The sequence below is a fragment of the Lepus europaeus genome, chromosome 8, assembly GCF_033115175.1.
Source record: "Lepus europaeus isolate LE1 chromosome 8, mLepTim1.pri, whole genome shotgun sequence".
In the NCBI taxonomy this organism is placed as follows: domain Eukaryota; kingdom Metazoa; phylum Chordata; class Mammalia; order Lagomorpha; family Leporidae; genus Lepus; species Lepus europaeus.
Genome location: NC_084834.1, coordinates 20,374,486 through 20,662,843, shown reverse-complemented (window position 1 = coordinate 20,662,843; position 288,358 = coordinate 20,374,486). Strand labels below are relative to the sequence as shown.

Genomic DNA, 288,358 nt, shown 5'->3' with positions numbered 1-288,358 from the left:
AAAAAATAAAAGAGGTGAGGAAATATAACTGGGCAAAAAGAGAGTAAGGAAAAGTGAAGTGGTCCAGCAGTTTTAACCGACACTATTGACATTTCCACCTGGAACTCTGGATCCTTATTGGTTCTTTTGACTGTCACAATTGAGGCAAAGGAGCCAGGCTTTTAATGCCCGTTGCCAGTCGTTTGGACTCTGCTGGTAGTGGGAAGCACCAGAGAGGCAGTGCAATGAGGAGTGAGGCAATGGAATCATTTAAGGCCCACACTCAGGATGTCATCTCCAAACTGGTGACTTAGGTGCATCTTCAGTAGACTCTCCAACGCCTAGTCCCTATCTGGCAATGGGTCACCAAGGATGCTGTGTATGGCAGGTCCATGTGCCCACTGCTGTATTTCCTTTGCTTCCAGGAAGACATTTGAGTTTCATAGGATGAAGAGTGTGCACTTGAAAATCCATATGGCAAAGCCCTAACCTCAAAGATGTGATTAAGTTAAAGTTAGTGTGGTTAGCCCTGATCCAAGCTGATAAGTATTCTTACATTATGAGGAAATTTGGATCCCTAAAGGGAGATCAGGAACATGCATTCCCAGACAAAAGACTGTGTGAGGACACAGCAGGATGGTGCCTATGTACAAGCCAAAGAGAGGGGCCTCAGAAGAAATCAGATCCACTAACACTTCAGTCTTGCTCTTCCTGCCCCAGTTTTTTTTTTTTTTTACTTTTTTTTTTAACTTTTATTTAATGAATATAAATTTCCAGTATACAGCTTATGGATTACAATGGCTTCCCCCTCCCATAACTTCCCTCCCATCCGCAACCCTCCCCTTTCCCGCTCCCTCTCCCCTTCCATTTGCATCAAGATTCATTTACAATTCTCTTTATATACAGAAGATCAATTTGGTATACATTAAGTAAAGATTTCAACAGTTTGCACCCACATAGAAACACAAAGTGAAACATACTGTTTGAGTACTAGTTATAGCATTAAATCAAAATGTACAGTACATTAAGGACAGAGATCCCACATCAGGAGCAAGCGCACAGTGGCTCCTGTTGTTGACCCAACAAATTGACACTCTAGTTTATGGCACCAGTAACCACCCTAGGCTGTCGTCATGAGTTGCCAAGGCTATGGAAGCCTTCCAAGTTCCCCGACTCTGATCATATTTAGACAAGGTCATAAAAGACAGGGTGAGGATAGTAACCAATGATCCTAAGAGTGGCATTTACCAGGTCTGAAAAATTATACAGCATTAAGTGGGGAAGAGGACCTTCAGTACACACAGGTTGGGAGTAGAGCCATTGGTGGTAGAGTAGAGGTTAAGATTACAAAGGAATGAGGCCCAAGTGCACTAGATAGGGTCTAGAACAAAGGACAGAGTCATTATTAGAGGAGCTAAGAAAGGTGCTGTCTAAGCTACAATTAAGTTTTCTGATTGAGAGGCAAATAGAACCTGACAGAAGGGGCTTGATAATAATCTCGTGGGCTTTAGGCCTTGTAAGTTAAGAGGCCCAGACCTATCTATCTCTTCACATGGGGTATATCCTAAGGGAGGTGTGAACCTCCTAGGGGAAGGCACTCTGTTGACTTTCATTACTTGGCTGGCCTGGGAGGAGAGCTGGCCAGGTAAAGGCAGGGGGCATCTCTAACAAGAAATTTACAGTTCTGCCTGCAATGTTGCTGACCCTACTTGACCACACCCTCAGCTGCAGTGGTCACTTTGGAAGTTGGGCTGAGTGAAGGGCTTTTCAGCTTGGAGCCAATAAGATCTGTGGCTCTGACCTGGGCATCCTTCGACTCCAGGGCAGGTCCATTTCCAGTGATCCAACTCTTGGCAGAGCTGCCAGGGCTCTTCACAAGCTGACTTCTGCTGAAGCCCAGACTTACCACATTGAAAGCCACTGCAGTGGACTGGCCTGTTGGGTCTCCTTGAGGGCAGATTACCGTACAGATCAGCCATTAATAGGCCTGCCACCCATTGCTTCTGATGCCTAGCTTTCTTTTCCTCCTGGTTTGTGTTAAAGCAGACCAGAGGATGCAAGTCAAGGGAGTGCCCATGTCCCATCTCTAATCTTCGGTGGCCTGAACTACAAGTCTATAGTCACAGGCATGTTCTGTAGTAGTTTTTCTAAGGTAGACAATGCCCATGAGGAAAATTATATTCTCACTTTAAAACTTTCTTTCCCTTTGGTCTGAAAGGGAGGTTTTTTTTTTTTTTCTACTTACTGTATACTTCGCTGATGGCGATGTGAATCTAGCTATGAGATTATTATTTAAGCTCTTATTTTGGCTATGCTATTACAGAAAAATGTTAGCCATCTCTTATAAGGTCTAAAGATTAAATTGTGCGTCCTACAGATTCCTTCATAATAGAATTAGTTCCCTACCTTGAAGAGAATAGAGAAATGAAAGAACAAGTTGGGCTTAGAATAGAGAAATGAGGGAGCAAGTCCTAGATCGCTTGCTGACAATAGCAATATTACATGAATACTTAGCAAACCGTTTCAACCATTAGATAAGAACTTAAGAAAACATTTACCAGAAGGTCCAATGCCTTCTATAAATTTTAAGAATCATGTATTTGAAAACACCTCTTAAATATCTAACATGGTGTAGTTTGTTTAACCAGTAAACTTAAGCACAACCATTATCCCTGTCTGTGGTATTTTGTTACAAGAGTCATAGCAAATTAATTTACTTGGTATAAAGCAATGTTATTTGGGATCTTATGTTTATGGATAAAAGAACCTATATACCCTTTAATCATGGTGTTAGCCAAGGCCTTGTTGGCAAAAAGACAAACTCCCAGGAAATGTCAATCCCAATCAACATGAATTGCCTCTCCCTCGGGGGCGTAGGGTCTGGTAAGTCAGTCGGCACCAAGTGCTTGGTTGGCTCAGGTGACTGATGTGCCTGGGGCCTCAGGCTTGGTCTCTGTTACCGGAAAGTTGGGCATGCTCAGGACCAGTAGCTGCATCGCACTTGGTGAGTAAGAGTCTGTGCTACCACTTCCTTTCGTAAGCTCTACCTCCACATACTTACTACTTCATACATCTATTATGCCAGCACAGGGGTAGCCAATGACAGATGCTACCTGAGTACTGTGGACCAGGTGGCTGTGTCTACCTACTTGTTTAATGTTTCTTCTGTGAGAGAAGCTTTCTAGTGGGTGTTTAAATCTGATACCAGTAAAAATACTAAGACGTTGCTCCTATGTGTAAGTCCCTGTGGATCTCTTCTTATGCCTTTTCCTCAATATCTTCTCTTTTTTTAAAAGATTTTATTTATTTATTTGAGAGGTAGAGTTATAGACAGTGAAAGAGAGACAGAAAGAAAGGTCTTCCTTCTGTTGGTTCACCCCCCAGATGGCCGCAACGGCTGGAGCTGCACTGACCTGAAGCCAGGAGCCAGGTGCTTCTTCCCGGTCTCCCATGTGGGTTCAGGGGTCCAAGGACTTGGGCAATCTTCTACTGCTTTCCCAGGCCATAGCAGAGAGCTGGATTGGAAGAGGGGCAGCTGAGACTAGAACCAGAACCCATACGGGTTGCTGGTTCCGCAGATGAAAGATTAACCTACTGTGCTATGGAGCTGGCTCCCCTCAATACCTTCTAAGTCAAAATCTTACAACTGTTGCCTTTACAGGCCCTTATTCAATGGGTATCAACTCCCAAGAGACCATGTATCCTCTTGTCTCATTTCGTTTTTCTTTTGACACTAAATATATAACCAAGCCTGTAACTCAGAACTTGGAGCAAGGAGAAGGTATCCCCTCACCACTTTTTCTCTAGACCAGCGCTGAATCAGTGAGCAGCAGCTCATTTTCAGCTCTCTGATGTACTGGGCAAACCCACTTATGAAATAAGCTGGCAATTTTCATCCCCTAGCAGAGATGATAAGGTACCCCTCGCCTAATTGAAGCCAGATATGAGGGAACATAGGTGGAATGGTACAAGAGATTTTAAAAAGTTCTTGCAAAAGGCATCCTATGAAAAAGCTGTGCATGTATTTCAGAAACTTTTTCTTTCACATAAATTTATCTTTTAATGTCATGTTTTCCATTACTTTTTAAAAAACAATTATATATTTATTTGAAAATCATAGTTACTGAGAGAGAGGGAGAGACTGAGAGAACGTCCATCCACTGGTTCACTCCCTAGATGGCCTCAATGGCTAGAGTTAGGCCAAGCTGAAGCCAGGAGTTAGGAGCTTTATCCAGGTCTCTACATAGGTGGTAGGGACTCAAACACTTGGGCCATTTTCCATTGCTTTTCCCAAGCCATTAGCAGGGAGCTGTATCAGAAATGGAACAGCTGGGCCATGAATAAGTGCCCACATAGGATGCTGGCATCACAGGCTGCAGCTTTACCTGCTACATCACCACGCTGGCCAGTCCATGAACTCTTTGAAGTTATCTAATCAGGAGGATTTACACCATTGGTTTCCTACCTTTCTTGTATCATTTAGTCCAGCTTGTGGCTAGGAGTTATGAAATTACATCCTTTGCATACTGGATTGCGGCTGTGCCTGCCTGATCTTATGACATGCAGGACCAGCAGAATGTACTTAACTCAGAATGGACATCACTGACCACATGAAGCTGATAAAGCTGATCACCTGATGTTCCATTCTTATATTGCCACAGAGGACCAGTGAATTTCCATGTGCTGCTTTCTGGATGTTATATCATTTGCTGCTGCTGTTTCCAAATTTTGCTTGCTTTAGTTCCTATCACCTGAGTTCAAAGAGTATTCCAAATGTAAACTCTGTTTTCTCCATAACTTAAATGTCTACCAAGAATTGTGTTTCTTTCTTCCAAGTGAGAAAATATGCTAGAATTTGTCTTTTAGTTTGAAGGGGATGACCTGGCATTTTTTCAGGCCACTATCTTCCCTAAATACTTCACTGATATGACAGGCCCATATAGGGTTTGGGTTCCACCCTATGGCATACATGTATATTAACACAAAATGAAAACTTTGTGCCCATTTGCTTATATTAGCCTGATGTCTTCAAAATGCTGGACCTATGTGATAAGCCACAGTGTGTTTAATCCAGGCCCCTTTTGACTATATGGTAGCAGACAGCAAAGGATATAATATATATACCTTGGGCAACATGGTATGTGTATAATATTCTCTGTATCAACTAAATAAGAACAACTTCTGACTTTCTTTATTGATAAGAATGATATTCTTCCTTTAAATAACAGCATATCATACTCAGAATTGTTGCTAACCTCCATAAGCAAAGAGACTACACTCAGCATAACAGCTACAACTGATGCTACTATCTGGTTAGGTTTATGTAATCCTATTGTCAGTCATTGCGATCTATTACATTTCTGGAAAGACCAAACTGGATAATTAATTAATTAATTTAGTTTAATGGGGCTGTAATAGACAACATGCTGCATTCCGTGACCATGGCGCTTCTCTGCCATTCACTCACAAGAGGCAGCATTGGTTCACTTAGAATGAGAGAGGCTATTTTAGAGGTTTCTGTGTTTCACCCTCCCCCCACAATAGCTCTTACTCCAAGAATTAATAAGCCAATGGTGGGTTTTCTCAACCACCAAGTATGGCACGTGGAGAAACGACCACGTGGTAGGTTTGTGAACACTGTAGCCCCACTGTGAGCAGGTGGCCAGGATTTTATTTATTATTACCTGCCTTGCTACCGTATGTCCCAAAAGGGTCACATTGACACTTTGGGTTTCCGTGTGTCATTATTATTTGAGGGTCTTTGTCTAATAATCCTCTAAAAGTTTGGGTAGTTCCCTCTCCCAGTGCACAATTACATGAGTTAATGCTCATAAATCACTTTCTGAAGGGACTAGAAAGATACTACTGAGTACATGGTGAAGTGTGACAAGGTCTCCCCCAGAGGAATCTGGCTCTGCCTCCAGTTAATGGATTCCAGGGCTGAAAATTGGCACAGGTACAGAAAACGGCTAAGAAATCATGAGTTTTTGTTGGGGCACCTGCTTTCAGTCTCTTACTTTTCCATTCTTGATTTCCTTTGATTGTCTAAATTAAGTAACTCGCTTAATAAATGCCCTTCCCTCAGGCTCCTAAGGATCTTCTGTCTGAAGGTTGAGCTCCCATGGCTGTCACTCCAATCTTGCCACTGATTGTGATAACTGCACACACCTGGCCTTTATTATGTTGTCATCCTATTATCAGGATTGCCCGGCGGGAGTCCAGACCTATGACCACACATGCTATAATCAGCTTTCGCCTAGATAAGGAGATACATCATTGAACCACTCAATGATACCAATGTCACTCCATGACAAATTTATTTGTTAAAAAGTAAAGAAAACAATATGCCTCGTCCTACAGGCTTTTCTAAAATATGACCTTGATTCCCCTCTCATTGAGAGATTAGGGTAATCAATCTGAGCAGAGTTGTGACTCATTGGTAACCAACAGGAAGCAACAAAATGTATACATTCCCAAGCATGACTTCCAAAGCTAGGTCAGAAAAGATGCAGATTCAAGCTCATCACTGAAACACTTGTGGTTGGAGTGCTGGATCACCACTTATGAGAACCAGCTACTCTGAAGCTACCGTGTTGTCAGAAGTGACACAAGTCCACATGAAGATGCCCAGAAATCTGTCTTGAAGTCATCACAGCTCTGGGACCAGATACGTGAGCCAACAAGCATTCTTATAACTCCAGTTGCCAACTATTGAGGTGATACAGCCTTTGCGTCTCCCATCTAATGCTCCAAACATTGTATAGAGACAAGTGAAACTCTCTCCCTAAGTACATTAAGAATGATTGGTTGAGCCACCAATAATGTGTTGTGTAGCTGTGGTAACCAGAACAAAAATCTGTTTCTGTAAGCAGAGTTTTTCACTTAAAAACCCTAGAATATATAAAATTGACTTAGCAAGAGTAGCAGAATCACCCTCTCACTGGCATGCTATTTATTCCTTTGGAAATGGAACACCATCTGGGCCCTGCCAAGGAACCAAGTTGGCTGGAGAGTTTCTGGGCTTCCATAGTAAATCCACAGTAGCAGCCCACTTTCCTGCCCCTTTTACCTCTTTCTCCACTCTATCAAGGCTATTCTGGCATTTCAACTTCAGTTAGTGGAGGGCCAACATGTGTTCCCAGATTTCCAACAGTCACCCTAGCAGCACATAAGCACACCAGCCTCATATCCTTGCCCATTCTTCCTCGCTCCTCCACTAACGAGGAAGTGATGCTGTATGATATTATACTAGCTTCAAGTGAGGAAAGGGAGCCACAAAGATTACTTCTAAGTCATTTGAGGTGTTTTTCTCCTAACATTTCTCAAAAAAAAAAAAAAAAAAAAAAAAAAAAAAAAACTTGATCAAATAGACATTTCCAAATTAAGACAGAATAAAACCAGTTGAAAACAAAAAAGTTCTTGCTCAACAACTGAAATGCAATCACATTGTCTTCCCATCCCCACCATCATTCTTTGAAATACGTGTGTGTTTTCCACTGCTGGAGCTGCTGTAACATTTTAGAGAATCATTTCCTTCCAGTTCCTGGATGCACTGGAGAGTTAGCAATCGTGACAGATGAAATTCACATCAAGGGAAGAAATGAAATTTTATAAGAGCTGAAGCAAATACACACATACGGCGAACAGCAATGATATCAAGCACCACAGATTGTGGATCAAGTAAAATTTGGCATTTTTTTCTTGGGCAATGCAATTAGAATGTAATGGAAATTAGAAAATTAAAACTTGTTTAAGTGTTATTTTGACCCTCACAACTGCTATTAGATTATGCCAGGTGGGCTCCAATCCCTAGGGTTTTCCCAGATTTCATCATGTGAGCACTGAAAGGGGTTTGTGTGAAGGCAGCCGTGGAATTCCGAAGCCCTAGCATGGAATGCAATGGCCTGAAATTAATCAGGTAGCAGCTAGCTAAGTGGCTTCTATTACAGAGTTATTTGCTTTCATTCCATAGTGACTTTGGTGGAAATATGGGTAGAAAAATCATTAAAAGTATCTTTGATAAATATTGTCTTTTAGAATCACATGTGCTTACTTTGCATTTAGAGTTCGTATGGAAATTAAGAATTCTAGAGTTGATGGATAATCTAATGAACTTCATCTTACAAATGAAGAAACGGGTCCCAAGGTCGGCTTTAAATCATATGTTTCTCATGAAAAAGGGGGTAGCATGACCAGTGAAAACTAAAATTTTAAGATTTTCTTCTCAAAAAAAGTGAAACTCTATTTTGATGAGTAAGATGGTAAGTAATTTCATTTAACTATACCATGTTCTGAAAGGTTTCTCAGAATTCACCATAGGAAAACCCATTACTATTTTCTTATGTTTTCAGAATTTCTTTCAGCATCAGCCCAAGGCAGGAACACATACTCCCAAATAATGAGTTTGGAAAACAATGTTCTGTTTTCTGGAAAACATTTTTTTGAAAACAGTGCCTCACTGAAAAAACAATCAAATGTTAATGGAAAGATGTTAGGAAAATAGTCTTCCTTCTAGTTGCTTTTAACCATGACTAACATTAATCCTTAAAGAAGGGGAAATAAATTCCTTCTAATTTTAGAAAAAAAAAGAATGCATAATATGAGTCCATGTTTTGAAAATTTAAATATATATATATATATATATATAAAACCTTAAAATTAACATCCTTCCTTAGAATATTTCAGTAGCTTAGCTGCTTGAATTGGTTTTTAATGTTTCTCAATAAAAAATATAGTAACAAATCACAAAACTAATTTTGTATACTTTCCATTTCAGATTTGTAATGATTTCATAAGTTACCTGACAAAAATTCACAATAACACTTTTTATTTATCGCCAGCCCCATTCCAACAGTTTTTAAAAGCTATTTATTTATTTGTTTATTTATTTATTTATTTGAAAGGCAGAGTTACAGAGTCAGAGGCAGAGAGACAGAGAGAGAGAGGTCTTCCTTCCACTGGTTCATTCTCCAAATAGCTGCAATGACCCGAGCTGGGCCAATCCAAAGCCAGGAGCCAGGAGCTTCTTCCAGGTCTCCCACATGGGTGCCAGGGTCCAAGGACTTGTATCATCTTCTACTGCTTTCCCAGGCCATAGCAGAGAGCTGGATCAGAAGTGGAACAGCTAGGACTTGAACCGACACCCATATAGGATGCTAGCACTGGAGGTGCCAGCTTTACCCCTATGCCACAGCACTGGCCCCCACAATAAAATAGCCCTTTCAAAACTGTTTTGAACCCCTCTCAGTAAAGAAATGTCTGTTAAACATGACAAATAATCACTTGTCATCTTCAGTGGGATAAAATCCAGTTTGACTTTTATTTAGCTGAAAATCTTAACCAGACTTCTTTTGATAACTCAATAATGGCAGCATCCTGGGGTATACACCTGAATTCTCTCACTGCCTTTCTTTTAACCAGCAGATTTAACAGGCCACATAGAACCTGTGGTTATCTGCTCTCTTGCAAACATAATTGATAGCAAGTGTTCCTTGCAAGCTTCTGTATTAAAGCCAATCCTGAGCCTAGGAGCATTAGGAGATGACATATTGAGTGATGGGAGCAATTATGCAATAACTGATAATTCACCTTTAAAATGCAAATTAAATACTCACCAAATGAAAGCAAATTCATGAATGAGCTAAACAAGGAGCAAAAACTGTTTCTTAAAAAAAAAAAAAAAAAAGGAAGAAGGAACGAGGGAAAGAAAGAAGGTTGGAAGGGAGGGAGAGAGGGAGATAGAAAGAGAAAGAGAAAGAAACTTCTAAAACCAGGAGACCAGAAAATTGATTCATAGCTTCAAAGCAGTAACAGTAAAAATATTCCTTAAAAGTAACAACCTGGGATATAGTCACTGGGGAACAAGAAGAAAGACAATGAAATTGATGACATTAATTAAAATGAGCACACAAGGGAAATAAGTTTTCATGAGTCCTTCCATAACTTATTTTTTAATATTCATTATTTTCATTAATAGTGGCAAATTTTGTATAAGATCCTGTGATTTGATTGTTGTTTTTAGTCCTAGATTATACTTCTATGGAACTATGATCTTCCTACTTTTTGTTTGTTGAATATTATGGGTAGTGGGCATTAGGCCTGTGATTACAAGAGTGGGTTGAAATCATGTTTTTCAAAAAATTGAAGAAATAAAAGGAAGGAGGGGGGTTGAGGCAGACAGAGAGGGAGGGAAGGAAACATGGTTATCTGCTTAGAATTATAGCTATGACATACATGGAATTTGCCCTCCTCATATTAACAAAACTTTTTAAAAAGGGCCTCATGAGAATTCTTAATCATGAATTAATTGCTCTTCTATTATGCTCAAAGATCACTTTTCCATATAAAGCCTAAAAATAAACAAGGCCCATAAGATAATAGAGAGGTGGAATGAGATCTGGCAGAGTATAACTGCCCTGAGGAAAAGCCCAAATTTCAGTTCCAGCAAAAATGCCCCAGACTCCAGTGGAACCCAAGGATCACGGAGGCCATGGTCATTGTCAACAGCTGTGTGTCCTGGGCCACCAAAATAAGGTCAAGGAATGAAATTCCAGCATAACATCCAGTAAAACGATGGCTGCATGGAACAGCCACAGCTAGCACTTCTGAGGACTTGGAATGGCACACGCAGTCTGCTGTCTGTGCTCAACAGAACCCTCTCATCTGTGAGGGCCATGGCACAAGACCCCCAGCAGATGCCTCAAGCCACAGGTATTATCAAACCCTATGAACACTAGGTCTATATTTGTCTATCCATACACAAATAAGATTTAATTGATAAATCACGCTAAAGATGAAAATTAAATATAGCAATAATAATAAACTAATAAAAGGATTCCTGAACAGAATCCCTTTGTTACTGGACAGTCAACTGGATGTCTTAGACAGCCACTAAGTGACTAACGGACAGGTCATACATACACCATGGTTATGAAGGACAAAGGTTTGCTTCACATCCTGGTCTGGACAGAATAGGAAGCACAGGATTTCACCTGGCTTCTCAGGCCAGCACACAATTTACGACTTACAAATGACTTATCTCTAGGATTTTCTGTTAAACATTTGCAGAGTGTGGTGGACTACGGGCAATGGAAGCCACAAGAAGTCAAACTGTGTGTAAGGGGAAAAAAAAACACATTTATTTTCCCAACAACCCTTTGAAGAATTAGAGGTGTGGTAACTGCATGTCAGATAGGCTAAGTAACTCTCCCAAGGTCAAGCCAGTAGCATGAAGTTGGATGAAGATTTAAACTTAGGGAGTCTGGGCCAGATCTGCATATTGTGGCATTGTCAAACAGTTAGCAATACATCCCAGCAAACTGTGTTGCTCTAGAAACACAGAAATAGATCAATAAATCAGTCAATTAATTGATGTGTAGATGCATGGGTATATGTGTACACATATATAAGGGTACTACAAAAAGTCACTTGCAAATGGATTTAAAGGGTAAGTTTATTTTCATGCAAAAATTAATATCATTGCATATAAGATGTCTTAAAAAAGATCCTGGAAATAATGTATTATAAATAAACTAGATGTGGAATTTCAAAGTTTTTACAGCTATAGCTTTTTTTTCAATTGTGTACTTCCAATTGCCTTTGGAAGCACCTTCATGAATGTTATATATTCAATGACAGGTTTTCACTATATATTGTCTATTGTGTTTCAGCTGCCATCTTCTAAACATACATACACAGTGTCTGAGAGCCTACAATCAGTTCAATGTCAGTTTCTAATCCTAGTTTTTAAGAATCATGAATTCAGTTTCTGCAAGTCCATTTGAGATCTCTACATTCCTGTTCTCTCTATTACATAAACCTTTATATATAATCATTCACCGGGGAAACTTTATGAATTTAGAAATTACTCAAAAACTCCATGTAAAAAATCAGTGAACTCTGAATGAATTTAGATATGAAAAGTACTACAACTTAAACCCATCTGTAGCTCTGTGGTTCCATCTGTGTAGTCTTAGACCATCAGTCTCAGTGCCTGTGGCAAGTCCACTGACCACAACCTTCAGCATGATTGACGCGCACCCTGGCTATACCATTACCGTGCTCTGGGTAGCTGTGAAGCTGCTGTCCTCTCACCCCAGAGTCCCAGAATCTCAGGGAACTCTTAGTCCCCTCTGTCGTAGGTCATCGAGACTGCCATTCACTCCCACTATTGACTAAACCCTGCTGGGAGCATTCTTCTTGGGCGATTTTCTCCCCCAAGCTGTATCCCAGGAGTGAGATACCCCCCATCTGTTCCTGGTGTCTCCCCTTGTCTACCTGTGGGATCTCATTCCTTCCCCTTTGCCAACCTAGCTGCACAGAGCTGACCAGGGTAGAATCATTTTTGAGGTGCTCACACCCATGGCCAGCCCTAGAGCGGTTTGTTTTTCTCTGCTCTCCTTCCCTTCATGTGCAAAGAAAAGGTGGTCTTTTTTAAGAAGGGAACCTACCTTTTTCCTACCATGAGTTTTTCTTATGTTTATGGTTTATGGATAGATCTGTCAGCTGTGGATCCTTCCATCTCTTTCTCTCAGAATAGAAAAAAAAAAGTTGTTTTTCTCTCAAAAGACAATCTCTTTCTTAGAAATCAGAACTTCTTTGGTAAATTTAATTCTCAGATTAGGATGCATTGGCTCAAACTCCAGCTCTCCAACTCTCATTCATTCACTGTAAGATCTTAGACCAGTTGTTTACAAGTTCTAACAAAAAAAACCAAGTTCAGGGGCTGGCGCTGTGGCGCAGTTAGTTAATCCTCCACCTGCGGCGCCAGCATCCGATATGGGCCCAGTTCTAGTCCTGGTTGCTCCTCTTCCAATCCAGCTTTCTGCTGTGGCCCAGGAAGGCAGTAGAAGATGACCCAAGTGCTTGGGCCCCTGCACTCACGTGGGAGACCTGTAGAAGCCCCTGACTCCTGGCTTCGGATCGGTACAGCTCCGGCCGTTGTGGCCATTTGGGGAGTAAACCAGTGGAAGGAAGACCTCTCTCTCTGTCTCTTCTTCTCACTGTCTGTAACTCTACCTCTCAAATAAATAAATAATATTTTTAAAGAAGCAAAAACAAAATTCATTACCTAATGAAAGTAATAATCAAATCCTATGGACCTTGAATTATTTGTCAAACCCGTGAACAGCTTCAGTACACAATTGTATAATAATTTTAAACACTAGATCTTTAAAAATGCAGAATCTAACTCACAGATATAGGATGAAACTGAAATGCAGTTAGAACACAGTAAGTATGTGACAGTATTAATAATAATAATAAATATAATAATAAGCAAATTTAATATTTAATAGCTATTTTATAATATATATTATATTACATATAATATAATATATAGTGTATAATATATATTGTATAATATATTATATACTATATATACAATATACAATATATATTATACACTATAATATTATATTGTATATATACAATATTTATTATTGTACAATATATTATTATATTATAATATATATAATATATAATACATAATTAATAATATATATATATCAACCATTCACACTGCAATTATACTGTTTCATTAACTGCAAACATAGGTTGTCTGTAGTCACAAAGAATTAGTAAAAAAAATCAGTGAAGGCATTCTATGAGAATCTGTAATTTGCATGGAAATTAAAATAAAAATATTGTAACTTTCATAATCATAAATTGTGTGCTATCAAGTTTATTTTTTTCAAATAGCTAACATATCCTTTTTTAAAAAAAATATTTATTTTATTTTTATTGGAAAGGCAGAGTTACAGAGAGGCAGAGTTAGAGAGAGAGGTCCTCCATCCACTGGTTCTCTCCCCAAATGGCTGCAACAGCCAGAGCTGGGCTGTTCTGAAGCCAGGAGCCAGGAACCAGGAGCTTCTTCTGGGTCTCCCATGAGGGTGCAGGGGCCCAAGGACCTGGGCCATGCTCTACTGCTTTCCCAGGTCATGGCAGAGAGTTGAATTGGAAGTGGAGTGGCTAGAACTCGAACTGGCACCCATACGGGATGCTGGCATAGCAGGCGGAGGCTCTACCCACTATGCAACAGCACTGGCCCTACTACATAGCTTTATATAGTGAAATGATATAATAACACAGTTTATGTATACATGTTTTTCATTGTTGCATATCTTCTCTCCTGTCACTACTGTAGTATCACATCTCCTATGAAGTCTATTGTGTCTTGGCTAAATGAGAATTGCATTGATTCTCTACTTCCCATAGAAACTTGGTACTTATTTATAGAGGGTTTCTAAAACAAGGGTAATAAGTTTTACAGTTATCTGCCCACCCACTATATTGTAAACTACTAGAAATTAAAAGAAATTATATATCTTAATCTTAGCATGGCCTGTAGCATCTAGCATAAAGACTCTCAAGAAATATTTCTCCAAAAATTAAATATTTTAGAAGGTTTAGTTTGTATATCATTATTAAATCTATTTTTTCATTGAGAAAGATTTTTTTCATTGAGAAGATTAGTTGAAAATAAATGTGGATTTGAAGTCAAGAAATGGAATTAATATTTTTTCAAACTGTTTTAGTAACATGAACTGTATCAGTGAATCTTTGATAGTGTTTTTTATTCTGAAGAAAAGTCAGACTTTCTACTTTTTCACAAAGATGTTCTGAATAAATAAAAAAATTGTTACAATAAAATTATTATGTACCGTATTATTATGTATTTGTCTTTCCCCCACTTCTCATGGTCTGAGATTCTTCATCTAACACTTGTTTTCTAATAATAATAATAAATATAAGCTATTATATATTGTTATATATTATATATTATATGCATAAATATAAATATTTATAGCTATATAAATTTATATATAAAATATATAAATATTTATGTTATATACTTATTAAATATATAAATTTATAAATATCTATATTTATAAATATATATTTATATTTATAAATCTTTATATTCATACATACATAAATAATTATAAAACCATATATAATATATTTATATAATATAAATATATATTCATTATATATAATAATGTTATATATCATTGAATACATAAATATAATGTATAAATAAATATATAAATATATTTTATATAATAAATATTATGTAATATTGTAAATATATACAATATTTATTATTGTACAATATACATAATATATTAATATAATATATTAATATATTATTTATATTATAATAATGTATTATATATATATATATATATAACAGTAACATAAATCAGGTTCTCATAGCTAGTGTTTGCTGATATCCATAATATAAATACCAGAGTACTTTAGAGTTTTCATGGAAAAAACGGAATTAAAATATGTTTATTTTGGTACAAAAGAGACTTGAAATCTGGGACAGGCAATTGATCTAGCAGTTAAGGCATAAGCTAGGTTATCCACAGCCCATATCAGTGCCTGGGTTGGAGTTCCAGCTCCAGCTTCCTGTCAATAAGGACTCTGGAGAGCAGCCGCCATGGTTCAAGTGATTGGGCCCATGCCACTCACATGGGAAACCCAGCTCTCAAATTTATCCTGGCCCAGTCCCAGCCAAGTTGGGCATTTGGGGAGTGAACCAGCAGATAAGAGTTCTCACACATTCTCATTCTTTGCCTCTGAAATAAATAAATGAATATTTTTTTAAATATATTTTGAAATTCATACATGTGAGGAGTTTTCAGAATTTATGGAAATTGTGCATAGGTTTCAATTTTTGGTACCAAAGTGAACTTCTCTATTAACATCATTTCTTGTGAACTTTTTCTAGGCCCCTCATGCTGCTAAAACATGTCTGAGTTCAAGCTACTAAGCTTCCTAGCATCTGTGAAAACAGACTTGGGGGGAGAGGTGTAGTTGCACAAAATAATCTTCTAGACATAAGTAATGTAAGCACATAGAAAATAGTGAAATGTTAGTAAGATATTTAGGAAGTGATAACCTTTGAGTGTTCGTTGTTGTTGTTAAACATGATTTATTTATTTGAAAGGCAGAGCAATGAGGAGAGGGAGAGATAGAGATCTTTCAACGGCTGGTTCACCATCCATATGACTGCAACAGCCAGGACTAAAGTAGGCAAAACCAGGAGCCAAGAACTCTGAGTGTCCCTCGTGGGTGCAGAGGCCCAACCACTTGAGCCATCTTCTGCTGCCTGCATAGGTGCATTAGCAGGAAGCTGGAGCGGAAGCAGAGTAGCCAGGGTTCAAACACATCTTCCAACGTGGGATTCCAGTGTCGCTGGCAGGGCATTAGCTCACTGCACAACACTGGCCCCTGCTTGTGTTACACGTAATTCATGTAATTGCAAGTTTATATTATTTAAATGATTGTGTTAGCAACCATATCATAAAATTCCTGAGAATTTACCACCAGACTCTTTTTTTAAAAAAATCATTTGTGTGTTTATTTGAAAGGCAGAGTGAGCAAGTGAGAGGGAGGGAGATCTTTCATCCATCCTTTCATGCACCAGATGTCTACAACAGCTGGAGATGGGCTGGGTCAAAGCCAGGATCCAAGAACTCCATCCAGGTCTACCATGTCGGTGCCTGGGCCCAAGTACTTGAGCCATCTTCCACTGCTTTCCCAGGAACATTAACAGAGAGCTGGATAGGAAGCAGAGCAGGCACGACTCGAACTGGCCCTCCAATATGGAATGCCAGCATAGAAAGCAACAATTTTACCTGCTGCACCACAGTGCTTGCCCACCACTAGACCCTTGTGAGCTGATTGGAACCAGCCACAGCACACCAGTGGATCAACGTTTATAGAATATCGACTTGCCTGAATTTTCATTCTAATTTGTTGATAAGGAAAGAAAAGATTAGTTAAAAAGTATACTCAAGGCCGGCGCCGTGGCTCACTAGGCTAATCCTCCGCCTGAGGCGCCGGCACACCGGGTTCTAGTCCCGGTCGGGGCACCGATCCTGTCCCGGTTGCCCCTCTTCCAGGCCAGCTCTCTGCTGTGGCCAGGGAGTGCAGTGGAGGATGGCCCAGGTCCTTGGGCCCTGCACCCCATGGGAGACCAGGTTAAGCACCTGGCTCCTGCCATCGGATCAGCGCGGTGCGCCGACCGCAGCGCACTACCACGGCAGCCATTGGAGGGTGAACCAACGACAAAAGGAAGACCTTTCTCTCTGTCTCTCTCTCACTGTCCACTCTGCCTGTCAAAAATAAAAAAATAAAGAAAAATAAAAATAAAAAAAAGTATACTCAAGATCATTCAAAACTAAGGAATGGAGCTAAGATTTAATTCAGGTCTGTCAGATATCTAAGGATTTTTGGTGGCCAGGAAATCGATAAGATTACAACAAGAGTTATTTTTGCCCACATTTCTAGCCACTGGAGGGACACACCAGTGCAATGCTTCTTCTACATCTTGCTGTGGCTGTGATTGCGTTGATAGATGTAATTTACTTTAAAGCACATCACACGGGGAGAATGGTGTGAATGGAGGCAGTCTAAGTAAGAAGCCACACGCCAAGGGTAGCCAGTCCACACACTTCAGAGATGACCACCATGACTGCTTGGTTATCCATACCTCAAGTACTATTACACATTTTGTTAATTAAAATATTGAATGCCAGAAAAAGGTCTGCATTGGGAAATTAGTAGTTACTAAGTCTATGGATGCAGAAAGTGGTAGCTTGTAACTACAACTGATTAGCTCAATGCACCTATAGACACTACCTTTTGGTGAACCCAGTATAAGCACACTGTGGTGCCTGGGGGATCCTTAACAGGTCTTATATGTTATGGGTTTCTGGAGATCTACTGCTTCTCTAAATCAAACAGGAGCCTGCTGCTGGAACATTCTGTCTTTTCCTGCAGTGTAATTTTCTTTCAAGGTTGTGGTTGGAGCACTGTACCTAGAGATGATGTTATATGGGGTGCTTCAAAATGCTTCTGGAAAATGGAATTAAAAGGTAAGTTTGGGACCAGTGTTCTGGCCTAGAGAGTAAAGCTACCACATGTGACACTAGCATTCTGTATGGGTGCCAATTTGTGTCCTGGTTGCTCTGCTGTCAACCCAGCTCACTGCTAATGGCCTAGGAAAGCAGCAGAAGATGGCCCAAGTGTCTGGGCCCCTGCACCCATGTGAGAGACCCAGGTGAAGCTCCTGGCTCCTGGCCCAGATCTGGCTGTCTCTCTCTCTCTCTCTCTTTCAACTCTGACTTTCAAAATACATAATTTTTTTTAAAAAACCAAATAAGCTTATTTTCATGCAAAATAATTTCAAAATTAATGCATAATTTTTTTTCATGATACACACTTTCCATGACGTTTTTCTTGAAGAATCCTTGTATACACTGTTACATGACTGCTCGTCAATATGTTTTTAAGAATAAGAGAATTTGAATTGAGATTTATGTTCATTAAAGTCTGGTTGTTCACTTCAAAGTTACCCTACTGCCATTTCCAAAACATACACAGAAATTGGCTTACTTGTTACTCTAGGCAAGTCTTCAGCATTTTCATTAGTGAGGAAAGAACAGGGCATTCTGTCATGAGAAACCTAATTGTAAAAGGGTCCAGAGGTGCATCTAGGCAAGCAAACCATGGGGAGCTCTTGGGAGCTCATGCAGTCTTCAGGGAAGAAGCAGCTGAGGAGACCAGGATGTGGAAGGTATTTCTCTAAGGCCATGTAAGGAGTCTAGATTGCAGCAAGCAGATTTATTTGGTTATTTGCAGTTTGTGAAAATACTTTCTCACTAGTTTGTAGAAGAGAATTTGTAGGGGGTGTCTTGAAAAGAGTTATTTTTCCCTAGGGTTCTGGCCACCAGAGGATCACTCAACTCTTGCCTTTCTTTTAATTTGTATTTAATTTAATTTCTTTATTTGAAAGACAAAGAGAGAGAGAGAGAGAGAGAGAGAGAGAGAGAGAGAGAGAGAGATGAGACAGAGTGAGAAAGTGAGAGAGAAAGTTTCTCATTCACTGCACTGGCTCACTCCCCAAGGACCTGCAATTGCTGGGCCTGGACCCATCAAAGTTGAGGGCCAGGAATTCCTTCTGAGTTCCACATGAGGGTGGTGGATCCCCAAGTACTTGAGCCATCACCTGCTCCTTCCCAATGGACTCATTAGCAGAAAGCTGGGTTTGGGAGTGCAGTCATGGCTCAAACTCAGGTATTACGATATGGGAGTAGGCAGCCCAATTGGTGACACCCACCCACCCCAGTCTTGCACCGTGTATGAGTGATGTCTCAAAAAATCGTGGAAAAATAGAATTAAAATATAAGTTTAGGGATGGGCAGTTATTTTAGCAATAAAGATGCCCATGTATCACATGAATTCTATTCCCAGCAGTAACTCCTGACTCTAGTTTCCTCCCAGTGTGGACCCTGGAAAGCAGCAATTAGGGTTCAAGTAATTGGATTCATGCCACCCATGGATTGCTTTCTCAGCACCTAGGTCAGGCTCCAGCCCAGCTCCAGCCCAGCCCCAGCCATTGTGAGAATTTGAATTTCCAGCAGGTGGAAATGTTAGCTCTCTCTCTCCTCATCATCATTACCACTCTTTCTTCCTGTCAAAGAAATAAAAGAAAATTTAAAAAATACAAAAAAAGTTTGAAATCTACTGATTTTTTTTTCATAGTACATATTTGCCAAGAGCTCTTTGATGACTCCACATTTGTCGGTGTCAGCTGAATATTTCAGGTATCACAAGGAGTGACTATCCCTTGGATCCATATCTTAAGAGACTTCTCTAGTCTGCCTTAACACTCACATTATCAATCCCTTCCTTCTGTCCAAAAAACTAAAAAACTAAAATTTCCCCTGATATAAATTTAATCATTTGTGTCTGAAAAATTCTTTAGCTGTTCTCCTTCATACACAGGAAAAATCTAAACTTCTTAGCATTTCATGCAAGACTTTCCATTATCCAGTTCCTGACTGCAGCTCGGATATCTTCCTGAAATGCCTTTCAAGGGTTACTGTGTAACTATACACATCCCTTGGCCCTGGTGATGAACCCATTAAGTTGGCTATAGGTTCTTCACTTTCCTGTGCAATTGCTTTATTAGACTGAGGCTCAAAAGCATATTGAGGGAGAGGAATTTGAATGAACAAAAGAAGGCGGGGAGTGCATTTTGGAAAATAAGAAAGAGAAAGATCACATCGCACAGGGAATTAGATGTCAGAGGTGAAAAAGAGAAAAATAAGCTAGAGGTTCCAATATCTACAGATAATCTACCTCTGCCATCACTGTCACATCAGGTGGCCCTCACTTCCTGTGGAGAGTAAGATCAATTAAAAACAGAGTCGGACGTGGGCATTTGGGGCAGTGGTTAAGACGCCACCAAGGGCATCTGTGTTCTATGTCACAGTGTCTGGGTTTGAATCCTAGCTCTGGCTCCCAATTCCAGCTTCCTTGCAATGTGCACCCTGCTCCAGAGGCAGGCTGGAAAATGTGGATAGGAATTCCTGGCTCTCAGATTCAACCTGGCCCAGCACTAGATGTTACGAACATTTGGGAAATGAACCAGAAAATGGGAAATCTCTGTTGGTCTTTGGCTCTGTCTCTCTTCCTGTTAAATAAACAAATAACTAATGGCAATTTTCCTTCAGAGGAAACTTGTAGTTGGGTAATTAATTTTGAAATAAATTAATTTTCACTTCATGAATTTATGGAAAGTTCAAATTTTAATTATGATAGGTTAAAAGATAATGGCCATTAAAATAATCAATAAAATAGCCATCCATTTTCTTTGACTATAAATGTTTTCTAACCAACCATTTAAAAAAAGGTTCAATGTGATAAAAATCACCTGTCATTTTGGTAGCATTAATTGAACACACTACGTGCAGATTCAAACTTCTTAGATAGATTTCCCTCATCAAAGAAGAATTTTACTACCAAAGAAGAATGTCTAAGTTAATAAGAAAATACAAAGTCCTAATATTGAGATTAATGATTAATGGTATGGGTTTTAATTTGCAATAACTGGAAGAAAAGAAACCAGCATTGACTAATTCCAAATGAAAGGCATTAAGGTAGACAAAAATGGAATAAAGCTGGAAATCAGCAACTTAAGAAACTAGAAAACTTGCAAACACATAGAGACTGAACAACATGCTCCTGAGTGAACCTTAGGTGATAGAAGAAATGAAAAGGGAAATAAAAATTCATAGAAATGAAATAGGATGACAATACAATATATCAAAATTCATGGGATACAGCAAAAGCAGTGTTAAGAAGAAACATTATAGCGAATTAATGTTTACATCAAGAATTTGGAAAGGCATCAAATAAATGATTTGGCAATACATCTCATTGATCTAGAAAATCAATAACAAATCAAATCCAAAATAAGTAGGAGGGGAGCCAGTATAATAGTGCAGAAAGTAAAGCTGGTGCCTGTGACCCCTACAATCCAAATGGCTGCCAGTTCTAGTACTGGCTGCTTCACTTGATAATGCACTGGGAAAAGTGGTGGAAGATGGCCTGAGTGTTTGGGATCTGACACCCACATGGAAGGCCCTGATGAAGCTCCTGGATCCTGGCTTTGACTGGCCCAGTGCTGTCAATTGTGGCCATCTTGGGGGTGAACCAGGATATCTTTCTCTCTGTCTCTACCTGTCTCTCTATCTGTAATTCTGACTTTAAAAGTAAATAAATAAATAAATTTTAAAAAGGAAATAAAATTGAAATAAAAACAGGTACAAAAGATGAGAAAAAAATAAAAAAAAATTGATAAACCAAGTAACCAAAAAAAAAAAAAAATAGGGGGGAGAGGGAGAAGAATTCTCAAATTAACAAAATCAGAGATGAAAAAAGAGATGTTACAATGGATATCACAAAAATAAAGAAGAATCACAGGAATTTCTATTAACAGCTATATGCCAACAAATTGGAAAATCTGTATGTGTTCAGAAATCTATCCATTTTCTTCTAGACTTGCTCAAAATTGAGCAAAATTAATTTATGGAGGCATATGAGGTCTGAATAGACCAATGACTAAGATGGAGATTGAATACATAACAAAGACCCTCCCAACAAAGAAGAGCCCAGGCCCAGATGGCTTCACTGCTGAACTATACAAGACCAAATCAAATTCTTCCTGAAGTATTCAAAACAATTGAAAGAGAGAGAATCCTCTCAAACTCCTTCTATGAGGCCAGCATTACCTTAATTCTAAAACCAGAAAATTAACAAAAGAGAAACAGAACTCTAGGCCAATATCCCTGATTAATGTAAATGCAAAAATCCTAAACAAAATACTAATTAATCGAATCCAACAACATATCAAAAAGATCAAGGAGAATTTGTCCCTCGGATAAACAGATGCTTCAACATACAGAAATCTATAAACATGATATGTCACATTAACACATTGAAGAATAAAAACCATACAATTATTTGAATAGATGCAGACAAAGCATTTGATAAAAAACAACATCCTTTCATGATAACAACAACAATAGCAGCAAAACCCTTAAGCAAATTGAGTATAGAAGGAACATACCTCAACACAATCAAGGCAATATATGACAAACACACAGCCAGCATCTTATTGAATGGGAAAAAAGCTGGAACCATTTACACTAAGATCCAAAACCAGAAAAGGATGCCCATTCTCACTATTACTATTCAATATAGTTCTGGAAGTTTTAGCCAGAGCCATTAGGCAAGAAAAAGAAATCAAACGGATCCAAATGGGAAAGGAAGAAGTAAAATTATCCCTGTTTGCAGATAACATGATTCTATACATAGCGGAACCAGAAGAATCCACTAAGAGGATATTGGGACCATAAGAGAGTTTGGCAAAGTCACAGAATATAAAACCAACACCTAGAAAATGAAAAGTATTTGTATACAAACAATACCATGGCTGAAAAAGAACTTGTAAGATCCGCCCCATTCACAATAGCTATAAAAAATTTAAATACCTTGGAATAAACCAAGGATGCAAAAGTTCTTTATAATGAATATTACAAAATACTAAGGAAAGAAATAGAAGAAGATCAAAAAATTGAAAAATCTTCCATGTTTATGGAATTGGAAGAATTAATATCATCAATATGCCCATAGATTCTGTGCAATCCCAATCAAAATACCAAGGAAATTTTTCTCAGATCTAGGAAAAATAACCATAAAGTTGATATGGAAACACAAGGGACCTGAATAGCTAAAGCAATCTTAAGCAATAAAAACAAAGCTGGAGTTGTCACAATACCAGATTTCAAGACATATTACAGGGCAATTATAATCAAATAGCCTGGTATTGGCACGAGAATAGACATGTAGATCAATGGAACAGATTCAAGACTCCAGAAATTAAATCATGCATCTACATCCAACTAATCTTTGACAAATGGACTAAAAACCACTCCCCAGAGAAAGGATAGTCTCTTCAACAAATGATGTTAGGGAAATCAAATGTTCCATGTGCAGAGATATGAAACAAGAACTCTGCCTCATACCCTATACTAACATCAACTCCTCCATCCTAATCCTCTGTCCTCTGCCTCCTTCCTCTTAAGACCTGAACTCATCGAATTACTACAGGGAAACAGAAGAAAATTGCAAAACATTGGCATAGGCAAAGACTTCTTGGATAAGCATATTGCATAAGCATATGCAATAAAGGCAAAAATCGACCAATGGGATTGCATCAAGTAAGAAGTTTCTGCAGAGCAAACACTGAACAATGTGAAGAGACAACCAAGAGACTGGAAGAAAATATTTGTAAACTACGAAGTCACTGAAGGATTAGTATCCAGAATTGGTAAGGAACTCAAGAAACTCAACCACAACAAAACAAGCAATCCACTTAAGAAATGGACTAAAGATGTGAACAGACACCTTACAAAGGATGAAATAAAAATGGCCACCCAACACATGAAAAAAAGTTCAAGCTCACTAGCCATCAGAGAAATGCAAATGAAAACCACCATGAGGCTTCATCTCAGTCCAATTAGAGTAGTTATCACCCCAAAATTAAAAAAAATAACAAATGTTGGCTGGGGTGTGGGGAAAAAGGCTCCCTAATACATTGTTGGTGGGAATATAAACTAGTACAACCAGTATGTCTGGAGATTCCTCAAAAATCTGAAAATAGATGTAACATACGACCCAACCAACCCACTCCTGAAGATTTATCCAAAGGAAATTGAATCAGCATATGAAAGAGTTACATGTACCCTCATGTCTATATCAACTGAATTCACAGTAGCAATGATATGGAATCAACCCAGATGTCTATCAACTGATGACTGGAGAAAAAAATTTGTATATATTGATTGTATATATTTTTGTATATAGCGATTTGGACTTATTCATCAATTAATACTTTTCATTCACAAACTTTGCTAAATTCATGTTTATTATTGATAAAGATTTGAATCTTGGAATCTTTAGGCATCATATTTTTGGATGTTGTTAACTTTCTGTTCTGGGCACCATGACACCTACCCAGATCCCTGTCCACCACCTACAAGAACATATTCCTCTATATTCTGTGACTTAACTAAATTTCCAGAATGTAGCAATCAACCCTCACTAAGAATTGCCTCTTGCTTAAGTTGGCCATGTCTGTTTCTTGGGAAATGCTGGCATTTGGTGCAGGAGAGTATCAGCCCGAAGCCTAAGCCAGCTTCATGGCTCTAAAGACCACCTGCTGCCAAAAGTAGCCAGAGTTGGCTGAGCTCTTTGTTGAGGGAATATTTTTGCTGGACCCACAGGAGTTCTCTTACTTCCCTTAGATTATTCACTGATAACTTCCTGCATGCTAATCTTTATCTCAGAACCTACACTCTAGGGAACTAACTTGCAATATCCTTGCAATCCAACCTGTCTGATACATGGGGAAATGAGCTGATAACAATACCCTGGCTGGAAAAAAGTCAGTATCACTTTCAAAACTACTTAGAAAAAAAAAGAAGTTAAGTAATGAGAATATCACACTTACTTATTTTAGATTATGTAACCAATAGAGAAAGACAAGGTTTGGCAAGTTTAAGAAACTTCTGATCCTAGAGATAACTTACTTTTCAAGGCCAAAGTTAAAAATGCACAGAAAAATGTTTAACTCTTTTAGGTAACACTTCCATACGTAAAAGAATAAACAAGACTTTTTAAAAAACAAAATCTTGATAGTAAAGCACTCATTAAAATTTGATGTTATAAGAAAAAAGATATCAAACCAATAAATCAATTTGAAAAAATACAGTTGGATTCCTGGGCAGTAGGGGAGAAGCAGAACATGAAATGTTGTGCAAAATGACAATCTTGTCTTTGATGGTAACTGATCTGTTATCACGGAGGAATAAACTGTGTTCTAAGCTTGAGTTCGAGCTTGTTGCCCTTGCAGAAACACAGAGGCCGTCCTGCCGGGGAAGTCTGGGTGTGGGCAGGAACCAGGTGTGCACTCATCCATCAAGCATGCCCCGCTGCCGTGGCGCTTGGAGGGGACTGTGCCAAATCCTTTCTGTTTTCACCTGCCCTCATTGCAAAACCCTGCCCTGAGATGCAGACAAGTTAATAAATGTGTTTTATGCATCATAATTTATAAAACTTTCTAGTTCCTGAATTCAAGCTCTGCCAAAGAAATGATCCACAAAGGCATGTAGTTCGAAATTTTTAATTCTGGTTAGATACTCAGGACAATGTTTACTGTCTCTGCCAAGATTTCTAAATAATTGCCCTCAAGAGCCATGCCATAAGAACTGTGATAAATGAATAAACAGCTAACCTTCTTTAAGTTGTTTGAACTCGAGAAAAGTCCATGTTTCACTTAATTTTGTTTCAGTTTTAAAATCCACTGCCAAATCTTTGCTTTAGAAAGAAAAAAATATTTTTGATGTCTCAATGTATAGAATATATTTTCTCCAGTATTTTTAATTTTAGAAGAAATATAAAAATATTATATTTTGAAACACGTTTATGTCAGTGAATAAATACTAGGAAAACAGTTTTGGCTACAAACATATTTGGTTGTTGGTTCCTAAGTGGCGGAATAGTGACAGGACTATCCCAATCACATGGGGCAAAACTAATAATTAAAAAGGGGAGAAGATACACACCTGAAATAAAGCTGTAGGAAATCCACAGTAGGAAACCCAAGGAGAACAGCAGAGACAGTCCAGATCTGTGCAGAAAGAGCAAACAAGAAAAGGAAACAGCGGAGGATCCCAGACCAGGGAGGTGAGCGCCGACCCATGAAGGACCAGGTGAGAGGGGAATTTAAGTCCACGGAGCTGCAGACAGCAGCAAGAGGGAGAGTTTGGTGAACTGCTTTTGAAGTTACATGCAGGAAAAACAAGAAAATATAAAGGAACAAATAGGTAGGTTGGGCACCTACCTCCTCCTTTTCCCCAGCTGGACTTACAGCTGGCTGGGAGAAATTATTTTGTTCCTTTATTTGTTTATATTTTTGGATGCAAACAGGGGACTGCCACCTTTGCCCCTGAGCAAGCGCCCAGCAATAGTGGGGGTCACCTCACATCAGTCCCCACCCAAAAATGAGGGCACAATTCAGAAGATTTTCTTTCTCCACCATGCAAGTTGTATAGCAAGGGGAAGCCATGCTTATCAGAAGCTCATACCTTCCCCCACCACCACTGAGAAGTGAGCCGGGCTCTAGTAGGCAGGGCTCCACACATCTGCTCACAACATGCTGACCCATAGCAGTTCATAACAGAGGGAACCGTGCTCACAGGAAAGTCCCAGAGATTAGAAGCGCAGTTCAATAAGCAGTGCAAACAAGTGCTAAAAACACCAGGGACTAACACTCGGGCATCCACAACTGTGAGGAGAAGGGCAGGTCACACCAACAGAAGCGAACAACCTCCTCCAACCAGATAACCCGAGGAAAGCTACAAAGCCCCACGGGGGCCTTACCTTGGATACTTGTTCCACACTGGAATACTGAACAGAGCACCCAGGCCACATCCAGCACACATCTCTTGATACTCACTAGAAGTATAGACGTCCCACTAAAGCACAAAGACATAAATCAAAGAGAAAAGCAACCAGACCCCCCCCCCAAAAAAAAAAAAACCCACACAAATGCCAAGAAAGAGAAAGAACCCTAAATAAGAATAAGGAAGACACCATGTGCCCCAAAGGAACACTACAACACTTCAATAGTAGAAGGGGAAGATCAAGTGATTCAGGATATGCCAGAGTGGAATTCAGAAAATTAAGCATCTGACTACTTAGAAGCAATTAGAAGCAAATTTAGAAACTAAATGAAAAGTTTTCCCATGAATCTGAGATATTAAAGAGAAGTCAGAATGAAATACTAGAAATCAAGAATTCAATAGATCAAATAAAAAATGCAGTGGAGAGCCTTAAGAACAGAATAGATGAGAGAGAACAAAGAATATAGAACTAAAAGACATTTTTCTGGGAATTCTACAGTCAGACCAAAAAAAAAAAGATGAAATTAGAAAACTAAAAAAATACTATTAGAGATCAACAAGATACTATCAAATGACCAAACATACGGGTCCTAAGAGTTCCTGAAGATGTGGAAAGAAAGGATTAGAAGGCTATTTTAAATGAAATATTAACAGAAAACTTCCCCAATCTGGAGAAAGAAAGAGACATAAAAGTACAGGAAGTACACAGAACTCCCAATAGACATGTCCAGAAAAGATCTTCACCACAACACATTACAGTAAAACATTCTACAGTAAAACATAAAGAAAAGATCCTAAAATGTTCAGAACAGAAATGCCAGATCACATTCAAAGTAACCCCAAATTTTTCTGATGAGAAGTCACAGCAGACTGCTCATCAGAAAGCCTACAGGCTACAGGTGTGATATATTCCAAGTCTCAAGAGAAAAAAACCCAGAATACTGTATCCTGCAAAGCTCTCGTTTATGAGTCAAGATGAAATAAAGATCTTCCGTAACAAACAGAAATTGAAAGAATTTGTACCTACCCACCAGCCCTACAAAGATAGATGCTCAAAGATGTGCTATTGAAAGAAACACAGAGACAGGAACATCACTACAAAAGAAGGTGAAGGCAGAAAATTGTCCACTAAAAGCACAAAGGAAATCCAAAGTAAAAGTTAGAATTACTTTTGGAAATATGACAGGGCAAAATGGTTGCTTAAGAATAGTCACCCTGAGTGTAATTAGTTTCAACCCTCTAATTAAAAGACACACACTGGCTGAATGGATTAAAAAAAGAAAACCCATATACTTGCTGCAACAAGAAACACATCTCACCAACAAAGATGCACTCAGACTGAAAGTGAAAGATGGAAAAAGATCATTCATGCTAACAGAAACTAAAAAAGAGCTGATTTTGCCATCCTAATGTCAGACAAAGTAGAATTTAACACAAAAAACTATGAAAAGAGACAAAGAAGTGCACCATATAATGATTAAAAGATCAATTCAACAGGAATATGTGACTATTATAAATGTATATGTTCCTAAATAGCGCACCTATTTAAAAGAGATGTTAATGGATTTCAAGGGAGAGATAGACTCAAATACAATAGTAATGGGGGACTTCAATACCCCACTTGCAGCAAGGGACAGATCAACCAGACAGAAAATCAACCAGAAAACAACAGTTAATCAACATTATAAACCAAACGGATCTAACAGATATCTATAAAGCTTTCCAACCTACAGCCATAGAATATACATTCTTCTCACCAGTGCATGGAACTATCTCTAGGATTGACCGCATATGAGGCCATAAAGCAAGTCTCAGCAAATTCAACAAAATCAAAACCATACCATGCATATTTTCTGACCACAATGGAATGAAGTTGGTAATCAATGACTCAGGAATCCCCAGAACATATGCAAAAACACATGGAGACTGAACAACATGCTCCTGAAAAACAGTGGGTCATTAAAGAAATCGAAAGAGATGGGGCTGGCGCTATGTAACAGGTAAAGCCGCCACCTGCAGTGCTGACATCCCATATGGGCGCCAGTTCAAGACCCAGATGCTCCACTTCTGATCCAGTTCTCTGCTATGGCCTGGGAAAGCAGAGAAGATGGCCAAAGTCCTTGGGCCCCTGCATCCACGTGGGAGACCTGGAAGAAGCTCCTAGCTCCTGCCTTCTGATCACCACATTTCCAGCCATTGCAGCCATCTGGGGAGTGAACCAGAAGATGAAAGACCTCTCTCTATCTTCTCTCTTGCTCTCTGCCTCTCCTTCTCTCTCTGTGTAACTTTTTCATGTAAAATATAAATAAATCTTTAAAAAAAAAGTAATGTCACACCATGGTGCATAAATGTCCAACTGTTAATAAAAACATTTAAAAAATCAAAAGAAAATTTAAAAAATTCTGCAAACAAATGAAGATGACAATACAACATATCAAAACTTATGGGATTGTGGCTGCAACTATGGCACAGTGGGTTAATCCTCCACCTGTGTCACCGGCATTCCATATGGGCATCGGTTCTAGTCTGGGCTGCTCCTCTTCCAACCCAGCTCTCTGCTATGGCCTGGGAAAGCAGTAGAAGATGGCACAAGTCTTTGGGCCCCTGCACTCATGTGGAAGACCAGAAGAAGCTCCTGGCTTGTGGCTTGGGATTGGCACAGCTCAAGCCATTGCAGCCATTTAGGGTGTGAACCAATGAATGGAAGACCTTTCTCTCTCTCCCTCTCATTGTCTGTAACTCTGCCTCTCAAATAAATAAATAAATCTTTAAAAATAATTGTGGGATAGAGCAAAAGTAGTGTTAAGAGTAAAGTTTATAGCAATTGGAGCCTACATCAAGAAATTGGGAAGGCACCAAATAAATGAGGTATCAATGCATCTCAAGAACTTAGAAAAACAACAGTATACCAAACCCAAAACTAATAGGAGAAAAGAAATAATTAAAATTAGAGAAGAACTCAACAAAATCAAAACCAATAAAATAATACAAAATATCAGCAAATACGAAGAGCTGGTTTTTCAAAAATAAATAAATAAAATTGACACAACATTGGCCCATCTACCTAGAAAAAAGAGGGATAACACCCAAATTAATAAAACCATAGATGAAAAAGGAAATGTAACAGACACCACAGAAATAAAAAAGAATCATCAGAAATTACTACAAAGAGATGTATGCCAACAAAACAGGAAACTTAGAAGTAATTTATAGATTCTTGACACATAACAGCATACCAAAACTGACATGAAGGCATAGAAAACCTAAACACACCCATAATCAAGACCGAAGTTGAATCAGTAATAAAGACCCTCCCAACAAAAAGCCCAGGACCAGATGGTTTCACCACCGATTCTAACAAGCATTTAAAGAAAAATTAACTTCAATTCTTCTCAAACTATTCAAAACAATTGACAAGGAGGGAATTGTCTGAAATTATTCCTAAACCTGAAAAAAAGATAGAACAGAGAAAGAGAACTACAGACTGACCCCTCTGATAAACATACACGCAAAAATCCTCAACAAAATACTACCCAATTGAATCCAACAAAACATCAGAAAGCTCATCCACCCAGATCAAGTATAATTTGTTCCTGGTGTGCAGGGATGGTTCAACATGCACAAATCAATCAATGTGATACATCACATTAACAAAATGAAGAATAAATACCATATGATTATCCCAATAGATACAGATGAAGCATTTGACAAAATATAACAGCCTTTCATGATGAAAACTTTAAGCAAATTGAGAATAGAAAGATTATTTATCAACACAATCAAAGCAATATATGACAAACCCACTGCCATTGTCCTATTGAATGGGAAAAAGTTGGAAACATTCCTACTGAGATCCATAACCAGACAAGAATGCCCACTGTCACAACTGCTTTTCTTTATTTTTTCTTTTTTAATTTATTTGACAGATAGAGTTAGACAGTGAGAGTGAGAGATAGAGAGAAAGATCATCCTTCCGTTGGTTCACCCCCCAAATGGCTGCCATGGCCAGAGCTACACCAATCTGAAGCCAGGAGCCAGGTACCTCCTCCTGGTCTCCCACGTGGGTGCAGGTGCCCAAGCACTTGGGCCATCCTCCTCTGCCTTCCCGGACCATAGCAGAGAGCTGGACCAGAAAAGGAGCAGCCAGGACTGGAACCCAGCGTCCACATGGGATTCCAGCACTGCAGGCGGAGGATTAGCCAAGTGAGCCACGGCACCAGCCCTCACAACTGCTTTTCAATATAGTCCTGGAATTTTTAGCCAGAGCCATTAAACAACAAAAAGAAGTCAAAGGGATACGAATCAGGAAGGAGGAAGTCAAACTATCCCTATTTGAAGATGACATGATCCTATACATAGGGGATCCAAAAGACTCCACTAAGAGACTATTGGAACTCATAGAAGTGTTTTTGAAATGTAGCAGGATATAAAATCAACACATAATAATCTACAACCTTTCTATATGCAGACAATGTCATAGCTGAGAAAGAGCTTCTAAAATCAATCCATTCACAATAGCTATCAAAAGAATCAAATACCTTGGAATAAATTTAACCAAGGATGTCAAAGATCTCTACAATGAGAAGTACAAAACATTAAAGAAAGAAATAGAAGAAGACATTAAAAAATGGAAAAATACTCCATGATCATGGATTAGAAGAATCAATATCATCAAAATGTCCATACTACTGAAAACAATTTACAGATTCAATGTGATACCAATCAAAATACCAAAGACATTCTTATCAGATTTAGAAAAAAATAATGTTGAAATTAATATGGAAGCACAGGAGACCCCTAATAGTTAAAGCAATATTGTACAACAAAAACAAAGCTGGAAGCACAACAATACCAGATTTCAAGACACATTACAGGGTAGTTATAATCAAAACATCCTGGTACTGGTACAAAAAACAGATAGATAGACCAATAGAAAAGAATAGAAACACCTGAAATCAATTCAAATATCTACAGCCAACTAATCTTTGACAACGGAGCTAAATCAACCCCTGGAGCAATTACAGTCTCTTCAACAAATGGTGCTGGGAAAACTGGATCACTACATGCAGAAGCATGAAGCAAGACCTTTACCTGACATTTTCATCAAAATCTATTCACAATGGACAAAAGACCTAAATCTATGACCCAATGCTGTCAAATTATTTGAGAACATTGGGGAAACCCTGCAAGACATTCACATAGACAAAGAATTCTTGGAAAAGATCTCATAGGCACAGGCAATCAACACCAAAATTGACAAATGGGACTACATCAAATTTAGAATCTTCTGCACTGCAAAAGAAACAATGAGCAAAGTGAAGAGACAACCAGAACGGGAGAAAATATTTGCAAACTGTAAAATAGATAAATGATTAATTACCATATTATATAAAGATATCAAGAAACTCAATGACAGCAAAACAATCTGGTTAAAAAGTGAGCAAAGGACTTAAACAGACATTTTTCAAAAGAAGAAATCCAAATGGCCAACAGACACATGAAAAAAAAAATCAGGATTGCTAGCCATCAGAGAAATACAGATCAAAACCACAATGGGGTTTCACCTCACCCCAATTAGAATGTTTCTCTTATAGAAATCCACAAACATCAAACGCTGTTGAAGATGTGGGGTAAAAGGTACCCTAATCCACTGTTGGTAGGAATGTAAACTGGTAAAGCCACTGCAGAAGACACAATGGAAATACCTCAGAGGTCTTAACGAAGACCTACCATATGACCCAGCCTTCACACACATGAGAATCTACCCAAGGGAAGTGAAATCAGCATGTGAAGGAGCTATCTGTACCTCCATGTTTATTGCAGCTCAATTCACAATAGCAAAGACATGGAATCAACCCAAATGCTAATCAGCTGAAGACTGGAAAAAGTAATTATGGGACATGTCCACTTTGGGATACTACATAGCAATTTTAAAAAAAATGAAAACTAAAGTCTGACCATTTGCAACAAAATGGATGAAACTGGAAATCATACTTACTAAAATAAGCCAGTCTTAAAGTGAGAAATTCTATATGTTCTCCCTGACCTGTGATAACTAATAGAGCACCTAAAAGGCAACAGGTAGAAATAAAATTGACACTATCAGAAGCAATGATTTTATTTATTTTTTTAAAAAGATTTATTTATTTATTTGAGAGGTAGAGTTACAGACAATGAGAGGGAGAGACAGGGAGAAAGGTCTTCCATCCGCTGGTTCACTCCCCAATTGGCCACAATGACCGGAACTGTGCCCATCCAAAGCCAGGAGCCAGGTGCTTCTTCCTTGTCTCCCATGCAGGTGCAAGGACCCAAGCACTTGGGCCATCTTCCACTGCTTTTCCAGGCCATAGCAGAGAGCCAGATTGGAAGAGGAGCATCCGGGACTAGAACCAGCACCCATATGGGATGCCAGCACCGCAGATGGAGGATTACCTACTGCACCACAGTGCTGGCCCTGAGAAGCAATGATTTTAAACAGCTCTTCTCTTGACTGTTGGGCTACAGCCTTTATTCTATATTTTTGGTCATCTTTTCCTTTATAATATTTTTCTTATCTTTTTCTCTCTCATAAAAATCACTGAACTCTATCCTTAACATAGAGTTAATCATACACGTATAAAGTTAATGGAAAATAGAACTTTGTAAACAATAAGAGTGAGAATAAGAAAGGGAGGAGGATGGGGTTGAGAGTGTGGGAGGGAGGATATGCACGGTAGGAAGAATTACCAAAATCCAAAATCGTAATTTTGAAATGTATGAAGTTTGTAACTGCAAAGCAGTATAGTCCTACATACTTTCCTATGGACTCACTTCTATGGATACAGCTAAACAACTTGCTATAGGACCCCCAAATCCCTTAAGCTAGCTGATAAAAATAGCATCTTAAGTTTTATAAAGACCAAATGGATAGGATTAAGTTGTAAAGTGACCATATAGATAGGATCAAGTGATAAAGTGTACATATAAATAGCACTAAGTGATTGAAAACACTAATAGAATTAAAAAAAAAGTGAAGGCTCCAACATGGGAAGCAATCTATAAAAAAGACTCATAGAATGACAATCACTTTAAGTAGTACTCCAACCTCAGAATCACCCCTTAAGGCACTCTGGTCTGCCTGGGTAGCCCAAGGGAAGCATTTCAGACATGGAAAGCCAAGACAGTCCTGCAAAAAAATGTCCTACATAAATGACCCCTGTGGTTGAGACCCCAGTGGAAAGAAGGTGCCATCAAAGAAGGGTATACCTTTCTCTGAAGGGAGGAAGTACTTCCATTTTTCTTACGGCCTTGTCAAGCTAGTGGGTCCTAAAGGCTTCCATAGCCAAGGCAGCTCATGTCAAGAGCCTTGGGTGATCGCTTATGTCATTCATAAGAGTGTTATTTGTTAAATAAACAAGAGTCACAGTGCACTAACTTCTCATGCAGGACCACTAGCCACAAAGAGTTGTAACATGAAACTTAACAGCAAAACTTGTTCTCAATAATCACTTCCTTTTAGTGTATTAAATGGTGGATATTATTATGTCTCATAAGTTATAGCTATCTCTAAGAGCTCAGAAGAGAAGTAACATCCTTGGGTTCTTTAAAGGCATTTAAGTTTCTAAAGGGAAAGAAGGGGGAAGAAGGAAGGGAAAAGAGGAAGGTGGAAAAAGCGAAATCGCCTTTGAGGAGCAGTAACATAGAACAGCCCTTGTGTAGACTGTTGAGGAACAGTTCTTTCATTCTTTTTTTTTTTTCTTTCCCAGATAAAACAGGACATGGAGCAGGAAGGGGATGGGGGGAGAATGGGTGGAAGGTGGTTATAGTTGGAAGAATTACTATGTTCATAATGTTGTTTTTATGAGATACATACAAATAAAAAATTAAAAAACCATATTCATCAATTTTGGCTAATGTGTTATTCTCAAAAACATTTTTGAATTTACTTTAATACTAATTCAGAACCAAGAGATAAACAACCAAATTTGAAATCATTCTCTGATTTAATTATTCCTTTTTAAAAGGTACAATCTTGCAGAAAACTCGGCCACCACACCATAGGTGCATTCCATAGGTTAAGGCTTCTGAGATTATACACCTCCAGAAATGTAAACTGGGCATAACATAACACATGGCAGGTGTCTGCTGGCTTCCCCAGCATTGCAGCTTGTTGTCACACTACACTAAAATCCAGCTGACAAGTGGAAATAATTTAAAGGTAAACATATTACTAAACATACATTTGGGCAAGGCTAATTAGGAAAAAATTCATAAAGCCTATTACTAATGTAGTAGGAATGGGTTCACACAAAGATAGACGTGATGAAAGTTCACTGATGCTAAGTCATTTGAGGAACAGGAGAATCTTTTTTCCTCCGTACTTTCACTGAGACTTGAAGGTTTCCAGTAAGAGGTGGATGTTGTCTGGGTGAATTGAATTTTGCAGAAGATTCCAAAGAGTAAGCAAAGCAATGATCTGTGACCTGTATGTGACCTGTATATGCCTGAGTACATGTCCACCTCAAAGTGGAATATCCAGAGTAGCAGGAGAAACTATAATATCATTTATGGACTGTGAAGTTCTTGATGTTATACTAATGCTTTGTATGATTTATCTTATTTATTGCTTACTCATTAAGACAGATACCATTAGTATTGTACAGATTAGGAAGCCTCTGAAATTAAGAGAGATTTGTAAATACTTTTTCTAAAGTCACAGAAGTAGCAGGGAAGAGACTAAGTTCAGTTCCTAAATTTCTGAAATTGTTACACAAACTGTCCTTCAAGATGTGAGAGGAGTCTTCACAAAGTTCATAAAAGGTGGTAAGCATTTGATCTAGGATTAAGAAACCCACATACAGGCCTGGCATTGTGGCATAGTGGGTAAAGCCACCACCTGCTATGTCAGCATCCCATATGGACCCTGGGTCATGTCCCAGTTGCTCTTCTTCCCATCCAGCTCCCTGATAACGTCCTGGGAAAAGAGCAAAAGATGGCTCAAGTGTTTGGGCCCCTGCAACCATGTGGGAGACCTGGATGGAGTTCTGGGCTCCTGGTTTTGGCTTGGCCCAGCCCTGAATGGTGCAGCCATCTAGGGAAGAAACCAGCAGATGGAAGATTTCTCTCTCTCTCTCTCTCACTCTCTGTGTTCATATGTGTGTATCTGCCTCTCAAATTTTAAAAGGTCATAAAATGCATGGATTTCAAAACATGTTTGCACTGAAACAAACTTAGCCAAGAATTCTGAAGTACCCTCATATCCATATGTCCCCACACCTATCTTCTCTTCCAGTGTTCTTGTGTCACATGGCATGTCATCATTCCATGACGATCTCATTCTCCATCCTATCTAATCTGTCTGCACCATGAGAGTGATCTGGGAGCTCTTGGTTTTCTCCTGCTCACCCCATACTGTCTATGCAGTATCCTCAGGGAATCCTAGTGAACAACCCCCTGTTCTCCACTTCTCTGGACCCCTCCACTTGACAGAAAAAGCATATTCACTGGCCACCACTCTCTCCTATATGAACCTTATTATTTCTCTAGCTCTTTCCACTGACAGTTTATCAAATACACATCCTAAAAGTCCTCATTTTCTAGTCCAATAATTTAAACCACTTACACATTGTTTTTAAAAGTACCACCAAATGAGGCAATGAGTGCTTAGTGATTATTCATGGTCTCTAGCTGCCCTTCTGCCCGTTTCCCACATGTACATCAATATACTGGACACACCCTTCGCTATCATTTTGTTCATTTTTCCTCTTATTATCACTAGACGTAATGGACTCACAAATGATTTTTCTTTTTCAATCTTTAACGGGTGCTTCTGCCTCTTGCCACTCACTTTCCCAGCACGTAGAATACTACCTCTGCAGGCTGTAACCCACTCAGCATAGCGCTTTGATCATGTATTTGCCTTTTATCTGAACTTGTTCAGAGTTCTTTTGGTCTCAGAGTAATACAGAAATTCCTTCACTTTCCAAGCTGTCAAGGCACCAAATTTGGCTTCCCTTCACTACCTATCCTCCCCCCTGTTCACAAAACATCTCTTCAGGAAGTGCTCCTGTCTTCTTGATTTTCATTATTCAATAGTAGCCGTACTTTTTCTGATCTAGGTCTTTTTTTATCTATATGTGATTTCTTTTGTGCTTTAGGACTCCTTCACAACTGCTCACTTCCCTCCTAGTGCTTTCATCCCCTGTCACTTGCATTGTCCATTCCAGTTTCCTCTGAGAAATCTTTCCTCACTATCTCATCCAGCAGACTTTCCAACATTACACTTAGCTGGGTGCTTTAAAATTCTTTTAATATAATTGTTGTGTTTGTGGCTATCTTCCTTATTGAGCTACATTTAACATTTTCTTGATAGCATTATAGGATAAATAGATGATTTTTTGGTCTCTATCTGCTCTGGTTTGGCTACTAATTTCTGTGTCTCCCAAAGGCCCATGTGATAAAGGCAAGATCCAAGGGAGCAGCTATTTGGACAGTTTGGAAATGAAATGCAATTATGGTGTTTAGGAGGTAGTCCTAACAGGAGGCACTCAGGTCACCTGGGGCTTACTCTTGGAAGGTAGATATCTGGACAGGATTGACTATAAAAGCTGAGGTTGGCCTAACCACGATTTCTCTCTGTGACTTGGCTCTCTGCGTGATCCTCACTCTGCAGATGCTTTACCCCTGTCATCTTCCAACCTAAATAGGAATGCTGAGCCAATGAGACCTACTCAGTCTTGGACCGTGAGACTCCAAAACTGTGAGTGAAAATAAATCTCATTTCTTCAAAAGTAGTTTATCATAGCTATTTCATTGTAGTAACAAAGAGTTGACTAGTACAGTATGCCTCTCCAATGCAGGACATAATACAATTCATTGCTGCATAGTCAGTGAGTACTACAAAGGTAATGTAAATATTGTGATTTTATACTGATTATCTAAAGATTTGGAAGCCATATCCTAAGGCAATTCTGTAACAAGTAAATTTCTTATTAAAACATGTTTTGCATACTAATCATTGGATTTGCTCCCAACTTTATCATTCACATGAAAAATGCAAATCATATAACTAACCACTTATTTTAGGACAATTTTTGAAATAATTTATTTATGGCTCCATTTGTGAGGCCATTTTATACATAATTAGGACACTAAATAAGCACAATAGGTAGTAATTAAAAAATAATAGGAAGAGGTCCATGCATTCAAAGAATTGCAGTCAGCCCATAAATAACACTTCTCAAAATAAACTAAACTATATCAAATAGAAGAATTCAATATGGGACTCTAGATGAAGAATAGAGTCAATACTATAACAGAGATGTGTCCAAAGGAATCATGAAATTTGTTTCAGTCAAATATGTAAAAATTAACTATTAGACAGAACTAGAACCATTGTTTTCTTTGAGTTAATCAGCCATATTCATTCTGATGTTTTGAAAATTTTATTTGAAAGGAAAAGACACATTAAGAGAGATACTGTCAGGGATATCATCCATCCTCTGGTTCACTCACCAATTGCCAGCAATGACAGTGGCTAGGCTAGGCCAAAGCCATTCTGGAGAATTTATCCAAGTCTCCCAAGTGCAGTGGCAACTAGTTGGGCCACGACCTGTTGCATGTCAGGGTGCATATTAGCAGGAAGCTGGAATTGGGAGCAGAGCTTGTTCTGAAACCCAGACACTCTGATACAGAATGCAAGTGTCCCAACCTGCCTTTTAACCACTGCACCAAATGCCTGCCCACCCGATTGAACAAATTATAACTAAATATTCAAGTGCTGGTAGTAATTACCATAAAATAAGAAGAAATACTAAGGTAATCATGAATAGATAATTAGCATACATTACCATTATTTTATTTAAAATTTATTCTGGTCTGCAGTTTCTGGAAAGATGGAGTATATGCACTTTTTTTTCTATACCTCTCACTAAGTACATGGAATCATACTGGATGTCATATAAAGCAAATGTGAGACTACTTTTATAGGAGGGAAAGAACAGAGCACATTGGATAGCGGCCATGGGATCTAAAGCGTTGCTCCATGGTGAAGGAACTGGATTCTTACTTTTTGTGCTGTGTATCCCATGCTGGGTATGTGACACACTGGAGAAGCAGATAATTTAGAAATCACAATATGGCCAGACAAAAAGAGCCCCCAAGAAAAGCCTTCTTTCCATGGCCAAAGGAATAGAAACACAGCAGTTTAGAAGAAGGATAACTTTTAGATTCTAACCACTCTGTTCAAGCCAAACATCACAGAAAAATCTGTAATACACTCCTGTCGCTGTCAAAGTCCAAGAGAAGAGCTTAGACCTGCATCCACATGAGGCCATAACAGGATACCCTTTAACTTTTGAGTGGTATCAGAGAAGACCAAGTGGGGCCTAGATCTCCACCCCAACCTCACTAGGGTAGTGGGGTGCAGCTCCACTACCTCCACTAGGGAGGTTTAAAGGAGGCCTACTTGAGAGTTAGGACAATTTAACAGTAATGGGAGACCCTCCACAGTGTCATAGGACACCATGTAGGAAGCAGTAATGGGGTATCCTTTCCTGCCATCCAATGTGGTATCAATAAAGAACTATTGGGAGACATTAACTCCCGCCCCACCTCCCAGCAGTACAAGGAGCACGCACTTGTCATGTCAGGAGAGAGCCAAGAGGGACCTGAGCATCTTACTGCTGTCTGCTAATAATAAAGCAGTGCTCTGTTCACTTGTCAAAGTGGAGTCAAGAGAGGCCCGTGAAACACATGCTTTTTAAAAGATCCAGAGTCAGATAACATAATACCGAAATGTCCAGATTTCAATAAAAAATTATGAATGAGGAGATTGTCATTTGGTGTAGTTAAACCTCTGGTTATGACCCTTGCATCTTACACCAGAATGGCTAGGTTCAAGTCCTGGCTGTGCTCCCAACCCCAGCTATCTGCAAATGCACACTCTGGGAGACAGCAGGTGATGGCCTAAGTACTTGGGTCATATGCCATGCACCCAGATCGAGTTCCTAGCCCCTGGCTTTAGCCTAGCCTGGCTCTAGTTATTGCTGGCATTTGAGCAATGAACCAGCAATAAGAGATCTCTCTGTCTCTCTGCCTTTGAAATAAATTTTAAAAAATCTGTATGAAGAACAGTTAAAGAAATGACAAATTACCATATGGCAAAATAATGTGAGTGGCAGCAGATTTCTTATATGATAGAAGGTGTGAGACAAACTCTATCAAGTGCTGAAGAACACTTTATATTTAGGATTCTATACCTAGTGGAAGTTTCCTTCAGACTCAAGTCAAAATTTTGCTTGGAGAAAGAGTTCTCCAGAGATGTTTGTTTCTCCATTTCTTTGTCACAATTGACAGGTGACTGTAGAGATCACATTAGAGATCACTGCTTTAGTGATGAAATGCTAGCATCTAAAACTACAATCATTATTAAAATTATTATTAAAATAATAAAGGGGTTTCTAGAGGAAACTTTATAGATAGAAATAAAATGATGACAAAAGAAATCTTGGATTAACATGAAGAAAGAATGAATAGAAAGAGCAAAAATAAGAGTAAATACCATAAAATTTTACTTTCTTGAGTTTTCTAAATTATGTTTGATGTTTGATGGGAAACTTGCAACACTGTGGTTCTCAAAGGATGTAGAAGAGAAATTAATACAATCATATTATAAAGAAGGAAAGGTAAATGGACAGAAAAACTTGACTTGTATTGCTAAAATGTTGATGTCTAAAGACTATAAGAAGTTAAGCATGCAGAATAACCTGGTGCAACCTAGAGCAATAAACTTCACACAACCAGAAAAACAGCTACACAAACAGATGCATTCAAAATTACTGCAGATCTCCAAATATCAAAATTATAGAAATGGAAATATGAGTGTCTGTTGCCCAGGCCAGGGATAATGGAGCAGATTTGTTGACTGTTAACAGTACAAGTGTAGCATGAGAGAGATCTGGAGGGGATAGAATGCTTATCTTGACTGAATCAGTGTTTGCATGAATTTCCACATGTAACTAGATGCATAGGACCATGACGGTGATTCAAAACATTAAAGGAAAATGAAATTGAGATATGTTTATCTTGATGCAAAAAATTTGAAATCCATGCATAAGTTTTAAAAAACTTATGGAAATGACATATCATACACACACACAAAAAAAAAAAACCCCTGTGAATTACAAACCATTTTTGCAACCAAATACTTAAATCTTAATTCCATTTTCTCTCAAACTTTTTGAAGTACAGTAGTACTTACCCACGTTGTACCAATGCTAGTTTCCTGGTTTGAATAATATGATTATGTAAGATGTAACTATTGGGGAAACTTAAATGAAGAGTTCATAATCCTCCCTATACTATCTTTTCCATTTTATTCTTTTTGATATAATGTAGTGATGAAGAATCAATGATCTCTAATGTTGCCTGTCAATTGTGACAAAAAATAGAAAAATAAACATCTCTGGCAAGTTCTGTCTCCATGCAAAATTTTGACTTGATTGAATTTTTGTACAGTAGCACCAATGCCCTTCATGGGGCACTCTATCTCCCTGTATTGCCTTCATCCTCAATTTGGTTATATTCCAATTGTTCTTTCCAGGAAAATTGAACAAGCAGGGTTCCTCCTTGGAACTGTGGTTGGTAACACTTTCAATCAAATCTTAAGAGTTGCCTGGGGAAAAGATGTCCTGAAAAATAAACTCAGGGTACTCTTACCAGAAAGAAGGAAAGATTGATTCTGAGAAATAAATAAGAGAAGCAAGGGAAAAGGTGGGGAAGGAGAGAGGAGTGAAGAAAAGGAAGAAGAGGAAGGGAGAAATTGACACAACTCGCAATTGAATTAGAGAAAATATCAACTTTATTTTTCAATTTTATTCTTTTCTGTTTCTGTTTATGTAAATGAATATTAGAACAATGGTGGTAGAAAATCAAAAACATAATAAGAAATATGCTATGCTGGAAACATTTACTTGAAATTAATCCACTAAAACATATAACCACTTGCAAGTTATATAATATGTCTAAGGAAGAAATTGTCAGGATATTATTCATCTGGAATAATAAATAAATAAGCAAATACAAAGATCATGTCTGCAAAGGAAAGTCCTTCCTTTGAATTTTGCATGCCACTGTCTCTATTAAAAATTAACTAATAATGAGATTCCTATGCACTTAGTGCAGGCTGAATGCAGAGGGAAAAACTGACAACAAGGAAAGCAAGCAGAGGAAAATAAAGCATCAGTCTTTGGCCCCTGCAGAGGGTCAGTGAATACATTACCAAACTTCCATTAATTTCTTTTAGGTAGGTCAGAAAGGATTTTGTGGTTTCCAAGTATAACATCCAGGTGACACAATGCCTCTGTAAGTTTGCAGGTCTGCCAGCCCAAGGTGCCTGTGGGCCACCTTGGATAGGATATGTCTTGTGTACTTGTTATTTTTTTCCCCTCCCAAGTAAAAGAATGAAGAAGGAAAGCACATCAAAATTTTACCTTCCCAGGCACCATTCAAGGGGATCCTTTTGTGTTTACAATAGTTTAAACCTCAGCTACCATATTTAAGACAGTGCCCAAACTCTGGCACTATGATTGAGTGTTGTTTTTATAGGCGTGATACGTTAATGCTAGGACCATAAAGCAAAATATTTATACAATGGGTCTTGTTCATGGCATTTCTAGTAGAAGGAATGCTGCACTTACTTCTTTAAGTGCCATCTTAAAATGATGGTAAAGGGAATTATAATGTACTTTAAACAAACATTTAGCTTTACACTTTCAAACGAGCAAACATATGCATCAGTGTGTTTTAAAGGGACAAGAAGCAAAGGGACTAGGTTAAACGAAAGATCCTTTTCATCTCACATCAGTAAAGCATGCTTTGACTTCCATGGATTTAACTCAAGTGTGCTATTATGGCGTGATTAGCGTAGAAAGCTGACTTTGCACATCATGTCCTTATACTACCTCCATACCCTAAATTTACAGAACTTCATGTAAGGCTTGCGTGTACATTGAATCATTTCTAATGTATATCACAAAAATAATTTCCTTGTCATAAACTATTCCCTGCATCTCCATCAAACCTAACACTAATTTTATCGGCTATTCTTTCTTTCTTTCTCCCCCCATGCAGAGTCCCTCATAATAGACCATGCTGTTCACATATCCCACTCAGAGACTGCAATACACAAGAAGATTGCTGATTGGGCAGCGACCCCCAGACTTGTCACAGGTGGAGGGGACCATGGCAGTGGGATCTGATACAAGTCAGTGCTGCTGAATGTTGTGGCTCCTACAGCCTTCACCTTGGGACCTAGGCATTGATTCTGCTGGCGTGTTGGTGATTGGGAGCTTGGATTTGAGTCCATTCCCTGCTACTGTCCTTCCCATCTCTGTCATAAAATGATTGATGACACAAGGAAGGCAATGCTCAGCCCTGTGGTCCCAACTCATAGCAACTGAGAGGGCATTTTGGCTTTAGTGCTTTAGAGAGTTTGGCTGAGACTTTTGCTGAAGTTGTCTCAAGGCATGAATCTTCCCTCTGCCCAGTCCTGCTTCCTTCTTTCCCCTAGAAGTGTCAATCACACAACACACTCCAGTAAACCTCATTGGCAACTGTCCTTGTTTCTGTTTGTTTCCTGCAACCTGATTTGCAATATCCACTGCTGTGTTCAGTGACCTGGCCTTTATGAAGAATCTTACTTTGTCTTGAGAATTTAAAACAATAAGCAAAGAAAGAAGGAATTAATGATGGGTAATGAAACAGAGTTCATGAAAATAAAAAAAAAAAAAGCATGGGGACAGCCACAAAGGATCCTATTTAAGATAAAAGTAGGGAGTCATTTGAGAAATGAGGGTAATGGAAAAGATTCACCAAGGCACTCATGGGAGGGATTGTGTGTCCCTGAGAGACAGAAAAGTCTCTGTACTCCTTTAAATTTCTGTGAGGCCAGGATACAATCAATATCCCCTCAACAAATATCTAAGAGGTTATATGTTATACCTGTATAAGTCTTCCTCTTTACTTGAATCTATTTTCAGTTTTGTTGGTTTGTTTTGCAATTAAACTATCTTTGAAATGAAATGTTAATTGAAACATAAATATAGACTTTTTAAATTTTACAAAGTTCTGGGCAAATAAAATTATAAGCCATGGCCAAAATCAGTTTCTGAATCAATGATTCAGGGGCAGATGATTTACGAAGGACAATTTCCAGGAAGAACCAATCCATAACTGAAGGACTCATGAAAGGAAGAGGGAAAAGCCAAGCCGATGGGCAACTTTAGGTAAAGCCCAATATTTTGCCTCATCTCAAAGGGAGTTCTAGAAAATAAAGTTGATTCTGCTTCAGAGAGAAGAGGCTGGGCTGTTGTTATTTGCACAACAGCCAGTCACCAACTGCAGATATTGGTGTTTGTAAGTGTGTGGATGTGTAGTTGTTGGGGCATGGAAGGACCTCATTTTCTTTCTACATGAGTGGAGCCCTTCGGTGACTAAGAGTGAGACTCTAAGAATGCCAAGTGCATACTTTTGGCAGCAAGGCAGAAGCTGGAGAACAGGTGCATGAGAGTGCTGAAAAGCCCACAAGGAGGGACGGGTAAGGCCTTGAGACTGGAGAGAGCTTATCTACGGAAAGAAAAAAGCAGGAAAGTTGGCGAACTCAAAAGGCTTCCATAGCCTTGGCAACTCAGGACAAGAGCCTAGGGTGATTACTAACGCCATAAACAAGAGTGTCAATTGTTAAATCAACAATAGGAGTCACTGTGCACTTACTCCCCATGTAGGAACTCCGTCCTTAATGTGTTGTACTATGTGAATTAACGGTATAACTAGTACTCAAAACAGTGCTTTACACTTTGTGTTTCTGTGTGGGTGCAAACTGTTGAAATCTTTACTTAGTATATACTAAATTGATCTTCTGTATATAAAGATAATTGAAAATGAATCTTGATGTGAATGGGATGGGAGAGGGAGTGGGAGATGGGAAGGTTGTGGGTGGGAGGGAGGTTATGGGGGGAAAGAGCCACTGTAATCCAAAAGTTGTACTTTGGAAATCTATATTTATTAAATAAAACTTAAAAAAAAAAGAAAAAATCAGGAGAGTCTCAGAACTGCAATGATCACTGTGGTGGTTTACAAATAATGTCCACAGTTTTTGCTGTTCCTCCTTTAAGAGTTCTAACTTAATTCCTTTCCTCTGAGTGTAGGCTGGAATCAATGACTCTATTCTAACAAATATAGCAAGGCAGAAGTGATGGCTTGTGATCGGAGGCCAGGTCATAGTAGATGAAAATGGCTTCTCTATCTCTCTCTTTCTCTTTCTCTCTCCCTATCTCCCCTCATGCCTCTTTCTCTCTTTCTCCCTCTCTGTCCCTTGATCCCAGTGGTAGGGCAGGTGAGCCAGTTACGCTATTATGATCAGGAGATGGCTATGTTCTGAAAACTGTGACTAATGGTTGACAAGGAGTCGGACACTCCTGACAAGGTCCCCAGAGTAAGCTTGAAACCAAACCTTCCAGCCCCAGTCAATCCTCTAGATGATATGTTCCCACCTATATTCTGACAGAATCCTAAAAGAGAGCCTGAGGCACAAACACCTATCTAACCTAATCCTGGATTCCTGACTCCAGCAACTTTCTGAAATAACAAGTGTGCATTGTTTCAAGCTGCTAAGTCCGGGGGCTAATTTATTACTTCAGAATAAATAATGAAACCAAGCCCCCAGTGTCTTAGAGGCCTGGATTCCTTTGAGGCAACAAGGTAATTACTAGGTCAGGTAGGATGTTCTTCTTCAAGTAAAAGACAACAGAGTTCAAAGAACAGGCAGAATCCCCAACAATGCAAGGGATTCTGGTTCTCTTAGAAGCCAGCAATCAAAAACCCAACTTCTCTAATATCCAAAAACTCCAGAATAGGTAACCTCAGCCATGAAAGCTTTTCAGGAGGGGATAGAAATTATGCAAAAAATAAGAATGGACAAATAAGATAAAAGATTCATAAGTATTGGCCTATAAAAGGACAGCTTGGGGGCTGGCATTGTGGCATTGTAGTTAAAATCAGAAAAAGACACAACAAAATTTAAAGCTATCAGCTAACATCCTTGAGAAACACATAGGCAACAATTCTCAACAAAACAGTGGCAAATTGAATTCAAAAGAACTTTAGAAAAACTTGTGGGTCAGTGTTGTGGTGCGGCAGGTAAACCTATGCCTGCTATGCCAGCATCCTATATGAGTGCTGGTTCGTGTCCTGGCTGCTCCACTTTGAATCCAGCTCCCTGCTAATGGCATTGGAAAGCAGTGGAAGATGGCCCAAGTGTTTGGGGCCCTGCACCCACCAATGAGACTCAGGTGAAATTCCTGGCTCCTGGCTTTGGCCTGGCCCAGCCCTGGCTATTGCAGCCATTTGAGGAGTGAATCAGTGGTTGGAAGACATCTCTGTCTCTCTCTCTCTCTCTCTCTCTCTCTCTCTCTCTAATTCTTACTTTCAAATAACTAAATGAATCTTTAAAAAAAAGTCAGCGAGGTGAGAAATGACAATGTCTAGGTAGATGATGTCATGCTTTTCCCCTCAGTGATGCTAGTTCATTATCTAAGAGTCTGTGATTTTCAGTGACCTTCTCCACTAACTGGAAACAAGAAGATGAGATTCCCAGGTTGTTCTAAGGGTTCACTGGGTCAGCAGTTCTCATAGGAGGTGGGGGGCATTTGGCAAATGTTGCCAACATGAGTAGGGCAGCACTGCCGGGACTCCCTGGAAAGGGCCAGGCAGGAGATCCCCACTGGTAACGGACAGGGCACAACAGCCCCACAGATTGCACAGCATCTTGGCACTCGTCTGAAACCCAGGCTCTGGCCTCGGAGCATCATACCTTTTAAAAATATAAGTGTAAACTTAACAACAACCAAATCTCAGATTTATGAAATAATGAATTTTCCAGGAAAACAGTTGCCTCAAATATCAAAATTCGCAATTTTTTGACTTATATCTTCTTTAAGATTTATATTTATTCCTTTTTAAGGCAGAGTTACAGACAGAGGAAGAAACAGAGCGAGAGAGAGGTCTTGCATCTACTGGTTCACTACCCAAATGGTCACGATGGCCACAGCTGGCCTACACTGAAGCCAGAAGCCAGGAGCTTCTTCTGGGTGTCTCATAGGGGTGTCAGGGGCCCAAGGACATGGGTCATCTTCCACTGCTTTCCCAGGCCATTATCTGAGAGCTGGATCAGAAATGGAGAATCTGGGACAGGAACCCATGCTCATAGGGAATGTCAGCGCTGCAGGTGGCAGCTTAACCTGCTACATCACAATGCTGGCACCTAAAATTTGCAATTTTTAAAAAGGGACTTTACTCAGTGCTGTTTAGCATTATGGAAATCATGACTGGAACATGAATGCTGGTATCGTATCAACATAGCATTGGCAGCTAGCACAGGCTATGACTCTAAACTTACGTATAAAGCTTGAACTATTTTGTTATATTTTCTAGTAAGCAGAGTCTCAAGTGCTGCATGTACTAATAAGTGTCACAAATGTATTAATTCCAGTTTTTTGTTAATTTCAGGAGCAGAAAAACAGAGAGAGAGAGATACAAAAGAGTAAGCTCCCATCAGCTGGTTCACACCTCAAAAGTCTGCAATGGGCAAGGCTGGACCAATGCCATGAGCCAAGAACCCAATCCACGTCTTCCACATGGGTAGCAGAAACTCAGTTATTCGAGCTATCACTGCTGCCTCCCAGGTTCTGCACCAGGAGGGAGCTGGAATCAGAAGCTGGAGCTGGGTATCAAACCCAGGCACTACAGTACGGTGTGTAAACACCTTAATCAGCATTTAACTGCTAAGCGAAATGCCTGCTTCCACATAATTTGTGTGTTTTCAATATTTAAGAACTTTCTGCTATGTTTCAGGCCCTGGACACCAGGCCCCTAGATGAAGACCCAGTAATGCTTTTCAAGAAATTCCGAAGAAAAAGTGAGAGTGAGTGACCATGACAAAAGATGCTACAGAAAGACATGGGTTTATGGAAATCTGGCTATCACATCACAGATGGGTGAAAGGCCAAGAAAACATGTAACACTAATCTAGAAAAGTTGTCTATTTTTAAAAAAATCTTCCTTATTTTTGGAACGAAGCCTTGTTGACATTTTTGTTGTATTCTAGTTTAAGACGCTCTCTTGTTCCAGGGATCTTCTATGTCTAGGACCAACAAGGAGTACAATGCAATGCTAAAATCAGTAATTCTTCAAACTGTACTGAGAATAAGAAGATCCTCAGGAAAGCCAATCAATGCATGCCTGGTAATATTCCTAATCCCTATGTTGTGTAGCCCCTGACGTTTCTCCATTCCCCTCTCTGAGCCCACATCCAGATCCCCTATGCCCATTCAGAAGGTTTGAGATAATTCCCTAGAGTTTCACAGGGCTCATCCACCTTCTGTTTTCTTCTTCCTTCCCAACATATTTGCTTGGGCCCACACCTCATGGATTAAACCATGGTCTCCAAAATTTTTTCAATTGAAGGCTTAATCATGAAGGATTTTTCCCATCTAGTCAACCATGCGGATCTGCAGACATGGGTAGATTAGCCTGTGCTGATGACTCATCATTTGTTGTGAGAAAGAAACACAGAACAGAGGCATTGGTATCATCTGCAGCAGAATTTGAGAAAGCTCTGTGGTTCCCAATGAAGAGGGCAGACAACAAAGCCGTCAGTGATGGTAATTTAGAATTTTAAGGATGGTACACTAAAGAAAAGCAAAACTAAAACTAACTGATAGAATTAAAAAGGAGAGAACAATCCAACATGGGAAGCGGGATACACAGTAGACTCATAGAATGGCAGATGTCCTAAACAACACTTTGGCCTCAGAATCAGACCTTAAGGCATTCGGTCTGGCTAAAGCCCAGGAGAGTATTTCAGGCATGGAAAGGAAAGCCAAGACACTGTTGAAAAAAAAGTGACCTAAATGAAAGATCTCTGTGAGTGAGATCCCAGCGGAAAGTATGGACCATCAAAGAAGGAGGTACCTTTCTCTGAAGGGAGAAGAGAACTTCCACTTTGATTATGGCCTTGTCTAAATAAGATCAGAGTTGGCAAACTCAAGAGGCTTCCATAACCTTGGCAGCTCATGACAAGAGCCTAGGGTGATTACTGACATCAACAATAAGAGTGTCAATTGTTAAATCAATAATGGGAGTCACTGTGCAGTTACTCCTCACGTAGGATCTCGGTCCTTAACATGTTGTACTATGTGAATTAATGGCATAACTAGTACTCAAACAGTACTTTATAGTTTGTGTGTCTGTGTGGGTGCAAACTGTTGAAATCTTTACTTAGTATATACTAAATTGATCTTCTGTATATAAAGAAAATTGAAAATGATTCTTGATAAAGAATGGGATGAGAGAGGGAGTGGGAGATGGAATGGTTGAGGGTGGGAGGGAGGTTATGGGCATAAAAAGCTGCTATATTCCAAAAGTTATACTTTGGAAATTTATATTTATTAAATAAATGTTTTAAAAAAGGAAGAATGGGAAGGGAGAGGGAGTAGGAGATGGGATGGTTTGTGGGTAGGAGGGTGGTTATGGGGGGAAAAACCACTATAATCTAAAAGTTGTACTTTCGAAATTTATATTTATTAAATAAAAGTTCTAAAAAAAAAAGAAAAGAAAAGCTAGACATCAGGATAAAGAGAGTAATTTGATTCAATTAATAATAAAAAATAATAAATAGCTCCTGTCAACCTTGTGTCTAACAGTGTTCTCACAAGATATTTCTAGTGCATTTTCTTTTTTTTTAATTTATTTACTTGAGGCCGGCACCGTGGCTTAACAGGCTAATCCTCTGCCTTGCGGCGCCGACACACGGGGTTCTAGTCCCGGTTGAGGCGCCGGATTCTATCCCGGTTGCCCCTCTTCCAGGCCAGCTCTCTGCTATGGCCCGGGAAGGCAGTGGAGGATGGCCCAAGTCCTTGGGCCCTGCACCCGCATGGGAGACCAGGAGAAGCACCTGGCTCCTGGCTTCGGATCAGCGAGATGCGCCGGCTGCAGCGGCCATTGGAGGGTGAACCAACGGCAAAAAGGAAGACCTTTCTCTCTGTCTCTCTCTCACTATCCACTCTGCCTGTCTAAATAAATAAATTAAAAAAAATTGTTATTTATTTGAAAGTCAGAGTTACACAGATAGAGAAGAGGCAGAGAGAGAGAGAGTGGTCTTCCATCCGCTGGTTCACTCCCCAGACGGCCACAAAGGCCAGAGCTGTGCCAATCCGAAGCCAGGAGCCAGGAGCTTCTTCCAGGTCTCCCACGAGGGTGCAGGGGCCTAAGGACTTGGGCCATCTTCTACTGCTTTCCCAGGCCATAGCAGAGAGCTGGACAGGAAGTGAAGCAGCCGGGTCTCAAACCGGCATCTGCCGGCGCTTCAGGCCAGGGCGTTAACCCACTGCACCACAGCGCTGGCCCCTCTAGTGCATTTTCTGATTTACTCCTATAAATAATCTGAGAAGTTGAGTAATGTTATAATTTTCCCTCACCTTTTTAGTTGTGGACTTGGTATCTTATTGAAGTTGAGAGACTTTCCCAAGCTAACACAGCTGCTAGCTATGCTGTCTGACCCAAGTGCCCTGACTATAACCATGTGCTCATTGCATTTTCCAGTGTGTCTAAATATCATCACTGAGAACGATTCTTGTGTGTTGAAATCCCTACAAGAAACATCCTCAGTCATACGTGATAGTAGTAGCAAAATGTGATAGAGGTAAAGTACAGACAGATGCAAAACATTGGTTTTATGGAAATCATTAGCCTTCAGAAACAAAGGGGCATGAGAGTGAGTGCCATTCATTCATGAAAGGACATTGAAGAGGTAGCTTAACATATGAAGTGTGGATTGCAGAATTGAACACTAGTTTTTGCAGTGGCGTTCAGACTTGGCAAGGGAAATGAAGCAATCCCATTCTCATTTTAGGTACAAGGGGTGGGAGACAATTCCTAGAAATCCAATATTAGTGATTTTGGTTCTTATGGTAACATACAAAGGGAATTGTTATATGTGGAAAAATATTACTTTTTCCTAATTAGAAAGCATTCCTCTTCATCTTGTAGCATTGTGTGTGTGGGCAGGGTGGCTGGGAGTTAAATGGATCCAAAATGCTTAAAATAGCATTTTATGGTGTTTTAGAATGTGCTTGCAGGATTTAAGGTATGATATAAACATAGTACAGGAAAGAATGTTAGGTGGAGTGGGAGAAAACAACACACAGAAAATGCCAATAGATAAATCGTGGATGCAAAATACATCTTAAATACTTGATCTAATCTTTGTGTTTGATCCAAAGCAAAATTGAATAACAAGATAAAACACAAATTCTAGATGGTTATGTCAAAGAAACATTAAACATGAATCTTTGAGAGCACTTATTTACTTTGGGAAGGTAAATTTTTTTGCTCTCAAACTATTCTTAGTTTGTGTTAATATTTTAATTCATTTACTCAGTTATTTAAATTTAGACTGTCAACAAGTGTTCACTGAGTGTCCACTGAGCGTCAGACACAGTTCCCAAATATAGTCAGCACTTTTAAAAAACAATGTTCTGTGTTCCATTTCTTCTTTCCAAACTCCACATTGGGTATAATTTGCAATAATGCACATGACTGTACATGCTGTGTGTTTGTGACAGTGTGTATATTTCTGTAGACACATCTCTGCTTGTGTTAGAAAGTGGGGAGGGAGGTCAGAGTCTGTGAATAGAGTCCTGGTAAATACTGTCACAAAGCAAAGTTTTTCCTTTTATTAATGTAATTTTATTTCTCTTAAAGGTAAATGTATATCTATATCTCCATCTGTGTGTGTGTGCATGTCTCCCTCTACACACACACACACACACACATACTTCTATCCATCTCCTGGTTACCTCTTCAAGTACCCACAATACCCAGGGCTGGGCCACACCAAGGTCAGGAGCAAAGAACTCCATTTGAATCTCACTCATGTGTGGCAGGGACCCACTTCAGCCTTCATCTTCTGCTTCTCAGTCTGCTGGCAGAAAGCTGGTTTGGAAGTGGAGACAGGTTCAAACCAAGGCATTCTGATAGGGGTTGCAAGTAGAGGCTTAACCTGCTGTGCCACAACACCCCCAAAGCAGGTTTTACTCTTCACTGCTTGTCCAAAATATTGAGCTTTTGAGCTCTCCTTAGAATTAAAAACTCAACTGAAGATACACATTGCTAAGCTTTTTGATGGGAACATTTCACAGTTAGCATGTTTTTTTTGTTTGTTTGTTTGTTTTTGTTTTTTGGTTTTTTTTTTGACAGGCAGAGTGAATAGTGAGAAAGAGAGACAGAGAGAAAGGTCTTCCTTTTTGCCGTTGGTTCACCCTCCAATGGCCGCTGCGGCTGGCGCATCTCTCTGATCCGAAGCTAGGAGCCAGGTGCTTCTCCTGGTCTCCCATGCGGGTGCAGGGCCCAAGGACTTGGGCCATCCTCCACTGCCTTCCCGGGCCATAGCAGAGAGCTGGCCTGGAAGAGGGGCAACCGGGATAGAATCCGGCCCCCCAACCAGGACTAGAACCCGGTGTGCCGGCGCCGCAAGGCGGAGGATTAGCCTGTTAAGCCACGGCGCCGGCAGCATGTGTTTTTATTTGGAGTTTAAACCATCATTTTCCATATTCTCATTGATGCTTTATAACTCTTCTCTGTTAAACTGCAATAGCCCTTTAAGGCACCCTGGGTTCTAGTCCCGGTCGGGGCGCCGGATTCTGTCCCACCTGCCCCTCTTCCAGGCCAGCTCTCTGCTGTGGCCAGGGAGTGCAGTGGGGGATGGCCTAAGTCTTTGGTCCTGCACTCTATGGGAGACCAGGAGAAACACCTGGCTCCTGCCTGCGGATCAGCGCGATGCGCCGGCCGCAGCGTGCCAGCCGCGGCGGCCATTGGAGGGTGAACCAATGGCAAAGGAAGACCTTTCTCTCTGTCTCTCTCTCTCTCTCTCTCACTGTCCACTCTGCCTGTCAAACAAAATAAAAAATAAAATAAAATAAATTATATTATGGATCTTTAGTATTGCTGTCTAAATTAGGTCTGCCCAATGCTGTGACAGAAGTAATTCCTTAGATGGCATACAAAGATAAAAGGAAAATCTTCAACCCACTGTAGGGAAAATACAGGTAACTGTACCCATGTATTAATAGTAGGTATCTACAACTACATGACGAAGTTGATCCATATCACCAGATCCTCCCACCAAGAGCCGGCATTTACTTAACTTGATTTTTTTTTTTTTTTTGACAGCAGTGTTAGAAAGTGAGAGAGAGAGAGAGAAAGAGAGAGAGAGAGATAGAAAGGTCTTCTTTTTTCCATTGGTTCACCCCCCAAGTGGCCGCTAGGGCCGGTGCACTGCGCTGATCTGAAGCCAGGAGCCAGGTGCTTCCTCCTGTTCTCCCATGGGGTGCAGGACCCAAGCACTTGGGCCATCCTCCACTGCACTCCTTGAAACTTAATATGCTCCAGACTTGAGCCACATCATTTTCTAAGAGACAAGAAGATAAAATCCTTTATCCAGACTCACATTCTGCATTCAAGGAAAGAAGAATGTGGATTATGCACTTGTTAGGAATTTAAACAATTAACTTTCAATGTAGATGGAATTTTTGTGCAATGGAAACTCTCAAAGAGATCAAAGATCCTTTTAAAGTTGCTTGTTGATAGTGTACTAATTTTGTAAACAATTCAAACTAGAAAAAGGATATCTGCCATGAGGAAGAGCTGGACTGATAAGAGATCCCCCAAAAGTGTTTATAATTTGTTCCATTAACATGATCAATAAGTAATATATATATATACTGTTTTTATTTATTTATAGTGAATTGTAAGAGTTACATTCATATCTATCATGAGAATTAGCTCATCAGTAGATTTGAAGATGTTTACCTAATAACAAAGCTTTAAATAAAAAGTCAATAAAAGAAAATATAAATTAGTGATTATATTTCCATGCATTCCAATATTACGAAACAACTAATTAAACCATCCAATTTTTTTAAAGGTGTATTTATTGATGCCAGAGCTGCGGAATAGCAGTTAAAGCCACTGCCTGCAGTATCAGCATCCCAAAAAGAATGATTAAAATAATCATACCCTACCCGACGCTGTGGGGTAGTGAAAAAGCTGCCACCTGCAGTGCCGGCATCATATATGGGTGCCGGTTTGGATCCCAGGTGCTCCACTTCCAATCCCGCTCTTTGCTGTGGCCTGGGAAAGCAGTGGATGATGCCCAAGTGCTCGGGCCCCTGCACCTGCTTGGGAGACCCAGAAGAAGCTCCTGGCTCTTGGCTTCGGATAGGTGCAGCTCCAGCTGTTGCAGCCAGTTCGGGAGTGAACCATCGCATGGAAAACCTCTCTCTCTTTCTTTCTCTCTCTCTCTCTCTCTTTCTCTCTCTCTCTCTCTCTTTCTCTCTCTCTCTCTGCCTCTCCTTCTCTCTCTGTGTAACTCTGACTTTCAAATAAATAAATAAATAAATAAATGGTAAGGGTCCCACGTTGGGTAGCTGGAAAAGCCACTGTCTTGACACTGCATCTGATAAGGGTACCGGTTCGAGTCCCGGCTGCTCCACTTCCAATCCAGCTCTCTGCTATGGCCTGGGAAAGCAGTAGATGATTGCCCAAGTCCTTGGCCCCTGCACCCATGTCGGAGAACCAGAGGAAGCTCCTGGCTCCTGGGTTTGGATTGGCACAGCTGTGGCAGTTGAGGCTATCCGGGGAGTTAATCAAGGGATGAAAACCCTGCCCCCCTTTGCCTCTGCCTCTCTGCCTCTGCCTCTGCCTCTCTGCAACTCCACCTGTCAATTTATTTGTTGGAAAGCCAGTGTTACAGAAACAGAGATCTCTCTGCTGGATCACTTCTCCAGCTGCTACAACAGCCAGAGCTGGTCGAGGCCAATGCCAAGAGCCCAGAACTCCATTCCATTCTTCCATGTGGGTGGTAGGTGCCCAAGTAGTTGAATCATCCTCCACTGCTTTTCTGGGTACAATAGCGGGGACATGGATCAGAAGTACAGTAGCTGGGCCTCCAACCCGTGCTCCAGTATGGATGCCGGCACCACAAATAGTGGCTTAACTGCTATACCACAATGCTGGCTCCTGCATTATTTAATAAATTATGCAATTTAAATGATGAGAGAGAGTTTATCATACAGCACTATATAGCAATGCACAAGAGAAGAATTGCTGATAATATCATTCCAAATTGGTAGAGGTAATGAGAACTAATTATGCCAAGACTTTAAATTAGAAAATATTGTATTAATAGAAATCTAATCAATATCCTCTTCTGAAATTGGCATTCAATGACACTTCATCAAGGGACACTCTTCTTGTTGCTGTCATATTGAAAAATTGTAAGAAGGAGCATGAAATTTTCATTTTTGAATGATTTGAAGAGGGCATATGCACTCTCCAGAACAGATATGACATCAAATTCTAAGTGGGAAAATATCACATCAGGGACAAATTTACTAAGAAGTTAGAAACCTGTCGGGGTCATGTGGCAGGCAAGAATTCCTTCCCTATTTTATCACATCTAAATCAAGACTCTGCTCCCTGAGCCAGATGGTTTTTCTCTAAGCATGTGGTGAGGTTTGCATTCTTAGGGGATTGGGAGGCAAAGAAGGGGAAGGCTTCAAAATCGGAACATGTGAAAATCAGGTGGTCGCAATGTTGGAGGTGAGTCCAAAACTGACCAGAGGTTAATATGCTTAAGCTTTTGTTACACTCTCTGTCATCTCTCCCATAATTTCACCAAAGCAGTTCTGCTTTCTTTCTTAGTAATTATCACTGACATACATCTGGCAACTTAATCCATGAGAATCTTCCTGTAGTTCTGCATGAAAGTCGAATTCACCTCGCTTTAGGTTGGCGCATAGAAGCATCCTTGAACTTAAATTTCTGTAGTTAGGTTGCTAGCCTGATTCCCACAGGTCCTCATTTGCAGGATCTGCTTTCACTGAGACCAAAGTACAAGTTGATGAAAGAGATAATCTCTAAGTGCAGCACACTCCTTCCTGCTGTGTGACCTTTCCCAACAGATACTGGATACTTAGATTGCAGAGTCAAGTTTATTCCTATCATCACTCTTCAGAAATTCTGAATTTAAAAATTCAAACTGTGTTATCTTGTAACACCATTTATTTTATTAGACCACTGATAAGTAGCCTATTTTTTAATCAAAAAGCCTTCTGACAGTGTTAAATATCCACACATGCATTGAAAAAATGTTTGCATGCAGTGTTGTGAAACTCACAGATGATTTCAAGTGCATCCAAGAGCTCTTTCTCTAGGTAACCAACTATCTGAACAGATTTCTGCAGTAGGATTTTAGAAGAGGGACACATTCCACCTGAGAGCTATACTGACTTTCTGAGAAAATTCTGTAATGGAATCTTCCATTCTCATTTATTTGCACAATGATATCAGGCATCTATAACTTTTCTTGTAGAAAGATAAATATGACATTTAGACACAAGAATTCCTAACAACTTGATTTCCAGTCACATATTATTGGTAAATTACAAATTTTGAAATCTGAAAACATACTATACATAGCTATTGACATACAGGGTGGGAAATTTATCTTTTTATTTTTGTGAATAGCTATTGAGATAAATTATAATAATAATTTATTGAGCTAATAAAACAAGTGGCACCAATTTAAAGAGTACACCTTGAAAAATTTTGACATATGTATACACCCATCACCACAATCAGGATAATGAACATCTAAGTCACATTGAACATCTCTTGTGTCATTTGTAATCCATTCTTTCCAATCCTCCCCAATTCTCTATTCTCAGGCAATTACTTATGTACTTTCTAGTACTATAGACTATTTGGCATTTCTAAACTTTTATATAAATTGAGTCTCACAGTACAGCCTTATTTTTTGTCTGGTATAATTCTAACATGGGCATAATAAGACCAACAGCACAGCATTGTAGGAAGAATACTACATATACATGAATAATGACCTATAGAAGTGACAGACTCCACCAGCAAGTGAAAATGCAAGCACACTGTGGAATCCCCTACAGTGGAATGCCATTCAGCAATAAAGAGGAATGAATTTGGTGTGTCAATCAACATGAATATATGTCAAAATAATTTTGCCAGAGACATCCTCTGTGGATTTCTTTTTCAAGCCAAAATTGAGGGTTTTTTAAATTTTATTCTTTGCTTTTATAGCTCCTTGGTAATCTATCTTGGCATATATCCCTGGCAGGTGATTTGGTAACATGATAGACTTAATATGCAACTCAAGACACTGGCAGATCAAACAGAATATTCTGAAAAATACACAAAGTTGCATGTTATAAAATCAGCACACAAAAATTAATATAATTTTTATACGCAAACAATACCATGGCTGAAAAAGAACTTGTAAGATCAGTACAATTCACAATAAATACACAATAATTTAAATATCATGGAATAAATTTAACTAAGGAAATAAAAATTCTGTACATTGAATATTACAAAATATTAAGAAAAGAAATTAAAGAAGACACCAAAAAATGGAAAAAAAAAAAACTTCCATGTTCATGAATTGGAAGAATTAATATCATCAAAATATCCTTACTACCTAAAGTGATTTTTAGATTCAATGTGACCACAATCAAAATACCAAGGACATTCTTTTCAGGTCTAGAAAAAATGATACTAAAATTCATATGGAAGCACACGAGACTGCAAATAGCTAAAGCAACATTAAAGAACAAAAACAAAGATGGAGATATCACAATTTCAAATTTCGAGACATACTGCAAGGCACTTATAATCAAAACTGTCTGGTACTGTCACAAAAATAGACCTGTAGATGAATGAAACAGAATAGAATCTCCAGAAATTAATCCACAGATCTACAGCTAATCTTTGACAAATGAGCTAAAATTTATTGTTGGATAAAGGACACTCTCTTCAACAAATAGTGTGGAATAACTGGTTCTACGTGTGCAGAAGTTTGAAACAAGACTCCTACCTTTCAGCTTATACAAAAATGAACTCACAGTGGATCATGGAACTAAATCTATGACATGATGCTGTCAAATTACTAGAGGAAAACAGGGAAACTCTGCAAGTCATTGGCAAAGACTTCTTGGATAAGACCCTAGAAGCACAAATATAAAATATAAAACATAAAATATAAATATAAAATGTGTATATATAATATGTAAATATAAATTCTATATAATAAATACATAAAATATAAATATATAAATTTATATATATAATATACAATATAAAACATAAAATATAAAGCACGAATATAAACTATAAAACAAAATAGAGAAATGAGATTACTCAAGCTAAAAAGTTTCTGCACAGCAAAGGTAACACTGACTGAAGAGGCAACTAACAGAATGGGAGAAAATACTTGTAAACTATACATTTGATAAAAGATTAATATCCAGAGTATATGATGAACTCAAGAAATTCAACAAGAACAAAACAAGAAATCCAGTTAAGAAGCAGGCTAAGTGTTCTGGTTAATGGATAAAGCTGCCACCTGCAATGCAGGCATCCTTTATGAGTACCAGTTTGAGTCTGGCTGCTCCACTTCTGATCCAATTCCCTGCTAATGTTACTGGGAAATCAGCAGAGGATGTCCCAAGTGCACCCCCGTGGGAGACCCAGAAAAATCTCCTGATCCTGAGGGAAATCGGCAGATGGAAAAGCTATCTTTGTCTGTTTTTCCCCTCTCTCTCTGTAACTCTGACTTTCAAATAAATAAAATAAAATAAGTGGGGCCAGCATTGTGACATAGAGGGTAAAGCCACTGCCTGCAGTGCCAGCATCCCATATGGGCACCAGTTCAAGTCCTGACTGTTCCACTTCCAACCCAGGTCCCTGCTATGGCCTGGGAAAGCAGTACATGATGGTCCAAGTCCTTGGGCCCCTGTACCCATGTGGGAAACACAGAAGAACCTGTTGGCTCCTGGCTTCGGATGGGCTCAGCTCCAGCTGCTGCAGCCATCTGGGAGTAAACCAGCGTATGGAAGACCGCTCTCTCTATGCCTTTGCCTCTCTGTAACTCTAATAAACAATTTTTTTTAAAAAAAAATGGGCTAAATATATGAACAGGCATTTTTCAAAGGATGAAATACAAATGGCCAACAGACATATGAAAAGAGGCTCAGGATCACTAGCCATCAAGGAAATGCAAATAAAAGTCTCAATGTGGTTTCATCTCACTCCAATTAGAATAGGTATCATCCAATAATCAAAAATAGTAAATTCTGATGAAGATGTGAGGAACAAGGTACTTTAAACATTATTGGTGGAAATGTAAAGCAGTACAATCTCTATGGAAGACAGTATAGAGAGTCCTCAGAAATCTGAAAAACATCATTTGACCCAGTTATTCCACTGCTGGGAATTTACTCAAATGAAATGAAATCAGCATGTGAAAAAGTTATCTATACCACCATGTTTATGGCAGCTCAATTCACAACAGCTATGATATAGAATCAACCCAGATGTCTAGCAACTGATGACTGGCTAAAGAAAATGTAATGCATACACAATGGAATACTACAAATCCATAAAAAGAATGAAATCATGTCTTTTGCAACAGAATGGATAAAAATGGAGGGAGATCATTTTGCTAAGTGAAATAAGGCTGTCCTCAAAAGACAAATATAACTTTTCTCTGATATGTGGTAGCATATATAGAGTACAAAGAGAAACCCACAATGTATAGAATGGAACTGATATCTTATGATTTCACTATTGTTTATAGCCCTAGTCTATATTCATGTGGAACAGTGGTCTTTCTACTTTTTTACTTGTTGAACAGTATAGTTAGTGGTACCTTACACCTGTGTTTAAAAAATAATAAATGTTTCCTGTTTCAAAAAAAAAAAAAAGAGGGGAAAGGAAAATACACATATCCCATTCAAAGAACCATGGTGGCACGTGTGCTCAGGAAGTTCTCTCCCCCTCTCTCTTTGCTCTGCTTTTCAAATAAATAAAAATTAAAAAGTTTGAAAAATAGTATTGACCAATTTGAGGGTCAACTTGTTAAGCAAAACCAAAAGAAACTTAGTCAGTTTTTTTGAGGAGTGAATTTCCGAGAAATATCAGGAGTTTACTTCAAAAATAATATTTGGGAAACCACCCAGACTTTTAGTCATCCATTACACATGATTGAATAGCTATACATCATCTCATTACCCAAGAGAAGATTCAAGTGCTCTGAAAAAGTTGGCTATTGACTGCTACATTTGTTTATTCAAAGTTAGTTGAGGAGCTGCTGGATGTGAACACTTAGACTGGTTTTTAAGGGTGGTGGGATGAATTTACTTCTATAAAGGCTGTCCTTGAAACTTGAGGAAGAGAGGAGCTGGGCTGTAAGGTTCAAGTCATTTCTTGTCAGTGTGCTAAACTCTTTGAACCGAGAGTTGATGAACTGTAAATTCAAGATGATGGGGAGGCACATTGGAGATTGTGCATCCCACACCATGCCTGATGGAAATGAAATCCCTGGTTGATAGAGACTAGAGGGTTTCATGTTCAATTTTTAAAAATTATTTTGTAAATTTATTTGAAAGGCACAAGACAGAGACAGACAGACAGAAAGACAGAGAAAGATTTCCCATCCTGGTGCTCTACACAAATGCATGCATCAGCCCAGGATGGGCCAGGCTGATGCTGGGAACCAGGAATTCAATTCAGATCTCCCATTTGGGTAGCAGGGACCCAAGTGCTTGAGCATTTTCCTGCTGCTTCCCAGGGCGTGCTTTGCTTTATAGAAAGGAGGACACAAGCTCTGTTTATTCAGGAAATCTCGTAGCTAAATTTAACAACAGATGAATGTGCAGGCAAAAGAATTTGATTTCTCTCATAAATAGAAACCAAATATGAACCTCATAATTTTCTTCAAATGTTTTTACATGCCTATGTGTGATGCTGAGCAATTATTCAATCATGTCACATTCCCACTTCCTGACTCAATCTCCAGGTCCAAAAATTAAGATGAAAAACTTTCTACAAAAGTAATCATTACAAGGTATTTAACTATCTTTGGATAAAAGTTTAAAAACAAATCACTATGATTTATTACCATGCCAGTTAAGATTGCACCAAGACTTACATTTTGTTAGCAATAATTTGTATGCCTTTATTCCACAATGATGACAAAATATATTATCAAAACAGATAAATTTTATGTAATATTGTAAGTTTTTAATAGAACAAATCATTCACATTAAGCTATCAAAATATAGGACGGTGATCAAAATTCATTACTTGAATTATTGTGTCTTCCAGAAAACATCTACAAATACTCAACACAAAGTTGTTCAAATTAAGCCATTTCATTTTATGCTTTTTGCTTAAGGTCAATCACTTATTGCAATGGCAAAGTACATAGTCTCTGAGGCTCCAAGACTTTGAGGGTTAAGCTGGAACTCTATTTATTTGGTTTCCTTACTTACACTTTTGGTGAAATGCTGCCAAAATCAAATTTTTAGATTACGGAGGTAGGATGGAAAACAAAGCAAACTGAAATGTAGTTGCTGAATTATTCATGCAATTTTACTATCTTTGTAACATATTTTTCCCCTTCAATATACTTGACATGTTAGTTGATTTGTGAACATGCATTTGAAATTCAGATTATCTGTCTGGGTATTTGAAGGATATTGACTACTGAATAGTTTGCTTCCAGATTAAGAGAAATAAATTTCAATACTTGTTCAATATAATAGGGATGCATTTTATTTTCCAGATTTTGAAGCAGCTGCTTTTCTTAGTTTGTCCAATGTTACTATTAATTATCTAGACATTTAAATTCTCTAGGAATCTAGATTATTCCATAATAGTGATATCTCTCTATCTAACTATCTATCTATCTCTTTGGAGCTATATGTCTGTTAGTAATTTTAGTAAAATATTTCTTTGAATAACTGCACAAAAATTCAGTTTTTTTCCTAGGATCTTTTGGTTAATAGGAACTTGGATATTATTGCATTTCATAAAGGTGACTTCTTACTAAAATATTTAGTTACAATTGATGTACAATGATCAAAAAATTCATTCATTTTATTTTTTCCCTAAATAAGAAGAAAATTTTTATACAGAATTGTTTTACATTGTCCGAGTTTTGGGCAAAACCTTGTCTCACAAATGGGAATAGAAAGTGATACCAGTGGTAGAATACTCACAGCCTTTCTATTACTAAGTAGTTTTCCTAATGTTTTTAATTAAAATTTCAATATGATTGAAACATGTATGCTTATATAGGACCTTATATTATTCCGTTTTTGAGCATTAAATGGAAATAGCTTACTCCAGTAGCAAACAAATACAAATTATTGTTAAAATCATAACAATTTGTGATATTCACACATTTCTAACATCAGGACAAAATAGTAGAGGAGAGTAGTGTTGCAGAACCCAAAGTCTGACATTAATTTTCCAACAAGATCCAATAAAAGGACATACTTCATGCAATGACTTTCAAAGAATGACAATTAAGGAATGAGAGTGGCTTACCGTGAGGTTTATGTTATTTCTAGTCTAATTTCTCTTTCCTGAAATAGTACTGGAATAAAATTCCAAGCATCCTCACTAATCTGGCCAATTTTGAAGAAAAGCGGTTTGAGGAGGTAGCACCATCTTTTCTCCATTGTGAGTAGTAGCAGAAGAAAAGATGATTTCTGAGGAGATTCAGAGACAACATGGAAACCGAGAAGCTGGGACCAACGCCCTCAGATGAAAGCTGGCCTCAAGGTCCTCACTGAGCTTCGGAGAAGATCTGAAACCCGTTCCATGAGAAATGGACACAGGCCTCTTCCAGAGTTAATCTCAGCAAAAGATATTTTGAGAGAGAGCTGAATAGATTTCCTTCATCAAAGACTGCACATTCCTTTAGCTGCTCCCTACTGCTGCCTCCAACAGAAATAGAAAGTTCAATTGAGTATATCTAATCCTCCAACTGTAGCTCTGTTTGGCAAATAAGTTTTGGAAAAGTGAAAACGAGATCAAGAATTCACCTTTCCCACATCCAAGTAAATAGCAGCCTGGTGAGAAACTACGTACTATGTCAATAATCAGAAAAAAAAATGTAAAGGCATCAGAATTATGCAAATGTCTTAGGTTACAAAGAGGAAAGAGGGAAGAAGGAAGAAAGGAAGAGAAGAAGGGGGAAGGAGGAAGAGGAGGAAGAAGAGAGAGAAAGAGGAAGGCAAGAAAGAGAAAGAGAGCGATGCCATAACCACGTTTGGAGGGAAAATTAATTTAAAGGACAAAGAAAATTCTCCAAAGTGCTTCACATTATAAAAATATTTATTTAAACATAAACATAAAACATTTTCATTAAATGATTAAATATTCATGAAATGGTTTTCACTATTTTATATTTATTAAATATTCATATACTGTTATTAAATAAAAAATCATAGAGTCAACAATATAATTAACAAAAAGGAGATGGCTATGGAAGAGGTGAGTTGTCAGAATGCTATTTCCTCCCCTTAATGGTGAATGGATGATTTTTGATTGAAACAAAAGAAATACTTAGGAAATAATTCCATGCTTTTAATATTTTCAATTCTACTTTTCCCCCCAACATCACTGGGATTGTTTGGAAAGGTTTATCCTGGGGCCATTATTGTGGTGCGGTGAGGTTAGCCGCTGTGATACAGGTATCCCGAATCGATGTCCCAGCTGCTCTGCTTCTGATCCATCACTATTAATTTGCCTGGGTAAGCAGTAGAAGATGCTGAAGTGCATGGGCCCCTGCCACCCAGATGCGAGACTTGGATGGGGTTCTAAGCCACTGGCTTCAGACTGACCCAGCCCTGGCCATTGCAGCCATTTGGCAAATGAACCAACACAATAAATGGGAGAATCGGGTGATCTCTTTCTCTGTCTGTTTCTGCCACTCTCTGTCAGTCTGCATTTCAAATTAAAAAAAATGAATCTTTAAAAAAAGAATGTTCTGGCTGGTGCCGTGGCTCAATAGGCTAATCCTCCGCCTTGCGGCACCGGCACACCGGGTTCTAGTCCCGGTTGGTGCACCGATCCTGTCCCGGTTGCCCCTCTTCCAGGCCAGCTCTCTGCTGTGGCCAGGGAGTGCAGTGGAGGATGGCCCAAGTTCTTGGGCCCTGCACCCCATGGGAGACCAGGAGAAGCACTGGCTCCTGCCATCGGATCAGCGCGGTGCGCCGGCTGCAGCGCGCGTACCGTGGCGGCCATTGGAGGGTGAACCAACGGCAAAAAGGAAGACCTTTCTCTCTCTCTCTCTCTCACTGTCCACTCTGCCTGTCAAAAAAAAAAAAAAAAAAAAAAAAAAAAAGAATGTTCTAGCCCTTGTCTAGACTGTTGAGGAACAGTTCTCTTGGTTTTTTTTTTTAATTGTTATTATTCCATTCTTTCTTTTTTTTTATAAAGTAAATTTATTTATTTTTTTTAAACTTTTATTTAATGAATATAAATTTCCAGTGTACAGCTTATGGATTACAGAGGCTTCCCCCTCCCATAACTTCCCTCCCACCCGCAACCCTCCCCTCTCCCGCTCCCTCTCCCCTTCCATTTGCATCAAGATTCATTTTCAATTCTCTTTATATACAGAAGATCAATTTAGTATAAAGGTTTCAACAGTTTGCACTCACATAGACACACAAAGTGAAACATACTGTTTGAGTACTAGTTATAGCATCAAATCAAAATGTACAGCACATTAAGGACAGAGATCCCACATGATGAGCAAGTACACAGTGGCTCCTGTTGTTGACCCAACAAATTGACACTCTAGTTTATGGCACCAGTAACCACCCTAGGCTGTCGTCATGAGTTGCCAAGGCTATGGAAGCCTTCCAAGTTTGCCAACTCTGATCATATTTAGACAAGTTCATAAAAGACAGGGTGAGGATAGTAACCAATGATCCTAAGAGTGGCATTAACCAGGTTTGAACAATTATACAGCATTAAGTGGGGAAGAGGACCATCAGTACACACAGGTTGGGAGTAGAGCCATTGGTGGTAGAGTAGAGGTTATGATTACAAAGGAATGAGGCCCAAGTACGCTAGACAGGGTCTAGAACAAAGGACAGAGTCATTATTAGAGGAGCTAAGAAAGGTGCTGTCTAAGCTACAATTAAGTTTTCTGATTGAGAGGCAAATAGAACCTGATAGAAGGGGCTTGATAATAATCTGGTGGGCTTTAGGCCTTGTAAGTTAAGAGGCCCAGACCTATCAATCTCTTCACATGGGGTATATCCTAAGGGAGGTGTGAACCTCCTAGGGGAAGGCACTCTGTTGACTTTCATTACTTGGCTGGCCTGGGAGGAGAGCTGGTCAGGTAAAGGCAGGGGGCATCTCTAACAAGAAATTTACAGTTCTGCCTGCAATGTTGCTGACCCTACTTGACCATCCCCTCAGCTGCAGTGGTCACTTTGGAAGTTGGGCTGAGTGAAGGGCTTTTCAGCTTGGAGCCAATAAGATCTGTGGCTCTGACCTGGGCATCCTTCGACTCCAGGGCAGGTCCATTTCCAGTGATCCAACTCTTGGCAGAGCTGCCAGGGCTCTTCACAAGCTGACTTCTGCTGAAGCCCAGGCTTACCACATTGAAAGCCACCGCAGTGGATATTATTCCATTCTTTCTTATTTTTCTTTCTTAGACTAAACAGGAGAGGGAGGAGGAGGAGGGGGTGAGAGTAGGTGGGAGGTAGGGTAAGGTGGGAAGAATTACTATGTTCCTAATGTATTTATGAGATACATATAAATAAAAAACAACAAAAACAAAAACAAAAAGAATGTTCTATCATATGTTGGTGAAACATTTTCCTGCATACATGTTTGCTTTTTTTTTTGCTCCTCAATTTTTTTGCCTGTAAGTTTCAAGTGATATGTACTAGTTTGAATAAACAATATGATGTTATGATATGATCCAATTATAAATGAAATAATATACTTCTATTAGCTGACCAATGCCAAATAATGCTGCATAACAAAACCCCTCAACATTTCAGTGACTTTCAAACAAAAACCTTAATTTCTTATCCAAGCATCCATTGGTAGCCTGGACTCAGCTAAATACAACACTACATTACACATTAGGTTCAAATCTTCACAAGGTACACTCTGGGAACACCAGACTCTTGCAAGCATATTTTTTTCATGGTGATGACAGGAGTCCACCACCAACACCAACAAGAAACCCAAGTGAGAGCACACTTGAATCCTTTGCACACATCACAGGCTTTTTATCCATCCCCTTAAAGCTAGAAAAATGCCAAAGAGCAAATCCAGGAAGTGAGAAAATACAGTGTGACTCCCCTGAGACCATGGCAAAGGTAGAGACGTAGAACACCACTAGAGGGGACAGAACTGAGAGCACTGATTCTATCACAACATCCATTTCCTTACCTCCAAATCCATACACAGAGGGAGCAACAAGAATGAGTACAGGGCGGTACAATTTTAGATATTTTTTTTTCTTTTTTTTCCTTAATTCCTTGTTTTAGAGGAGAAGAGTGACTGCTTTTCAAATTATTGTAATTTATACACCTACATTTTAAAAGGTTTACTGAAACTTAATCCATATATTAAAAATTCACTCCTTTAAGGTAGGTAATTCAACGCAGAAATATACATATATATATATATATATATATATATATATTCACACAGTTTGCAACTATTATAGAATGCATTCAGCATTAATTCTAATTGAAGCTTATTTTCATAATTCAAAAGAAAGACAACTAATGCCTATTAACAGTCACTCCCTGTTTATCTTTTCACCCAGCCCCTGGTGAACACCCACGTACATCCCATGCCCATCAATTTGTTTACCCTGAGCACTTCATATCAACAGAATCATACCACATACGACTTTTGGTGAACAGCTTCTTCCACAGAGCATAATATTTTATAGCGCTCATCTTCACTGTGGCATGAAGCAGTACTTTGTTCCCTTTTATTTCCTGATAAAATTTCTTTGCCTAGACAAGTGACACTGTTCACTTACTTCAATTGATGGACATTTGGGCAGTTTCTACTTTTTTGCTCTTGTGAAAAATATTGCTGTGAGAATCCTGTACAGGATTTTTAATTCTATTGGGTGCATACCTATGAGTGGAGTTGTTGAGTCCAATTCAGCTCCAGGTATAACTTTGTGTAGAACTGCATAACTTTTTCAAGTTGGTTGCATCATTTTATAATTGACTAACTCAATGACATGAAAGGGGTCTTCTCTACCAATGCCTTTCTAACAGTTCCGTAGTTCTGTTTCCTACACTTGGGTCTTTGATGCATTTGGGGTTATTATTATTATTTTTTGTATGTGGTGTGAGGAAAGGATCCAAATTCATTCTTTTCATTGTGTATATACAATTGTCCTGAAACCATTTATCAAAAATACTATTCCGTCATCGTTAAATTATCTCGCCACCCTTTCCAGAAATCAGTTGAGTATAAATGCAAGGGCTTATTTCTGGATTCTTAACTCCATTCCATCAACGTTTGTCCAGCTGTATCAACCTCACCACACTCTTCATGTGACTTTATAGTATGTTTTGAAATGAGGAGTGAGCTCCTTACCTTTCTACATCTTTACAATTTTTTGGCAGGTTATTTGGGGCTCCTGTATTTCCATATGAAAACTTATCAATTTTTTGCATGAAAGCCAGATGGAGTTGCATATGTAATTTTTCAAATGATGAGGTTATTAACCTCAAAATGTATACTTCTTACAAAAATGAAAAACATCTTCTCTAAAATTCATAGATTTATGCTGGATAATATTTACTATGATGACTTAGTAGCCATACAAGAAATTGGTGCACAAAGGCTTTCTAGATGAGAGTACAAAAATATATTATCAACATTTTGTAGACTTCAGAGGATGTCATCAAGATAGGAAAGGGGCAGGAACAGTCTTGCAAAAAGAGAACACAGGATGTTCTTCATGCACAGGCATATGAGGGATGCTGGTATTTTTAGGAAACTGAGTATTCATGAGAGCTATTATGTTTTAGAATTGATTATGCAAATGATTTAAAGGAAGTAATTCTGAGATGATAAACTATTAATCACTAAAATGTTTATATGTTTACATAGGTTGCTCTAAATGCTAAGAAGTTAGTATTCTACAGAATAAGGATCTAAAATATGAATAACATATAAATAATTCATTAAGTTTTTAACATTAAAAAGAAGTGATTAGGCATGGAGTTTGGCTTATCAGTTAAGAAGCTGGTTAGCATGCCTACAGCCCACATCAGAGTACCTGGGTTCACTCCCTAACTCGGGCTCCAGATTCTAGCTCGCTGCTCACTCTGGGAGGCAGCAAGTGGTAGTTCAAGTTTGCCACCCCTGTTTGAGGTCTAGACTTAGATCAAGATTTATCAGCTGATGGGAGCTTTCTTTCTGTGTCTCCTCTCTCAAAAAACAAGATAAAATAAAACAAACAAAAGCTTCTTTTTTTTTTTTTTTTTGACAGGCAGAGTGGGTAGTGAGAGAGAGACAGACAGAGAGAAAGGTCTTCCTTTTTGCCGCTGGTTCACCCTCCAATGGCCGCTGCAGCCGGCTCATCCCGCTGATCTGAAGCCAGGAGCCAGGTGCTTCTCCTGGTCTCCCATGCGGGTGCAGGGCCCAAGGACTTGGGCCATCCTCCACTGCCTTCCCGGGCCATAGCAGAGAGCTGGCGTGGAAGAGGGGCAACTGAGATAGAATCCGGCGCCTCAACCGGGACTAGAACCCGGTGTGCCGGCGCCGCAAGGCGGAGGATTAGCCTGTTAAGCCATGGCACCGGCCACAAAAGCTTCTTTAAAAAAGTGATATCTGAGATAAAATTGGTAGGAAAATCTTTAATTGGAAAATCAAATATATGGTCTGGGGGCCAGCGTTGTGACACAGTGGGTTAAGCTGCTGCCTGCTATACTGGCATCCTGTATCAGAACACCTGTTCATGTCCTGTAGGAGTCTCAGCTGCTCTGGCTCCCTGCTAATGAACCTGAGAAAGCAGTGGAAGGTGGTCCAACTACCTGGGCCCCTAGCACCCACACGGGGGACCTAGATGGATTTCCTTGCTCCTAGCTTTGGCCTGGAACAGACCTGGCAGTCATGGCCAATTGGGGAGAGAACCGGCAGATGCAAGATCTCTTTCTCTTTCTCTGACTCTACCTCTTTCTCTGTCACCCTGGTTTCAAGAAATGAAACTCCCCTCTCTCGCTCTCTCTTTCTCTATATCTAGCTATCTATATAGAGTATATATATATATATATATACACATATATATGCATGTATATATATATACATATATATGCACATATATATACATATATACACGTATATATATGTATATATGATGTTATATACACAGTATATAAAGCATTATTTAAAAAGCAATTAAGTGTAAAGCATTATTAAAAAGGCAAATAACTGTATCAACTTCCATCATAAGAAGCACACATTTTTGTCCATATACTCATCATTTTGACAGGTGTCTCTAAAAAACTAAAGCCCAGAATGTTTAGAATTAAAAAGTAGCCAGTCCCATCAACTAACTCCTTCATTATACATTAAGTAGCTAAAGTTCAGAGACATTTAGGAATGTCAGGGTTTACGGAGCCGTATTTTAAGAAAGCATTCTTTTGTATGTTCACTTCACTTAATCATTGGTGTGAGCTGTAATTGAATCTGAATTTGATTCAATGTCTAATCAGGCAATGGAGAAAGAAGGGTGAGGTGCATCTTGCTGGGCGCTCCATTATCCTAGGAGTCCAATGAGAAATCAAAAGGAGGGCAGGCGATTATAACTATTTTTAATTGAAATGTTTTGGGAGTATTGGGAGAATGGAGCCTAAAGTTCTTGGGGAAGGAGGAGAAGGAAGGAAAGCATTACTGAGTAGTAGCGCTGAGCCGAGATTGGAAGGGGAAATTGCTGAGATAGGTAAGGCTAGGAACAATGCTCCAAAGAGAACATGGCCCGTGCCAACCCACTAATGTGTGGCAATATTGGTAAAAACCACAAGTATTCACCAGAGCTTTTTGGCGGGCTCGATGGTGCAGAATGAGCAGAAAGTGGTAAACAATGAGATTATGAAGGATTTCGAGTACCATACAGGGATTAAACATTCACCTGTGGAGTTTCATCATAAAATTTCTACCCAAGTGCCATAATCAGAGATGCTTTCAAGGCTCTTGGGTTGGTGGTGTGGAGGGTGGATCAGAGGGCACGTGACGCCAGAGGCAGGGAGGCTGCTGCACTGTAATGGGAGTGAGACATGACGAGGAGTAATTAGAGCTGCAGGAACGGATCGGTAGGACAAGACACTGGACAGGCTGGCTGATGATTACCTTGGATCTTGAAGGGAAAACAGAATGTAAAATGAGTCATCTACTCCCATAGATTGTCTGTGTCTTCCCCAAAGTTATTTGTTGAAGTCCTAATTTCCAATGAGAAGGTATTGGGAGGCAGAACCCTTGGCATATCATTAGGTCATAAGTGTCGAGCCTTCATAGATGGGATTGTGCCCTTAGGGAAGGGTCCCTGCTGGGCTCACTCAGCAGCTTTTCCACCATGGGAGCACACAACAGAGAAGGCAGTGAAGGCCATGCCGGCTCTCTGATTTCAGACTTACATCCCCCACAACTAGGTGACATAAAATTCTGTGATTTATAATCTTCCTATCTATGAGATGTTGCTATTGCCACCTGAAGTACCATGTTTTTCATTTTCCATGAATATGAAAGATGATATTTATAATTTTAATACATGTTTATCATATGTAATTAAAATAGACTAAAATATCAGAAGAGACATAAGGATCTTACATGAAATGTAAAATTTGTATTTTCTGTCTTTTCTTAACCCAAACTGCAAACGTAACTCAGTGTGCATAGAGGCAGTGATACACCAAGGACAGATAACAAAACCATTCCAGTACGGTTTCCACAGTGCAGATTCTCATTACTTTGTTCCCTGTGAGTACTTTCAAAGTGTATAAAAAGATTATTAGCTGAGGGAGGCGATGTAGCAATGTACAAAAAATGTAGACACAAGCACCTGCCTAGGAACAATTCAGCCTCATTGGTTTATTTTCATAAACATCACTGTGCACAAGAGTCCGTCATTCAGGGACAAAGGTAAGAAACACAGATACCGTGTGCAAAACAGGGTTTGGCCAATACAGTCAATGCTTCCTGAACTTCTGAGTAATTAGGTCCATGTGACTAACAGATTAATTTTTCCTAAGTGAAAATCACATAAGGTCTATGAGTAAGTGGTTATATTGCGGTTAATCCTCCTACCCTTCTCACCACTGACTGCTACATTCAAAGAGTAATTTCTTTCGCCTGTCAAAATTTTAGGCAAACAAAAAAATAAATATGAAAAAAAGAAGGGGAAGAGAGTATCTAATTCAAGGTTGGAAGTAGCATTAAACTGTTAAACAGGTCATTTACTGTAAGATTTCATAGGGTCTTTACTCTGCCAATGAACATTGAAAATTGCTAGGTGCCTGTATTTTCTAAGGAGTACAGTTAAGTTCTGTTAGGGCTTCATAGGGCCAAGCCAAAAATATTAAAATATAATAAAGTGAGACAGTACATCCATGCTTATTTGGTTCACTCACTTTTCATGTGGTTGGGAGCAGGGTAGGACCGAAAGATGTAGAAATACAAAACACGGAAGAGTGGTTGGAAGACTGTATGGCGCTCAGCAGGAGGCCATCTCTGACAACTCAAGACCTAAGGAAAGGGTATTTAAGACACTGGCCCTGAAAAGGTGTCTCCCCCTGGAACTGAGACACCGTTCTTTGAAGTGTGCTATGTGGAACACTTTAATGCTCACCCCATCCAGTAGTTGCCTTTGAAGATGAAGATATAAGTAAAAACATACTGTTTTTTTCTCCTCATTTTACAATCACTGAGCAATCATGACTCACAGATCATAAATCACTCATAACTCTCAAGTTTTAGTTTATTTACCAAGAATCATGATGAAGACCACAAGGAAAAGAAAGCTCTGCTCAAAGGCAAAGGAAAGAAAAGACCTGGAATCCTCTAGAGAATGAGTCCTTTTCTACCTGTCTTTGGAAATGACACCTGTAATTCATTGGGTCAGGAAAACCATGGTATCACTAACGTTTATCATTTCCATTTCTTGGAGTCCAAGTGATAACTCTTGCATGTGTGCACACATGCCTGCACATGTTCAGGTATGTGCCCACATGCAGATACACACACACATACACACACACAGTTTCTCCCCAAAATAGCCTCATTCTTTTATTTGATGATTCAATACATTTTTAATTAAAATAGTCACCACATAACCTAGGCACAATATTAAGCATTTTACAAGCAAAGTAGTTTACTGATTTTCTTTTCAATTGCCAAAGAGTATAGTAAGTGGGCTTGCTAAAGGATATACTTCTGTACATAAAAATATCCATGTATTTATACAAGTGTATGGAACAGAGTTTAAAGATAATAAAACTGCAACATCGCAATAAATAGGATGTGTTCCTACAGCACAGGAAAGCACGCCTTGTGAGGAAGCTGCCAAGTCTCTGTTTTCAAGGTGCTTCATGGTCTTCTGAGCTAGGCTCACAATCCCCCCCAGAAGGGTTAGGTTAGTAATGATTGGATCTGCATGTCTTCTTTCATATGTTGTATTTTATTTGCATACCCAATAACAGGGGTAGAAGACAGGATAATTTAATTATTTTCAAAGTCATTCCAACTTACCAATTCTATTGACTTCCCACTTAATAGTTTAAAATGCAGATTACTCTAAGCTCTAGCACCATACAAGAATGAAATACATGTATTTTTTTGTCAGAGCAACAATATTTTATATTGTCTTTGTTCCTCTGGCTATAACAATTCTGTTTAGAAAAAAATTTACCAAGCTAAAAATAGTTGATCTAGGTTGTCATAAAAAAGAATATTAAATACCTTTGGTAAAAATAGATATATTTAACAAGATTAGAAAAGGCAACAGTTATAATGTCAAAAGGAGATTATAAAATGTACACAATAAAACAAATAAACCAACTTATAGATAAAGTGAGGATAAGGCCACTCTTCTTTTAAGGTCTGCCTCTTCCAAACCATCATTATAGTTCTTTTCTTCTAAATGGCAGAGATTTTATTAAGAAATATGGAAAATCCAGTCTTTCTCACCACACACCTGTAATTCATAGCAACAGAGTTCCTTTTGAAAAACCAAGTTTTCAGAACACAATTCTGGTTTACATATGTGAATACAAGGAAACATTTCCAGACTCTCTGCGAGTTGAGGCCCAGAGCGCGGAGCTGTGCAGTCGCGGAAGGGAACAGAAGCAGGTGTCCGTTCGCTTGCAGTCTTCCCTCTCCTGACGCTGACCTAAGTCCTGTCACCACAGCCGAAGTACAGAAGGCAGCGAGCGGAGTGCGAGCATGGCGACCGGGTGACTAGCTAGGGAGCCGCACCTCTTCTTTTCCTCCCACGATTGAAGAGCTTGTCTCCTGTCCTTTGGGCCAAAGAGCTGCTGCGCAACTCCTAATTCCTGGGTATCTCCTCTTTCAGAACGCGCTGCAAATCCTGAAGATGGAGGTCCTTGAAGCAAACGAGTGAGGTTATGGGAGGAGATCACTTGAGCCTCAGTTCGCCGTGGGCGTCGGCCGCTGCCCCGCGCAGCTCTGGGAAAGGCCCGCCGGGGACCTTTACCCTCCCGCGTTCCCTCTGCACACACAGTCACATGCCTCGTGATGCTCCAGGGCCACGTCGGTGAGTGATTTATGCAAACCCCTGACGCCGATCTTTGGTCTCAACTGCAGGACCTGGAAGGGAACAAGGCAAACCACCATTAAAACCAGTGTCTACAACTGCTGATTCCACGTGCAGGTAACATTGCATGAAGAGAACTTTGGGCCCCAGAAAGACAAATTTTCCTGCTTCCTAGTGAACGTGTTTAAGAAAATATTCCCCACCGAAGGAAAACCATAAACTATAGTCATCATTTCATGAAGGGATAGACATGGTCACGTCGACAACTTGGAATCACAACCGTCTCAGAAAAAGAAAAGGCTTTCAATTGAGAGACTCACTATGGCACTGGATCTTGCTTAGCTAATTACTCTGGAGAGAATTTCACCTTAAGAATTTTGGAGCTACTAATGCACAAGTCATTTTTTTTTTCTGTTTGTTGGTTTCTTCTTTCATTCATTTATTCACACGCTTAACAAATATTTATACTTGAAGCCATGCACTCAAGTACAGGAATACCGTGCAAGGAAACACGATCACTGCACAGCTGACTCTGCTCAATTATGCCACTCATTAATTTTCTTGGCTACACGTCAAGTCCTCTATAAACTTGATGAGATGGATTAGATGTACTTCATAGACATCAGCTTCAGTCACAGCTAACTTTACGCAGCTGGATCCTACTGTGCAGTGCAAGTAGGTTTGCGTTTGGATTGTCAAGGTCTCTAATAAGAATATCACAAAATAGATGCCGATACTAAACATATTTCCTTTCAGCACTGTGACAAAGGGATACGGTTGTGCATTCTACCAAAGATTTAGTATTTATCAATGGTAGCGAGATATTAAAATGTATTAGATTTTATTTCTTATAACAGACAGGATAAAGTTTCAGAAACTATCTTTTGTTTGGATTATGAACAGAGATCAGACCATATAACAATGTGAAGTTGTCTAGCATATTTGGTTTCTGGATACGACACAGACAACTTCTAAAACCTATCATTGCTGTACATTGTCATCAGTTTCAAAAGGCACAAGTCAAGTCTCACGATTGCTTTACTCTAAGACTTAAAAAACAAAACCAGAGAACGCATATCTCATTTGGAGTGTGTGGCTGTATCAGAGGTTAATTAGCTAACATTTTTTGAATGCTTACTGGATGCCAGGCACAATAACAATGTTTTCACATACTTTAACTCACAAGAATTCTATGAAGTAATTTACAATTATTGCCCATATTTTACACATGAGTGAACAGCCGTTATTTGTACCTTTGCCAAATGTGAATTAGTGATAGACGATGATCGCATAAAGACTTAGAATATTACTATTCATACTTTCCATTTATTTAGTAACTTTCTTCCTAGAGCGATAAACTTCAAAGCCTTATAATGATTATCAGATAGTAAACTTTTAGAGTACATTGTTCCAATGTGACATTCCATAATTCCAGAAGAAAAATGACTACCACTACATTACTTTATTGTGAAACTGAACCCAGTTTCTACTGAATGTTATTTTCTATCAAAACTGACTTACCATTCTTGAGCAACCTACGGTGGCACCCAAACTAATTATAGGTAAGATATGCTCTTGCTATCAATTGTTCCTGGAATGAGGTTGGATGGGTAAGATAAACTACAACATTGGCATAACTAATGTCTTCAATTCCTTTCGCCATATGCATTTTCCCATTCAAAGAAAAAACCTGAATGAAGGTGAAGGTGGAAGAGGCCACCATCTTCAATCCTAACAGAGGCAAAAGCTAGACTGTCCTTGCTTGCTCCAGCATGCTCAGGCCAAGAAGTACTTGCTGAATAAAAGCCACCAGTTTGCCCTCTGATGCTTGTTGAAGCTTGGAAATAGCGGAAGAATCCCATAACTTTCTAAGTCAGGGATACAAAATTCTAGAAAGTGCAGGATGTTATTAGGATTTTCCTTTTTAATTCTTTTAGACAGTTTTGACTTTGGAAGAGAACAGTAAACTTGCAAGTGACCCAGGAGGCCACCTAAATAATGTTAAAAAAAGAAAAATTCAGCTTTAAGACGTGGATTATGGGGGCAGCTAAGAGTGAAGGCAGAGGTATATCTCAAAATGTTTTGGGAAAGAGCTTCCAACTAAAAGTACAAATCCATGAAAAAGAAGTCCAAGGGAAAGCTCAAAGCAAAGACAATGGAGGTGAACAGAGGAGACACAAAGAACTGCCTCAGAACAGATGTTTGTGAACCTCTGCTCAACAGCCTTCAACATTGCGGGGTTTGGAGAGCACTGGGGAACAGGATTCATTACAACAATAAGTCTTTGGATGGTACACATCTTCCTCAGAACAACAGATCGGGGGTTAGAACTCTGTACCTTATATTAAAAAAGAAGGTGAATATATGCAGATATAAAGTGAAATCATTAAACTGATTCAGCATGGAGAAAGAGGAACAAATATATTACTATTGTGACATCCTAGAGATCTTTCGGCCATATTCACTCACGTAGGCAACTTCATTAATATTTTATTATTTATTCACAATCGAAGAATAAGCGTGGATTGTCAAGAAAAATAAAGGAGATTAGTTAATTTCAAGGGCTTTACATGTGCCAAAGCTTGTTCTAAGTGTTCTGCAAATCCCAATGTATATTGTATCCTTACAATAAGGACTGAGGGTTGGAAACTCTACTGATGAGGAAACGGGCATAGGGAGTTAAGTAATTTGTTCAAAGTCCCAAAGCAAATGCCAGATTCAAAACTGGGATGTGTGGCTTTGGAGTGTGCATTGTCAAACACTGCAGTGTAAAGTCATCTTTGTTTTCATTATCTCTTGGTTTGCTAGAAACCTAGAGAAATAAACAAAAATGTTGAAAAAGTAGAAGTTCTCTAACAGGGATGTCTTTGAAGTCCCATAGATGTGTATGTTGGGTTGGAACTAGCAGGTTACTGTTAGGACACCTGTGCTGAGGTGAGACTAACTAGTTATCATGGGGCAGGGAAGACTAAAAAGCATCTCGAGGAAGCGGGGAGGTCTAAAGTCATACATGTGGAAGTTCCAGACTTGCTTTTCTGAACAGTTCTATTCAGCGGGTGGAAAAATTATTAAGGGAATATATATTATTTTTGACAGGCAGAGTGGACAATGAGAGAGAGAGACAGAGAGATAGGTCTTCCTTTGCCATTGGTTCACCCTCTAATGGCCACCGCGGCCAGCGAGCTGCGGCCGGTGCACCGCGCTGATCCGAAGCCAGGAGCCAGGTGCTTCTCCTGGTCTCCCATGGGGTGCAGGGCCGAAGCACTTGGGCCATCCTCCACTGCACTCCCTGGCCACAGCAGAGAGCTGGCTTGGAAGAGGGGCAACTGGGACAGAATCCGGCGCCCCAACCGGGACTAGAACCTGGTGTGCCGGTGCCACAAGGCGGATGATTAGCCTATTGAGCCGCGGCGCCGGCCAAGGGAATATATTTATTTAGCTAAAATGGTTTCCAAAATAGAGACCTACAGATTGACTAAAGCATGAAGAATGGGGCCAGTAGGTGGGGCAGCAGGTTAACCTTCTGCTTCCAGTGCCGGCCACTTGGATTCTCAGCTGCTCCACCTCCAATCCACCTACCTGCTAATCCGCTACCTGGGAAAGCAGTGGAAGATCGCCCAAGTGCATGAGCTGCTGTCACCCCCATGGGAGATCTGGATGGGGTTTCAGGTGGCTGGCTTCAGCCTGGCCCATCCCCAGCTATTGCAGCCATTTGGGGAGTAAACCAGCAAATGGAAGATATCTTTCTCTGTGTCTCTCTGTCTCTCCATCTCTGTCTCTCTCTCTCCCTCTGTAATTCCGCCTTTCAAATAAATAAAATAAATCTTTTGAAAAAATGAAGCAGGTTTTAAATAAAAAAAAAATTAAGAGTTAAAAAAGCACTAAGAGGCCGGCGTCATGGCTCAATAGGCTAATCCTCCGCCTTGCAGCGCTGGCACCCCGGGTTCTAGTCCCGGTCGGGGCGCCGGATTCTGTCCTGGTTGCCCTTCTTCCAGGCCAGCTCTCTGCTGTGGCCCGGGAGTGCAGTGGAGGATGGCCCAAGTGCTTGGGCCCTGCACCCCATGGGAGACCAGGAGAAGCACCTGGCTCCTGGCTCCTGCCATCAGATCAGCGAGGTGTGCTGGCCGCAAGCGTGGCCATTGGAGGGTGAACCAACGGTAAAGAAAGACCTTTCTCTCTGTCTCTCTCTCTCTCTCTCACTGTCCACTCTGCCTATCAAAAAAAACAAAAAACAAAAAACAAAAAAACAAAAAAATAAAAAAAAAACACTAAGAATCTTACTAATAACAATATGATGCTATATTATTTTGCTATCATTAACACCATGACAATAAAAACCATCTTATATTTTTTGAACCCTTAATTTTCTACACTTAATTTTAATATTCACAATAGTTGAAAAAACCCCAATAAAAGTGGTATAGGAAACCAAATGAGGGACAAATTCAGTTTTCCATATATAGTACAAAAAAGAATATGATCCTAGTCTGATATTTATGAAAGCTAGTATATAGATGAAAGAGAGAAAAATTAGAACTTCTAAAATGTCTTTATTTTATTTCCATGAGGTGAAACGATCTTCACACTGAAAACTGGAACAATCACCAAAAATAACTAAAGCCATGATTAACCTGTCTTTAACTGAGTTAAATCTCTTGGTTCAGATGAGTGATATTCAATTATCTAGTAATTTAAAACAAATTTAAATTATGCTAAATAATTTTCAATTATTTAGAGAAAGTAGTAGACTCAGACTTTATTTCCAGGAAATAAGAAAATCTCAGGCCTCAGAAATTATTCCATATGGTAAAAAAAATGTACAAAAATATTACTGAAAAATTAATGATTCCCACAAAGCATAAAAAAATAAGTATTCTTGTTACTGGAAATGTAGACTATGTCACTTTATCTATCTGTACTCACGTGTGTATGAGAGGCATTTGAAGGAAACTAATGGAGGATCACATAACTATCACATGTGTAGACCAACACCCATAGTCATGCATGAACATATGTGTCTACACATGCATAAGGCATGAATGTATAATCAACCTCACCCAAAGATGTCATTCTGGAAGGAAGCCAGAGTCTACAGGCACTGCTCACAGGCTTGCCCCAAACAAGATTTTTTTATCTAAGGCTTGAAACAGATGCTGCACACTCTGTGGCAATTCTGGGGATAGCCCTGGGCTAAGGTGACTTTAAAAGATATTTACAAGGATAGTATGGAGGAGGATGTGCTGGACCTGGGGACTGATTTAGTTGACCACAAGCATGATACAGATTCAGCATCTGATAAACTAGTTTTAAAATGCTACTATGTCATGTTTGGGTTTATAGATCCTAGAAAAGCATTTGTAAATGCTAATTTGTTGTTGGCTAAATCAAGTCCTAGAATAAACTCCATTTCTTCAGTACCTGCTTAGCAACTGCAAAATTGATCAACTTTTAGGTGGGAAAAGATCACTCCAGTTTCACCCACATTCTTACTGCATCCTTTCGTGTTCTGCCAGGTAATTCTGATACATGCCCAGCCCTTATGGTACTTTAGTTTCTATGTAATTTTAAAACTACCATGGTAAGGGTTTTTCTTGCCTAGAGTTCCAGTTCTGGAGTAGCAGCAAGAGCTGTCTGGAGCTCTGTGAACCACCAAGTCCTTGTATCTACTTTAACCCTGAGTAGCGCCGCAGTTCCCCTAACAGATCTTTAGAAGCCTAGGGCGTCGTGTGTGTGCGCACCTGTGTGTGTGTGCGTGGGGGTGTTGTTGGCATTGTGGCATACAGGTAAAGCCACAGCCTGCAACACTGGCATCCCATTTGGGCAATGATTCAAGTCCAGGCTGTTCTGCTTCAGATCCAGCTCCCCGCTAATACACCTGAAGAAGCAGTGAGAGATGGGTCAATGCTTGGGCCCCTGTACCCACCACGTGGGAGACCCAGATAAAACTCCTGGCCCTTGGCTTTTGCTTGACCCAGTCCCTGCAGTTGAGACCATCTGGGGAGTAAACCAGAGGATGGAAGATCTCTCTCTCTCTGTTTCTCTTTAACTGCCTCTCAAATAAATAAAAATAAATCTTAAAAGAAAAAACACCTAAATCTATGGGGCTAAAATGAAAGTGGAATGTGGATGAAAACAATCACTGTGTTTTTATTTACAGTTTGATAATTTAGGGTGTTATACTCAGAAAGACTGCCACGCAGTAGTTGTCATGGAATAATGCAGCTAGGAAAAGCCTGAGAGATTATCCTGGTTTGCACTTCTCTTCATGGAGGCTGTGTGTCCTGATGACAGGGACAACAAGTCAATGGTAGAAAATGGAAAGAGTCCCTTTTCTTCTGGATTCCAGAGCTTTCTTCTCCACGTTCTCAGCTGCCAGTACCACTTGGTGAAGGGCAGGAAACGCAGGTCCTGTATGTACCTGTTCCAATGACCTCTCGGAAGAAGGTTCTACAGATGCCTCTTTGCATAAAAAAATGCATTTATGAAGCAGATATTTATTCTGTACTATGACTTAGTATGGTGGAAAAAAAATAAAAGTAAGGAAAAGAAAGCATGTTGAAATGAAGCCAGATGGCCGATTTTGGGCGGCTGTCATATAAATATTTTGCTGAAATTAAAGGTAACTCATTGAGAGGACGTTAGTTCCTGATTAACATATGGTGCATGATACTGAGGGGAAAGTTGAGGCAGGATTCAGCACATCCCAGCATTGATGACAGTGTTAACATTTCATATTATACTTTCCTTAATTCCAGAGGAGAAAGACAGAAAAAGTAAAGACTTTTTAAAACATTGTGTGTGCTATTTGAAGCCAAATGAATGATACAATGATTAGTAAAATTATAAATAAGTCCTCTGGCATGTGCCCATATTGACTGAAATAAAAATAAATATCAGAGATCTCCTTTCTACAAAACAGTCCATGATTTAGCCCGAAGTTTGTCTTTAAAGTTTTCCTTTCATAGTTGGAAAAATTTAAAAGTTGGAAAAACTTCACCCTTTTGTTTTTTCTTTCAGTAGAACACATTTTCTTTTTTGGTATGACAGGTAAAGCTTCCTTGACTAACCACGATATACTACCAGAGTGTAAGCTCTCTGACTCCTTAATGCCTGGGTTTTTAAATTAAAGGTCTCAGTAAAAAAACAAAACAAAACAACAACAAGAACAACAAAACTATTTGTAAACGCTGTTTTTTTTCTCTCAGGCATGTGACATCTCCATCCCAAACATGAATCCATTTTAGACCGACTGTTTTGTTGTCAGACCCGGACTACCTGGAGGAAACCATGAAGGAAAAGGATCTACTTACCTCATGGTATTTTTTAGTGACTTTGCTGGGGACACACTGACACTCATTGCAATTGTGCAGACAACAGGCGCAGTTGCCACCACAGCGTTTAACCAGGAGACAACCTGGCCAGAAAATGGTATCGGTTCTCTTTAATTCTTCCCTTATGGACACGGAGAAGTTACGAGGGGTGCAGCTGTACAACCTCACCTCTTCTTTCAGCAGGTTCAGATCCACCACTGCAAGACACAGCAGACAGTGAAGAGAAATAGATGCTCACGTCCTGGGCCTGAGTGCCTTTCATTGAGAAATCTAGTTATTTCATGAATAATTGCCCTTCTGATTTTAACCAGGTTTTGGGGCTATACAGCTCACAAATTGGACTTTCTATTTCATAGTAAACAAAGCCTCATTATGACTAAGTGACCAATAAAGAGATGCTGTTGTGCAATATTAAGAACAGAGCCAAAAACACAGTTGAGAACTATAAATAGGAAACTTTATAGAGAAAGAAAAAAAAAAGGGCTGTTCCTTTTAACTTCAGTAAAGAAAAAAATGTAGACAAGGAGAGCATTGGAGGGAAGACTAGAACGTAAAAGGATGAACGCTTTGATTAAAAAGCCAATGCAATTTTTTAAAGGATTACAGGCTCATATAATTACTGAAGAACAAGTTCACGAAACACATCAACAGCACTTCCTATATCATAATCTTTATTGCGATAGGAATCACAAAATGTAAAAAAGGAATGAAGAAAATGTATTTTTACAGACAGATGATTGGACCATGAGTGAAAAAACTATACATTGTCTAAGAGCAAAGTTGTTGAAAAGCACAGCTTCAAACAGAGTGAGTAATTTATGACCTTTGAGATTGAGACTAACTAGATTCCTCAGGTTTCTATCTTTCCCTTGCTAACGGATGTAAGAAATGTCTAATTTATAACCATTGTCTCTATTCTTTTAGCCAGTTGTTTAACTGTATTGTGCTTTCTTTTAGAAGAATACCTATTTGTGAAGACTAAACAAAATACTCTTTCATCAGACTGTTGCAGTAAATCCTCAAAGAACCATTATTTTTAACTACAAAATGACAGTGCTCTAAGAAAATTATGTCAGAGTAAAATGTCATATTTAATATGAATTTATACATAACACACGAACAGCAGTTCTTAAGAAAGATACCTAAAATTTTCACTTCTGTTTTGTAGCTCTGCATATTTTCCCCCTGGAAATATCCAAGTAAATTCATTCCAATAAAATTCAAGAGTTTCCAACAACAAATTCCTTCAGGCTTTTGTTTTTTAAATTTACAAACATTATCTAAAATATAATCAATCTTGTTAAACACTTTTCATTAATATGGAAAAGCATCAACATGAATTGAAGGAAAATATTTTTAGATAAAGACAACTTAAAATGGGAACAATCACCATATAATCCAGTTTTATAAAGTAAGTACTAATATCTCTCAATAACTTTAACATGGTGAGCTAATTAAGAATCAAATGCTATTTTCTTGACATTGTTATACTTATGGATATGATCAGGCTTTTCCAAATTGTTAAAGAGAGGAAATTTGAGTATTTCTAAGAAACAGAGGATAAAATTATTATATGCAATTATAAATTAAAAACATATAAAATATGATGAACTAAAACCCAGGTCAAGCAATGCTAATTCAAAGGTTCCATTTCAAAATGTAATTCAACTAAAAAATTACTTTTCAATTCAATAGAAAACCACTCTTTGAGTATTTAAAGATTTCTTTTTCATCTAAAAATGATCCTGTGAAAGCAAAGCTTTTATATATTTAAAAGCAAATGAGTTCATTCTTTCAAGCACCCTGAAGAGACCAACATATTTCTAATAAAATTAATGAGATCATTAGAGTAAATGATGTCACATATTTTACCTGATATCATTTTGCTGAACTAACACGATATTTATACATTCCTCTTTTGTTGGTAAAGCTATATGTAAGTTTATTTGAAATTTTTCTCTAGAAATGAATATCTAAGCAACAAAGAAAAACTAATTAAAAACACGCACAAACTTAAAAGCTTGTTGCCAAAATTTTGAAAGTTTAATATGTGTGTGTCTTTAGAATGTGAATGAAATTCTTAGTTTTCAAAGGATAGTTACCTATCTCAAATAGTTTTAAAAACACTATTTCATGAAACTAGAAAAACAGACTGTATTCATTCCCTTTAAAATGTTTACTTAACCACAATAAAAGGTTAGAGAGATTTCCCAAGTGAACTAAGTTATGATACCTGCTACATTGTGAAAATTTAAACACACTTTCAACTTAGCTTCCACTCATTTATCATGTTTGACACAAAGTCAAAAACTCTTTTTAAGCACTAGTTAGGCTTGATTTAGAAAATTTGGCTTTTGTGTGTGTGTGTGTGTGTGCAGTAACAACAACTGAGTGAGAATTCTGAACCAGAGGAAGAAAGGAAATAAAAGAAACAAAAACATTAATGGAGCCCACAGTGGGCTAAGAATGCAATTAAGGATTTTAAATCTGGCACATCATATTTGAAATTTACGTTTCCTCTTCCTAAGGCTTTAAACTCATACAAGCTTCATTAAAATAAGTCACATGTCCATAATCTTGTGTCATAAATTCTCCAAACATTGTGCAGAACGTCTGGGAAAAAAAAAAAAAATGGGGGAAAGAAATCTGAGAGGGAAAAAAAAAAAAGAATCATTTCCCAAAGCAGATATTTTTGTAAGTTAACTATAACATTTAGGGCATTTTTCCTTTGCAAAACATTTGTAAAGTAAAATTCTGCTTTCAAACTCTTTCCCTTTTTCATAATTCTCTCTACCAATCAACATTGTTATTTCTAATGCAAATATCATCAATATTGTTAAATTTTATCACAAAGGGTAATACTGACAAAAAATTATGGTCATGTTCTCCTTCGTTAGTTGTTCCTTCTTTTAAGATACTTGATCTAAGGCTATTCTATTACTGAAATGCAACCTGAGGGTGGTCTTGTGAAGATAAATGTGGTAACACTGTGGTATGTTTATTCTGTGGAAAATCTATTTCAGTGTCTAATTAGAAGCTTTTAAAAGTTTTAGTCCTTGTTCCTTTGTAGAAAGACTCTTGGGAGGGGAGCTGGTTTTGTCTACATAGATGTTATCCCACACCTGCATTTTAGTTTATGTAAAGTTCCAAAAATATACACTGCTTTTCTCACACTTACTGTGTGTGCTTAAAAAGTTAATAGTTTTGGCAAACTGCAAAGGGCTTCAATTTTGAAAGTGTTAAATGAATATTTGAAAGCTCTGGTTCAATGCTGACTGCTTTTAAATGCATGCTAGCCCTGCCTGGCCAAATCTTTTTTGTGCACCAGGCTCAGAGAGTCACTCAGGAGGCCTGTTTAGAAGGGAGGTTTCTAGACTTGAATCTAGAAGTCAGCTGTGAACAAGCCGAGCTTAGAACCCTTTCCACTCCCTGGCTTCTTACAGACGCACATGACCACCTCCTTGAAAACTGCTAACAAGAGCGCTATTCATGGGTGTTCCAGCTAGTCCCTCCGATCTTCATTTTCCTCTTCCTAAGTGGGAGGGAAGGGAAGTGTTGTTCGGAACTTACTCATCAAGTTATTCATCAAGATCAAATCTTACAAATATGGAACAGTTTTCAGCATCTGGACGGGATTTCGCTGTCCCTGCACTTGAACAACCCATTTCAGACGCTGCCAAAAGGAATCCACATCTGTCGGCACAGCCAAATACCAAGGCTGGGCAAGTCAGAACATGATCTGCTGAGATTACAGCTCCTGATCCAAGGGCTGCCAGGCGCAGTGCAGGAAAGCAGGAATCCGGTTTCTTTCTGACAAGATTAAGAAGAACAAGTCTGGTGCAGCCTACCCCTGAGAATGGCTCAAATTCGCTAAACACTGTTCCATCCACATAACTTCTCAGACTGTCATTCTGCTCTCTGAAGTGACAAGGGGTGCCCGCCAGTGTTTCTGACAGACCGGAACAGATTTTCTGCATGCTCTCTGAGTATCCAGTTATTTCTGTTATATTTTTATTTGTGTCTGTTATGGAGGCTTTTTGCCTCTCATGTTACTAGGAGAATTAGCTAACCTTGTAGAAGACTCGGTTAACATCATTTACAATTTCTTGACTATGTGGAATTAGGTCTAATTACTAGCACGTTCACTATTGAAGGGTGATATTGTCAGAGGTCAAAAGTGATCATTTCAAAAGCAAAGTGATATGGAAAAAATTATCAGGATGAGGGGCCCTTTAGATAATTTTTTTCTCACTAGGAATCCAAACTTGGAGAGTACTGTCCATTTTATTTTGCACCATGACTATTTTTCATATTACTTAGAAGTTTCCAGGGTAAGGACATCGGAATTGACCCATGGAAGATGTGGTTGAAGAATGATTATTTTTAAAACATCCCCCTCTGCTAGCCCCAGACCTGGTTTTGTGGCTCTGATAGTTTCTACTGTATCTTGAAATCAGTACATTCTAAATATTAGGTTTGAGTAAGCAATGATCCTTATGAAATACAATGAAAACCTCACAACAATGGTATTTTTGCAGATAAGAACTATGGTATTTTTCAGTCGAAGTAACCCTTCTAATTTCCCAAGCCTGCTAATTTATAATTAAGTGCCTCCTTTTGTATGTATGCTTATTTAACATACACAAATGGTGGAATGATAAGAAAATGGGTTGTTTGGATTTATCACTGAAGAATTTTAAACTCTAACCTTTAGAAGCTGTGCCTGAAGAATCTGAAACATTAGCTGCTAAGAAAATTAAACGAGGTTCTAATCTGAAAGGGGAGCTTACCTCTGGATTTTCTTCCAAAAACAAAAGCCTTGCCAAGAAGTTGCCAAGTTGGCCTATACAGATCTTCTAAGTCCAACTGCCATCTGTCTGGCTCAAGATACCGAATAAGATCTTCCAAAGTACTAAAGGCAGTGACGGCATTATTAAGCAGGTCCAGTGGCAATGCTGAAGCGGGTAGCACTGAAGGGCTCACAGCTTCTGTGAATTGCTGAAAGTAAACCGAATCCCATGTTAACTGCTTGAATCACAACCATGCCCTCATTCTGCATCTCCACACAAAGTTATAGAGCCTTAAGGCTGAAAACATATGGGGAGTGAAACTGTTTTAAACCCAAGTTACAAGTAATTACTTTGCAAGGCTTCATGGAGATGAACTCAGAGATGTTTTTGAAGTCAATGAGAAATACATTATTTCCATTAACACAAACCACGGTGGGTGTGGAAAACTTTTGCTCCTATTAAAAACAACATGGACATATCTCCAACTTTTCAACAATGGACTTACAATGGAAACTATATTATTGTTTACCAAAGTTTTCTTTTGATTTCCACTTTTTATTTTCCTCAGTCTGGAAAAATCATCTGGTTGTTATGCAAATTACATGTTTTAAAACTTCATACAGGGGCTGGCTTTATGGCAAAATGGGTTAAGCTGCCACCTACAATGCCAGCATTCCACATAGGCGCCAGTTCTAGTCCTGGCTGCTCTGCTTCCAAGTCAGCTCCCTGATAATGATCCTGGGAAAGCAGTAGACGATGGCTCAGTGCTTGGGCCTCCTCGCCCTCATGGGAGATCTGAAAGAAGCTCCTGGCTCCTGGCTTCCACCTGGCTGTGTGCCCTAGCCTTTGCAGCCATATGGGGAGTGAACCAGCCGATGGAAGATCTCTATCTATCTTTCCTCACTCTAATTCTGCCTTTCAAATAAATAAAATTTTTTTTTAAAAAAAGCTTCAAATAAGATAATCTATAAAAGAACTTGAGCAAAATATGAGTGAAAATCCTTTGACCTGGGAGAGTAATTTGTTCATCAGGAAAGAAAATACCTAAACCATAAAAGATCACTTTTATAAATATGCCTACAATATTTTTAACCTACAAAAGACAAATTTAAAACAAATTTCTAAACAAATTTAAAAACACAAATAACACAGGAAGAACACCTTGTCAAAAATACCTAATTGTCACAAAATTATCATCCAGAATTTTACAAACATAAATGACAGGGCTGGCCCTGTAGAGCAGAGGCTTCAGCCAGCACCTGCAGTGCCAGCACTCCATTTGGGCACCAGATGGAGTCCCTGTTGTTCCACTTCTGCTCCGGCTCCTGGCTGGTGTACCTGGGAGTGCAGTGAAAGATGGCCCAAGTCCTTGGATTCCTAAACCCACAAAGGAGACCAGAATGGAGTTCCTACCTTCTGGCTTTGTCTGGCTTAGCCCTAACATTGTGGCCGTTTGGAGAGTGAACCAGTGTGTGGAAGAGCAATCTCTCTCTCTCTCTGTAATTCTTTCAGATAAATAAACAAATCTTTAAAAAAAAAGTGACACACAACTGAATTGAATGGCCAATAAGCCTATTAAAATATGTTAAATTCAATAGTTAGCAGAAAATTGTAAAATACAATGATATTCTTATTCCACATACAAAAAATGAGATGGGGCTTATTTCACATACATAAGGTTGACAAGACTAAGATAAAGGAATAAGGAGCACATACACTGGAATTCCTTTGTTCTGCCTACAGGAATGAATGTAATGGCCACAACATTTTAGCTGGTGTAACTGGCGTATAGTGACTACAAGACACACACTTGTCGTAGTTTGTTATAATTAGCTTTGAGATTTCTATCCTTTTGTTTGTGCACATGAAAGCATCTGCCATGATATTCACCACAGCATTGTGAGAAATAAAAGACTGGGAGCAACTTAATGCCACGTATAGGGTTAAAACAAAATGGCAAGCCACAAAATATGACAATAATTTAAACAAAAATGAGAAGCATCAATACCATTTATATATGTGGAACTCTTTAAGGTTTCTTTATTTATTTGAAAGTCAGAGTTACCAAGATAGAGGGAGAGACAGATAGAAAGATTTTCCATCAGTTGTCTCACTCTCCAGATGGCCGCTAAAAACAGGGGCTGGGCCAGGCTGGACTGGAAGTGGAGTAGGTGGGACAGGAACTGGTACCCATATGGGATGCAGGCATTGCAGGCAGCAGTTTACACACAATGCTATGATGCTAGCTCCCATAAATAGAACTCTTAAAACTCAGTAAGAACAATTCATTCCCAATTTTAAATGTGGACTAAAGGTAGATAGTGGAAGTAAGAATTGAAATCAAAATATGAAAAATAATCAAAACTATCAGAATAAAAATATTACTTCCAATGTATAAATGATGAAGAGTACAGAATAAAATATTTATGTTGATTGATATCCATTATAGAAACACAATAGCAAAAACTGGGGAGGGATCTAAATTTATAATAGTGGAATTACATTATACTAAAAAAATGCAATGGTGTATAGCCATTAAAAATGAGGTCCCTTGGAAAATGTTATTTTAACCAAGGAAATGACAAAATGAAAACTACATAAATATAGCTTTAAAATACCATGATTCCAGCATGCATCAATTGAAACAAAACAAAAACTAAAATCAAAAGTGCCTAAAATGCAAAGCATGTTTATCTATCACATGAGAATTACTGATTTTAATTTTCTTTCTGATATATACCCATATTTCTAACATTTTCTATAATCACTATGGATTCCTTTGGGAAATCAGTTAAAAATAGTATTTGCTATAATAAAAACACCATCACATCAGCTCATTACAGGGATTCTAGGCTTTTACTCAAAGCAGAGACTACACACAGCAGCTGCTAACCTTGCCTCCTGGCCTTCAAGTTTTCCTTATTCCTTTTTGTTCTATGATGCGTAACCTTAGGTTAATCCACCTAAAATAAGCTATCACGGATCATGCGATGAATTTGGACAAATGCTTATGTGATTTCTCATCTGGAGGATAAAATCCAAATTCCTTACCCAGCATTTGAGACCCTTAAAATCTGACCTCTGCTCACCTTCCCTTTTAATCCCCTACTCATCAAAGACATGCATTTTGTTTCCATCAATCTGGTCTCTTTCACAAACTACTGCACATGTCATATTCATCTCAGACTTTGTACCTTTACCCATATTAATGCTGCCCCTCCTCCCCATATGGAAAATTCTTCCTCTTGTTGATTCACACAGTAAATCTTTACCATTTACAGTGGTCTTGGAAAAACTCCAATTTACAAAAGCTTCCACAACAACAGGGCAATCACTGTCCCATATATCTCAATTGTGTCCATTTAAAAGACTTGTTCTGTGGGCTGCCTGTGGACACCTGGCTTGAGGATCAGAAGTCCACTCTGTAAACTAATAAAAGGGGCAACTTTCTTTGGGCACGGACAACCCTTGTCAGGGCTCACAATCTTGTAGGTGCAGAGTCCCTACACACTGGGGACATTTCAACAAACCATCTCAGGGACAGGACTGCAGTACTAATTTTTTTTTTTTTTTGTATTTATTTTGAATGACATTGTTTCTGTAAGTTCTATCTCAGTGAGTTTGTGGTTAAAATGCTAATGAATTTTGCTGTTGCTTTTTTAACCTTCAACTCTGCTGAATTCGCTGATGAGTTAAGAGTAACTTGGTAGAGTTTCTTGTTCATCTGTGTATAGAATCACGTCATTTGCACACATGGAAAATTTGACTTGCTCCTTTCCTATTTGTATGTCTTTGACTTCTTTCCCCTATAAATTGCTTTAGCTAAAACTTCTAGAAAAATAATGAATAAGAGTGGTAGGATTGGACATCTTTGTCTGGTACCAAATCTTAATGAAAATGCTTTCACCTTGTCCCCACTAACTGGGATGCTGGTGTGGGTTTGTTATGTAGTTGAGGTATGTTGAGGTGTGTTCCTTATATGCATACCTTATTCAAAGTTGGTATGCTGTGTTTCATCAAATGCTCTTCCCCCATCTATCAGATGATCCATCATTCTTTGGATGCATTACATTACATTGATTTGCATATGTTGAACCATCCCTACAAACCTAAGATAAATCTTACTTGGGTAGGGTGGATGATGATTTTATTGTGCTGTTGAATTCTATTTGCTAGTATTTATTAAAGAATTTTTGCATTTATGTTCATCAGGGAGGCTGGACAATAGTTTTCTTTTTTTGTTGTGTCCTTTCTGGTTTTGGAGTCAAGGTAATTCTAGCCTCAGAATGAGTCTGGGTGTTTTCCATTCCTTTCATTTTTTTTTTAATATTTTGAGAATAACAGCATTAGTTCTCTCTTAAATATTTAGTAGAATTCAGCAGTGAAGCCACCTGGTCCTGAGATTTTCTTTGCTGGGAGACTATTCCTGACTCAATCTCACCACTCAGTATTGGTTTGTTCAGCTTTTCTATGTTTTGTAATTTTGGTAAATTACATTTCCAGGAATTCATTTATTTTCCCTAGGTTTTCCAATTTACTGGCATATAATTGTTCATAATATTCCTTAATGATCATTTATGTAACATCAGTTGTAGTATCTCTTTTGTCATGTCTGATTTTATTGATTGAGTTTTCTCTTTTTTTTTTAGTTGATCCAGCTAAAGGTTTACCAATTTTATCTTTTCAAAGAATCAACTCTTAATTTATATTTTGTATTGTCTTTTCAACTTTTGTTTTATTTATTTCTTGTGCAATTTTTATTATTTTTCCTTGTACTAACAGTGAATTTTAATCAAGAATGTAAATGACCTTGACAATGAAAATCAGAAAATATTAATGAAAAGAACAGAACAAGACACACACACAAAATGGTACTGGCATAAAAATAGATACATAGACCAATGGAATAGACTAGGAACCACAGGAATAAATCCATACACCTGTAGTCAATTAACACTCCCTGGAGAAAGGAGAGTCTCCTCCAAACAATGGTGTGGAACAAGTGTGTTTCCACATGTAGAAGTTTGAAACAAGCTGCCTCTCACCCTATAGAAAAATCAACTCAAAATGGATTATAGGTCTAAATTAAGAACTGAAACTATGAAACTACTCGAAGAAAACATATGAAATGCACTTCAAGACATTGGCATAGGCAATGACATTTTAGATAACACCCCAAAAGCACAATCAATAATAGCAAAGATAGACAAGTGGAATTGTATCAAACTAGGAAGCTTCTGCACAGCAGAGGAAAAAATCAACAGAATGAAATAACACACAGAATGGGAGAAAATATTTGTAACTTGTGCATTTGACAAAGAATTAATATGCAGAATATGGGGCTGGCGTTGCAGCCGCCTGCGATGCTGGCATCACACATGATTGAAAGCTCAAGTCCTGGCTGCTCCACTTCCAATCCAGCCCCCTGCTAATGAGCCTCAGAAAGCAGTGGAGGATGGTCCACGTCCTTGGGCCCCAGCACCCACATGAGAGACTCAGAGAAAGCTTCTGGCTCCTGGCTTTGGATCTGCCCAGCTGCAGCTGTTGTGGCCATTTGAGTGAACCAGAGGATGGAAGAGCTCTCTGTCTCTCTCTCTCTCTCTCTGTAATTCTGCCTTTCAAATAAATTAATAAATCTTAATTTAAAAATACTCAGGATATATAAAGAACTCACAAAATTAAACAACAACAATAAAACAATCCAGTTAACAAAAGGGTAAAGGGCATGAATAGAAAAAAAAATTTAAAGAAATACAAAATTCCAACACATGAAAAATGCTCATTATCTGTAGTCCTCAGGGAAGTGAAAATAAAAATCACAATGAAGTATCACTACTGCAGTTAGAATGGCTATTATCTAAAAGAAAAAATCAGCAATGCTGGCAAGGTTGTAGAAAAGAGACCTCTTAACACCTTGTTGCTTGGAATACAAATTGTTACAGGCATTATGGAGAACAGCACAGAAGATACCTGCACTGCCATGTTCATTGCAGCAGCATTCCTAATACATGAAATCACCTTAGATGTCTACCAATGGATGAATGGATAAAGAAACTGTGAGATACACACACACACACACACAATGGAATATTATTTAATCATAAGAAGAATGAAATTGTGACATTTGCAACACAATAGATGAACCTAGAGATCATGATTTTACTTGAAACAGACCAAGCACAAATATCATGTTTTCTTTCTTATGGAGAAGTTACGCATGTATATTTAGTCTATATGAATCTAAAATAGTGTTCTTCCAGAAGCTGGGAAATGCAGGGGGCAGATGGATGTGATAATCAGCAACAAAATGCAGTTCGGAAAGCGAACAGGTTCTGGTGTTGCACAGAACAGCAGGTGAACTACAGACTGCAATGAAAGAACTGTTTAGGCTAACTGCCCAGTATGACTGGTTCATACTGTGTATATGTTACAATATCGCATCACACCCCAGTAAATAAGTTCAATTAATACAGAAATGCATGGTCTAGAGTCATCCTCTATGCCCCGGCTCACTTCAAATAAATATGGCAGCCTTGAAACTACAAGGAATTTTTTTTTCTTTAGGCGAGATTATTTTAATAATTTCATGGATTTTGTTAAAATATTAGGATATTTTCCAATCATTTTAAGATATTTTTGTTCTATGAACTAGATTCTTAAAGCTTTCGAGAGTAGAAACTAAATCTTATGCATCTTTATCTACTCACTGCTTTTTATAGTTGTCCAGAAAGAACAAATCTTACAACTGATAACTCTACAGATACATAGAAAAACAATATACAAAGATATAGAAAATCTAATACAGATTTTTACTTTCAAACAATTTGGTTAAAATTTATTAACCTTATAATATGAGCAGGTTAACACAAATATATTACAAACTTAAAAAATAGAAGTCACTATATATGCATTTTTATAAATTTTAAATTAGGGGTTAGTAATAAAAAACAAATGAGTGTTTCCCATTACTATTATGATGTAAAACACATTGAAGTTTCATAATTTGCACACAAAAAGCAAATGGTTTCTAAGCATAAAGATACTATTTATGAAAGTTTCAGTGCTCAGATGTATATTATAGGCATGAAATAAAATTGTAATTTAGGGTACATTTTGACTTTTCTTTTAAAAAGTATTTACTTGAGAAATAGAGAGAGAGGCAAAGACAGAATTCAAATGCCTGCAATGGTTGGGTCTGAAGCAGGCCAAGGACAGAGGCTAGGAACCCAATCCAGCTCTCACATGCGCGGCAGCCCTCACTGCTGCCTCCTAGGGCCCGCATTAGCAGGAAGATGGAGGCAGGAGCCGAGCTGGGGACTGCACCCAGGCATTCTAACACAGGATACCTTATCTGAGATCTTCATTACTAGACCACTGTCCACTCTGAGGGTACTTTCAATTAGACCAGAATCTAAGAATGGCTTTATTTTGCATCCACATCCTTTGGAGAGCCCCTGAATTCAGCATTCAGCCTGAAGAGCTCCAAGCTGAGGTCAACATTGCTGTGATAAAGTGCAAAATATTAACACAAAAGAAAGCAAAGCAAAATAGCCCCATAATACTGGACAAGTAAAATATGCACATCTTAGGTCCAGTGAAGTGTCAGCCTCTCACCCTCTCAAAGGACAAAGGTGGGAGAAAAGCTTCTTGTCTATGTTGTTTGCTGCAAGGAACTTCCCTGTTTTTAAATATTTAAATTGAAAAAAAGATATCAACCAGTACTACCACACAAGTACCAGTCCCCCAGATTCTTCAACCCCTGTAACAAAAAAAAAAAAAACAAAAAAAAACAACAACAACAAAAATCAAGAAGGGACAATCAACATGCTTGTCCCTGAATTCAAAGAATCAGCCCCTGGAGAGAACAGAGGAAGTAGTGATTCTATTTAAGGCCTTCTCATGATGGTCACCCCACCCACTGGTTCAAGGAACAACCAAGTGGTTCGCTGTTGAGGTTCTGCTTTTCTCAGCGAAGGGATTCCTCTCCTACGGAGGGAGCATGGCAAAAAGAAGTAAGAGGAAAAAATGTCCTCTCATCGTTTTTATACAGAGTTAATGATCACTCTTATGAAACACCACTCATCAGTACAAATTTCCTTTCTAGTGTATAGGAAATTCTAACAATAACTTGGATATTTAAAAATACCTAAGGGTAGGGTGGTTAAGCTAGTTAGAACATGCAATGTGTGCCTTTGATTTGCATCGGAATTTCAAATTTCTTAATTTTACTTTTCCATGAAAATATTACAAATTATGTGCTGTCCTCCATGACTGCTGCTGGACAGAAAGGGAAACCAAGGTTTTCTGTAACAGTCAACACCCTTCCTTCCATAAGCCAGAGAGAAGCTGTGCAGCTCTCACCTGCAGGGCCCAAGTGACAACCTCACCTCCAAGTAAACAGGCCTCCTGAGGCCATCCCACTTACAGACCATTTTGTTAGCATAGATGTTCAAGGAGTAGTAATGGCATCTGAATTCTCTCTGAAATAAAGTGTCCCGTCAAACACCTCATTTCTACAATGTCAACTCTAGGTACGAAGGGTCCCATATAAAGAAAAGTCTTTAAAATTATAGAGTGAAAGTTTCTATGAATTACAACATGACACCAGAGAAGAACCCTGACAAGGAGACAAAAAGAGCTTGTAGGGCTGGCGCCATGGCTCACTAGGCTAATCCTCCGCCTGCGGCGCTGGCACACCGGGTTCTAACCCCGGTCGGGGCACTGGATTCTGTCCCGGTTGCTCCTCTTCCAGTCCAGCTCTCTGCTGTGGCCCAGGAGTGCAGTGGAGGATGGCCCAAGTGCTTGGGCTCTGTTGGGAGACTAGGAGAAGCACCTGGCTCCTGGCTTCGGATCAGCGCAGTGCGTTGGCCGCAACAGCCATTTGGGGTGAACCAACAGAAAAGGAAGACCTTTCGCTCTGTCTCTCTCTCTCACTGTCTACTCTGCCTGTCCAAAAAAAAAAAAAAAAAGAGAGAGAGTTTAGATCCTGATCCTGGAGTTGTTCACATTTAGGGAGGAGAATTTCAGCAAATAACTGAGTTTCTGTGCCTCAGTTTCCTACTCTGTAAACCACAGAAGCTAGACTAATTCCCCTTTGCATTTCTATGTAATTGTTTGCCTGTAATAATTCAGCAAAATTATCCTGAGAACTTAAGAAAAACTATCATGCACAACTTCTTAAAAGATGGGGCTGTTTCCTTTAAATCTCCTTTGTTGCTTTATATTAGTGAGTTTGGGAGACATTGTCCTGTGTACAACTAACATACAAGAATATTTCAAAAACTTTGTGCAAAATGGAATGAAAAGGAAGTACATTTTCGTGCAAAAAAGTTTTGAAATCCAAGCATAGTTTTTTTTTTTTCAGATTATAAATTTTCTATGATCTTCTGAAGTATCCTTATAATTCTACATATATTTTAATATGTTCATATATGCATGTATGTACACATATCTTGAGAGCACACATTCATCCTGCCCATTTAGAACCCAAATATACTACAAACACAGATCTAATTTCTGCATGGAAACTTTATGGTACTCCAGATCGGAAGAAAACAGGTCTGTGCTTAGAGACTTGATGTCAAATTTTCAAGTCCATACGAGACACCTGCTGTGTTACAGGCTGAACCGCATTGACCCGAAATTGCTATGTTTACCTCTTATTCCCCAGTACCGCAGAGGGTGACTGTATTTGGAGGCAGTCTTTAAGAACATAATTAGGTTAAAATGAGGTCACAGGGATAGGCCCTAATCCAGTATGACCAGTGTCTTTACAAAGAGATTTGGACACAAGCTGTTACCCAGGGAAGACCCTGTGAAGACACAGAGGGGTGACAGGCACCTGGAAACCTAGGAGAGAGGCCTCCGCCCCACTCTGATCTCAAACTTGAGTACCCGCTGCTTAGAGAACATGCATTTCTGTCACCAAAACCAGCCAGACCAAAGCTAAAGTCTCCTTAGAGAGATAATATATGATGTCATCAACTTCTCAAATTACCTGTTAGACCAGTCAACTAAAGTTACTATTATACTATGTCTATCACATTATTTAACAAACAACTATTAAACAGCCTATGAGGTGAGCATGGTGAACCAGACCCAAATTCCTTCTGTGTACAGTACATCCTTAGTAGGCCAAATACTGTGCATCCCAGGAGAGATTTTCCTCTTGCCAGAACAAAGTCAAACTGAAAATGTGCTGTTATGAATCACACCAGTAACCTAACAACATCTCACAAATCCTGGTGAGTGCAATCCATAAAAAGAGGACTTGGTATGAAAGGATACATGAAAAACAAATGAAGGTTAACTTTTGTTATTGAAAAATAACTGGTAACCCATAATTTCAACAAAGTAAGTGTCGAGTGAACCAGTGTTAAGACCAAGACAGAAAGTTGGGCTGCAAAAATAAATTGTGTTATAGACTTCTCCAGTGTTAGTTTTGAAAATCAATATTTTAGTGTTTCATATTTCATTATGGCTACCTTAAATATTCTATGCATTTATTATCACTCTGTTCCTTTTTTATAAAAATGAAAGCTGACTTTCTGTTTACACTAGTTCTATCTGAACTGCTTATAATTTCACAATAGATAGTTGCTTATCTCTGAGAAACCATAGTCATCTTATTAGAATTTTTGTGGTGAGTGCAATTTTAAAAATACAGCATTCACAATGAATCTTCCTGGGACAAATACGCACGCACAAATGTTTACCTTGAGTAGCATAGCAACTGTTGCAAAACTTTTGGGGCCTACCAAGATTTAATGCAGACAGAACATGGGAAATTGATAACAAGGCTTTCACTCCATTCATACCTAACAGAAAATCACGAATGCACATCAGGCTTTATCATTACAGTTAAAAACCAAACAATCAGGTGTGTGGTAGATGGATTAAAAAATGGTGTCTTGTGTAATATCGTTTCTTAAAGATGCCTTCAATCTCATTAATATCATGTCAAGTGCATACACTGTACTCATACGTAGGTCTGACTTTTGAAGAACTTAAGAAGCACACAGAAATGCCTGCCAGGAACAACTGATGGGAGGTTCTGTCGAGATACAAGAATGTCTGGAACAATTCATGTAAACATGCTTCTTTGTCTTCCTTCCCCCTTTTTCTTATCTAAATCATCCCCAAAGTTCTCTGCGTTATGTTTTTAAATTATTTTAAGCCAGCACAGAAAAGCCAATGCTTGCATTTCTTCAGAAGGACAGATGTTTTAATACTGTGTGGGTAATGCAGACTATGTGTTTAAGGGAGAAATCCTGGCGAAGATGGTCAACTGTATTCCGATCAGGTCTTAATATTAAATGGCTCTTCTTAAAAGAGCATGGCAACTGAACAAAACTTGATATAGCTGTACAACCATTCACAGTGACAGTCCAGCAGGAAAGAGAAAACTGTGTATCATTCAGCACTTACTGAAAACAGGAAATGTTCAGGCTCAAACCCAACGTTGAGCCTTGAGGACATGACTTGCATGGTTTCAGGAATGCCCTGAAGAGCAGCAGAATTCTGCAGGGAGCCATATGGAGAGAAGCGATGCCTAGTGTTGTTGAACACATTGTCTCAAGCACAAGTCCTGTTTGCGGGTGTTAAGTCCAGCTTGCTAAGTGTTCAGATGGGACACTGCTACTGGCTCCATTTTCCTATCAGGATGAAACTTGAGCACTAACAAGATTTGATGACAGTGACAAGTTAAGACATCCTCATCTCCAATACGCCTCTCCTAGAGTACTCTGCAGGCCAAGGAGAACTTCACCCTAGAGCCCGTCCTTGGGTTTAAAGGTCAGCATAGAAGTCAGTTTGTGACCACAGAGCAAGGAAATTGTGGGCCGATGAGTCAGGGTCAACGCACACAGTTTTCCACTTCCGAGGTAAAAGTGTGGATTTTAAGGAATAATCTATATTGAAAACTAGAATTCCATGGGATGACTAAATAACATAGTTCCAAGAACATTTTCCACAATGGCATTTGTGGGAAGCCAAAATTAAGGGTTTTTTTTTTCCCCACCAAGATTTGAAAAATTATTACTCTGAATCAAAAAATGTGACAGGCCATAATAATGCTGAAGTAACTTCTAACAGCTGCAAGTCTTTGACAACAAAGCATCACATGTTTTCCTCTCCTTATTATACGGATGCTTATGGATTCACTTTGTTAGTGCTCAAGAAGTGACCAGTGGATGGGGAGTGACAATAGAAGAGAACGGAAAGTAAAAACTGTTAGAACAACACACCTTCATGCAAAACTTAAATATTCCTCAAACCAGAATCTCTGAAGCCACTTTCTCACAGTTCCTTATGGAAATTTCTCCTTTGGGACAATATTTACTCAATGTATTATGCTCAACAGCCTCAATGCGAAATTTGGAATGTTACATGGAAAGCAAGTTGAGAAACGGTGACTATTCCTGTTACTTACCTGCAGCCAAATCAGATACTACAACCCAATCTAATTTTATATGAGAGTTGACTGAAAGGACTTATTTTGGATAAGAAGCATGGTACAAATATTTATTCTAAAGTGGCTTCATAGTATAAATAAAGGTAGGTAAATGAAACTGAGGTGGCAATAAAAATCCCTCAGGGGATTGCTGTGAGAGGAAAAATGAGCTAATCCAATGGAAGTAGTCAGAACGCATGCAGAAGTCACTCAACATGGTTGCATCAATGTCCACTTTCTCTGTCCTTGCCCTAGCTGACCTGTCAGGTGCACATGGCATTTGGCATGCTACAGGAGCAGACGGTCCTCCCACCTGGCTGCCTGTCTCCTGGGTGCTTCTGATGCTCTCCCTTCTTCCTGCCAGACAGTCCCAAAGCTCGCTGCTGGGACCTCTTGCACTTTCTGTCTGCTTTCGTTCCTCTGGAAATACCCCATAATTTACGTGATTTCTATAGTTGCTACCAGCAAATCCTAGTTCTAACCTGCACTTTGTTTTTAAACCATCTCATTAAATGCCTCAGTAACCGGCAGTCATCTTTTGCTCCTTTGCTTGCGGCCCATGTCCCATACCATGTTGGCTTGGTTCTACCTGCAGGCCACAGCTCCGTCCTGCCCACTGCCACCTCCTTCACCATTGCCACGCTACGGCGCAAGCATCACCCAGAACTGCCTCCCAGTTTCTGCTCTTGCTGTTGCTGCCTCAGTTAAAGAACAGGACCATCACATCTGTTTGTTTTTAAATGTTAAAGTTTTTAAAATGGCCTTTATTTGAAACATTTTATACATTATTTACAGTAGAACCTAGAGGAAGCGGCGTGCATAGTTTTCATGAACCACAGCTGACCCAGTGTGCCTTCTGGACCTGCCACTCATCCTCTCTTTGGGGTACATTCTCTCTGGTCAGGAGGTGCTGACCGGACTGCTGTCGTGGTACAGTGGGTTAAGTTGTACAGGCAACGCTGGCAATGCTGTCATCCATATTGAAGGACCAGTTTGTGTCCCGTCTTCTCCACTTCCAATCCAGCTCCCTGCCAATGCCCCGGGAAAGCAACTGAAGAGTGCCCAAATGACTATGCCCCTGCCACACTCATGGGAGACTCAGATAGTGTTTCAGGCTCCTGGCTTGGACTTGGACCAGCTCAGGCTGTTGTGTCCATTTGAGGAGTGAAACAGCAGATGGAAAATCTCTTTCTCTCTCTCTGTCTCTCCATCTCTCCCTATCATTCTGCCTGTCCAATGAATAAAATATGTCTTCTTTACTGTGGTGATGGTCACCCCCTGCCTCCAGAGCTGCAGACCCTTGCCCCAGCCTCAGAAGACAGCATTCTTCTAAATGGCAGGGTGAGCACCTCACTGATGTGTGTGTCTGTACTGACAAATATTCCAAGCAGGGACGCCACCAGCCATGCGGTGTCTTCAAAAAGTTCATGAAGAATGCACATTATGAAAAACTATGTGTGGATTTCAAACAATTTTCTGCCAAAAAAATTATCTCTTAATTCCATCTTCCAGCAAACGTTTTAAAGTACCTGCATACTTACAGAAATTGTTGTGAAGGTGAAGTAAAATAGTACAATTAACAATTTAACAAACTACTAAGCATTATACATTCTTGGGAATTATCATACACAATATTTTTACTGAATATGTAATTATCTGAGTTATAGCAATTTTAACTAAGATCAATAATTATTTTCACATTGATTTCATGATTGATGTTGCTCTGTGCTTTATGAAGTGACATCATCTATTGGTTAGTAGGCAACAGTCTTCTGCCTAACATTGTGATTGCACTGACATGTGTGACATGGCAGATCAGAGCTTGCCCTGCCCCACAGGGAAAGTCCTTGAACAAATCTTTTCCCTCCACTATCCAGCAAGCATTCTGAGAGAATAAATGTGCATTTCCCAACAATAAATTAGTAAATGCAAGTCTAAGTCTTTTGATAGCCATAGTTATATGTTGAGGAACTTTAAAAAAAAAGTATCATAATATCCTTAGTTCATATCTCCTATGACATTTTCCTTTATAAATTCTTTATATGAAATAAACCAAAACCCCATCAAAAAAAGTTGGATAGGTCTCTCTATTTAACTGCTTTGATTGAAGATTTATTTATTAATTTATTTGCAAGGAAGAGTGACACAGACAGTAAAAAGGGGAGAGAGAAAGAGAAAGGGATAATCTCCCAACTGTGGTTCACTCCCCAAATCGTTGCAACAGCCAGGTCTCCCACGTGGGTGGTAGTATTCCAAGCACTTGAGCCATCTTCCACTGCCTTCTCAGGCACATTAGCAGGAAGCTGGACTGGAAGCAGGGTAGATGATTCCAGCTTCCTGCTAAGGCAGAGCCAGGGAAGCAGCAGACGATGGCTACGGTAGTTGGGTCCTTGCCACCCACATGAAAGACCAGGACTGAGTTCCTGGCTCTGAGCTTTGGCTTGGCATAGTCTGGCTATTGTGGGCATCTGATGAGTTACTTAGTGGGTAAGTGATCTTTCTCTTTCTGTTTCTTTCTCATATTTTGTCTACCTCTGTCTCATGTTGCCTTCCTCTAGAATAATTAAACAACATGTAATACAGCACACAATCAAGTTTATTTTTGTGTGTTTCATATTCTATATGAAGTGGAGTTGCAGTTGGGGGGAAGGGAGTGTGAGGACTCTCCTGGGGGCTGTAAGCTGAACTCTGTCTCATGCTGTTGTCCTTCGTCACTAATTGCCTTTCCTCTCTCATCATGTAGTTCATCATTACTCATCAGTAGGACCCAGCTCCATCAGGATGCGTTAGCCAACCAGACCGCTCTCTTTGTTCACCACTGCTACCAAGCTAGTTCTCCTCTCTGATCCTCCATCTTTATGCTCATATTCCCGCACGGCAAAGAACTGAAATCACTGCACATCTCTCTCCCATCACCTGTTTGTTCTTTCAGAACAGGACACACATATTTCTTCTGCATAATTTTTGATTGATTTTCTGGATCTGGCAGAAAAATATGAATGAAATGCTGACAAAAAGAATGTCTTGCAAACTGACCAGCTGCAAGCACTACTGGTGCTTGTTTAAACAGGAGCCATTATACCGCCAATACTTTTCAGTTTCAGGGGAAATATCATAGAAGTGAGACTAACTCCTGGGAGCTCAACCATTAGACAAGCAAGAGGACTGCATCCTGCATGGGCAAAGAAACTCACGAACAATGAGGCTAAGATCTTATTGTTCCTTCACATAAGGTTAAAACGCATCTAAAAGTAGACCCACAGACCTACTTACGGTGTGCAAGCTACACATGGCATGCCTAAGAGTCTTGAAAGGGAGCAGATGGACATTAGGTACAAGAATTCTTGACATCCTTGCAGGTACACATTAGGAAGGAATGTGACACTTTAAAAAGGGTAACCCTCATGTATTTACAGAAGGTAACATTCCATCAATAAGAATCAACTGTGATTCCTAAAATAGCAAGCGTTTTCTGTATGTTGTATCTAAGATCTAGATTGGGCTGGGCTAGAATATTCAATAGATGCAAACTCACAGTAAAATTTAATGAGGTTCAAGGTCATTTGATAAATGCCTTCCCACACTCTTTTCTCTGCCTGGATCTAAACCCAACCTTGCTCTCCCCAAATCCTCAATGCTTTAGCTGATTTTAGATAACAGTATTATGAAACTAGTAAATACTACTGTATAAATAGGTAGGTACATTTGTAACCACAATAGTAGGCTCTTGATTAGTTTGTGGTTCTTCACATGATACTAGATACATTCAACTGATTATTCAACAAATACACGCTGAGCACCTAATGTGAGTCAGGCACTGTTTTGGTGGTGAGTAGGAAGAAGTGAGCAAAAGAGAAAAGTATCTCTGCCTTGCAGAGTACACAACCGAGAAACAGACCATAAGCAAAACAAATAAAGCAGAGATGATTAGATGGTGAGATATATTGCAGGGAAAGCAAAGCAGGGAGAGTGTAAGTAAGATGCAGACGGCCCCAGGGAGAAGCTGAACTGCATGCAAACTTGGAGAAGTTGAGGGAACAAGTCCTGCAGCTATCTGAAGCCCATCACCCCAGGTATGAGGAAGAGCAAGGCAAATAATCCGAGGCATCAAGTAGGTCTGGTAAATTCAGTTCAAGGAATAGCAAGAAAAGGTCACCGTAGCTGAAAGGAAGATGAGAGACAGCTAGTGACCAGATGATGGGGGAATATCAGAGGACATGTATTAGGAATTAACTGTGGGGGCCGGAGCTGTGGTGTAGCCCGTAAAGGTGCCGCATGCAGTGCTGACATCCCATATGGGCAACAGTTCAAGTCCTGGCTGCTCTACTTCCAATCCAGCTCTCTGCTATGGCCTGGGAAAGCAGTGGAAGATGACCCAAGTATTTGGGCTCCTGCACTTACATGGGAGACCAGGAAGAAACTCCTGGCACCTGGCTTTGGATCAGCCCAACTCTGGCTGTTGCAGTCATTTGGGGAGTGAAGCAGTGGATGGAAGACCTCTCTGTCTGTCTGCCTGTCTGTCTGTCTCTCTCTGCCTCTCTGTAACTCTGCCTTTCAAATAAATGAATTAATTAAAAAGAAAAGAATTTACTGTGAGGAGCCAACGTCATGGCATAGCGAGTTAAGCCAATGTCTGTAATGTTGGCATGCCATATGGGTGCTGGTTCGTGTCCTGGTTCCTCCACTCCTGATCCAGCTCCCTGCAAATGACCTAAGTAAAGCAGAAAAAATGGCCCACATGCTTGCATCCTTGTTACCTATGCAGGAGAACTGGAAGAATCTCTTGACTGTGAAAACTCTCTCTCTCTCTCTCTCTCTCTCTCTCTCCCTCCCTCTCTCCCTCTCTCCCTCTCTCCCTCTCTCTCTCTCTCTCCTCTCTCTCTCTTTCCTCTTTCTCTCTCTTTCTCTCTCTCTCTCTCTCTCTGCCCCTCTCTCTCTGTAATTCTGACTTTCAAATAAGTAATTTTTTAAAGAATTTACTATGAGTGGGTCGGCAGTTGAGTTGCTAGATAAAATACAGGATGGTCAGTTACACTTGATTTCTGATAAACAATGAATTTTTTGAATAACCATTATTGTTTAATTGACATTCACATATGCAAGTGGGCATCCTGTATTTTCATGTGCTGACTCTGCCAACCACAGTGAGAGCCACTGGAGAGATTCAGGTAAAGGTGTGGCATCAGGTACCTCATGTCTGAAAAGGATCATACTCCCTTGCAGGAAGACAGAGGCAAAAACAGGGAGGCCTCTTAGGAAGCAGTTTCAATAACCCAAATGGAAAGGTTGGACAGGTGGATAGATATTCAGGAGAGGAGGTGAGATGAGGTATATGCGCTGGATCTGTAAAGTTGGGAGCCAGTGAACCATGATGGTTCTAAACGCCATGAGAATGGATGAGATCTGAAACTGAGTTGTCATTAGAAGAGGGCAGTGCTATGGTTATAAAGCTGTTCTTGATTTAAAAAGGAACTAACTGCACTCCCATCATTCCAGGTCAAGGAGAGGAGGAGGAGCCAGTAAAAGGATTGAGAAGGAGGAGCGAGGCAGGGAGAAAATGGGGAGAATATGTTGATGTGGAAATCAAGTGACAAAGGGTCCACTGGGGGCCTAGACTGTGCCGAGAATTTTCCAACAGAGTTAGCAAGGTGCGGTTTCCTGAGACTTGCATGGGTGATAATTGTAGGATGGTAAGGAGAAAAGCATGATGACCATGAGGTAGGAGAGCAACTGGAGACAGCAAACACACACACACACACACACACACACTGTTCCAAGTAGTTGCTGGAAAGGAGAGCTGAGAACACAGACAGTAGTTGCATAGGGACATGGGACCAAGAGAAGCTCTGATGTTTTCTTAAGAAGGGAGGAATAGCAGCGTATATGTATGTTGAGGGGGAATGAATGAAGAAAATGGCCCAAAGAAAAGGAAACAAACAAACAAACAAACAAAAAGGATGTGAAGGAGACAGTGGAGTTTGGGGGCATCCTGTGTAGAGAAGAGAAGAAAGAAAAAGAAGCAGACAGGCACTAGAGTACCCAAGGTCACGGGAAGGACAATCAGATACCCAGGTACAGGAGGTACCTCACTGCTTCATTGGGAAGCTGGCTCATGTTCTGCTGAACGAGGAAACAAAGCCATCATCTCAGAGTGAGGAAGGGAGATGAGGCTGGAAGACAGAGGAGAGAATGTTGAATGCTAAGTCCAGCAGCGAGACAGAACACCTGACTCCAAGGTAAACCTAGTTTCAGTGAGAATGGCAGACCTCAGGATTTCTTTCCCATGTGAGCTATGGGGGACTAACTTTAGTGGCTGGGAATTTCCAGAACTTTCCGAAGGGTGCTGGCCAACAACCTCAGACTCACAGACTTACAAGGTGTCAAACTGGGCAAAGGCTGTGTGGATGGCAGCAAAGAAACCAAACACAGGGCAGAGGCTCACAGCGAATGGAGAGAGAAAACGGAGGAGGCAAGAGAATGCATGAGGGTGACAGCGAATTTCCCCAACCTCCAAAGACTGTGAGGTCAGCAGGCATTTTCAGAACCCGAAGCTGAGAACCCCTAAGAACTTGGCCGTCGGAGATTACAGTAGAGTCTGCAATGAGCTACATTAGAACCTTCTGAAGACAGGTGGGTCTAAAGTTTGCTATAATTAGTTAAATTTCAACATCATAAAGTCAGTGGAGGCTAAAGTCTTGAACCTATCACTTTGCTGTCTTCACAGTGAATTCAATATTACTTTGAATTCAAGGTAAAAGAAAAATGCTGAATTCATAATTATTCTAATTATAACCACCTTCGAAGCACATAGCTGGAGAAGCTGTTTAACTTGTTCAAAATACTAAAACTTTCAATAATACAAAAACGTTCAGTAAAAACAGACAGATCACAGTTTAAACAGGAGTACATAAACGTGATATCATGAAGACTCACACAAAGAATGCTGTTTCTAAAGTGTTTTTTCAAAAACGGTGACTTTCACATAACTGATCTTCCAAATGTCCTCCTATGCATTGAGGCAGAAATACTTTCTGACTCCTGATGATTTTATGCAGACTATTCTGGGCAGGATTATGTACTAGTACTAGGAAAACTGTGGTTTTATGTGCACTGATCAACTGTGGTTTCAGCTCGTGCTACTGCTAGTCACAGTCTAGGAAGTGGTTAGTGTTGTTCTTGGGCTTACAGTATAGAATTATAGAACTGCTGACACTGGGCTAACCTCTCACTTTGATATTGAAAGCATGGTATAATCGTGTATCACTGGGCAAAGTTCTTTCTCGGTGAATTTTGGAAATCCTTTATATTACTGATTCCACTCCTACAACTTGAAGGCATTTATTTCCTGTGCTGATTGAAGTTGGCATGGCCTGAGGGTTTCCCTTTAACCAAATAAGGAGTGCAGAGAGAAAAACTCATGAATTTTAAACAGCTATGCAGCAAAAAAAAAATAAATTCCCCTGATTCCACTGGAGTCATATATAAAGTAAGGGAGAAGCCTGTCATTCCTCAGTTGAAAACTCTATACTCTGAGATGGTAAATGATGCACACTTTTGTTTTTGAAAATGTCTACATAAAATTTTACATAAAACAGAAGACTCAATGAAACCAAGATAATCTAAGGGAGTGGGGATTAGGCCAGTGGTCAGACACTGGATGTAATTCCAAAATATTTTGTGCATACCAGCAATAAGACTAGGGACTTTTCCCAAGATCTGCATGTGTATAGATGCACACACAAATCATCTGAATTACCAAAGCTGCTCTTATTAAAAATTAGGTCATTTGGGCTGGCGCCACGGCTCAATAGGCTAATCCTCCGGCCTGCGGCGCCGGCACCCCGGGTTCTAGTCCCGGTTGGGGCGCCCGATTCTGTCCCGGTTGCTCCTCTTCCAGTCCAGCTCTCTGCTGTGTCCCGGTAGTGCAGTGGAGGGTGGCCCAAGTGTTTGGGCCCTGCACCCGCATGGGAGACCAGGAGAAGCACCTGGCTTTGTCTCTCTCTCTCACTGTCCACTCTGTCAGAAAAATAAATAAATTAAAAAAAATAGGTCATTTGAGGAATGGCTGACAAAATTGAGAAACTAAAGCAGTGGAGGGTATTGAATCGGAAGACATGCAATGTTTGTGGGACATCACCAGATTTGGAAAAGGTACTTTGAGGCAACACAGTATCACAGAAAGAACATGGGGTTTTGTATGGACCTGGGATCCACCATTTCCAATTTGTGAGTGTGAGCATTGCCAAATTAGTTACTTTATCTGTGTTCTAGAGTATTTACTTATATGGTAAAGGTAATACACAACCTACCTAATTTACTGGGTTGTTTGGAAGCTCGAATAAAATGATGTACAAAATATATTTCATAAAGCAGTAAGCAAGTATGTGTTAGCGGCGGTGAGAAAGGTAACACAGTTATATGTAGTTTCAAAGAAAAGATGAGGGCCAGTGGCAGAGCATTAAGAGGAGAAAGATTTTGGCTTAATCCGGGTAAGAAACTACTAAAAACCACACTGAGTAGCCTTGAGAACTAAGAGACAAGGAATTCATAAGCATTGTGCCTAAGTCACAAAGTCATTTTCTTTAGGAAGAAAGAGCATTGCCAATCAGATGGAAGCCATCAAAATAAACTAAAGGGGTTTTTTTCCCCATTGTGAAACTTTATGCATCTTGTCGGAGTAAAAATAGATTCAAGTATTAATAATACAAGGAGAATCTTCCCGTTAAGCTAGCCACCAGATCCACTGCTATATCTATTACGAACTGTATCCATCCTACATTTTGTAAATAAAAATATTAACCTCAAGATACAAACAGAGGAATTCACATGAATTATTTATACAATTTTCCCATCATCATTATCCATGAAGCATATTAATGCATATGAGAGGACTGCGTGATGTGAAAGCCACCATACAAACTCAGACACAGTTACAGAATGCAAAATGAGAACAAGACAGTAAAGTTAACTTCCTTCTGACAGGGGTGGGAACATGGACTTTTTAAATTCTTTTTTCCACATGATCTGAATCGGTTTTCCTGTTCCTCTTGCAAATTCTACATCCCAGGCAAGCATCAGTTTCACTTCTTGGGGGTGCAAAGATTCCCCAGGCAAATCACCAAAGGGTTTCTCTAGGATGAGAATTCATGTTGGGCACAGGGGTGCTGCCCTCTGGCTCTGGGCTTCGAGATCTGATTTGCTGCACCACAAGGCAACTGCAGGCACTTCCTCAGCCGCTGCTAATCAATGAGTGCTGCTGTTGGCTGTCACTGGAACTCTAGGACACCCGTGAAGGATGAGTCTATAATCCATTCCTTGTGCTTGCTCGGTTCTAGGTACTCTGCTATGCCCTGGAAATGCAACAGTGGGCAACACACTCGGCTCTCAAGGCACTGAGATCAACTGCAGTCGCTCCTGCAAACAAGCCTTACTACTGAATCATACATTTACTAGGAAATTGAAAACAAACAAACAAACAAACAAAAAAAAACTGTATGAGTTTCATCTTAAACAGCCATGCCGAGAGGGCTAAACCTGAATTTTATTTTAGGTAGAAATGTAATTTTATTTGAGGTAGAAATATAATTCAAAACCAGATTTAGGAAATAAATTAGCAAAGCAGAAGAAATAAAGTAAAGAATGCACCGGGGCCGGCACCACGGAGCAGTAGGTTAATCCTCTGCCTGTGGTGCCAGAATCCCATATGGGTGCTGGTTCTAGTCCTGGCTGCTCCTCTTCTGATCCAGCCTCTCAGCTGTGGCCCGGGAGGGCAGTGGAGGATGGCCCAAGTGCTTGGGCCCTGCACCCACATGGGAAACCAGGAGGAAGCACCTGGCTCCTGACTTCCAATCGGCGTAGCTCCGGCCATTGCGGCCATCTGGGGAGTGAACCAACGGAAGGAAGACCTCTCTCTCTGTCTCTTCCTCTCACTGTCTGTAACTCTACCTCTTAAATAAATAAATAAAATTTAAAAAAAAAGAATGCACCAAAAAGACTTAATGAAAGAGCGCTATTTAAAACAAAGCTTGAATTCCAAAGAACTGACTCATACATCAAAGGAAGGAATATCCGCTAAATGTAGAGCAGTGCAGACACAATTTTACATACTGTATGAAGGCTCAAAACAAAAATATGTACGCTTACTGTGTTTCTTACAGGCTAATCATATAGCATTGCAAACGGTCCCAGTGGAGTTGCTCTGAAGTCAGAAATAATCAGTGGAATACACAATCCATTTCAGAACACTGAAAACATGTATTTGGCGACTAATACAAATAGGTGTGCTGGCTACAGTGGAGCACCTTGCCTAGGACTGGCTTGAAAGCCTGATCTCCACTTGGCCATGATTTTTAAAATATATTTTGAGAAAGCCTACAAACTTTGATATACCTAAGGGAACTCTCCCATTTATTATTCATAGAGATCAAAGGGATGTATGAAAAGCAATTTCACCAAGGCTGCAATCTTCTGTCAACCCTTCTTCCTGCCACCTCCACGTATCCACAGAAAAGACCTGTCACCTTTACATTTAAAACAAATAGAAATTCTTAATATCTTCAAAAGCATAGCATTGGAGATGTGTAGGAAGGTAGGAAAGTGATTGAATGAATATTAATTTCTGTATGGATACAATTAGGATAAAATTTTAAAAATACAGATTTCACTGGGACTACAATCCAAATAGATAAAGGAAAATACATTTGTATTAATGTAAGTCATTCATAAGATGAATAGATATGAATAGTCATTCATAATATGAATTAAGAGAACACTTGTGCCAATTTGGAATTGAGTTAAAACCCAAAAGTCACATTCCACGAGAAGAACCTCAAAGAGGAGATTTCAAAAACAATAAGATGTCAAGATGAGAAAAGAGAACAGTAGGAAAACAGGTGAGCATGTAGGGACAGAGAAAAGGTTCTGAAATTCCAGCCTCTCTCAAGCAAAATGTCTCAACCGAATGACAAGCTATTTCTACCAAAAATGTGTTATCTTCAGGCAAAAATGCCATTAATACACGGAGTAAATACCACTAAGGCCCCATTCCACGTTGTGTGCATAGTTCAGGAAGCCTATAGACCTGTCTAAACAATGCATAACTGTGGTTTCCAAAAACCTTTTATCTGTGTTTCCAATTACACCATGGAGAGCACAGAGAAGAAATTTCACATTCCCGCATTTTATAAGCACGTCCAGGAGATGGCTGTCCGCAGCTCTCCACAGCTCTGGCCCCCTCTCTGGCTTCACTGAAAACCTAGATAGCCGGAAGGCTTGCAAGAAACCCTCTTCTTCACCTGTGCTTACCGCCGATGGCACCAAACAGTTTGGGGTTTGGGGAGGGTTGACCCTTCTGTTGACTCAGAAACCACTCACTGAAGCCTAAGTTGCTGTACGAGAAGACTGATGACTTCCTCAAAAGATAAGTGGGGAGGCAACTAAAGCAGTAGTGTGTTGTGGCAGCAAGTCATCACTTTTAATACCACAGAGTTCATGTAGGCACACAGAGAGTTCCTATCATCAGTAACGTCACAGCCAAAATGCTGAAAATGATCACTAAGGACAAGTTCTTTGGACAAGTGTTGAGTGAAGACCTTGAATCCAGATTTTCTAAAATCTATATTAGGTTTTATGCGTTATAATCAAAAGTATATTTAACATCAGTTTTGGGGATTGCATGAGTGACTTTTTCATATTTTCATGTAATACAATATTTTTGTCCAGAAAAAAAGTAAAATGGTCAAAGAGCATAGTCTTTCATGATAAATGATACATCTTTCACAACCTAGGTCAGACTTTCAAAGTCCAATTATGACATATGTAATGGGGTTGTGAAATCAGTGTAATGGATCATGATCAGCATTCTCAAAAAAAGAAATGGAAAAGAAAACCTAACAGTGATTTCATGTTATAGTTGGGTATTATTCCATAATACATTCATAGGCACACCCATATCACATTTTTAATGTGAGGTATTATTTCACTTTTGTGGTTAGGTATTATTTCATTTTTAATGTGATCATTTGTGTTTGTGAGCATGCTTCCACTAGAATTACTCTTATGGCGGGCCTAGGTCAAAAAAGGTTTGGAAACATTGATTTAGGAGGGTGGTGGTTTGGATTCAACATGTCAGCACACCTGACTTTCAAATAAAGGTAACACATGAGCTGGTGCTGTGGCACAGCAGGTTAATGCCCTGGCCTGAAGCGCCAGCATTCCATATGGGTGCCAGTTCAAGACCCAGCTGCACCTCTTCCAATCCAGCTCTCTGCTATGGCCTGGGAAAGCAGTAGAAGATGGGCCAAGTCCTTGGGCCCCTGCACCCATGTGGGAGTCCTGGAAGAACCTCCTGGCTCCTGGCTTCAGATCAGTGCAGCTCTGGCCGTTGCAGCCAATTGAAGAGTGAACCAGAGGATGGAAGACCTCTCTCTCTCTCTCTCTCTGCCTCTTCTCTCTCTGTGTAACTCTTTCAAATAAATAAAATAAAATAAAGGTACACATACCCACGTTTGTTGACTATGCATGGCAGACACTGAGCTAAGCGTGCAATATTTAATACGCACAGCACTGGATGACAGTTTTGTTATTCACATTTTGTGGCTAGGAAAACTAGAGTTACACAGGTATATTGACCATACGATAGGAATCCAAGCCAGATCTGAAGCACTTAGGCCCCAAGAACACAACCCCTATGCAGTGAAGACTAAGAATCTTGGCCAGGAGCTACAGACACCTTGGTAGTATACAAAGTCTTAAAGCAGTAAACAGTATTGTTAACACGGATAATGTCATTTGTATCAGAAAACGGTGTTATATACAAGCACCCACAATGGTGTGCTAAGTGTAGCCAATGGCAGCTTTAAACTTGAGCCTATTTTAATTTTGTTTCTTTGGCTTGATCTGTTCTTAGCCTTGTGGTTGCTGATACCATCAGACAGCTTCAGTAGCTTATCTGGTTAGACCTCAGTCACTCAGTGGTCTCTTTCCCTGACATCAGAGTGTTTCCACATTAGAAGAACACGCTGCAATGTTACAAAGTAGAATATATGACATGGATTCTCTGCCAAGAAATATTAAAGCAGTTTACACAGAATTTTAAGACATTAATTTTCAAAAGAACACATCAGGAAATACAGTTTAGGATATGGGAGAATTTAAAAAATAAAACAGAGGGTGGAGGGAGCAAAGGTGGGAGGGAGGAAAGTGGTAGGAGATTACTTTGGTGAATATCTAATATTTTTATAAGACCCTCTGATTCTCATTGAAGCAAAAAATACCTATTTATACATCTTCATCTGGAATTCTTCACAAAGGAGACTGCTCTAGTAGAGAACTTACTCCAAAATTCAAGTAGCCTCCAGTTTCCCATGTTATTATCTACAGCTTACAAAATGAAGTTTAATCACAGGAAAAATTATGGAAGAGGAGAAAATTGGATTAAAGGATTTCATTTTGTCAGGTATATTATTACCTACTTTGATAGACACAGAGAAACAATTGTCAATTGCCTTTGTTTTAACCACATGCACTGAACATAAATTTTCTGACGATGCAAGGCTGTTCAGTATCAGGATGGAGTCTCAACAAAGGTCAAGGGACAACAGTCATTATTTTAACTGACTTCAGGTAACTGGCCTGGTTTAGTCCCCTTTCCTACAGGTGCAAAGGATACCCACTGATGACACCTGTTATCTCATCGAATGCTATGCTGATTGAACGCTAAATTGACCAAGAGATGTATATGTTTTATGTGTACATATATATCTACATATTTATTAGCTGTACTTCCTGTTATAGTTACCAAGTTATTTAAATATTATGTAACTCAACAAAATACAAGTCATTGCCTCTCTGAAATTGAGACAAATGCTTTGAAAGGAGTCCAAATAAAATGAGTTGCTATAAAAATTGCTGTTAAATCAGGTATGAAAAAGGTAACTGTAAAATATAGAAAAAGAGAAAAATCACCAAAAAATCCTATAGGAAGTCTGTCCTTAGAATGCATCTTTTAATTCTCATTTTTGTTTAAAGAAACCCAAACGGAAAGTTATCATTAAAGGCATTGTGAAGGTGATTCTTGAAAGAAATACAACAGAACTCCAATCAGGAAAGCCCTACTTATAAGGAAAAAAAAAAAGTACTGACCTAAATTAAGGGCAGCGAAATGAAAGGTTTAAAAGTATAAGAATCACAGTGGGTATTTGGTGCAACTAAGTATCTGCTTTGGCATGAGTGCATCCCTGTCAGACTGTCTGGTTCTAGTCCTGGCTGTCATGCTTCTTATGCAGCTTACTGCCAATTCATACCTCAGAAGGTACAAAGTGAGAGATGTCTCAACAACTTGGGTCTCTGGCACCCATGTGAGAGACCTGGATTGGGTGCAGATTTGCTGACTTGGGTCTGGCCCAGCCCTGATTTTTGTGGGAGCTTAAGAAATGAACCACAAGATGAAAGATCTTTTCTGTCCTTTTCTGTCTGCATTCAATTAAAATAAACTTAAATAAGTAAATAGTTCTTGAAAATAGTCTATCATTTTTATAATTGTCCACCTGGATGACTCAAGTCAATCTGAAGAGAAGCTACCAATTCAAGATATGTTCATGAGACAGTGTCCATGAAATTCTACAATTAAGATAATTTGAAAATATCATATGCAAATGTCTTTTGCCTTGAAAATAGTTTAACTTTTATAAGCATATTTACATGTAATATGTAAACATTACCACATACCATACTTGTTGGAACCAAATTATACATTTTGAATGAGAATATTTAGTAGCACTAACGTCATCAATCTATTCTGGAGAAACGAAGGGCTTTTTAAGCAATCAGTTCTGCATCTTGACATCAGTTTAAAGCTATAGATTGTATCTTGGGCTCTTAGCATCTGGAAACTTCATTAATCTCTGTCTTGGAGGTAGAAAAGCCTTATTCATGGATTTATTTATAGTGACTATTTATGTTTCACACATTCACTTTGAATCCCACATCAAAAGGAATGATTTGTGGGATTATTTTTGATTCTGTAATCTTTAATCTATGAGAGATGTTCTGTTTTAGGCTGTAATATTGGTTCTGCACCACGGTATAGAAATTTAGATGAAGATTGTGAGATCACTTAGTTTAGAATAAAAGATTCCGTCCTTAACTAAGTTAATATTCTGAAAGCATTTCATGACTTCAGAAAGTATAGATGTTCATTGTCTTCTTATTCTTGATTAATTTTTAAAACTAGGTAATAATCAAGTATATTTCTGACTCTTATCTTTTTAAGAATATTTTTATTTAATAAATAAGAAAAAATAATAATAATAAATAAAAATATTTTTATTTAATAACTCCATTAGTGCTTTGCATTTATTTATTTCTTATTGACATAGGCAGATTGTATCATGGTCACTTTCCAGGCTGTGGAAACTGTGTATACTGTACTGTATATACTCACCAAGTATGCCACTGTTGGGGACAATTAGGTGGAGAGTACACAGGACCTCTCAGTATTTGCACTTACAAATGTGTGTCACTTTACAATTATCTCAAAATAAAACCCTACAAAAATTCCTAAGCTACATTCTCTGAGAATCCTGTCCCCTAACTAGAAGGGGGATAATTGCTCATGGAATCTACAAAAACTGGGATGATGTACACAAACAAACCAGTACAACAGCAAGTGTTGAAGAAACCACATACATAGTGCTGTCATCATTGAAATGTGTAGCGGCTATGGTTTGCACGTGGTTTGACCCAGAGTTTCACGTGCTCCCCCAATGTAATGGTACAGAGAGGTGGGGGTCTTTACGCTGGATGATGATGAAGTTATTCAGGCACCATCCTTTTGGAGGAATGTAATGAATCAGGTCCCACATGAACGTGTTGTTACACAGCCAGTTTGGCTTTCTGGCATGGTTTCTTGTTTCCACTCTCTCTCACACGTGCTCCCTTCATAGATGCCTGCTTACCCCTCATGTCATGATGTAGCTAGGAGCACTCGCCAGAGGTTGGAACTGTTATTTGGACTTTCCAGCCATTAGAATGAGCTAAAAAAAAACTCTTTTCTTTAAGAAGTACCCAGCCTCAGGTATTTTGTTATAGCAACACTAAAAGAGGAAGATATCTGACTTTTTAAAACTGACTTAAAGAAAACTTATAATTAAAATACAAAATTACACAGACAAGTATCTCTAATTCAAATGAGTGCTTACTTTAAGAAAAATCATCTCTTACCACAGTCTCATAGTTTATTAAGGGAATCACAATCAGATGCAAAAAGGCACTACAAAAGAAAACTCTAAGGATCACATCTAAAAACTATCTGAACTCATAAAAAGTTAGAATCCTTAAGTTTTTGGGTGACACAGAATTATGACATGTTCTTAATGCCAACCGAAGCTTATGCCAAGGCATGGAAAACACTGAATGGGTTAGTAAAGCCCTCTTATGTCATAAGGAATTCCACTGGAAAAGAAACATAAGCTGAGATTAAGAACAGGGAAAGCAACTTAAATATGCAAGAAAAATGTGCATCTTTCCAACTAGTGTTGTTACACTAATAGCCTTTAGTGGAATGTACCCTTCTGGCATGCAGTCATAAAATATTACACTTTCTTCAAGTTAGAGGAGGACATTACATGGCCTGGAAGCTTAAATTCAGCAGTAGCACCTTGCAGTAGATCGAGTCTGAAAGATGTTTCCAACTGCAAAACAAAATAAAACACTGACTGCCTGGTGGACATGAGAATTTTTTCTGTTACTTCTATCAGTAATGGGATTAGGATACCACAAAGTGTCACTCGTCATCTTCCAGAAAGAAAGGGATGCCTATGTCAGAATGTTTGAGATGACTTCTAAAGACTCATCCAAAGGATGCGTCATGTATTTTAATACCTGCTCACTCCAGGACTGGAAGTCAAGTTTTGGCATGCTCTGTCTCTCTCACACTTCAGTGTCTTGCATTCTTCTTTCTCTAAAACAACTAATTACACTTAATGCTGTTTCATTAAATTATAATACCCAGCAGCAAAGCGCAGTTTTGTTTTTCACTCAATCAGAATGTTATTCCAAAGGAAAAAGGCATTTCCTCTGCTACTGCATTTAAAAGCACGTACTGCAAAGGATGATTTGAGGAGTTCGGTATTTATTTCCAATTGTATCTCAGATTTTACTTTCAAGTCTTAGATAATTGTTAATTTCTATTATTTCTCCATCAGAAAAAGAAGCTTCTTATTATACACTTCGGTTTTCTTTTTTTAATTTTATATAATGTATTTTATTAAAAACATATGAAAATACAAAAGCATTCTGGTTTTAAGATACAATGTGGCTTAAAATAGAAATCATTTACTATATTTCATATTTTTAATATTTATAAGTTACAGATTGAAATAGAAACAAATGAGAAGGAAATTCTCAACATTTTATACAAATTAACATTAAAATTTATATTTTTCTACTTCAAAAATTGCATTTGTATGGTCTAGAGTTCTGGAATTCTTTTTTTTAAGTTTTTAACTAACGAATGCATTTTTTCATAGATACAACTTTAGGAATATAGTGGTCTTTCCCCCATACCCACCCTCCCACCCTAACTCCCATCCCACCTCCTTCTTCCTCTCCATCTCCTTCTTTATTATGGTTCATTTTAGTTTGATTTTATATACAGAGGACCAACTCTATGTTAAACGTGGATTTCAACAGTTTGCACCCACGCACACAGAGAGTACAGTTTGGGAACAGAATTTGCAGTCGATTCTCACAGTACAACACATTAAGGACAGAGGTCCTACATGGGGAGTAAGTTCATAGTGACTTCTGTTGTTCCTTTAACAATTAACACTCCTATTTATGATGTCAGTGATGACTCCAGGCTTTTGCCATGGGCTGCCAAGGCTGCCTTTTGTGACCATAGACTCCATTGGTATTTGGACACGTAAACTTTGGCTTTCTTATGTAACCTGCTTTGGAAGCACTTAGGGTAATTCATATGGCTTTTTTTTTTTAAAGATGTATTATATATATTTGAAAAGCAGAGAGAGAGGGAGAGGAAAAGACACAGAGAGATGTCTTCCATCTACTAGTTTACTCCCCAGATGGCTGCAATGGCAGGGGCTGAGCCAGGTCAATGCCAGGAGCCAGGAACTTCTGGATCTCCCAAGAAGTTACAGGGGCCCAAACCCTTGGGTTATTCTCTACTGCTTTCCCTGGGCACATGAGCAGGGAGCTGGATCAGAAGTGGAGCAGCCAGGACTTGAACTGACATCCAAATGGGATGCCATGCGCATTTTAAAGGAGCAAATGATAGCCTTAATCAATCCACAGCCTGAATAACTCCTTGCAGGGGAGACACACAAGGACATTTCCTATCCAGGTATTTTTCTAATGGCTATGCTTCTAACTTAAACAAAACCTGACTTACTAGGGTGGTAACACCTACACAGAGCTAGGACCTTAGCCTTGGGGTCATGACCCAAAGACCGTGGCGCCAGAATCTCCCCCTCAGTTGTCTCAGGCCCTTCATGGCTTGCAGGTAGCCACCCAGCAAACATCTGTTAACAGATTCCACATATATATCCGAGATCTTCAAAAAGTTCATGGGAATACATATTTTGAAAAAACTGTGCAAGGATGTCAAAAACACTTAGCACTAAAATAAATTTACCTTTCCATCCATTTTCCCACAAACTTTTTGAAGGGCCCTCTATTAGCCCTGTAAGTCCCATTCATTTGAAATATTTATGCATGCCTATTGTTTTTGGAAACTATACGCAAATGGCGTAAGTTCAGACTGAAAAATGCTATGTGTCTTATGCATTCAGAGCAATACACACGGCAGCTGACTGGAAGGAGACAACATGTTCACTAGACACACTTGCTTTCTAATTTTACTTTCCTGTTTCTTCTATGAAATTTAGTCCACAGAGTTACCTGACTAACACACAATTCTGGAAACTTTGGCACTGATAAAATCTCCCGGATATTCACACTAAAGAACTGGATAATTTTTTAGTAGTGATGGATTTGACTGTCGTATGTTCAGCTTTTCATAACTATGACACCAGAGGCAGCTACCTTATAAGGAGCAAAGGTTTATTTCAGTTCACAATGATGAAGGTTCATGTCCAAGATCAGAAAGCCCCACTTATCAGCATCTGAGGATGGTCTTGCTAGCAGATTCCTAAGGTGGTGTAGAGCTTTGGATGGCAAGATGTAGGGAGTGTGTACATCTATCTATATCTACCTGTGTCTTGCTTATAAAGTCAGCAGGATTCAATCATATATGCCTACTATAATGACCCAATTCAAGCTAATCACTCCCTAAAGACTCCACCTCTGAATGCCATATTTGGATTAAATTTTCACTTTCTTAGTACCATTAACATATGACTATGGGGTTTAAACTCCTAGGTAAGATCAGGGGCCAAATCATATTCAAATCATAGTAACTGTGTGACACTTGACTGTATTTGCATATGTACTTGGTTTTTACATTGTTTACATAGCAGATGACTTTTAAAGTACCTTATGTCTTAATTGTGTTTGCATTTTAAAGGCAAATGTGTGGAAAGGGTACAATTTAATTCTCATTATGTATCACTATGGTCATTGACTAAAACAACAACAAAAACATGGAAAATTCTACCACAGTTCACTAAATTTTCAGTTTCAAATTTTCCTTTTCATCACAATCAACAGAAAGAGTATTTACTTATTTTTAGAGGACAAGCAAAATGGTCAAAGATTTTAAATTTGCTTTTGTCATTCTTCAGTGACTTTCCTCATATTGGCCAAACCAGTCCAGAGGCAGCCTGGACTCTGGAAATCTGGAAATCAGGAGAATTCTAAATAACATCGTCACTTGTAGTTAGGTGACCTTCTCTGAGTTTTCATCTTGCAATATCATAACAAGTCCAGAACCTTCTGTGTCTTTAGTTCTACAGGTTTATGCACTTGTTTTCGAAGAGCTGAGAGTATATACCTGAGCCTTTCAACAGGAACTTCTTCAGACTTATGCAACACTTACTGTACTTATCTTTTGTCTTTGTTCTAAAACTGTCACAGGATGTAAAAACTGAGAGTTGCATATCTAAAATCAGGTTTCATAGGAATCTTAATACATTAGTAGTATTACTCCAAAAGATAAATATTTACAGACAGTTTAAGAGGCTAGCATTTTCTCAAATGAATGGGTGATACAAGGAGTTACTGGGTTACACCTACCAAGGATAAGGAATGAAGCACAGTTAGTGTGCCTTAGATATGACTAGAATAGCACTAATATTAAAGCAGAGTTCAAGCTATGCTAAAGCACTAATCACTATCTGTGTCTTTCTTACATTAGTAAAGGTAAAACATTACTAACATAATCATCCAAAGCATCTTCTAATGAGTTTTTTTTTTTCCAAGATTCTCATTTATTTATCTGAGAGGTAGAGTTACATACAGTGAGAGGGAGAGACAGAAAGGTCTTCCACCTGCTGCTTCACTCCCCAAATGGCCACAATGGAGCCAGTAGCTTCTAACGGATCTCAAACGTGGGTGCAAGGGCCCAAGAGCTTGGGCCATCTTCTACTGCTTTCCCATGTCATAAGTACACAAGTACAGAGCTGGATCGGAGGAGCAGCCGGGACTAGAACCAGCACCCATATGGGATGCCAGCACTGCAGACGGAGGATTAACCTACCGTGCCGCAGCACCGGCCCCTAACAGCTTTCTTTCAAATGACATGGGAGGGTAATCCATGAATTGTTGCTGAAAGTCAGTCACCAAGCAGGGCATCTGGCACTTTCCATGTCTTTAACATATTTGTGCAGTTTCTGGACACTAGTCTTTAAAAGGTTTCTGTGAAGGTCAGGGTTTTAGAGAAAGAGGGAGAGACAGACAGAAGTCTTCCACACACTGGTTCACTCCCCAGATGCCTGCACTGGTTGGCGATGAGCCAGGCTGAAGCCAGGAGCCAGAAGCTTTGTCTCTATGTCTCGCACAGAGGTGGCAAGGGCCCAAACATGCGGGCTATCTTTTGCTGCTTTTCACAGGACATTAGCAGGCAGCTGGATTGGAAGTGGAGCTGCCAGAAAACGAACCCGCACCCATATGGGATGCTGGCTTCGCTGGTGGCAGCTTTACCTGCATTTCCACAACACTGGCCCCTCTGGATAAGTTGTTAATAAAATATAAAGTGAATTGCTAATAAGGGCAACAAAATATGAATTTCCTAGTAAGGAAAAAAAAGAAAAGATGTAAATTTTAGTTCTGTTCTCTCCTGAAATTATTAATTATAAAACTAGTTTTTAAAATTCACAATCCCTTAAGGCTGAAGAAGATCAGAAATGAGCCAACAGCAATAAAATCTTGGAAACTAGAAAGGAGGCTGCCATGTGGCATTGGGTTGGTGGATTTGATAAAGCTTGGGGGAGGTCAAAGCCAAGAGGCAAGCTGACAGACATGAAAGGACACCTAAAAAGCTCTGGGGTTCAGTGGCAACCTCAGGTGCTTACAGAAGTGGTATTGACAATGGGGTTAGGAAGAGGAGGACTGTTGGAAAATATGTTAATGAAACTGTCAGACTCCTCAGATCTGTTTACCCTCTTGGCAGAAGACTGACTCCCTGCTCAGATCTCTTGCCTTAACTCAATAAAACTGAAGATTTATGAACTGGGAAACCTCACTAAAGTTGGCAGTGGTGACAGGATTTTGATTACAATGGTATGGAGGAAGTAGAGATGAAACTTTTATACTTAACGCTGAGACTCTTCATATTAATCCACTCAGCTCCAGTTCTGAGAACTGGGAACCAGGATTTAAACTTCAGAGAACAGGTTGCAGCAAACAGTGGATTTTCCAGGAATGGACCCATCTAGCTCACCACACAGCAAAGATCCTTCATCAAATATCCGTTTAAGTTTCAAGGTTAAATACAGGCATTTTCAGTTACAAGGTCTCTCCATGCTCGATGTCCTCAGTAAATTCATGGAGGTGTTGCTCCCTTCTCAAGCAATGAAATGAACTATGAGAGAACACAAGAGATCCAACAAGCAGGCAATCTAATGCCAGAAAAGGAAAGAAAGAACACCCCAGGTGGGTAGAAAAAGGGTGAGATCCCAAGAGTGAGCGTCGTGCAGCAATTCTAAAGAGCTCTCTATAATAACATGACTTTCCTAGAAAATAGAATGTGTCTGACTGCATTAAGAAAAGTTTTATGCAATCAAAGGAACAGTTTGGGGATGATTCAGGGGTACAATGTAACACCAAGCCAACCAAGAAAATAACACAGCTCCAGACAAAACAGAAGAAGGGAAGGAAAGAAAGTGTAGTCCCTGTATTCCGCTGTGAGAAATGATTGCATGGCCACCACAATGTAGACAATGACGTGAAATCTAACTAGGATATGAGAGGAAGAGGTGATGGGGCAGTGTCCAAGTGCATAGTAAAGGAAACGAGAGCTTCATCTTCCAGAAAGTGAAGTCAACAGACAATTCTTTTAAACAAAGAACCAAAAAAAAATTTTTAAAAAGCAAGAAAAGCATGTTCCATGAAATTGTGGAAGTAAAATCTGAAACATGAGCCTGCAATATGAATACATGGAAATACTGGATTGAGTACCCCTAAAATGAATCTCATTGATACATAATCAAAGGACTCCTAAAGGATTTGTAATGACAGAAGAGGACTGAAAATACAGACTACTGACAATTTTTGCAGAACTTAAAAGCATTTTTCTGAAATGTACTTTTCATTTATTTAGGTTTTTTTTTTAATATATTTCTAGAAAGGCAGAGTGACAGAGATGGTGGCAGGAGAGGGAGAGAGTGGGGGGGGAGAGAGAGAGAAAGAGAGAGAGAAAGACAGAGAGAGAGAGAGAGAGAGAGAGAGAGAGAGATCTATGTGCTGGTTCAGTGTCCAAATGCCTGCAACAGATGGGCTAGGAAAAAACTAGAGCTTGGGCCATCTTGTTCCACTCTTTTCCTGGGTACATTAGCATGGACCTGGATAGTAAGCTGAGCAGCCAGTTTGCGTGTAGCAAGCAGCAGTTTAATTTCCTGTGTGACAATACTAGCCCCATTTATTCAGAAAGAAAGAAGTGCTTGCTTGCAAGGAGTAGAAAAAGACTTTAAGCAAAGGAAAGTCAGATGAACTGCAATTTTTATAAGTCTAAGTGCCATATTTACCCTTTAACACTACATGGAAGACTATCCAAGACAAGATGTAAGCACAAAGATTGAGGAAATGATAAAAACCTTAAGCAAATTAGATATAGAAGGAATATTCCTCAGACAATCAAGACAATATATGAAAAACCCACAGCCAGCATTATATTGAATGGAGAAAAGTTGGAAGCATTTCCACTAAGATCTAGAACCAGATAGGGATGCCCACTTTCATCATTGCAATTCAATACAGCCTTGGAAGTTCTGGCCCGAGCCATTAGACATGAAAAAGAAATCAAAAGAATACAAATGGGAAAGGAGGCCGTCAAATTATCCCTGTTTGCAGGTGACATGATTCTACATATTAGAGAACCACAAGCCTCCACTAAGAGACAACTGGAACTCATTAGCTAAGTGGAATAAGTGAGTGCAAAAAAGACAAATATCGCATGTTTTCTCTGATATGTGGCAGTTAATATGGAATACAAAAAATATAGGGATGAAATGGACATCTTGTGATATGATAGTTCTTTTAACCCTTGTTTATACTCCTGTGGAACTGTGTTATTCCTACTTTTTACTTATTGAATATTATGATTAGTGATGCATTAAGCCAGTGAAGAAGAGATTAAAGTTATGTCTTTGCAAAAGTTAAAGAAAAAAAAGAAAGGAAAGAAACAGGGGATTGAGGGAGGGAGTGGAGAGAGAGGGAAGTACACTTATGATCTTAGAACTGTACCTATGAAGTACATGAAATCTGTTCTCTTCATAGTAATAAAAATAAAAATAATGAAGAAATGAAAGAATATTTTTTAAAATTATTTTTGAAATATTTATTTATTTATTTGAAAGGGAGAATTGCAGAGAGATAGAGAAGGACAGACAGAGAAATCTTTCATCCACTTGTTCACTTCCCAGATGACAGCAATGACCAGGACTGGGCTAGGTCAAAGCCAAGAGACAGGTGCTTCATCCAGGTCTCTCACTTGGGTGGCAGTGGCCTAAGAACTTGAGACTTCCTCAATGCTTTCTGAGGGCATTAGCAGAGAACTGGATCATAAGTGGAGCATCAGAGACATGAACTGGCACCTACATGGGATGCTAGCACAGCAGGCATAACTCATTATTGCATGATGCTGACCCAAAGAACATTTCTTGATGATGGTAAATGTGTTGTTTACTAAGGGTATCTTATCACATAGTAGAATGAAAGACTTTTCTAGAACTCTGTGCCTCAATGGTAGAAAGTGCCATCTGCAAATTACAAGCTTAGTGTTGAAGAAGAAAGAAAAAAGGAACAATTATCATAGATCCATGCATAACAGATATTGATATTTGGTACAACATATTGTCTTTCATAAGTAGGTTAGAAAAGTTGGTACAATAACATAAATGTTAAAAACTGCAATATAGCCATCTAATCTTATGAGAAAACCCATTCCTTTCACAACACTGAGAAATAAACATAGGAAACATGGGTAAGTTAGAAATTAAAAATGTATGTAGGATTTTTAATCTGCTCCATAAAATATTCACGTTTGACTGAATATAAAAAATGTCTTCAAAATCTTGTAATACAACTCACTCCATCTGACTCAATTTGTATTTTATGGAACTCCATTGCACACCCCAAATTTCCATCTAGAGAATATTTTATATTACAATCTCTGAAGAAAATGCATATAACTGGGCATGACTTAAGACCAAGAGAATTGTAATCTCTGATGTGTGATAAAAAGCATCTAATGTAAGTTCTTGAGAGATTTTTGTAGTATATTTGATATTACATTTACACTAGAGATCTCCCAGTGTTTTTGTCTGATTGACTGCTTATATTTTTAACATTTTTAATGTAAGGGCTATGATCTCCTTTGTTCTCAACAATCACCTCTCTTTCTTCTCTAAAACTTTCCAATCATTTACAGGATTATACGACTACAGCACTTACTCTCATGCTGTTCATATACAGGCATGCATTCTCCTCCAATAAAGTTATCAAAGACTCATGGCATTATCTGACACATCCTTGGAATTTCTCAAAACAACACATGTCATCATATAGCCCTCACTAACTTTTACTGAAAGACTTAAAGGGAAAAATAGAGGGTATATTGCAATCTATTTAACATGCACCAAACTTACTTATACAGAACAACTCTCTATCCATCAAGTTCAGGTTGCTATTCTTTTTATTTTATTTTATTTTATTTTATTTTGACAGGCAGAGTGGACAGTGAGAGAGAGAGAGACAGAGAGAAAGGTCCTCCTTTTCCGTTGGTTCACTCCCCAGTGGCTGCTGCAGCCGGCGCACCGCGCTGATCCGGAGCCAGGAGCCAGGTGCTTCTCCTGGTCACTCATGCGGGTGCAGGGCCCAAGCACTTGGGCCATCCTCCACTGCACTCCCAGGCCACAGCAGAGAGCTGGACAGGAAGAGGAGCGACCCAGACAGAATCTGGCGCCCCGACCGGGACTAGAACTCGGGTGCCTAGCCGCAGGCGGAGGATTAGACTGTTGAGCCACGGTGCCAGCCAGGTTGCTATTCTAAATCTAAGCTTTTAAATCTTTGTGGCTTAAGATGTACTATATGAATCAATCAATCTTAAGGTTTCAAAGAGTCTAAATTTTTTATAAAACAACTTAAAATATTCTGATTGACTTTTACCACTTCTACAGTAATACTGGCTACCTTTTCTTTCTAATTACAAAGCATGCCATCTGCGGAATTGCTTCCTAAATAGCAAAGAGCTAACTGGAATAAGAGGCATAGGTAGAAATGGAAGAGTAATATCACAACCTTCTTATGAGGTAGTACTCTACCTATGGGGTAGAAGCTACACTGAAAAATATATTAAAACGCTCTGAGCTAGTCTCTGGAGCAGCTGAATAATTTCCTTGATGCAAAAATGTATTGTTACCTGAAGATTACTTACATAAATACCCAAGCATGTTCTATATTTCATAAAAATATAATAAGTGCTTCAGATACATTATAGATATACCATACCTAAAATACCACTTCCATTCTCTAAATACAATAATAAATTCTAAGAGACAAATTTTATTAATTCTCTATTATTGTAAAGAAAAAAATTATATGGAAATCATATAAATATTCACCTATTAAAACAGTTTAATATAATTATATGGGAACACATCACAATTTGTTATGAAAATTTAAAATTTTTAAAAATCTTGAGTATATTCTGTCACTGAGATTTTAGCTATATGACTAGGTTATGATATTTGTCTAAGTATGTTTCTTTTAGGCATGTTTCTTTTTTTTCCCTAAGAAAGTGAACTGATAAATTTGAAGCTTTACTTTAGAGTTGGTTGGAGTTTTTCTTAAACTGCACATAAAAGCAAATTTGGCATTCAGTTAAGACTTTTTTTTACAGGATACTGACAGTGAAATAACCTACTGGCATACGCCAGAAGGGATTAAAAAAAATATCCTCCCTAACTCGCTCTTCCTCCAACTGCAGTAGTCACTGAGCTGCTTTGTTCTCCATATCCTGCATAATTAATAACCACTTTGCCCATCAGTCATGCATTCCTTAATGGCACCTCAGGCGTCAAGTGTCCTTCTGAACTCCCCTACAGGAGCTAGTGCACAATGGCGGGAACCCCGACTTCACTCTGGACAAGTCATTCACAAAATCTTTAGGAAGGAAAATGCGTAGTCGGGCTGTAACACAGCTGTAACACTTACATACTATTTGATATTATAATTTGATCTCTGAGTATAATTCTACCAATTCATAGCTTGCAATATTCAAATAAGCATAATTTATTAAACACAGCTTTTAAAGTAAAATTGTAAGAAAGGTAGAACAAATTGGAACCAACTTAAAAGAAGATGTTTTATTGAATGGTTGTGAGGTAAAATACTCCTCATTTCATTCATCATCCCCTCCCTGCCTACTCTCTATGGTAATAAAGAAAAGATATAAATATGGAGTTACTTGGTATTGAAGGCTACAATGTCTTTTTCTCTTGATCTAAACTGATACATTCACCAAAAGGAAAAAGACAGAAATTGCTTCTCATCAGAAACTTTAGATTAAAATGATTTAAAAGATGATGCTCACTAATACTATTTCAGAAAACCAGTGGTTGTTTAATCATTTTTTTCAGTGTTAACCAGATTGGAGGGGAAAAAAAAAAGAAATACTTCAGATCTCAGAACTATTTAAACAATGCATTACCAGAAGCACTGCACTCAAAAAGAAAAGTTCTACGTATTAAGATTACTCAAAAATTCAGACTTGGATCTCTATATTTTATTTTAAAAAGAAGCACCATTTAAAAAATCTTTTGAGAAAAATATGCAGTTTTTTTTGAACATTTAAAGTTGAGAAGTAAAACTTTTAATAAGGCCCTTTGATACCGGAGGAAAAGTTGTTAATTTCCACCTTTGTAGGTTTCTTAACATTTTTAAAAAATGGTGCTTATGCTGCAGTCTGGAGTAAAACATATATAATCCATTATAAATTTCTACAAAATCAAACAAGAAATTTTCTTTTCTGTCTGAGAGATCTGAAATGTGTTCTGGCCTCTCACTGTGTGTGGCCTCCAAACAGAAACAAGCTCGCACTGTTTTATTTCAGTTTTGCTTCATTTCTTCTCAAACAATCTCTCACTGCTAATCTACCAGGCCCCCCTTTTTCCTCTCTCTTCCAGCAGGAAGGAAAAAAAAAGACATTATTAACTCCTTAGGAACAATCATAAAGTCCCAAAATAAGTCATTTGGTGAGAGTTTGCATGGCTTTGCTTTTCATTATTTATTAATGGGGTATGATAGGAAGATACCATTTCCATAAATAATTATCTGAAATAGCACTGAAATGTTAAAATTTCAAATTGGTGTAACAAATCCAGTACTATGTTTTGTTAAAAAAATATATACAACTGGCTATAACTCCAGGTAAAGACCTTAAGCTAAAGTTATGTTTAAAATTAAACTTAGCCTATAATACCAAATTAAGATAATAAAATAAAGAGAAATTTATGTCTTATTCTAATGCACCTAGGATTAAGAAAATGATACTCTACTAATAGCGTTTAAAGGGATTTTGATATACATTTGTATATATAAGATATACACAAAATCTTTAAATATTAGATCAGTTTCAGTTTATTCAAAATAATGCCACCTCTGGTTTAACTATATGCTCCATTATTCATTTGTTGAGAGAAAAAGAGACTAGGTAGCTCATCTGACAAAGGTGAACATAATTTCTAATGAAAACTTGCATGGCAATAACTATTTCTGGGAATAATAACTAATGTGTCAAAACTCTACCTCTAAGACATTTGGTTATCAGAATCATAGGATTTTACAGCCCTCTAGGCATTCGGATCTGGCTGAAGAGCCCATGAGAGTATTTTAGGCATGGAAAGCCAAGATACCATGGAAAAGAAAAAAAAGAAGACCTAAATGAAAGATCTCTGTGAGTGAGATCCCAGTGGAAAGAACGCGGCCATTAAAGAAGGAGGTAACTTTCTCTGAAGGGAGGAGAGAACTTCCACTTTGACTATGACCCTATCGGAATAAGATCAAAGTCGGCGAACCCTAAAGGCTTCCATAGCCTTGGCAACTCATGACTAGAGCCTAGGGAGATTACTGATGCCATAAACAAGAGTGTCAAATTGTTAAGTCAGCAACAGGAGTCACTGTGTACTTACATCCCATGTGGGATCTGTCCTTAATGTGTTGTCTAATGTGCAGTGATGCTATAACTAGTACTGAAACAGTATTTTTACACTTTGTGGTTCTGCATGGGTACAAACTGATGAAATCTTTACTTAGTATATACTGAATCGATTTTCTGTATATAAAGATAATTGGAAATGAAAAAAAAAAAAAACCTGGTGTTAAATTGGAAATGGCATAGAAAATTAATTAATTTTTAAAAAAATATATTATGTAGGATCTCTGTCTTTAATGTGCTGTACACTGTTATTTAATGCTATAACTAGTACTCCAACAGTATTTTTTTCACTTTGTGTTGCTATATGGGGGCAAACTGTTGAAATCTTTACCTAATATATACTAAACTGATCTTCTGTATATAAAGAGAATTGAAAATGAATCTTGATGTGAATGGAAGGGGAGAGGGAGCGGGAAAGGGGAGGGTTGCGGTGGGAGGGAAATTATGGGAGGGGGGAAGCCATTGTAACCCATAAGCTGTACTTTGGAAATTTATATTCATTAAATAAACGTTTAATAAATGAAAAAAAAAAGAATCATGGGATTTTAAATGTTGACCTGAATCAGATACCCTTTCATGCTCTCAACTGAGCTAGCAGACTTATCTTTTTACTTGTAAAATGTAAAGATGCTAAACTAAACTTTCTCCATAATTTCTTCTAAAAAAACTGAATAATTAAGCTCACTTAAAATCTTTTTTCTATATATGAACAGATAACAAATATTCACTGGGTTGGTTATTAAAAGCACTGAAGGCTAAATTATAAAAATTAATCATTATAAAATGATAAGTATGTACTGATTTTTTAAACAACAAGGAATGTTTAACTATTTTCCCTTTGTTTACCCTCCAAAAAAGAGGAAACTGGACAGGAACAGGACCAGGAGAATACCTGGGGGTCAGGAAACTGCCCAGTTCCCTCATTTCTGAATCTTGTCCACTGTGTGACAGCCACAAAGGTAACAGACAGTACACGAGCAGTTAGCCCCACTCTACCTGGGCGTTAGACAACTCTATAGCAAAATGGCTCGATTTCTAGAAAGCCTTAATGAGCAGCTGCATATAGGTGTGGCATTGTGTTAGGCACTTCTAGTAATGCCCGCAGTTAATCCACTACCAAGAACTGTGGTAACTTTTTATCAGTACGAAGTGAAGGTTCCACTGTGATCAGTGGAGGCTGATGTGCTATTATGCGGTGGTGAGTTTGCATCAGTGAGCCCACTGCTCCCCCCACCTCCCCCAGCTATTGGGTGTGCTACTGTGAGGTTTAGCCACAGCAAAAAGAACACAACAAAAATATCAGAGATGGTCCAGGGGCTTGGAGGGCACTTGCCCCTGAGCAAATGCCACAGGAACATTTCAGCCTGCTGTCCAAGAGGCACAGGTTCTTGCTCTGGGCTTTCACTCATCTGATACATAGATAAGACTGATGGATTACTGCCCTGCTACTAAGGCTGGGGAGTGCACACAGGGAGGAATGTCATGGGGAAACATACAATGATAAATCAAAGCCTTCTGCAAGGCTTCACATCATGACCGCTTGTCAAATTTCCATTCATCAAATCTCCTGCAGGTAGTTATTAAGATCAGGATGAATGAGGCTGTAAGGAGACATGACTATGTGGAACCAACACAACAGACAGGAGAAGAAACAGCAGTTCAACTGCCACCATCAATTTAAACATTTAAACAATCAAATTCATATGTCAATAATTTTATCACAAGTAACCTTCAAAATTAAAATGACCAAGTGGCACTTGGTAGACAATGCAAGACCCTGCCTTGAGGCTCTGTCTTCCCAGCCAAGCCTACCATTTTCCTACACATAATCAGATTAATTATAATACCTCCTATGCCATTTCTCACATATCTCCATTAGCTACAACCAAGTAGAGACAGACTTAACAAACAGGCAAGTGGCTCAACAGAAGTCAGGAAGGTTGACAACAGCCCACCCCATTCCCCATGTACAACTTATCAAACTATTTCAGTAACGAAAGTCTCTGAAAACAGGTCAAAGCTGGTGGCTGGCAGGCTCTACCCTATTCAAGAGAATGGAGGGGTGGGCACCTGTGGTTGGATCCCTGTCCTGTGGTCCTTTGACCTCATCCCAGGACTCCCAAATCTCATATACTGTACAGACTTTTAATACACCTGGCAAAGGATATTGTTACTTTAGGTGGGACAACTGAGTGGTGTGATCAACCTGGCACTCAATACTTCCTGAGAAAACATAATAAGTGCAGAGCTGAGCAAGGCACTGTTAACACTCTGTTTTTACTTGAACATTTTCATTTAATCCACAGGACTCCTTGGATTACAGAACCAGGTAACTCACGTGGTTACAAAATCAGAGGAAAATGCTTAGTGGTAGCATATAGAAATTTTAGCTTTCATCGTTTATTCTGCAGCAGGATAGTAGATTCCTATTTATACATATTTAAATTGATTTAACCTTAAGAAAACTGCTCATTTAAAATACAAATAATCATAGCTTTCAGCTTATTTTGTTATAGATTAGGATACATAAAACCTATGTTCCTGGGCTGGCCTTGTGGTGCAGTGGGTTGAGCCGTTTTCTGCAATGCCAGGATCCGATAGCTGGTTCATGTCCTAGCTGCTCCATTTCCAATCTAGAAGATGGCCCAAATGTTTGGGCTCCTGATACCAACAGAGACCCAGATGAAACTCCTGACTTTGGCCTAGCCCAGCGCTAGTCGTTTTACAGTGCAACAAATAGGCACAAATGGTTGAAATAACACACACAATATAAGAACAATATAGTTAATATACAACACAATTATAATTAAGTAAAATATAGATTTCTTAAATTTCAGTGAGAATTTCAAAACTTCTTTGCATATAAGGGTCATCAGTATTATTCAAGTATAATAAATATTAATAATAATAGGAAAATCTAGATAACTAATATTAAGTATATTTTATTAATATATTGTTTTAAAGATAATATCTAGTGGTTATTTTTTCCAAGGTAAAAATTATGTCGATATTTATAAAAAAGAGATATAAAAATAAATGCTTGCTGGGTAAAGAATAATGCCATTTTAGTAAAAAGAAATCTAAAAGATTATATAAGCTCATAGATTTTTGGGGCAATATGCACATGAATTAGACTAAAATGGTATAAATCTCAAATACTGATGGTTCTCTAGCACTACAATATTTGTTTCAAAATTTACATGTGCTTTTGAAAATAAGAACACAAAATTACTCCATTCACCCATCAGCTACGGAATATACATTCTTCTCATTAGAACATGGAGCATTTTCTAGGATACAACACATTTTAGGCCACAAATCAATTCTCAGCAAATTTAAAGAGACTGAAATAATACCATGTATCTTCGCAGACAAAAAAGGAAAAGAACAATAGAGCACTCACAATACTCGGAAATTAAACAACACGCTACTAAAGGATCAATAGGTCATTGAAGAAATTAAAAAGGAAATAAAAAGCTTTCTCGAAATAAATGAAAATGAAAACACAACATATCAAAACCTGAGGGACACAGCAAAATCAGTATTAAGAGGAAGTTTATAGCATTAAGTACTTAACATTAAGAGAAACCTCTCAAAGTAAAGATCCAGTGAGGCAGCTTGAAGACTTAGAAAAACAGGTACAAACCAAACCCCAGATTAGCAGGAGGCAAGAAATAATTAGGATAAGAACAGAAATAAATGAAATTGAAGCTAAAAAAAAAAAAAAAAAAACCACAAAATATCAGCAAAACAAAAATGGTTTTTTAGAAGAGAAAAAAATAGAAAAACCTCTAGCCTGACTAACAAAGAAAAAAGGAGAAAGAACTCAACTAAATAAAATCAGAGATGAAAAAGAAGACATTACGACTGACATCACTGAAATACAAAGGATCATAAGAAACTACCATGCCGGCTGGTGCTGTGGTGTAGCAGGTAAAGCTGCCGTCTGCGGTGCCAGCATCCCATATGGGCACTGGTTCGAGTCCTGGCTGCTACACTTCCGATCCAGCTCCCTGCTAATGTGCCTGGGGAAGCAGCAGAGTATAGCACAAGTCCTTGGGCTTCCTGTACCCTTGTGGGAGACGTGGAGGAAGCTCCTGGTTCCTGGTTTCAGATGGGCCCAGCTCTGGCCATTGCAGCCATTTGTGGAATAAACCAGTAGATGGAAGAATTTCTCTCTCTCTCTTTGCCTTTGGCTCTGACTTTCTGTAACTCTGCCTTCGAATAAATAAATAAATCTTTAAAAAAAGAGAAATTACTATAAATAAATTACTATTATTATATGCTAAAAAAAAAACTGGAAAACCCTCCAAAAATGGATAAATTTCTGTATTCATATAACCTACCAAGATTAACTCCGAATAGATAACCTAAACAGACCCATAACATGCAGTGAGATTGAAGCAGTAATCAAAAGTCTTTCATCGGGGAAAAGCCTGGAACCTGATAGTTTTACTACTGAATTCTGCAAAATGTTAAAAAAGGAAGTAACTCCAATAATCTTCAAACTATTCCAAAATATTGAACAAGATGGAACTCTGCCAAACTCTTTATGAGGCCAGCATTACTTTGATACCAAAATCAAAGATACGACATGAAAACTGCAAAACCTATATCTTTGATGAACATAGATGCAAAGATTCTCAACAAAATACTAGCAAATCGAATTCAAAACCACATCAAATCGAAAGATCATACATCACAATCAAGTGGGATTTATCCCAGAAATGCAAGGGTAGTTCAACATTCGTGAATCAATAAATGTCATAAATCAAATCAACAGAATGAAGAACAAAAAACATATGGTCATCTGAATAGATGCAGAGAAAGCATTTGATAAGATCCAACACCCCTTCCTGATAAGAACTCTGCACAAATTAGGTATAGAAGGAACATTCCTCAAAATTACAAAGGCTACATATCAGAAACCAACAGCCAATTTCATACAGAATGGGGAAAAGCGGAAAGCATTTCCCCTCAGATCTGGAACAAGACAACAATGTGCTATTTTGCCACTCTTATTCAATACAGGTTTGGAATTGTTAGCAAGAGCGATTAGGGAGGAGAAAGAATTAAAGAGCATCACAATTGGAAAAGAAGAAGTGAAATTATTCATGTTTGCAGATGTCATGACGTTGTAGACGGATAAAACTAACACCCCACCCAAAAGCTGTTAGAATTGATAAATCAGCTTTGTATCTTTAAAATAAAAGTAATATTTAGCAAAAGAACAAGAGTATCATAAAAATGGGTCTTCAAATATGCTAGAAAACTAAAATTAGGTTTGTTATTTACTGTGACTCAAACTGGAAATTCATTCAGAAATGGCACTGTAGAGTCAAATTTTGACAGTGATCCCTACCTAAGAGTAATAAATAACAAAAATTTTCCTAAAGAGAAAATCCCTATGTAATTTCCTAACAACACTAAAATGCTAATCAATAACCACATAAATGTTATAAAATATTTTATTTCATTACATTGACAAGGTATTCAAGATTGCTAATGATCTATAATGACAACATTTATAAGTTACTTGTAATGCAGTGACATTTATATGGAAAAAAAAAGTCCAGGCTTTGGAAAGGTTATTGTTTTTTAGGCTTGCAGATTCTTATGTTTAAAGGGAGGTGGAGGAAATAAAAACAAATAGAGGACTCGCATAAGGATTCATTAAATAAGAGGAACTCAAAGTAGTACTTACTGGCATGACAATGTTGTAGTGGATGCAGAACCCTGGTTCAGAAGGAAAATATTCATCAGATACAAATCGTATCCTGATTTGATTTCCTTTAGAAATCTGCTTTCCTGGTACAGCACCAGAGCCACACCAGCGTCCTAGGACAGTGCCATCACTGGGTTCTTCAACTTCTACAAAATCGTACCTGTAAGAGTCAGGGAAAAGAAACATAAAGTCATGATCTACTGTTTTGACAAATCAAATTCCATATCTCTGAATGCAATGAATCAATGAATCAGTTAATGAGTTATCCCAAATGTGGGTAGGAGAATTAAATATCCCAACAAAGAGAAGCAACTGAAAATGAGCCACCAACGAAAGACATAATGGGTCTTCAACGTAAAGCCCTCTAATTTTGCTACAACAAGTTAGAAATTTAGCGGTTATTCATTTTAAAACTTAATAGTTTTGTATGGAGCACCTTATATACGATGTTCAATTCATGAATTACACAATGAAATTTTAAGCTGGACATGAGGGTCTTGCTCAGTTTTAATTTCTACTGTTAACATCCGTTACTGTACCGCAGTGATTTTATCCGCAGCTGTGACTCCAGCCTTCCAGAGTCACTTCATTATGTACACACCTTTCACATTTCATTTTGCACAGTCCTGGGTATGCCCAGCTCTCAGTCACTTTCTCTTTTGGATAAACAAACATTTTAAATGTTAACCGTATATGTGTAAGTGGCCCATCTTCTTGGTTAGGCTGTTAAAACCTTGAAGAAGGTGAACATTTCATACATACTTCTATTTTACCTTGCACTACACATAACATCATAAGCAAAGAAAAACTGATTGCTTTGAATAAATGCTAACTTTGGTTTGGAAGGTTTTAAACAGTGGTACTTACTTAGAACAGTATTTCCCCATGAGGGAATCTTTCAGAGAGTTGTAGAAACATTTTAGGTTGCCTCAATGATTGGTGGTGGGAAGGGTACTACTGAGATGTGTTGGGTGAGGTTCAGAAGCACTTACCATCGGAAAGTCCCCCAAACCAGTATTTCACCCACCATGTCCCCATTGCCTTACAGATATGTCACTGGGTGTTTCATACAGGTGAAACCTCTGCTCTCATTCATCGGAGTCCTAAGCCCAACACTATGTCATATACAAACACATATGTGCTTTACACTTTCAGTTTAAGCTAAGTTTCCCAGAAATAAAATCCAACAATCAAATAAATTGAGGGAAGTTGCTGCACTTCATATGGAACTTTATCAAGAGTTACTCACTGTTTTGGAAAAACATGTCACCAGTAGGAACAGTGGTTATACTAGTTGCCTAGTATAACCAGTTGTATAACTAGTTGTATAACAGTTGTATAACTAGTTGCCTAGACAAAACAACTTGAAAATTCCTATGTGTATAATGGCTGTCATGTTCACAATGATTCTACCTAAAAAATCATTTGGGGAGTGAACCAGTAGAATGGAAGACCTCTCTCTCTCTCTCTGCCTCTCTTTCTCTCTCCATGTAACTCTGACTTTCAAATAAATAAAATAATTATTTTTAAAACATCAAACATCTGAACATCCCTTTTATTTTCCTAGTGTAACTGTCAATGTGTTAAAATGCATAAAGGTTGTCCTCTTCTCCAGTTTGCATGCTCCTGCCCCGGCCCCTACCTTTTAAGATGACCTTGGGAGTTTGAGGGCAATAAATAAGCAAATCCAAATACAAAGGGGAATGTTTTTGCTATAGTATATGACAAATCCAGGGTTATAAATTACAAATGCAAAAGTCAGCAAGTATAACCATTCCAGAAGTTTTGGTGTGTGTGTGGCAGGGGGTGAGGGGGAGTTTGACTGTGAGGCAGTACAGAGTGAGCTGGGTAGAGAGGACTTAAGTAGGCCTTTCAGATATACCTGGTACAAAGTGTGATAATTATGACTTTTACCAAATGAAAAGTTTTATGTCAAGCTGATTAACATGTGAAAGAAAGCTTCTGTTCAGAAAAAACTGCTCCATGCTTGGGAGATAAACCTATTGGATGGAGTTAACTACTGCTCATTCTGAGGTATTTACAAAGCACTGATTTTGGTATAAACTGCTGTGCTGAACTCCTAGTATGCAAAGATGAAACTATAGATTTAGGCAGGGTGGGAGGGGTTCATCAGCACAGTGGTCAATGTTCCAATGAAAGAACACTTAAGAAATCCTGTGCAGTACTGGAAGAATAAGAGGAATTTTTATACAGTGAGATTAGGATTTGCTTTCGAAGGACTTAACACTGGGCTCTCTATGAGCATTGACCAACAGGGGCTGTAAAGGGACAGAAATGGAAGCACATTCCAGCAAGAAGCACAATACATAAGAAGCAACAGAGGAAAGAAGGGGCCAGACATTTCGATCAGAAACTGAGGATGGTAAACAAAGAAGTAGGCAGAGATCAAACTGGGAAATCGAACACAGCTTTGGGATTGTAGAATATGATGGCAGAATATTATTTTATAAGGCCAATGTTGCAAACAGATGGGTGTGGTTTCAATTGGTCCTGCATCTTTAAGTATTTTAAGTCAACATCTAAAAGAAAAATATGGAATTGTATAGGAACCTGGAGTTCTGTTTATCTTTTTTTTTTAAATTTTGAAGATCTATTGATCTTGAATATCACTTCACTAGCTTTTGTTTGACATCTTGAGAAACAGTTAAGCTCCAAAAGAGGAGGTATCATGGCTTATTGTATTTTCTTCTCTCTGTCCACCTGCATGCCAAGCACATAGTAAGTACTTTATCAGTAGTAGGTGAGTGAAGAAATGAGCACCTGCTTTCATAGGAAACAGGCTGGGGTGAAGTAAAGTAGCTTTAGAAGAAGCACACTCTTCCTCATTTCTGGAAACTTCTCTCCACTTTCTATGTGTGTGGGTTTCTTTTTTTTTTTAATATCCTCATCTCCTCATTTACTTACATTATTGCCTCTGGAAGGACCTGCATTTGCCACCCTTGCAGCACTTGAGAAAACCCTTGGAGCTTTCAATGAAAGGAGTAATACAGACATTGCATTATCCTGTGTTTGAGGAATTCCAAGAAACAACCACATTTCAAGCATCAGTCAGAAGAAAAGAGCCTTTCACAAACGCATTTTGAAAAGGAACACTCATGGTGACCAGGGGCAAACTGCCCTGAGAGATGGCACAGAAGCTGAGGCGTGGGGGTGAGGGGGATTTCCATCAGAAGCAGAACAAGCCAACAGTGCCAAGTGCCAATGAAAGGTCAAAGACAAAACCATGCTGGTGTTGTGGCGCAGCAGGTGGAGCTCTCATTTGCAATGCCAGAATCCCATATTGGAGCACCAGTTCAAGTTCTGGCTGCTTCACTTCCCAGGCAGCTCCCTAGTAATGCACCTGGGAACCTGCAGAGGATGTCCCAAATGTCTGGGCTCCTCCCACGCAAGTGGGAGATCTGGATGGAGTTCCAGGTTCCTGGCTTCAGCCTGGCCCAGCCACCCCTGCCCCGGACGTTTGCTGCAATCTGGGAAGTGAGAGAACAGAAAGGAAGATCTTTCTCTCTGTGTCTCTCCCTGTTTCCTTGCCACTCTGTGTTTTAAATAAGTAAATAAATCATTAAAAATAGAAAAAAGTTAAAACCCCAAAACTAGCCATCGAACTTGGAATTTATGAAGTGATTTTCAATAAATAGACTGGGCAGAACCCATCAGGTCAAAATTTTTCTTGAGAGCATTCCCATAATAACTATTACGATCTTTCTAATATAGTAAGAATCCCAAGAAAAAAGTATTAAATTCAGGAAACCTCAGGTTAACAGTGTACATAGTTCTTTTTACATCTTTTTACATCTGTTCTTTTTATTTTTGTTGAAAAAGAAACATCATATGTGTCATATGATTTGTAACTTCATTAAATGCATTTTAAAAATAATTAACCACAGACAGAAATATCTGGATTATAAATGTTAAGAGTTTATTAACGAACAAATAAATCTGAACTTGGCCTGTATTAACTTATATCCTGATACAAAAGCCAGTGTCCTTCAAGTAAGAGACGGGTGAGTTGTACCTTGTTACCTATTAAATGAAGATTTTCCACTGAATTTGATACCACTGAAATAACAAACTTAATCTTTATAACAATTTTTGGATTTACAGCCAGCCATCTGGCAATGAATTTGTACATGCTCATGCAAGTTGGGTGCATTCATTTATCATACTGCTTTAAAAAAAATCTATACAGGTTTGCATTCCGGGAAACTTAAGAGAAATGAATGTCTTAAAAAGTACTATGTTCTTTGCCTATAAAACAGCAGAATTTAGCATATGTTACTAATTATTTAATAGTAAATTAGATATTTTAAGCATTTACCAGAATTTTATGGTAATACAATAATATAGTTCTAAATTCATCCTGTTATTCCCCCATTAAGTTTTAGGGTTATATTCAATAATTGTTAGAATGCCTATGGAATTCAAAAGTGCTAATAAAATCATTACTCATTAACATTTAACTTTTTCTCTCTAAAGAAAATATTTAAGCCCCTTGCAAAATGATAGTTATAAAAATAGCATTTTTTAATTTAAGTCATATTCAAGATCCTGCAAAAGAGACCAACTAAAGATCTACCTGGAAAGTTTCCCTGTGACTCACTGTTGCTATCTCATCTTCAAAATAGCAAAAGGAAAAAAAATGCAATTGCCACTTGCCTCTTGATTTCATTATTTCCTTTTAACTTGTCTGAGAATGTCTCATAAAGTTGGAAAAAGAATAACATTAAAACCAGTCATCTTCCCTAGTAACTTGAAGTTTTTCTTTTTTCTGAGACAATGCCATTTGCAGAATCTGAGGTTCACATAAGAAGTTGGTTGGAGGGCAACTCTGACATAGCTCAAAACATCAACAAGGAAATGAAGGGAGAAAATAATGACAAAAAAACTTATGTGTAGGTCAGTGCCAAGGAGGGAAGATAATAAAACCAAGCGACATTTGACAGATAAAAGGGAAATCATAAAATGTAACCACCCTAAAACCAGAACACTACACATGCCTGGGTGATGGTTCTGGAGACACAGTGATCCTTATAATACACTCTCAGGTATTAATTTCCAACGTGCACAATTACCCACATCAGTATTTACAGGATTTACTAAGCCTACTTTATGAGCCAATCAAACAGCACTTTCTCAGGGCAACATGATACAGAGCACACAGCACTAAGTGGTTTATAATGATCACTCCCTTTCTCTAACATCCCCCTGGGGACCCACGGAGGATTTATGTTCTTTTATGTTGAACAAACAAGTCTGGTGTTGTAGACAAAATTTTCGTTCTCCTGTGGGAATTTAAAAACTGTGAGGACATGAGGACTGTTTTCTTACTCCTAAGAACTGTAAGGAGTATACCAAAGAAATAAATTCACTGGTAAACACAATTGTCAAACACCCAGCTTGCTTCAACAAAAATAAACCAACCCAGCAAAACAGGCTGTTTCTGGCGCATACTAACTGAAGCGCTGTCAATTCAATCTGTCCTATGACTTATCGAGACTGACAGTAGGGTGAAACCCTGCCAACAAATGAATGTGGATATTAAAAATGCCCAGCTCTGCAAGTGTCAACTGGAGTCTGAACTTGTTGGGAAAGGTAACAGAATTAATAAGATGACAACTAGTCTACAGTGCTTATTGGCTTATTATTCAGTTTAGCAGAATGAACGTCACAGAAATAGAAGTTTCTGACATCTGTTTGAGAAACAGAATCTTTCTCCATACTTTAACAAATATTGAAAATCACCTTAAGACATTTATTTCTAACATAAATAATCATTGCATTTATTAAGTGATTATTCTGGTTTTCAGTGTGCTTTTGGGTACACGAACTCCTTCAGTCCTCACAACAGTCATAAAAAACTGATACTACTATTGTGCCCATTTTATAGGTAAAAAAATATACTCTCTAAGTAATGTGGCCAAGGATATACTTAGGTTACATTCAGCAGCTAAATGTAAAGCCAAAGCTTCAATGATAGGAGTCAAACTCCAAAATATATGCTCTGAAGTGCTAGGCAATATTGTTCATTATAGTTAAAATAAACCTCTATTAAGCATATTTATTCTGAGGCCTAACTGCAGAGAAAGTGTGGCCCTTTATTTAAACTGGCCAGCTGGTTTTGTTCAATGGATGAAGAAACACAGAGGGTCATTACAAATAAACCTGGTCAACTAGGTAACATGGACATGTAAATTTCACAGAAATTTTAATTAGTTAGGCAACATTTATTATCTGACACTCTAAATTCTAAGTGTAGGTTTTACACCTACGAAAGAAATGTCTAAGTTAAACCAATAAGCATGCTTCACAGCACTAACAATATGGGATGGAAGACTTCCTGTGAAACCTGTGAGAAATTATTTAAATTATACACAATGTGAAATTAATAGTTTCACACTGTATTAATTAAAACACTAAAATAATCTTGCTACTCAATAAAAATATTGCAAATATGTAAGCTTTGAGTTTAATGTGCAAAGCTAAAAAATTTAATAAAATAAAAAACCTAATGAAGACAAAAGCTGGAACAGATACAATCAAAAACAAATTAAAATTCAGAATGAAAAAACAGGAGGAAGAAAAGGCGGAGTCCACGGAGGGGCTGGGACCAGGAGGAGAAGGGCAGTGGGGGAAAGGGGAGAGAAATATGAATGAATCAGTGAAGAATCTACAAAGGAGGAACACACAATCACAGACAGAGTGTACTTAAAATTCATACATACACTTTACAAAACATCATGTTAGTTAAGCCTGAAAAAACTCAACAAACGGATGAGCAGGAAAATGTAAATGAACAATATTTAATGAGAAAATGTACAAGCTAAAACTCCAGAAGAAACGGGAGATATTTTCAAACGTTTATCAGTAGATGCAGAGGCAGAGGTGGGCATTTGGCCTAGCAGTGAAGGTGCTGCTTGGATACCCACGTCCTGTATGAGAGTACCTGGGTTCAAGTCCCACATCGGTTCCTGACTGCAGCTTCATGTCAACATGGACTCTAGGAGGCAGCAGTAATGGCTCAAGTAGTTGGGTCATGGTTATCATGTGGGAGACCTGCACTGCGTTCTCAGCTCTTGGCTCTGGCCTGGCCCAGCTCCATCCATTGTGGACATTAGGGGAAGGAACCGAAGAATAATAGAGCTCCCTCTCCTTCTCTCAACATACATACATAAAGAGGTTTAAAAGGATATTTTATAAGAGAGTTCTATTTATCTCCAGAGGAACATATAATTCTACTTTTATGTAAACTATGTAAAAAATATTAAAATTTTACAAATAATTTTTAAAAACTAACCTAAATTCTGTACGAAAAATCTTTGTAATGACAATACTAAAGTTTAAAAATCATGAAAATTTTCACTCATAGAGAAAAATGCAAAAATTTCAAATACAGCATCATCCATCAACAGATCAAACGATAAAATACTTAATGACCAAGTATGGGTTTAGCTGATGAATATCAATAGATTTAAAAATAACTTGGTACCTATAATACTAAAAGGTAAAACATACATGATCATATGAGGGTTCTTAGTGACGTTCATAGAATACAGAATTTAAAAATATATTTATTTTGGCACAAAAATATTTTCAAATTTATGCATTATTTTTCCACAACATGAATTTTCTTTAAACATTGTGAAGATCCTCATTTTCATGGGTTTCCTTTTTTTAAGCAAAATAAAACCTTTAATTTCATTTTCCAGCAACTTTGTGAAGTGCCATGCATTAATAAATACTGAAGCAATATGATGTAATCAGCTACTTACACAAAAATTGACCAAACTGGGGCTGACATTGTGGCATAGCAAGTTAACCCATCACCTGAGAAGCCAGCATCCCATATGGGTGCCAGTTTAAGTACTGGATGCTCCACTTCTGATCTAGCTCCCTGCTAATGTGCCTGGGAAAACAGCAGAAGCTCCTTTACCTACCCCTCTGGCTCCTGGCTTTGGCCCGACTCAGCCCTTGCCATTGTGGCCATTAGGAGAGTGAACCAGTGGTTGAAAGATTTCTGTCCCTCCCTCTCTTTCTGTAACTCTGCCTTTCAAATAAATAAATCTTAAAGAAATTCTGAGTATTAAAGAAATATTGTGAATAGTAGATAACTTGTAAGCCATGGCAAAATAATCCTTAACAGAAGCTAACTGAAAGCACAACATGGGATAACATTAAAACCATTCACATTAAAGTTAGGATAAAGACAAGGCTGGCCATTCTCAACACTATTTTCAAAATTTTGTGATGAGCTCTAGCTGATTTAGTAATAGAATAAAGAAAAAAGAGTTGTTATAGGATTAGAGGAGAAAAATTCTATGTAGTTGATAACAGATTTCCTTATACTTAGATAAGCACAGATATTGGGAGAGCTTGGTGATGACTTGAATATGGGATGGCACAGCTCAGAGAATGGAATGCTGTGAGGTCAAGTTTGCCCAAGGAATTATGAGCTCTTGATATGGTATATAAAAGAAAGATAGGAGGCAAAAAATACATACACGGGGGCAAGCGCTGTGATGTAGCAGGTAAAGCTGCCCTCTGCATCCCATAAAAAAAAATACGTGCATGGTTTCTGCCTTTTAAAAACTGTCTATAACTTGTAAGCGAATTCAGGAGAGGGAGTATGGGATCAATATATACACATACATAATCTTTATGCTATCAAGTTTATGCTAGATCAAAACTAAAAAATGTCTTCCTCACTATCACAATAAAAATTTATTTCTATAAAGTTGTTTTATTTAGTACAGGTGTGTACAGCACTTCTAAGTAGGCATTATAATCTTTTTTCCTGAAGATTTTTAAAATTAATTTTTATCTTAGCTTTTTTGTTTTTAACAGAGTCAATATAGTTCATATATACAAATCTAAAAATATAATGATATTCCTTCCTCCCTCCATCACTCCCTCTTGCTTTCTTTCTTTAGTTTTTGATATAACATATTTTTAATTTATATTACATTCAAGGGCTTTATACTCCACTTCATAAAGAGCTCAGCAAGTTACAGCACAAGCATAGCTATAACATGGACTATAAACAATAAATTTAAACAGTAAAGCAAGAATATCAAGTATGGAAACATAATATTACTGAATGACAAAAATTAATGAGTTAATTTTTATCAAAAATACAAAAGGCATCTAAAATATTGATATACAACAAACAATAACAATAAAGAAAACATTGTGAAAGGTATACAATGAGTGAGATACTTCATACATTTCAAGTGATCCAACATTCAATCACGATCCCATCTGGCTATTATTATAAAACCCATTCTAGAGGTACAGACAGGTTATGTAACTAGGTAAAGGGCATAAAGTAATATAGCTGGGACTGAAACCTCAGTCTAGGCTGCAGAGCCCATGTTCTTAACCATTACATGATTTCCAGTTCCACTTAACCAAGGGACAATAAAATATCATTCACCCAAATTGTCACTAACCATAATCCAACAGATTTAAGCGCTCCACATCCTCCTCCTCAAAATGAGCATAATACGCATCAACTCTCAAGGCTGTTGTGAGACTCAAATGAGAAATAGAATATAAAGTGTTTAGCACAGCGAACAATCAGTTGCTCATTAAGTACTATTATTTTTAGTGATTGCTATATACTGCAACTTCATATGAGTACATAACCCCCCAAAAATTCCTGGGTTGAATATTGTAAAATAATAGCTTCCCAAACTCCTCGATGACTGCTAAGTTGCACAGATCACTATGTTTTTACAACATGATGTCTTTGTTACATTGTTACATTGTTAGTGGTAATGTAAACAAGTATGGTCCTTTTGGGAAATACTGTGGAGATTCCTCAAAAAATTCAAAATAGAGTTACCATGTGATCCAGTGGCACCACATTTGAGTATATACTCAAAGGAACTGAAATAAACATGGCGCAGTGATAGCTACAAACCCATGTTCATCTCAGCATAACTCACAATAGCCAAGATATGGAAATAAGCTAAGTATCCATTAAAAGCTGAATGGATAAAGAAAATTCAGTATATATTCACAAAATAATACTATTTAGTCTTGTAAAAGAAGAGAATTTTATGATTTGTGACAACATGGATTGAAATAAGCAGGTACAGAAAGACAAACAGTGCATAAACATATTTATATGTACAATGTAAAAACAGCCCATCTCATAGAAACAGAGAGTGGAAAGGTAGTAACCAGGGGTGAAAAAGATGTGGTATTCAGCTTTCTCTTCTCTCTAAGGACCTTTTTCTATACTACTCATCCAGTCTGTTATAATTAATTTTACCAAAAAACTTGTTTTTTTTAATATTTAGGCCTGCCTAGTTTTTTTTTTTTTTTCTGTTGTGTGGCTGCTTAGGAAGCACATATTCAATGAGTTACTATTAATTCAGTTTTAAGTTAATAATAGTTAATGTAAGCGACAGACCCAATACCTTTATTACATTTGCCAACTGAACCACTGCATATGGAAAGAAAGCTGAGAAACTAAATTTTTTTTTTTTTTTTTTTTTGACAGGCAGAGTGGACAGTGAGAGAGAGACAGAGAGAAAGGTCTTCCTTTTGCCGTTGGTTCACCCTCCAATGGCCGCCGTGGTAGCGCGCTGCGGCCGGCGCACCGCGCTGATCCGATGGCAGGAGCCAGGCGCTTATCCTGGTCTCCCATGGGGTGCAGAGCCCAAACACTTGGGCCATCCTCCACTGCACTCCCTGGCCACAGCAGAGAGCTGGCCTGGAAGAGGGGCAACCGGGACAGGATCGGTGCCCCGACCGGGACTAGAACCCGGTGTGCCGGCGCCGCAAGGCGGAGGACTAGCCTAGTGAGCCGCGGCGCCGGCCGAGAAACTAAATTTAAGAAATAGAACTTACATTCTATTTAGACATAAGCAACATTTTTTTTTTCTCGTGGATTATCACCTTATCATTTCTCTTTTTACTTTCTTATTTTTTCTTTTTTTTAAAGATTTATTTATTTTACTTCCAAGTCAGAGTTACACAGAAAGAGAAGAGGAGGCACAGAGAAAGAGGTGTTCCATCTGCTGGATCACTCCCCAATTGGCTGCAACAGCCGAAGCTGGGCCGATACAAAGCCAGGAGCCAGGAGCTCCCTCCGGGTCTCCCACGGGGGTGCAGGAGCCCAAGGACTTGGGCCATCTTCCACTGCTTTCCCAGGTCATAGCAGAGAGCTGGATCATAAGCGGAGCAGCCAGGATATGAACCAGCGCCCATATGGGATGCTGGCACTGCAGGCTGCAGCCTTATCCTCTATGCCACAGCACCGGCCCCTCTCTGCTTTCAACACAACAAGGTATGAATAAAGATGTTCCAAAGAGGGTAGACAGATTCAGGAAAGGGGCAGGGCCTCCTCCAATGCATTCTGATGGCTTTGATTAGGACCTCTAGGAATGAGATCAGAATGTATGTATCAAGACTTCAATGGTCTAAAACTTTCAGAAAAGAAGAAGGGCTATGAATATATTCTCTCACAAACTCAACACCAAGACTATTCCAGGCACAGGAAACCCATAACTCAAAGTCTTCTGGATAACACTCAAGGGCTGCTTCTTTTTTTTTTTTTTTTTTTTTTTGACAGAGTGGACAGTGAGAGAGAGAGAGACAGAGAGAAAGGTCTTCCTTTTCTGTTGGTTCACCCCCCAAAGGCTGGCGGCCACGCTGCACCGATCCAAACCAGGAGCCAGGTGCTTATCCTGGTCTCCCATGGGGTACAGGGCCCAAGGACTTGGGCCATCCTCCACTGCACTCCCGGGCCACAGCAGAGAGCTGGACAGGAAGAGGAGCGACCGGGACAGAATCCGGCGCCCGGACTAGGACTAGAACCCAGGGTGCCGGCGCCGCAGGCAGAGGATTAGCCTAGTGAGCCGTGGTGCCGGCTGGGCTGCTTCTTTTAAACATTGATTATCTACCAAATTACATGTTTTTTGTTAAGATTTGTTTATTTATTTGAAATAAAATTTGTTTATTTATTTGAAAGAGTTAGAAGGAGAGGCAGAGAGAGAGAGAGAAAGGTCTTCCACCTGCTGGTTCACTCCCCAGTTGGCCGCAAAGGCCGGAGCTGCACCTATCTGAAGCCGGGAGCCAGGAGCCTCCTCTGGGTCTCCCATGTGGTTGTAGTGGCACAAGACCTTGGACCATCTTCTACTGATTTCCCAGGCCACAGCAGAGAGCTGGATCAGAAGTGGAGCAGCTGGGTCTTGATCCAGTGCCCATACGGGATGCCGGCACTGCGGGCGGTGGCTTTACTCGATATGCCACAGCTCTGGCCACGCAAATTATGTTTTTTTTTTAATTAATAAAACATTTATTCAAAGGGAGAGAGAGAGAGAGAGAGACAGAGATGGATTTTCCATCTGCTGGTTCACTTCCCAAATGGCCCCAACAGGTCTGGGCCAGGCAGAAGCCTGGAACTCCAACGGGGTCTCCTATGTGGGAGCCCAGACTCTAAGCACTGGGACCATGTTCGGCGGCCTTCCCAGGCATGTTAGCAGTGAGATGGATCTGAAAAAGAGCAGCTAGACTAGAACTGATGCTCTGATAGTCAGTGTCCCAAGGTGAAGCTGAAGGAACTGCCCCAAGTTATGTTCTTTGAATTTCATTGCTTAAACCTATCTATAACAGAACATGACAATATTAATTGTATTATTTTAGTTCAATAACAAACTTCTGTTGACTATAAAGCAAATTATTTTCTACTTAAGATGACTTAAATTTATCACTATTATAATTATCTTTAAAGGACAAACTATAGATTAAGATTATCTATTTGAAAGGCAGGATGACCTCAAAAGAGAGAGAGAGCCATCCACAGTTCTTCCATCCATTGGTACACTCCTCACCTCAAATGGCTAAAAAGGCTTGGACTGGGCCGGGCTGAAACCAGGAGCCTAGAACTCCATCTGGGTCACCTGCATGGGTGGCAGGGCCCAGCAGTTGGGCCATCTTTTGATGTCTTTCCAGGCACATTAGCAAGGAGCTGAATAAGAAGCAGAGCAGCCAAGCTTTGTACCGGCACTCTGATCTGGGATGCTAGCATTGCAGGAGATGCTTTGGCCCACTATACCACAACACCAGTCCCAGTCCTTTGGTTTTTTATTTCTGCTATATCATTGCTACCCTGACAGATGACAATGTATTTCAGATATGGATTTATCTAATCCTGAGAGCAATATGTAACTAACATAATAATAAAAATTCTGACAGGATTCATGTGATGTTCATCAGTGCTTCATGCCTAAAGAAATTATTTAAATACATGGCCATAAGGAATTTTAAAAGGGTGAGCTATTTAGAAACATGAGCTTACCTTTTGATGATGTCTGTGAACATCACAAGGACAGCTTGTTTTAGGATACACCAAAGTGAAATGAAATTGTCTCACTTTCAGGATATTAGAGAATTCATTAGCAGTTCCTCAATATGACTGTTTTAAAAACTATTTTGAGCATTTATACTTATGAAATATCAATTTCATAATGAGATGGTTTCTCATAAATGTGTCTGAATAACTAGCCTCCAAAATTCAAATGGAATTTCAGGTCATCCACCATAATTCATTATTCAAAATGTGATTGCAGTTAAGAGCAGATCAGGAGACCTGAACTTGAATGCACACAAGCCATGAGCACAGCATTTCTATCCCGGTTGATGATTGCTTATTTTAAGGAACTGGGTGCTTAATACAAAACAGCTGTAGACTTCAGGTTCCTTGTTGGCAAAACACAAGACTGAAGTAGATAATTTAAAAGATCAGTTCTTAAATGTTTAAATTCTTTTTTTCTGACTTAAGAACCAACCACACTTCCTTTGAATGTATAATTACACCAAAAATTGTGCAGCTTAGACACAGAGTATGTTATTATAACATAACTATTAGCACATTTTCCTGAAATTTTGATTTTATTATTTTCTGTATTTTCTATATAGCACCACGACCACAATATACCATAAGTTTATAATTAATGTCAATGCAATTCAAGTTATAAATGCCAATGTATCATGGAGTCCTTAAAGATTTGCTATTAGAAAGTGAGAGAACAAACAGATACTTGGGAGAGTGGTGAGATGCAAAACACACACACAAGGAAGTCCCGTATTTGAAAGGCTTGCCCTGAACATGCAGGCCCAGCACCAGGAGAAGCACTAACACCTTCCAGGGACTAGGGAAGCTGCCTCCTTGGAAAAGTCTAGAATATCTACCACTGCCCCTTACCTGGGCACATTCACAAAGCTCTTTGGAAGAACATTGCAGGTAAATGCAGAACACCTGTGGCTCCCCACTGCACGTGTTCTCCTCCAGGACAAAAACCTTCTTCTTAAATACTCTGTATCACAAATCACACTTAAAAGCTTAACTTTTAGAACACAAAACAGTACTTCGAAATACAGCGGAGGTATGCTCCATCCTAGTCTTTTGAGAAGAAATATAATCCCTGTTCCTTATCAGCATTAAGAGTTTTCCAACACGTAATGATAGACTAGGCATAAAGAAGATACTTAACAAAGTGAATATGTTTTCATCCAATCATTCTGTCAGTTTATAAATTTATTAGTTTTTCATTCACCTTTGCTGTCCAATGCAAGTTACAAGACTGTCTCAATTTTGATGGCTTATCTGCTTGTTGTACCTTTTCTTCATGGATCACTACAATTTATATATGTACACACACACACACACACTTCAAAAAGGCCATGGAAAATAGAATTAAAATTTAAGTTGATTTGAGTGCAAAAAAAATTTAATCTAGGCAGTTTTCTCATAATATACACTTTCCACATATGCATAGACTTCAAAAATACTTTGCACCAAAATAAGCTTGCCTTTTTTTTTTTAATTTATTTGACAAGTAGAGATATAGATAGTGAGAGAGAGAGACAGAGAGAAACGTCTTCCTTCCATTGATTCACCCCTCAAATGGCTGCTACAGCCGGTGCTGCGCCAATCCAAAGCCAGGAGCCAGTTGCTTCCTCCTGGTCTCCCATGCGGGTGCAGGGGCCCAAGCACTTGGGCCATCCTCCACTGCCCTCCCGGGCCACAGCAGAGAGCTGGACTGGAAGAGGAGCAGCCAGGACTAGAACCCAGCGCCCATATGGGATGCCGGCGTCGCAGGCGGAGGATTAACCAAGTGAGCCACAGCGCCAGCCCCTAAGCTTACCTTTTAATTTCATTTTACATGAACATTTTGCTGCACCCTTATATGTAGGCAAACAAACATTCCTGAGCATGGACAATGGAATTGAAAGATAAATTTATTTTCGTACAAATTTTTTTAAAAATCTACACAATATTTTTAATAATACACACTTTTTAATGAACTTTTTGAAGAGCCCTCCTATTTATATATATGGTGGTATATTATGTACATATATTTGTATACAAGGACATGTATGTACATGTGAATAGGTAAATAGGTACAAAGAACAGGTAAAATTTTACTTATATCATTTTAAGTTTTGTATCATCTCTTAAGTAAGCCTGTTTCTATTTTAAGTCTGTTCATTATCTATAAAATTAATATCAGAATATTTTAAATATCACAAAAGAAACAGATTCTTGGATAAAATTAGGTAAAGCAGGAAATCAAGGTTCATTGGCAATTTTAAGATAATATCTACTAGAAAATGAGATTTCATGGAGAATAAAATTATTTAAGGAAAATTAATCAACTATACACAGTGATAGCATTCCTTTAGACTTAAAATCTTGACAATGGAAACTAGTGGAAAACCTGGAATTTTAGAAATCAGAGAAGCAAGTCATCCTATTCATACGACACATGCTAAAATACGGAAACAAGTTTTTAACTTTTGTGTTGTTCTTACTTTAGTTTCTAATGACAAAGTCTTATGAGATTCACAGGATTATATTTTCCATAGAAACAGATTATCGTATGAGGGATTTTAAGAAAGGATGACTGTCATTTCACAAGAAACAAACAAAACAAGAATCTTCATATAAAAGGAAACACTGGGATTGTTGGATGATTTGATCACTGTACTAAGTCCCACTAAGGCGATTACTTCATATTTCACGCATGAAGAGGGAAATAAGAAACACTAGGCTTGGTGCCCACTTGGCTAAATCCATCTTCCTGGGTAGTATCCCTGCACAGGGATTTTCTTGGCCCTGGATTTATTTTATTTTCCTCTCCTTCTTTAAAAATGTTCCTCTTGCTGTCTATTTCTTTCCTTATCCTGTTAAAACTACATCTTCAAGGTGCTTGGGTAGCCAAGATTCCTAGCGTAACTTTTACTGGGTTCATGTGCTACCAGAAAGCTCTGCAGTGTTTAAAAGCTTACAACATTATCACTCAATTCATTTCCTCTTTTGTTCCAGATGTTTTCTCTACAGGGTCTTGCTCCTGGAGAGAACGGCAGCATGCTTTGAAATCAAAGCTGTTATCATCTTGAGATGAACTCACTTTTGTTTATTCAGAAGTTTTATATGCCCACTTATTCCACAAAACCTCAATTTCCCTTATTGCAAACACCAAGAGTCAATCATACATTTCATGTTTTAATTTTATGAATTTTATAGATAAGAAAACAATAAGCACAAGAGTCTCAAAGCATTAATATCGCTTCTGCTATTTAATAGAACCAAATGGACACTAACCCCCATTAGTTTATAAATTCATCTGCAAAGTTGTATTAATTATCAACCATAAAGGGAAAATCAAGATTCAACAAGTGACAATTAGTATTAATTTACATATTATGATTTCAAATTAGTAACTCATTTCTATTTTAATTTAAACTTGAGTTTAAAATTTATATTTTATACTTTTTATAAAGTAAAGGGGCTGGCACTGTGGCATAGCAGGTAAAGCAGCTGCCTGAAGTGCTGACATCCCATATGGGCGCCAATTTGAGTCCCGGCTGCTGCACTTCCGCTCCAGCTCTCTGCTACGTCCTGGGAAGGCAGTAGAAGATGGCCCAAGTCCTTGAGCCCCTGCACCTGCGTGAAGACCCAGAGGAAGCTTCTGGCTCCTGGCTTTGAATCAACTCAGCTCTGGTCACTGTGGCCATTTGGGGAGTGAAGCAGCAGAGGGAAGACTTCTCTCTCTGCCTCTCCCTCTGTCTCAGCAACTAAAGTTTCAAATAAATAAGTAAATCTTTAAAAATATGAAAAATAAAATTTGAATGTCTTAAATTTTTATATAAAGACGACACTTGTAAAAATGAACTCAGCAAGTAAGTTCCTTGAAGGCAGGGACTACCTTTGGTTTCTTATGTACATGTGTCTAGGCCATATCTGTGATGTTACACAGCGGGTTCAGAGCATGCACACTGAACCATTCCATTTGGTTGACAAGAGAACTGAAGTTTCCAAAGGGCAAAGGAAAATAAAAGATAGAGCAATGTGAATCCCCTCCCTGCCCTCGCCACCCACTTCAGCCCAAGGAATCTGATGAGAGGCAGACAGCTTTCCACGCCATGTGTGGGCCTGAGTAATTGTGGGCTACTTAGGGCTTTAGTCATTTGTGAACCTCAACTTGGGCGAGACAGCATACTTCACCAGATGGCAAATATGATCACATTTTTTTGGTACAGCAAGTCCAGCAATAATAGTCCTGTCATAGGTCAAGAACGTACTTTATATCACCAAGTTATGACTAATGGGTTCCAATCACATACGGCGGCACATTGTCAGTGAATATACTTAGAAATTGTGTAATGGTAACTTTACAGATTTGGGGCCTACAATTGTTTAAAACAAAGCATTCCAGGCTCCATATTTTAAAAGCAGGTTGATTCCCTTTCTCACTACCAATTATTCCACCTTTGCTGCTTCCGTAGGCACATTTCCACCTCTCCTTCAGATTTCTGCTAAATGGAACCTTCTCAGAGAAGCCTTCTGGGTATCCTGCAGGCAGGGGTTGCAATGTCTTTGCGTGGTGCCCTACCACATTCATTAGTATTTTGAATACTAATTTGTGTATGCCTGTCCCTTACGATTCAATACATTCTGGGGGTCTGGAGCCCCTCCTAATAATCTATGGATTCCCAATAATTAGCACTTTTTTGTCCACACATAGTAAGGATCAAATGACTGTTGAGGGATGGATGGATGGAAGGATAGATGGACACACAAGTGAGTTCATATATATATATATATATATATATATATAATATGCCATAGTGCACATTTATATACATATATAGGGCTTAGGCAAACAATGTCATGATTATGCATGGAGTGTTGAAATATCCCTATATAACCTATCTTTATACTCTTCAAAATATTTTTCTTTTACTCGAATATTGGCTGTTGAACTATAATTTTCACAAAATTAATGCAAGTGGTTTTTTAAAGATAATTAAAAATGAATCTTAATGAAAAATGGGATGGAAGAGGGAGTAGGAGGTGGGATTATTTGGGGGTGGAGGGCAGGTATGGGGGGAAGAACCACTATAATCCTAAAGTTGTACTTATGAAATTTATATTTATTAAATAAAATCTTTCTATAAAAAATAAGGACACTGTGGGTGGCATGTGGCCTAGCAATAGAGAAACCAGTCAGAATGCTCATGCTCTCTGGCTCCTAACTGGTTTCCCGCTAAGCCAGCCCTGGGAGGCAGCAGTGATGTTTGGGGCAGTGGGTCCCTGCCAGCCATGTGAGAGACCTGGGTTGAGTTCCTGGCTCTCAGCTTCAGCTCCTGGCTTTGGCCCGGAGCCCAGAGACTGAGGGTGGAAATGGAAGTGTTCCAGAGAATGGCAGTGCTCTACTGTACTATGTCTCTCCTCTCTCTCTCCCTCTTAAATAAAATTTTAAAAAACAGCAGGGTACTAGACATTATTCAAAGTAATGAACTAGACATATTTTTTATTTTATTTTATTTTATTTTATTTTATTTATTTATTTATTTATTTTGACAGGTAGAGTGGACACCCTCCAATGGCCACCATGGTAGCGCGCTGCGGCCGGCACACTGCGCTGATCCGAAGCCAGGAGCCAGGTGCTTCTCCTGGTCTCCCATGGGGTGCAGGGCCCAAGGACTTGGGCCATCCTCCACTGCACTCCCTGGCCACAGCAGAGAGCTGGCCTGGAACAGGGACAACCAGGACAGGATCGGTGCCCCGACCGGGACTAGAACCCGGTGTGCCGGCGCTGCAAGGCAGAGGATTAGCCTAGTGAGCCGCGGCGCCGGCCTAGACATATTTTTTAGAAATCCACGATAGGGTTAAGTACCCCTCATTTTTCAGTCACCATTTGGCACACTAGCTTAAGTACAGGTTATGCCCCTTGATGTCTTGTAATTCTGTGGTCCAGGTGTTTTACTGCTTCTTTTTCAAAGTTGTCTCCAACTAGGGATATTATCAGCTCTCACTGGAAATTCAGCTAATTGAGGACACACATATATCCCATCTGCAGTTGTGGTTACTAAACTGAATAAAGATCTAGAAATGCAGTAATCATTCCATATTCAAAAGTAAATTCATATCCATATGATAAATAGCTTTCATTTGTTTCAAGGGAGTGACAGAAGACGAGTTTTTCCCTAGCTCTCCTCATATGCAGTCTTTAACAGGAGATTAATGAATACCCCCCCCCCTTTTTTTTTTTTTTTTGACAGGCAGAGTGGATAGTGAGAGAGAGACAGAGAGAAAGGTCTTCCTTTTGCCGTTGGTTCACCCTCCAATGGCCGCTGCGGTAGGCGTGCTGCGGCCAGCGCACCGCGCTGATCCGATGGCAGGAGCCAGGTGCTTCTCCTGGTCTCCCATGGGGTGCAGGACCCAAGGACTTGGGCCATCCTCCCCTGCACTCCCTAGCCACAGCAGAGAGCTGGCCTGGAAGAGGGGCAACCGGGACAGGATCGGTGCCCCGACCGGGACTAGAACCCGGTGTGCCGGCGCCGCAAGGCGGAGGATTAGCCTAGTGAGCCCGGCGCCGGCCCAATCCTCCCCCCTTATCACACAGCTCACTTTGTAACTTGTGAGTTCCAACAGGTTCTCTATTTAAAAATACTTTTCTCCTATTTCCTCCTTTCATACTAAAGCCCTCTTATCCTGGGTCCTTATTAATTAATAAAGATTCTCCCCATAGCCTCCCACAAGGCCTATTTCACCCACAGTCTTCCTCTTATTCCCTCCGCACACGTTTCTCTATACCAATGTACAACTCTTCCTTAAAACCAATTCAGGAACTTCCTAAAACCTAGACTGGTACCGCAATCACATATAAAACCATCAGTGGCCATTCACTTTCTCCTCAATCAGATCAAGACTTCCAACAGTATTTGAATTCAACCTAGAGCAACTGCACAGAGCGGATTCCGAGGCATCTCAGCTGAAGGCCACATTCTGGCTGTGACTCCCGGAAGGCAAACCGCAACACGGGAAGCTTCTTGGCAGGCAGCCGGCTGATGACCTCCTGAAATTACATTCTATTCTTCACAGCATGGCCTTTAATTTCATAGGCTTTTGTCTCCACTTCCGTTGCACAACCGTGGGTATCTCTGGCTGGTTCCGATGTTCCCTGGGGGCTGGGATGATTTGACGGCTTCCCTGCCACTCATGCTTCCTTACGGAGAGTGGCAGTTCAGTCAGCCCCTGTGAACTCTCGATTATGGGCAAGGAAATGCTCGCACCACCTAACCACAACGCAAGCCAAGCATAATTAAACTTTAACTTTGCATCTATTTAAAAACATTTGAGGGCCATAAATTCCAGTTAGCAAATGCTTCTGGGATGGATAGAGTCCAGGGGTGGGGTTCTAAAGTGTAAACCTGTGACTGCTTTATTGTCACAACCAGGAAGCAGAAAGTCAACTGTTCACGTGATTATGACTGTGTCGCTTCACAATTTGTATTCTTTACTAAGGTGTCTTTTTTATTTAGCCGAACAATGGGCTAAATGGAAGAGATATTAAGGAAATAATCTACAACTTTTTTTCCTTGCCTACTTAGAAAAACAAAATATGGGTCTGCGCCGCGGCTCACTAGGCTAATCCTCCGCCTGCGGCACCGGCACACTGGGTTCAAGTCCCGGTTGGGGCGTCGGATTCTGTTCTGCTTGCCCCTCTTCCATGCCAGCTCTCTGCTGTGGCCAGGGAGTGCAGTGGAGGATGGCCCAAGTGCTTGGGCCCTGCACCCCATAGGAGACCAGGAGAAGCACCTGGCACCTGGTTTTGGATCAGTGTGGTGCGCCAGCCGCAGCAGCCATTGGAGGGTGAACCAACTCTCTCACTGTCCACTCTGCCTGTCCGAAAAAAAAAAAAAAGAAAAACAAAATATCTTCAAAATATTGAGAGAAACTACATATTATGAAAAAATTATGCATGGCTTTCAAATATTTGCCCCCAAATAAACTCATACTAACTTGTTACATGCCTGAAGAGGATCTGGTTGGAGGCACTAAGTATTCAACATCAATTTGAAAAGAATCCTTAACAGAGCAAAATGAATTCTGATAAAATTAATGCAAGAAAAATGGTAAAATTCATTGTAAAATCTGGGTTAATAAATGGAGAAAACACTGATGCTTGATAAAAAGATTATGAGGACAATGTGTCAAAGAAACCAGCAATTTACAAATGAGTAACTCATTTTAAGAAGAGAGAAGACAGGGTGGGCACAGTAGCACAGTAGGTTAAGGCACCACTTGGAACGGGCTACATACCACATAGGAATGCCCTGGATTGAATCCTGCCTCAGCCTTCAATTCAAGGTCCTGTTAATGCACCTGGATGGCAGCAGATAATGGCCCAAGAACTTGGTTTCCCACCACCCATGTGTTAGACTGGATGGCATTCCGGGGTCCAGTCCTGCCTAATGCAATCCTATGATAAGTGGATGAAAAATCTCTCTCTCTCTCTCTCTGTAAAATTATCTTTCAGATAAATAAATAAAACTTTAAAAACAGGGACATGACAGTGTTGAAACTGAAGCCCACGGTGCAGAACATCCATGTCAGTTTGCAAGGATGAAATTAGCCTTGTTAGTGCACAAATAGCAGAAAATCAAAGATTACCAGAAAAAAACAACAGCCAACACCATAGGCATCTCAACAGGTTCAGTTTACACAGTTCTGACTAAAAAGGTAAAATTGAGTAAATTTCTGCTCAACCGGTAACAAAATCATGAAATTCAGAAAACTGAAAACAAGTGCAGAGCTCTCAACAGAAATTCTAGGGGCCAGCTGTGGTCTAATGGGTAAAGCTGCTGCCTGTGAAGCATCCCATGTGGGCACCAACAGTTTGAGTCCTGGCTGCTCCACTTTCGATCTAGCTCCTTGCTAATGGTATGGGGAATGCAGAAGAATATGCTCCAAGTAGTTGGGTACCTGCCACCTACATGGGAGACCTAGCTAAGCTCCTGGCTCCTCATTTCAGCCTGGCTCAGCCCTGGCCATTGCGGCCACTTAGGGAGTGAGCTAGTTGATGGAAGAGCTCTCTCTCTCTCTCTCTCTCTCTCTCTCTCTTTCTCTTTCTCTGTCTTCCCTTCTTCCTCTCCCTCTCTCTAATTCTGACTTTTGAACAAAATAAATAAATATTTAAAAATTAAAAAAATTCTAAAGAAGTGAGATGAAGATCCTGAAGCACATCTTTGAAGAATTATAACGTATTATAGAAGATATAATCGGGTTTTTCCAGTACAGTCCTGAAAACAAAGCATAATCAAAGGAATGGCTACCAAAAGGTAGAAGTGGTCCAGTCAAAGCATGAGTGGACTCCTGAAGAGCAAAGGTCAAAGCATAATCACATTTGGTCACAGAGAGAAAGTGTTGAAAAAGTTAGAGAATGCTTTCCAGAGAAAAATGTAGGGAGCTTCAAAGAGAGGGAAACACAATGACCTTATCCCTGGTCATTCCTCTTACCAAACAGCTGTGGGTTTGTGAGATTCTCAGTGGGAAATCATTATGCATCTACCTTACTACTACTACCAATGTGGCTCCTTCTGACTTCTTTTAGTTTCCTAATCTTCAAAACCTTGGCGGGTACCCATTTTTCTTCTGTCAATAATGTCAAAAGCTGCACTGCCCTGGTTAAACATGCAAGACTCTCAGAGCTTTCAGTAAAGATGAAATGGCTGGTATCAATGGTTACAAAAATATCTTGAACTTGACTGAGCTGACATTGAAAAACAAAATTTATATTCTTTATATTTTTAATAAAATTTTCTGCAAAAATTTAAGACCCTCAAATAACAGAGACAGTGGTAGTGCTAATCGTATTACTACATTTAGAGAAGAGGTGTGAATTCCATTTCTGCAAACTTGGTCAATTTTCTCTCTCCTTTCACCCTGCATACTCTTATATACAATATGGAATAACACGAGGAATATCACACATATGTGGACTCTCACTAATATGAGTGATATCACACATGTGTGGTTCTTACAGAATTAAAGAACAGAACAGTGGTTACCAGAAACTGGGGAAGATATGGGGGGAAGGGGCATAAAGAGCACATAGTCCACGTGTAAAAAATTATAATGCGTTGGAGGAATAAGTTCTCATGCTCTATATTGCACTACTATAGCAGGTTCACCACACTTAATAATACAGTGTGTGAGGGTACTTCAAAAAGCTTGTGGAAAAATTTAATTAAAAGATAATTTTGTGCAAAAAATCTGGAAATAAATTTATATGTTTTCATAATACACATTTTCTCGCAAAGTTTGGAAGACTCCTCATATATTTCCAAATAGCTAGGAGGGGGGATTTCATGTGATTTCACCACAAAAAAAAATGAATATTTAACCCAGTGGCTATGTTAAATTACTCTGATTTGACCACTGCATAATATAAAGACATCTCCAAGCAGGACAATATACTGCATAAGTAGACACACTTAATTGCCTGTTGACTGAAGAGCGATAATACCTCCACCATGGAGACAGCTGAGCTATGAGAGCTCCTCCACTGACCAGTGGCAGCATTTATTCGAGGGCACCCAGTGCTTGGCTTGTGAGCACCAGAAGATGCCTGCACGTGGCCTGCAGCACTCAGAGACCTCTTCTTCCCCATTCTTCTCCCTCCCTCCTGAATGTCTCCCTTTCTCTTTGTCGTGCTTTCTTTGCATGCTACATGGGAAACACACATTCGCGTGCCTTCCTTTTCTGCCTCTCAGGAAATTTCCTCATGTTACAATTTTTTTCTTTTTAAAATTTTTTATTTATTTATTTATTTTTATTTTTGACAGGCAAAGTGGATAGTGAGAGAGAGAGACAGAGAGAAAGGTCTTCCTTTTTGCCGTTGGTTCACCCTCCAATGGCCGCTGTGGCCAGCGCATTGTGCTGATCCGAAGCCAGGAGCCAGGTGCTTCTCCTGGTCTCCCATGGGGTGCAGGGCCCAAGGACTTGGGCCATCCTCCACTGCACTCCCGGGCCATAGCAGAGAGCTGGCCTGGAAGAGGGGCAACCGGGATAGAATCCGGCGCCCTGACCGGGACTAGAACCCGGTGTGCCAGTGCCGCAAGGTGGAGGATTAGCCTGTTGAGCCACGGCGCCGGCCGTTACAATTTTTTTCTTTTACAATGATATACTTTTGGTCTATTTTACAATCTTAAGCTTAACTTCATTGAGTGAAGAATTCAACAAGTAAGAAAAAAACACTGTTCCTCAACAGTAGAGACAAGGGCTGTAAACAATGCTCACATCTCAAAATGTCAGTTTTGCTCATATACATCACCTTTTTGTATTCTATTAGTTACTACAGATCAAGAAAAACATATGATATTTGTCTTTTTGGGACTAGTTTATTTCTAAGTATAATGGTTTCTAGTTGCATCCATTTTGGTACAAAAGACAAGATTTCATATTATGAATTTTGTGATTTATAAACCACTACCTGAATTTTGGTGACCTTGAATAAGGAGTGCCACCATTTGCAGCATGATATCAAACAGTTATAGTCACTTTTTTGGAAGTCCTTAATCTAGATAAATAGTAGGTAACTTGCGATTAGGGAGATTTTTTTTTTTCCTCAAAATGTGTTACGATAACATCTAGTGCAGGCCTCATTTCCACTGAGATTAACCCCAATGCCTCAACAAAAACAGTGCCTACCACAATCCCGTGAAATAATTTCAGAAGCAATAAATTATGGCTGGTTCCATTTACATAAATATTTTGATATCATGAACTGGCTTGCTTATTCAAACTAAGGGACAGAGATGGAGCGCGACAGATAGAAAGGTCAAGGAGTAGATGATGTTTTTGAAGTTAGTGTGTGGAGCTGCTGATACGAAAGGAGTAGGGGGTTAAGTCAGCTGCTGGGAGCAAAGCACACCACAGACATGCACATTTATTCAAAGCTTTTCTAAGGGCTTCAGACAGTTATGGAGAATAGGTTTTTGGGGAAAATAAATCCTTGGGCACTGAGGTTGCATAAAATATTGTGGGTACTCATTTCATAACTCCAGGCAATATATTGAATCAAAAGAATTTTGACGGCAATCATCACAATTTGGAATTGTTTATGGTTTTGGGCCAGGCAGTTAAGAGTTTGAAGATGGCAAAAGAGACAGTTAAGCATGTTAATTCTTAGCACTGAGATTTTTGTCATGTTGAGTTTAATTTAAAGAAGGAAGAGGTTTCTTAAACCTCAAAAATACTAAGGATTGGGACTAAGATGTTACAATACTCAGAAAAGAGTGAGATAGGAGGAGATGAGGAAGGTTCCTTATAGCAGTGGCATTTCCACAGGGCGTTAATCAGAACATGAAGCATGCAGCACTCAAAACTAGTATCACATTAAAAATGGGTTTCAATCCAAGGGATTACGTGTAACTCGGCAGCTTGAAATATGAATTCTATTTTAGTCATTAATATTTTAAAGAATTTTCATAGTTGAAGAGTAGAGAGATAGTTTCCCCAAAGTCTGTGGCTATTCAGGGAAACACAGGTCTTTACGTGTTGGAAGGAACTTGAATCCACACCTGAAAGCAGTGGAAGATTGTGTGTGTGTGTCTGTGTGTGTGTCTCCTCTCTCTAACTCTGCCTTTCAAATAAGTAAATAAATATTTTTAAAGTATCCCTTTCAAAAATTATTGAAGAAAACACTGAGAGATGATGCTCTTATTTTCTTATACTTTAAGAGCATAATGACAAAACAGAGAAGGTAATGTAAACAAGACCATATTGCTAATAGTGAGGGAATCTGATGCTAAAACATGGCCGGCATCTCAAGCTGGCATGTCTGCTAGTAAGTTCACCTCACTCACGTAAGAAGTTGCAAATTCATCCTACCAACAAATCTAAGTGACCAGTGTAGTGCCTGGAGCAAGTCTCTCCATTTCTCTGTGCATGTGGGATTTTACTTTCATGCACTAGCAGTAATTTCTTCCCCTCAATGTCTGTTCTGAGGGCCTAATAATTGGGAACAGGAACACAAACCTGTGTGCTCTGGCTTCCTAGACAGGCTATTAATATTCATATTGAATTACAGGAGGTATACAGTACTCTCAGCAAGAGCATATTTCCATTCCTACAGAAAACAACATGTGCCACTGAATCACTTACTATCTTAGAACTCTGAACTGGTTCCACAAAGGAAAAGTTTATTTCATGGGGACTGGAGCTTCTGGTCTCCTCCGTCTCCACTGCCCATCTTGGAAGGAATACCCATAAACACACAGTCTCTCGACTGCTCCCAAGCCAGGAGCCGGCTTATCTAAGCATCGTAGCACTTAATATCATTCAATCTGTGCGTGAGTCCTAACTTCCAGAAATCACTGTGTTGGAGCATTGCAACATGGAAAGGTCTTCTTCCTCAACGGAACTTACTGATATGTTAAATTTACATGAGCTTCTTTCCAAACTTCTTTTCTTCATTAATTTTAATCTAATAAAGAACTTCCTCCTAGAATTCTATGAAATGGGCTATCTGTCTATCTATGTTTCTATGTAAGTACTTAGCTATGTATCTATTTACCTGAATATACCAATAAAAACCCTTTTTTCTTTGTTATTTATACATGTGTCAGTGAAAGATAATAGTTATTTCTGTCTTCACAGGTAGTCTACTAGGGCTCACTTATTTCCCTTACTTAAAGTGAACATGGATATGTTACTCACATCATTTCTTCTGCTGAAAATGGAGATATGCACATGACAAAACATTGCCAAGGAAATTGGGAAGATGGTACTGAATCAGTTGCAATACAATCTCGTTTAGCTTAATCTGGAAGGGCTGTGTTAAATACACATTCAAGCTTTGTTAATCATACAGCAAAACAATAATTCTTCTGTGAAAGAGTTTTTAAGTCACTGTGGAAATACTTTAGAGGAGAAAGCAGATGACAATTAGAAATAAATCCTCCATCAGCGTCTGCCTGTATTATGAAAGTCAGTGACGGTGGTCTATTGAACAGTCAGCCTATTTAAAATGTAGGTCCTTCCATGAAGACAGCTAAGACCTGGAAAAAACCTAGTCCTCCAAAATCAAGCATTAATAGGGTCAGGTGAATTTAAGAAAGTGTGTTATGCAAAAGCTCATATAGCATAAATTGTAGTCATACCTTAATATGAGGTATAAAATAACCACAAACATTGAAAACCCTTAGATATGAAAGGCCAATGCTGATTTCTTATGTTAAGATTGATCCATTTAGAAGTCCAAAAATGACTGCTGCTCTACTGCTACTACATGGCTTTTGTTTCTAGCTAGTTAGCCAGATAGACAGTCAGAAATATGGCTATTTCTTTGGTGCTCTAAGTTGTCCAAGTGTAAGACAGCTTGGCAACAAGCCAGAGATTCCATCATTACCCCAGCGGCAACAAGGTGATAACTGAAAAGAGGAAGCACGCCACAAAGAATGTCATTCCAACATTCCCCCAATAATCATGGAGTGCAAACTGTTAAACCCATCCTGAATCAACACAGCAAAGTGATGTGGGCAACAAACAGGGTGAGTGGGTCAAGAAAGGCAAAGGAGAGGCAGGTGTTGGGAGCAGAGTAGGAAATGATACAGCCAGGACAACACACGAGGCTGGTGAGAGACAAGCACGGGGTGAGCCAGACAGGGGTCTGGGAGTCGCACGACGCATTCTTTCTCTACTTGGAATGTCGATTTTGAACATTTCAAAACACAAACCAAAACATCTCATTAGCCAAGAGCACAGTCCCTTGATCTCAGATTTGGTCAGATCTCCACCCTTCATTTTCAGCCCTCTTGGGATTTTTTTTTAACAGTTACAAAAGTAACTGCTACAGAGGTCAACGGATAACAAAACTATAAATTAAGCCACTGAGTTAACCATACTCAAAAGAATTTCGGGAAAGGGCACTGACAAAATCTGAACTCTAAGGGGAACTTTATTCTGTGGCCAGGAGTACAGGTAGGGAAATCAGTATGTGCTAAGTTTGGAAGCTGCGCTTCAATTCCTATCCGTCCTTAAGACTAACAGTGGTAATCATTATTTTTGAACCACAAGCAACTCTTTGGCTCCTTTTGATGGAAAAAAAAAAAAAAAAAAAAAAACAGGTCTGCTTTTAGGAACCACCATCTGCTAATCACAGTGCATCTCTTGGATCTCAGAATGGGCATGCAAACCAAGCTTGCCAGGCCCAGTGACACAAGCTTCAACCTCCTGCTGTTGCAACTGGTTGAGGTATGTATACTTGGTCCACATCAGTCTGATCAAAATTCTTCCTAAAACTTCTGCAGGGAATGTTCCTCTCTCCTTCCAAGATTGCAAAGGATAAAATCTGGGCACTGCCAATGGCTTTCTCTGCCATGTGATGATGACATCCTGATAGAGAATGAGGTCCACTGGAGGAAAGCAAGCCTACAGAAGCAGACCAAAAGCAGCACAGACTTGCTGGCATCTTTTGAGACTGTGGGTAATGTCTTCCTCCTGGAATTTTCAAGAACATTTTCCAATTATTTCCATTTTAATCTGGTTAGAATCACTCTTTGCAGTCACTTAAAACCAAGAGTTTTAAAGCAACATTTTGTCCTATGAATTCCACTTTCAACTTATGCTTCTACTTGTTAGGGAAACTTAACTCAATATGGCATACTGCTAGTAGAAGTGTTGTAATTCCTAAACATGGTGCAACATTGGTCTCTCCTCCTGTCAGGGCCCCTCTAAAATGTCCCCGCCCTAATGTAGGAAAATCAAGGAAGACCCCCACATATCCATGATAATCCAATGACCATCTAACATATGAAGTTACTCTTCGAATTATCTGTAACGTAATTTTTTTTAATGTCAGCAAAATTGAGATTGGAGATTTTGTTCCTTTTAAAACTTGTGCCCTGGGCCAAAGGAGTTTTACCTTTGAAATACTAAAAACAAAACAAAAAAAAAAGCATTGGGAATATTTGTAGGTTTTCTTCATGCACTAGACCATACTTTCACCTCCTCAACATGCAGAGTGCTAACGAGAAAGGGAGCAATGTTAAAGGGATCAATGCTTTTTCTCTGTTACTGGTTTAATCAAAAGTGACCAAGGCAAAATGTGAGTATCAGGGAATATCTACCTGTAAAGTTTTGTGTTTGAGAAATTAAAAAAAAAAATTCTTCCAACAACTCCAACTGCTTTCTCTCCTCTGATATATTCTACATGATTCTTTCAGAATTGTCTTCCTAAAATATAGACTTTCATATAACACACTATTCTGCCACAAACCCTGTTTTTGACAATATAAGAAAGGAAGTCCAAATCCAGTTTAATATTCAAAGTTCTTCACAAGCTGATTATTGCCACCACTGCAGGAACACTTCCGAGGTATCCCATGTTTCAGAGAAATCCATTGTTTCAAAATATTCCCTACATCTTCTACCTCCAACCTAACTCTGTCTGTTGGTCTCAGTCATAACCCATCTATTGCTTTAACTTTCACTTAATATGGAATAAGTTCTAGGCAGCTACTCAGATCTCACTTATCCTTCAAAGTCCAACACCTCTTCTCATTATAAAGCTTCCCCAAATTCACAAACTCTAACCCCCAAGGTGAAGGTAATAGGAGGTAAGGCTTTGGGAGATGTTAGTTCATGAGTGGAGTTAGTGCCCTGGTAAAGGACACCGACCTCTCACCCCTTATACCAATTGAGGACACAGGGTGAAGACAGCCATCTATGGATAAGGAAGTATCTCTCCCTAGCCAGGCATCAGATTTGCTACGTGCCTCAATACTGGAAGTCCCAGTTTCCATAACTGTGACAAATAAAATTCTGTTGTTTATGAACCACCCAGATAGCAGTGGTTTTGTTTTTTTTTTTCTTTTTTCCAGTAGGCTGAATGGACCGACAGTGACCAACAAGTCTACACATCAGTGAACATGGTCTCCCAAAGCCAGCCTTGGGGAGATGTAATGAGTGCTTTAATCAATGTGATACTCCTGGCCCGGCAGTGGCTGGGATAGGCTAGCACAAGAAGGAACCCTACCGTCACCTACACCCTGGGTAAATACTCTTCCGGCCTTACAGTTGGGTTCCCACAGTATACTGTGCAAAGAAGATGACATTTTGTTTATCTTTTCCTTGCCATCACACAGAATCTAAAATTCCGAGTTACTGCCCAAAATTCAGTTGCTTATTCTCAGGCCCAGTTTTGCATATTCAGGTTGGGGACAGAAGTTTGGAATTGTGTATATAAGGTTTCATGTGATGCCTTTGGGTCATTTAGGGCTAAAATTTAAAATTTTATATGACACTTATGGACTAGTGACACATTTCTTTCCCTCAATCCTTCTAGGGGGCTCATGTGAATGTTTTCCTTGAAAAAAAAAAGTCTGATGGTGAAATTAAAGGTATTGAAGCTCATTACTAGATATGTTGCTTTTAATTCAGGTGTATTGCCATGAAAGAAAGGAATATGCTTATAAAGTGGTATTTCTTTAACTTTAATAATGCAAAGCTCGCACTGGCATTGCAAACTTGGTTAAGGAGTCTGTGTTGTCTTTGAAAGCAGTATCTACTGCAGAAAACCCAGAAAGTGAGTGGCTTGTTGAGGTCTCCAGAGGAGAACTCGTCGACTATCAACCCCTTGTACAATAAATTAATAACAACTGTTGAGAGACTGTTACTGGTAAAAACTAGACAATTATGGTATGAATTATAAATATGGGCAACATAGCAATCTAAACAAAGCCTCTGAAGTTACCGTGTCCCAGGGTGGGGGCATTCTATCATCTCTGCCTGTTTACTTCTTTGCCTCTTGACCCAGACCGTGAGCTACTTGAGCTACTTGAGGGCATGAGCCAAATGCTGTTCACTGATGACATCTTATTACCCACCACAGTACTCGGCAAATGTTGTTGAATGTAGGAGTAAATAAATGAGCAAATAATAAGGCCACATTAATTCTATGATAAACAGGAGGAAGAGAGGAAGAGAATAAAATGTCTAAATTTATAAAAGAAAAACTACTGTGCTTTGTTCTTAAATTCTAAATGTTAAAAAGTCAGTTTTTTATATATATATATATAACAGACTTAGCATTCCTATAAATTGTTCATTTTTCCCCACATTGGTCTGGTTATGGATTTCTCCAAAAGAAGCTAAGGAAGTTTGTTGAAGAATTGGCACAATTTTCAATTGAATTGATTGATTCACTCACTTTTTAAAAAAAAATATTGTCTCATAAACCTTATCTTTGAAAAATCTTACATAGAATAAGCATATTAGTTTTTATCAGTACCATTTATTTATCATTTTTAAAATATTTATTTAAAGTCAAAGTTACAGAGAGAGACAGAGACACAGATAGAGAAAGAGAGATCTGCCATTCTCTAGTTCACTCCCCAGATAGCAGCTATGGCAGGGGCTAGGCCAGAACCAAGCCAGGAGCCAGGAGCTTCTTCCAGGTCCCCCACATGGGTGCAGGGGCCCAAGCACTTGGGCCATCTCCCACTGCTCTTCCCATGTCATTAGCAAGTAGCTGGACTGGAAGTGGAGTAGCTGGGGTACGAACTAGAACTGACATGTGATCCCAACATTGTAGGCACCAGCTTTATCCATTATGCCACAACACCAGTCCACATTTACCTATTTTCAATGTATTTTTAGTTTTAAATTTCAGACTAAACTGAAATGCCCATTTATTAGAAGAACATTATGTAATACTTAAACAGATATATACAGTATTAACCAATCATATCAGGCAATTAGCAATCATTGATTATGGTTTACCTACTGTTCTGTGGAATACCTGAACCTATGGGTACCAAAACATATTGGAATGAAGATAATAAGCTATAAGCAGATTATCTACTGCAGAAAGAAAGAAGTGAATAAGAAAATCTTTGCTCTAAAAAACATATTCTTGTAGGGACACCATGTGTAACTAACATCAGAAGTCTTGGAGAAAACATAATCTCTAAGTAACATGACTGATTTTCAAGCAGAGGACTAGAAGTCCACCGATATTCACTTGTGCCTTTTTCTATATTTAGCCACCTGATTCTCTCTCTCTCTCTCTCTCTCTCTCTCTCTCTCTCTCTTTCTCTCTCTTCTGTATCTCTCTGTCTCTGTTTCTCTTTCTTTTACACACACACACACATGCACAGCCTCCACAAGTGGCCTCCATTTCACAGCTTTCTATCAGGGATCAGGGATCTCCATAAGACACATGCATCATTGAAAAACAAGACAAAGCTCATTGTGTACTGTATCAAAGCAGTGCTGGTACCCTCTATCTACCCAAATGTATGCCCACGATCCCCTGTCCTCCTTCCTGCCTGTCCTACCCCAATACCCTCTACAACATTTCTTGCATGTACAAATCAGGCTATAAAAGTAAAAGGACCTTACTTGCATTTTGTAATAATCTTCAATGTCATGAACACTTGCTTCACTATTTTTCTTTATAATAGCTGATTTGAGAAACATGGCAGGGCTATACAGAAGCTTAACACATCCCACCAAACCCTATCCTCTTAAAATACAGCTAGAAGAATGAATGAGATTTTTTTAGACTTTCCTATGTTTTAGCCTTGAAAAAATATTTCAAATGTAGCAGGATATATTCTTAAAATAAATTCTAACGGGACACATTTGTATTTCAGATCCATAGGACTATCATGGAAAATAATTGACTTTGCCTTTAAAAAAAATAGGGTTCAATTTAGTAGTAGTAGGCCCTAGCAGGAAATAAAAATTCATTTTCCTTGTCATCAGTCTACATTCTCACCACATGGAGTTGGACAAAAGTCAGGCAGAAATGTTCCTCTTGGTACTTTACAACTAAAGGTGCTGACAAAAAAAAAAAAAAGCATGAAAGCCATTGTTTTTAATTAGGGAATTCTTTGAAAGACACACAAACAAGAGAAAGTGAGAGTTCAGGGAGTTAAGTATGCCCTGACACCCTGGGGTATCTGCTGAGCCCTGGCATCACGAGGCTGAACTTAATGCACCATGGTGGGCACAGCAGAAGAAGCTGGGGTTGAAGAAGAATGTGCACTGCTCTGTGGAGACCACAAGCCTATGTCAGCAAGTAATGTGATGATGGCAGTCGGCAAGATATTGAAAAAAACTTCAATACAGAGCCTAAAATTCTATATCCAACCTGACTGTCTTCTAGGAATGAATATGAAATAAACAGAATATCAAAAACACTACAATAGAGTATTGAATACCAACAGACTTTCATCTGAGAAACTTCTTTCAAAGTCTACAATTAAAGAAGTAAAGTAAACCTAAAAAAATATTGTGGGAGGTAAGAAGGAATGGTTGGCGCCCAAACTAGACAAATGATTAAAGATACACACAGATTGCACAAAACGATAAAAGCAATTTGCACAGTTAAAAACAATGAGAAAGCTAAAATCTTCAACTACCACTGCCGGTGACTGCAGTGAGAACCAGAACCACTCTGGACTAAAAGGATTCACACTGCCTGCTCGACCCAGATCACCGCTCACAGCACCAGCACTTTGTCTCAGTGCCTCCATTACAATCCCAGAGGCTCCTGCACAGCAACACAACTTTACTAATCTGTATCTAACCCCAGTCAAGTCCCTGCATGGGAAGATCCATTCTAAGCCAAACTTCACATTCACAAAGTCTGGATTGTTTTTCTTCATCAGACAGACTACAGTGATCCTGTCAAGGGGTTCCCTACATCATCACAAAAAGCAAAAAAGTCACCTCGGTTTTATCAACAGGTTACAGCTCATCCAAGGGTTACAGTCCATGCGTAGCTCCATCTAAGGAGCCAGCATTTGGCAGCAGCTAAAACCTTACAAGGCAATACTGTATTGCGGGAAGTGGGCAAACATGATTACCTAATATATATAAACATAATCTGTATGTGAGAGGCAGAGAGACAGAGACAGACACACAGATTGTCCATCTTCTTGATCACGCTCCAAATGCCTGCAACAACCTGGGCTGGGCCAGCCACAAGCCAGTAGCCAGGAACTCAAGCTGATACTCCAAAACAGGTGGCAGCAGCTCAAATACTTGAGCCATCAACCCCTGATCCTCCAGGGTATGGATTAGCAAGCAGCTGGAATTGGAAGTTTAGCTGGCTCTTGAACCCAGGCACTGTGATATGGGATGTAGGGGGTCCCAGGCGTATTTTAAACACTGGGCAAGTGCCTACTCCCTGATTAGCTATAGATATTGTTATGTTAAATGTGCATTTCTAAGGTACTCATTCAAAGCAGAAACTAATGGATACTCTGAAGATTAGTACAAATAAAAATGGAATGAGAAGACAACTTGCAGGAAAGGAAACTGAAGAAATATAAAACTGTGAGTAAATGAAATGTACAAAATAAGTAGTAGAATTGAATCCAAAATACTCATGAAAACAAAGTACTAGATTAAATTCCATAGTGAAAATATGAAGAATTTTTTTTTTTTTTTACTGAATTGTTCTTTATTACACTGTGCACATTCCTTTCAGGAAAGATAACCAAAACACACACAGACACACATACTGAAATGCATTTCCACATAAACATAGGGACATAAGAAAGTTAATAATCAGAACGCCAAACAAATAGCAACCACAATTATTTGGTGTACTTACATTAACATTAGGTATAATATACTTAGCATTTTTTTCAAGAGAGAGAAACAAAGGAATGCACAGTCAGACAGAAATAAATCTCCCATGCACTGGTTCATGCCACCAGATACACACAGGGCCTAGATGGAAGACGGGAGCTGGGAACTCAATCCAGGTCTCCTATGTTGGTGGCAGGGATCCAACTACCAAAGCCATCACCTGCTGCCTTTCAGGGCATAGATTAGCAAGAAACTGGAATTGAAACTGAGCTTGAAATGGAACAAGGCACGATGATACAGGATGCAGGCATCCAAACCAGTGGCTTAACCACTAAACCAACCACCTGTTCTAGGCATAATATACTTTGAGGGAAAAACAAAACATTAATAAAGATAAATAAGTTTATATCTCTGGACTTGTATGTATCTTTATAAGCACATTCACAACAATTAGATTTCTGTAGCTAATAAAACAAGTTTTCAATTTTAAACCATTACAAACAGGACATATTCTTTATCTAAAACACAATTAAGTTAGAAATCTATATTAAAAATATTTTTTATAAAACTAATTCATAAATACAGAAATTGAAAAATTGCTTCTATATAACTTTTGGCTTAAAAAAAGAAACATTATAAAAACATCAACCAGATAACAATTAAAATATTATATAATCAAAATTTGCAGAGTACATCTAAAACAGGATTGATCCATAAAGAAATGACTGTGATTTTATGAATAATATAAAAATGCAAGATTTTAAAATAACATTCAATTCACAAACTAGTAAGTATCACAAAAAAGAATACATAATGAATACAAAACCACAAAAGTGGTTTTGATTTATGAATTAAAAGAATTAATATGATCAAAATGTCCATACTACCCAAAGCAATTTATATATTTAATGCAATTCCAATCAAAATACCAACAACATTCTTCTCAGACCTAGAAAAACAAACCTGAAAGTCATATGGAAACGTAAGAGACCCCAGGTAGCTAAGGAAACCTTAAACAATTAAAAACAAAGCTGGAGGCATTACAATATCAGATTTCAAGATACATTACAGAAGAGTTATTATGAAAACAGCCTGGTACTGGCACAAGAATAGACATATGGACCAATGGAACAGATTAGGAAACCCTGAAATGAATCCAGGCATCTACAATCAACCAATCTTTGATAAATGAGCTTATATCACTACCTGAAGAAAGGACAGCCTCTTTAACAAATGGTTTTGGAAAAACTGGATGTCCATGTGAAGAAGCATAAAACAAGACCCATACCTTATACCCTGTACATAAATCAATACACAGTGGATCAAAGTTCTAAACCTAAGACCCGAAAACATCAAATAACTAGGGAGAAACAATGCAACACATTGGCACAGGCAAAGACTTCTTGGATAGGATCCCAGAAGTAAAGGCAATAAAAGCAAAACTAGGCAAATGGGATTACATTAAGCTAAGAAAATTCTGCACAGCAAAGGAAACACTTAACAAAGTTAAGAGGCCAATAACAGAATGGGAGAAAATATTTGCAAACTATACATCTGATAAAGGGTTAGTGTCCAGAATACATAAGGAGCTCAAGAAATTCAACAACACAACAATCCAATTAAGAAATGGGCTAAGAAATGAACAGGCATTTTTCATTGCAAATAGACAGATGAAACAAAGCTCAGGATCACTAGTAATCAGGGGAATGCAAATAAAATCCACAATGAGGTTTTACCTCACTGCAGTTAGAATGGCTATCATCCAAAAATCAAAAACTGATAAATATTGGTGAGGATGTAGAGAAAAAGGCACACTAATACACTGTTGGTGGGAATGTGAACCTACACACAATCATTATGGAAAACAATATGGAGATTCATCAGAAATCTGAAAATACATCTACCATATGACCTAACCATCCCACTCCTGGGAATTTATACAAATGAAATGAAATCAGCATAAGAAAGGATTATCTGTATGCCATGTTAATAGCAGCTCAATTCACAATCCATCAGCTGATGACTGGACAAGGAAAATTGTGTATATATGCACGATGGAATAGTAAGGAACCATAAAAGAGTAATGAAATTTTGTCTTTTGCAACCAATGGATGCAACTGGAGACCATTATGCTTAGTGAAATAAGCTAGTTCCAAAAGACAAATATCTGATTTGTAGAATATATGATTACCAAAAAATGTTAATCTATATCTTAGATTGTTATTGAACCGAGTTGCCTTCTCAATAAGTTACTCTGAAATTGCTAATAACAGTAAGGTTGACTATTTTTTCAAAGAAATTCTACACATCAATGAAAACCAATGAACTAAGCTCTGGTCACCAACATAAATCAATTTTAACGTAACATTGTTTGTATTCACTTGTTTTGAAACGTTGTATCAAGTCACAAAGAAAACCTATAGCATTAATGCATTGACTTTTTTTATTTTTTTTTTATTTTTTGACAGACAGAGTGGACAGTGAGAGAGACAGAGAGAAAGGTCTTCCTTGGCCGTTGGTTCACCCTCCAATGGCCGCCGCGGCTGGCGCGCTGCGGTCGGCACACCACACTGATCCGAAGCCAGGAGCCAGGTGCTTATCCTGGTCTCCCATGGGGTGCAGGGCCCAAGCACTTGGGCCATCCTCCACTGCACTCCCTGGCCACAGCAGAGAGCTGGCTTGGAAGAGGGGCAACCGGGACAGAATCGGTGCCCCGACCGGGACTAGAACCCAGTGTGCCGGCGCCACAAGGCGGAGGATTAGCCTAGTGAGCCGTGGCGCCGGCTGCATTAATGCATTGACATATTTGAAAACAAGCCAAAATAAATTATTTTAAAGGGTAGGGTGTAGGCAAATGTGTACATGTCATAAAATTATAGAGAAAGGAAGAATAAGTAACAATTTAAGAAAATGATTCTTTTTGCAGGGACAAGAAGATGTGATCAGGGATAAACTTGCGAAAGAGATTTCAAACTACTGGTAGTATATGCTGGGTGAAGCTGTGTAACACACTGGTGAGGCATGCTGGATAAGAGTTTAATTTTTATTACTTAACTAATAACATATATTATTTATACACATGAATATGTAAATATGAATGTACACATCTATAGTGTTTCCTCATCTATAACACACTAAGTATTCAAGTGTAACATGAACCCTGTTGGTGTGGACTATGGGAAATAGAACTCTGGAAAAAGAATAAGAAAGCACAGTACATCAGATATTTATATTTTTCTACTAAAACCTTTTCTCCATGACCCAGCCATCTCTTGTCTTCATCCACGAAACTGAGATAGGCTAAATTGCTATTCTATAGGCAGGGCAAAAATCTAAGACCCTTCTCTATAACTGACAAGATTATGAAATCTCGCTTATGGAAAGAATATAAAGGGTGCTACTAGTATCACCTGGGGAAAAACTACCCAAATGAGTGTTACAAAAAATGGGTTCTAGCATTTGTTTAGATATAATATACTAATGAGATCTAGAACAATTACTTTAATTCTCCATTCTGTTTCTTTATCCATACAATGAAGTGTTGAATAACACATTCCACTAATGATAGAATAGCTCCTAGTTCTCACAGTCTAAAATTACAGATGTAAGGAATAAAACAACATGAAATGCATAATCACATAAAAAGTTACGTGAAAAATGTAACTATGTAAATACTAAAGATAAAAAGTGTGATGACAGCAAGTACATAGTTCATCCATTGAAATATTTATCTGTAATATACAATAAAATGAAAATTCTCTTTTAACTTGAATATCAAAGAGAAAATGAAGATCCCTGCAAAGAAGTTCAAGTAAAATATTTTTATGATATACAAATGCCACTGAAGTGAAAAATCTTCAATAAGACCACCCAACCTTGACAAGTGTATTCATATGGGATTTAAAGAGTAATATTTGTATGACATAAAGTAGGTGGTCTTTCACGTGGGTGAAATATTCCAGCTGACTTTGGTTCATGAATGTTTCTAGAATTATGGTGAATTTTTACCTGGCAAAATATATAGTAGCCAAAATTTTAAATTCTGTTTTCAAAAATCTACTTTTTCTTTGTGATAAATTTTTAAGCTTCTTGGTCGTGTGTGTGTGCATGTGTGTATGTGTATATTTGAGAGAGAGATCAAAAGAGAGAGAGAGAGAGAGAGAAGGAAAGAAGGAAGGAAAGAAAGAAGGAAAATATGTGTATCAAGATAATATGAACTCATGATACAGCTTTTCTTTTAACAGCTTATCCCCTATTTGTTTGGCTGTTAGAAAGCTCAAATGTAAGATTTTTAACACTAACAGTAACAGGATTTCTGGCAAAATTTCATTATTTTATGTAGCTTTTTATTCTCTCTTCTTTAGTTTCAATGGTCTTACTCTATATGTAACAATACTTCAAAAGCTTGTGGAATGATGAAATTAAAAGAGAAGTTTATTTTGGTGCAAAGAAAGCTTAAGTCCATGCCTAGTCTTCATAATACATATTTTCCTTAAGCGTCTGGTGAACTTTTGCATATTATTTATCATAAATGATCTCAAATCATTTTAGAAATCAAATCATTTTCTTAAGTCATGAGCAAAACAGAAGAAAGCTGCCATTTTAATTCACAGCACTGAGGCAACTTGGAAGACGCCAATGGTTGGTACATTCTGCCAGAATTTCAAGTACGACAACTTACTTGCATATATCATCTTCTGGGTCCTCAAGCCCAAATCTTTCATCAAATGTAAGTTGTATCCACACATTTTCCTCTACAGCTACTAATCTCCATACCAAGACTGTATTTCTTGGATAAGCATGAGGAAACCTCGGGCTGTGGATACTTCCATTAGTAGACACAGTAATAATTCTCTCATGCTGAGGATCTTGTACTCCTAAAACAAAAGCATAGACACAGAAATGCATTTAGAACGATAGTCCAAAATTTTTAAGTTTAAAAGGAACATTTTTTTAAAAGACTCGTTTTATTTATTTAAAAGTCAGAGTGAAAGAGAGAAGAGGAGAAATAGAGCAAGAGATCTTCCATGCAACGATTCACTCCCCAGATAGCCACAATAGCCAGGCTGAAGCCAGGAACCAGAAGCCTCCACTGTGTCTCCCATGCAGGTGGCAGAGGGCCAAATACTTGGGCCATCTTCTGCTGCTTTTCCCAGACCAGTAGCAGAGAGCTGGATTGGAAATAGAGTGGCCAGAACTCCCACTAGCGGGCATATAGGATGACAGGGCTGCACCCAGTGGCTTTACCCACACTATGCCACCATGCTGGTCCCCAAAATAAACATTTTTTCATTAACCCACATGTATCCCCCACAAAAGTACTGAGTAAGCATCACACAATACAAATGAAGTATCATTTTTCAGATTTAGCAAGAAATAAGGAATAGCTTAATGTTATTAAAAAAATACTATTTATACTTGATAGGGCACAGTAAAATAGTGTGAAAAATCAATCAACCACCAGCTAGTCTGGATTCCTAAAATCACAATAAAACTGTGTTAAGATTATTTCTCCAAGAATTTATCACATACTAGTCATATGATAATAAAAATGTCATATAACCCTATTTTTAAAAATACAAAGTGATTAAAGTGTCCTAATTTTAAAATCAGACAGCTCCAATTAATTATATAAAGATCTGCATTAATTTACATTTGGCAAAATAAGAAGGGTATGCGGATAACAGAAACTAGCAATGTGAGGACTGGGGGCTGGCACTGTAGTGCATCAGGTTAAGCTGCTGCTTGCAACACCTGCATCTAATAGCAGAGCACAGGATTGAGTCCCAGGTGCCCTGCTTCGTATCTAGCACCCCACTGATGTGCTTGGTAAGGGCATGGGTGATGGTTCAAGTACTTGGGAACTGCCATCCACTTGGGAGACACAGATGGAACTCCTGGCGCCTGGATTCAGTCTAGCCCAAGGCCTAGCATGATTTGCTAGGCCCTACTAAACTGCAATGCAGAGTTTGCTGGAGCATACCAAAAGGACTTGAATAAAATGGGATTTATAGTATTTATTTCCTTGTGTAAATGCTTATTTAAGAGATTGGGTTCAGACCCACCAAAGTCACCTGCCTCTTGGTTAACTCAAAGTTAACTAACTGTTCCTGGGAGTACAGTAATATCTCATCAGGTTCCACATCCCAAGTGAGAGGAGTATACCAGGAGGAGGGACACTGGAGATGATCTTTGAATTCTGCCTACCCCAGAGTAACTAAGCTCACTAGTGTAAAATCAAAAAGTCAACAGAGTTTAAGATATTGAGTAGAGATGCAAGAACTAGGGAATTGCCTGGATAAAACACTGTTGTAGCCATTTAGGGGTGGAAGATATATATCTCCAGTGGTTGGAAGATATATACTCTCCCTCTGTCACTCAATTTTGCAAATAAAAAATATTAATAAACATTTACCAAAATAAGGAAATATGATAGAAGAGGCAGCAATGTAATAATATAGGAGGAAGCTAACCGGTTTTCTCTTTAATCCTGAACTGTCAGTCAGCCCAGCATATCACACATCATTTATTGTGTTTTACCTACTCTTTATTCCTAATGCTTTAGAAATCAAGCTGACAAAATGACCTTAATAGTGGCATACTATTTGGATTTACAACTTCTTAGAAGCTCCAAGACTCACAAAAATTGGAATTCTAAATACTGTCAAGCCTAAATGACCTCAAAAACTAAAATGAGGTCAAAATACTGGTCTTAATGTCTTTTTTTTTTTTTTTTTTTTGGACAGGCAGAGTGGACAATAAAAGAGAGAGAGACAGAGGAAGGTCTTCCTTTACCATTGGTTCACCCCCCAATGGCCGCTGCGGCGGCGCACTGCAGCCGGCGCACCGCACTGATCCGAAGCCAGGAGCCAGGTGCTTCTCCTGGTCTCCCATGCGAGTGCAGGGCCCAAGCACCTGGGCCATCCTCCACTACACTCCCGGGACCAGCAGAGAGCTGAACTGGAAGAGGAGCGACCCAACCAGAACTAGAACCCGGTGTGCCAGCACTGGCAGGAGGAGGATTAGCTTAGTGAGCCATGGCGCCTGCCATTAATGTCTTATTATTAAGAAACTATTAACATTATATGCAGCTGTTAAGATAGAAGAAATGGTGCAGGAGCTCTTAGTGTCTTAATATGGTAACATGAATTCTGAGCTTCTGAAGAATGAGTATTTAGTACACAGGATATATTTTTACATCTGTGAAATAAAATATTTCACATATGCTAAGATATGCGTTACTTTTTCTTTTTATTTGACAGGCAGAGTTAGACAGTGAGAGAGAGACAGAAAGGTTTTCCTTCCGTTGGTTCACTCCCCAAATGGCTGCTAGGGCCGGCATGCTGCACCGCTCCGAATCCAGGAGCCAGGTGCTTCCTCAGGGTCTCCCACGTGGGTGCAGGGCCCAAGCACCTGGGCCATCCTCCACTGCCCTTCCGTGCCACAGCAGAGAGCTGGCCTGGAAGAGGAAAAACTGGGACTAGAAACCGGAGACCATATGGGATGCCGGCGCCGCAGGCAGAGGATTAACCAAGTGAGCCACAGCCCCAGCCCCACGATATGCGTTTAATAATATCTCTCCTTCAATTAGAATGTTTAGGAGAGAACTGAAGGTATGCCAAAACTGCTAAGAAATGTTTTCTTACTCCTGTCCAACAGGGAGTTACTAACACAAAGAAACGCAAAACTGTTTTTTGTTTTGTTTTGTTTTGTTTTACAGGCAGAGTTAGACAGTTAGAGAGAAACAGAGAGAAAGGTCTTCCTTTGCCGTTGGTTCACTCCCCAGATGGCTGCTACAGCCGGCGCGCTGCGCCAATCCGAAGCCAGGAGCCAAGTGCTTTCTCCTGGTCTCCCATGTGGGTGCAGGGCCCAAGCACTTGGGCCATCCTCCACTGCACTCCCGGGCCACAGCAGAGAACTGGCCTGGAAGAGGAGCAACCAGGACAGAACTGACACCCCAACCAGGACTAGAACCTGGGGTGCCAGTGCCACAGGCGGAAGATTAGCCTGGTGAGCCACGGCTCCAGCCTAAAACTGTTATTTGTGGAATGAGCATTTGTAAACTCAAAAAAAAAAAAATCTAAGAACTAATATATTTATGGTCTTTAGACCATGTAAAGCCCTTTAAACATGCTAAATTTCAATGATAAAAAACTAACCTATCTTTTATTCAATTCATAATGTAATTTTATAAAAATTTTCCAAAGCACTAAACTGGACTCTACTATATGAAGTCATGTGCTGGTCCATGGCAGGATAACTGACATGTTAATAGGTTGGTGAGACTTTTACAAACTTATGTATTGGGACAATAGCTTCACCATAGCAACTTCTCATTAGTATTTGTGATTTAGAGAAATGCTGTCCAACTCGGAACTTTGTATTTGCAGTAGATTATATTATTACTTGATAAGCACCATTCATTTGCCTCTTTCCCAACACCCAATCTCTTAAATAAGCATTTACACAAGGAAATAAATACAATAAATCTCATTTTATTCAAGTCCTTTGGGTATGCTCCAGCAAACTCTGCATTGCAGTTTAGTAGGGCCTAGCAAATCATGATATTTTACGGTAAATTCTACATCTTTCTCTTCTCTGCCTTATTCCATGAGAATTTTCTATCTTTTTCTCTTCTCTAGTTTCATTTCTCATAACTAGTTCCCTTTTATCCAGGCAATTCCCTAGTTCTTGCATCTCTACTCAGTATCTTAAACTCTGTTGACTTTTTGATTTTACACTAGTGAGCTTAGTTACTCTGGGGTAGACAGAATTTAAAGGTCATCTCCAGTGCCCCTCCTCCTGGTATACTCCTCTCACTTGGGATGTGGAACCTGATGAGATATTACTGTACTCCCAGGAACAGTTAGTTAACTTTGAGTTAACCAAGAGGCAGGTGACTTTGGTGGGTCTGAACTCATCAAGTGAGCTCCTGAAAGACACTGGGTCCTTCTTAAACTTAGAGAAAGCAAACTGTAAAAAGGCTTCAATGGGAGGGAGATGCTCTGTTGCTAGCTTTGAAAATGGGCAGGGCTGTGTCACAGAAACTGGGGTTGGGGAAGGGTATTCTAGAAGCTAAGAACAGTCTATGGAAATGGGGATCCCAGTCTTAAAATGTCAAGGGACATAGAAAAAGCTTGGAGGAAGATTTTCTCCAGAACCTTGAGGAAGAAGTCAACCCTAGCTGAAACCTCTATTTTAGTCTTGCAAGATACTCTTTACAAATGCGGATTAGGGGCTGGTGCTCTGCCATAGTGGGTAAAGCCACTGCCTGCAGTATTGGCATCCTATGTGGGTTCCCATTCCAGACCTGGCTGCTGCTTTTCTGATCCAGCTCTCTACTATGGTCTGGGAAAACAGAAGAAGATGGCCTGATGCTTGGGCCCCTGCACCCACGTGGGAGACCTGGAAAAAGCTCCTGGTTCCTGGCTTCAGATCAGCTCAGCTCCAGCAATTGAGGCCATTTGGGGAGTGAACCAGGGGATGGAAGACCTTTCTCTCTGTTTCTTCATCTCTCTGTCTGTAACACTACCTCTCAAATAAATCAATAAACACACACACACACACACACAAATGTGGGTATACAATGATTTTTCTTCCATACACAATCTAGAAACCCACATTGCCATTCAAAGGTTTGTATTGTATTTTTATACCTTCAGTCAGAAAGGTCATGGCTAAAATGAGTATACTTAAATTTGGGATTAAAAAGTGCCTTTTCCTTTACAGTTCATAATTCATTAGACTATAATTAAACATAACTTAAAAACATCTAAGCCTTATTTATAGTCACAGAATTGTAAATTTTCTAAGTTAAATTGCTGTTCCTCCAAATTCACCTAAAAATGGAATAAGGTTTGCCCACCAAACACATATGATTTGCAGATGACTATAAAAGTTTCATGTAAATCTCAAGCAACTAGGCCTATAATTGAGGGGGGAAAATAAGGAACAAACATTAAATTCTACCAAATTAAGACTCTGCACTTACAATTCTATTGTTTTCAGTCATCTTTTAAAGCATATACTTTTACTAGTATTTTAGGGATAAGCCACATATTTAATATCTTGTGACTATTTTATTGAATGTTTGTTTTTCCTATGTTTAATTGACAGTGCACTCAAAATACCATTAAACTAAAACAAATCATTAAAATATTTACAACATGATCTTTCCAATGTACACTGAAACAAGAATAATTCTTGTACATCTTAGATATGAGCTTACCATGAAAAGTGAAATTCCATGTAAACATTAAAGTTTTAAAATTATAATCACACATAAATTCATATCCTGCCCAACCCCTCTGAATGCAGAAGTTTTGAAAACTTAAATGAAGCAAAATGAGAAAAAAAGAAAGATGGGTAGTGTGAATATTGTAAAACTGACTTAGGTACCATTATAATTCAATTATATAGAATCATTATGCATCTATACATATATATTAAGTTTAGCATTAAAATCAAATCAACTGGAGCTAGCAAATGTGGCATAGTGGATAAAACAGTGCTGATTCATGACCCCGTTGCTCCACTTCCAATCCAGCTCCCTGCTAATGGCCTGGGAAAAGCAGCAGAAGATGGTCCAAGTGCGTAGGCCCCTGCCACCACAGGGGAGACCAGAAGAAGCTCCTGGTTCCTGGCTACAGCCGGGCCCAGCTGTTGTGGCCTTTTGAGGAGAGAACCAGTGAACAGAAGTTCTCTGTCTCTCGTTCTCTGTCTCTTCCTCTCTCTCTGTACCTCTGGCTTTCAAATAAATAACAAATCTTTAAAAACAAAACAATTCTATGATGTGTGCATGCATTACATACTCTGTGCTCTTTGAAAGATGCATTAATCCTGAATGAAGGAGGACAGCAGTAACAGAATTAAAAAAAAAAAAAAACAGTAAAAACTATGATGGCTTAAAAATGCTGTATTATTAAAAATGATAATAGTAAAAAAGAAATTTCTGGATAATAAGTAATTTATAAAGAAAGGTAACCATCCACATCCTTCTCCTTGCTATTATTTAAGTAGACTCTATCAGGTAAGAACCACAGGCTTAACAGGTAAAAAGAAAGAGATCTCCAATCTCCACTTAGTTTAGGGTTCTGAAGAATTGTTTCCCTGTTTCACGTGGGTAAGACTAGCAACATGTCACAGAGAAATGGTAGATTTCAAAGCTGTCTAGTGAAATTTTTAACATGTTCACTCTCAAATATATGTTATTTTCAAAGCAAAAAAAATTCTCTAAGAGTCAGTTGCATTTACTTCCAAATCTTACTTGATAATCGCACAAATTCCCTCGTCTTATTTGTGCTTTGCCCTGCTGTTTCATCACCAGCAATACTGCTTCCTTATCTTAATCTTGTTAGTTGGTTTATATAGCTACTTCTGCTTCATTCTCACTAGCTCTCAATTAAAAATTCATTTTAACAACTTAAAACTACATTATGCATATACATGCATGCATATATATTTTCATATACTCATGGGTACCCTTTTGTTTCGAAAATCTAGGCTAATTTCATCTTAATGTAATCATTTCTATAGAGAGATGTATCTGAGTACTGTAGTGAAAAAACAAAAACTCTCCATCAATTGCAATCCATGCCAAAGCACCACATTTGTATGTTTACTATTTGAAATTCTTTTTTTTTTTTATTTATTTTATTTTTTTTGACAGGCAGAGTGGATAGTGAGAGAGAGAGACAGAGACAAAGGTCTTCCTTTTTGCCGTTGGTTCACCCTCCAATGGCTGCTGCGGCCGGCGCATCGCACTGATCCGAAGCCAGGAGCCAGGTGCTTATCCTGGTCTCCCTTGCGGGTGCAGGGCCCAAAGACTTGAGCCATCCTCCACTGCCTTCCCAGGCCATAGCAGAGAGCTGGCCTGGAAGAGGGGCAACCGGGACAGAATCCGGCGCCCCAACCGGGACTAGAACCCGGTGTGCCAGCGCCGCAAGGCGGAGGATTAGCCTGTTAAGCCACGGCACCGGCTACTATTTGAAATTCTATCAATACAAAAGTCTGATAGTATACTGGACAGAAAACCTAGACCCTGATGTTTGTTTCTTCATTAGATGTTTTTTATCATTTATATTTAGAACAGTTTAAATAAAATAATCAACAAATCTTGTGTTGTCTACCTCAAACTACTTAAGAATTACAAGAAAAAATGTTGACTAAGAGAAGATAAAAGAAGGGTTTGTTACATGAAGGGAATCATGAAAACCAATCATTTTAAGACATGCCCTATTGAATCTCTTGAATGCATCCCAGAAGAGGGTTAATCATTGCACTCCTCTGGTAATAAATGGCCAAAGCTTATATCTGGAGAACATGTTATGCTTGAGGCATTGTTTCAGAGGCTGGGGACATCAGAAACAAAACACAGCCCTGTCATCTTAATGTGACAACTGCCAGGATAGTAATTTAGTGTCTTTCCTAGACCAAGTATCATCATCAACTGGTATTCAGCTAACAAAACACAGCACATTTCTTCAGGTTTGCAAATTTTTAATCATATGTTTATGTTCACTTTTCTTTCTCATCGATCTCACTATGACCTAAAAGGGAAAATTATTTCTATTGAAGGCTAAAACCATTATCTAGCTCTGTGTCTGGCACATGGCACTCCCTCCTACTCATATCAGTAGTTTAAGGAAACTTGGTATGTCAGAATACTCCAAGTATCATTTAGGTATTATTTCACTATGTCTTCTTTCCTCCTAATTTTCCACAGAAGGCATATAATAAACCCAAGACGATCTTACAATTTGTATTCCTCCAATTAACGATCCTTAATTCACACTGGATATCTTTCTCAAAGTTCATCTGTTATAAGCCAATATTTCAACTGATGGTGATGGATCTTTTGGGATTCATTATTGAGATGTCAGTTTCTGAATATGCCCTTCTACTTTAAAAAAAGACATGTTCTATAATTTTACCACACTCTGAGAAGGCCATATTATAGTCATTTATTTTGCTTAAACGCTGAAATATAAATCAAATAATGATTAAAAATCTGATATTTTAGGCAAGTCACCTGATTCCTGAATTCACTTTATATAAATGAGATAAACATTGGTCATTTTTAAGTTTAGATGAAGTGATACTCATTCAAAAAATAATTTAAAATCAGCATGCAAGTGGGGAAAGCCTGTTCATCATATTCTATATTCTGTCTTATTCAAACAGATTGAGAGAGAAAATTTTACTAGTATGGATCACATTTCCTGATGTCACTGAACAATGCAAGACAAAAAGCAAAACTGATCATATAAGTAATATCACAAAACTCAAATTAAACTATAAACACTCATTGTTAAGCAAAGATTTCAAATTTAATTCCCTTCTACTGGTTGATAAAAGCTGGAGAGAAAGCTGCTCCTTTGTAGAAATTCTGCCATTTCCTTGATCTGATACTAAAATAAGGTTTGAAATTCTAATGAGAATTACAAGAACTGATCTTATTAGCTTCTTATCTATGTGCAACTATCATAGAGGCCTGTGTTCAGGAAGCTTCCATGTGCAATGGAGAAAAGTGGATATTCTGAGTATCTCCCCAGCCTCCCCCTCACCACTGGATAATCGCTGGACTGATCAAATCCAGCAACATACATGGGAAATCAACATAAGTGATTTCCCTTACTGAGAGGTTGATCGGGGTAACCACAATGGCTTTTTTTCAGCATCTGAGGATGAGAATTTTTGAGTGGAAAAGTATGGTCAGAACCAGGGTAGCACTTTGCTATGATAAAATGGGATCCAGTCCAATGAAGCAGTCATTGCCCACAAGTGGGCAGGTAGATGTTACCACAGAAAAACAAAGCTAGACCTCAACTCAAATAACACATAAGTCACTCTGTCTCCACACTTCTTAGTTACTTGAACATACAATTCACTATGCAAGCCAATTAGAGCAGGAAATTTCTATAATTGCAACCTAAATCATTGTATTAGAAACACATATTTGGATGCACCTGGGATAGTCTTGGTTTAAGTGTGTTCTTGTGGTGTGATTATTACCAGTGCCCACATTTCAACCTCAAAAATACTCCAATTTGCATGATAAGACTCAATCAGAGCCATACAATTCTTCTAGTATTGAGGCATGTGATAGAGAAATTGTGAACATCTGACAATATGCTTTTCTAGCCTCCAAGTTAGGCTAAAAACAACTGATTTTGGTTTTATACAGTGGAATGTGACTTTTTAAAATGAAAGCTTGATTAGGGAAGACAAGCTGGCAATAATCTTGCTAACCTCCAATGGCACAAGATAAACAGCCATCTACAAAAATGTAAAATCTATTTAAAGCCTTTAGCACACTCTAATTAGTAATGAGTATTGTTGCATATGCGTGACTACATACCCTACCACAGTAAGACATGGTTAGATAATACTGTTATTTTTTACTTTATTAAATTGTGCAGTGTTTTAGAAATCACACAAAAGCCGAAGCCAGAATGTACAAGAGAGATAAATTAGGAGTAATTCACATTACGGAGAAAGATCCATCTTAAAGATTTAACATTCCTGTCAGTTTTTTCAATATTTGATCCATTGTTATTGAACTGAAACTATCACTTTGGAAAATTAACACAAAATATTAGGCACTCTGAAATATCTTATGCAGCAAAATGCATTTATACTAAATAATATTTTTATGCCAAAAAATTGGCTGACATGATAAAGCACAACTTCACATTATCCTTAAAACAACCAAGCTTATTTAACAAACAGTGCTTTCAGTAAAGAGCTTTGTGGACTCTTCCTGCGAGGCCGTCCTGTCGGGGGAGCAGGGCGATGGTGTTCTCCCACAAGAAGCACCAGGACAGGCTTCCGTGAACATGCCCGTCTTTATTCACAGCCACGTACACTTTTAAAAAACAGGCTGAAGGGGCGTAACTACTCAGGGGAACACTAACTTTATAGGACAGAACCGACACTGGTGCCAATATGCCTCTCCAATCAGCTGAAAGGCCATGTAGCTAGGGTAGCTTTCCAGGTGGGCCTGGGCCACACCTGGGAACAGTCAACCTAATTGGCAGAAGGCGGGTGGGGAGAACAGTGCCTGTGGCTCCAGCCTCCTGGCAGCAGCCAGGCCATGAGGGTCCCTCCCGGGAGGCATGGCACACCATGCCCTCTCAACCTCCTGCGTGGGCAGGGCAGGCATCTACATGGGATCACCCACAGACTTTCATCTATTTGGAAGACAGCACTTGCCAGCTTTATGTCCACACTGCCCACAGTATACATAACAATCGAACTGGAGTTTACCAGTTACCTATTTCTTTCATGGCAAACAGTGTCTAGATTAAATACTAACATTTTGACAGGAAGATGTTTAAAATTTTCAGTGAAAACAACAACAAAAAGTAAGCAATATAAACTTACTCTTTCATAGAAAAAATGCAAATAAATCCATTAGTTTATGTCTTTAATGAATATTTAAAGTCCGTTTAAAATTCTATTTTGGGTTAAGCTCTTTGAAAATAAATGTATCCTAAAGAAAACAATAGATTAGGAATATATTTAACTCAGTCCTAGTATATGCAGCTTAATATATTATTGCTGAAAATTAGACTTTACTCCTTCTACATTCTACATTCAAAGATGAATGCATACAATGTATATTAATAAACCTATAATTTTCTTATAAATGCTATGCAAATATAAAAAATAAATTTATTTACTTTTTTTTTTTTTTAAACTTTTGACAGGCAGAGTGGATAGTGAGAGAGAGAGACAGAGAGAAAGGTCTTCCTTTTTGCCGTTGGTTCACCCTCCAATGGCCGCCGCGGTAGGCGCGCTGCGGCCGGCGCACCACGCTGATCCGAAGCCAGGAGCCAGGTGCTTATCCTGGTCTCCCATGGGGTGCAGGGCCCAAGCACTTGGGCCATCCTCCACTGCACTCCCTGGCCACAGCAGAGAGCTGACCTGGAAGAGGGGCAAGCGGGACAGGATCGGTGCCCCGACTGGGACTAGAACCCGGTGTGCCGGTGCTGCAAGGCGGAGGATTAGCCTAGTGAGCCGCAGCGCCGGCCGTTTATTTACTTTTTTTTACAAATTATATCATCCTATCCTCTGTTCTTAAGTTATTAAATACTGTTAATAATACATTTGCCTAAGAAATAGTTCCTATTTTTAAGTTTTAGTTGCAGCAAGAGCTCTGGTTTTTAGCAGTAACTACAAACAGCAGTAACTCTACAAACAGTATCATGAATAAAGAGTAATTTGACTGGATAAGTTTAAACAAATTATACTCATGAAATTTCTCATCATCTGTCCTGCTAGAAAATACTGTCTTGCCACCCCACACTCTTCCCTTAATAACCCCTGTCGATATTAAATTGGAGTATAAATATGAAAAAGTGAAGATTTTAAAAGGAATGAAAGTAATAATTTAATAAAAATACCTATTGCATTTTCATAATAAAACAAGTGGTTTAAATTTTATTAAAATAAGGACATTTTTAAGTAATGATGAAAATTAGCCAATCATGCCAAGCTATTCCATCACGACCCACACTATTTCTCATCTAGCTGGTCCATAACAAAAGTGTGAATAAGCATAAATACGAAGATTTTATGTATCCTTCATTCTAAAATTAGCTTTAGTATGTGTATTAGTGGGATTCTTCAGCAACAGCTTAGCTTTATGACAACACTTTTAAAATCAAGCCCAAGACCAAGGGACAAGGGGATTAAAAAAAGACAAGCTGAAACACAGGATGAAACAAGACTGGAGAGGATATACGCATTTATTTAAAATAGGGACTCAACTTTATGAAGCCCACCAGAAGCTCCACTTGCAAGATGGGATTATTCTCTAACGCCCCATTATCAGTATTTCCTTTCAACATTATTCAAAAATACCTGCTTTCTTGTCGTCTGACCTCAGGGAATACTTTGTGAATCTGTCTGTCACATTGGACAATGTCAGATGCCACAAAAAGATTTGCGAATCCCTCCCCATGGCATCTGCAGTGTTTACACGAGTGTAATCCCCAGCCAGCAAATGCACCAGCTGCATTCATGACCTCCCAGCAAGCGGACGGACCTGTTTGAACGCAGTATGTATTTCCTTGGGAATTCCTGCCCATGAATCGAAATGTGACCTTGAAAACTCTCCACTCATTACCTATAAGTCCATTCATTCCTCTTCTGAGAGGAATCTCCAATTCTCTGAAGAAATGGAGTAAAGATATGGGCAAATGCCAGAGTGGGGGAGAAGATGACAGGAGAAAACCAATAGGGCAGAAGTGCAGATTATATTCTAATTCAATTGCAGCAGTTGTAATAATACTAATTACCTTGACAAATGGTCTGACTCCTATTGTCAAGATGACATAGAGCTTCCTAAAGAAAGATATGCACAATCTAAACCTTAAGAACAACTATAGTAATCCTTTAAACTGTCTGATTTAAACTAACAGAGATTTGTTACTGCACATCACCTCAATTATCAAGTTATTTATTTTATGAAAAAATACCACCATGCAAAGTTTGATCACAAGGTCATATTCTTAGTCAATGTGAGCCAATACAATTTCAAAAACAATTCTGATGGGGAAGCAAAACACAAAATGTTTAAAAACTGATGTAAATATGTGTGATGACTTACTCATTAATTATCAAGAAGCTTTTATTGAGTACTTTCTGCCAAACTAAAATACTTAGCAAATGAAGCATGGGAAATATTCAAGAAACACCTGAATAATAAGATATCTTGAGAACGGTAATTCTATTCTCTCTGAATCATAACAGTCAGGATATCTTGCCAAGTACAATCATTTTAAACATGTCAGAGAATGCACAGAAACAAGAATATAGACATTTCAGTAAGCACACGACAAGTGAAAGATCATTAGGAATATGAAAACAGCACTGAAGCGTTGGAATGAATAAAAAGAAACGTACTGCAGACAGAAAAGACTGCCACTGTGAAAGAAGGGACCCAAGCCTACACTTGCTTGTGTGTACGAATCAGATCAGAGTATTATACCACCTCAACAAGTCATTTTGCTTTAGGATGGCTTGCTGTATTAACCTTAGTTATCTGAGAATAAAATAGAGTGTATGATCACAAAAGTTTAAAAATGAGAGTAAATAAAAATATATGTTTTGCTTACCTTTTAAATGTTCTTTCTCCTCTTTTCTATGCCAGTCCAGATGCTTGGGTATAGTTCCTCCCTGCCAGTAGATGGAGATAGTAAAATTGAGTCTTTGGTGACCTCAAATCCTAATCTAGCTGGTTCAGAATATTCAATTTCAGATTTTGGAAGTAAAAAAAAAATTTGAGTGATTGAATAGACACATGAAGATTATAAAAATGATTATCTGAGTGAGTCAAATGAACTTTTATTCATGATCATTTGTTCTAGTCTTTAAGGGAGAGAGTCTTGGCTGGCATAGAAAAAAATAAAAGAAAGAGCATTATTTGGTAGGATAGAGATCCCCTTGATGTTTCATTCTTCCCAGATCTTGCTCATTCACTCAGCTAATATCTATTGTGTACCTACTAAAAATTGCAGGCTACTGGCCAGATACTTTCATCAATAATATCTACTTTATGTTTTCATAACCCCACGAAGTAGTACTTATCATCTTATAATATCTTGTCCCATAAACTCCACTTCTAAAGTTCTTTTAAAGAGTCTGAGCTGACTCCTGTTTGCCAAGTTTCTGTAGTCCTTCTGATGGTTTGTTAAAGGCTTCTCGGATTTAGGCAGAATTAATTTCTTCTTCCTTTTGTTAAAGGGATTTTGCAGTTAGAAATTCATTTGCTACTGTTAAAAACTGATTTTGCTTTCTTTTGATTCAGCTTAATACAAATCCTCCAACAGTTTTCCAGGAAGAAATTAAAAAGCTAAGGTGCAGCCCTTTTGTGCAGATGAAGTGGTTCATCTAAAATACAGCATGATTCAGGACAGGGCTGCATGGAAAGGGTTTAGCTTGAGAACTACACACATCAGATCAAATCCAAAGGGAACAGCAAGAAAATTTATGATTGCTGATGAAGGCTTATGAAAATAATGAAATATTAACATTTTCAAAAGCTAAAAGAAGGACAGGCATGTACCTCTTAAAGATGATAAAGAATGAAACTGAAGAACATTCAACACTGAACTGTTATGGCAGTATGGAATAATTTTTAAAATTATGCAATAATTGTTCTCACTGAACTTTTAATTAAATGGAATATATTCCTTATCTTTATCACAGGCAAAGCCCAAGTGTCAATATGCCTTGTAGTTGTGGCCTATGACTTGATTTCAGAATAACATATGTTGGGCAAATAGGCAATACACAACAAATCAAGAAAAAGCAGTATCAATTTGTTCAAATAAAATAAAACTATTGTTAAAAGAAAACTATTGTCTTTTAAAAAGCTGCCTCAATCACTCTGTGCAAATGAATAAACCAGTATTTGCCAATCTATTTATAGCCCTTATACAAATTTCAGATTATAAAATATTTTCTTTTAAAAAAGTGTTTTTCAGCTACCATAATAAACATAAAAACTAAATGTGGTACGGGTGCTTGCTGCAGAGGTTAAAATGTTATTTGGAACACATGCATCCCATATCAGAGGGCCTAGGTTTGAGTACTGGCTCTGCTTCCAATTCCAGCTTTTAGCTAATGCACATCCCCAGAGACAACAAAGTATGGTTCAAGTCTTGAGTCTCTGCCACTCACAAGGGAGACCTGAATTGAATTCCAGGTGCCTAACTGGCCTAGATCAGCCACAGCTACTGCAGGCATTTAAGGAGTGGACCAGTGGATAGAAGAGTCATCTCTCTCTCTCTTCCTCTCTCTCTCTCTGTGTCTCCCTGCATTTCAAATAACTGTTTATAAATTTAAAAAAGAATCATGCACTTTGCTCTTGTGAAAACAGTTAGCTGTCAGAATAAGTTGGATGATCATATCATTTCTTGTGCAAAACAATATATTATTTTTGTGTTTTGATTATGGTATGCTTTATTACCATGTTTACGTTTTAAGCATTTTATTGAAATACAGTATACATACCAAAAATATAAAAAGGTGTACAAATAAATGATTTTTTAAATATTTTATCTCACTTATAACCAATGCTAGAGTAAAAGCAAAGCATTACTACTTTCCCCAGAGTCCTCATTATTTGCTCTGTTTCTCTTTATTTTAAACAGGTGAAATAATAGCATATTGTCATTTGCATGGTATGATTTAATGAAGTACTACTTATAAGTATATACTGATTGAAATAAACCAGACCCCAAAACACAAATATCAGATGTTTTATCTTATTTGTGGTAGTTAACGTAGAGAAAAAGTATAAAAATTGTGGTGGATGTTATATCATTCAGTATATACTTTTATAGATGGTGCTTCACTGAATTTTACCAAACCAATTTAATTTTAAGTATGCGAAGGGTGATCATATTAATTGTGTCAGAGCATCAGAACAAAACATGACTGCTCCCAGAAAGCTGGACATGCGGTTATCCCAATTACAAGTGACTTCGAACTTTCAATCCAAATCTCCTGAATCTAAACATTGTTCTCTTTGAACTGTTCTGGGATTCAATCTGGAAATCTTTGTGCTTATCCTTATGTTTTCCGATTTTCTTTCTTGGTCAACATAGCACACAAATTATAATTTCCCTTTTTGTTTTTATAAATTTGGTAATATCCATTGCATTTATAGTACTTTATTTAATGATATGTTAAAACAACAACAAAAACAAAGAACTTTTTTCTGCTTAACTGATTTTAATGGATTATGTGTAAGGTGTTGATAATACTACCAGTGAAGCAGGAAACATTTTTTTGTAAAATATTAGTGATTTGCTTGGTTTGGGTTCCATTCCACCACTTAGATCAATAGGGTGTACATTAATTCTAGTTCTAATTATAAATTTTTTTCCAGAATTTGGTAGTTCTTAAAAAGTGGTGAATCCCATATTAATTCAGAGATTATTCAAAAAATCATTTAAAATGTGTTAAATGATTACAACTTTAAAAATATGAAAAAAAATAAATACTAAAACTAAAAACATTTGTAACTTTCACAATGAATCCAAATCTCATGACACAGCAGGTTAAGGGGCTGCCTGTGATACTGGAATCTCATGTGGGCAGAGGTTCTAGTCCCCACTGTTCCACTTCCAATGGAGCTCCTTGCTAACATGCCTGGGAAAGTAATGGAAAATGGTCCAAATCCTGGGGCCTTGCATTCATGTGGGAGACCCAGATGGATTTCAGTCACCTAGCTCCTGCCTGGCCCAGTCCTTGCTGTTTCAGCCATTTGGAAAGTGAACCATCATATGGAAAGTGTCTCTCTCTCTCTCTCTCTCTCTGTATGTGTGTGTATGTGTGAGAGAGAGAGAGAGAGAGAGAGAGAGAGAGAGAGAGAGAGACTCCATCTTTCAAATAAACAAATCTTTAAAAATTTTCACAGGTATATTATTTGATTATTTCATTTTTAAAAAATCCATGTGTAATTTAATGAACAAAGTCTAGAGACATAGATTTTGCCTAGGTTTTTGTTTTGTTTAGTGTTGACAATGTTTTGTTTTCCTATTGGGGCCCCCAGTGCATAGCACATTGCATCACACAAAATAGGCACTCAATGAATATTTACTGATTCTCTGACTTTCCAGAGAAAAGTCTTATTTCACCTGAAAACATATTTACAAAAAAAAAAAAAAAAGGTAGTTAAGAAGGATGGAATTTGGGTAGATTTCCAGGCTATCATGGCCCCCTGTGTCACTGGCTTAAGAACAATTGACTAAGATCCCACAGGCTATATGAAAAGACAGCAGAAACCCATTGTATTGGGATCATCTGCTCTGTGGAGGACAACTGTATTTAATCCACGTTTGAAATTACTTCACCATGATAGCTGAGATCTCCAAAGTAAAACTTTCAACAACTGCACAATCCCATCAAAAGATCATCATTTTCAGAGGATGATTCTTTTTTTTTTTTTTTTCACTTCTGACTGCAAAAGTCAAGTATTTTCTTTAAAAATAAGACCACTATTCTCTTGACCAGACTTGGGAAACATTCAGATCACACTAATCCAATGGCAAATTTGAGACTCTGCCTCTTCACAATGCCCTTCGTTACCAGAAATCCAAGATCAAAACTAGTCTGAGACAACTATATTCCTTCATTTTCCTGTTCCAGATGTCAAGTATAAAGCTGATTGTATCTGTGGCAAATGAAGGAATATTGCATTAGAAATGTTATGACAATTTACCAGTGTGCAACAATGTAATTAGAAGAACATTATAATGGAGGAAGTTTCTGAGACAAGGACAAACCTTAGCATGATTTGTTAAATAATGTCTATTAATTAGCCGGCGCTGAGGCTCAACAGGCTAATCCTCCACCTTGCAGCGCCGGCACCCTGGGTTCTAGTTCCGGTCGGGGCGCCAGATTCTGTCCCGGTTGCCCCTCTTCCAGGCCAGCTCTCTGCTGTGGCCTGGGAGTGCAGTGGAGGATGGCCCAAGTGCTTGGGCCCTGCACCCCATGGGAGACCAGGAGAAGCACCTGGCTCCTGGCTTCAGATCAGCGCCGTGTGCTGGCCGCAGCGCGCCAGCTGTGGCGGCCATTGGAGGGTGAACCAATGGCAAAAGGAAGACCTTTCTCTCTGTCTCTCTCTCTCTCACTGTCCACTCTGCCTGTCAAAAATAATAATAATAATGTCTACTAATTTCTGGACTTTTATAATTGTTCTATTTTTTAAATGAGCCTTTAGAATTCCTATGTACGTTAAACTTCTGAACCAGATATTTATAAAACAAAAGCTACTTTTATAGGCATTTAAATCAATGGCTTAAGAAAGTTTTGAGAATCTGATGACAGGTACTGCTGCTCAAACAAGACAATTATGTACCTAAATAAATACTGAACACAGTTCTCACAAAGAAGAACCCAATTTCTGAGTATTCATACAACTCCCAGAAACCACTGATCCTTTTATAAATGAGTAATTTAAAAAGCAATTTCTCCAAAAAAATTGTCATTATAAAGTGAAATCAAATGACCAGTTTTCCATTCCAGGATCAGAAGGGCTAAATGGCATTTGGAAACATACACAGATACACAAACACACACAAACACACACACACGTATCTACACAGTAAGTGCAGTATGCCTTTTACATAAAAACAATAACATTTCAACACCTCTAACACAACTTCATAAAAATATTTACTATACTGTCTGGAATATACTGTCTGGAATATCTTCAATGCATAATTTATAATAATCTAAGACTTCTTTATATTCATTCATTTAAAAAATATTAACTTTACTCAAGAAGTTTAAAAGACTTATCAAGAAATATTTATATATGGGGGGAAGCCATTATAATCCATAAACTGTACTTTGGTAATTTATATTTACTAAATAAAAAAATAAATAACTAAAATAAAGAAATATTTATATAAAAGAGTATAGTACATAAATCAGTTGTACTCCCACATTTCAAAACAGTGATTTATTCGGCAGTTTCTAAGTGCTGATGACAATAGCAATAATCAACGATGGAGCACTCCCAGTGAGCTCGAAACTGTTAGGCAATCCCATGACCTATCCTGCAGCAGTATTTTTAGCAGGAGACATTATCATCCACACTCTGCCAGGAGAAAACTCCAAGCTATACCAACACATCAGGAACAGAGAGAACAAGCTGGCGCCTCACTGGGAAAGATGCTACAAATGCAGGTACGAACTGATGTCAAAGCTGCTTTTTTCCTCTGACCTCCATGAACAGCCCCTTTAGAGAGAGTAGCAGGAGTTCATATATTGTAAAATGACCACTGGTTTCTTGTGAGCGAGCTCAGGTAGCATAAAACAGATTTAATTTGATCTTGGTCCTTTTTTGACTGAGTTGTTAGCGTTACATTTTGAGAAGATATTCAAGGCAACATTGTAAGTTTTCCTCTTTTAGCAGCAAAAAAAAAAAAATCTTCAGGTTTAAAAGCAGTTAACATATAGACTATATATCTTATTCTTTGCTTCTTACTTCTAAATTTTTATTCAATTATTTTCAATTTATTTGAAAAGTCAATAGAAAGAGGCAGGAAGACAAACAGATTCCATCCACTTGTTTATTTTCCAAAGGCCAGCAATAGCCAAGTCTGGACCTGGGAGAAAACGGGTAGCAGGTACAAATTCTTAAGCCATCACCTGCTGCCTACCAGGGTGTGTATTAGCAGGAGGCTAGAATACGAAGCGGAGTCCAGACTCAAACCCAGACACGCCGCCATGGGTTGAAGGCACTCCAAGCAGCATCTTTAATCACTGTACCACTCACCCCTATTTTATGGTTCTTAAATAAAACTTTTAACAATAGAATCAAAGTCCTTCACCAAATGTCTTTTCTAAATTAATATAAACATCACCTCTATGTAGATTTAACTTAAGATCTTTTCTCCTGGCAAATACAACTACACAATATATTAATATTACCATTAACTACTGTCCCTATGCTCTACATTAGATCCCCAGAATTTGTTTAACTTGCACATCTGAAAATTTGTACCCTTTGAATAACATTACCAGACTTTTTCTTTTTAATAAAAGGATACTAAGGAACATTTTCAAAAGTAACAGTACTAAGTAAGAGGGGCCTTTGAAAAGGCTATGGAAGGCCTGCGCCGCGGCTCAATAGGCTAATCCTCCGCCTGCGGCGCCAGCACACCGGGTTCTAGTCCTGGTTGGAGCGTGGATTCTGTGCCGGTTGCCTCTCTTCCAGTCCAGCCCGGGAGTGCAGTGGAGGATGGCCCAAGTGCTTGGGCCCTGCACTCTCGCGTGGGAGACCAGGAGAAGCACCTGGCTCCTGCCTTCGTATCTGCACGGTGCACTGGCCGTTGCGGCCATTGTGGGGTGAACCAACAGAAAAAAGGAAGACCTTTCTCTCTGTCTCTCTCACTGTCCACTCTGCCTGTCCAAAAAAAAAAAAAAAAAAAAAAAAAAGCCATGGAAGGTTCATATTATGAAAAGATATGCATAGATTTCAAAAAAAGGTACCAGAATAAACATCTTTTCATTCCAGTTTTCCCTGAACTTTTTGATGTATCCCTGTATATTTAAGTTCTATATAGGGAACTGAATCTTTCTGTCAGTATTAATAACCAAAACAGTTTTGCCTTAACAACTGTATGTAAGTTCTCTCCTATGGTCCATTAATAAGGCGACTAGAGTAAACTCAGCATATAAAAGTGTCCAGTGAGTACACTTCACTCCTCCTTTTATCCCAGCTCATTCAATGCTATCACTCCTCTACCTGTTACTGAATGGAGGGTGTTAAGTGGGATGGAAAAGGCAACCAATAACTGAGTTTGTCTTATTATTTTTTAGTTACCTCTGCTACTTAAAAAGTATAACAGTGTATTGCAGTATAAAAAAATCCAGTATATTAAAGCTCTTGGAAGGGTATTAAATTATGATTTTTAAAGACTTAATTTATTTATTTGAGAGGTAGAGTTACAGACAAAGAGAGGGACAGACAAAATTCTTCCATCCACTGGTTCACTCTCCAATTGGCCGCAATGGCTGGAGCTGGGCCGATCTGAAGCCAGAAGCTTCTTTCAGTTCTTCCATGTGGGTGCAGGGGCCCAAGCACTTGGCCCATCTTCCACTGCTTTCCATGCCATAGCAGAGAGCTGGATTGGAAGAGAAGCAGCCAGGACCAGAATTGGAGCCCATATTGGATGTGGGCACTGAAGGCGGGGTCTTAGCCTACTATGCCACAGTGCTGGCCCCTTAAATTCTAATTTTTAAAATACTTTTTCAGCCATAAATTTGGCATTGCAATCTAGAATAACATATTTTAGAATGGGTGTTTAGCTTAGTAATTAAGACATCACTTGGGAAGCACACATCCCATATCAGCGTGCCTGGGTTCAAGTTCCGATTCTGTTCCTGATTCCATGTTACTACTACTGCACACCTTGGGAGACAGAAGATAATGACTCAACTACTTCAGTCCCTGACTCCCACACGCAGACCCAGACTGAGTTCCCAACTCCATGCTTCAATCATATACAGGGGCTGTTCTGGGCATTTGGGGATGAGACAAGTAGGTTTGAAGTTTCTCTTTGCCCCTTAAATAAATTAATAAATAAAGTACTGATAGATGGATAAACCTAAAAAAATTAGAAGAAAATAACACTTTAACATGCATATCAAGCTGAATGTTTTAGTAAAATATGGAACATGTTCTAAGTAGAGTTAGATTTCAGAATTATGTATAACGGGTTCAGTCTATACTCATCAAATGCCTACTGAGTTAAGGCAACACACCATGGAGCCAGACTGCTACAGATGAGCCTTGGCTCACTGTTCAACACTAGCCAGTGCCGTCTATTTGAACTAAAGAACTCAAAGCATTTTGCAGCTGACCCTTCTTCCTCCAGAACTGAATGACTTTTACAACTATATGTCATATCTCCCCATGCACAATCTTCAACATTTCTTTGGTTTCAGGAGTTGGTGATGTTTGGTAATGGTCTTGCTGGTCAAAGTATATACAAAGAGCTCCTGTGCTAATATCATGGTCAAGGACAAGTGCACTTATCTATCAATTCTCCCACACTCTGTGGTTACCTTAAGAGCAGCAAGTCACCCAGAGAAGGCTTACAGAATCAAAAAATAATCAACAAAAGCACCTGTGACTCATATGTTAACTTCTTTGCCTCTTTTATTGTCCACTAACACGTGGCCATAGCTAGTTTTAATATTTTTCTACATTAAACAGAATTACTGAAAGTAAAATGTTTAAACCCCAAATACATATAGAATTGTCTTAGTCCTAATAATATGAATTTGCATACACGTGTGTGTGTAACAGAAAAATATGAAAGACAGATTCAAGTAAAAAAATACCAAATCATTTTATTCAATGACACTGATCGTCCATATTGGAAAATAAATGAAATTAAACATAACTCAGAACATAAACAAAATATTTTTCAAATATTCAAGAGAGGGCCTGGCATTGTGGTGCAGTAGGTTTAGCCGCCACTTGCAATTCCAGCATCCCAAACCAGTACACTAGTGTGAATCCCAGCTGTTCCACTTCCAATTCAGCTCCCTGCTAATGTGCCTGAAAAAGCAGCAGAAGATGGCCCAAGAACCTGGGCCATTGCACATTGGAGACCTGAATGCACCTCTAGCTCCCCACTTTTGCCTGGCCTGGCCATGGCAACTGCAGCCATTTGTGAATAAACCAGAAGATGGAAGATCTCTCCCTTTCTCACTGTATTCCTCTCTCTTTTTTCTTTTTCTCTTTCTCTCTGTAACTCTGCCTTTCAAATAAATAAAAATAAACCTTAAAATAAGTTATTCAGAAGAAAAATACAAAATGACATGTCTAATATTAGGCAAGGTATATTTTCCCAAATTAGTCAAAGATGACTCAAAATATGACTACTAAAATTAAGTCAGTTGAATCTGTATGCACCAGAAACATTAACGAGCTTACAGAAGAAATGCTGAATGAGAAACAACCTTACTCTCATTTTTTTTCACTTAAAAAATTGGTTAAATAAAACCAGACATGAAACTTAACAAATTAAGTTTCACAAAAAAAATATATTAAATACTAGGTATAATCCGCATCTTGAAATTTTAGGGACAATAATATCTACAACTGAAAAAAAGTTATGCATATTAGAACTTGAAGTAAAATATTTTATAATGCAAAACTGTTAAGTTGGAAACTAAATCTTTCACAGGTCACTTTAAAGACAAATAAAATCTCAGTGCTGAGAAAATAAAAAGTTCTAAAATGAGCTCTGTGCAAACATTTCTTCTTAAGAATTCTCATGGTAAACAGCAAATGTTGGGTCAAGGACATGTGGTAGAGAAAACCAATGATGCTTTACCATGAACAAAAATACTCAAGGAAAAAAAAAAAAAAACTGGTACATAAAAGCAAATCTCCCCAAATGCAAAGCACACCATTTGCTTTTCTTGTGACTAGGAAAGTAAGCAATTTTCAGAGACTGATTTGTAATTGTTTTCTATCAATGAACCACCAACAGGAAAATATGACAGTGATGGATCTGTCATTTTATTTAATATGACACCACTTTGTACTTCTTATGTTAGATAACTACAAAACTGCACCCTTTTAAACTGAAGTTGTTTCTTAAAGATGCTGTGCTCAATTTTCTAAAATCTCAACCCTACGTGATCGTAGGTACTCCTTGGATTTAAATGAATTTAACTTTCATAATCACTTGCTCTTTCACCTGCAGCAATAGCTCAGAACTCTCTTCCAAATCAATGAGCAATGACAATCCACAGGGCCTCCCTAGGTCAACTGGAAATCGCCAATGCCAGATTCGGGAGAAATCCTAAAGCCACATCCAAGAATATGGGATAGAAAGAGACGAGTGCTAGAAAAAGTAACCACTGTAGCAGCTCCCAAAATAAAATGTTAAAACTGCATAATTCGTAATTCCCTCACTCCAAACCAAAAGAGACTATCCTCCTATATGTTACATCCATATCCTTTATATTACCAAAAAATATCCCAGTAAGTTTTAAATGATCGCATATACTTCTTTTTAGGTGAATTAAAAGGTAAAAATTTTGTAATTTTTGTGAATGGGATATTTTCTTCACTATGTTTATCACACATCTTCTTCGTATTGCTTTAAGTTTACCTTTTACCTTTTTTTTATTTGAATGGGAATTTATTTTTGGCTTTTCCTTCCTTTGGAATCCCAGACTCTCATTGATTAAAATTTAAAAATCATTTTATTTTTTTCTTGCTTGCAAGGAGTTCATTTTATTTTTATTTTTTTTAAATTTTATTTAAGGTATACAAATTTCATGTTCTTCCTACATACAGATTCAGGAACATAGTGATAACCTTCCAGTAAGTTACCTTTTGTACTCTGCACTGTCAAATTGTGTTAGGAGACATAGGAATACTGTATTGTCCTCCTACATCTCCAGCAACTGGAATAGTATAAAACCCACATACTGCCAATATATATTTGTTAAATTACACATTTACATTTACCTAATGATATGCTTAAATGTAACTATGCAAGCAATCACACTGTCTCAGCAGTTTTATGACTTTATAACCTCTTATCCATTAAGATACACCAAAGAAAATCAAGATAATAGACCAGAGCAAGCAATTAACTTAGGAGAGTCTACTAGACAAAAATGATTGACTCACTTCTCTACTCAAAGGTCACCCCATTTCTTCTTCCTTTCACTTCCTTTTACATACATATTACCTTAATTTTTTAAATATTTATTTTATTTATTTGAAAGACAGAGTTACAGAGAGAAGTAGAGCCAGAGAGAGAGAGAGAAAGAGGTCTTCCATCTGCTGGTTCATTCTCCAAATGACCACAATGGTCAGAGGTAAGCTGATCTGAAGCCAGGAGCCAGGAGCTTCTTCCGGGTCTCCCACAGGGGTGCAGAAGCCCAAGGACTTGGGCCATCTTCTACTGCTTTCCCAGGCCACAGCAGAGAGCTGGATGGGAAGTGGAGCAGCAGGGATTCGAACCAGCTCCCATATAGGATGTCAGTACTGCAGGCCAGGGCTTCAACCCTCTGCGCCACAGCACTAGTCCTAACATATTATCTTTAACAAGTCTTAATAGCATTTCCTTTCCCTCTCCTTGAACCTCTTGCCCACATATCTCATCCAAAGGAATTTCATTAGAAATAAAGCTTAAAATGTTTCAGGAGAGACAACAGTTCAGTGTTATAAAACCACAAGGCCAAAGGGAGCTTAATGAAATCTGTCTTTCTTACGTCTTCAGTTGAAATACAAGCGTATGATGAATGATTATCTTCTGATCCTAAGAAAGTTTACTTCTGGGTATGGCTACGCTGTGAAATGAGCTCTTCCCCATCTTGTTCTTGAACGAGGTGTTATTCTTACTGTACCTACACAGCTTTTGTCCTCCTCATCTACAAATAAACTGGTGTTACAAAGTTGCTTCTACTGCTTATTAATTCAAATTTTTAACGAAACAATTGGCAGAGGGTATGAGTGTTTCAAAGGAGCGCTCAGTTCTTAGTGTTGATGGGAAAACACCACGAAGATGCAGAGCCACTTCCTGAGGGTAACAGCTGACGTTCGCACCACAACAGGCTCACACAATTTTCCAAATTTAACCCAATTTTATTATAATTTATTTGTATATTATGTCATGAAGTAATTACATGACCAAAAATCCATGCTATGAGAAGGTTTCACTAAGAAACTCTACAAAGGAAAATTTAAAGGTGAGAGCATAAAAGAAAACTGTGAATGCTGAATGGTCCGAAATACTGAAAGTTAAGGTGAAGGGACCATCCTGTAAGTAAACAGAAGGACGGTCCACAAGCAGGAGCTGCTTTATGCACAGGGTCTGATGCAGGAAAACACAGTGTGGGGAAGTAAAGGCCATCAGCTGGGCATGCCTTCCTATGAACGCTCACTTTCTAGTAGCAGCTGCAGTGTCTCTTAAGTAAATGCCTACCTAGGGCTTTTAATCCGCTTAGGATGGGAAGTGCACAAGAAACCCCTTGCAAATATTAGCACAGCACAGAAATGAAAGGCAGGATATAGAACAAATCTAGAGAATCTAGAGATGAAAAGGCCTAAAAAGGATCAAATTTTAAAATAGTTTCCTGGCAATGACTGCAGAACAACAACAACAAAAAATGAAAACAAAACAAAACAAAACAAAACAAGTAGTCAAATGATCTAGCGAATCTAACCAAAGAGCTAATGTGTTATTCTGAATTTTCCATTTACAAATTTGACTGAAGGTAAGAAATGGTGGAGATAAAGTCAAAAGCAATACATAATCTAAGAGTGGCTTGTTAATCTAAACATCTCTAGTTAATAATTTCAATATCTCCTAGTAATGACATAGCTTCTTCATACCTAAGTACTGCATATGAGCAAACAGGTTGATTTTCAACATTGTTCTTCTTTAATCTAGAAATTACTGAAGACAAATTTTTAAGTGACACATTCAAGTGACCATAACTACATAATTCCAAGTCAGTTATGAAATTATAATAGAATAAGCAATGCCTGTGTTAGTTATTTTTATAAAAATCATTTCTTCTTTCTTAGCTCTGTTCCAAATGTTGCAAAAATCTATTAGTATACTAAATCAAGGATCACTTGAGCAAATGCTATCTGCAAAGCATTGTTCAAGGCATTGTGGTAGTTAAAACATAAAACTTCCAAATTCTAGGAATACAGAATGAGGAGGTAATTAAAAAAACCATAATATTAAAATTAAAATCTGAATGATTTGCACAGACACTAAAGTAGTAGGAAATTCAGAAAAGACAAAGGGGACCAAAATGAAGTATGTTTCCTCTACTGAGATCTCCCTTTGGGGATCCCCAGCCAACTCCCAACCCTTCGCCCACAACCTGCATCCCAAGTACTTTTTCTTGGTTAATTCCACTTGCCCTGTAGATCGCAACACAACTACCGTCTCACTCATCCACCACATTGGGACAGTCCCCTTGTGATATGCTCTCCTAGAATGCTGTATCACAACACACACAATGATTTCAGTTAGACAGATTACTTGTATTTCATATCCCTTCCCAGGTAGAAGGTAAATTCCCTACCTCGGGTCACTCCCGAGGGCCTTGCACGTGGAAAACACCTAACAAATACTTGAGGAATCAGTAAACAGGTGCTGTGGTGGGACAGACTGATGGATACGTGTAACGTAGAGCAGGCATTTAGAATTGGAAGGGGAGGTACAACTAACTTCGTTGGGCAGAATGTGAGCAAGGAGAAATACATTCCAATAAAATCCAACCATTTTGTGTTTAGAGTAAATAAAATACTTTTCCAAAGTGGCTTGCAACCAAAATATGGCAGCCTGCATTGCCCCAGAGATATAATTTACCAGAAAAGTGATTAATTAACAAGTCAGTTATCCAAACATATTATTCCTTTGTTGAAAGGGGGTGGGTGTTTGGCCTAACAGTGCCTAGGTTGCTCCTCACCTCTGGATCCTAACACCAGCTTCCTGCTAATGCAGACCCGAGGCAGTGGTGATGGCTTAAATACATGGATTCCTAGCACTCTCAGATGAGACCCGGGTTGAGTTCTCAGCTCCAGTCTTTGGCTTGGTCTGCCCTACCCATTGTGGACATTTTAGGAGTGACCCAGCAGATAGGATCTCTCATTCTCTGTCTCTCTTTCCATGTCTCTCTGCCTCTCAAATACATTAAAACACACACACACACACACGCATACGCACATACACATACACACACACACAAGAACATACAGTCTCCCAGTACACAAGGGAGTAATGCACAATCATTGATCTATCATTCAAAAAGTTCCCTGAGGAGCTGCCCACAGTGCCAGTATCCTACATGGGCACCGGTTTGAGTCCCGGCTGCTCCACTTATAATTCAGTTCTCTGCTATGGGTTGGGAACGCAGCGGAAGATGGCCCAAGTCTTTGGGTCCCTGCACCTGTGTGGGAGACCAAGAAGCTCCTGGCTTTGGATCTGCGCAGCTCTGGCCATTGGCAAGTGAACCAGCAGATGCAAGATTTCTCTCTCTCTCTCTCTTTCTGCCTCTCCCTCTCTGTAACTCTGCCTTTCACATAAATAACTAAATCTTAAAGAAAACAATAAAATAACTTCCCTGATTCCATTTATTCTAACTACTCCAGGTTTTTTACCTGATACATAACATCCACCTGCAATACCACCTAAAATGCACTAAGAGTACCAAGACTTTACAGTTAGACAACGACTTTCTGCCAGAAGGTACTCCTGCGAAGAAGCCGTGTGTCTAATTCATCCCATTCCTCCAAAGACTAACATGGTGCCTGACATCTTGTTAAGTGCTACGTAGTGGAAACATGTCTGATTTTTAAGTTTCTCAACCCTTTGCAAGCTATGTGATCATGACTAATTTACCTAATATCTCCATGAAGCAGACAATTCATCTGTAAATTCAGATAGCATCAGTTGCTTTATGGGATGTTTTACGCCTAGAATATGTTTAAAAATGAGTCCCCTTAATTCCCATTCTCTTTCTTTCTGGGGTTTCCTTTAGTACTCTTTGAAGATCACAACACAATTTAACCCTTAAATCAATCCCACTTTGTGGATCATATTAAAGAAAAGTCTCTTCTGTTGGTGATAGCAACTAATCATTTATGTGCTCTTCACTAGGGCTATTTTGAAGGACTTACTGTCACATTGATAAATAAAAATCAACTACCAACACGAAAGTGAATCACCCAACTCCAGACAGGTAAAGCAGGAGCAGCGAGAGCCAAGCTGAGGAAGCAAAGCATTTCAGACTTCACTCTCTTGCTGCTTTCTCTTAAATCACTTACTTACTCAAATCCCTCCTTTTAGTAAAGTCTAATAGGGACAAAGATAACAAAAATGAATTCTCCAGGAGCACTGAACACCCCACTCCCAACAACTGGGTCTTACTACAAAGTATAGTAAATCAATAATAAAGGATAAAGCTGCTGATCAGAATCTAGGTTTAATCTCTGTACAAACAACAGGGCAATTACTCTAAATACCAATGTTTCAAAACACGATTTATGGATATTTCTAGCTACAGAGTAAAACATGCAGATATTTACTGTTTTGATTTTCAAAAATAACACACTCTTCTTCCTATGCTGACATAAACATAGTTCCCTCAAAGCCTCCAGAAATCCGCAAAGCAAAATTATCAATTATTTTTGTGACTGGACATTAAGCAGGTAGACTTTCCAGGCTGAATTTTTCCATGTAAAGTCATAAGCTAATTATATAATCCATTTAATGTATAAAAAAGTACAAATATATGTATGTATATACACATATATATTCACATACATATGTATATGTATATATGCATTTCACTTGAAAAGGCAGAGCAATGGGGGTATGGATGGGGGAGAAGAGGGACAGAGAGTCCATAACAGGCAGGTCTGGGCCAGGCTGAAGTCAAGAGCCAGGAACTCCATCTTGGTTTCCTACCTAGCAGCAGTGGCTCATTTAGGCCGTCCACCTCCTGCAGTCTTCCCAGACACATTAGCAGGAAGCGGGATCAGATCTGGAGCAGCACGTCCTCCAACCAGCACTGCGATGTGGGACGCTGACATCCCAAGCGGCTGCTTTATCCACTGTGCTACAACACTAGTCCCATACAAAAGTAGACTAATATTGAGGCAGTTCTCCTTGAAGGTGAATTTAATGGCCTAAATATAAATAATCCTAGAAAATATCTTCAAAGATATATGGTGAAATAGTCAAAATACTATCTACACTATATAATCATACAAGGTATAGAAAGTTAAAAAATAGCACACGGGATACAGTCTAGAAGTTGCATGTCTACAGAATCACTCTCCCTTCTTAAAAATATGTTCATATTCATTGTCAGTATTGACACTAAAGCATAGCACACTAAATACTGGAGTAGTTTTCTCTCTCCTTTTAAGCAAAAGTTTAAGCTAATTATTACTTCAGAATTAGACACTTGCAACTTTGAGGTTCTATGATACAACATAAAAAATGTCACTCAGAAACTCTGGTTTGAAGTCATCGCTAATCTACTAGTAGTTACATTACTAAGAACTTCCTCTTTTTAAGTTGTATTTATTTATTTTGATTTATTTGAAAGACGGTGTAACAGAGAGAGACATAGAGAGGTGTTTTGTCTATTGGTTCACTCTTCTAATACCCATAACAGCTGGGTTGGGCCAGGCTAGAGCCAAGGGCCAGTAAGTCCATCAATTTCTCCCACGTGTGTGGCAGGCACCCAAAACTTGAGCCATCACCTGCTGCCCTCAGAGTGTGCATTAGTAGGAAAACTGGTTGAAAGCAGAGGAATGACTAGATCTCAAATTGCACCCCAATGCATGTCCCTCTATGCACTTTCCTGAATGAGGCTTTGTCTGCATCAATCTATACTGCATGGTTTTCTACACTGCTATATCTTTTTCCTCATTATTTTATAATATTGTACAGTTGAGGGTAAAGCATTTGGCTTGGAGGTCAGGATGCCATTTGGGATGCCCATATACCATATTGGATTGCCAGGTTTTGAGTCCTGGCTTTCCTTTCAATTTCAGTTTCCTAATGAGCATGCTGGGAGGCAGGTGATGGCTAAAGTAGTTTGGTCCCTGCCACCCTCACAGGAGACCCAGATGGATTTCCCAGTTCCCAGCTTTCACTTGGCCAGCCTTAGATGCTATAGGCATTTGGAGAAATAACTAGCAGATGAGAGATGTTTCTGCTTCTCTCTTGCTCTGCCTTCTCAAACAAATAAATCAAATGTGTATGTTTGTGTGTGTGACACAAGACACTATACAGCTGAAAAAGATCCAACTTAGAAATTATCGGATCAACTCTGCTAACTTCCAGATGAAGAATATCTGTCTAGGTTCAATGGAATGGCTGTGTTAAAATCATGGGATAAAAGTCATTTGGGTTTTGTGAGCACAAACCTGAAAATGTACCCAAGTGATCTTTATACTCCATCTGTACCTCATTCTAGCTAGCTCCATTACCATCTCGTTCACATGCATACATTAAACTACCACCAAAATGATACATTTCAGTTAATGGCATTGTAAAATCTTCTTTATGAAATACCTAAAAATATGTAACTTAATCTAAATTATTATTTAGTTAGTTTCATTTTATTTGAAAAGCTGAGAGAGACACAGAGAGAGAGATGGGAGAGAGATAGTGAGTTTTCCTCAACTCTTTCACTCCCCACATGTCTTCAACAGCCAGAGAGGGACAATGGCAAGCCAAGAGCCTGGACCCCACCTGAGATCTCCTGTCAGAGTGGCAGGCACATGTACTTGAGCCATCAATGCTACTTCCCAGGTTGCACATGAGCAGGAAGCTGGATGGGAAGCAGAGGAGCTGGACCACACATTCTAATATGGGAGGTGGACATCCCAAGCGGGGATTGAACCACTACGCTAAACCGCTACCCACAAAGTACAAATTATTTTAGTATTGATTGTTCACACTCCCCATTTACAATATGCACAGGAAAATAAATTAACTAGAAAATTGCCAGTGACCATTCACTACTTGTATATATCATTGAATTACTGCAGTCTCAGTGCGCTTTCTTAACTTCTTGATAAAGGCAATGACATCCTAGATGATTTGGGACTCTTTTTTCCTCTTTTAAAAAATGAAATAAGGCTGGTGCCACAGCTCACTAGGCTAATCCTCCACCTGCGGCGCCAGCACTCCGGGTCCTAGTCCTGGTTGCTCCTCTTCCAGTCCAACTCTCTGCTGTGGTCCGGGAAGGCAGTGGAGAATAGCCCAAGTGCTTGGGCCCTGCACCTGCATGGGAGACCAGGAGGAGGCACCTGGCTCCTGGCTTCGGATCAGTGCAGTGCACCAGCTGTGGCAGCCATTTGGGGGGTGAACCAACAGAAAAGGAAGACCTTTCTCTCTGTCTCTCTCTAATTCTGCCTGTCCAAAAAAAAAAAAAAAAAGAAAAGAAAGAAAGAAAATCTGTTTAGTTGTTCATCTCAACCATTATTTTCTAAACTATTTCAACTGATGGAAAATTTAATAATGTCATGTATTGGAACGAATTCTGTCTACTTCTCAACTTGTATTCACCTTTACTAAGGTATCTGTTCTGAATCCAAATATCTTCAAGATAATGGTCTCTATTAGAAAATAATGTTTCCACCAGTCTTGAGGAGGAAGTTAATGATCTCCATCTCTCTAGGCCGTCTAGGATTTAATCATTCGATTTTTCACAGGAAAAGTACAAGCAAGTAGTCCACGGTGGTTCCCCAAGGATCCCTGCCATTCTTTAATGTGCTGCACGAACACTGCAACCAGGAAGGAAAGCTAGACACCAGGGGGAAACCTAAGGGAATGCAACAGAGCCAGGAGAGCATGTGCCTTCTCTGTTTATGTGGGAAGGGCGCTTCCTATCTTCTTACCTGATTTATTTCTTTCTCAGCTGCAAAGATAAAAATTTGTGAGGCCAAGCTTAGAGCTGATTCCAAGGTACAAGAGACAAGAAACAGACCCATATCCAGGCACCAGTCTAGGCTGTGGGAAACACGTTCTATGGTTTCCAAGGTCATCAGGCAGAAATTCAGTGAGCTGGTAATAAAGAATGTGCAAAGGTCTTTCCTGGACTGGCCAGCTGCTAACAGATCCCTGAGAACCTAGCCTGGGAGGTAGTTCCAGGTCACCAGACTCCAGGAAAGTCTGACTCACAGAGATGAGTTCCCAGGCACTTCTCTCTCTAACAGGTAATACCTTAAACAGTTGAGTATCTGGATTCAAAGCAACAAATTAACGGCTAGACCACGGCCTCTTCATATGTCCTAAGCAAAAAACACATGAGTAACAGTAATCAGAAGTTTCTGACTTATTCGAATTTTTATTTGTCATCATTAAGTGCCTCCTAATATATTTCAATCTAAACATCTGTATACTGACTAATTAGTTTCAAAAGTAAAAAGGGAATTTTTAACATTTAATTTAAAACACATTGTGAAGTTCATATTGTTTACATCCAAATGCACCCTTACACTATGCATGCTAGGAAACTAGTTCAATGGTAAGTATTTTATTGGATACACAAAAGATCAGTAAATATGTAACTATCCCATGATGGATGAATTAATTTTTCAGCCCTTCTTACAGATTTTTTTTTTTTTGACAGGCAGAGTGGACAGTGAGAGAAAGAGACAGAGATAAAGATCATCCTTTTTCCGTTGGTTCACCCCCCAATGGCCGCTGCAGCCTGCGCACCGCGCTGATCCGAAGCCAGGAGCCAGGTGCCTCTCTTGGTCTCCCATGGGGTGCAAGGCCCAAGCACTTGGGCCATCCTCCACTGCACTCCCGGGCCACAGCAGAGAGCTGGCCTGGAAGAGAGGCAACCGAGACAGAATCCAGAGCCCCGACAGGGACTAGAACCTCGGATGCCGGCGCCGCAAGGCGGAGGATTAGCCTAGTGAGCCGCAGCGCTGGCCCAGATTTCAACAATGGTACATACAATAACACAATACCCAGTCTACTACTTCATTTCTAATTCAATATAATATACCAATTGATAATTTAAATTAGTATAATGATAAATTATCCATCATCTCCCATATTCTTATTTTTATTTTATGAAATAACTTACATAATAAATATAATAATAACTACCTGTATGGGTAATTGATTTTTACTGTTTTCATCTAATTTTAGTATCATTCTTCAAACTTTTGAGCTCTTGGCTCTAGTCAAAATCCAGTCTTATGAACCAGAATGAAATACAGAACTACCCATGTGAACATTCGCAGATGAATTTCAGCATTTGGTGAATGAGCCCTAGTTCTCATAGATTTTGCATTAAATATTCCTATTTCCCACAACACAAATTTACTAGTTTTAAATCAACTGAAATAGTTTGTATGAAACATTTACAAAATTTGAAGAATTTTTCTTCATCCTATTTTTGCTCTTTTTTTTGTAATAGAAATATATGTGAAACCAAAGATATTTAGGAATATATAAACACAATGTACTATATCTTATTATGTTTATTTGTTCCTATAGCTGACTACTTATATATGGATATTATTTTTAATGGCAAACATCTACAGAAATAAAGTTTGTATTGATATTTAGAAAATAACTATTGTCCATTATTTTGTCCTATCTGTTTAACTTTGTTTTTTTTTTGTTTTGTTTTGTTTTTTTTTTTTTGTTTTTTTGGCTTTTTTGGTTTTTTTTTTGGCAGCGTGAACAATGAGAGAGAGAGACAGAGAGAAAGGTCTTCCTTTGCCATTGGTTCACCCTCCAATGGCCGCCACAGCAGGTGCACCGTGCTGATCCAAAGCCAGGAGCCAGGTGCTTCTCCTGGTCTCCCATGGGGTGCAGGGCCCAAGCACTTGGGCCACCCTCCACTGCACTCCTGGGCCACAGCAGAGAGCTGGCCTGGAAGAGGGGAAACCAGGACAGAATCTGGCGCCCTGACCGGGGCTAGAACCTCGTGTGCCGGCGCCGCAAGGCGGAGGATTAGCCTATTGAGCCACGGCGCCAGCCTTAACTTCGTAAGCTAAAGAATGTCTACCTCAAATTAATATAATAGCCACAATTATTCTAAAAATTAAAAAAGATCCTATTAATATGACTTTGAAATGTCATACAGAATATGACAGGCACATTCATGCAGTCCTCCAGGGGTGGGAAACATCTGGTTCATGGGCCAATAAGTCCCACAAAAGCATTTCATCTGGTCCTGCTATGGCAACAGCAGGTGGACTCAAAATTCAATGAATCTACAGCAGGCTAATTTTTAAAACTGATATTTTGTATGGCCATGAACAATGTTATAAATATCCAAATGGTCCTTGAAAGAAAAAATGTTCCTCACCTATGAGGTTGAAGAGATGCTTTTCTGCTCCCAACCAAAAACACCCAAGTATACCCAAGGCTTACCCATCAGGGAACATAAATTGCCTCAAGCAAATATGGCATGTAAGAGTGATTTTTATTTGTACTTGTACAAAATTATTACTTTGCTACCATAAAACATACTGGATCACCTACAAGGATCTATAAAAGTAGAATCTTATCCTGGTTTTCTTAGAAAAGAATAAAGGGATCTGTAAGACTCAACTTGCTGGGAATTCAGGTTTGACTTAGACAAACCGCAAAAAAAAAAAAAAAAAAAAAAAAAAAAAAGGAAACTTGTAGTCTAGATATTTATATTCAACTTTTACATGAAAGACAATTTTAGTATTACTGGTACAGTTGCTTTAGGCGCCGTGTATCTGGAAAGACCATACTAGTAAGATACCTTGAGGTCAGATTTTCCAGAGTGAATGTCCTACATTAAGCAGAAATAGAAAATGTAGAGAAAATAAATATTTGCACATATAAGTGTGCATGAACACACCCCACCCACCCCTAGCTTACATAAACATTTAATAATATCTAAACATTAAATGATCATATTTTTGCTCTGCAATTGCACACATGTAGTTTCACATTTTAACTTGACCCTTCCATTTTAATCAGCATCCAGGGAAATTTTGTATTTCATACTAGGCCAAAAACTAATGACCGGTATAATATTTAATATGCAAATCAATAAAAATATGTTTTAAAATTTTCCAAACTATAGTCAATTAAATTGATGATTAGAATATTTGTGTAGCCTTTAAAAACAGCATATGTGACATTATATCTTACATTTCTAACAATCTGAATAGGAAATATGAGAAATATAAATTTCAACTGATTAATTTGAAGTATCTTCGCATGATGCTCAAACTGCAGGCAATTTACAATGTAAAAAGATTTAGCCCTCTCTAGTCCTTATTTTCATCTTCTAATATGGCAAAATTACTTAAACAATTCTCTTCCGTATCTTAGCATACCTGGAATAATATTCAAACTTACATTACAACTTATAACTCCCAGATTGATAATTATCACCTAGAATGCGGGCTATTCCCTGAAGAAGCTAAAATATAACCGATTTATCAGGAAATGAGCCTTGAGGGTGGATAGAAATGGCATGGGCAGTCAGTTGGGAATAAGCAAAGGAAAATATACAAAACAGAACAAAGAAACACAGTAAAATCTTTCACATGATATACTATTTGACATATTAATAGGGAGAGGTGACAATTTTCACAGACTTCACTTGTCTGTCATGAGAAAGCCAATGCATGACACAGATTCTTGCGATGGATAGAGAGTTCATGGAGAGCCAAAAGATGAACAGCTACTTCATTCTAAAAGCTCATTCCCATAAGACTTGTACTTCCAGTTGAGACACATGTTTTTAACTGTAGCTTTTATGGCGTAGCAAATTATGTAAAATATTACTAATTCATATTTGTCAGACACAATTTTGTCACTAACCCAACTGTCTTCCTACTGTCACTTACACTCTGCAGAATCTTGTGTCTTCTCTCATCAAAGTCATCACGTCCTTCAGAGGAGCCTGAACCCTACCCAGACCCCAGCCCAGTGGTACATAGTACCTGAACTAACAGGATGACAGTTAGCCTCCTTGCCTCTTGGCTAGTGACTTCTCTAGGCAGGATCACAAGGCCTAATGATGGGGAAGTTGCCTTAAAAAGAGATGCTGTAGAAGTAGCTTTCCTTTTCTATGTCAAAACACTGGGTTGGATTTCTGGCTCTGGTTTATGACTCCAGGTGTCTTCCAATGTAGCCTCTGGGAGACAGCAGTAATTTGGGTCCTGCCAGTCAAGTGAGAGACATTGACTGAATCTCAGTGTCTGTCTTTGTCCCAGCCCAGTCCAGGCTGATGCAGGCATCCGGGGAGTGAACCAGCAGATGAAATCTCTGTCTGCCTGTTTGTTATCTTTCTCTGTCCCTCTGCCTCACAAATTAATAATAATAATAATGATAGTATAAAGTTATTTCTATATTCAAATAATCATTAGACCATGCATCCATAAGGATGTGAGGAAGGAAATCATCATAAATATTTCATCGCACCAGTTTACTGTAGGTGTGAAAATCTCATTTACATTTATATCAACTGTTTATTTAAAATTCTAACCACTAACCTGCTAGCTCCATTAGTTTGTTTTTGTTTTTATACTGTTTTTTAATTTTATAAATATAGAAAACAAATTATAAGTGCTTCATAGATACAATTTTAACAACATAGTGATACACCCCTCCTCCATCACTCCTCCACTACTTTGTAACAAGCAACAAGCAAGGTGGGGGATATACAAAGCTGCTCATTTCAATGTCACTGTGTCATTCTCCACTTAAAATCTTGTATCTTTTCCATAATGTTATGTTCTTATTAAATTATTAAATATGAACATTAATACACTGTTGGAAGTCACATACTTTAACATTATAACTAATGGATTAGCTGATGTCACAGAAGTAACAGCATGCTTCAAAATAAAGAAAATTTAAGAGTCCATACAAAATACTTATTACTATAGCTGGTCCAAAGCTTCCTAATCGGAATCTTCCTTAGAAATAATTCACTTTTTAAAATTTTTTTCTTGAGAAATATCAACAGGAAATTCAAGCGTGGCTATAATGTGTGGGCACTGCAGGTCAGGCTGTCCTAAAAGATTGGAAAGAGGGAAGGTTGGGAAGTTTCACTATGTTCCTCAATCTACATATATGAGTTACATGAAATGTGCTGTTTTTAAAAGGTCTCAGTTGTCTGAATTCCTGTCGAGTTAGGGAGAAGCCCCTGCACAGACCTGGCCAGGAACTCCTTTCCACAAAGGGACAGCAAAGTTATGAGAATGCAGCCCCGCCCTACTGGCCTGGATGTGGATTCTCCTCCTTCTCAGGCAAGTATCAGAAACATGACACCTATCCTGGTGCTCAGAGGACAATACAAAAAAGAAAACGTGGTATTGTGGTAAGCCACATGGGGTCACACTTCGTCATCTGCCAATGTATGAATATTATTTTAGAATTCAATTTAGTGCACATATTTATATCATTTAATAAGTACAGCTTAATTTAGCTTATTTATAGGGCCCTTAAGGAAATAAGAACTTTTCTGATTATTGATTAGATTTAAGTTCAAAATATTTTCTATCATATGACATCTATTTCTTATCGTATGACATTTTTGTTCTTATCCTATTATCCAAAACACTTTCCACAGAAGTCTCTTATTTTTAAAAGTGGCGAACATTTTTTGTTGACTTCTTCTATTGGCTGCTTTGATTTACTATGCAAACTCTCCGTCATGCCTGACCTTTTTTGTTTCTTGTAATTCACATGTTTTTCTTGGTGCTTCTTTTTTTCCTCCACATCTACACACACAGTATTGTGTATTTACTCCTGACCAGCTTTGCACTCTACCATCTGGCCTCTGGGCCTTCATTAAGTATGTATGTTACGCATTCACAACTTGGTGGGAGAGACGCAGTATATACAACTTGCCTATAACTGGGGAGGAGGATTGTTCACCCAGGAAATAAATACACGCTTAGGAAAAAAGTGTCTCTCAAAGTCTTTCAAATGCCTTGAGTTACTCACACTTTGGAGGTATTTTACTGTGGAACTTCATGGTGTATTAAAGATTCCTTTGTGAACTGCTCTCAGAACTCTGAAAGAACACACACATTGTGTGTCTACTACTTGTATGAAAGATTCAGACACCATTATTCTGGATGACTGCAAACCTCTCACTTTTCACTCAAAGCTATTATCTTCAGAATTCTAGTTTCCCTACCCAGAGACACCTATCCTTCTTTGGACAATATTTTTTTTTATTTTTTTAAAATTTTTAATTAGTTTTTAATAGAGTCGATGTGCTTTGTAGATACAATTCTAAGGACATAATGATATTCCCTCCCTCATCCCCTTCCCCTCTCTCTCTCCTACTAGCCTTCCTTCTGTTTCTTTTTTTTGTTTTGTTTTGTTTTGCATTTGAGATAACATTTTAAACTACATTACAGCAAAGTGGCTCAATAGTTCACTAAATAAGTTTTAAAAATAAGAAGGAAAAAGATCCTAGTTTAGTGGGAATATAGACAACAGCTATAAACAATAACTGAATAGAAAAATGACCATTTCACCCATATGCAGTACATTTTACAGTTATCACAGACCATTAAAACTATAGTAGTATAACATTCTAAACCACTGGTTTCACAAAAGTATAAAACAAATTTTTTACAAAACCATATTTGCAGCAATACTGAAATACACAGACATGTCTTTCTTCTTTTAATTTTAGCTCCCACATATAAAGGAAAACATGTGGTATTTGTTTTTCTGGGTCTGGTCTATTTCACTCAATATGATGCCCCCAGTTGCATCCATTTTGCTGCAAATGGTAAGATTTTGCTCTTTTTTTTATAGATGACTAATATCGCAGTGTGTACATATACCGATTTCCTTTATCTGTTCATCTGATGATGGACACCTTGGTTGATTCCAAATTTTGGCTACTCTGAGCAGTACCACTATAAACATGGTGGTGTAGGTGCCTCTCTGATACGCTGTGTTCAAGTCTACCGGATATATATCCAGTAGTGGGATTGCTGGAACATATGGCAAGTCTATTTCTAGTTTTTTAAAGAAATCCCCACATTGTTTTCTATGGTGGCTGCATTAATTTACATACCCACCAACAGTGTATAAGCATTCTCCTTTTTCCACATCCTCACCAGCATTTATTCCTCTCTGTGCTTTGGATTTTAACCATTCTAACAAAGGTGAGGTGCTGTCTCATCATGGTTTGGATTTGTATATCCCCAATGGCGAGTGATACTGAACATTTTTTCATATACTTGTTGGCCATTTGTATTTTTTTTTCTTTTACGAACTATAAATTGAAGTCTTTTGCCTATTTCTCTACTGGATTGGTATTTTTGTTCTTGAGTTTTTTAGGTTTCAGCCATTGATACTTAACACTATTCACAGTTGCTCCTTTTTTCCCCACCCTCAACTTTTCGTCTACTCAAAAACTCAGCTATAATTACAAAAACCTCACATCCAGGTCTGGAAGTTTCCCTAAACATATTAACCCCAACCTAATCTGGATTGCATTTTATGTTTTCCAAAATACATCAGTTCCTCACAGTGCCCTGAGGCTATTTTAGCAAGAACAGGTATCACTGACAGCATAACCTGCACAAAAAAAACAGCCCTGGCAGAGTTAGGCAACCTGCCCAAGTGACTTTCAAACTCAATGCCCTTAATTGCCATGCTGCTTCTTAACATTCATCATCACTTGTCCACATGTCTATGATGACAATGTTGTAATTAGCAGTTAACATGTAAAACTGGAACCTTTTGTTCACCAGCATTGAGGGCCTAGGCTAATGGAAAACCCCCACAGAGCCTACTGGACAAGCTTAATACACAAAATACCAAAACCGAAAGATCTGAAGCTTGTGGGCCTTGTGTGACATTTTCTAAGCCTGGAGTTCGCCCAGTTCTTAACAGTAGCCAGCTGACTTTATGAAAGGAGTCACATGCATGTGCACAAATAGATGGCAACCTTGCAAGTTTTATTTATCATGGTTTAATCATAACTAAACTGTGTGTATATAGCTCCCTTTAAAATGCTGAATTATCAGTGGAAAATTTGTGTGGTATCTGGAAACAGGTATGTGAGTTCCATTTGTTATTTGATTGGTTCATTAATTTTTTTTTTTTACTTATTTACTTATATTTAACTTAAGCAGGTCATCTGAGTTAACATATGCTGAGAGCCTACATTTTGCTAGCTCCAGGGGTTACCAGAAGGGTGTGCACTGATCTGGAACCTACATGTGTCAATTGAGGAGACTGAAGTAAACAGGAAAGGGGCGTTGTCTATTATAATCAGTGCTCAAGGGAGGGGAGGTACCTGAGCATTTATCCAGAGTGGAGAGACCAGGGTGGCAGGTGTTTAACCTCTGCAAGGAAGAACATGTTCGTACTTAAGACTTTGAGGTCCTGCTGCTCTAAAAGTGACGGTCTACCTCCTGCACCCATGATGCCAAGTACGCCAAACAGGAACCTCGGGATACGCTGCTTCAGCATTTGGCACAGCCTCGGCTTGAAATGCTCCTTCCACAAAACTCATTCCTCTCATTCCTCCAGACCTGAATAATGTCTCAGCTTTCCTGACAAGTCTCCTATGATCAGCCCCCTCTTCAAGCACCCTGCCTGTACTCTCAGCCTGTTGAAAGTTAAGGCTTTTTCTTTCCCCTGTTGCCAAAGCACATAAGTTTCCTTTGGTTGGTTTGTTCACCTGTCATTAAAATGAGAGCCTCTTGAAGTGGAAGCAAGATCCTTCAGCTTTCTTTACCTAACTCAAAACACAGACAAAAGAGATGCTCAAAAATGTGTTGATTAAAGTGCTAATATAAACAGTGCTCTATGTTGCATATAAATATTGGTAAGTTAACACATTATCAAATATAAAGAATGCTTCTACAAACCTAATATTCACTAACCCTGTTATTTCAATATTTGTATCTTTCTATGCATCCACCCATATGTATTCATTTGGTTATTTGTGCAAGGCTGGACCCATCACTACTGCAATGAATGTAATAGGTGTTCAAACACATGTTTTAAAACTTCAACAACTAATCAATTATACTTAGCAAAATACATAGCAGTATTTCAACCTTGAAAATCATGTGTTCAAAATTAATTAATCCTTGAGTTCAGAGGGAGGTTTTACAGAGAAAAAAATGATAGCATGGGATTGTAGAATACTTGGTTTTTCACCAACTAGGAAATTACAAGGACCCAGTAGGTAATATGTCTGGAGACGTATGAAATGTTAACAGAAAACTTAAAAAAATAGGATCTTCACTCACTTTATCCCCTCCAATTCAGATGTAGATACTCATCTCTCTGCATTTGATCCGTCCTCACAAGCTGTCAATGAACCTTTGCTAGTCATTACCACCTTCAGGATTTTCATAACCTGCACATGTAGCTTACTAATTCTATGTCCAACTACGAAATGCCCATGACACACTTGCCATTCTATTTCTGCAAGTAACATAGACACATTTTTTGAGGCCAGATAACATTAAATTTTCCTTGCACCTCTCACAGAGCTTATTATTATATGCACTGTGTAAGAGTACAAGCACAAGGTAACCACACAAGTTATTGTCCAGAGATCCACTTGGCTCTATTAATAAAAGATCAAACCAGTATGCACCATTCACATAGTTCCCCAAATCTATGTCCTATCATAATGCTAGTACAGTCATGACAGAGGACTGTAAAATATTTAAAAAATTAAATATTTTTATGTAACTTGAGTTAGTAAATCAATAGAAAACACACGGTGTCATGTGGAACTGCTGAAAGTGACCAATTCTGACTTTACTCATCAAAGAGATAAAAAGAATCATTGTACATGGGTGTACATCTGTACAACAGTACAAGTGATAAGTGAAATGCATAAGTGGTCTAAACAAAAACATGAAACTAAAACAGTCACACAGGAAAGCAGGAGAGTAAGTCAACAAGGAAGAATGAAACACTGAAATAGGAAAGTTAATAAGCAAAGGAGCTGAGTATTGATTTACTAGGGAGGCAAACATGACTAATGTATTAAACATTAATGTTGCTACAATAATGACTAATCCACCTTCATTTGAGTAAATCAAAAGAAGGCAATTTAGTCAACTCTCCAAAAATTGAGATTAGAAATGATTACATTTTTAGTACAGAGAAAATGAATGATAATGAAAATGATCAGGATTAAGAAATTCTGGTTAACTAAATATTAATGAAAGAAATTACACTAAATGTCAGGTATCTTTTTACCAAATGTAAAATTCAAATACATAAGGTATAATTTAATATCTATTAAAATATAGAATGATGCAAAAATACTTAACGGGCTATACTGTCTAAAGGTTAGATATACAAACAACTGCTATCTTGCAGAAGTTTTTGAGGATCAACCTATCTTTGCTAATTTTGAATCTCCAATCTATAACTGAAGACTTGAAGCTGCTATCATAAATCAATTCTCAGTTATGCCCCAAAACAACCCTGAGCTGTAAGACTTTCATTTTAGAGGAGAGCCTAAAGATAAAACAATTTAATCCTTTAATTATTTATTTATTTGAGAGGCAAGCGAAAGAGATTGCGCAAGCTCCCCACGCACTGGTTCCTTCCCCAGGTGATCACAACAGCTGCGGCTGGACCAGGGCTGAAGGCTGGGAGCTGAGCACTGAATCCAGGTCTCCTCCTGGGTGGCAGGAATCCAACCCCTTGGACCAACAATACTGCCTCCCAAGGTCTGCACGGCAGCTCACTGAAAGCAGGAGGCAGAGCTAAGGAAAAACTCGGGCACTCCGATGTGGGATGGAGACATCTTAACCACTGGGTCAAACACCCATGTCAGGGATTAAGGCGTTTTTGCGAACGGCTGGCACACAGTTCTGCAGACCATCCTGTACAGAGGGATGCTGATACAGACTCCTCCAGCCCAGTATCACCCTTTCAACATAACCAGAACAAACTTTTACTGCAACTTAAGCTTACAAAATTTTAAGTAATAGATTGATACAATATTTTGTATGAAAAAATTAAAAATTCAGTTTTATACCTGGAAAGATCATACATACATCAATGGCGAATGAAGACATGAAACCGCAAAAAAAAAACCACAGATACCATCATGCTATCTCGACAAATAATTAAAGCAGAAAACGGCAGGAAGTTTTTCAGTCACTCAAGCTCATTAAATTCCTGAAAATATGGGCAGCCACTGAGAGATGTTCCCATAAGAAAAGTATGTATGCTTAATATCATCAAGTACCACCTTTGGAAACATATCTTAAGAAAGTGTTCTACCTGCATAGGCATTTGTTGCACCAATTAAGACACAAGTGGGGACATCCACATCCAATACTACAGAGCTTGGTTTGAGTCCTAGCCACACTCCTGATTCCAGCTTCCAGGCAATTTGCATGCTTCAAGGCACAAGGTGATGGCCCAAGTAGTAGGGTCGCTGTCTCTCCCCAAGTGGAGACACAGACTGAATCCCAGACTCAGGGCTTCCGCCTTGCCCTACCCTGGCTCTTACGGACATTTGGGGAGTTAACCAACAGATGAAAGATTCTCATTCATTCTCTTTCTCTCTCTCTTCTCTCTCTCTCTCTCTCTCTCTCTCTCCCTCTCTCTCTCCTCCTCTCCCCCCCTCTTTCCTCTTTCTTCTCCCCTTTTCAAATAAATTTTAAAAATAGAGGGGCCAGTACTATGGTGTAGCCTGCAGTGCCAGCAACTCACATGGGAACCAGTGCAAGTCCCAGCTGCTCCTCTTCTGATCCTCTTGCTAGTGTTCCTGGGAAAGCAGCAGAAGATGGCCCAAGTGCTTGGTTCCTGCATGCATGTGAGAGACTAGGATGAGACTCCTGGCTCCTGGCTTCAGCCTGGCCCAGCCCTGGCTGCTGCAGCCATTTGGAGAATGAATTGAAGTGGACTGAAGACCTGTCTCTCTCTGCCTCTGCCTTTGACTTTCCCTTTCTGTAACACTGTCTTTTAAATAAAGAAATAAACCTTTTTAAAAAAATGAACTTTTTAAAAGTTGTTTACCAGGATTTGAAATCATTCCAACAATGAACTAGTCTATCTACCACTTGTTAAAATGATGACATTAATTTGGCAGAAATGATCTCACTCATTTTATGAGTAATAAGTTAATATCTGAAACAAAGAAGCCCATTTCACTATCCATTTGCAGTAACAAAGAAATCTTAAAATGTGAAGAATTGTAGGTGAAATAGAAAGGAGGACACAAAATTTATTTGGGGATTTAGAAGCAGTGAGATTGATTTTTTAGATTTTTGTTGAGGTACACTGAAAGGCATTTCACTCAAAAACAAATGAAGTATAACACACTTTGTAATCAGAAATGACATTTTCCTTAATAATTCACAAAAGGGCACTACTTGTACTAACTATAATATAGTTCATGCTTCCAAACCCAACACACTTAAGGTTACTCTTAAATTTTTATTCTGCACCTGCACATATATACATTTTCTGGCCTTAAAGCTGCAGGATGCTTTGCTCATATTAAACTGACTCAGTCAGCTCCATCTGACCTAACAGAAGACAGGCTAGCCAGGGTTCCATTCTTTTTTCCTACACTAAATAAGAGTTCCAAATATGCATTAACCAACACGTGATCGCCTACATGGATTCACAGAGACAGGTGACATTTACCAAAAGGTTAGCAGCAAACATCAGCATGTGTAACGGAAATGGAGTCTCTAGAAACTATAATAAGGATTTATATGAAGGGTGAGTCCACAAGAGGGATGCCAGTATAGACAGCAGCAGAGCAGGGAGGAGACTATGGGGGCCTTACTCTGGCAATGATGGCCAGGCCACATGACACAAAGCTATGGGAAAAGAAATGGGAGCTGGAGAACAATCACGTATCAATGGCAAAAGCCAAGGAAGGCCAACGGTCAGCTATTGTGATTAAAGTGAAATGTGTCTCATTTTCACCTGATACCAGTCTAAGGGCAGTGGGACAAAATTAGCTGATATTCAGAGGAGCAGACTACATGGGGATGGGCTCAAGGATTTCAGAGTCATCAACATATTGCTGAATAACCAAGACCAGAAAATTGGATACACTGACAAGGAAAACTAAAATCTCAGCAAGCCACATAAGGGTCTTTATAATCTGACTCCCGACTACTTCTTCAACTCACTTTCAACTGCTGTCTATTGCATATCTTGTTGTAAAACATACTTTCAGGGCCTGCCTTAAAATATTTCAAGCAGTTCAGGAAAGATTATAATAATCACTGAGTATCTACTACCCAGCTTTAAGAAATCTTTTTTTAAAGATTTATTTTATTTATTTGAAAAGTAGAGTTACAGAGAAGCAGAGGCACGGGGCTGGGCCGGTGGGGAGAGGTCTTCCATCCGCTGGTTCATTCCCTAACTGGCTGCAATGGCCAGAGTTGGGCCGGGCTGAAGCCAGGAGCCAGGAGCTTCTGCCGGGTCTCCCACGTGGGTGCAGGGGCCCACTTCTTCTACTGCTTCCCCAGGCCATAGCAGAGAGCTGAATTGGAAGTAGAGCAGCTGGGACTAGAATAGGTCCTCATATGGGATGCCGGCACTACAGGCAGTGGCATAACTCACTAAGCCACAGTGCTGGCCCCACTCAGTCAAAAATCTTAATATTTTTAAATAAACTAATCATCGAAGGCACAGTTTAAGAGCCTGTGTTCCTTTTACTATCCCATAATGCTTCTTGCCTTTCAACTTTCATCTTGAATTTGGTTTTAAATATTTCTTTCATGTTTTTATGCTAATCCTAGTATGCTTATAACCCCAAACAACATATCCTGTTGTTTTGCATGTTTCCACACTTCACAAAATTCAAACTGGTAGTTCTGCCTTTCAAATAAATACATATTTTTTTTAAAAAGGATCATATATTAATTTATTTTTGTGGAGTTTTGTATATAAAGTTACCACAGTTTATCCACACAGTTTCCTATTGACGGACAGGTGGTTAACAACTCATTTGCATCCTATGCACCAGCCAAACCAAACACGTGTGAAACTATGTGGCATAGACTTCTGGCCTGGATTCACTTGACCTCTGCATGAAATATTCTTCCTAGCTTTAGCACATCAGCACTCAGTATTTTTTCTTGTTTGGAATCCCTGCAAACTTTTTTATTTTCATGATGGCAAAAAATGTAAGCAGTCAACAATTATTTATTGGATAGACTCAGTATCTAGGTCTTGAAGATCAATTTATAGTGTTTATAATGTTCCAGTGTTTGGAGTAATCTAAAAGAGTTTCAAATACTTCCTACCCTCATACATGTGATACAGTCACACATATGACACAGTGTGAAATTGGTAGCTGCCTAAAGGAACCTTCATTGTAGAGAAATACTAAACCTAAATAACAGTACAGGGAAAATTACAAAATAACTAAGGGCACAACTTAAACATTAACTAACTTTCTGTAACACAATGATGTGTAACGAGCCACATGAACAGGAGCATCTACGCATATACTCAATTCTACATGGGGGAGCATGTGCTCAGTGAAAATAATTAGAGAAGCACACGGAACTAAGTAAAGGTGACACAAGAAATCGTTTACCAGATGGATTTGTAGTACTCATGGATGGTAAAGTTAAGTACTTCTTCTATATCTAGACTTATTACAAATAATGCCATCAACAAGTAACATGACAGATGTCTTCCTCTATTAAGAGTGGAATAATAAAAAAAAGAGTGGAGTAATACAACCAAAACTGAAAAGTAAAAATAAAAGATAGAAACAGGTATCAGAAACAGCTGATAAGAATAACAGATACAGAATGTTAAGAACAAAAGCTATCCAGTAATTAAAGAATGAAGTTTCACTGATAAAACTACTAAATGAAGCATGGGAATTCAAGACACCACACCTGTCAGTGAAATTATCAGAAACACAAATAAAGCCAAGTGTAAAAACAGTATGTCTTACCAAATACCAGCAAACAAATCACACAGTTCATTTCTGTAGACAAATAATTCTGTACTCCTTTGGCATAATTTCAAGATTAATTTTAAAATGCAGCAATATGCAGGCAGAGAAAATAAACAATTGCATAGTTTGGCTGGAAGAGGAAGGGAGGCAAGAATTCAGATTCATATATCATGAGAGTCTACTAAAAAGTCTATTTTAATCACACTCGTGTGATTTATGCAAAAGGCAATTCCATGTTAGTAATCCGAAAACAGGACACATATGTATTTAAATCAACTACAAAATGCAATATTCAAGTTTGTCAATTAAAATGGGAACTTAACTGTCACATGCTGCAACATGATTACAGTACACAATTTACAGGAAATTTGGACTAAATTGAGATTTAAACAAGATGGGGGAGTTAGGGAAGGATCAGTGAATTTTTAATTGGACAGAGAACTGAGTTCCATATCAACTGACTTGGATTTTCATCCTTGAAGCGTCTTTATTTATCAGAACTCATGGATGGAAGCAAGTATAAAGGAAAGATACCACGAATGAAATCCTTTCCATCAGTCATTCATAGTGTTTTAAGGCACTTTACTTAGTTTTACTGAGCTTCTAACACCTCTGTAATAGAGTTAATTATACTCTCTTAAATCACTGTGAACATTAAACAAAATAACACACTGCAAGTGTCCTTGCCTATAGAACCCCATCACTTAGTAAAAATAACTACTATTTATCCACTGCTCAAAATACTAATTCCTTCATTCAGAATATTCAAAGAAGAATTAAGACTCTGCCAAGTTCTTTGTGTGACATCAACCTTAGTACAAATGAACAAACTAAAAAAAAAAAAGAAAAAAAAAATCATCCATGTGTGTCTGTGTCTGAATGTTTTACAGTTATTTTAACTAGCTACTCTCACATGAAGCTGAGATGCACCTTCTCAGTCAGGTCTTTCCTAGCCACTAAGATAGCACCTGCCAATCAGGACACCATGATTCCCCAATTGGTGCCGCCAGCCTTGTTTTCCTCTTTGCATTCATCACCACATGGCACATCTACTCTTCAATGTTAAAATGGCTGCTTGCTACTGCTGAATTGCTGGCACTGAATAGGTACACAATAAACAATTTCTGAATAAAAGCATGAGTTAAAAAAGAAAATTAGAGACCATCTCTGAAGAAGAAAACTATCCTTAGAGAAAATGGAATGCCAGGTGAGGAAACACACACTTGCTGAAGTCCCCCATCCCAGCAGTGTGCTGGGCACTCTACGGCTGTCAGAGGCAGGTTCTGTGTGTCCTTTGCACCTAAGTGATCAATAAAAGGAAGGCACAGGAGCTGGCAAAGATCAGAATAAGCTTAGAAATCAAACACTGGGCCGGCGCCGTGGCTTAACAGGCTAATCCTCTGCCTTGCGGCGCTGGCACACCGGGTTCTAGTCCCGGTTGGGGCGCTGGATTCTATCCCGGTTGCCCCTCTTCCAGGCCAGCTCTCTGCTGTGGCCAGGGAGTGCAGTGGAGGATGGCCCAAGTCCTTGGGCCCTGCACCCCATGGGAGACCAGGAGAAGCACCTGGCTCCTGGCTTCGGATCAGCGAGATGTGCCGGCCACCGCGGCCATTGGAGGGTGAACCAACGGCAAAAAAGAAGACCTTTCTCTCTGTCTCTCTCTCTCAATATCTCAATATCCACTCTGCCTGTCCAAAAAAAAAAAAAAAAAAAAGAAATCAAAAACTGACTGCCAACACAACCTTCAAGATGTACTCAATGAGTCCAACACGCTTTGATGGCAATATGAGAGCACCCTATTTGAACATCGAGTAAATGACACTGCTTCAGATGGCTTTACTTTTGTTTTCATTGTCTTCAATAAATGCTTATGAGTATCTGTAGTATCATCTTTTTATTATTCTGTGTGCAGACACCTTGTTGAGGTTTTTATCATAATCACTAAGCTTTGGTTTATTTCTCAAAGACAAGACTGTTATCCACAATAGTGCAGATGGGTACACTGAAATCATGGCAGAAAAATATTAATAAAACCTACCCAGGGGCCAGTGCTCTGGCATAGCGGGTAAAGCCACCACTTGCAGTGCCAGCATCCCGATTGGCCCAGCTCTGGCTGTTGCAACCATTTGGGGAGTGAACCAGCAGATGGAAGACTTCTCTCTCTGTCTCTCTGCCTCTGCCTCTCTGTAACTCTGCCTTCCAAATAGATGAACAGATACTTAAAAACAACAACAACAACAAAAAAAAACCTACGTAAATAGCACAGAGATTTAAGTACTAAATCCAGGATTCACACCCAACACCCAACACTATCACTTCAAAGCTCATTTTTGGATCTAACACAAATCACTTCAGAATACTGGCTGCCCAATTTCTCAACATTTTGAAAATGCCAAATTTAGGTTTCTCAGCTCTTTTGCAAAAAGTATATTCACTGTTAAAGACAGCAAATTCAATTTCTATTTCACTGCTTAAAATTCTGGAATGTTTAGGGCTCCCAATGAGGGGTGGCTTGGTTTACTATTTCATATATTGCAAAATGGAAATAATCACTTTCTCCTTCTGATTTACTGTATTTTTTATCCTCACTTGTAAAACCTGATACAATGGAATGCAAAGCTATCACCTAAAGAGGAGACCATGAATAATGGGAGCTCACTTCCTGCTTTTTCACTGTGCAGTAATTAAGAATTCTTGGAAGGTAGCTTAGGGGGACAGTGAATTCATGAAAAGATTTATGATGTACTTTTAAAAAATTCTTCGCATGGGCACAGGTTTACCTTTGAAGTTTGGGGATATAATTAAAGTGTAAATACTCTTGATTCATAGCACTCACACACAGCATTTCCTCTCCGCAGGCTCCGCTTTCCAGATTTCCTTTTGGCACTGTTCTGAGGGAGGCAGAAGGCAGGAAAAGCGCGTACTCACTCAGCTCAATTAAATTTGGCACCTGGAACGTTCTCCCTCGATTAGAATTATATGGACTTCCAGTTATATACAGTCTTTTAAAGATGATGTATGTATGTATGTAGGTGTTTGAAAGGCAGAGCCACAGAGGCAGAGACAGAGAGAGATCTTCCATTTGCTGATTCACTCCCTTGAAATGACCACAATAGCCAGGGCTGGACCAGGTAGAAGCCAGGAGCCACAAACTCCATCTGGGTGGCAAGCATCAAAGCACTACAGCCATCATCCACTGCCTTCCCAGGCACATTCGCAGAGAGCTGGATTTGAAGCAGGGCAGCCAGGATTCGAACTGGCACCCAAATATGGAATGTTGGTGACACAGCAGGTTATCTTGCTACACCATACCTGCTCCTATTATATGTAATTTTTAAATAAACTTTTTATTCTAGCTGAGTTTGAAATCTGCAGAAAAACTGACGACTTACCAAGTGTCCATCTATCCTATGTCCAGTTTCTCCTATCCTCAACATCTTACAGGTAATGATACATTTGTCCAACTTAAAGAATTGATAGTGATACATTAATTATTGTCAGTATTTTACTCAGATTTGCCAAAAATCCTTTTTTCTGTTCCAGGACAAACCTTTACGTTTGGCTACTATGTAACCCTGGGCTTGTGCCACTTTCTCAGATATTCCTTTTCCTCCTTTTCTTTGATGGCCTTTACAGTTCAGGGTTCTGGACAGGTTTGTATAGAACGTTCCTAACCGATAGTGGCCTGATGTTCATCTCATGGTTAGAGCGGGGTGACACAGATTTAGAAGCACGAACACACAAGAGAGTATCATGCTCATCACACCATTTGGGTTTTTTCTGTACAAGAAATTTGTCTCCTCTCCCATTCATTTATTCAATTATTTATAGCAGTATGGACATTAGTTTAAATGTTGGATTTTACATGCACTTTTTAAAGATTTACCTATTTGTGTAAAAGTCAGAGCCTGGGCTGGTACCGCGGCTCACTAGGCTAATCCTCCGCCTGCGGCACAGGCACCCCGGGTTCTAGTCCCGGTCGGGGCACCAGATTCTGTCCCGGTTGCTCCTCTTCCAGGCCAGCTCTCTGCTGTGGCCTGGGAAGGCAGTGAAGGATGGCCCAAGTCCTTGGGCCCTGCACCCGCATGGGAGACCAAGAGAAGCACCTGGCTCCTGGCTTCGGGTCAGCGCGGTGCGCCAGCTGTGGCGGCCATTGGAGGGTGAACCAACGGCAAAGGAAGACCTTTCTCTCTGTCTCTCTCTCTCTTTCACTGTCCACTCTGCCTGTCAAAATAAATAAATAAATAAATAAATAAATAAATAAATAAATAGAGTCTCATAGAAAGATCTTTTAGTTTTTAAGATTGATTTATTTATTTACACAGAGTTACACAGAGAGAAGGAGAGGCAGAGAGAAAGAGGTCTTCTATCCATTGGTTCACTCCACAAGTGACCACAATGGCCAGAGCTGTGCCAGTCTGAAGCCAGGAACCAGGAGTTTCTCCCACACGGGTGCAGGGGCCCAAGGCCTTGAGCCATCTTCCACTGCTTTCCCAGGCCATAGATCAGAAGTGGAGCAGTGGGACATGAACCGGAGCCCATACAGGATGCCAGCACTGAAGGGGGCAGCTTTACCGGCTACACCACAGCGCTGGCTCTGAGAGGAAGAGATCTTTCATCCACTGATTCACTCACCAAGTGGCCACAACAGCCAGGGCTTGGCCAGGTTGAAACCAGGCGCTTTCATAAGTGCTTCCAGGAAAATGGAATTTATTTTGATGCAAAATATTTTTAAATCTATGCATTGCTTTTTCATAATCCATATTTCCATGAATTTTAGAAGACCCCTTTATGCATGTATTTCAAAAATGTTTGCACTAAAACATATTAAGTTTTAATTCTATTTTCCAAGAACTTTTTTGAAATATTTCTCATATGTAGTGATATGTATAGAAAATTCCTTGGAAAAGGCAAATTTTTATAGACAGAAAGTACATCAGTTTTTGCTTAGGGACTAATATATTTGAGGGAATAAAGTGATGGGTAATTAGTACCAGTTAGTTTCTAAGGTGAGGAAAATATTTTTTAAAGTTATAGTGATGTTTTTACAAGTCTATCAATATACTAAAAGCATTAAATGTATACCTTAAATAAGTAAATTATATGGTAAGTGAATTATAACTCAACAAATAACTTATTAAAAATGAAATTCCGAGAAAAAAATGAAATTCCTAAAATGATGTGAAATTTATTTATTTAAATAAAACCAGCAAATAAATAAATAAATAAAAAGGGGCCAGCGCTGTGGTACAGCGGGTTAAAGCCCTGGCCAGCATCCTTTATAGGCACCAGTTCTAGCCCCAGCTGCTCCTCTTCTGATCCAGCTCTCTGCTGTGGCCTGGGAAAGCAGTGGAAGATGGCCCAAATTCTTAGGCCCCTGCACCCTCGTGGGAGACCTGAAGAAAGCTCCTAGTTTCGGATCAGCGCAGCTCCGGCCATTGCGGCCATCTGGGGAGTGAACTAGCGGATGGAAGACCTCTCTCTCTCTGTCTGTACTTCTTTTATTTTTTTAAATATTTTATTTATTTATTTATTTGACAGATAGAGTTATAGAACGTGTGTGTGTGTGTGAGAGAGAGAGAGAGAGAGAGAGAGAGGTCTTCCTTCCGTTGGTTCACTTCCCACATGGCCAGAGCTTCGATGATCCGAAGCCAGAAGCCAGGAGCTTCCTCCTGGTCTCCCATGCGGGTGGAGGGGCCCAAGCACTTGAGCCATCCTCCACTGCTTTCCCATGCCACAGCAGAGAGCTGGACTGGAAGAGGAGAGGACGGGACTAGAAGCGGCACCCATATGGGAAGCCGGCGCTGCAGGCAGAGGATTAACCCACTGCACTAAGGCATCGGCCCCTGTCTCTACTTCTCTCTGTAATTCTTTAAAATAAATAAAATTAAAAAATCTTTAAGAAATAAATAAAAACAGTATTTTCACAAGTTCATCATCCCTAACTTCTCCAAAGCTGGGACACACAGAATTCTGTCTTGACGTTGCAAAAATTATGGCCATAAAAGAAAACAATGAGGAAAAGAAAATAATAGAGGTGAGTAAGAGGTACAGAATTATACGACACAATGTACTTTACAACCATTTGTGTAATTATAGTTGCATGTCACTCAGTGAGAGCTACTGCATTATCCTAAAAATTGTTCGTGATACAAAAGTAAGAAAAGATATGAGACATTAGCTATAAAATGATCTCTATTTCTATAAACATTCACATACAATTATATTCTCATATCAGTACAGTGTAACCTTTAGATAACAGCAATTATGAATTAATTCCCTTTCTTGTGTTTAGTTACCCAGTAGTATTTCCCCAAAGGAATAGACCCTACGCTTAATTCCGTGTACCTGAGAATGTGAACTTAACTGGTCTTTTCAGATTCCTAGTTAAGGATCTTGTGATGAGATCATCCTGGACTTTGGGTGAGCCCTAATTCCTTGTAAGAGAAGGGAGAAAGAGACCGGGAAAGCCGAGACACAGGGTGAAAGCTCTGTGACGAGAAATGTAGAGATGGGAGTGATGATTCTGCAAGCCTAGAAATGCCAAGGGCTGCCCGAGCCCCTGTACGTCAGGGCAGTGTCCTGGAGCAGCAAGGTCTTCCCCAGGCAGCCACCTGCAGGCAGCAGCGCTGCAGACTGCTGGCATTCTGAACTGAGAAGCAGTAAATCCCCGTTGTTTTAAGCCTCTCCAGTTGTGGCAATTTGTTATCCTAGTCTGCACGAAGAAAAAGCTATGTACTGTAGCTTCTAACTTTTTTAAAACTTTAAAATGATTACTCGTAAAGTTCCAAAATATAGAATGGGAGACTTCAAAGAGTTCATGGAATTAAAGAATGATGTGAAAGAGTGAGTTTTGGGCCTAAGGGTTAAAATTCCAGGGTCCCACATCAGGGCCTGGGTTCATTCAAGTCCCAGCTCTGGCTTCTGAGTCCAGCTTCATGCTAACCCAGATCCTGGCAGACAGCCATGGCAGCTTAAGTCACTGGAGTCCTGCCACCCACCTGGGAGACCTGGATCGGGTTATGGCCTTCCAGAACGGGCATGGCCCAGCCCCAGCTGTCAGAGACATCTGGGAAGTGAACCAGCAAATGACATGTCTCTGTTTATCTGTCTCTAGCCCCGTCGCTCTGCCTCCCAAATAAACAGATACAATTTTTTTTTTTCATAAAGGATAATGTGAATGTTCTGTGATCTGTTTTGAAGCCCATTATACATAATGCCCATTAAGCTCTTTGCTTTGGTTTCCCCAATTTTGACATCTTATATAACTAGTACAATATCAAAACCAAGAAAGTGACTGGGAAACACCATTGTTAGCACACCCTTATGTAGCTGTCCCTGTTCACTGATGCATGTGTATGTGTACACATGTCCACCTGTGTGTACGTATGTCCATCTGTGTGTGTACGTATGTCCACCTGTGTGTGTACGTATGTCCATCTGTGTGTATGTATGTCCACCTGTGTGTGTACGTATGTCCACCTATGTCATCTGATGCCATGGACAGGCTTTTCTACCCATCAGCACATTCAAGCAGCCCCATCAACACAAAGGAATCCTCCAGTGCGGCTGTGCCCATCACATGTTCTACCCCTGTGTCTATCTGTGCTCTGGCAACCACCAATTCATTTTCTGTATCTGTAATTTGGTCATTAGATGAAATAATGAAATGCAATTAGGCACCATGTAATCTTTCCTCACTGGCTTTTTCATTCGATATAATGACCTGAAGGCCCATCCAAATTATTGCATTTATCAATAAATCAGATTTTTTTTCAACTGCTAAGCAATATTCCATTGTACAGATGGACCACAGTTTGTTTAACCATTCACTCCTCAAAAGCCATTTGGTTTACAGTTCATGGCTCTTACAAATATAGATGCTATCAAAAATTTATACACAAATTTTTGAGAGAGTATAGCTTTAAATTTATGTGGATTAAGTGTCCCTTAGAGTGTAATTTCTGGATTATTGGGTAAATGCATTTTGAGTTTTATAAGAAACTGCCAAGGCCAGCATTTTGGCATAAGGGGTTAAGCCACTCTCTGCAGCCAGCATTCCTTATGGTTGCTGGTTCAAGTCCCGGCTGCTCTCCTTCTGATCCAGTTCGCTGCTAATGCACCTGGAAAAGCAGTGGAAGATTTCCCAAGTCCTTATATCTTTGCACCTATATGGGAAACCTGGAGGAAGCTCCTGGCTTCAGGCTTTAGCCTGGCCCAGACCTGGCCATTGCACCCATTTGGGGAGTGAACCAGCAGATGGAAGATCGCTGTCCCTATTTCTCCCTCTCTCTATATGTAACTCTGCTTTTAAAACAAATAAAATGAATATTTTAAAAAATTGCTAATCATTTCCCATAATGGCTATTTTACATTCCCACTTAGAATGGATGAGATTCACTTTCTCTAGTTCCTCCAAATCCTCACCACCATTTGGTGAGGATATCCAGTCTTTTTTTCTTTTCTTTCTTTTCTTTTTAGCTATCTAACAGGAATGCAGTGCCACCACCTCAATCCCAATCTCCCACATGGGTGGCAGGAATCTAATCACTTGAGTTTTCACCACTGCTACCCAGAGTCTATGTTAACGGGAAGCTGGAGCCAGGAGCCAAACTCAGCTTCTCTGATGTGGCTGGGGCTTGGGCATCTTAAACCACATGTTAACTCCAGGCTAAACACCTGTCTCAAATTTGTTGTTTTGATGAAGTCAAATTTATCAGTCATTTCTTTGATGACTTATGCTTTTGGTGCCCTATCTAAGAACTCTACCTAGCCTTTTGTACCATGTAAATTTGTGTGAGAAAAATGGCTTACGAGTGTAATTTACACAAAGTTCCTCTGAACTCACATGTAAATGAGTCACATGCAAGGAAGAATTCCATTTTCAAAGAAGTACAGATTTATTATATTTCACTAGTACTTATATCTTGTTTAAAAAGTCCTTTCATACATTTAACTAAATACATAGGCCCTTCAAATAACTCAGAAAGTACGTTATATGAAGAAATTCAGGCATGAATTACTAATTATTTTGCACCAAAACAAAGTTATCTTTTAGTTCCCATTTTCAAAGGATTTTTTAAGTACTTTGGCATCTGTACTATACAATTAAAACGTTGTATAAGCTTAGAGTTTTCTTCTCCTTTCATTGTAAAAAAGAAACAAACTTCCCACATTCTTTGACTACACAGAAGTATTTCTCTTTTATGTCCTTAAGAAATAGGGTCATAAAATTAATATTCTACTTCTAAGTATTATGATGGGTGTTCTATAAAAGAATACTAATATCAATAACAGTAATAATAATGGTTATCGACAGCTTACTCTTATTTTATGCTATGTACATTATCTGTATCAATTCACTCAATCTTAACAGAGGAAGCAGATATAACTGTTGAGTTTTTACTCCCATTTTATGGATGAGAATGCCAAAGCACAAAGAAGCAAATCATTATTTGTTCAAGAGATAGAGTCAAGAAGTAGAGGTGAGAGGAATCTACTTCAGCTGGATTCCAGGATTAATCCTTAAGCACAACAAGGCCCTAATTACCCTAAAAAGACCTCTATACAATGGAATTGGAAAACAGAAATGAAGGATATATAAAGAATGTAGCATGCACTGGTTACATGTAAGTTTTATTTCCTACAGTAGATACATTTATAATTTACATATGATAGTATAATGACTAAAGAATTAAGTAATTATGGCTAAAAACAGCAAGTGTCCCTATTCTTGGGCAGAAGTTAAATTGCAATACGAAACAGGAGGGGCCAGAATCAGGACAAGAAGGGCTGGGCAGAGCTCCCTCAGGATTCCACCAGAGAAAAAAGGAGAGAACCAAGAACCAACCCAGCTCAGAGCTTGGAAACCCATGTTTTCTGGCAGTCAGGAGAAAGGATCCTAGAACAAGAATGAGGGATCCAGTTCCTCAAGACTGATAAAAAGGATGACCTAAGTATCATCTCCAAACCTGAAAGAACCCAGACTTCACCTGTTTGATTTGGCTGATATCACCATCTAGAAAGCTGGCAAACTGGAGCCCAGGAATCCTGTCTGTGTTGATGCTAAATCCCCCACAGGGTACGTGTTCAAACACACAAATGCTCATTAATCGTAGCCTTTTCGGAGCTGGAAGTGATTAGGGCACTCCAGACAAATGCCCTTGGAAAACAAAACTGCCTGCCTGCCTCCCTTTCTCCATGCCTCCCTCCTTCCTTCTATTTCTTCCACGGAGAAATGTGGCCCAGGCAAAGTTGCAAAACATCGGTAAATCTTGAAAACTGAGAGCAATCTAAAAACCTACCGCACATTAAGTTTGCTTCATTCATCTACTGCAATGAGATCACACCATTTTAATAAAATCAATCAATCAATCACAGTCTTAGGTGGATAAAACAGGCAAGCTCTAAAAGTCTGTAAGTGTACATTCTGTGGAACATGGATATCGAGATGTTTTTCTACATCAGAAGTTGTCAGATTTTGGATATTCTTGACAGCCGGATGGAACACAGTCCACAAATGGTTTTTCTTTTTCTTTTTCAAAATTATAGACTATGAAACAAAAAGAATGCTGGTAAAAGAGCTGGAGGATAAAAAAAAAATCTTTTAAGAGGTATTTTCCCTTCACTTTCATGATTATAGTCTTTTTGAGGCATAACCCACATCCATTCTTACATTATACACACAAGGTTGCCTCCCAAGACTCGCTGACAGAAAAACCTACATGGAACATTTAAGTTAAAAACATCTGCCTCCTGGGACTGGCATTTGGCCTAGTGGTTAAGCCACTGGTTAAGACGACAGTGTCCCATATTGGAGCACCTGGATTTACATCCTAGCTTGGCCTCCCAATTCTAGCTTCCTGCTCATGCAGACCCTGGGAGTCAGCAGGTGACGGCTCAAGTATTAGATCCTTGCCACCCAGGAGGGAAACCTGGATTGAGTTCCTAGCTCCTGACAAGGGTACTGCCAAGCCCATGCTATAACAGGCATTTGAAACATGAACCAGAGTATGGGAGATTCCTCTGTCTCTATTCGCAAGCTCTCTCTCATAAAATATACATCTGCCTCTTACAGCCTGTCTACTTTGTGCCCTCTTTTCCTCCAAGGAGTACGTGAGGTCCCATAATATTCCATGTATATCCTTGGCAAAACAGTGTTCAATGCCAATCACTACCTCCATCTGTTGGCTAAGTACCAGGGGTTTCTAACAAATTCGTGGATCTCACAGGTCACTATGCTGTTTGGAACAGTTTTATTCAGGTTTATTTTGTTCCTTTTGTTTTTAAAGGAATTTATTAATAAATAAGATTTTCTGGTTCACAGTAACAGCATGATAATTACAACACAATGCTCATGTGAATATGATATTAATGCAAAGAGAACAGATTCAATGCAATTCTTAGATATAATTCTAAGAATATAATGATATATTGTACACACACAATTCCTATTTTAAAGTGTATGATCTGTTGGTTTTGGTGTATAAAGACTTGTGCAACTCAATATATATTTTTAACTAATTAACTTGCTACTGAAATCAGATGAACATCATTTTAATATACATTTTAAAATCCATCATTGATGCTCAGCATCATTTTATAAAATACTAAAACAATAAGCAGTCAAAACAGTCTATTTCCCCAAAAAAGATACTTAAAAATTAGCCAATGCCAATGTACATCCACATACAAAACTCCTTTCTTCTATTTTTTTTTATTTGATTTGACCATATGAACTCCACTGAGGGTGAGACTTAAGCAGTGCCGTGAAGATTGGAGTAGCTCAAAGTCTCTATGCCTTACTTCCTCTTCCACAGAACCCAGGCAAACAAATGCTATAACAATTACCATCAGAAAAGAAAATTCTCTCTATACTCAGTGTAAAACAAATGCACTATCAAAGTGTTTCCTGTAAATATAACCCAAAAATCACTTTTAAATAATCTGAGTGCTACCAAACCCATATACTAATAATGTTAAAATGTAAAGTAAAATATTCCATTTAACCCTGCACTCTAATGTTTAAGTTACATAATTACAAAAAGAAACAAAAAAGAACTTCCTCCCTGAGGTTCTACAATAAGAGTTTCAAAAGTATCTATTTTGCAAAATGTTGAACAAATTAATTTAAGTCAACTATAACCCACCTAAACACCTGAGTGACATTCAACAGGATAAATTGCTTCTACACAGTTCTTAGCTTCCAAACTCTGCGAATGTTAAAAGACAATGCTGTGCAGATGTTAAATAATGTTCTTTTGTTTTCATTAGTTGCTCAAGTAGATTCATACTTCAAGCCATGTGTCTGTTCCAACATTCAGAAGAATTTTAATGATTTCAAATCAAATTAAATTCCATTGGTGAGGGAAAAATGCTTTCTAAATTTTAGATGTGTGCTTCAGAGCATTTTGTTTTAGATCCCAAGCTACTTTACAAGGCTGGCGTTCCTTAAGTAACACTTCCACCACATCATCTTTAGGTCATAACTGAATATTTTTCATTATTCTGTTGTTTCAGAAGCACTTTTAAAATTTGTTTGTTCTTAAATTGTTGCATATCCTAAGAAATAACTATTCTTAGGAATTTATTCTAAGAAGTCATAATTACATTAATTCTACACATATAAGGAGTTGAGCTTACACAACCCATTTTGGAGAAATAAAGGATAAAAGGGGAATTAGAAAAGTTCTCTCTATAGCCCTGTCCCTTAGATGGCTGTGAAGTATTTTTACAATAATTCGCTTTACTAAACATGCTTGAAAGGTAAAATTCATACAGATATATTTAAAAAAAAAGTCCTCACCACATTTCCCAAAAGTCTTTGTTCCGGTTATACAGTTTACAATGGTTTCCATTATTGCATGAGTATTAACTAAGCTCTATAATAATAAAGTTAAGGCAGAAAAGCAAAGTGATGTTACAACATAACTTACTAAGCAAGAACATGCCTCCCACGCTGCTTATTAAACGCCCTCATTTTCAACCTACACAAATAGTCACTTATTTCCAGAAATATATTGAATCTGATATAAACAAAATGGATCTGCAAATGAAAAACATAAAGTATATGATATCAAAACTGTTTATATCAGGATATCTGGAAAAAAGCAAGGCATTATCTTTTAAAGAAAGCTGGTTTCACAAATCATTTTTCTCACCAAATTCATTCAAATTATAAAAATCACAACAATCAACTCAATACAGGAAAGCACATGTGCTTTTACAATCAAGGAAACCCATCCTTCTTAAAAGACCATCAAATTTCATTATCTTAATGTGAGTAGAGAATTTGTGGGTCCAGATAAGGGAGTTATGAAACACTCATTTGAAAGGTTTTTTTTTTTTTTTTTTTTTTTTTTTTAGGTGTGTGTGTTTGTTGGAGAGGCAGAGAGACAGAGAGATATATTCATTGCTTTAATCCTCAAATGTCCACAACAGCCAAGGCTGAACCAGACTGAAGCCAGGAGCCAGGAAATCTGTCTGGGTTTGCCTCATGGGTGGCAGGGACCCAAGGATTTGAACCAGTACCTGCTGCCTCTGAAAGTGTGCAGGGGCGAGAAGCTAGAATCAGAGGCAAAGTCAGTACTCAAACCCAGGCTCTCCATATAGATGCGGGCTTCCCAAGTGGCAGCTCAACCACTCTGCCAGCCTCAAAGTTCTGAGACCGCCGATGAAGAGGGAGTTACTCCAGAGAAAGGGACCAGAGAGTCCACAGAGCAGTCTCGTTCGATGTCCTCACGTGCAGTTTATTCTCATCATTTCCCCTTTTTCCCAGAACGCTACTTAACTGAGTTTATGTTTTCTCGAAGCCTACCGAGGCTGTGAGGGAAGAGCAGAGGCCAGAGGCTGAGAAGAGAAGCAGAGGATGAGAGAGAAGGCTCTGTGAGATGTGTCCTTTGACAGCCCACTGTGACCTCCGAGTCACCCAAGTAGTGACAAGGCAGTAGCGATCTGGACAGAGTTACAGTATGAGACAAAATGCAAATTTCAACATAGTGTAGCTCTCTGAAAACCAAACTCTCTTATTAGCATCCGAGCCTATCATCCACTCCGGTTTTGGAAGTGTTAATATAGCTAAGAAATGCATTACATAGAAAGTAGGCCGCTGCTTAAGCGTTGACTCCTGTGGTCCTCTGGACAGCTCTGTGAGGCTATTATTACCACCATTTCTACAGATGGAAACCACCGAGGCTATCGGAGTAGCCCAAATCACTCACCACGGCAGATGGCTTCTGATGCAAAAGGGTCTGGCTCTGAAGTCTACGCTGCAGCCAAACTTCTGAATAACCTCAACAAAAATAGCCTTCTTCCCAAGATACATTTTTTAAAAAACTGAAGTCTGCAAATGTCCCCAGTTAAAAGAAACCGAAATGATCTACGAAAGTGTATTTTGAGAGTTTACTACTTCTGCTTTAGAAAAGTTTAACAGGAAGGTAACACACACAACCAATACACAGACACAACACACAAATACACACAGAGACACACATATAAACACTCAACACACACATAAAAGCAGAGACACAAAAACACAACACATATATACAAATACAAACATGCATGCACACATATTCAGCACACAACAAACACGTACATACACAATGCACACACATTCAGGCACACACGACACACATCACACATATACATATAACACATACACAAAACACACAGGCACGCATTAATAAACCACAGAGACACACCGACACCCATGTGCATACCTACACACAGCATACACAGAGACACACACAAAACGCAACACAAACATGCGTACATACTTACACACAGACACACACACAACTCACACAGACACACGTGCACACTGCAGTTTTTCCTGTGGGTGGGGAACAGTTCCGTCTAAGGATTTTCTCTGGCCCTACTTACAGGAAGACTGTAATTGCCAACCTTTTCTCTACTTTTTTTCTGGTTCTAAAAATGTACAGTTTAGTTGATGGTTCCTTTGTTAGGAAAATATAATGAACCCTTTTGTAGAGAGAAAGGTAGACTGGAACCTAGTTATTACAGATTGAAAGTTAAATTTCTCTGCATTAGAAAATAACAAAAATGTATAACTTCAGGGAGACAAAAGTGGGGATGGAAATGGATTGCAGCTGAAAATGAACCCCTCCCACACTAAGAACATGACCAGAAACTGCTCCTAAGGAATCAGACAGCCAATAGGCGGTCTCTCGGAGCAGGGCACTCAAGACAATGAGATTGCTGTGCAGTTTCCAATAGTTTTCTTCCCATTCTATGCAGAGCCCCCTTCCTTATTTACCCCCCAAAGCCTACAATTAAAGTGTATAATATAAAAAGCTTCGTGCTAGATCAAAAGAAGAAATTGTCCCTTACATACAGAGCTACGGAATTCAGAGTAACAGGAAGAGAGGTGATGGTCAAGAGTCCACTCAAGCCGTATCCAGGAAGTTAGAACTCATAATCAAAGAGAAAGGATCCACAGTCCTAAAATTAGTGGGAATGGTGCTGAACTCCCCATAACAGATGGGGAGAGATATATTTGGCTGTTAAGATAATGTGATCCCAAGAAGTCCAGAAGATTTGAAGAGTATAAATTTACAAAGGAAGGGAAAGGAACCTTAAAGGGAAAGGGTAAAAGACAAAGGAGGAGGGGAGGAACAGTGAGAAAGGAAGAGACTGAGGGGAGAGGAAAAGACAGGAAGACAACAGGAACCAAGTTTCCTCCCTCCCCCCACCTTGGTGATCCAGACCGCTGATAAAAATAGGGTTTCAGTTATATGCTTGGAATACCAGAATGAACAAAGATCATTGCACACTAGAGCTAGCAGACTCTTCCATCATACGGTGCAAACTTATCCAAGGTACCCAAGAGGAAAATGATTTCCAAAGAAACACAGGTAACTGTTTCTGCTAATATGTGGGTTTTATTAGGTTGACAATTCTAATTTTTCCTCAGCACATAACCTGCTTCCTCAATATTCTTCCCTCTCTGGCAATTATCTCTCTCTTTAGCTCTCGTTTACACACAACACCACACAAGTTCAAACACATATACAGAATTACTTCTTTACATGTCCAGCACAGTGATCACGGGTAGAACAGACAGCTTAATTGGGCTAGTAGTTATCAAGAGTACTGAAATGAACATGGTCCATCTGTGGCTCGCACTGAGCTTTAGCTCAGAGGAAAACTAAAAAATCAAAACCAGTATAATTAGGAATACAAAGTACACATTATGAAGGATCCAGAGGAGAGGAACCTATAGTGCTGAGCCTGTATCACAGGCATTCATCCATGTGAGTATGTTTATGTGCATTTCTGGTCCTTTGTTCAGTTCCTACACAAAGTACTCAGCCAAATAATATTAATTTAGAGTCTCCTCTCCCAAATTTGGGAAATTTTCATTTATTCACTCAATGCCTAACACAGGCTAAGTTCTAGAGTAGGCAGTGAGAACACAATACTGAACAACATGTACCTGCCTCTATCCCAGAGAGTTTAATATACTACAAATATTAAAACCAGGAGACAGCTAAGACACGGTGTGGTTCACGTGTTAATATGGGCACAAGAGGAAGGCAGAGTACAGGTTCCAAGGGCAGATGGTGGCTTTCAATAGGACAGGAAGTGTCCTTGGGCCCTGATGACTGTGACTCCACGTGTCCACACAGAGTCATGGGAGACTGAACAGCAACAGAGTGAGCCAATCAATACAAGAAGGCAGAGGGGACCCACACAACATGACGGTGAGGAGGGTTTCCATCCTCAGGAATGGTGCTGGGATGGGAGGGTTCCGCACAAGCCAGTGAAGACCTGTGATGTAGTAGTACAATGGGAAGCTGGGTCAAGAGAGAAGAGGAACAGAAAAGAACAGATGATACTGTGAAGAAAGATATACACAGTGACTGTGATGCTACACACATTGTCTTATGCAAGTCTGCACCTTCTCTTACCTGCATTCCTTAGTAACTTAGCCAGAGAATGTAATGTCCCACCTACTGTCTCAGCTCCAGATGCTTACTCTTACCCACATATTGTCTAGTAGCCACACAAAATCCAGATTGTCCCACAAAAAATGCAGCAGACTACTTTCTTTCCCTTGGCAGATAGTCCAATCTGTTCATCATGACCTACAAAGCTGTCCTCTGTGATCTGGCCTTCTGCCAACCACTCCCATGTGATCTGCTCACTTCTCACTGGATTCTCCTGCAGACACTGGTCTCCTTGCCACTCCTTTAACAGGCATCCCATACTCATCCACCACTCAGGGCCTTTGGGTTTCCTATGCACTCAGCCTGGATGACCTTTACTTTGGTCTACGCACAACTGCTTCACTGCCACCATTCAGGTCTCCAGCCAAGCAGGACACCCTCATCAAGTCAATCTCCTCAGCTCTCCTCTTCCAATCTCCTGTCTTCTTTTCCCTTTACCCTGCTGTATTTTTTTCAGAGCAGCTACCATGATCTGAAAGTATATATCTCTTTTTATGGGGTGGGGGGTCTTTCAACTTAGGAAGGTTAGCCCTGCAAAGGAGGAGCCCTCTAGTGTTGACCTCCATAATCCCAGGGCCTACAGCAATGTCTTCCACAGAGCAGACACTCAAAAATATGTTAAAAGGTTACATGTATTAAAAATGGAGGCAAGAGAGGCTACGAAAGGGGGTAAGCATAGGAAAAGGCAACCTAACTGGCAGGCCAGAGAATCTTACTACAACAGTGCCACAGGAGATGAAATCTAAAAGACAAATAGGTGATAATATTGTTTAAAAGTTCAGAAGGAAGCAAAATATTGGAACATAAGGGGAAATTTTTTTAAAGATTTCATTTATTTATTTTAGAGGTAGGGTTACAGAGAGAGGGAGAGACAAGAGAGAAAGGTCTTCTATTCACTGGTTCACTCTCCAAATGGCTGCAATGGCCAGAGCCTGGCCAGTCCAAAGCCAGGAGCCAGGAGCTTCTTCTGGGTCACCCATGTGGGTGCAGGGACCCAAGCACTTAGGCCATCTTCTGCTGCTTTCCCATGCCATACGCACAGAGCTGGATCGGAAGAGGAGTAGTCGAGAAATGAATCAGCACCAATATGGGATGCTGGCGCTGCAGGGGAAGGCTTATCCTACTACACCACAGTGCTGGTCCCGTGGGGAAAATTTTAATAGCCTCCAGAGCTCTAAATGAAAGCCCCTGAGAACACAAAAACACTAATGATATTCTCAAATGAGTACAGAGGCCTTGATGACAAGGTAGGCCTGAGACTACGAAAGGAACAATGAGGAAGTCCGCCCCAGCAATGTTCACACCATCACCAATGGGGGAGCTGAAAACATGAAGTCCTTCATGCCTACGACACTGTCCAACAAACAGCAGCGTTCAATCAGTCGTCATTAAATGGGCCAACAAATCAATTTCTCATAATAAGCTACTGAACCATACAACATCAACACTGAAAGGATCTTCATAAGGAATTTAACGATTCTCCTTCTAATAACGTTTTTCCTTTGCTTTATTGTTTTTCAAACATTCAATGAGCACCCAGTTTATGCTGAGCTAGACACTGGATAGTTAATACTTTATTGGTCCCACTCTTGGGACAAGTGGTAACAGAAGTCCTCTGGAAACACTGCCCTATCACCTGTAATGCTGTGGCTGCTCCTGAGGATGATGGGAAGGCCAGAACACAGCAAACCTGGGGATGGAGATTCTCGGGCAAGCAGGGGCTTGCAGGCTTCTCCAGGCATACCAGGTAGGCAAACACAAACCACCTGAAGTAAGTGCACAAGAAGATGAATATGTCCAGTAAAAGAAACAACATCCCACAAATGAAGAATCCATTTTAGTAGCTGCCCTAGGATTTAAAAACACTTTGTTACCAAAGTAAAATGAGTAAGATTTACTTTCAAAGTAAAATGGGTAAGTTCCTCAGGATCTGGATAGAGAGTCCCTCACCTTGTCTTAATAAAAGTTCACTTATCTTTATTTAAGATATACAAGTTTCATGTATTTCATATATACAGATTTAGGGACATAGTGATACTTCCCACTCCATCCTCCGTCCCATTCATGCCCCCACCCTTCTTCCTCCTCCCTCTCCTCTCCCCTTACAAAGATCTATTTTCAGTACACTTAAAAATTTACTATTCTTTGGTGGATTCTAGGCTTCAAAGGTGACTAAGGTGCCACTCCAAGATGGCATTAGCATCCATTAGCCAGCATTGTCCCACAAAACTTTCTAGGATGACAGAAACGTTCTAGACCTGCACTCCCCGATATGTAGACACTGAATAGTCGAAAGTGACAACAGCAACTGGGGAAATGAATTTTCAAATTTTAATTCATGTATATGTACATAGCCACCAATGGCTAGTACCTACTGGGTTCTAAAGCCTGTCTGGGCTACAGCTCACTCATAGGTCTCTTTCATCAATGCCTGTATGTAAGATATGTTGTGACCTCTTTCTCTCCCACCAAGCAGAAATGAGAATTTCTTCCAACAGAGAATGACAGTTTTTAAAAGTGTATTATTTCTAAAGGATCAGATAATCAACATATTCCTGAAGTTCCCTTATTCCACCCAAAAACAGAAGTGTGACTTAAAACTCTTAATTTCCATGGACCTGTGCTGCCTTAATAATAAGGTAAATTACAGTGAACATGGGAATCATTGGATACTTTATGGTTTTTTCCAGCTCCAACAAACATGATTTAAATCTTTATAATTTAGCCTTTAAAAAGGGTTTTCTTTATATAAAATTAATACATCTAAGATATCACCAACATAACACTGATTTAATAACACTTGATTAAAAATTCTCCAACTACAAGGCTTACAAAGGATTTACAAATGTTTATGGAAAATGGGCCTTATCAAAACATCCATGGATTTTAAATTTTTTTGCATCAAAATATATCTTTCATTTTTCCATGAACTTTTTCAAGCTCCTTTGTATTACAACTTCAGTCACAGAAATGCTTTTTAAGTGAGCAACTTAGAGTCAAGGAAATACAAACCTGCAGCAGAGAAAGCATAAACTATTACCTTGTCATCAACTACAATTTAATTTTTATTGTTAGCCAGGTGCGATTTACTTACTTTTATAACCATAAGTACAGAAGCATCATATTAACCCAATGCCAATAATGCCTCATATAATTAATTATGTACAGAATACACATATAAAAAGGATAACTGACAATGTTCTCATAGGAAGGCTGACCCATTTTAGTTTTTTTTATAATGGCTTAAGTTACGGTCTGACCTAAAGAATGACAAACACGGGGCTGGTGCTGTGGTGTAGTGGGTAAAGCCACCTTCTGCAGTGTTGGCATCCCATATGGATGCCAGTTTGAGTCCTGGCTGATCCACTTCTGATCCAGCTCCAACCTAATGCACTTGGAAAAATAGCAAAACATGTCCCAAGTGCTTGGGCCCCTGCACCCACGTGGGAGATATGGAAGAAGCTCCTGGCTCCTGGCTCCTGGCTCCAGTCTGGCCCAACCCTGGCCAATGTGGCCATTTGGGCAGTGAATCAGTGGACTGAAGATCTTTCTCTCTCTCTCTCTCTCTCTCTCTCTCTCTCTCTCTCTCATTCCTTCTCTCTCTCTCTCCCTGTAACTCCTTCAAATAAATAAATAAATCTTTCGAAAAAAGAATGGCAAGCCTAATGATGAAGTGTCACGCAGCTTTGAACTTCCCAGATTTTCGTATATAAAGCCCCTCAGAATGTTTTACAGATTGTAATCTTACATATTAGAAATAAAATTCCAAAGATAACTGAAAAACCTTTGCTAAAGATGCCCCAAAATATGTTGATTTTATTCTTTAGAAATAGTCAGTGTGGCCACATGAATGACAACTTGTTTTTCTTATACAAAAAATTTTAGATTCCTGTGGGAAGTTAACATATGCATTAAAAGACATTTATTAATATTAATAGCTCACACTCATATTATCTGTATCTCACATTTTTATGTGAACAGCTACATCAGTTGACATATTAGTGAAAAGGCTAGCATAATACGCCACTCAGCTAAGCAGCCTAGCCTAAAATTCAAAGAAGTGCCACTCGGGAAATGCTGCCCAAATAGCTCCAACTTTTGCTCTCTGCAAAGCTGATCCATAGATTTCAAAAGTGCCATAGGTTACTGTCAAGTGTTTATTCATGAGCAGTTGGAAGTGTCACCCTACAATTTGCATTCTTGAAATTGGGGTCCTTTTTTGGGGTAACCTCATTCACCCTTGTTCACTCATTTATTCATCAATCCCTTATTGAGGGGCTGTGTTTTACTTGCTGGGTACACTGACGTGGGGGAAACACCCTGCTTCCAAGTTCCTAAAACCACTGAAGGGGGGAAAGGTTTTGTTACTGTTGGTGGTGGTAGTTTTAATAAATTGCATCTAAAGTAACAAGGGCAATGTTAGATAGTGGTCAGTGCCATGCAGAGAATTAAAATGTTTAATGTGAGACAAGGTGGTCTTCAATGATCACAGAGGGTGCCTTAATTTTGATTCCCCTCAAAGTAAACTTCAGTGCAAAATGTTTATTAGGGAGGTGGATGAAACATGGGTAGCAGGTGGGGAACTAAGACAAGGAAATGAAGCTGCCACCAAAGGCCCCTTATCAGGACAATGACTGCTATGAACAACATTGGGTCCCACTGGGGAAACTCAGGACTTGGTTCTGAGTCTGCACCTGACAGGCCGGGGAGCTCTGGGTTAAGAGCTTACAAGGGAGAGAGAATTCCCCAGTATTTCTGAACTTCTGGGCCGCAAACGGAATCCTAAGCAGTACAGAAACGTTGCACAGGCAAAAAAAGAAAAAAAAAAAATGCAGGTGGTTCTGGTAGTGATTGGCCAGTGAAGCAGTTGGGGCAAAGTACAGGGATGGGTGGACCTGCAGAAAGCTTCCTAGGAGGAGCCCGGCGCTGTGGCGAAGCAGGTTAAAGCCCTAGCCTGAAGCGCCGGCATCCCATAAGGGCGCTGGTTCTAGTCCCCGGACGCTCCTCCTCTGATCCAGCTCTCTGCTATGGCCTGGGAAAGCAGTAGTAGATGGGCCCCTGCACCCACATGGGAGACCTGGAAAAAGCTCCTGGCTCCTGGCTTCAGATCAGCACAGCTCTGGCCATTGTGGCCATCTAGGGAGTGAAGCAGCGGATGGAAGACCTCTCTCTCTCTGTCTCTGTCTCCGGCTCTCTCTGTAACTGTCTTTCAAATAAATAAAATAAATCTTAAAAAAAAAAAAAAAAAGCTTCCTAGGAGAGGAGATGTTTACACTAGTACCTAAATGGAAAGAAAGTTTCAGGGAAAAGATCTGAGACTGATAAAACTGCTAGAATGAAATTAAAGTCCATATGCTGAAGAAAATAGAATGTTGGTTGGCCAGAACAGATGGGACAAAGGAGAACACCTGTATAAAATTAGGTCAGGAAAGCAGGCAAAAGCCAGCACACGAAAGGCTCCAGGAGCCAGAGTGAAGTGCTGCCTAGGATCTTATTTGCATGTTATAAGGTTTGACTGTGCAATCTAATGATGAAAGCAGGGAGCCTGGGCATAAACAAGGCATTCAGGAAGCTACTGCTGTTGCCTAGTGGCAGTAGTGATAAACATGGAAAAGCTGCTAACTATTTCTGGTCCACTAGATTAGATATATCTCAGAAGTATTCAATAAAAGGAAGAATCCCTTCCTATGGTGTCTGGGGACTTAAAACGAAGAAGCACAATTCCACTCCACTTCCATTTTATAGACTATTATTCCCCACTGCAGTCATTATGCACGCAGAAGTTCCCTCTCACTGTCACCCACTTGGCTGTATTTCACCACACCGCACATCGGTTACTAGTATCCTTTCATCTACTGGCCTCTGTGACTTCACCATGAAAGATCAGAGACTTGGGCATTACACCCACACTTATAACACAGGGTTCCTAGATTAGAATAAAAGGACAAGAAAAGGCCTGGGCTGAGAAAGAAGAAGAAACATAAGCCCAAAATATCTGGTGAAACAGTAAGTGCATGACCAGAGTCAAAGGTCAGCACAGGGAACAGGTGATAGACACAAAGGGAGGCGGCAGCCGGTCCATGTGTTCCACTGTCTCTTCAGAGACCCTTCAATGGGAATCCACTGGCTCGGTTTATTTTTGCCATTGTTTAAGAGACCATGAAAAACACCCATTTATAACATCCATTTATGGTGGCCTTGAAAGACTTTTTAGTACACAGTTCCCAAAGAATAGAATTTAGTCAAAACAGACTTTCTGAGAAGCACTGCTTATAAGGATTCCAGTTTTTCTCCTATTGATTATCGTACGAGTAAAGTTTATAGTAAGGGAGGAACTAAATGTTTACTTCCATGGAGGTTCTGGAGAGGACTGCCATGCTAACAGTGCACGAGCGCATGTGCAAGGGAGCCAAGCAAAATAGGAAGAAGGAACATAAGGAGCAAAGAGTCAACTCAAAGAACGGGGTGGGTTTTCCCAAAACGATGGAACTGAGTAGAAATACTTGCTACACATCAATGTATGGGGGCAGCTGCTGAGGCTGGGAAGAGCATCAAAGAACCAGTGATATGCCTGCTGTTTAAATACTCTGAAGCAGACTGAGCAACATAGACCCTCAACTGCGAAACTTGGATTTAAAAAATATACTCTGCCAAACAGGAGATATAATGGTATAACATATACAAGTTAACCCTCTAGGAAATTACTGAATAATTAAAAAAAAAACCCTAAATGAGTTATTTGTAAATTTTTCTTAAAAAATTTATCATCACCTGTTCAAAACAGAAATTATGAAAACATTGATTCTACGTCCTGAGCTATCACCATGAGATATCAGGGTGTGGGAGGAAATAACAGGGAGTAAGTAGCATACCATCTAAAGACCATATTTATACTTCATAAAATCCACTTTTCATAGCCAAAAAAGACAAAGACAGTGAAACAGAATTACTCCGAACTAAAAAATTAAAAAAAAAAAAAAAAACTGGTTTTGCTCCATGGTATCTGCACATGAAATCTCTATTCTTCTAGCCTTCCGGAAAGCATCAAAACACAAAAGAATTATTCAAAAAGACAAAAATTTTTTCTCTTCCCCCTCTTCCTCCTTCACTGAATGATTTACTATTCAGTAAGGGTTAAGCCAGGCCAGCTCATAAGAGAAAGACGCCTGGACTCAACCTTTACATGGAGAAGAAGGGAAAACATTCTCTACTTATTTACCCTTTCACGACTTTTAGATATTAGGAATCGTTGATAACATTTATAAATACTTGATTTCACAAGTTACCTCTCCTGCTTTCAAAGGGTCCTTTTAAGATATGTGTGTTGCCGGGTAGATGGCGCAGTGTCCTGAGCAGAATACAGCCCTTCTCAGTGGCCCACACAAGTAGAAATGTTGAAAAAACTCCCCAGGTCACACACGGTGATATGCCAGATGTTAGAACACCAAACGGGTTGCCACTGAAGTCTGGACTGGTTCACTCACTGGACTAATTCCTCCTCACATTCACGTGTCTAACCTCTGAAAAGTGAACTGCGCGTTTCACCTCACCTGTATGCTGTGGTATGAACACTGGGTAACTCACATACATTGTATGCAGGTATTTTTTAAAACTCAGTTTTAGGAAACACTCTTGTTCAAAAGTCAATGTACTTCACAAAGTCCTGCACGGTTTGCCCTTATCTGAGAATGGTTTTCTCAGGTAAACAGGTGAAGTGAGAATGTCAGGCTGTTAAGAAGAATATGTACAAAATGATGCAAAATTCATCAAATTTAGGGACCGGAAAGGATTTCAGAAAGTAAAAAGCAGGCTTAAATAAGACATCTGAGGTTAAAAAAAACTTATCTGAAGTGAATGGATAAAACAGTAACACATTTGAGCTGGGCTAATGAATAATTTGTATTGTAGCAAACTCTATTATTAAGTTTTCACAGGAGGAAAACAATGTATAGAATGAACTGCTTGCCCTCTATAAAAGGATATTTTATTTAAATAAGACATCGCCACAACAACCATGTAATTATAAATGAAAATGAAATCCCAGGACAGACCTGAGATTCCTTGTAATGACTATTTATTATAAGACAATTACTAAAAAAAAAAATCTAGGTTTACAGTTTTATTATGTAGGAAATTGAGCTACACTCACTTCCCATTATCATGTTATCGCTTTTAATTGCCCTGCCCAGTAATCCCCTAACTGTATTTTAATGTCTTTGTCCAGTCAACTGTTGCCAGAGGTGGGAAGACAGCAGGACAGCCACCAAAGTGTGGAATGCAGCGTGGTGGCTCTAAACGCACACAATGGACAGAAACTGTGCAAGCAGAAGATGTGACAGCCTCAGAATTCTGACCTTTAGAACCTGAAACCAACAAACACGAATTCCTTTGTATGACGGGTGAAATGGCAAATATTTCCTGTTATTAAAATGTTTTTAGCTTACCTTTCCAAGACTGAAGCAGAGGATCTGCAAAGATAACTGAACAGTGACAATGAAAAGACTGTTAAGGGTGCCTGGAAACTGCAGGACAAAGAGTATTCTATTTCTAGAGGGAAGCAAACTTAAATCATAGGCAAAGAGCCATGAAGGCTTAAATTGCCCAGGACTGCATTCACTCCTCGGTCACTGTGTGTGCTTCAGGACACTGGACGATCCCCGGGCTGGTGTGCTGTGGGGGAGGACAGTCGGTAGCCAGGCTCTTTCATAGCTAGCCAAGAAAAACGAGCCACGTAATCTTGAAGTGCATCACACCTTAACTGTTTATTAGAGCTGGGACAACTAAGGCGGAGACAATACACAAATGGCAAGGTTGTTAATATTAGAAACGAAGCTCACTGGTCCTTACTCCCTAGAACACTCAAGTTCCATGAAGCCTTGGACCACCCAGACATTTGCTATGCTAACTATCCTCTTAAACTAAAGTGGAATATTTATTCAGAATTATGGTTTATACTTACAGTGAAACATATCTTTGTATGGATTTTAAACATTACATTTGTAAGACTTGTTTTTGCTTTAACTACATCTGCTGAACAGAAAACGCTCAGGTAGTAGAATGCGATCCGGTATTTTTTATTTCAGAATCTTCTTTGTCTTGAAAGCTGTTCTATATATTACTCATAAGAAGTTTATCACAACAACATCTACAATACCTGGCCATGACATACAATGTATATGATTTGGTTTAAAACTACCTGGGTGGGAGGGAAGTTATGGGAGGGGGGAAGCCATTGTAACCCATAAGCTGTACTTTGGAAATTTATATTCATTAAATAAAAGTTTAATAAATGAAAAAAAAAAGAAAAGGCATAAATAAAAGGAGAAGATAAGGATGTACGCTAATATAATGTTAATTTTACTGTTAGGAATATTATTTTGATCAGGAATATGGCTTTATTAAGTTCATCTTCCAATTTCCTACAACTTTAAGGACAATTTTTTTAAACTTTTATAACTGAATGCACTTGGGTTTAGCTTTCAGAATCACAGCAGCATAATATTTACATAGTTATAAGAGGAAACCTGGGAACAACACATTATATTTATGTTCAAAGAATGAAGAAAAAATGTAGGATGAGAGTGAATATTTAATGAAAATCACAAATCTCTACCAAGTGATTGACCCATTCCACCTATGTTTGTGCAGGAACACTCTTAAGATGTTTGCACAAGGGCAAAATTGCCGAAAGCACATCTCAGAATGCATCCCCACTGTTCAGTGATGCACGATTTTTTAAAAATTTATTTGAGAGACTCTAACTTAAAATAGCCAAAGCTCCTAGGATAGATCTTCATTACTCAATGATTACTTATTTGTAAATTTGTCTACTGGCTAAGATTTATTTGTAATAAATCAGAACCCACCCCCAAAGCAGCACCTTTTGTGGACATTTGCAGACATGCATATTCACAGACTGACTGAGATGGAAAAACCTGGAGTCATCCAAGGCCAAGTGTTCACATTTGATGTCAAATAAGGCATGTTGGATGCACTATGCCTACACTTTGCTTTATATCGGCTCTACAGACATCAGCTTTAAGCTACTATTAACTAAAATGCCTAAAAGTAGCTTCTTAGGAAGCAAAAAGTTTATTTGGCTTAGAGTTCAGAGGTTCACAGTTCAAGACTGAGCAACCCCACGAATGTGGCACCTGCTGGAGCCTGGCCATGGGGGAGGAAGACCACGTGGTGAGCCAGTAAGCAAACAGAACCAGAATTATGCCCTCCTTGTACCCCTCCTTAATAGCATCGTCATGACTTCATTGCAGAGCTCTGCCATCGCAACACAATCCAACCCAATTACTTCCCAAAGACCCTACGTTCAGACACCATAACCGGATCAGGCCTCTACCAAAAAAATATCAACCACCACCATGAATCCATCAACTGTTAACACAGGATGTTGGGGCTTAAGCACCTGCCTGAATTTTGGGAGCCCAGTCCCATTCAACCCAAAACAAGCTTTCACATTGTAAACAAACGTCCTTTTTATAGTGTTTTCAGTGCCAGGTTTGTTTTTTGTTTTATTTTGGTTTTGTTTGTTTGTTTGTTTGTTTGCTTTTTGGGTTTATTTTTACATTTTTGTGCCTTTTGTCAGTAAGTTTGCTACTTAAACGGTCCCAAGTGTAAGTGCTGAAGTTCCTAAATGCAAGAAGGCTGTGATGTGCCTTAGAGAAAACACTTGTTAAATAAGCTTCATTCAGGCACGAGTAAAAGTGCTGTTGGCCATAAATTCAATCTTAATGAATCAACAAGATGTGTTAAATAGGCATCTTTAAACAGAAACACATAAAACAAGGGTATGTATTCATCAGTTGATGAAAATGTGACCAAGAGCTTGTAAGAACCTCGTCATGTACGTCATGTAGGAGCAAGTGTTCAGTGTTCACCAATCCAATGTTAGCAATGACTTTAGAGTGCATACCCTGGATCATTTGTAATACAACAGAAATACAAAATTTAACAACGCAAGTCCTTGTTCACAAGGAAATTAAAATGTCAAGTGCACACTCTGTAAAACATTAAAATACAAACTGACAATTGCTAGAATGGAAATACATCAGAAAGTGTCACTATAGATCAGTATCTTTCCTTTTCCTGTTATGTAAAAAAGATAACAGCATGTCACTACACATGAATATTACATACAAATTACCACTCTCTTTGGCTGTGATCAGGTAATACTAAAAATCGCCTGCCTTATGAACTCTATGTCTATGTCTTTCAGGTAAATCTATATGTGCTCATCATCTCTAGAGGTTGAGTCTCCAAAAGCATCTATCTCTATGTTGTCCCAGATGGAAACTATTTCCCATGAGTATTTAAACTTCAAGCCTTGATTGTATCTAAAGAATAGGTCAGAATCTTGAGACACAGAAATGCTCACCCTTCAAGATTCTCTTTTTTTATAACCACCACACACTCACCCCCACTCCTCCCACCCCTGCTCAAAAGCAGGGAAGGAAATAATACAGTTAATAATAGTTTATTGGTATAATAAGTGACTTACTTTTTCTTAAGGAAAAAAAAAAAAAAACAAAACACTACTTTTACTGTTCTCTTTGACCTTAAGAAGGCCCAGCATTCAACTTTTTGTCCCTCCCTGAGTATTTTAGACCATAGGTAAATGAGGAGTGGAGGTGGAAGGACAAAGACTAGAGAGAAAGCAATGGGGGAAAAGGAAAGATTTGAAAGCCACACTAAGAAACTTGGATCTTATCCAAATGGCAAAGCCGAGCCTCGGAGGAATTTTAAGAGACAGACATTTCTGATAGCAACATTGATATGTGCAATAGACCATGTGAACAGAAAACGATGACAAATTAGAGGTTACTGCAGTACCCCAGGAATACTTACGATGTTTTATTAAACTAAGCCACAGAGAGGACTAAAAGAAATGCTTAAGATATATTTAGGAAGTGGGAAGAACTGCCCTGGGAAAACACTAAAATGTAGGAACAGAAGAGGAAGAAAGAGAATCCACATGAACAAATAACGACTTCTCTCTTAGATTCTGGATGAGTAAAGTCTAGGCCTACAATAGTCATTAAAGATGTTTGGATATTTAATTTTCATATCATTTTTTAGCTTAGACATGCCAAGCCACACACTCACTCTACCCTAAACTCTACTGAGGTTAATACACCAACACCTTAACATTGTGTTTTTTCTGGTTCCAAATATTATCTTAAACAACATTACATATAATAACATGTGGGTAAACCTGTAATACTGACATGATGAACAATGTGAATTCACTAGAAAAATAACTCAATGAGTCAGAAATAGAAACAAGAATGAACAAGTAAGTTCAACCCAGCATGAAAGAAAAATCCAGTAATCAGCAAGGCATTACTCTAGCTGCATTTTCTCTCACAATCCTGAAAAATCAAGCACATGAAAGAGGACTTGAAGAGATGAGTCCATACAAATCTTCTTTACACAAAAACATCATCTTAATTTAAATAACAATGGGGAATTCACATCAGAATTGAAATGTGAGCTGGAGGCAATGCATAAAGAAAATGTTTTATCATTGTATTTGCACCTCCTAGCTTACTTAAATAAAATACCTTTCAAAAACATGTTAAGACATCAATGTCTTCAAAAGAAGTTAAATTAACTTCTAGGTACTTACTATTCATTCCACACACTAACTTCACAGCAATATTAAGTACTAACTCTGATCTTTCCTTTACAAGCTTTACTCCTTAAGTATTATAATTCATATAATTCAAAACTGTTAGCACTGACACCAGCTTCATGTTGACAGGACACAGAATAAAGATGGAAGTATAATCACTAGGGTTTGTCATATCTAAAGCTGGAAGGGCTAACTGAAAAGGAAGTCATGGCAAGTGGTTTGCAATTGCAGTTGCTCTTCAACCCTGCTTTCTCAAAGTAGTGTCCCCTGTTGTAATCACATGCAAAGAAAAAAGAACCCGAGTTCTCCTTTCCTTGCCATATCGGAAGCAATGACCAAAAACTCAGAGAGATTACTTACATATGAGAGGTCTCTCCATTGCTGCACAATGTGAAGTTCTAAAATTGCATACTTATAGAATCAACCTACTGATCTACAGTCAGGGAACTATAGAGAAAAGTATCTTATTACATCAAATCAAATTGTTGTCCAATTTCAACACAGCATTTCCTTACTAAAGACTTAGGTATATATTTCCAAGTGTCTTGAAAAAGTGAAAGACACTATAGCATTTAACTCAGAGAGACTTAGGCCAGGCTTCCTAATATTTTGGAATCATGTCTATAATTGGTAACAAGAGTGTCTTTTTATTATTATTATTTTATTGGACAGGTAGAGTTTACAGACAGTGAGAGAGAGAGACAGAGAGAAAGGTCTTCCTGCCGTTGGTTCACCCCTGAAATGGTTGCCATGGCCGGCGCGCTGCGCCGATCCGAGGCCAGGAGCCAGGTGCTTCCTCCTGGTCTTCCACGCGGGTGCAGGGCCCAAGCACTTGGGCCATCCTCCACTGCACTCCCGGGCCACAGCAGAGAGCTGGACTGGAAGAGGAGCAACCAGGACTAGAACCGGCGCCCATATGCAATGCAGGCACTGCAGGTGGAGGATTAACCTAGTGTGCCATGGCGCCGGCCCCAGAATGTCTTAAATATATATAGATATATATACATATTTATACATATATATAATATATATGTATATATATCTCCAATCTTCTCAACAGTTGATCTTATAACCATTCAATCCATCAATGTTTAATTATTTACTGAGAAAAATCAAGCCATGAGTGAGACTAAAAAGCAATAGGCCCCTGCCTTTTTGGGAGACTGCACTGTCATGAAAAGTTACAGGGTTGAAAAGGGAAAATCGCATCATGCTATGAGAAACCCACACTGCCAAAGGAAGGAATGTGTGTCTCTTTATGTACCCACCTTCCTCCATGGCCCAGGGTCCCCCATGAGTGATCTGGGCACCCCAGGGTGTCTGTCCACAAGAGCTTTTAGGGTGAGTGTGAAGTCAAAATATTTTAATCCTAATACTAAGATGCTTTTTGCCTTTTTCACTCCCATTTCCCTACCAGTATAGGAGTCAATTTTTGCTTAGGCTACTTAATGTGTGATTGCAGGAGTGTATATGAGCATGCAACTGCCTCCTAGCAAACTAAACGTTAAAGCACTTTTTAAGAATTATAAAACAGCCGGCACCGTGGCTCAACAGGCTAATCCTCCGCCTAGCGGCGCCGGCACACCGGGCTCTTGTCCCGGCGGAGCGCCAGATTCCGTCCCAGTTGCCCCTCTTCCAGGCCAGCTCTCTGCTGTGGCCAGGGAGTGCAGTGGAGGATGGCCCAAGCCCTTGGGCCCTGCACCCCATGGGAGACCAGGAGAAGCACCTGGCTCCTGCCATCAGATCAGCGCGGTGCACCAGCCGCAGCGGCCATTGGAGGGTGAACCAACGGCAAAAGGAAGACCTTTCTCTCTGTCTCTCTCTCTCACTGTCCACTCTGACTGCCCAAAAAATATATATATATATATAGATATATCAATTCTACTCTTCTAATAATTTTGGCTTTGGAAAATATAATAATTTTTCATAAACTATTTTAATGTTTATCGTTGCTATTTCTAAATAAATTAACAAAAAAATAGCTGCCTTCCTTAGCTTCAGTTGCTCATAAGGTAACTGCTGACAGATACAAGCCACACAAACAAAAGCTTTCTGGCACCTTCAATGGTCTTCACAGCTCTAAGGGAATCTGGACACCAATGGCGGAAGACACAGCTGGTACTCAGTGAGTATTTGTCAACTGCTTTGAATGATGAAGGAAAGCCGTAATGTCTCTTTCAACACTATTCCATGGTCCTAGGAAGAGCCTTGCTTTCATAGCTGGACATTCAAGAGCTTTTCACAAGAATACTGTACTGTGGGAAAAACTAGTTCATTATTAGATTTATTATTTTCTAGAATACATCAGCTTTTTAAAAAAATATGTTAGGATCAATGTTAATATTATTTGCTGTTGAAAAAGTATGAAAAAGCAAAACAAAATACTAAATACTGTGTTTGCTCAACGCTGATTCCTAAAATCACCCACCCATTATCCTTGTTTAAATTAAGTCAGTTAATGTTTCTTTAGGTCTATGATATTCTACATCAGAAACCAAATTTCAAGGTGCTTAGGTGATAAAATCATATCATATATTCCTTGAAGAAACCGAGGTCTGTAATCAAAATAAGGTAATACTCTCTATTTTGCAAACAGAACTCATTTTGTTAAAATTAAAAAGTACAAAAAAAAAAAACAGGAACAGAGATTTTTAAAAAAATAACTTTGATTTTTTTGCATGAAACCTCACCTAAGTTCCTGATTGACCTATTAGTGAGTAAAGGCAAGTGTAACAAAGTCTTTATAAGACTGCATAAAAGAGAGCCAGACTGTACAATCATTCTTATGGATGGCATCAAAGATACATTCTTGAGTATAGCTCCGTGGTCTCCCTAAAGGCCAGAAGGAAAACCCCTGGTTGACCATAAAAGGGCCGCCTGCATGTTCTCAGTGGAAAGTATACAGGAGCTTATTTACACAAGTATAAATACATGCCATTCCTTTGTGCTCACAGGCACTGCTGAAAACTGGCCTAGAAGAGGGTCCAAATGCTCAATGCAAACAGGATTCAAAAAGTCTATGACATTTTTCCAACTCCTAATGTACTTTATTTTTCTAGGTTATCATCTTTCCTAAAAAAACTATACAAAGTATAGAAACACTATAAGTTAACAGGTGGCAGCTTTAGACATACTTGGAAACAGGCCTCTAAGATTCAACAGGAGGACAGAAAATGCATTTCCCATAAATAGACACTTTTTTTAGTAACATTACAGCTGTGTGAAAATTGAGGAATAAAGAGGAATGTACTTGTGGTCAATACCAATGCCTTATCCACTTACATTTCTTAGTAACACAGAAAGCTCAATTTTGAGAAAGTGTCTAAAAAACAGTAAATGCACAAATCACCATGATCTACAATAGCAAAAAAAAAAAAAATTGTACTAACAATAAATTAAAGGAACTGCATAATTGAGGTGCATATTACTTGGCATATGTGTATAATGCAGGCATATATGAAGTGGCATCTGATTGTGCATTTGTGTCTCTCTCTATATATATATATATACACACACACACATATGTGTGTGTACATGTGAATGAGTATGTAAATAAATTTGAGGCTATTTTAAAATGCTCATAAAAAACAGTATTAAAAATAAGTTTATTCCATTGCAAACAATTTTTGAATTCTGTGATAGTTTTTTCATAACACACATTTTCCAGATTATCACACTCAGCTGGAGTGTTTGGTTTAAAGTCTTAACCCAAGGTTACAATTAACATTAGTAGTCATCTAATTTGATTATCTCTCCAGTGAGTGAATTCACTCCAACACATCTGTGCTTGCTGGCCTCACAGTCCAGGAATCAATCTAAGCAATAATGCTGAAAAGTTCTATCCACGTCTATTTAAGGTTAACGCCCACTAATGAGTAAGAGAAAATTATGGTCTGGCCCAACCCCTCGTGTCAGATGTACCAATACAAGGATCAACAGTGACAAAATTCAGGTTTGATCAGGAATTAATGCCCATAAAGCAGCTCATCTCATCTTGGAAAAGCGATGTTAAAGTGGTTTTACTGATACCAATCTCATAATGCCCACTATAACCTCCCATAGCCCTTCCTCATAAGTCTGTTTTGTTAAGTCCTTGTTACTCAGAGTGTGGTCCCCCAACCTGCAGTGCCGCATCACATCAGCTTTTAAAAAACGCAGCATCTCTGGTCCCACCCCAAGCCTAGCAAAGCAGAATCTGAATTTGTTTTCAACTTTTATTTAATAAATATAAATTTCCAAAGTACAACTTTTGAATTATAGCGGCTTTTTCCCCCATAACCTCCCTCCCACCCGCAACCATCGCATCTCCCACCCCCTCTCCCATCCCATTCTTCATCAAGATTCATTTTCAATTATCTTTATATACAGAAGATCAACTTAGTGTATACTAAATAAAGATTTCAACAGACTGCACCCACACAGGCACACAGAGTATAGAGTACTGTTTGAGTAGTAGTTTTACCATTAATTCACATAGTACAACACATTATGGACAGAGATCCTACATGGGGAGTAGGTGCACAAATGGACATTCAAATCTGACAAGTACTGATCTAACTAAATGCACACAGATTCATCTGTAATGTTCATCTACAGGGGGCAGGAGTTACATATGAGGTGAACCTCTTTCCTTTTTAGTTAGTTTCCAGTATTTCATTATGGTGATGAAAAGCTAACAATCGGAGCAGGAATAAACCACATGGTATTTAAGAACACTCCTGGATTGTCTACATGTAAGAAATGGAACTGAAAACAGCAAGTCTACTTAGCACCTATTCAAACTGGAGCTTGAGTTCCAGCAAATTACAGTGGATATTTGAGGTATATAATACGATGATTTAAGGGCATGTGCCCTGAAACCAGACTGTAGTTACTGGAACTCCAACTCAGCCGCTTGACTTGGCCAAGTGGCTTATATCCTCCTTATAATGGAATATTATCAATTTTGCTCAAAAATAAATGATTATAGGTAGTATGTATATATATATACACACATAGTGTACGTAAGCACTCAACAGGTATAAGGTATATTTATTCTTAAATGGAAATCCTTATTCTGATATAACCTGCCTCTGTTTTTAAAAAGTCAGCTAAGCAGCTGGTCATATTCTCCCAAATAAGTACCATATCTACTTCCTTCTTGTCTAGTGATCTATCCATATGACTGATCACTAATCATGATTAAAAATGAACAATAAAATCCATCAAAAATTGTATCTCTTATAGAATTCCACTGTCACAATCAATTACTGTGTCCAAATGTTACCAAGTTAGGACAATTCATGAGGAACCTGAGGACATGTAGACAAAAACATCAGGCCAAAGACAAAGATGCCTATCAAGACCCACACATGGCAGATTCAGGCTTGCCCTTTATAATCCACTCTGAATTCCCAACGTCTGGCATGTCTGCAAATTCCAACAGCTCTAATTTAGAAAGTATCTAAAACCTGACCACTTATCTCTCTTATTCCAGTCTCTGTCACCATCCTGACACTCCTTTGTACCACTAAGTGTACTGTTTACCCAGTAGAAACAATAATCCCTATATAAAATCCATCAGTCACCACCTATCCCTTCCTGGAGCACTATCCTCCTCGCTGTTCTTCAATTGTGCCAGTTACTCTCCTACCCCAGCTCATTTGCCTCTCCTATTGGCTCTCTCTATAAAGGCCTTCTTATCTTATCTATTGCCAAGTCACTTCTTGTAGGTTCTATGTGACCTATTTCAACTGCAACAACATTGTCTACGCCCACCCTTCCTAACCCATAGCACTGATCATTTGCCATCATACTTCATACATTTACGCTGTTTGTCATCTTTCTACTCTACAAGACTATCTCTACCTTAGAAAATACCAGTACATGAAATCTAAGGTAGCAACATGCTTTCTCCTAGACAAAAATCTCAAAAATTTAAAAGGACAAAAAAACCCTTCCATTTTATAGATGCTAAACAACTACTCTTTTCCCAAAGATGAATTTAAAAACCCTGATCAACATATAAGTCTATTAGTTAAAGTGATCACTTTCTGAGCTAACGAGGCTCCTGGCCCCTTGATATGACAGCTGAGCTCAGGAAGTGGATGCGATGACCTTGTACAAATGAAACTGCAGGGGCGATCGACAGAGCAATTACTCATTTGGTCAGGATGCTGCCTAACAACTCATCATCTTGCAAAAAGAACCTTGGGAATTTTAATGACCATACAGGCTCAGCAGTTCAGTTCCAAATCTCATCTGGAAAATATCCAGTCCCATCCTACTCTCTCTCTCTAGTCTGCTATTCACTGAAGAGCTCAATCTCACTCCTGAATCATCTCACTCGTTATCAGAATGATCACATCTTAACCAAATCAACCACAAAAAACTGAGAAATTAGAATTCATATTCTGTCTTCTCTCCATACTGTTTGGTAATACTAATCACTCCAGTGTTTAGACTTGATATTTTCTCTGCAAGGCATATAGCATTTATTATATTTATGATAAAGTGGATAAGAGCAGGTTATATTCTACATATTAAAAAAGTCTAGGGAATATGCAAAAAAGGTGTTGAGAATTCTGCAGAACAAGTATTTATTAATATTTTCATGCCTGACAGAGAAACTAAAATGGTTTTTAAAAAATTAAGAAATGTAAGGTAAAATATTTCCTAATCTTCCACTTAGAATATGGAATATGTAATCAGATTGAGGCAAAAATAACAACTCTGATTTCATCGCATGTGGTAAAAAAACTAACCAGATGTGCAAGATTAATAAATCAGAATAAGAGAGCAACCCACTTTAAAGGATACAATATCTACCAAAACAATTTCATTTACTTATCAATGAAAATTATAATCATGAATATTTTAGCCAAGTTATTACTGTTGGGTATGAAAAAAGTCTCCATATCTCATTTTCACATAATGAGCATGGCATCAGAAATTACTGTTTTAAAATAATCCCTTTTCCCAATTTACCAAGGTTACTGAAGGGAGAACTAGTGCCTTCTCTCAATAGTTCCCACCTTGAGATTTATAAAGAGTTTTGATAGTCTTTATTTCTCCTCAAGTGCACGAGAACTCAAAGGCACGACATGAAGGGGCAGACAGAACCCACAAGAGCTAGACTGGTGCTCTAGCCCCGCTGCCAACAACATACATGACTAAGAAAATGACTTCACCACTTATAAAATGACCTCACCACCCAAGAAGGGGAGGGCTAGACAAGATGATATCTAAATCACTCCCAGTTCTTGTTTTTCTATTTTTAAGGACCCTCTCACCCCTGAAAATGTCCAGAATGAAAGCAATCAAAAGACACCTCCACATTTACTCAAGAAGGTTTAAAAAGAACTGTTAATGGGACTCAGGAAAGAAGGTACGGGATCATAAAAATCTCCCTTTCACTGTGCAAAGGACTCAGAGATAGGCATCGCTCTTGTAGGGTGGACAAGGAGTGCCAATGAGCAGACATTACAGATCTTAGATAACAAGAGGCACAGAGGTCAGTTATGGACAAGAGATCGCTCTCTGATCTCAGGATTCCAGCCACTAGGAAGCAAATGGGATAAAAGAGCACAGGGAGAAAGATTCGGACAGCAGCCAAGCCCCCTAAGTAGCCTTCTCTTGGTAAGGAACTGTCCGTATGCACCAGGGGCAGCCACACCACAGCTCGTGCACAGGGCTGCTTTGGCACTTATTCCCCTACTCAAAACTTTCTTTTTTTTTTTTTTTTTTTTTGACAGGCAGAGTGGACAGTGAGAGAGAGAGACAGAGAGAAAGGTCTTCCTTTGCTGTTGGTTCACCCTCCAATGGCTGCTGCAGCCGGTGCACCGCGCTGATCCGAAGCCAGGAGCCAGGTGCTTCTCCTGGTCTCCCACGCGGGTGCAGGGCCCAAGCACTTGGGCCATCCTCCACTGCACTCCCGGGCCATAGCAGAGAGCTGGCCTGGAAGAGGAGCAACCGGGACAGAATCCGGCACCCCGACCGGGACTAGAACCTGGTGTGCCGGCACCGCAGGCGAGGATTACCATAGTGAGCCGTGGCGCCGGCCAAAACTTTCTTTTACTTTAAAATTCTCCCTCTCGTGTGGCCTAGTGCATGCACTTTGTTTTTCCTTTGTGAAACAGAGAAAGAGTGAGAGAGAGAGTGTGTGTGTGTGTGTGTGTGTGTGTGCAGAGATCTCCCATCCACTTGTTCACTGCCCAAATGCCCAGAGTGGCCAAAGGTGGGCCAGGATGAAGTCAGGAGCCTGGAATTCCATCCCTGACTCCCTTGAGGATGACAAGGACACAAGGACTTGAGCCATCATCTGCTGCCTCCCAGGGTGCACATCAGCAGGAAGCTGGAATTGGGAGTGGAGGCCGTGCTCTCCACCAGGCAGACTCATATGGGATGCAGGCGTCCCTAGTGGCAGGGGAACCTCTGTGTCAAACGCCCACCCTTATTGCTCATCTCTTCACTTACGTGTCAACAAATTAAGTAGGGGTAACAGCCACAGTAACTGCCTTAGTTTAGGGACAACTGCAGTCACAGACATACTACACAAGGTCATCACTGCTGCCAGCCTCTTGCTTTTCTCCATGCCCCTGGTAAAATGAAATCTTTAGTTCTGTCCTTTGTTCTAGGCCCTGTCTAGTGCACTTGGGCCTCATTCCTTTGTAATCATAACCTCTACTCTACCACCAATGGCTCTACTCCCAACCTGTGTGTACTGATGGTCCTCTTCCCCACTTAATGCTGTATAATTGTTCAAACCTGGTAAATGCCACTCTTAGGATTATTGGTTACTATCCTCACTCTGTCTTTTATGACCTTGTCTAAATATGATCAGAGTCGGCAAACTTGGAAGGCTTCCATATCCTTGGCAACTCATGACGACAGCCTAGGATGGTTACTGGCGCCATAAACTAGAGTGTCAATTTGTTGGGTCAACAACAGGAGCCACTGTGCACTTGCTCCTCATGTGGGATCTCTGTCCTTAATGTGCTGTACATTGTGATTTAATGCTATAACTAGTACTCAAACAGTATGTTTCACTTTGTGTTTCTATGTGGGTGCAAACTGTTGAAATCTTTATACTAAATTGATCTTCTGTATATAAAGAGAATTGAAAATGAATCTTGATGCAAATGGAAGGGGAGAGGGAGCGGGAGAGGGGAGGGTTGCGGGTGGGAGGGAAGTTATGGGAGGGGGAAGCCATTGTAATCCATAAGCTGTACACTGGAAATTTATATTCATTAAATAAGTTAAAAAAAAATGAAATCTTTAGTTCAGTTTGTTGTCATAAATACAAACTGTAGTGTTTCTGCCCTCCAGCCAAAAAAAAAAAAAAATCCATTAGGAAAGAATTTTCTATATGCTTCATAGCTAGAGTATTTACCCTTGATTTTCTACAAGGTAGCCACAAAATAGACACGCGGGTGATGTCCATGTCTGTGGAACTAGCCCTTGCTTGATTTCAATAAGGGGCAGATGCTGGTGTGTCTGATGGACACACTCTACTTAGAAAGGCAAGTGAGTTTACCACGTCTCAATCTACTAGTTTTAATGACTGTGAGTAGTGGGAGTCTTCAGTCAACAGGGACCTGAATGGGATGCTATCTGCAAAGGCGGATTTGTTTCTTTCATGGTTTATATCTCACACACTTATCTATAAACAAAGCATATGGTGTGCAAACTAAAGGCATGGTACAGATGTTTCCAAAAAGTGCAGCAATACACACACACACACATTTTTTTTTTTCTTTCTTGAGCTTTAAGGCTTAAGAGCAGGATGTAGAATGCAGAAACAATACACTAAGCTTTAAAAAAAAAAAAAAAAAAAAAAAAAAAGGCCAAGAAGAAAATCCCATACGGTGCCAAATGTTGGCAGCTATCTTCTGTCTTCCCAGACAAAACTCTTAGGTCTTGTGAAAACATTTTGTATTAAGTGCCAAAAACAACATAGATAATTGTTGTGATGGCTCTCCTGTTCTGACTGCTTCAACCGGCTTATTGCTTTGACTGTATCCACATCTAGCCTCAGGGGTAGAATCAAGAGCCAACTTTAAATCCTAACCCTGAAGGCCCACCTTTAGGAATGCCATCGCCTAAGTTTCTAAAACCAACTCTTGCCTTTTAGATGTCTCCTGTTACAACAGGGGAAAAAAGCTATTTGTGTGAGTGCTCACCTCAATCCTCTGTTTAAGCTAGATTTTAAAAATCTGCACAGTTTTGTTTGATAATATGGCATAGGATGAGTTTACTACAGAAAATTTAGGAAATACTAAATATATTTTAGGAATGAAAATATGAACATCCTGTTTGCCTAGTTTAAATATTAGTGTCTGTTTAAATATTAAACAGTTTAAATATTAGTATCTCTTATTCTAGTCCTTTGAAATACATAAGAATAAGTAATTACAGAGGCATACATAAAAATATTTTAAAATACTATTTTCAACATTCAAGTGTGAGCATGCTTCTGTGGGGAGACAGCTTTGTGATCATGACCATGTACCCTGTGAGGAATGACAGCTCCGTAAAATTCACAGCATTTCTCATGGGAGGCTTCCTGCTCTCCTGGCCAGCCACAGGACCAGCACTAAACTCACGGAAGGCATGTGTGGCTGAAACATGAGAAAGGTGAGAACGGATGACAGTGGAGAAGAGTAGCAGTCCCCCAACCCACCTCAACACATCCCATTCTGGGGTGACTTCTTCAAGCAGACAGACAGAACGTCTTTTTGTTAAGAACCAAAAAGAGAGAAACTTTCTCCATATATGGTCTCTCCTCATATTGAGAAGCTTTTGAAAGATTCATGAGTACTCTCTAAATATGAAACCATGTACATGTGTGTACAATACAGAAAATTAGCCATTAAATTTGAATAATGGAGAAAAATTAAAAGGCATTTGTTACCATCTGCCTAAGAGTGTGAGCTCATTAATTAACATGCAAATTAATGGGGAAAGAATCTAATGCTCACTTTTTTTCCTTACAGAGCATTAATACCATTCCAATTGGTCATTAGGGAGTAAAATCACACGTGCACATGCGCACATGCATGTATACATGCATGCACACACACACACAGTCTGGGCTGCAATGTTTCTTTATAACAAAGTGGCCTCAGGAAATTATTAATGAGGGGTTAGGAGGTTACACAACAGCTCAGCCCAGAAGAATGTCTGTGCGAAGAGAGAACTACCTATTCAGAAGGGAGGAGTGCTGTGTGGGGAACACTGGCAGTGGGAGAAGGAATTCCTTCCTGGCAGAGACATTTTCTATACCGTGCGGGGGCCAAGACAAAATGAGTCACAACGCTTCCCATTTCCATACTCTGGACGGCTAGAATGACCTTTGACTCTCTATGGGAATCAAGGGTGGCACAGGGCAGAAACAGATCTGCTTCTCTGGGCCCCTTCCCCACCCACCGTGTGAGGACCTTGTAAGATGATGCAGGGTCAGGCCTGGCAGAAGCCATGAAGAACTGGATGGCATATTATTTCTAACATCCAGCTTTGCCTCGAGGAGCAGAAGTGAGGATACCAGAAAACAAAAGGAGCTTTACTCAGGATACACAAGCAGCAGCAGGCCCGGCCAGCACCAGCATTGCTGGCAGCCTCTTCTTCTGCTATGTATGCCATTGGAGAACACAAATGCTTTAAAGAGCCTTGTGAAGGGTCCAGAACGGAGCCCCCTAAAATACACCAAGCTGGAATTAGGATTATTTTGAGTTGAAGCATCTGACAATCAACACATGTAGGAAAAGCTGTTCTTTACTAACCGGCCTGAGAGTAAAGCATAAATTTCCCTTTGTGATGGGGGCATAATTTATCCCTTTTCCCCCCCGTACCAAGAAACAGAAAGCAACCCTCATCACCAGAGATGGAGGTGTGGCACCAAGATGCATCTGTAGAGACAGACCTTACTAAAATGTCCCTTAACAGACATGAGCTTCCCCCATATCCTTCCTGGTCATTTTCTCAAAATGTATTGGCCCTAGAATCCCACACTACCTTTCCTTTGACAGGTCACTTCTCCACAATGTATCACCCTTTGTTAGAATGGTATATAAAATCCTGAGTTTAACTACTTCACTTCCTTTCTATGACACCCCTGTATGTGTAAAATTTAAAATATTAATAAAATGTGTATGCCTTTTCTCCTATTAATCTATTTTTTATTAATTTGCCAGCCCTATGTACTCAACCTAGGAAGTTAAAGTAATTTTATTTCCTTGCCTACAGTTTAATAAGCATTTTGAAAAGTGTTCAATTGTAAAAAATCCATTTATACTCATAAATACATAGATCTCCAAAATGTTTATAATTGTTGAACCACTAAATGACTATAAATTTATGAAATAAAAAATGAAGACAAGAATTGGCAAAAATTCACAATTAAGATGCCAACTGATTGGATCACTGGATATGGAACTGCCCTGGAATCAAAGGACACCCAGGTCAGAGCCACAGATCTTGCTGGCTCTAAGCTGAAAAGCCCTTCACTCTTCCCAGCTTCCAAAGTGACCACCGCTGCTGAGGGGACAGCCAAGTAGGGTCAGTAACACTGCAGGCAGAACTGTAAATTTCCTGTTAGAGATGCCACCTGCCTTTACCTGGCCAGCTCTCCTCCCAGGCCAGCTAGGTAATGGAAGTCAACAGAGTGCCTTCCCAAAGAGGTTCACAGTTCCCTTAGAATGTACCCTACGTGAAGAGATAGATAGGTCTGGGCCTCACAATTTACAAGGCCTTAAAGCCCACCAGATTATCATCAGGCCCCTTCTGTAAGTTTCTATTTGCCTCAATCAGAAAACTTAGTCGTGGCTTAAATAGCACCTTTCTTAAGTCCTCTAATAATGACTCTGTCCTTTGTTCTAGACCCTGTCTAGCCCACTTGGGCCTCATTCCTTTGTAATCATAGCCTCTACTCTAACATCACTGGCTCTACTCCTGACCTGTGTGTATTGATGGTCCTCTCCCCCAATTAATGTTGTATGATTGTTCAAAATTTCTCTACAGACAAACCCCTCTACCCGCAAAAGATGAGTGGCTTTTTTCCCGGTCTTGGCTCGGATCAGCTTTAAACCACGTCCATCAAACTGTCCTCATAAGGGTCCAGAGACCCCCCTCATTTCCTCTCTTCTATGAAATCCTCTCATTACCTGGTTAATGCCACTCCTAGGATCATTGGTTGCTATTCTCACCCTGTCTTTTATACTACGGTGTCTGTTTAACTGTTTACAGCAGGTGATAATGTAACAAACCAAGGCCTTCAGCAATCTGGCAGCCAACCAAATGCTGCTACAGGGATATACTCAGCTCCACACCCAGGAGACAGCGGCTTGAGACATCACCCCATGCCAGCAAAGAGTACCTTGTCACCCCATGTCAACAGGAAGTAGCTCTAAAGACAGATCATCGTCCTTCTACCCTTCCTGGACTTTTGGGACTAATGTAATCCCATACAGCTCCTGCTTTGTAAAAAACAAAAGGGGGGAATGTTAATAAAATGGTGCAGTCTTACCTATGGTGCAATCTATACCCTGACACCATCCTAGGCCCTAGCCCCCACCGCCATTGCTGGAAGCCAGGTGGTCACATGGCCCAACCACCAGTGTCAAGCTCCACCCCCATCCTAATGGGATTCGCTGCTCCTGCTTCCCTGCCTACCCTCTGGCAAAGTTTTAAAAGGATCTGTTCCACAACAGGTGGCTCTGTCTCTGTCTCTTCCTCTCTCACTCTTACACTCTCCTTCTCCCCTTTTCCTTCTTCGCCCCTTCCCTTGTCTGTCAGGTTTCTCCCAATAAACTCTCTCCCTTAGAAAAAAAAAGATGCCAACTAATATGACATTGTAACTAATAAAATGAGCAGTTCACATTTTTATAGCTTTTAAAATTCACATATTATAGCCGGCGCCACGACTCAATAGGCTAATAATCCTCTGCCTGCGGCACCGGCACCCCAGGTTCTAGTCCCTGCTGGAGCACCAAATTCTGTTCCGGTCGCTCTTCTTCCAGTCCAGCTCTCTGCTGTGGCCTGGGAGGGCAGTGGAGGATGGCCCAAGTGCTTGGGCCCTGCATCCACATGGGAGACCAGGAGAAGCACCTGCTCCTGGCTTCAGATCAGTCCAGCGCACCGGCCATAGAAGCCATTTGGGGGGTGAACCAAAGGAAGGAAGACCTTTCTCTCTGTCTCTCACTGTCTAACTCTGCCTGTTGAAAATAAATAAATAAATAAATTCACATATTAGTTCTTTGAAATTCTAAGTGCCTCTCAAGCCCTAATCTAAGCACTACAGAAACAATGCTTTTATATTGTAAACAGGGAGGAAGGAAAGTTTCCATTTCCTTTACACCTACCTGTACTCATATTTTATCTCTTGAAGGAGAAGTTTCTAACACTTCTTCATTCATTACACAAATAACATTTGAGTATCTACTGCCTGAAAGACAAGGCTCTAGGCAGGAAGTTCAGGACACTGAAGATAAAGTAATGAAAAGGGAAAAATAAACGACCTCTAACAACAGCAGAAATCTAAGCCTTCTAGATCTTATAGGCCACTGACTTCACGTAAGATTCTCTTTCCAGAAAGTAAAAACAGCATAGGTTATTCCTAAATTTATTAAATTAGATTTCACTGTGAAGTTTCATTCCCGGTATAATCAATATAAGCAAATGTATGAAGAGAACGCACAATAGAGATGTTCTGTATTTACCAGGTTGATTGTGAAATTGCCAGCATCAATTTTTCTTTTCTACTAGCAGGGCTAGTGCTGTGGCACAATGGGTTAAGGTGCCATCTGCAGCACCAGCATCCCACATGAGCACCAGTTAAATGTCCCAGCCCTTCCACTTCTGATGCAGCTCCCTGCTGACGTGCCTGGGAAAGCAGTGGAGGATGGCCCAAGCGCTTGTGCCTCTTCACCCATGTGGGAGACCTGGAAGAAGCTCCTGGCTCCTGGCTCCTGGCTTCAGCCTTGTTCAGCTCTGGTCGTTGTAACCATTTGAGGAGTGAACCAGTGGATGGAAGCTCTCCCCTCTCTCACGCTAACTCTGACCTTCAAATAAATAAATAAATCTTTAAAAAAAAATCACTGTTAGCCATGCAGACTGTGATTAACAGATGGTAACATTTTCAATGCTTTGTTTCTTACTGAAAAATCTATGGAAAGGGCATTTTTCCACTACAAGACTGACATATGGGGCAGAAGTTTCATCAAGTTTCCTGAGTGGTTATGAGGACTGTCAGTAAAATAGTGCAGTCTTACCTGTGGTGCCATCTATGCCCTGGACGCCATCTTAGGCCCTGGCTCCTGTCATTGCACAGGAGGCTTTGGTCTTAAGCCCCATGGCCCAACCACTGGTGTCAGCTCCACCCCCTCCCTAATGGGATTCACTGCTCCCTCTTCTCTGCCCGCCCCTGGGCAAAGCTTTAACAGGAGCTGATCCTGAATGTTCCTGAATGTGTTCTTATGCCTTTTTCCTCCCTCTTACTCTCTCGCCCTTTCCCCCAGGCCCTAAGGGCTTCCCCCACCTGACAATAAACCCTCCCCCTTACCCGGATGTTTGGTGTTGTCTTGTGGTGGCCTTACAGGGACTAGGCAAGCCGTGTGCATCCCCCCGAGTCTTCTCACCTTGCATGCTGATTCAACATGGCTGAAGCCTGAGCTCACCCACTCCTCGCCCTGCAGCTAAGACACGCTTTCCATCAGGCACCAGACTCCAGGAACACTCCTTGGGCATCATGTGAGCTGCAGCCCCACCTTAAACCCTGCATCCTTTGGATCTTCAGTCAGGCCCTGCCCCAGGCACTACTCTTACCCTACACAAAGGGCTGCCCCAGCCAGGGTGGGGGAACTTCTCCCTCATGAGGTTGCCACACTTGTATCAGGGTGTGTACTCTCCCATTGCCCTTCAAAACATTCTGCTTTTCTTCTCTCTTCTATGTCTCCCAGTTGTATTTTTCTAATAGGGAAGACAAGAAGAGGAACGAAGGCTACCTGGGGGTCTCTCTGAGCCTAACCAGGGCTTTCAACTCCGCAACATAATTAGGGAGTCCCATTCCCAACAACAATTTCATGCTCAAGGTCACAATATTGAACTATCAACCACAATTCAAATGGAATTTGGTGATGCAAAGAAGGCACCCCTTCTGTGCTGAGCCAGTTTTGGTTTGTTGATACAATTCCAGCCAGAAAACAAAACAAAACAAAACAAAAAGGCATTCTTACTTTAGCCAAAAATCTGAACCTGGAAATCCGTACCCAATCTGCTTGGAAAGAGTAAAATCCTTGTTTTCTACTCAAGATTCACAGAACAAGTGGCCAAATTAAATTTTTCCTATGCCCACAACACACACTCAGTGTAAAAACTCAGTGCAATTCAAGCATAAATTTTGGAGTAAAGGAATTGCCAGTGAAGTGCCTAACTAGAGAAAAAAAATTCTTCCCCCAAGAATATTCTTTTGCTTCAAGCTTCCTTTCCCTAAATTAGCACAACCACAAACACTGGTTATATTATCCCAATAGTAGAGTAACCTGTTTTAATATGTATACTGAAATAACAAATGTTGAGTTTTTAGTATAAGACAATATAATTAGGCAAAGAGTTAAGTCTGCTAAATTTTAAAATCAAATAGGGAAAGTGTTTTTTAGAGCTCTTGCTAAATATGTGATTCTACCAATATCCTCTTTGCATTTCAACAAACAGAGGAGTCTTGAAACAGTCAACAACAAAGAATTTTAAGTCACAAAATAATGATGGCCTTAGACTAAATTACGGTTTAGCCATCACACACGGACATGTGATACCACCCAGTTCCTTAGGAAACACAGTAACTTAATTGTTGTCATTAAAACACTGTGGTATCCATCAGTATTTATGTCCCGATAGAAAATCAAACCAACATCTTTAAGGACATTTTAATCTTGAAGGACATTTTAACGACAGTGAGTGTTTTGGTACTGACTGAATTACTGACAGCCTTGAAACTAAATCTATTTCAGACAGGAACAATTCTTTCACCTAGTATATCTGTACAATGCCCATAGTCACGCACAAAAGTTGGAAATCAAATTCGGCAGCTAGAATAGCATGTAAATAGTGCAGGCTAATTCTTCACAATGCCTAAGACACTTCCTAACCGCTAAGATACTGAACACTAACCATGCAATAAACTGATCACACACTGGACTACAGAAGCCAGTGTTCTGGCTCAGCTCTCTAATAATGACCAAGGACATTTCCTTGGGATTGTTTAATAACCTGCACAGGAATTAAACACCCAGAGTTAGGCGTACAGTATTTCTCTTTAGCACCAAAGTTAGACATGAAAAGATCCGTGAAAAAATATATCTGTGATCTTTTTCAAATTCTCAGGCATAAAACATTAATTATTCTGAAAAGAATGGTACAGGAAAGCTTATTTTCTCTTCTATCTGTGTTTGAAACAATTATTTACCAAGAAAATATGTTGAATTCTATATTTTTACATGATGATGCCTAATAAAATGTATGATGTGCCAGCAAAAACCTTCAGCACAATGGTTAAATCACTAAACCCCCAAAATAAAATAACTCCTTAAGTATCTTGGATTCCATCACTCAAGTGAAAGGATTTACATAGTCAAGCTTCATTTACTCACAAGGAAGCTACTCTTGAAAAACTTCTTTCATCCTGTAAATGAGAAAGCCTCCTACTTTGCAGGAAACATCACCACATTCAGCCAGCAATTGTTCTTAGAAACCTGTACTTGACACTGAGTTATGTGATCATCTCTCCTAATGTCAAATCCAACATTCAACTTAAAGACACCCAGCAATCTGGTTACAGTCCAGATCTTTTCTAGACTGGAGTCAACTAATACAGGAACCTGGGAAAGATCAAGGATTTTAAAAAAGGCCCATTTAGAATTCATTCACATCCAAATGTTCTACGCGCCAACACATGTAACAGGCTATTTTCTATGAAACGTGTACTGCTGTATGTTTTGTATTACTTCTCACTTACATTGCTAGACAGTTTATAATAGTGTTATTATAACAAATTATTAGATGTCTTTGTCTTGTAAAAGCAAAGAAAAAAGATGTACTCCAAAAAATGCTTCTGAATTTTTATTGTTCCTAAAATTTTTCCAGATGGTAATACTTTAAAAAGACATAAAATATGTCTCACCAAATATATGTATGTCTGGTTTTCTCCATAGCGGTGAAATCCAGGTTCTCGAAGAGCATGAGTAAGATGCAAGGTATGAAAGACTGAAAATTACCCACCTTTAAATTTAAGTAGTAGCCCATGTTCACTACCAGTAATCAATATATTAACTTGCCCAGCTCAAGAACTGAGAAAATCAGAATGCAAATGACCTGAATACATTACATATAGAAGCAGAAAGCCAGTCTTCATGCAGGCTAAATGCCACTCCTTCTAATTCTGACTGAATTTTAAAATGACTATATGTGAAGACAGTTCACCATCTCCTATGGGCAGAAAGAAAATGAATGTGAAAATAGTCTGGTCTCTATGCATCCTGAACATTTGTATTGACTTAGGTTTACTGAGAAACATGGGGATAAACCTGTGCTTTCCAGGCACCAAAGTTAGGTAAACAGCAGAGAGTATGGTTTTAATATAGTTGTGATACCATAAATACTGGCATACTGAACATGTGCTTATTGCCATGAATTTTGAACTCTCTCTCCAGGGTCTGCTTCTGTTTTGTACACATGCCAGAACTAAGGACTACTGCCCATAATGTCATAGGATCAGAGCTGAGAAAATCAACTTTATTTCCAAGCAAAAAAATATTGCCTTTCAGTGACTTTTTGAAAAAAATTACTTTTTCAAGATTCTTGCCTTCTGATGATAAATGGGAGTTGTCACTCTCAAAACTGCAAAGCACACACATACAAAAGCAAAGAAAAACAAGTTAAAAATAAGAAAGTACATGAGCTATATCTTATGTTACCTGGAAAAAAAGAGGCAGGAATCACGAAAACCAAGAATAAGTTAAAGTTATTGAAAATAGACTTTTGGATAATTGAAAACGAATCTTGATGTGAATGGAATGGGAGAGGGAGCGGGAGATGGAAGGGGTACAAGTGGGAGGAAAGTTATGGGGGGGAGGAAGCCACTGTAATCCATAAACTGTACTTTGGAAATTTATATTTACTAAATAAAAGTAAAAAAAAAAAGAAAATAGACTTCTGATAGTTATATTCTTCTTTGTCTTGATTGCAATAAAACTTTATCTGAAAGTTCCCTGTTTGAAAATAATTTTCCTGGAAATGATAGCTTTTTTTCTGCTGAGGAAATAACATTCTAAGCAGTCATCATTATAATTTTGCCAACCAGGAGCTTTGCACATCAATTTTACTCAATCTAAGCAGAAAGAACAAGGCCTTCAAGTAAATTCTCTTTTAGTTCCTCAAAATGAAGCCAGACATCAGTTGCATCCTAGTTGTGAAATAAGGCATGTGACCGGTTTAGAGCTGCTCAATGACAATTTATGACACCAGATGCCTTCATGACCACAGAACAGGCTGTGTTGGGTCTAAGCTGACTGTTTTCACTTCACTTAACAGAGCTACCGTCCAGCAGAGTGCTGCTGTTAAGATTATTCAACATTTTCTCCTCTGACATTTGGAAGTCATGGGAGAGGATCGTTAGAACCCAAGGAAGAGACTGGTACGGTCTGCGTATTCTGAAGAGTTTGCAGAAGGCATCATTCCAGACTGCGAGAACCAGGGAATACCAGGGAGTACCAGTCAGGCTGGGCCTTCAACCCACGTGGGCTCTGCCCATGCAGAATGAAGGACAAAGAGGGACTCCCCTCTACACACGCAGGCACTAACTGTGCCATTTTCTCATGATTGCGGATGACTTCAAATTGCTGGCCCTGCCTCTAGCTACTCTGAGCTGCACAGTCCTCCTGATACAGCCCTTCTCTACCAAAAGCAAAAAACAAGCAAATGATTGTATATTTGTAATTTGTTAAGAAAGACTTTCCATGTTCTCAGCATAGCAAAGCAACACATACACAAAATATAACTAAGCAGTTGGAAAACTGTAGAAGGCTCTTTACATTACCCACCCACCAAAATCCTTCGATGAGACAACATCTAACATGCTCCTTGTATGTCACACAGAGACTTTCATAACTGATTAATATTTTTTCAATAGTATCCCCTCTCCCCCAAAAAAGTTGGCTTTTGATTATGCTCTCTCACAAGTTTATGCCTTCTCTTCCTTTTCTGGTGAATTCTTTATCTTTTGAATGCCAGATCACGTGGAAGCCTCATGAGAACCCTTTAGGTAGAATGTCCTTGTGTGTCTCACAAATCACAGTGATCATGAATGAAAGGAATACGAATAACCACGTTTTGTTTACCTGCTTTCAGGATGTGAGGTGGTCACTGGAACAAAAGGGCTCTGGGTGTTTACTGGACTGAGATGACTTCTTGGGCAAAGGAGTTCTGCAGGGCAGAAGGCATGGAAGCAGAAAAGCACAGATCCCTGTGGTGAGCAGAGGTCAGCTTTGTGTGATCTTCTATTAGAAAGGCTGAGTAGGCTGGAGGTCACCAAAGCAGACTCTGGTCCTTCCAAGTTTGGTGCTAAGTTCAGCACCATCACCTGGAAGGCTGTTGAAATGCAAACCCTGAGTCTCCACCCCAGCCCTAGGAGAGCAGAATCAGAATTGTAATGAGCTCCCCAGGCCGTCTTGATGTATAATTTGTGAGTATAATTACAGATTAAGAATCCCCCATGCAAGCCTGACTGGAGTAGACACAACCAGACTCTAAGGCAGGAGGATTATCCAGCACTAATGCCCTATAAATGACCAGCTAGGGGTGAGAGGGCATGGGAAAAGCCTAGAGCTCAGAAAAAAGAATAAAGACACTCCTGCCGTAGTGTAGGCCCGAGGTAGCCAGCACCTGACTTCGGATGGTGGCAGTGAGAAGGCAGAAATTACAAATATAAATATAATTATTTTGCCTAAACATAGACATAGTACTATTCATCTACTGGATTCACTACAACTCTGTGTGATGATTTACTGTGCTCTACATTTCCAATGTTTGTGAAGAAATGATATTTAAGCAGAACAAAATCTACTAGCTTTAATTCGCATTCTTAGACATGGAGTGCTAAAAGCAAGCCAAATCTGAGAACCAGGACATACTCTAAACACCCAAATAATTGGATGCTAGAATGGAACTAAGGCACCAACAAGGTAGGTACCAGGACATTAAAGTGAGAGACAGATGTCTTCCACATGAACATTTTTAATTGGAGAATTAATTTAGTCAGGGCAAAATGCACTGTTAGGAATCAAATAACCACACATACTCCATTTATTTGAAAGACATTCAGAGATAGAGACACCCACAGGCAGACAGGGAGAAAGCTTCCATCTACTGCTTCACTACCCAAATGTCTGCAATGGCTGCAGCTGGGCCAGGCAAAAGCCAGGAACCAAGAACCCAGTCCAGACCTCCGGTAATCCTGCACAGAACCCAAGTACTTGAGCCATCGCTGTTGCCTTGCAGGGCACTCATCAGAAGGAAGCAAGAGCTGGTGATCTAACTCAGGTACTCCGAATTGGGATGCTTCCATGCCTCGGCTGCTAGGCTGAATGTCTACCCATTGTGCAGATTTTCAAGGGAAATGGCGAGCAGCCATTCTACGAATGATGAATCCCCGAGATACATCAGGGATGCTAGCCCCTCTTAGCCTACCCTTGTGACCACCGCAGGCTCCAGTCAGCAGGCATCAGAGGAAGTGAAGAGATCCAAGGCTGTCACATTTACAACTGGAATTATTCCAAAGGCTGGATATTCTTGTTTCTGAACTGTAAGGGTATTTATATTAGAGGTCGCTCCTCAACTGTCCATCACTTGAAAGTAAGCTGAAAAGCCAGGGTCTTGCAGGAACATTCATCCTGGTGCAGGGAAGGATTGCCTCCATTCAGTGAAATTCAGGAGCAACAAAAACCAAACTTGGGTCATGATCAAGCCCCAAGGGGTCAAGGTTATTCAACAGACCAGTCCCATGCGCATGGTTCCAGTGATTACTGGCACATAAAGTGGGTTTCTCCATGATAGGAACACACGTAATCCCTGTTCTACACATGTTTAATGCAGACAGCACTCTTTGGAGAGTGTGGAATATGCATACTGACTTATGTCCTCCTGATCAACATGGCATTAACAGCAGTTAAAACAACAACACCAACAACAAGACACCTTTGCAGTGCCTGCACACACACTAGCTTACACACAGGGATCCAAGCCGGGATCTGGTGGCTTCCCCCTGTCTTTCATGGTTTCTGGAGACATAATTGTAAGGGCATTATAAGGACATCACAAGCAGAAGGTAAAGTGTCACTCAAATGGTCACTTTAATTTGAATTTCCATGGCCTCTTTTTTGTAATCTCGAAAGCCTCCTTATAGGTTACCAGTACTGCTAACTCAGATTCAGACGTATATTTTTGAACACACATTTTTCCTGTGTCACTCCCCAGTGGATAACTATTGTTTCCTACGACATTTGATGGAAACTTCTGCCACTGCATTCAGAAGTCTTTGTTGTCTATCAACCTCACTCTTCCTTTTATCTACATATTCCAAACTTCATTCTCGGATGCCCCTAAGTAGTCTGGCCAAACAGAAACCCGTGCTTTTTAAAAATCTTTTCTGTCATATCGGTTGTACCTCTCCTCTCTCACTGGGCCGCACTAAAACATCATCACAGGGTCCATCCCCCTTTGCTGCAAGGGAACCCCCACACAGTTACCTCTGCACCTCCTCACACGTCCTCATTTTGTCACAAATCATCTCAAGGCTCACTTCCTCCGACATTGAATTCCTGCTACTCTACGAGGTACGCTCAGTTCCTACTCCAATTACTTGCGCGAAGCTTAGTGTTCCATAGTGGTTTCACCTGTGTCCCAAGAACAGCCAGACAAGAAGCACATGGGCCCGGAGATTCCTATTTGCTACTCATAATCAATGTTTTCCTACCCTCTGGTTCTCTCCCAAACCCCCGAAAGAAGCAAAATAAAAATACAAACAAACATTGTTTCCCTCTTCCTTTTCCTTCCAATCTGGAGCCACTTCATTAGCCCCTTTCCTGGTAAAAACCCCATGTCTCACTTCCTCACTTTTCTCAACCATTCTTCCACGTCTCTCATTACACTGAAGTTTTGATTTCTTCCATAGTGAACAGCTACAGGCTGGTCACTGGTCCTCATCTGCAACCCCCGTGGTATGTTACAGTGTGGGCTAATTTCCCTGACTGCTCCCTCTTTTACCATGGCAGCCTCACCTAAGCAGGTGCCTGAAGGCTTTTTTTTCTCTAAGATTTATTTATTTGAAAGTCACAGTGACATTGAAAGAAAAGGAGAAACAGAGAGAGAGAGTCTTCCATCCAATTGTTCATTCCCCAATTGGCCTCAACAGCAGGAGCTGGGCCAATCCGAAGCCAGGAGCCAGGAGCTTATTCTGGGTCTCCCATGTGGGTGCAGGGGCGGAAGAACTTGGGCCATCTTCTACCGCTTTCCCGGGCCATAGCAGAGAGCTGGATCGGAAGTGGGGCAGCCAGGACTCGAACCGACGCCCATATGGGATGCTGGCACCACAGGCGGCGGCTTTACCTGCTATGCCACAGAGCAGACCCCCTGAAGGCTTTTGTTATTGTTGTGTCCCCCTTGTTTCCTTCACTGACTCCTCTTCCTGGGATTTTCTTTCTCTTCTGAATTTATTCTTCACGTGTCAAAAATCTTCATTCCCTCTCTATGTTCTCTACACCATCAGGAACCAGATTTAATTCATAATTTTGCCACCTGCATAGCAGGAAGAATCATTCTCCTATTTACCCAAAGCTAAATCCTACAGCAAAGCATTCCCTTTGTGCCGATTCCCAATGACCATCCCACTGAATCTATTTCTGAGATCACCATCAAAACAAGTCTAGACTGCATGAGTCTCCCATATTTCCCTACTCCACCTAATTACTCACTACGGTCCAGTCTCCCAAAACCCCAGCCTATAGTGGGAGCCTGCATGCACAGGTGAAGCTCATCTCCCTAACCCCCTTTGTTCAAAATACACTTCTCACAGGCAGGTGTTTGGGACAGTGGTTAAGACACCACTTTGAACATCCATCCTCTTTCAAGACTCCAGTCTCCTGCAAATGCACACCCTGGGAGACAGCAAGTGGTGGCTCAAATGTGCAGGTCCCTGCTACCCATGTGGGAGACCCAGGTTAACTTCAGCCTTGGCCATTTTATTTGGGGAGTGAACGAGCAGACAGGAGGCCTCAGCAGTCTCTCGCTCGCTCGCCCCTCCCTTTCTGCCGCATTTCAAGTTAAAAAAATGAAAACAAAATTATAAACAAAATATATCTTCTCCAATTACTTTTCTCTGGCTTCCAAAAGGCTTCCCTGTGAATAATCTTACCTTTCTTTGCCCACCAAACATGCCGTCGCTTTTTGTTTTGGATTATACAATAATACACATCTGCACATACTATTTCCTCGTCGACAGCACACTTCCTGAAGACAGCAACGAAGTCGAATTTGCCTCAGCATCCTGCACAATCCCTCACAGTCCTAGGCTAGTGCTCTACCATGACAGGCGTACTTAGACAGTAAGCAACTATATAAAATAGGTGAGTGGGTACCCAAGGCACAAAGACATGGATTGTTAAATTCAAAATCAGAAAGAATCCAATTTAATGGCAGATCTTAGGTTTCTTCACAGACTTAGATCCATTTAGCTGTAAGTTACTCATTTTAAAAAGGAAACAGCAAGTCACACATGACACAGAAACCATAATATCCACCATTGTCCCTTGTTTTTTAGGCCTGTGGAGCTGGAGCAGTTATTTCCGCGGCTGAACTTCCAGCAGTAACATTTAGAAGTTGCCAGTACAGTGTAATGCCATCAGTTTTTAAAACTGAGAAAGGCTCATTGATTTTTACTAAGAGTTTCTTGCACAATCATTTCCTTTAAGGCCCAATGAGCCAACCATGATGGAGAGAAGTTACAGAACGAACAAATGTTATGGTATCAACCCAGAAATGGTTTAGCTTCCTTTGCTCACTTCAATTTCCAGATTTACTTCCAACTTCCAAAGGCCTTAGTCATCACCACTAATGTGCAGCACCACAGTTTTGTATTCGTACCCACCCAACTCCCTGTCAGCTGAACGTTTTGGCACAACCTTTGTACCCAATTTCAGGAAAGGTAAATCAACATCCTAATGCAATAAAGTGGCTCTCCTAAAATCAAGACAACCTGGGATAGGTCTTATTACCTACTTCTCAAGTAATACAAATGAATGTCACACTAAGTTGGTTATAACAGTGGTTTTATGACAAGACTGGCAGAATTACAGTAACAGTAAATCATAAAACTTGGATTCCTACTGTACATAATTGTAGTTATGAGTCTACTCCTGTAAGCCAGAACAATTACTTTACAATTAGTTTGGACATGTTTGAGCCCAGAAGGAAAACTTCCATTTCAATCATCTTATTTTCCTTGAACAGAACCCAGTACTACCCAAAATCAGGTCAATTCAACTTTGCACATGTGAGTTGCTCGCAATTTTCCAAAGTTGAACAGATTTCTACATGGAAGTGCTCAGAATTTTAGGTATGCCTTCAAATGGCCGTGCAGAATAGAAATAATGGATTTCCATGCATCAGACAAATAAACAAATGCAAATAAGCACGTACCCCCTTCCTCAAGGTAGAGCATGGTCACGATCCTATAAAACATCCTACACTCCCCTAATTTTGGACTGCAAATCCATCACTTAAACATCTAGTAAATGACCCAATTTGTTTACATGGCCCTGTAGCTTTTTATGGCCTTTCCATAAAGAAGTTATTACATCCATTCCCTTTATTTTGTTTAAGAGTGTTTGAATGAGCCCCAGAACCACAAACTAGTTAAACAAGCCTCGCTTAGATGGACATGGTCTCATATAATTCACCACTACCGGGGAAATTTTCAGAACAATGTTTGTAGTTTGGAAACACTACACATTCCCACACACCAAAAGTATTTCCTGTGCTTTATGTAGTTTTAAATGTTCAGCAGATATATTTAATAAGTCCTATTTCTCCATTTTTCCAAGTAAAAGTGTGGCATTTGCACTTCTTCCAGAAGATTTGCACCTCTGAGTGCTTTGCTATGGTAGCTTGGCCATTCAGCAATGACTGCAAAGGAAGATTGCAAGGGAAATGTGAAATCCAGACTCCCTAATTGATTTCCTAGGATGTAAATGTTAGCTCTAAAAGGAAACCCTTTTAAATCAGTTAGTTTAATGGGGTGCCCAACTGATGCCTATTAAAAGTTATCAGTACAGATTAAAGATAAATTTTCCACCATAAGGAAAAAATTATTTTTAATAAGCATAGCAAATATGTAATTCCTAATTTTACATTCTTAATTGCGGATTTCAACATCAAACCTGCTAATATTCTCAAGAAAACAGAAATGGAAACCGGTTTTTAAAGGGTCAGCATTTATAAGTTAGCTATCTAGGATCATCTCTCAATATCCTGGCCAGATCTGGAATTCCTTGCTATTTTGAGATTGCTGCTTTTTCCAGAACAAAACAGCAACATGGTTTTGACAATAATGACACAAGGCAGAGATAGAGTGGAACCCACCCTATAGTGATCTATCATATATGTGTGTGTGTATACACATAAGTACATACACACACACACATACACGCAACTGCTTTTGAAACTACCAACGTTAAGTGTGCTCTGTGGGCTGGTCTCTTGTATGAGAGAGAGGATCCATTTTTCTGGAGACTTCCAGCTACGGTTTGCTTTTGTTTATAAACAAACAAAATAGTCTACCGGAAAGCATGCCTGTGGAGTCACTGCTGCTTACTAAATAGGACGCATCCTCTCATACCTCTGATCACCTACGTCATCAGCATATTTCCAGCAGAGATCTACTCTTTGCAACCCCCATGCCTGGCTACCAATGCATAGCCCTGTGCTCTCCATGCCAGCAGGACCGAACCTTTCCTCATGTTTTTTTTTTGCAGTGTTTCCAAGTCCAAAAATCACAAGAAATCCACCTGATTTTTTTCTGTCCTTTGAATGGTTAATCCAATGGCAAATCACACTGTAGTAAGAAAGCCTCTTTAATATGTTTCCATAGCACAACTGAAAACACTCTGAGAGTTACTGTGTTTTTCCTATGTTCTTAAACAATCTGCTCCTACCTGTCATCGTATCTCAGGTTTAAAGTACAATAAATCAGAAATGAATCCTGTGGATTCTCCCTTCTTCCCAAACTCAGTGAGCATCTCCAGTAAGGGAGCTGCATTTTTTTCCTTCTTATTTGTTCACATCTACTTGGATTTTCAACAAATGCTCCTTCTTAGCATACTGTAAACATGGCCTGCTGCCATATGAGGAAGAAATAATACAGCTCTAATGACTTCCATTTTGCATTTCTAATCATCTTAGACTATGAATATGGGTGGCAATATGGGAAACCAGCTGTAATTTATTCCCCAGTCAGAAAAAAAGATGAATAACATGACTGTGTAAAAGACAGATGTCCTTATAAGTGCTCAGCACAAATGACTGCCAGCAACAACACAAGATAAGCACCACGCAAGTCCAACTTCTGTTGTTAATGGTTTCTGAACTCCGTAGTAACTCCTAAGGCAGGTGCCGTGGCCGGCTGGGCATATTTATATACAGAAGCATATCTCTATCTTGCAAACACTGAAAGGCTTAAAATAGTATCCACTCATGAACAAGGATTTCCTAGAATGCACACAGCACAGCTTCAAAAAAAAAAAAAAAAAAAAAACTGGCATGGCATCAAAACAGTACATGTACAAGGAGAACTGTCATTTCAAACCCTAAAAAAACTGCGAAGTATGTCTAGCATCACATACAAGGGCCCAGAAGGAAGCTCACCTAGACAGGATGCAGTCCTTCACAGGAATTAAGATTCCACTAGACGTGAAACCCATGCTCTCCCCAAGGGCTCGGGCTGGTTTTTCTGCTTGCAAGGTAACAGCTTCACTACACTAACTCTGTGCGCTGGGAGCTGCTGCTTTTATCACCATCTCCTTCCTGATCCCTCACCCAGCCCCATTCTGCATGCCATCCATTTTGTGAATGAAGTGTGAAAATAGCTCTTTGTTTACATAAAGAAGGCAACCTGGAGTGGTGTGGACACAGCCATAGCTTACGTGAATGGAACTGAGGCTGTGCAGCCTGCGCTACTAACTCCCCAATGCCTACTGACTGAAAGAAAATTGCAGCAAGAAGCAGTTAACCACACTCACACACACACACACACACACACACCAAAGCTGCACTCTGCAACCATGGGTCTGCTTGGGAAGACAACTGGAAATGATCTTGGGGCTGAGTCTTAGACATGAAGGTTCGCTCACTGCCTGGCCTGCAGGATGTGCACACGGCACACAGCATCGGGGAGTCTGAACACTAAGTCCAGGACACCTTTCCACTCTTCTGCCTCTGCTCCCACTCAGCCCCTGCATGCGTCTCGCCCTCACTCTCCCGTGCCTCTGTTCTTTTGTTCAACCTGCCCCCTCTGCCTAGAGTGCTTTTCTCTTTTCCCCAGTCACATTCTCTGTGGGAACTGTTCTCCGTGAGCGTCCTTTCTGGACAGAATCAACTGTTGAGAAGACCAAGAGAGGAATTTTGAAGGGAATGAAGGCCCTCTGTATTCCCACAGCCCTTGGAGCACAAAACCCACACCCAGAGAGGTAAGGGAAGGGTGTGCCATCCTTCAAGGGCACAGCGCCGCAAGTGCAGGTATCACATCCTTCCCTGTGTGCACCCAGCACCTCGGGCAGAGCTTAGCAAAGAGCAGATGCTCATAAACATCTGCTGAATGCAAACAATGTTCCAATAAAACTTCAGGCCATTTAACTTCCAGAGGAGGAGGCACGTGGCTCGGAGTCCTGGCTGGGAGTCAGACCAAAGTCCAAACATTCACCAGCTGTGGGACCTTAGCTAAGCTACTCCGCCAGGGAAGCCTCAGTGCTGGTCCTAATACCTCACAGGAAGCTTCAAAGATAAACTGTATACTGTCTGCAAACACTGAGCACAAACGTGGACCTAACAGTTACTCTTGGAGAGACAGTAAGCATGGCGGGCGAACGAAGGAACGTAGAGGCTCATTCAGAGCTCCTTGGACCCATCTGAGAGCCCCTCACGGGAGTATCTAAACATTGTTGCTTTTGGGGCACTTACTGCTTTATCCCTACCCAGCCCACCCAGCAGCAGTGCAAATCTCTATCTTGATGGCACTCACCATCAGTGGGCCTTGTGCTGGCCAGGGAAGCTCTCTTCCTTCAAGGAACCAGATTTCTACTTCAGCCTTGGTGCCTCACACCCAGCAACAACCCAGGACACACTGCAATTGACTGGCCCATGACTCAACTATTCTCTGAAACAGACAAAAGCTAGTACACAGAAGTGTTCCTTTGGAAATGAAAGAGGAATTAAGGAGAACGCCAAGAAAGAAATGCTAGTGACACTTTGGTTTAGAAACAAGGCAATGTCGAGGAAGGAGGCTGCTCCATCACAGGAGACTAGCGAGAGCTGCTTGCAGCTGGCACATGGGGTCCAGTGTGAAGTCTGATGGCAGAAAACTAGTTAATTCATAACATATTGTAGCCAGATTATCTGCTCTACTCAGTTAACCATGAGATTGCTCCCCTTAGTGTTGCTGTAAATAACATTCCAGAGGCAACAGACTCCCACTTCACAAGCAGCCAAGCTCACAACCTCCAAACATAATTAAGAAATGCCTGTATAAAAAGTGTCTGAAGTTTGGAAGCAGAATTCCATATACCTAACTGGTTCTCCTCTCTCCCATGTAAGGAAAGGTGTACCACTACGCATGCAGCGGAATATCTTGACAGCAGGCTAGATCTGATCAGTGAGGACAGGCTCTAGGAATCCTTCTCCAGCTCTTCCAATCCAAGCACACACCTGCTGCTGATCAGCCTGTGCAAGGTACCTTGGATCACAGGCAAATGCTGGGCAGCCCACAGACTGTGGAGGCTTGTCATTCATCCGCCATTCACCATTAGTAAGAGTCACTGGTCCACATCCTCCATCAAGCCTCATCTTTGGAAAGTGCAGGCATAAAGGTAGGCACAGCAGATTAGCCAGCACCAGTTCTAGGATATCTGCCCATTTGCTTGGTGCATGCTTACTTGATAACACAGGATATTTCCTGAGATTATAAAGTAATACTATGACTGGCAGATCCCATGAAAACCAATACACATATATGTTTATCTTGAAAAAAAAAGTCACTCTGTATGGAAACTGCAAGACCAAAAGACATCTTCAAAGACAGCTGTCTAGAGCAGGTGAGCAGCACCGTCTTCCTCTGATTAGGCTCTCCCTCTAGACTCACTCACCAGATAGTTAATGGGCACATATGGCATGCCGAACCGGTTCCGGGAGCTGGAACTCCTGCAGAGAGCAAGTCAGACAAGGTGCATGCTCTCAAGGGACATAGAGTCTACTGCTGGGAGGGTGAGAGGGAAGGAGGGAGGCAACCAGTAGGCAATACAGTAATTAATTGCTAAACAACAGGAATATCACAGAGCGGTGAGTACTGTGCAGTTAATTAACTTTGATGAGACAGTGAGGGGTAGCTACTCTAGACAGAGAAGTCAGAAAAAGACCTCTCTGTGAAGGTGATGCATTCACCCTCATGCCAGCGGGGAGCCACCCAGGCGAAAGCAGCTGGCCAGTGTCTGCCAGAGAGGTGGGAAAAACCAATTGCAGGTTGCAGTCCTCTGCCTGTGTGCCAGTGTTCCCCAGGTCTCCTCTGATGCCCAACCCTTGAAGGACTAAAACCAAAAAAGCTGCAAAAAGAGCTGAAAAGAAGCCACGCTCTTTCATTATTCCAAGTCTTTCAAGTCATGGGTCAAGTCTGAGCTACCGAGAGGGAGAAAGAGAAGAGATAGGAATTTTAATGCCAATATGAACTAAGCTGTCCACAGCTTCAAGTGTCAACAGGGGTAACAATCAGTACAGCAGGAACCCTGGTGGAGCAACATGGAGACACCTGGGTTGCAGAAGCGTCCCGGACGCTTTGAGCAGAGCCAGGCATCACGGCTCCTGGGTCAGCAGATGGTCAGTCCATTTGTCCTGGTGGAGTGGTACTGGCTCCTTCCCGAATCAAAGCAAATACTTCAATATTTTAACAATTTAACAGTTAAATCAGTAGTCAGTACTGGTGCATACCAACTGAAAATCGACCACGAGACAAGACATGCCCTTAGGAGACAGGAAAGGGAAATTCAGGAAATCACAGTTGGAAGCAGACGTGGAGAAAAAAAATATAACATAGAGACTGTTTAATATATGAGTCATTCAGAGACTATGCAGCATTATACAAAGATATTCTGGCTATGCACATGGAGTCTTCAAAAAGTTCATGGAAAGTGTGTATTAGGCAAAAACTACATAGGGATTTTGCAATTTTTCGCACCAAAATAAATTTGTCTTTTAATTCATTTTCTATAAACACTGTGAAGTACACCAAACATATAAAACAATCAGAAATGTTAAAGTTGGAGTTGAAGGGACTTTGATTATGACTTCTACCACTGATAAAACAGAAACCTGTGGGAAAATTTCAGCAGTCTTTGAAAGTATTTTTTTTTTTTTTGGTGTGGACATTAGGAATGTCTTGATTCACTATTATTAAATCATTTAACGCCTCATATTACAATTAGAATTCCATTTCTATAAAAGATGTGAAAGTCTGTAGATAAAATTTAGAATCTTAGCAATTCAAAGACAGAGATAACATGAAGCAGAAGCAAATATAAAGAAAATATATAAGAAATAATTATCAGAAAGTATGAATTTAAAAAAAAGACAAAGCCAAAACTCAGGTGATAGAGTCTGGGACAGCTCTACCAGATGGCACCATGGTGGAAAGTTAAGTGAGGAGTGCTTGTGTCTATTTACAACTAATTCACAAATGATAAACTAGTCCCTGATGTTTCCCATACAGACCTTTGTACTTTTTAAACACCTTTCAGAGCCCAGTATAAAGCATATCAGATTAATTATAAAAGATAATGGTAAGGGAGAAAAAGTTGCCATATAATACAACGGGGGCTCTTCAATCACTGTGAAAAATCAAAAAGTCATCACTGCAAATGATATCTCACTTCTTCAACTTCCTCAACTATCCAGACAGAGCACAGATGGAAGAGGAAGTTTAACAAACACAGAAAACCCTCTAAAACAACAAAAATAAATGTCACAAAGGTCAGGCGCTAGAACTTACAGACTGACAGGAAAGTCCCTTTGGTCCTCAGAGCCTGCGCACTGTCGGGCACTCCTCTAAAGAGTGTGCTTATCTGGTTTTTAGTAGGGGTTTGAAGTTGTCACCCAAAAAGGAGAGGGTTGGACATGGTTTGTTAAATCCAGGTACATTAGGAACAGTAGGAAGGAAGCCAGGACCAAAAAAAAAAAAAAAAAAAAGAGCTAGAAAATTCATAAACACAAAAAGCCATTATTAGAGGCTAAAGTGCCCAAGTACACTGACCCACATCTGGTGCACAAAGGCACAAATGCAAATAACCGATGATCATACCACTCACCCTAACCAGTGGAGGCAAAGTCAGTCCAAATCTAAACTTTAAAAAGAGGAGAGAAGTGACAAGTGCATTTCAGGTCCATGGGTAAATGGAAAGCACTCCCAGTGATGCAAGGTGGAAGAAGCAATACTCCATCAGCAACTCTATAACTGCCATCTACTCGGACTCTATGCAATAGGTAACACAGGCTTTGTTTTCTTTCTTAATAATTATAGGATTCCTTCTGCTGTAACTCAGAAGCACCCTCCTGGAACATGATTAGCTCGTGGTAGACATTCTTATGTAAAACCAGGGTGCACTGACATTAGGGGTTTTTCCCATGGTCACACAGGAAGTTTTCAGGCCAGAAACGTTCCAAGCAAGTCAGTGTTATCTTCGATCTCTTTTCAAGTTAATTCTGGAGATGTTTAATAGGTGAGACTTCAGTGGTGAGAATTAAGGTTAAGAATGAAGTACGCAAAAGCAACTCACAATACTGGATAAATAATAAGGCTAAATTCGGCTATTGTTACAGAAAAATGGCAAGAATGGCGATGCTACAGTGGGTCACAAAACTGTACCCAGCAACAGGTAAAGGACACTGAAGCTCGTTCTGTATCTTCTCTCCCTGTGTTCCAGACTAAATCCATGAATGTTCCATTGGCCATGGCAAGGCCATAGCAATCAATTTCCATTTGTAACACCTCTCAGGACACTAAGCTAATATTGAAACAAGAAACAGCAAGTCTGCAGGCCTGACGGCGTCCACTCTGGTAGAGGCTGGGAAACCCTCAAGAAGAGGAGTATCATGGGCCAGGGGTCTTGAAAGCAGGTTCCTCTCAGCACAACAGACTTGTGGCCATGTCATGTTTAGTACTTAGAAGAGCTTTCACAAAACGAGCCATCTTCTAGCGAATCCCTCGGGAAAGATTTGTCCTTAGAGAACTGCATAAATGTCAAAACTGACGGAGCAACATGGCAATCAAATCAACCATAACATAATATGAGGGCCAAACATACCCATATAAGGGAATGGAAAATGTGAAGGTCAAAAAAAGAAGTAGCAGTAGTAGTATTTCCAGCAAACTACTGGAAACAACCATAGTCACATTCCATGAGGATCTTCAGCACCCACCTGTTATCCTCAAATCTTGAACCTTGAAGAAACATTACAATCAACCTGAGCATGTGCAGAAAAATAGCTCTATGTTGCCCCCTAGTGCTGGTCAGTCCCACTGCTCCTTAGGCTACAAACTACAAGGTGAGTGGTTCCTCTACTTCTAGCTACTTCCTGCTGCCAACCCTCCCAAGAGCTAAACGTAGCCCAATCCTCTCTCTGCCCACAGATTAGGAAACACCAGGCTATTTTTAGCACCATGCATTTGAGGAATGGAAATGGCCCAGCCTCAGATGGCAAGAGAATGTGTGTGGCCGGGCTTAATGAACTCACCTCTACTGAGGGTGTGAACTTACTGAGTAAAGTGGCCAATGGTTGCACGTGGTCTGAAAGCTCTGGGGCCCATTACAAAGCAAGGCTAGCACGTGGGTCACAAAAGAGAGCCACAAGGAAGGGACAAAGAGACAGGCTGCCACAGAGAGATGCCACAAGGCAGTAGGAGAAATGGTAGGGGACAATAAAAAAGGAAAAAAAATGATAGAAGCTAGGACTATTGTGTATTATGGTCATTCTAGACAAGCTTGTCTAGTAAGAAGGCATATTTCGAACTGGACGTTTATTTTATAAGAGTTAGAACAAAGGTTGGTCTGATGTGTTTCCTGCCTGGGTACAGCTGGTGCTTGGCTCCTTTGATCACTTTCCCCCAGTGCTCTGCAGCTCCTGTGATTAGAGATGGATCCTGGGCTGCCCTTTGATCAGCAGCTCAAGGGGCCTGCAGGTGCCATGTGCCATCACATTAGCAAGTTGTAAGAAGCAGCCATATTAATATTGACTGATAAAAGTGATGCCATGTCTCGCTGCCGGAGCAACAAACACAAACAATGTCTGTAAACTCCCAGGAACCCTTCTTTTTATCTCTTTTCCTACCCTAGTACTTTCGGTGCTTCTTTTAAGAAGAGCAGTCTCTGGAACTTTGAAATACCCCCCCCCCCCATGGAAAGGAAACGGGACAGAGTGGTACAGCACACCCCTTTTGAGGTTCCAGGTACACCCCTTCTGTTTATTTCCCCTGGTTAGTGCCGTGACAGCCTCCCCGCATTCTGAACAGATGACACACAAAGCAGAAAAACATGCACATTTCTTTTCAAATAACAGTAAGAGCCACCACTTGTAAACAGGGTGTTTAATATTCCAATTTTAGACAGCCTACATTAACATTGTGGTTTCATGTGCAGTATAAAATTTCTATTTACAAAGTCTACTCAAAAATGACTTCATAATGGCAGATCAAGAGAAAAAGAGTTTAGAAATTGAATGATGTAAATCATATGGGGTTCAGAGGCTAAGCAAATTACACACCCTGGAGCTGCCCCGGCGGTATGAAAGGAGCCTTTCTCCAGCTCCGTGCAATCCCAGCCCAAGGGAACTTGCATCTGAGAGTTTTCTAAACATTTCAGGTACACTTGAAAGCTGAAAGTAATTCTCATTTCCTATGCAGGATTAAGTCGTTTCCAGCACACACAAAATAGCAGTCATTCACTTACACAGACAAAAACACACCACCAGAAAGGTAAGGCTTCCGAGTACAAAGGCAAGGCACGTTAAAAAAGAGAGAGAGAAGAAAAGAAAGAAAACGAGAGAAAAACTTGGGAGCGCAAGAGAAATACTTTTAAAATCTGCCCTAAAAGGTGCGCACCAAGGTCTCTCGACTGCCGTACCTCCTACCTACTTACTGATTCATTGATGCCTTTCCATCTAAGCCCCCCTCGCACCTCCCACAGCCCCCAAAACCTTGAGTCAAGTCCAACGGGCCAAGACTCATTCATTTCAACTTCGTTTTTAAAGGCAGCTCTCGATCTCGTGCCGTGAGCCGGAGCCGCCACGCGCGTTCGAACAGACGTCCGCCACCGCTCCCGGAACGGCCCCCTCTCCGGGGCTGCAGGGGCACGCACGCGGTCCCCGCTGCAGCTGGGTGGCGGCCCCAGAAGTTGCCAAGCACACGTTAACCCAGCTCCCGCGAGCCCGCGCCACGGGCCGGCAGCGCGAGGCGAGAGGGCACCCTGGCGGGCTGGGGTCCCTCTCGCGCCCGCGCGCGGTGCCCACGTAACGCACAGGGCGAGCGCAGGCAGGGCGCACGGTGGGGGGGCGGGGGGCGACTCACCGTTCTGCTCCTTGTTGCTGGAGAACTGGAATTTACTACTGAGGTTGGACTCAGCCTGAGTCCCGGGTCTCTGGCCGGCCAGGGCAGCTGTCAGCAGGAGAAGCCCGAAGAGGAGCATTTGGCTGAGTGGGGCGAGCGCTCACGCACGGCGGGCACAGGGCAAGCAGCGACTCCCGAGTCTCTCTCACCGCCGCCAGGGGAAGGCTGCACTGGGGTGGAAGCGCCGCGCCTGCTCTGGCAGCAGAGAATCGCAGGGTAGTTTCCACATAATCCCATCCAAAACTTTTTCCTAGAGCCCTCTTCTGTGTCTCCAGTTTTTTGAAAAGGATCAAAGCAAAACCTGGACCTGAACCAGTTTCCCAAGGTTTAAACAAATCCTGAGCTGTGCCGAAGTGGTGGGGGTGGGGGTGAAGGCGAGGGAGGAAAGAGGGGGGTGGGGACGCGGGGGAGCCGGGGGAGCGGCGAGGAGTCACCAGCGAGTCGCTGGGAGCACCTGTCAGTGCGGGGGCCGCGACGCCGGCGACCCCTCCGGGCTCGTGCGGAGCCGGCCTCCCAGCCAAGTCGGCGGCCAGCAGTTTCGGATCGATAACAAAGCTGCCGATCGATGCGGCGCCGCGGGCGCCCCCTCCCCCGCCCCACCCCCACCCCCGGCGGGGGGAGGGGGAAGACTCCAGGCGAGGGCGCCGCGGCGGGGCTGGGGGCTCGGGGTGGAGGCCGCGGGGGGCTCCCGCTCCGCGCGCCGCCTGCGCCGGGTCCCGACCGCCGCAGCACGGATCCCGGCACCTGGCTGGAGTGGTTTTTTTTTTTTTTTTTTTTCCAAAGTTCACCTTGTCCGGGCGCGTCCCCGGCTCCTCGAAGCCCCGGGAGGGCGGCTCGGCCGCTCGGGGTCACCGCGGGGGGCTGCGCTCGCTCGCCGCCCCCTCCCCCTACGCCTCGGGCTCGGCGCTGAGCTCGGGGCGCGGCGGGCGCGGCGTCTCCGCACGGCGTGGAGAGGAAAGGCCCGGGCGGCCGGAGGCTCCGGCTTGTCCCCTCCCCTTCGCTGCCTTCCCCCAGCCGGGCGGGAGGTGGGGGCCGTGGGCCCGGCGCGGGCGGCGCGAGGCCGAGCCGCTCTCCCGCGGGCGGCCGTGGGGGGCGGGCGCGGGGCGGCAGCCGGCGGGGGCGCAGCCCGGACCGCGTCCCCCGGCGCCGGCGCGGGCCTCCCGCTGGCGGTCCGACAGGTGCTGGCACGGCCCGGCCCAGGCCGGCGCTGGGGGACCCGGAAGGACGCCCCTAACCCCGGCGCAGGAGCAGGACTGGGGCGAGAACTTCCTGCAACTCGCATTCCACCCCTACTGCCTGGAGCCGCGACGGGTCCCGGTTCATTTCCGAGGGGATCCCCTCTCCCAGAGGGCCTGGCCCGAGTCTCCGCTCTGAAGCCACAAGGGAGATTGAGGTCAAAGACTTCCCTGCCACCTAACAGGTCCCTGAAGCCAGATGAAGACAGTCAAAATGATCGCATGCAGTCAACAAACAGTACCGTGCTCACTGTGTGCCCGCTGTGCCACGCACTGCTGCAGGAGCTGGCTGCCCACAACGGGCAGAAGTCCCTGCGCCTGGGAAGCGGGCATGCTGGTCGGACAGCCTTGGATTATGGCCAAGAGGATGTCTACAACCACCCAGGCCTCAGTGTTTGTCATTCCTAAAATGCAGCCTCTCAAAAAAACTAGACTGTCAGGAAACTCTGGCGGTACAACTGTTTACCTCTCTAACAAGAAGGGTTAGCACCTAGGTCCGCCTGTTGCACCGTGTCCCGGGCAGGTTTCTGGGGTGCGAAAGCTCTTAGGAGGTTGTCTAAAACCAGGTCAGCAGGGCCTATATAGGGATTCCACGTTTAATGCAGGAGTCCGTGGCGGCTCCTGGGAGGAGCAGGAATCCTAGGAAAGTGTTGAAGGGACAAGCGCAGCGTCCAAACCCCCCCTTCCCCCAAAATAAAAGAGACACTTTTGGAATAATTTTTAAAAATCAAAATTCAAAAGGAAAAATCATTGTCAAGCAAGTTCAATGGCAGGCAAGTCAGAATTATCTCCCACCCTGTTGGTGGGCAGTTCGGTGCAGACCATGTCGGTTCTGTGGCCAGGGACACCCAGGCTGGGAGAGAGGATCAAGATAACAGTGTCCCTCAGACCAAGGAGTAGCATCTGGTGAGAGACATATGCCCACCAGACCAAAGTAGGAGCTGAGTCTCTCTCAGCTGTGCTGTGAATACCAAGCCCTCTGATTCTACCTGAGATGGACCGAAGCCAACCAACCAGACTGCCCTGCTTAGAATATTCTAGTCCTGGAGCCCTAGGTTAATCCTCCACCTGCGGCCTGGCATCCCATATAGGCGCCAGTTCTAGTCCTGGCTGCTCCTCTTCCAGTCCATCTCTCTGCTGTGGCCTGGGAAGGCAGTAGAAGATGGCCCAGGTCCTTGGGCCCCTGCACCCGCATGGGAGACCAGGAGAAGCACCTGGCTCCTGGCTTCGGATCAGTGCAGCTCTGGCCGTTGCTGCCATTTGGGGAGTGAACCACTGGATAGAAGACCTTTCTCTCTCTCTCTCTCTCTCTCTCTCTCTCTCCTCCCCCCTCACTTTCTGTAACTCTACCTGTCAAATAAACAAATAAAAAAACTTTAAAAAAAGAATATTCTAGTCCTCTTTCTTCCCTCTTAAAATTCTGCTGGGCTCAGCTTCTCTTTGAAATCTGTACCCAACCTGTTTCATTCATTCAGTCTTATTCCTTTAGCTTTTAGCTCATCAGAGTGTTGAATGGCAAGGTAAACAGGGCCATGTCTTTAAATTTAAGGAACTTTCCAGGTTAGTGGACACACACCTTGTAATTTTATTCATGTAAGCAGCTCCCCAGTCACCAGGGTGAATCCATATTTGCACAATAAATGTGGTACATAAGTGTTCCATTTACTTGTTGAGAGACTTCCCAGTTATAATAACAAAGACATGCTTTATGAATTAATTTTCATCTATGTGTAATATAATTAATCATCTTTCAAACATTCTAATTTTAATTTAGTTTTCTAAGCAGGATTTTTCTAAGTGAAGTTTTTATATGTCCATATAATTGAGGCGCCTGACCACCCACGGAGTGTGTGTGTGTGTGTGTGTGTGTCTGAAGATTTAATCCATTTGCTCTCACCAGATTGTAAGGGTGATGATTACTCTTTATTTTGTATCATTTAGTATTGGCTAGAACAGTGCCTGGCACAGAGGGATAATAA

At 39.5% G+C, this 288,358-nt stretch overlaps 1 protein-coding gene across 1 annotated transcript; it reads right to left on the bottom strand.

Annotated features, from left to right (window-relative positions):
* Positions 1-70,801: 70,801 nt before the first annotated feature.
* PDGFC (platelet derived growth factor C) lies at positions 70,802-285,690 on the bottom strand. Its single transcript, XM_062199451.1, has 6 exons — positions 285,106-285,690; positions 172,312-172,507; positions 132,683-132,863; positions 85,679-85,886; positions 80,868-81,085; positions 70,802-73,610 (listed from the first exon to the last, which is right to left on the bottom strand). The coding sequence occupies exons 1-6, from the start codon at positions 285,221-285,223 to the stop codon at positions 73,494-73,496; spliced, it is 1,038 nt and encodes a 345-aa protein (XP_062055435.1). The 5' UTR covers positions 285,224-285,690; the 3' UTR covers positions 70,802-73,493.
* Between the last annotated feature and the right edge of the window lie 2,668 nt (positions 285,691-288,358).

Bases quoted from the DNA above. Each gene is read 5' to 3' on its own strand.
- PDGFC (XM_062199451.1), bottom strand. From the start codon at position 285,223: ATGCTCCTCTTCGGGCTTCTCCTGCTGACAGCTGCCCTGGCCGGCCAG. The intron at 132,864-172,311 runs GTAAGTTGTCGT...TGACTCTTACAG, and splicing joins CCAGAAGATGATATATGCAA to GTACGATTTTGTAGAAGTTG. The intron at 81,086-85,678 runs GTAAGCTCCCCT...TGTGTCTTGCAG, and splicing joins TTTTGGAAGAAAATCCAGAG to TGGTGGATCTGAACCTGCTG.